The 288358-nt window shown below is 38.3% G+C and overlaps 6 protein-coding genes across 26 annotated transcripts in view; 3 read left to right on the top strand and 3 right to left on the bottom strand.

The window, feature by feature from the left end:
• Window positions 1-40802, bottom strand: part of YME1L1 (YME1 like 1 ATPase) — a 47621-nt gene extending 6819 nt beyond the window's left edge. For all 3 annotated transcript variants that reach the window (XM_034402082.3, XM_034402084.3, XM_034402083.3), the window contains exons 1-16: window positions 40551-40802; window positions 36838-36969; window positions 35590-35752; window positions 32986-33084; window positions 27298-27407; window positions 25608-25758; window positions 22869-22973; window positions 19269-19351; window positions 18054-18144; window positions 11131-11283; window positions 10627-10759; window positions 9769-9831; window positions 9197-9309; window positions 8548-8703; window positions 6481-6632; window positions 5162-5288 (exon numbers count right to left, since the gene is read on the bottom strand). In XM_034402082.3, coding sequence (XP_034257973.2) covers window positions 5162-5288; window positions 6481-6632; window positions 8548-8703; window positions 9197-9309; window positions 9769-9831; window positions 10627-10759; window positions 11131-11283; window positions 18054-18144; window positions 19269-19351; window positions 22869-22973; window positions 25608-25758; window positions 27298-27407; window positions 32986-33084; window positions 35590-35752; window positions 36838-36969; window positions 40551-40583 — 1864 coding nt within the window. In that variant the 5' untranslated portion in view covers window positions 40584-40802. The remainder of the gene's footprint in view (window positions 1-5161; window positions 5289-6480; window positions 6633-8547; window positions 8704-9196; window positions 9310-9768; window positions 9832-10626; window positions 10760-11130; window positions 11284-18053; window positions 18145-19268; window positions 19352-22868; window positions 22974-25607; window positions 25759-27297; window positions 27408-32985; window positions 33085-35589; window positions 35753-36837; window positions 36970-40550) is intronic.
• Window positions 40803-40814: 12 nt separating this feature from the next.
• On the top strand, window positions 40815-70638 carry MASTL (microtubule associated serine/threonine kinase like). 2 transcript variants are annotated; one of them, XM_087892900.1, is made up of 13 exons: window positions 40815-42272; window positions 43301-43438; window positions 46750-46889; window positions 47786-47874; window positions 48047-48153; window positions 48709-48853; window positions 51013-51185; window positions 52540-53751; window positions 55435-55567; window positions 60756-60770; window positions 62393-62506; window positions 62597-62698; window positions 69676-70638. In XM_087892900.1, the coding sequence occupies exons 1-13, from the start codon at window positions 42084-42086 to the stop codon at window positions 69831-69833; spliced, it is 2715 nt and encodes a 904-aa protein (XP_087749026.1). In that variant the 5' UTR covers window positions 40815-42083; the 3' UTR covers window positions 69834-70638. The 2 variants fall into 2 exon arrangements, with proteins under 2 accessions (XP_087749026.1, XP_034257738.1); XM_034401847.3 differs by lacking the exon at window positions 60756-60770.
• Window positions 70639-71890: 1252 nt separating this feature from the next.
• On the bottom strand, window positions 71891-101897 carry ACBD5 (acyl-CoA binding domain containing 5). 4 transcript variants are annotated; one of them, XM_087892902.1, is made up of 14 exons: window positions 101440-101897; window positions 100779-100905; window positions 99919-100109; window positions 96822-96942; window positions 96028-96100; window positions 93177-93288; window positions 88419-88535; window positions 85158-85376; window positions 83045-83148; window positions 81449-81710; window positions 80833-81032; window positions 79313-79354; window positions 77723-77843; window positions 71891-74186 (listed from the first exon to the last, which is right to left on the bottom strand). In XM_087892902.1, exons 3-13 carry the CDS (start codon window positions 100007-100009, stop codon window positions 77730-77732), a joined length of 1455 nt encoding a protein of 484 aa, XP_087749028.1. In that variant the 5' UTR covers window positions 100010-100109; window positions 100779-100905; window positions 101440-101897; the 3' UTR covers window positions 71891-74186; window positions 77723-77729. The 4 variants fall into 4 exon arrangements, with proteins under 4 accessions (XP_087749028.1, XP_034258168.1, XP_087749027.1 ...); XM_034402277.3 differs by having other exon boundaries at window positions 77734-77843; XM_087892901.1 differs by having other exon boundaries at window positions 101804-101897.
• A 30405-nt stretch (window positions 101898-132302) lies between these two features.
• On the top strand, window positions 132303-226807 carry ABI1 (abl interactor 1). Of its 6 annotated transcripts, XM_034402426.3 has the most exons (11): window positions 132329-132705; window positions 165738-165905; window positions 192267-192443; window positions 197122-197136; window positions 197765-197865; window positions 207255-207395; window positions 209551-209651; window positions 211441-211617; window positions 215493-215579; window positions 221826-222011; window positions 224353-225517. In XM_034402426.3, exons 1-11 carry the CDS (start codon window positions 132589-132591, stop codon window positions 224526-224528), a joined length of 1446 nt encoding a protein of 481 aa, XP_034258317.1. In that variant the 5' UTR covers window positions 132329-132588; the 3' UTR covers window positions 224529-225517. The 6 variants fall into 6 exon arrangements, with proteins under 6 accessions (XP_034258321.1, XP_034258318.1, XP_034258317.1 ...); XM_034402427.3 differs by lacking the exon at window positions 197122-197136 and having other exon boundaries at window positions 132309-132705; XM_034402429.3 differs by lacking the exon at window positions 215493-215579 and having other exon boundaries at window positions 224353-226807.
• A 77-nt stretch (window positions 226808-226884) lies between these two features.
• PDSS1 (decaprenyl diphosphate synthase subunit 1) lies at window positions 226885-239491 on the bottom strand. 3 transcript variants are annotated; one of them, XM_060684172.2, is made up of 11 exons: window positions 239212-239491; window positions 237319-237383; window positions 235913-236042; window positions 235657-235787; window positions 234853-234998; window positions 233897-234004; window positions 233694-233803; window positions 230929-231009; window positions 230658-230771; window positions 229585-229665; window positions 226885-227343 (listed from the first exon to the last, which is right to left on the bottom strand). In XM_060684172.2, the coding sequence occupies exons 1-11, from the start codon at window positions 239374-239376 to the stop codon at window positions 227203-227205; spliced, it is 1272 nt and encodes a 423-aa protein (XP_060540155.2). In that variant the 5' UTR covers window positions 239377-239491; the 3' UTR covers window positions 226885-227202. The 3 variants fall into 3 exon arrangements, with proteins under 3 accessions (XP_060540155.2, XP_087748997.1, XP_060540165.1); XM_087892871.1 differs by lacking the exon at window positions 239212-239491 and adding an exon at window positions 238543-238578; XM_060684182.2 differs by lacking the exons at window positions 235657-235787; window positions 239212-239491.
• Window positions 239409-287923, top strand: LOC117655214 (uncharacterized). 8 transcript variants are annotated; one of them, XR_004588592.3, is made up of 23 exons: window positions 239684-239815; window positions 240482-240543; window positions 247577-247622; window positions 248070-248317; window positions 254550-254668; window positions 256832-256960; window positions 259191-259255; window positions 259572-259628; window positions 261874-261972; window positions 265696-265763; window positions 266945-267032; window positions 268465-268534; window positions 268758-268830; window positions 270578-270661; window positions 274042-274171; window positions 280443-280487; window positions 280586-280667; window positions 280754-280846; window positions 283614-283693; window positions 284618-284661; window positions 285268-285706; window positions 287565-287644; window positions 287757-287923. XR_004588592.3 is itself a non-coding variant. In XM_034402424.3 (22 exons), the coding sequence occupies exons 4-22, from the start codon at window positions 249958-249960 to the stop codon at window positions 287877-287879; spliced, it is 1575 nt and encodes a 524-aa protein (XP_034258315.1). In that variant the 5' UTR covers window positions 239684-239815; window positions 240482-240543; window positions 247577-247622; window positions 249908-249957; the 3' UTR covers window positions 287880-287923. The 8 variants fall into 8 exon arrangements, 7 of the variants coding, with proteins under 7 accessions (XP_034258313.2, XP_087748994.1, XP_034258315.1 ...); XM_034402424.3 differs by lacking the exons at window positions 248070-248317; window positions 285268-285706 and adding an exon at window positions 249908-250003; XM_034402417.3 differs by lacking the exon at window positions 285268-285706.
• Window positions 287924-288358: the final 435 nt, after the last annotated feature.

The following is a 288358-nucleotide window of genomic DNA, read 5'->3' as shown; positions in this document are numbered from 1 at the left end:
ATATGAATTATGAAAGTTCTTGTTTTGACTAGGAATGCACAGAATATTTGAGTAGTTTGTACCTGAACTAAAATATCTGTTATAAGTGCATGAGTGGAATTAAATATGGATCACACAACTAAAGGCAGTTGTTCCAGGGAGAAATGTTCAAAGAAGAGAATGCAGGAAAAGTCCAGGATGTATGAGTGGGGCCATGAAGAAGGGAGGCGAAATATTGGGAAGATTGGAGAATGAGTAGATATATTATTGTGCTGTGCTGGGATACTGACAGTGATTACTGAAGGAGGCAAGAAGGAAGACAGCTGTTGGGACAGACCAAATTGAAACATTGGTAATAGCTGAGGAGGAAGGGAAGGCATTAGGAAAATCACGTGGACAGTGATACGTGCCACATCAGAAGCTGCTGAGAGAAAACCAGGAATGATGCATACCAGCCTTGCTTTAGTCACTCTGTCAGTTGTATCTAAAACTAAAGTGATTTGGGTTCTGGTTTGATAAAACGGTAACTGACCCAAAAAACTCAGTACAAGTAGTCTTAGACTTACGACCACAGTTAAGATCCAAATTTCCATTGCTAAGTGAGGCAGCTGTTAAATGAGTTTTGCCCCATTTTATGTAGCCCCATCTTGCTACAATTAAGGGAATAACTGTAGCTGTTAGTTTAGCAACACATTTGATGATGATGATGATGATGATGATGATGATGATGATGATAATAATAATAATAATAATAATAATAATAATAATAATAATAATAATAATAATAATAATAATAATAATTTTATTTCTATACCGCCCTTCTCCCGAAGGACTCAGGGTGGTGTACAGCCTATTTAAAAACACAAGACAAACATCAATTTAAAATTTAAAATTATTAAATAAATTTGGCTCCATTTAAAACCCTAGAAATTTAAATACCCCAATTTAAAATTATCATATCGATAGCCCGGCCTGGCGGAACAACAGGGTCTTCAATGCACAGCGAAATACCCGGAGGTCGGGGATCTTACATATTTCCAGGGGCAGTTCTTTCCACAGGGCTGGGGCTCCCACAGAGAAGGCCCTCCCCCTGGGTGTCACCAGCCGACATAACTTGGCCGATGGCATCCTGAGGAGACTCTCTCTGTGGGAGCGAACTGGCCGGTGGGAGACTATTGGTGGCAGAAGTTGGTCTCGAAGGTACCCAGGTCCTATGCCATGGAGCGCTTTAAAGGTGGTAACCAGCACCTTGAATCGCACCCAGAAAACCACTGGGAGTCCATGCAGCTCACGCAGGAGGGGTGGCACATGGGCACAACGAGTTGCGCCCATAACCACCCGCGCAGCCGTATTCTGGACCAGTTGGAGCCTCCAAGTGCTCTTCAAGGGGAGCCCCATGTAGAGAGCATTACAATAGTCCAGCCGGGAGGTGTCAAGGGTGTGAGTGACCATGCGCAAGGCATCCTGATCCAGAAAGGGCTGCAACTGGCGAATCAGGCAAACCTGATAAAAAGCCCCCCTGGCCACGGCCGTCATATGCTCTTCTAAAGACAGCCGTGCATCCAGGAGGACACCCAGATTGCAAGCCCTCTCTGTGGGGGGCAGAGATTCACCCCCAATAGTCAGCGATGGCACCTGCTGACTATATCGGGACGCCGGAAGCCACAGCATTCAGTCTTGGAGGGGTTGAGTCTGAGCCTGTTCCTCCCCATCCAGACCCACACGGCCTCCAGGCAGCAAGACATCACATCAAGGGCATCGTTGGGGTGGACTGGGTGGAGATGTACAGCTGAGTATCATCAGCGTACAGATGACACTTCACCCCAAAACCACGGATGATCTCACCCAGCGGCTTCACATAAATATTGAACAGAAGGGGCGAGAGGACCGACCCTTGCAGCACTCCCCATGCGAGGTGCCTCGAGGTCGACCTCTGCCCCCCTGCCAACACAAACTGTGAGCGGTCGGAAGGAGGAGAACTACTGCAAAACGGTGCCCCCTATTCCTAACCCCCTCAACCGCTGCAGCATGATACCATGGTCGATGGTATCAAAAGCCTCTGAGAGATCTAATAGGATTAGGACAGAGGAGCAACCCCTGTCCCGAGCCCTCCAGAGATCATCCACCAACGCGACCGATGCTGTTTCTGTGCTGTACCCCTGCCTGAAGTCCGACTGGCACGGGTCCAGATAGATAGCTTCATCCAGGTGTCGGGGAAGCTGTTGTGCCACCACGCTCTCAACAACCTTCGCCACAAAACAAAGGTTGGAGACCGGACGGCAGTTGGCTAATTCAGCTGGGTCGAGGGAAGGCTTCTTGAGGAGGGGCCTCACCACCGCCTCTTTCAAGGCGGCGGGAAAGGCACCCTCACTCAGAGAAGCAGTTATAATCCCCTGGAGCCAGCCTCGTGTAACCTCCCGGGAGGCCAGTACCAACCAGGAGGGACACGGGTCCAATAAACACGTGGCGGCACTAATCTTACCCAGAACCCTGTCCACATCCTCAGGAGTCACAGGATCAAACTCCTCCCAGATAATATTCTCAAGACCTACCCTCGTCTCCTCCCCTGGACTCATCCAATCAGAGTCCAAGCCATCCTGAATCCGAGAGACTTTATCATGCAGGAATTGCACAAAATCCTCAGCACGACCCTGCAAGGGATCTTCCCGCACTCCCCCCCGAAGAAGGGAGTGGGTCACCCTAAACAGGACGGCTGGGCGGTTCTCTGCAGATGCGATAAGAGCGGAAAAATGGTTAGATTTCGCCGCTTTTATCACCACTAGGTAGGTCTTGATATAAGACCTCACCTGTGTCCGGTCGGAATCGGATTGACTAGTCCTCCAAATGCTCTCGAGGCGTCTTTTCTGACACTTCATCTCTCTCAGCTCCTCAGAGAACCAAGAAGCCAATTGAGATCGGCATCAGGTCAGAGGCCGCAAAGGCATAACGCGATCCAAAGCTCCGGCGGCCGCACTCTCCCAGGCGGCCACCAGCTCTTCAGTTGAGTCGTGTGTCAGAGTCTCAGGAAATGGCCCAAGCTCCGTCAAGAACCTTTCGGGATCCATCAGGCGCCTGGGACGGAACCATCTGGTTGGTTCCGTCTCCCTGCGGCGGGAGGAAGCGGTAGGAAAGTCTAAGTGAAGGAGCGAATGATCTGTCCATGACAAGGGTTTAATATCTAGGTCCCCTCTACCAAGATCATTCAACCACTGACCAGAGACAAAAATTAAGTCCAGAGTGTGTCCCCCTATGTGAGTGGGGCCTTGAACTAACTGGGTCAGGTCCATGGCCGTCATGGAAGCCATGAACTCCCGAGCCACCTCTGACGCCTCACCCGCGGATGGAAGGTTGAAATCCCCCATGACAATAAGTCTGGGGGTATCAACCGCCACCCCGGCAATGACGTCGAGTAGCTCGGGCAGGGTCGCTGCCACGTGGCAGGGAGCCAGGTACGTAGTCAGCAAACCCATCTGCACCCCACGGCCCCACTTCACAAAAAGGGACTCACATCCGGCTATCTGAGGAACAGTGGTCTCCCTCGGACAAAGACTTTCCCTAATAATCACCGCCACTCCCCCACCCCTCCCCTGGGCCCTTGGCTGATGAAATGCACGGAAACCTGGTGGGCACATTTCGACGAGGGGGACCCCCCCTCTTGGCCCAACCAGGTCTCCGTAATACCTGCCAGGTCCGCACCCCCCTCCAAAATAAGATCACAAATGAGGGGGGCTTTATTAACAATCAATCTGGTATTACACAACATCAGCCACGGACCCTGGGCCTGAGACTCTGCACAACCCAGGCCACAAGTCGCGCATTGGGGGCCAGGGTGCGCAATTGCTCGTAAAGAGCATGTGCGCACCCCCGACACATGATATGGCCCTCTGCGCCCATCGTACCTGCTCCTCCCACTCATTATTTCAATTTCATTGCCCTTCCTGTTGCCCCCGTTCCCCGGATAAATTTCCTTTCCCGACCCCTCTGCTGCAACCAATCAACCTATCGCCCCGCTCAGTAGCTATCTGGACCCCCCCAGGTCCATTTTTACAACCCCCTCCCTTCCTCCCGGGTCCCCTTAAAATTTTCATTAAAAATTTAAATAAAAAAACCCTCAACCCCCCTTCGCTGCATGCCATCTCTCGGGATTCCAAAATCCGTCATCAAGATAGGCCCTCGATAACATGGAGGGCCAGGCCTGCGAGAGGGGGGAGTCTCGCAGCGCAAAGAGCTCAGCCGGTGAATACATCCTATAGTCTGTCTGGGGAAGATGAACGAATCCAAGGATTCAATGGTGCTGATTAGAAAGGTCCAGGAGAGAAAGTTCACCATTCCCACACGAGTCAACCGGACTCCACTGTCCTCTCACTACAGTGGAGAGGAGTCTCAGGCTGCTGCCCCGGGAGAGCAGTGACCAAGCCACCCTCTCATGGCGGCTGGTAACAGCAGATCTTTTTCGGTGACAGCTGCAACAAAGTGACTCCCTCAGTGCCCATGCCCAGGTTTAAACATCTCCTGACAGCAAGGTAGTACAGATGACAATAGTACTGATGGCATAGCCGGAGGCGGGGGTCAACTGTAGTTATTTTAAGGGGTAATGAGTCCAGATGCGGGAAGGATCCAGTCCGGATGATAATGATCCCAACCAACACCCACCCGGGCCGCGGTGGGAAAAGGGGGAAGGGGGGGAGGGGGGAGACGGACCGGGGCGATAGGCCAATCACGGCCTAGCTCTTCCCAACCCCTCCAGTCTCCACAAGATCTTCTAATTCCCCCCCCCCAAGTCCCAAGGTCTTCAAAAGGTCTTCAGGAGAGTCACCAATCAGGTAGCTCCAAATCAGTCCGCTTCCGTTAAGTGAATCTGGCTTCCACATTGACTTTGTCAAGATGTCAGAAGGTTGCAAAAGATGATCACATGACCCCAGGACACTACAATTGTCATCAACATGATCCAGCTGCCAAGCAGCCAAATTTTGATACGTGACCATAGGGATGCTGCAATGGTCATAAAAAATGGTGAAAAACGGTCAAAAGTCATTTTTTCCAGTAGTCTTGTAACTTTGAACAGTTACTAAACAAATGGTTGCAAGTTGAAGACTAACTATATAATATCAGAAAAATAACTGTTCCAAGTTTGAAACAAAACACATTTCCCCACTTTACGCACATCTTAATTTTGACTAACCAGTTGTGATGTGTTCACTGCCGAATATGAGTTCTTCTGCTACTCGTCCCCCCATACTGACATCCATCTGGGCAAGTAGCTGAGACCTAGTTTCATTCCATCTGTCACTTTCTGGCAACAAAGAAACCTTTAATACAAAATTACACATTAAGTTGAACCAAACCAATAAATCAGGTTTAATGGCTGGTAGATTATTTATTCTGCTTGCTAAAGTGATAACGCTTAAGGATTCTAAGTGCCTGGACATTTTTTGAGCCCTCTGCAAGCTTTTCTTGTTTGTAAAATATGCTGTTTTCTCACAGCATAATTTGCAAGTAAGAAATCTATGAAGGGCTCCAAAAATATCACTGTCATGATATATCAAAGGGGTTCAAGATGAAGCTTTGTCACACAAAATCAAATGAGATGAGCAACTGCCAATATTCTTGCTTATTGTCTTACCTCACCATTTCCTAAGAACCAAATCCAGCACATTTGATAGCGGGACTGGTAGATAATATGTTTACACAGACTCATAGTACTGAAAAGCAACTAGAAAATACTGCAATTTTAAAGAAATGTACAAAACACTTCAGTTTTCAAAATAATCAATATAGTTACAATAGATAACCCAATAAGAAATAATTCTTTATAAATACAACTGTATACTGTTATTAATTGTTTTCAGTAAGTTAACTTTGGTAATACAATCATTCTTGCAACCTTGCAGTCCTACAGTGTTATACAAAATCATGCTAAGGTAATTATTGTGCAGCAATTTTGAAACAATCAAAACAAATGAAATGCTCTCCCTGAAGCTTACCAATAAAAACCATTATGACCACTTAATGTATTTTGCTTTAAAACATTTAAAACTTTAGATAATGTGATTTAGTGCCCAAGCAACCCAGTTCTTTTAAGGCACAGGTGTTCAAACTTGCGGCATCATGTTGCTGTCATGTGACGTTTTGCAATGATTTTCCTAATTCGAGCTGGAGTGGGCATGGCCTGTGGGTGACACATACGGCCCGCAACCACCAGTTTGATACCCGTTTTAAGGAATATCTTACATAAAAAACTATCTTTGTTGTCTTTATTGTACTGAGCATCATTGTACTGAGAAGAAATTTCTAAGAATTCTAAGTTGTAAAATTGTTAAACTCTAGGGCTGTACACTATATCAGATTCAAAGGAGGAAAAACGTATACAGTACAATCATATGCTAAGATTTATATAACCCATCAAATTACATACTTCGTGAATCCCTTCAAACTTAAACACTGCATAACCCTATTAAAATCAACAAGATAGGCAATGTTTTCTATTATTCAAAATCTTACATGTCCAAGTGTTGGTCCTCGTGGCATAATTGTAGCTTTATTGATTGGCATAGCATCTTTGGTATAATATGCAATAATGGCATGCCCAGATTCATGATATGCTGTAATTGTTTTATTTTTATCACCAATTTCTACACTTCTACGCTCAGGACCTGAAATTAAAATAAACCAAGAGAACTTTAACAACCTTTCAATTACAGTATATTGACAAAAACTGAACAGTATCTCCCTTTCTGAATTTTAGTGACTCACTTACTTTGTCTTTTTTCCCTTTCCTCTTGCTATCTTCCCCCTGGTCCCTTTGCCAGTCAGTATTCCATTAACAATGAACATCTTTAGTCTGCTTTTTTTCTACTCCCTTCCATCGTTTCATTTTTTTCTAAGGTAGTCTACATTTCTATAAATCCCAGATCTATATATCATGTATAAAAACTTCCATTTTGTATATGATTGATACTGATGATCAGAAGACTTGTGTTCACTGTGGATTTGCTGGATGTTTATTATATTTCAGAGGCTTCACAGTTGCATTTCAGGCTAGGTTCATTTTTGGACTGCAGTATATTATGAAACAAAGGTGGCAATGAACAGAGAAACACATGGCAGTCTTTTTGTTATAGACGGTATTCACAGAAAGTATTTACAACAATGATAACAAGAAACAGTGCAAGTGTGTTAGGTTACTTCCCAGGTCTCCCTACCAGGGGCTTTCCCCCTCAACATCTCCTACTTCCTATCCCTTTCTGCCTCCCTCTTCCCTTTCTGGGCTTGATAAGAGAGAAAAAAAAAGGGGGGGGGAAGTGTGGAGTGTGCTTAGCACTGCTTGACTTTTGTCCAGCTCAGCCAAAACATCATCCATTTCTGTGAGGGGGAGAATCATTTTTAGGGTTCTGCTAAACCACAGCTGATTCTAAATCTTCCCCAGATCAATCCTGGCTAGCAGCTCACCAAGCCTCATGACAACCCAGCTACCTTCCAAGGCCAACATGAACTCCATGTTTTCTTCACATCAGAAAAGTAGCACCCATGGCAGGTCACAAAATCTATATATGCCACACAGGCACAGCATAGAAAAGTCTTAAACACAGAGCCTAAACCAAGCCCCTTATATTCCCCACATCTCACTCCCTAAATAGTGTTATTTGTAAGGTCTATTTAATTAAACTTATTTCTGAAGATTATTATATAAATATTATATTGTTAACAGTTGTTGTGTGATTTCCCTGAAAATAAACAATCCAAATAAAGCTTTCTTTTAACTCATTAATGCAATTCAACATATGTAAGAATCTCATGTCTCTGTAAAAATGTACCGTATTTTTCAGAGTATAAGACGCACCGGAGTATAAGACGCACCTACCTTTTTTGGTGAGGAAAAGAAGAAAAAGAAATCTCCCTCTGCCTCTGAGCAATTTTGCCTCGTTGCAGCAAACAGCAAAAAGCCTGCTTTACTTTCATTTTCGTTTTCAGCACAGCTTGATTAGCACAAGGAAAAAAAAATCTGCTGCAGCAATTTACCTCTTTGCAGCAAGCAGCAGAGCCCTGCCCAAAACAGCTGAGAGCAAATAAGGGGGGCTAATCTAGTCAACTTGTGCTAATTAGGCTGTTCTGAAGCTGAAAGGAGCTGTTTTTTTCTTGCTGTTTGCTTGCAAGGAGGTAACTACTGCCAGGCAGAGGCCAAAGGATGGGGGCCAGTGGGTCAGCGAGGCTACATTCGGTGTATAAATGTAGCCTCGTATAAGGGGAGGAAAAGTGCCTCTTATACTCTGAGATATTTCATACAGTGATTCTGTAAATTTTGATATAACATGATCACATGCAATGAACCAAATTTGGGGGGCAGTTTACATCATTTCCATGATAAGGTATTTGATGCAATATCAAATATGACCTAATTAACATAATTATTTAACAGACATGTATGCACATCTTTTTTCCTGATTAGTTTATTAAAATGAGGATTTATTATATTATGCTGTTTTATATTTTATTATATTAAAAATAAAAGTTACTGTTATGTCTCAGTCAAAAATATATAAATAAGTGATGTTAAAATATACTACCTACCCATGACTATTTTGTCCTTTGCAAATTCTAGCTCCTTCATAGTGACCATGTCCTTTTCATCAATTGCTGCTTTTAATGCAGCTTGATTCACAAGGTTTTCCAATTCAGCTCCAGAAAATCCTACTGTCCCTCTGGCAATGATTTCTGGATTAATGGCTGTGCAAACAAAGACATGTTTTTGCATTTGTTAATCCAAATTGAGGTTAACATTCAGGCAAGTTAGCACACACAATAAATGTAAAGATGCAGAGTTTTGCATTGCGTACACTATTTATGATAATCCATCTTTAAGAATTTATCATTTTTATAATCATAATGTTTGAATAAGAACTGAGACATGAGAAACAAATAGAATTGTTCAAATGATTGAACAAATTTCTTTTTCTTAAAAATATACAGTTGTTCTTGGGTGCAACAAGCATTGCATCAGTTTTTAATTTAGTTTTCACTTAATAAAATTTAGTTGTAAGGATAGTTATAAAATCCTTAAATAGCAGACCTCTAGCCTTTAACTGAGTATGTTCTATTAAGCACAAATATTCATATTAATGAGAAGATTTTGAATCTCAATCAGCATATACACACATTTCTTATGCAGCCAGCCTGCTAGCAATTCTCTATGTTTTTATTTCAAAAATGCAGCACTTACACTTATCATATTTTATTTTATTAAGATACCATTTCAAAATTTCTGTTCGTCCCTTGACATCTGGTCTGGGAACTGTAACTTGCATGTCAAAGCGGCCAGGGCGTAACAAAGCACTAAATAGGGGAGGAAAAATATATTGTGAATGATTTAATAATCTTGGTTAATTTTTTTATATTAAAGTATTTTAAAGGGCAATTTAATAAGAAAAGTTACTAATACATTTGTAATTTCCATTAAAGCCAGTTTGTACAATTAAATGCTTTCCACAGAAAATCTCGCAATAGTTGTCAGAATCTCAAGAATCTCTTGGAAAACCAATATTACACAGCTACATTTCAAGTGTACTAACTGCATTTAAATCTGTATTATTTTCAATTAAGAATTTCCATTTAAAATGGTTGCTCCAGCAAAATATAGCTATTTTCTTAATTACTTAATTATGAAGACAAGAAATATTGGCATGATTATTATGCATCCTTATTACTCTCCTAAAGTACCAAAGCCATATTTGCACAAAATTAAATCATGCAAAGTTGTATTTTACCCACGTATACACATGCACAAAGACATACTTATCTAGTGCTTCAGGGAAGTTTGTTGCACCAATGATAATGATTCCTTCATTAGATTTAAAGCTTCAAAAGACAAAAAAAAAGTAATCAATATACTTACAGTGATATTTCTCTAGTTATTTAGATGTAGCAAGTCATATTCTGTTCAGTGGATTTGCAAAGAATGCTTCATTTATTTTATAGGGCAAATCTAGTAATAAAGGATTTTTTTTCCAGTTCAAGCCAACACTTCCTTAAGCATGTGACTTTGTGCATCACACAATAACTATTTTTAGTCATATTCAGTGCATGCAATAGCAGCCAATATCAGTTGGATTTTAACAAAAGGATAGTTCAACTTTTAAAATGAAAGAAATAGGGGAAAAACTTGAAAATTAGTTTTTGAATATAGATGTACATGCTTCGGGAATGGTTAGCAATATATTTTTCAGACCTTGTATAGGCATTGTTCAATGAGCAAATTTCTCAAGTATCAGAAAGCTGCTTTTCTTATATAAGGTTCAAAATACTTAAGCTGAATCATTTTTGAAGAATGCACCATCCTACTTTTCACCTATGTGTGATTTTAATTCTACTCCCCCACTTGAATGTCTGCGCTGTCCTTAACTCTTGAGTAGGATTTTGCCCTTATCCAATATCCCCAAAATCTAGATATTTAAGCACAGAAGACAGTTTATGGATCCTATGGCAAAAATAAATAACCTTTCCTCCTAAGAAGAATAAAAATATTTCTCAATATTTATGGACCATGTTTCTCTTCTCGACGTGCACAAAACATTTCAAATCCAAAATGTTTTGTACAACTTGGTTCAACACCCACTAACTAAAATTTTAGTTAGAAGAAAAATCAACACTTACCCATCCATTTCAGCAAGGAGTTGGTTTATAGTCTGCTTTGAGTAGGGATGCATTGGAGATTCAACTCGTTTGCCACCAACCGAATCCAACTCATCAATGAATATAACACTAGGTGCATTTGCTTTTGCTTCCTCTAAGAAAGAAAGTAACATGTCAAATTCTTAAGCATCTGTCTCCATTGGTTTCCAGTGCAAAAGTCAACAGTTTGTTCTGACTATCATTATGCATTTTCTTTATTCACAAAAGCTATGCTCTGAATAAACCCCACAAATGGAGGGTTTTTTTCCACTTACATTTTCATTTACAATGGAGACACTGCAAATAGTCTGAAAGATAATACATTTGAATTTTTTGTGATGTTCACTAATTTTTAATGTAGTTAACAAAATATATATATATATGTTACTCATTTACTAATAAGGAACTGATGCTATTTACTAATAAGATGTTGAGGCATTGATGCTATTTTCACTAAAGTGATTCAAGGGAAAACCCGCAACTTACTGAATAGATTTCTAATACGGCTGGCTCCTACTCCAACAAACATCTCATCAAACTCAGACCCAGAAGCGTAATAGAAGGGAACATCAGCTTCTCCTGCCACAGCCCTGGCAAGCAGAGTTTTGCCAGTACCAGGTGGACCTACCAACAGAACACCTAGAAAGATAAGAATGAAAAGAATATCAAGCTAAAATCTACAGACTGTATTATTGTCAATATTGGTCCTAAGTTCTGTAATTTTTTAATAAGCAATTTTATTACTCAGTAACTAAGTACAGGTAGTCCCTGCTTACTGACCATTCATTCAGCAACTGTTTGTAGTTACAACATTGCTGAAAAAATAACTTTTTGGCCCATTTATGACCCTCAGTTACATGATCGCCATTTCACTCAGTACACGTTGTTCTGTGCCTGACCATTTTTTTTCCTTTTTGTTCCACCTTTAGACGATTTCTGAAGGCAATCTTGCCTTTGCCTGACCCTTTCGTCCCCCTTCCAAGATTTAAAACCAACTTGATAATTTGGTGATAATAATGTGAATAAATTATTTGAATGTACATTAGTTAATGTCACTGCGTTTTTTGCATTTGTCAGCTGGGCTCCCATTCTGAGACTTACGGTAGACTGTCTGACTCTTATCACTAAGCTACTGTGCATGTCCACATTCTTTCTTCCACATTCTTTCACTTTCTTCAAACTTTCTATGTTCGCCTGCCAAGAGGTAAGGCAGGAACGCTGCTAAGATGTAATTAATAGCTAGTAAGACTTTTTTTACTTCTTTATAATAAAATGTGTTTTATTAGAATATATCTCGGGTTTTATTTTCTTTAAAAGTATACTCCAAGGAAAAGCCACCATCCGTCTCTAATTAAGGTGCAATTACCCCAAAGCGGAATGGGATTAATTGCCATCCTGACAAGTGGTTAGCAGAGGTCAATTTGGATTGATTTATGGTTTTTTCCTTGCTTGTTACTTTGATGATAAGCGTCTAGGCTAATTAGACAGATGATTAATTTAGCGACTGTGGAACGCTAATTTAATTACTGCAACAATGCCAAAAAAGAAGAAAAAAGGGAAAATGAAAATGAAACTCAGAGCATTCTCCACAAACGATTTGTTTTTCTCCGACGAAGAAGAAGTAGAAAGGAGGCTTTCAAATTTCCAGCCCCTTGCTTCAGCCACCCCACTAGGAGAAGGAGCCGTGGGAGGAGTAGAAGAAACGGACGAAATGCTGTTACAGAGGCTTCAGGAGGAAGATGACAGAAAAGCTGCTTTTGAAGGCAACATGCTGCAATTGAAGTCAGTGATGTCTCCTTCTGAATATGCATGCTCTCAAACAGTCCTCCCAGAACCTTTTGAATTTGAAACGCTTGGTGCAAGGCCAAAGTTTACACAAACCACTGAGCATTTTTCCTCCACATACAGAGAGAAATAATTTATTATTCTCCTCGAAGCTCCAAGCTCAGCCTAGATGAACAAGCTATAAAAAACTATCATGACCATATAAATTTTTTTGAACATGAGCTATCCCAGGCAAAAATGGCTTTATCTATGCTCGAGGCAGATAAGAGAGAGTCTCGTATTTTTAAAATTCCTGAAAATGCCATCTTGGCTCCTTCTTCGAAGCCAAAGCCACACCCCCAGGAGGGTCTTGTGTCAGGCCAATCAGAACAGAGAGCTGTGTACACGTCACAATTGTCACATGACGTTTTCTCTCAAATTACACACCATGCCACGAAGGCGGAAAAATTATCTGAGCTGCCCGAAACTAAAGTTGCAGCACCATCTGCTGGCAAAAGTAATTTACTAGAGAAAGCTGAAATGCATCGCAGTTTGCAAGAATAATTTCAAGTATTACATCGGACTTTATCAAACATGTCCCTAATTCACTCAGATATTCAGACTGCAATGCCACAAGTGTCTCCACAGGCTCAATCTTCAGCATCCCCCGGTGGTGCTGGTGTCCTTTTAGATGGAGCACAACAACGCTTAATGCAGCAAAGGCAAATGACTGCGTTTCCAGCAGGCCATGTTAATATTGCAGCTCAAATGCAACAGCTCCAACTCAAGCACAAGTGGCAGCTGGAGCACAGCAAATTCCTATACAGCAGGCACATTTTCAAGTGCATGCACAAATGCCTCTAGCCGTGCAACCAGGACCAGCTCCCGGTCCACCTCCAGCGGCACAACCAGGACCATTTGTTGGTCCACAACAAGCACAGCAAATACCACAGGTATTTTTACAAGCACAGCCAGCATACCAAATGCATGTTCCTCAACAGGCCTTTTCTGTTGCTCCACTAGGTGGTGAGTCGAAATTAAAGATGTCAGGACAGAATTATAAGGCCTGGGTCAGTGAGATTGGATTGTTACTTCGTAGAGAAGGTACTCACTGTATGGTTTTTAATCCTCCTGCCCAGCCATGGACTCCTGCAATAAGAGACTTAGAGACTAAAGCTTGCACAACATTATTGATGTCCATGGATACTGAACTGCAGGTTACTTTTCCGCCTGATGCAACAGCCCAACAAATTTGGGTCCAATTGGAAAATTGCTACAGGCCTGTTTCAATTGAATCTTCATGTTTGCTCATGTCTGAGTTCCATGGTTCGAGATTGAAACCTGGTGAACAAATTTGAGGACATTTAACCAAACTGAAAGGAATCAGAAGAGAATTGAGAGAAAGAGGCTATCTTATTGATGATATTCAAATGATCAGCATTATTAACTCATTTAATTATAAATGGAAAGATGCCATTACCTATTGCTCAACGCACAGTGGATCATATATGCAGACTTTTAATTGAAGAAGAAGCACTCATGTTAGCTACTCCACATTTGAGAGGACCACCTGCATCAAGAGCTCCAGCGAGGCGTCCCTTCTGAGGAAGAGCCTACGTTCCAAGGATGCCAAGATGCTACATCTGTAATCGTGTGGGACATGCCACCCGGGATTGTCCCCAACGAGTTCCAGCTCCCGTCTCGTACCAGCCCAGAGGAACAGATTCCAGAGGAGGCAGAGGCAGAGGCAGAAGACAAGGTCGTCGTGGTCCCAGGCGTGATCCACAAGCTCCACTCGCCACATTGGTGTTAACCAACGATCCACAACCTCATCCAGAGTACGACAGATGACTCCTGTGGACTTTGGACAATGGTGCAGAGTTGTATGTTACTTACAGAAAGGAACTTTTCACAGAGATGCACGAGCCTGAACCTGAACTACATGAACTTTATTCTTTTTCCAATCATCCTTGTCAGGTCAAAGGAAAAGGAATTGTTTATGTTGAAGAGCTCGATGCATTCATTCCTGATGTTTATTATATACCAATAGCAAATAGTAATTTGCTTAGTCAAAGTCACTTGTCTAGAGTTTTAAAGTTCCAGGTTCACCACCTTGAAAAAGAAAGTTACATAGTTAAAAATGGAGATATTGTTGCTGAAACCATGTTAATTGGTGGTGTTTATTACTTAAGGCCAAAACCTAAATCGCAAGCACAGGCAAGTATACAAACTCCAAAAGAGGAGAGCACAGGCCCAGAGATGTTCCAGAGAGAAATTCTATTGCTACTCCAAAGGCTCCTAAAGCCAACAAAAAGAAAATTAGGAAACAGGTTGCTCAGAGCAAGCCTGAGGTTCCTCATAAAACTGTTAATGTTGAGAATTCATTAATTGGTAAACCTTTGCATTCCAGGTGTATCCATAAGTGGCATAGAAGATTGGGGCATGCCAGTTTCTGTGTTCTTAGGAAGATGCCGGAGTTCGCAAAAGGTTTGGCTCTAAAGGGGTATAAGGTGTTTTTGGATTGTGCTGTCTGCAAGAAAGCCAAATCCAAAGCAGCGGTCATTCCCAAATGTGCTACACGCCTGTCAACACGCATTTTTGATTTGGTTCACACTGACATAGTTGGTCCTTTTAAGCCAACACTTGGTGGTAAAAAATATTTTCTAACAATTGTTGATAATTACTGTAGATATGGATATGTATATCCTAGGAAAGAAAAATCTGAGACTTTTCAGATCTTTAAAGATTTTGCTGCTCTTGTTTCTACCCAACACCAAGTTCGCATCGCCAGAATCCAGAGTGATCGTGGTGCTGAATTCATGTCTCAGAGTTTCCAAGGATTGGATGCATAAGAATGGAATTCTTCATCAAACGTTGGCCCCTTACACGCCAGCTCATAACGAAGTCGCAGAAAGACGACAAGGAGTACTGCAAATCATGATGCATTGTCTCCTAGAAGACGCCAACCTTGGTATGCCATACTGGGGTGAAGCTATCAAATATGCAAATTACATTGTCAACCGTACTTGGAGCAGTGTAATAAATCAGACTCCTTTCTTCATGTTGTACGGATACAAGCCCGATCTCAAAAACCTTCATATTTTTGGTTCATACGGTATGGTGAACATTCCCTTAGCTCAAAGAAGGAAAGGAGGTCCAGCAGCAAAGAGACTGAGATTTATGGGCATTGATGATAACTCAAAATGGAGCAAATTTATTGACTCTAAACATGTAATTGTGATTTCCCAATCTGCTAATTTTGAGGAAGATGTTGACTGGTCCAGGATTCATTTCAATGATCCTGGAGTTTATTTTCCTAGAGATCATACTGTTGATGCCTTACAGTCTGATGATTGAGATCCACAGGCAAATGTTTCATCCACTAGTTCTTCTCAACTTGATGTTCTGTCTTCGCAAGCCGCGGATGCTGACGCTAGTGACGAATGTGAGGACGAGGACGAAGCAGAAGAAGAATGGACTGTTGTTCCAAGACGTTCCAAGAGGGTCACAAAGGGAATCCCTCCACAGCGATATTCGTGGCAACTGACAAAAACACCCTTGCCTTTGATTGAACAGACCTGGGCTGTATAGCCAGATCTGTAGGAGATGTTTCTCTCAGGCCGACTGAGTCTAAACTGGGCATGAAAGGGGCGGAGCAAGGGGAGTGGTCAAAAATTATGACTCAGCCAGCATCAGATCCGACTGATACAACCCTCATCTGGACAATGTCACACCCTCATCAAGGAAATTTAAAGTGTTTACACCTGCAAAACCTCCAGCAAACAAAAGGGCACTCGATGGGTCTACAGAATCAAAAAGAAGCCAAATGGTGAGTCACTGTACAAGGCCAGACTTGTAGCTCAGGGTTTCTCTCAACGTTATCCTGAGAACTACACAAATACCTACTCACCGACAGTCCGGACTGAGAGTGTAAAAATTGCATTAGCAACAGCTACTATTCTTGGTTTAGAAGCTTTCCAGTTCGATGTTGACACGGCTTATCTACATGCTAACCTAGATGAAGAAATCTATGTGAGAGATCCTCCTGGGTTCTGACAGCAAGAAGGGGATACCTGGTTTCTAAACAAAAGTCTTTATGGCCTGAAACAGTCTGGTTTAATGTGATACTTATGTCTTACTGACAAACTAAATTCAATGGGCTTTATTAAGTCCGAAACTGATGAGTGAATGTTCACAAAAAGATCTAACAATACATATGAGATAGTTCTTGTTTATGTTGATGATATTGTTTATATTGGTCCAAATAAGCAGATGAGTGAGATTTTTGCCAAAGCTTTGCAGAGATATTTTACATTGAAATCTTTAGGTCATGTTAGCACTTATTTAGGTGTTCAGATTGATAAAAGACAGAAGGGGTTTAGTCTTTCACAAGAGGATAAAATTGAACAAATTTTGCATCATTGTAACATGAAGGATGCTAACACAACAAAGACACCCATGCAAACAGATTTTCATAACTTGACACATGAACCAAGTCCTGAGTTTGAGGATCAAACACTTTATCGTTCAGTTATTGGGTCACTGTTGTACATTAGTAGTTGGATCAGACCCGACACTGCACTTAGTGTTAATCTCTTGTCTTGACACGTAGGTAAGGCAAAACAGTTTCATTGGACATGTGTTAAGAAATTATTGAGATACTAAAACACTCTAAACATCTGAAGCTATTGTTAGAACCAACACATACTGATTATGCAGAATTACGTTGTTATGCAGATTCTGATTGGGCGAGTGATAAGAAATCACGTAAAAGTACTTCAGGTTATATGATGTTCTTAAATGGATGTCCTGTTTACTGGCAAGTGCGTAAACAGAATTTTGTTTCTTGTTCATCTACCGAAGCTGAATATGCTTGTGTTTCAGATGCATGTAATTCTCTAACATAGTTTGATGCTCTGGTCACAGATATCTGGACACGTCCGATCCGACCGATTACCGTGATGGAAGACAATGAATCGGTGGTTTATATTTCTGAATCACATTTCACAGGCTCTAGGTCCAGACACATTGACATCCATTATCAAAACATAAAACAATTAATGAAAAAAGGTTTTGTTAAATTGCAATATGTATCTACACATGATCAAATTGCTGATATGCTCAACAAACCGCTTCCAGCAGCTCAACACGAGTATCTGCATAAGAAGATGTGCCTTATCTGATGATGTACCTGACGTCCGCTCAACTGACAAAGAAGGGGATTGTCACTGCTCCATTCTGAAACTTACAGTAGACTGTCTGACTCTTATCACTAAGCTACTGCACATGTCCACATTCTTTCTTCCACATTCTTTCACTTTCTTCAAACTTTCGTTCGCCTGCCAAGAGGTAAGGCAGGAATGCTGCCAAGATGTAATTAATAGCTAGTAAGACTTTTTTTACTTCTTTATAATAAAATGTGTTTTATTAGAATGTATCTCGGGTTTTATTTTCTTTAAAAGTATACTCCAAGGAAAAGCCACCATCCATCTCTAATTAAGGTGCAATTACCCCAAAGCGGAATGGGATTAATTGCCATCCTGACAGTTAAGTTGTATCTGGTTTACAAAAATCATACAAGATTAGACTGCACTGCAATAGTAAGAAAAGGTACATACTTACATTAAGAAAAGGTTCACACTTACCTTTAGGGAGTTTACCTCCTAGAACGGTAAATTTCTGGGGATTTTTCAGAAATTCTACAATCTCCTGCAACTCTTGCTTAGCTTCATCTACCTGAATGCAATTAAGAAAATACTATTGTAGACTATCATAATTTCATACTAATATGCTTCTGACATGTTAATTATATAGCTGTCCTATATAAAGTTACTTTTGAAGGTATTTCCTTTAATGAAACTGTTAAATGGAATTTGACTTCATTATGTCATTTCAGACATTAAGCATATTTTTGTATTATTAAAGATGGTATGTTTCTGGGCAAAATAAGAACAGAATGGATTATTTTAAAAAAATAATAATTCCCCACTGGATACTATCAGTATGCTAGGGCAGGGACAGAATGTATCTGCCCTCAGTTTGGAAGGGATTGCCACTCTCAAATTGGCCTTTTTAGTCACACTAGATACTGTTTTAGGACCTCTTTCCAGAGCACGATACCATAATCTCTTGAGACTGAAGGATGCCAATGATGACTATCAGTATAATGGCAGTATCTGTGGCCCACGAGAGCAAATTTGGTAAAAATATTTACTAGTATTAAAAATATTTTGAAAAACAATTACTCATGTACACTTGATAAAAAGGGAAATTAAATTGTTATATAGCTTTTTGCAACACAATGCTGAAACAAAGTCAAACCCTGTGAGTTTATATTAATGAATAAATAATTTTAAAAAGTAGCAACTTCCTCTGATTATATGTCCTTTTAAAAAAAAATCATTAATGATTCAAGTTAAACAGTGGATTCTGTTATAAAAGAAGGTAACTGTAGAATACATCTGGGCAACACTATGGTATGCCAATCTGAAGCAATTCTTAGAAAAAAAATATTCTGCCAGATGCTTAGCAGCACGGGAAAGAGAATGTACTGGCAAGTATTAATAGTAAAAAAATTCAAACAGGTCACAACTCTGACAGCCCAACTATCAAATGTTCATCTTAAGTACAGCAAAATTGGACCAGATCCTGCCATTTTAGATCTATTATATCTTTTTAAAATATAAGTTTTTTTTTAAATTCATCCACAATATAATTCATTCACTTCACTTTTCTTGTCCCAGTAACATGTTTTATGCGAACTGACGTCTGCCCTTTTAGATTTATCAGAGTATTTAAGTTTTATTTGATTGCTTCAATTTTATCACATAATCAGAAGACATTCAATTCTTTGAAGTTACCCCTTTCACATGTTCAAAGGTGATATTTTTCATTTGAATAGGATCCACTGCTGCATCAAGTCCAGAACTTGCTCGGAAACGAACTGCAAGCAAAATAATTTATGTAATCAAATAAATGTTGTCATTTACTTTATTTTTGTACAATATATTGTTATTGCTATTTGTTCTTGCATTGGTATTTAAAGCTACTTAGCTATCCAGAGAGAGGTGGCCATTTAAATCACAATCTAAATAAATATATAACCAAGAAATTTTCATCTGTAACAATATTCTTGTATGATCTGGGCAGCTATATAAATTTATTTAATAAATAAATAATAAAGTACCATAATAATGCAGAATTACCTGATATCCTTTAAAAACTATACTTTCCCTTCACTCTTACAAAGGATCCAAAAGTGACTATTATATACATATATATCAATATCTCCAGCTTTGGCAATGCTTTTGTCTCAGTATTTACACAAACCATTAGCAGCTGTTTACTCAATTATACGTTTTTCCAATCATATCAAATGTTGGACTCATATCATCCAGGTATCTGATTTCTACAATAAGAACATCTTCAAATTTTCTTTAATTAAAATACTGATCAAAGACTTTCCAAAGATTCAAGAAGATACAAAATATGTCATTAAGATTCTGATATTGTTCAATATGTAAGTACTGAAATGGTTGATGCTAGAGTGAATAGATACTGGAATACAAAGGAGACATTACTATGGTATTAAACTTGCTGGGATTATTTATCTGATCTGAAGAAAATGCAAGCTGTGTTCTATGTAATCTATTCAAAAATACTTCAAACAGATGAATATAAAACAAAGATAGAGACTTCTGGGGTGACATCATGGTGGTGCGGTACAGGAGAACGGGGCTCCGTTCTTTCTGTCCAAATTTTTGTGTCTGGAGGCCTGTAGAATTAGCCCCTGGAGGGGTCAGCATTATAGAGGGGATACTCTGGGGGTGAGGGAGAGAAGAGCAATCCCCTGTTGCAGCAGGAGGAACTCCTTGAATCCGGTGTGGAAGAGACCAGCTGTTATGGTCGGGTTCGGAAGTGTGATGGCCTGATCGAATGGTGGAGGAAGCAAAGAGTGGGAAACAGCGAGAAGTATTGATGGAGAGTGACAAGACAGAGTGAGATACCGGGTTGCTTCTCTAAATTGGAGAAACCTACAAGCTGATAGACAAGTGAGTCTCCAAGGTGGGAAAAATTGGTGGCCCTATCTCCAAATCAAGACAAGATATAAAAAAGTTTTAGAACAGTAAGGCATCTATGAAAAACAACTGGAATTGGATAAAATATTGCTAGGGACAGGGGGGAAATGATTACCAAAGCATATAACCTCTTCCTAAGATTTAAAATGAAGAAGAAACTGTGAAGGAGACAATGATAAGCTGGGCTAGAAATTTTGGATATAGTATTGAATTAGACGGGTGAAATGTTCCCGGTTCGGACCAGATCGCCCGGTAGCGATGGCAGCAGGTGGTTCAGAGAACCGGTAGCAAAAATCCCTGCCCCCCGCCATGCCCAGCTGAGCCGGGCAATTATCAGAGGCTTTTTAAAAAAAAAATTAAAAGCATTTTTTCTACAACCTCTTCAGCCAAAAAAATTCTTTTAAAAGTTAAAAAAAAAGCCTCTGATGATCGCGTGGCTCAGCTGGGATCGTCAGAGGCTTTTAAAAGCCTCTTTGGCTGAAGAGGTTGTAGAAAAAATGGTTTTAAAAGTAAAGTAAAAAGAAAAAGAAAAATAGTTGGCCACACCCATCCAGTCACATTACCCCCCACCACCAAGCCATGCCCACAGAACCAGTAATAACAAATTTTACATCTCACCACTGGAATTAGACTATTGGCACAAATTATGGGAGAAAAAGTATAAACTAACGATGTCAGTAGCCTATAAGGAAAACCTCTACAAAATGTTTTATCGTTGGCATTTACCCCCAGCAAGATTGGCCAAAATGTTTCCAAACATTTGGGTGTCCTCCTAGACTCACAGCTAAGATTAGAGCAACATCTGACAGCTGTGGCTAGGGGGACCTTTGCACAGGTTCGCCTGGTGCACCAATTGCAACCCTACTTGGATCGGGAGGCTCTCCTCACGGTCACTCATGCCTTGTCACCTCACGGTTAGATTATTGCAATGGGATTACATGAGATTACCCTTGAAAAGTGTTTGGAGACTACAATTAGTCCAGAACGCAGCCGCGCGAGCTGTCATGGGTGCACCGCGGTACACCCACATTACCCCAATTCTCCACGAGCTGCACTGGCTCCCTATTGGTCTCCGGTCACAATTCAAAGTGTTGATTATTACCTTTAAAGCCCTACATGGCTCAGGGCCAGGGTATCTTCGAGACCGCCTTCTACTGCATAGGTCCCAGCAACCGGTAAGATCCCACAGAGTTGGTCTCCTCCAGGTCCCGTCAGCTAAACAATGTCGGCTGGCGGGCCCACAGGGGAGGGCCTTCTCTGTGGCTGCCCCAGCTCTCTGAAACCAGTTACCTCCTGAGGTCCGGACCATCCCCACCTTATTGGCCTTCCGAAAAGCGGTGAAGACCTGGCTTTTCCAGCAGGCCTGGGGCCATTGATCTCACTCTTGCAATCCAGCGAGATCCGGCCATGAATGGTGTGAATGAGTTTTAATGTTTTTAATTTTTAAATGTTTTCTATAATGATTTTGAATGCATTGTGAGCCGCCCTGAGTCTTCGGAGAGAGGCGGCATACAAATTGAATTAATAAATAATAAATAAATAAATAAACCGTTCACCCGAATGCTGGCAATGTAGTTATAAACAGGGAACTTTCTACCATATGTAGTGGACCTGCCCCAAAGCCAGAAAGTATTGGCATAAAATAAAGGAATAGTTGGAAGAAATTACCGAACAAAAGATTGAACTGAAGCCAGAACTGTTTTTATTGGGCATTTTAGATGGAAAAGTGGGTAAAAAATTTCAATATGTAATATTACATATATTAACTGCAGCCAGAATAATTTTTGCTCAAAATTGGAAACAGACTAATACTTCTTCAGAGGCAATGATAATAAGGTACTTGAGTGTGCAGAGATGGATAGGTTGATTATGGAATTGAAAGGGAGAGAAGAATCAGAATACTATTAATTTGGAGTATATGGTATACAATGGCTAGAGAATAGGAGTTAAATTATTATGTAAGTATTATATAATATTGATGACAATGTGATTATTTTGTATTTGTGTATAAATATTATAATTCAAACAACTGTATAATATAGGATAGTGAACTATGGAAATAGAACCTATGTAAATATGAATGTTATGGATGATATTGATACTGATATGGAAATGCTGTAATGAGTGAAAAATTGTGTTTTGTTTTTTAATGTTGAAAATGCTTAATAAAAATTCAACAAAACAAAACAAAACAAAGATACTATTATAAAAGTAATCTCTTTCTCTTACCTCCATTATATTTCAGGCAACTTTTTCCTCTACTTAAAATATACTCTAACAATCAGACACAGAATAACCTGGTTTTTAAATTTAAGTATAGTGTAAGATAATAAAATACTAAATAATAAATTAAAAATTTAGTAGAATAAAAAGTTAACAAACCAGCATCAGAAAAGGAACCTTTAGGTAAGAACTGGCTTTTTAACACAGTATAAATCCCAAACAACACTGCTAGAAAGACAAATAATCGGGTTCGTCTTAAGGAATCTGAAAGGGAAAAAAAGAATATTTGTTTAGTCAGTTGATTATGGCGTACATATTAACTAAATTAATTTGTGCATCTGACTAAACTGAAATAAGCACAACATAAAATATCATAAACAGCAATTTAAAATAAAAAGTCGAGACTCCTTACAGATTCTCTGACAACAGAAAAACCAAATATACATATTACACCTCTTGGCCTCGGACTGAAAAACCAGATCTTTAAGGCTTCCAGAATATTCCCAGGATCAGGGTCATCTGAAATTTAGGATGGGGAGTCTTTCAAGTGGCTGGCATTGTAACAGAGAAGGCATGCCCCCTGGGTCCTTCAAGTGACATTGTTTCATACCTTCCAATGCTTTTCAAGGAAAGCCCCCCTCCCATACATTACACTGCAATAATCCAACTGGATAATATGCCATCAGTGACTATAGGAAGAGTCTCTCAGTGTAGGAATGGGACAACTGATGCACAAGATGGTGCAGTATAAAATACCTGGCTATAGTTGCCATCCACTCCTTGAGCAGTAACCATGAGTCTAGACCAGGGTTCTGCAATCTTCAACACTCAGAGCCATTTGGACCAGTTTCCCATACAAAAAGAAAACACCAGGAGCCAATAATTTAACAAATGGTGATTGGGTGGGCGTGACCAACTCGACGTCACTCCCATCCAGTCAGTAGATACCCCACCCCCAGCAACACCTACCCAGCTGGTTATTAGGGCAGAGAACTGGTTAAATTATTTGCCCTGCCCAGCTCTGCCTCATCCCTCCCCTTCCAGCCACCTCTTGCCACACCCGGCCTTGGGTGTGTTGTTCACCTCCCTCCCTCCCTCCCTCCGTCACTGTCTTTTTCTTTCTTTCTCTTTCTCTGTCCCTCTGCGTCAGTCTGTCTTTCCATCTTTTTCTTTGTCTTTTTCTTTCTTTCTTTTTCTTTCTCTCCCTTTCTTTTTCTGTCTCTCTCTCTCTCTTTCTTCCCCTCCCTCATTCCCCACCCCCACATCCAGGGAATAACTGTAAAGAAATTCGGCCACGTTCTCTGTCTCTGGAAAGATACAAAAATAAACTTTGCATTGCAAAAGGAGTGACTGTCAGGCTGTTACATCACAGCGCCACGAAGTCGCCACCTTAGATCACTGCACACACTTCAGAGAAGCATCATCCCAAGCAGCAGCCCACTCACATAGGCATGCATACACTGCAGTCCAAGGTGGCCAGAAAATATAGCCCCTGGGCACCCCCAAAGATGCTTGGCAAAGTATGGGACGACACCTCCCCATCACTAAGGCAGCATCCATAGAATCCTTACAAAACTGGGCAAAGGTGGAGAGGGGAGCAGATGGAGCCGAATTGGTCTCTCTCTTTCTCTGTGTCTCTCTCTCGCTGCCCGACTGCAGCAGGAAATGGCGGGTGGCTACTTCCGGCCTTTGTGTGTGCTGGACGTGCGACCTGCTCTTCACTGAGATACTGGTCCACCCCGCGGCCAACACCGCTGTTGGGGCAGGGTAGCATTGTGGCTCTGCATCGTAATGGGTTCCAGGAAGAGAAGAGGACCCCATCTCCCCCATTGGGAAGCACGCTTTCACTGTCTTGCACAAGGTGCTGTGAGAGCAGTAGGCAGGCCATGGAGGCAGGAGCAGCAGCGCCATTGGGAGCCGCAGCAGAGGGCTGAAAGAGCTGCATGTGGCTCAAGAGCTGCGGGTTGTCGACACCTGGTCTAGACTGACCCTCAGATTGCACAACTCAGTCTGGGGAATGGTATCCTCACTATGTTAACAATGTTTTTTTTTCCCAACCAGACTCGCAAAGCTTCCAGGCACTGGAAAAAAAACAATAACTTGGGTGTCCCAAAGGTGCTTTTTTCAGGAGGCAATTGGACTTTGTTTTTCCTTTTGAAGATGTTTAGCTTCTCATCCAAGAAGCTTCTTCAGCCTCTGACAGGATAGTGGGGAATGGAAGGATTTATATTCCTTGCAGACAGCTGGTAATCTGCATCCTTTTATAGTTATTGAAGCACTTGGAGGTTTATCTGTGTCCTCAGGGTCACTTGAGTAGTGCTCCTGGTTCCTGTAGTCTACAATTTTTCTCTGGAAATCCATTCCTACTCCTACTCCCACACCATTCAAAGGGTGTTCATCCAAATTGTATAGCTAAAAGTCTGTAGAGATTCTCAGTCATCCAGATTATGGTTGTCAACCATGACCTGGATGACTGAGAATCTCTACAGACTAATAACTTGGGTAGCCTGAAACAAAGATGTATAGCTGACTATGAACACTGTTGATATTTAGCCTCATATCAAGAGATAGCCTCACCCAGCAACTTCACATAGATGTCTATTAGGAATGGGGAGACAAGCTGTGCAAAATGCACAAAGAAGAGGATTATAGCTACGTCTCTCCCCATGTGGTAACACCAACTGGAACTGGCCTCAAAAGAACAAGAAAACTATTACAAACTGATCGTCCTACGTGTAATGACGACATGGAGGGGACATGTACTTACCTATCACTAGACAAAACAGGCATAAAGGAATTAATTTTCCTACGTATTTAAAATATGTTCTCCCAAAATTAAAAAGAAAGGAAATTTACAAATGATTACAAAATCTGCTTTAACAAAACAGATTAACTGACCAATTGTACGCTGTGCAAGTGCCTGTGATTTCAAAAAACCCTCTGCAAACCCAGTTTTAAAAGCATCTTGATGAGCTTCAGGTATGTTTTTTCTTTTCATCAGTTTGTCTAAACTTTCAATATCAGATACTTTCTCTCTCAGTAAAAGACCCTAAGAACAAAACAGGAAAAACATTGTTTTTAAAAAATTACCAAATCTTTTGTTAAAACACAATTTCTCTAGAAGTATTTATAGTTAGTATATTTCTGTCATGTTATTTCATGGCATTAGTGAAACCTTTGTTTTTAAAAAGCTTTACACAGGGTCAAGGACAACTCGCCCTGGCCAACTCACCGCAGAACAATTCAACATGGGATAATTCAAGAGAGGGACAAGTGAATTGCAGTGGACATTATCTTACTTTAAGTCTGAATCTTCTCAAGTTAAAAGTTCTCGAGGCTGAGATGAACTGCAATTCTACTTGTCCCTCTCTTGAGTTATCTTGGGTTGAATTGTCCCATGGCGAGATGGCCATGGCAAGTCGCCTGTGGTGAGATGCAGGGATGGGTTCTACTTACCTTTACTACCGGTTTGGAATGGGGCCGCGCGTGTGCTCATTTGCACTCTCTTCTGCACAAGCGCAGAAGCTTCTGCGCATGTGCATAAGCATTTTTATGACATCTGGGTCAGTGGGCGGAGCCTCCCACCAGTGGGTTGCGAACAGGGGGCCCCTCACCACTGGTGAGATGGCCAGGAAGAATTGTCCCATTCCACGTTAATTCCCATTCCACAGGTTAATTTTAGGGGGGGGGGTGGATTATACATTGGATAATAACAAAGTGATTTTTTTTCTAAAAGTGAGGTTGTGAACCCAAGAACTCCTATTGAACTTTTAAGTTAATGCGTTTTTTGCCAAATAAACATAGGTTTTAAAACTACCAATCAAGGGAATGTGCTTATCATATAAAATTAATAAACTAATAATAAACATGTAACTAATCAAGGAATGGATTGGCAATGCAGTTTTCATGAACACTCTATCACCCCCTCTATCGCACACCATATCTTTGGGAATCCTTCAAAATTTTAAATTATTTTAAATAGACAAATCTTCAAAAATGTCAATAAACTCTCCCAAGATTTAAAGAGAACTATCAATATTTTATAAGAGTTTAACGCAAGAATACCAAGATCTTACAAGTTGTGGAAATCTTGTGATAATTTGGTCTTTAAAAAATACATTTAAAATTATGTATTAAGATGCAAAGATTACTGATTTTTGAATTAAAGTCATATATTAGTTATGAAGCCTAATTATTTAGTTTTGCTTTCCATAACCTGATATCCTTGCCTATGCTATTATGGTAGTAGAAACCTAATACATCTAGCAAACATCAATTAGGTGAAGTCTGTTCCAAGTATTTCACTGGAATTATTTTGCATATTCACTTATTTATACATTTTCTTTTATTCTTTACTGCCTGTACTAATTATTTAAAAATACAATGAATTTAACCCTATTTGCACAACCAACTTGATACATAAAGTCCCCAACACTTGGTAATGTTTCTATTTCTATAGAACTTTATAGCTGCCTGACATTTGACTACATTTGCTAACTGCAAATGCACTACTATATATGTGTGGAAGACATTACATGGTAACAGTCACTGGAGAAGGTCAACATAATGTGCACATTTTCATAATTACCTTTACAAATGAGGGAGCTGCATCTTCTGCTTCTGCTGAATGTTCTGATGTGGTCTGTAGCCGTCTTGCTCTTGATTTCAGAGTCTTAAAACCTCGAGACTGAATGAAAACTTAATACAGAAAAGGAGATATTATACTTCAAGAATGTGTAAGAGAAAACAGTGAGTTATGTTCAACAGCTTCTCTGACATACTGCTTAGATACTGATCCTTAATTGATATTGTAATATAAAAAGCTGTATAATCATTTCTCAATGTGTAATCCTGTGTGCAAAGTTTCAAATTTTCAATACCAAAATAACTATCTAAGCACCATTGTAACAGTGTGAACTACCATATTTGAGAACTTGTGTGTTGTTGTTTTTTTGTAGAAATATATATATGCAGGTTAAAGGGATTTTTTTCCTAAGGGACCTCATGGTTGAAGGCAAGGCCATGGGAGCAACAAAGTAAGGAAAAGCAAATAAATGGAAATAACCTGCCAATCGTCATGTAAGCATGTTAGAGATAATCTGCATAAGAGGAAAAAATTTTAAACTCTGTGTTTGTTTGTTTGTGTGTGTGTGTGTGTTTCAAGTCCTGCAGGAGATGCTTGTGAAATAAGTGACCAATTCAGATCAGAACTAAGAAACAGAGAGCTTAGATGATATTTAACTGAGGAGTAGGAAGGCACCAGGAAATACCTACAGCAGACAGAGGAGTTAAGAACTGGTAAAGAGGAAAAGAACTAAAACAATGATGAATAAAACAGTCCTTTGCAAATTCAAAACTATTTTTTTAGAATGTCATAGTTAAAAAGATGCCATTTCTTTAATACTGCTTTGCATACATTTCTGCAGGAACTTCTGCAGTAAGTTCTTGACTTACAACCATTTAATGACCGCAACTGGCATGCATTTTCTGTGGTTGCATTGTCCGAGGGTCCTGGGATTGTCATTTGCAATCTCATTAGGGAGCTTCTGACAAGCAAAGTCAATGGGGGAAGCCAGATTCACTTAACAACTGTAATGATTTGCTTGACAAAAAAGGTCATAAAATGGGGCACAACTCACTAACAATTGTCTTGCTTAGCAGCGGAAATTTGGGCTCAATTGTGGTTGTAAGTCGAGAATTACCTGTACATATATTCAAACAACATAAAGATGAAATTGTGAACAGCTGTAGAGAGAAATAAATAGTTAAACCTTTTCACTCTGCTGTGTCATCAATTCTTACTCTTACTCAACTTCTGACAATCACTGAGAAAGCCAAATAGCATTTGCAAAGCAGAAAAGGGCTGTGAATAGTTTGTGATTCTAACTGAAGTAATCAAAACCTCACAAAAGAACTGCAAACTTCTGAAGTTATAAAGAGTAAAAGATTCTCAATGTTGTGCCCCATAGTGTTCAATGGCAATTTATTCTAATAGCTCTGGAAAGTCTATAGAAATCTTCACTACACAGAATAGATTACAACATAGATTGGTAATAATTAAAACCTATTCTATTTAAACAAGATATTTCAGAATAGCTTTCTGAAACATTTACTTATTCTATATAGTTTCTTACTGACTAGGAATTATTCACATATAAATTCTTGCACTTATTTTCATCCTTTATAAAAATTACAATTCAAATTATAATTCCCAGTAAATCCAGACTTTACTACAAAAAGTGGGTATACATGCGAATTCCTGGCCTTAAATACAAAGAGTTTACACTGTCTATTGTAATTGAGGTATCAGAAATGGTACAATGCTGCCTTAAATTTTATTCTATAGTATTGAATACTATAGTAATTCTTAAAAAAAATTCTCATAACTAATCTCATAACACCAACATCATCTCATTGGAATTCCTGGGAGTTATAATTCAGTAATCTCTACAGGGCCATAATTCCCTGCATGATTAATAATATTTGTATATACAGGCAGTCCTCATCTTACAACTACAACTGGGCCCAAGATTTCAATTGTTAAGCAAGACATTTGTTATGTGAATGTTGTCCCATTTTGTGACTTTTCTTACCACATTTGTTAACTGAATTATGTAATTGTTCAGTTAGTAACACAGTTAAATGAATCTAGCTTCCCCTAGACTTTGCTTGTCAAACGGTCGCAAAAGTTTATCACATGACCTCGGGACACTGCAACCATCATGTCAGTTGCCAAGCCGTCGGGGCGAGATAGTCGGGGAAATAGCGGGCTCTGATGAGCCCTGCGAAAACCCTGGCTGCCGAACCGCTGCCAATGGGTCTTCGGACAGAACCCGTCCTGCAGGGATGGGGGAAGAAGAGGGGTGCCTCGGACGACCGAGAGGAACAGGCAAGTTCCTCAGAGGTCAGAGGGAACCTTCTTGAGTCGGCGGCGGGGGGGGGCAGCAGCGATGGCGGCTACCATGAAGCTGTGACAACCGGGCAAGAAAAGTGCTGGAGGAAAGTGGAGAAAAACGGAGCTCTTTGAAGCTGGGTGAGTGACAACAGCCCAGGCTTGTAACAACATTTGGAACATCACTAATAATTAGAAGAATCCTAGCCTAAAACAGCGGCTATGCAACAAAGGAGCTTTGGAAAAACTTTTTAAAAATACAACTTTAAAGAGACAAAGACTGGAGAAACAACTAATTTTGGAACAGAACTAAGAGAATTAATCTGGAGATATGGTTAAAAGACTAAACACTTTAGAATTTGAACTGGATTTTAAAAAAGATGATTTGATATTTCTTTAATTAAAAGAAGAAATAAATTTGATGGTTATATAATAATAAATAAAATGGAGTCTTGCATGACTAATGGAAAATGTGGATTATAGAGAGACACCATCTGGCATAAAGAGGAACTTTGTAACTTTCCTTTGTTATGGGAAACTCTGAGTTTTATAGATAAAAATTACCGAATTCTGTGGAGGATTTTTCTCTCCTGTATGCAGGCAGTTGATTATGGTGAAAAGAAAAGAAATTTACAATGGAACTCCTACAGTTGAAATAATAACAATTTAAATGTTGGCACAGGAATAGAAGAAGGATTAAGCGCAGCCTCAAAAGAAAAAGACTTGATACATCATATCCGAAATAAAAATAAGAAAAGAGATTTAATGTGGTTTATGGAGAAAAAGATTAAAAATTTGGAAAATGAAAGGAAATATACGTTTGCATGCGAGGAAATGAAGATAATGTGATTAAAAATAAAATAAAATAAAGATGGATTGTAATAATAAAAGGGAGGGTTTTATAGAAATTAAGAATGTTAAAAGAAATTAATTAATACATGTAAAGATATGCTTGATGCAAGAACTATGTTTTAATGTCAAAATGCTAAGGAAAAGAACAAGGATAAATATGATTAATTGAAAATGTTAAAAGGAATTTATAAATACAGTTAAAGATATATATTAAGCAAGAACCATGTCTCAATGTTAAAATGTCATGAATGTCATGAAAAAGGATACAGAAAAATAAGATTATGTGAAAAAGCAATGCATAGATGGATGGAAACAACAAAGAAAGGTTCAAGTAGAAATTGATAGTTAAACCAACTATGAATAGGCTGTGTTTAACAGCCAAAAAGTTATAATATGCTGTGTTGAACAGCCAAACAAAATGATTATGCTGTGTAACAGCCAAACCAAACTGAATATGCCGTGTAACGGCCCAAAAACAAAAATTAATATGCTGTGTTTAACAGTCAAACAAAGGGCATGTTGTGTAACAGCCAAAAAATAAAAAAGGATATGCTGTGTTCAACAGCCAAAATAAATGGTTATGGTGTGTTTATAACCAAGAAATAAAAATGATTGGTTTAACAACAAAGATAAAGATAATAATGTTGGGTTGTTTTTTTTTAAGGAAAATATAAAATAAGGTGGGATAAGGCTCAGGCTCAACCCATCCAAGACCGAGTGGCTGTGGTTTCCGACGTCCCGATATAGTCAGCTGGTGCCATCGCTGACTATTGGGGGCGAATCATTGGCCCCCACAGAGAGGGCTCGCAACTTGGGTGTCCTCCTGGATTCACGGCTGTCTTTAGAAGAGCACTTGACGGCCGTGACCGGGAGGATTTTTCATCAGGTTCGCCTGATCCGCCAGTTGCGTCCCTTTCTGGATCGGGACTCGTTACACACGGTCACTCATGCCCTCGTCACCTCCCGTCTGGACTATTGTAACGCTCTCTACATGGGGCTCCCCTTGAGGAGCACTCGGAGGCTCCAACTGGCGCAGAGGGCGGCCGCACGGGTGGTGATGGGAGCGACGTAGCGCTCCCATGTAACGCCTCTCCTGCGCGAGCTGCATTGGCTCCCGGTGATCTTCCGAGTGCGCTTCAACGTTTTGGTTATCACCTTTAGAGCGCTCCATGGCTTAGGACCTGGTTATTTACGGGACCGCCTGCTACCACCAATAGCCTCCCACCGACCAGTACGCTCCCATAGAGAGGGGCTCCTCCGGGTGCCGTCGGCCAAACAATGTCGACTGGCGGCCCCCAGGGGGAGAGCCTTCTCTGTAGGGGCACCTACTATCTGGAACGAGCTCCCCCCGGAGATACGGAGGATCCCGGATCTGCGTACCTTCCGTCACGCGCTTAAGACGTTCCTATTTCATCAAGCTGGCCTGACCTAAATTTTCCTCTTTTAAATGGGAATTTTAAATTTGGTTTTAAATTATTGGGGTTTTAAAATGATTCAGCCAAATTTATTTAATCGGTTTTATCTCTATTTTAAATTTTGTATTTACATATTTTATTTTATGGCTGTTCACCGCCCTGAGTCCTTCGGGAGTAGGGCGGTATACAAATTTAATTAATAAATAATAAATAAATAATTAAAGTGAGGGGATGTATGTTGAGAGTGATAGTTAAGATAAAATGAATAAGATAGGTTTAATAATAGAAATAAAGAGTATAAATTTTGAATTTAATAGAAAAAAAATGGGTATGTTGAAATTAAAATTTTTTTGGAATGTTTAATATAATTGTATGATATTGTTAAAATATATCCATCTAAGCAAATGAAAGAGAAAATTGATTGATAATTGGTTAGGATTTAAGATTTAAGTAACGGGTTTTTGGGGATAATGGCATAGTTATATAGATAGATTTGAGGGAAATACTTGTTTTAAAATATTTAGTTGTATTATAAATTGGCTGTACACCGCCCTGAGTCCTTCGGGAGAAGGGCGGTATAGAAATAAAATTATTATTATTATTATTATTATTATTATTATTATTATTATTAATAATAATAATAATAATAATAATAATAATAATAATAATTGAAAAATAACATTTGTTAATGATTTGCTTTAATATGTGACCGGAGCAAAAGCTTCGTTTTGAAAAGATGTATTTTATGTTTTTGTTTTAAAAATAAAAAAAAATTATAAATAAAAAAAAAGTCAGTTGCCAAGCATCTGAATTTTGATCACGTGACCATGGGGATGCGGCAACATTCATAAGTGTGAAAAAAGATCATGTCACTTTTTCAGTGCTGCTATAACTTTGAACAGTCACTAAATGAACTGTTGTAAACAAGGATACATGTACTGTAGTGTACTATGAACTAGTTCTCCTTCTACCGAGTGAAATACAGGGAATAATTCTTCTTTGGAAAATCTTTTTAGGGAACTCCTTTATATAGAGGAAGACATCTTCTGCTCATGGAAACTATGGATCCAAGCCATATTTCTCTTACTTTGGAAAAAGAAACATTTTTACTTCCTACCTGGCCAATGTTGAATATTGGAACATATACTCTGGGGAGGTTTAGGATGCTGTCTGTAGAGGTAAGAGGAACGTAAAATCCTAAATGTATCTGCAAAACCTAGGAAATAATAAAAACCTTATTTAGCATTTATTTAGGTCTTACAGAATAAGATCTTATGCATTTAAAATTTTTAAATTATACACATACATACATCCCAGATACATGAAGTTTGATATGATACTGCTTTGGTAAATTAGACAATATGCTAATGCAGTACCTTAAAAAAACAATTTTGCAATAATATACAGTATACAAAATCAAAGATAGAATAGAATAGAATAACAGAGTTGGAAGGAACCTTGCAAGTCTTTTAGTCCAACCCCCTGCCCAGGCAGGAAACCCTACACCACTACAGACAAATGGTTATCCAACATCTTCTTAAAATTTCCAGGGTTGGAGCATTCACAACTTCTACAGGCAAGTTGTTACACTTATTAATTGTTCTAACTGTCAGGAAATTTCTCCTTAGTTCTAAGTTGCTTCTCTCCTTTGATTAGTTTCCACCCATTGTTTCTTGTTCTACCCTCAGGTGCTTTGGAGAATAGTTTGACTCTCTCTTCTTTGTGGCAACCCCTGAGATCACTCTGAATATTTTATGCTTAGTTAAAATTGTGGTATGATAGCTGAAAGAGAACAAAGAATAAGAGATTTATGTATAAGTAAACAGGTTATTACTTTCCTCTCAAAACTCAGGAAAGTGAATAACGTTAAACATGATACATACTAAGTATTCCTTGTTTAGAATATGGATTAATGGATTTAAGCCTTCCTAGGACCAACTTCTAATATAAGGACCAAACACAGGAGACAATATGGAGAAAATTAATTATATAGATCAATGGATCTGAATTTTAAGTAACTGCAAGTACAAAAAGCAAAAACTCTTTAAATCAATTAGAATAGCAGGCGCTAATTTGGCTTTGAATATACCTTCCCAAATGCTACTTAAACGTTAACTTGTAATATAGAAAGGTTTATCCACCATTATGAGCCCATGTCATCAGATAAGTGATAATTGCCTTTGTGCAATCCATATAGATTTGAACAGGGAACTGCACTTAGCAAACTCTAAACATGAAAACTGGAGTGAATATAGATTTTTAAGCATAACTGGGCTAGATATCTCGAGAGTAACTTGTACATGCAACTTCCAACAATAATCTTGCTATGTAGCTGCAAATACTGGAAGATGGATAATGGATAATGGAAGAACACATGATAACGGTTCTACAATTTCCTGTTGTAAAAACATTTTATCTTTAGTGAATAATTATGATTTTTATCTGAAGCTTCTTTCATAACAAAAGCCATATAATTCTTTGAATTATATTCCATCTTTCATTCAGTAACTGAAAGTGTTATGCTATACTTCATCCTCTCATTTTACCTCACAATACTCCTGTGAGGTAGATTAGGCAAAGGAAGAGTAATTAAGAGAGGACTATAACTTATAAGTCACTCCAATTTCATTCCAAAACTTTAGCCATGATATCACAGACTCCTTGTACATGGTAGGATGGAATAAGTCAATAAATGAGAAATTATTTATTTACATTGTTAATATTTCAATCCTGTCTTTTCTCTAGGAGTTCAGGGAGACATATTTCATCCTAACAATCCTGTCAAGTAGATTGGGATAAGGAAAGGTAATAAGGCCAAAGTAATTCAGTGAGTTTCAGTGTGGACAGGATTTCTTGATCCCAAACAATACTGTAATTAGAAGTAACAACATACAGTGAACAAGTGAGGATTGTTCTGAAGGATTGTATTATATATTTACACACATACACACACAATCTCCCTCTCCCTTGTATGTGTGTGTGTGCATTACTGTAGCGTTTTGAAGAAGATACACAAATATGGTCTACTTAATATTTGGAAAATGCATATATTATGTTGAAGTCAGAATACTAATTCTATAAATAAACACAAGGGATATTTCAGACCCATGAGAATACTAGAAATAAATGGATTAAGGGGCTAAGAGCAGACAACATTTTGCCTGTAGGAAAGAGACTGGCCAATCTAGGGTCAGATTGGGACATAGTCTAGAATTCCTATGTGAGCACAACAAGATGAAGTCCAACCCCTCCTTGAATGCTGTGGAACCTTTTCTAGTATCACCCAGATGCAAATTGTCAATCTAAGGAAATTTCTGTGTGTATGCTTGAGCAATAAAGCAGCCAACTGGACTCTTCAACACTTTGTTTGGGCCTGACACTGCTATTTATTTATTTAAAATTATGATTTTCTGTATAAATTCCTTATTTGCAAATTATAGTTAACTATGTTTGATACTATGACCAATGTCATCAAGATTAATTCCAGTATAATCAAGCTATATAATGTAAACAAGATAGTGTTGAATAAGCTGACCTAGATGAAGAATGACAAAAGCTGGAAATAAAACTAGCAAGAATTCTGCATTTTGAACTGCATTACAATGAAACAGCAATAGAATTAAAGCACTTTACAGAAGCATTACTTATGGGTGATACAGTTTAGGAATACATTAAATTGCTTTTCTGCCCAGATATGTTAAAGTATCATCCCAAAGCATACCATATTTATTTTCAAAGAAAGACTCTGCTGAAATATATGACGTTTGCCAATGAGAGGGTATTTTATTTTCTTCACCAAAGCCAGGAATCAGTTTGTTCACTACTTCATCAAGTTGGCTAATTTTCAAATCACTCAGTCCTAGGTCTCGTAGATTGAGTAATGGCTGTAAAAATAATAAAGGATTCAAATTATAATTAAAAATTGGATTACTTCAAAAATAACATTTAACTTTTAAAATCTGACAACCATGTTTCTTATGTGTTTTAAGTACCAGCTTTATAAAAAGCTGTTTTTGCTTATTCTCTCTGAAACATGTGTTCATACTCAGTATCTATAAAAATATTGTACCATTATTTTACAACAGTAGGAAATTATTACAATATTTAAACATGGGAAAGTGTAAATTACAGATGCTCTTTAATAGTCATGTAACATGTTATCTCCTTCAGAGTATGTTATTAAATTAATGAACACTTAATCTCAAAGATGTATTTAATTTCTTTGTGAATTCCTATTGAAATCCTATGTACTCATACTTAGAGCTAGGCAGTCCTATCAATATAATAGAATTTTTTCTCAGAGGTGCACACCGTATTTTTCGGACTATAAGATGCACCGTGGTATAAGACGCACCAAGATTTCAAAGAGGATAACAAGAAAAAAGTTTTTGGCCTCCGTGCATCCGGTTTTTGCCTTTCCCGGCCCCCAGGAGCACTCTGCAAGCCTCCCAAACCCTCGGCACGTCCCATTTTTGCAAAAAATGGGCCTGTTTTTGGCCTCCTGAACCCCCCACGAGTCCCGTTTTTTCCCTCCCCAGCTCCTAGGAGCACTCTGCAGGCCTCCCAAACCCTCTGCACGTCCCATTTTTGCAAAAAACGGGCCCATTTTCATGAAAAATGGGACCATATTTGGCTTCCCTGGCCTCCAGGAGCAATCTGCAGGCCTCACAAATCCTCTGCACATCCTGTTTTTGCAAAAAATGGGCCCATTTTTGGTGAAAATGGGACACATGGGGTGGGGTGGGGTTTGGGAGCCCAAAAATGGCCATATTTGGTCTATAAGATGCACCGACATTTCCACCCTCTTTTGGGGTGGGGGAGTGCATTTTATACTCTGAAAAGTACAGTAATTCTAACCCAAGTCTCTATAACATTTTTTGTATTATAGAAAATTTAAGTACTGATATTTTTGTTCATAAATTTTATGAAAAATATTCATAAATAAATTACACCATTCAAGGATTCTTACTTCAGGGCTCAACACATCATGTTCAGGTGATGCTTCTTTCTGCACAGACTGAGCGGATGTTGGGATGAAAGACTGTGTTAAACTTTTAGGTGAATGAAATGCATTTATGAGGTGGCTCAAAGAAACTGTAACCTGGTAAAATACAAGGTATATTAAGTGACATATTAATATAATTTGGTTGTTCTTAAATAAACGTAAAGTCCCTAAGCTTCCAGGAATAATGTAGAAGTTTATTTTTGCTTTAACAAGGTAAACAGCTATTGCTATATATTTCAAAATACAGTTTAAACACTGAATCAGTATTACAGAAATTTTTAGTAACAGAAAGATTGAAACCATAAAAAACTAGTTTAATTTTGCAAATATTTACAAACTTTTTAGAAGCAATCAATTCATTACTGCAGATTACATTGTATAAAAAGTTCCTCCCACTTAGCAAAACTAACTTTAATATTTTCATTTTGTGAAATACGTTATTCTTGTAAGTACTCCTAAATTAGGAAACTGAAACTGAGAATATGCATAGCATTATAGAAGATAATAATGTACTTATCTGCCATGTTTACAAAACTATCTGGAAACAAAACATGTACTGCTGGTATCTTATCTAATATGACAACATAACTGATAAAGATAACTCCTACTGACACCAAATATTTCCAAATATTTAATATCTTCGTCGCCTGATTGTTTTAGGGATGTGAAATTTTTTTACTGTATTTTCAAAACAGATTGTTTACATTAAAAATAATTTTACTGAAAATGTTTACAATCTACGAATGAGCCTTGAAATTGACATTTAGGCCAGAATGATAAATTGTGCAGAATGTGTTGCCCATAATTTGTATTTCACCTATAGCAGGGGTGTCAAAATCACATCGTTACAGTGGCATCACATGACGTATCAGGACTTTCCCCTCCTTCGCTAAACCAGGTGTGGGCGTGGCCAGCGCATGACGCATCTGGCCTGTAGGCCAGGAGTCTGACAGTCCTAACCCATAGTAACAATCAATCTATTAAATACACAATGTTACTCTTATAAGACAAATAGTTGAATAATGTAAGCACAAATGAAGAATATTAATTTATTTAATAAACGATATTCAGCCAGGGTTTAGATCCAGTTTATGGGACAGAAACAGATTAGTTACACTTGATGATCTCTGGCAAAATTGGGATGGGGCCAGTGTATCCATCCTTGACCTCTCAATGGCCTTCAATACCATTGACCATAGTCTTCTTTTAGGCCAGCTATGGGGTTTGGAACTAGGCAATCTTGTGCTGATTTGGTTCCTTTCTCCAAGGCTAGTCTCAATTGGTGTTGACAGGGAATGAGAAGTCCAGTCCATGGCTGTTCTTTTGTGGTTTGGCGCAGGGTTCAGTACTCTCTTCACTTCTTAATATCTACATGAAACACTGAGATCATCCACCCCCATGGAGTACCACCAGTATGCTGATGATATTCAACTTTACCTCTCCATCCCTGGTGGCCTAAGTGTTGCTGTCACTGCTCTCTTGCTGAGGCTGTGAGGCTTAGATGGGGGACAACAGATTTTGGCTGAACCCCGGTAAGATGGAGAGTCTTTTGGAGTGTGGAGTTTCACGATCGGGACTATAACAACTTTACTTTGGGATGGAGTAGCACTCCAGACAGATCCAATGTGCAATTTGGGGGTTGTCCTGGAATTGCAACTTCTCAAAGAACAGGTGACAGCTGTGGCCAAGACAGCTTGTCCAACCATGTACTGTGCACCAATTGTATCCTTTCCTGGATCAGAAATCCCTGCACTCAGTCACTTAAGCTCTGGTCATCTCATGTTGGACTATTCCAACATCCAGTACATGGGTCTACTCTTGAAGAGTATTTGGAAGCTACAGCTGGTGCAGAAAGCAGCTATGTGAACACTTTTTTGGGGCTCTATATGATGTTCTGCAAGTTGCACTGGTTGCCAATTTGCTTCTGGGTCCAATTCAAGGTGTTGGTTAGCACCTTTAAAGGCCATCATTGCACAGGATCAAGTTATATGAGGAACCATCTCACCCTAATGGAATTATCAATTCCACCCATGCTTGCAGAAGAGGCATACTATGGAGCCATTGGTCAAGGAATTCCAGCTGGCAGTTCCAGAAGAGCCTTTTCTGCCATGGCTCTAGTCCTTATGAACATTGTGCCCTACCGCCAAAATGAGATTTGCACCCAACTCTTTGGTCTTCTGAAAGAAACTGAAGATCTGTTCTGCCACCTGGCCTGGGGCCTAATGGGGGCATGTCATTCTGGAGGTGGTTAATGGATAAAATGCCATCTCCTCCTGTGTACATCTTGTTGTCTTCCTTCCCATATTGTTAATATTAAATCAACTTGAGTGTTATTATTTATTGTTTTAAGGTTTTATCTTGTTATTGATTGTAAAATGGCATGGATGGCATATGTTTACTAAATAAATAAACAATAAAGGGACTGTCTGTAATTTTTTGAAATTTCCATTAAAAACCATCTCATTTTTTCATCGAGATTAAAGATAACATGCAACTTGTCACAGCTTTTGGCAGTATATTTTTATTTATTTGTATCCCACCTTTATTACTTTTATTAAGTAATTAAAGGTGGAAAACATATCCAACACACCTTCCTCCTATTGTCCCTACATCCACAACCCTGTGAGGTGGGTTAGTCTGAAAGTGATTTTTGGCCTTAACCACCAAACCAAATTGGCTCTATTGTTTGTGCCAACTGGCCAAAATAATAAAATACACTCGTTTAAGACTGAAAGATCAATCTTTTGCTGTAATACAAGACCTGGATCTTTGAAAGATTGATTCAGATTATCTTAGTTTGTATCCTTGTAACTTCAGAATGCTTTGGTTTTATGTAAAGCAAACCTCTCCAATTAGCTAAGTCTACTGGGCTACAAATTCCACCCACAGCAATTTTGAGCAGGAATTATGAGTGGTGACCCAACTCAACTAGATACAAGATCAGAAAAGAATTAAAATGTTTAGTTACCATATTTACAGGTCCTCTATTGAATTACACACTTTCTATGAACCTAATCCTGGAATTTACCAAAACTGCCCCGAGATCTCATTTGAACCTAAAATTAAGATCTTGATTCCAGTAAAAGGCAGCTTAATATAGTACTTCTAACATTTGGATAATGTGCTTAAAAACTCAAGTATTTACTTTGGAGATTTGAGATTATGGTGAAAATGTTAAGAGTCTGTAACATTAAGAAATGGAACAACGTTCTTCAATGCATAGTCGCTCCAGTAAATTTGCAAATAGGAAGGCTCAGAACAAAAATATGTCATATTTAACGAGCGGAAGTTATCTCCACAAAGCAATAAGACAGCCAAGTAATAGTCTTTTCAAAATAAATTAATGAAATAAAGGATAATTAGAGAAGGCGTCGCCCTTCAAGAGCAGTATCCCTTTAAATTTCAGGGAAAGGGCTACCGTCTTGCATGCTTTCTTGGGCTTCGACTAACGTCCGTTGAAGGTAAAATCCAGCACATTTTCAAAGGCTTTTTCCTTCCTCTCCCTCAGATTGTCTAATAAACTTCTTAGGCCAAGGAAGCCTCACCCTCCCGTCGTCCCCCTTTCGGAGCCTCCCTCCCCAAACCATTCCTTCAGGATCCTGTTTTCCTTCCCGCCCCGGTTCTCTTAACTACGCAGAACAATAGCGGCTTCCAGCTGCTCTTAGGGAGGCCTTCACCTGCGGCTGCACCGTGGTAGAAAAAGAAAGCATCCTTCTCGCCACTCAAGCGGCCTGACACGTCGAGACCGAGGACGCCTCTTCCTTTACGGTTTCTCCGGCCTCGTTCTTCGCGGGGAAGAGGATTCGGTGGTTTATCAACTCTCCCCGAAAATGGCCGCCTCTCACAGTTGGAACGGGCCGGGCTGAGCCCCGCCCGGCTGCTGACGGTTCTCCCGAGTACTTCCGGGTGACCTCATGACCTCGTACGTCTCCTAGCAACCGAGGGATTCGGTTGGGCCTGCGTTCAAATTTGTAAATGTAGACGGTTGGGGTGTGGGGGGTTGTCCTGAAGCCTTTTGTAAAATGGTCGAGGCGGAGGGGAAGCTAGTTTGGGCTGACATTGAGCTAGTTTCCGCGTGATGCACTGAATTAGAAGGAAGCGTTCGTGAAATGGAGGCGCTCTTTGTGGCGGAGGCCAAAGAGACTGAAGCGACCTGTTGTTTGGATCAGGGCGAAAAGCGACTAGGCCGCTTTTTCTCTTCCTTTCTGGCTTCCCCATATCCTTTCCTTGTGCGTCTGATAGTTCCTCAAGTGCCAAATAAAAGGGTCTGGGCCTGGGCATTTGGTTCCCTCTCCACCTGTGTCTAATACAGTTTTATTTTCATCGATTATTTTAATTTGAAGCCCCGTTTAAAATGCGTTTGTGGAGGAAGCAGTTTAACGTGCTGTTTTTTCGTCTTCGCTCCAAGCCTGTCCCCTCTGATGGTCGAACAGCATTCAAACAGTAAGAGAGTTGGAAGGGACCTTTGGAGGTCATCTAGTCCAACCCCCTGCTCACGCAGACCTGTACTAGGGATTCGAACCGCCCACCTTTCTGATCGACAAGCTCAGTGTCTTAGCCACTAAGCCACCTAGTCAGTTCTGAGTTCTCAATTTCACTCAGTTCTCAATTCCACTTCTGAGCGGAATTGAGATGATCAAAGCCACCTTCGAGGGGTTGCTAGTACTGGACTGGCTCTGGTGACTTTCAGATCCATTCTTAAACCTCGCTAGCGGACTTTGTGCCGCCGCAATCTCCAACCCTGGCAGGATTCCCGTGGGGTCTATGAAATTCTTGAACTGCTGGATTAAATTCTTGCACAATGACGGAAGCTGGAAATAAATTTGGGGAGCAATACGTAATATCACGAGTAACAATACAGTTTTGACAGATCGAGATTCTTTTTAATATGCTCTGGGGCGTGGGCAAAGATAAAATGACATCCAAAAGAAACAGGCACCAGTTGCGTTACTGTTTTCTGGATCATAGAGAATTGTCGCCGAGATAGACAGCCGAGCGAGCGCGAGTAAACCGGAAGTGTGGCTGATGAGTCCGCCCCCCCCTTGTGCGTTGCGTTGGTGGTTAATACGTTTTACGTCGTTTCGGTTGACGCGCAAGTGGCGGAAGCAGGGGGGTGGAGTTTAGTTTTGAATTGTCGCGGGGCGAACGGCTGTTCGGGCTGGGCGTAGGGAGGCCCGGAGAAGAGCAGGACTGTGGCGTTAGCGATCGTGATGGCGGAAACTTTTGCACCTCAAGCTGATGTGAGAAGGGAGGAGGAGAAGGGCGCCTCGTGCGGGAAGCGCATAACCGTACCCCAGCCGCCCTCCATCGAGGACTTTACCATCGTTAAACCGATCAGCCGAGGCGCTTTCGGGAAAGTTTATCTGGGTCGCAAAGGCGGAAAACTCTACGCCGTTAAGGTGAGGCTTTCGCGGGTGGGGTTGCCCCGAGCTTCCCCTCTTCTAAGCAGTTGTCGCCGAATACAGTTAAAAATGGTTAGCCCGAAAAGTTCGCATTAATTTTGATTGGTCACAGGTTTCAGTGACAAAGTAGGCAAATGCAATGGAGCTGAATTAAAAGTTGCAGAGCATCTGGAGTGAAGGGACGATTTACAGTTAGAAAAATGTGCGCCAGGAACATGGATCCTTCCTTTCAGGCATTGCTTCCTCCACCCACCCACCTCTCCAGCTGCTGCCCATGTCTACTTACTTGTGCAGCCTGGACAATCTTAAAGAAGTTAGTTGTGGGAGACAAGTGGCAGTGGAGAGTCAAGTGTATTTTCCCTTATGTAGCTTCTGTTTTGAAAAATTACAGTCATCTCATGCCCCTTTATACATACTTAATCCTTCCAATTTGCTTTTTAAAATATCGATTTAGATATTTAGATTTAGATAAATATCTAAAATATTTATTTAGATATCTAAAATATCTAAATAAATATTTAGATAGTTAACCGTAGCTCCCAGTGGCAAATGGCAAATGGTATATCATGGTAAATGAACCACGATATAAATGCCTAATCATTTCATGTAATGGAGTACAATCTTTACAATTAAGTTTAATTCCTCATTTTTAAGGGCCGGAGTGAGGATTCACATATTTTGATTGAAAGTACACAAAAGATTTAAGATGTCCAGCATAAATGATTTCCGAGGTTGGTAAAATCAGGACCCAGATGGTGGGGACAATATGCTGACTCTGTAAACCGCATAGAGAGGGCTGTAAAGCACCGCGAAACTGTATATAAGTCTAAGTGCTATTGCTATAGTATAATTAATAACCAAATCATGTATTGTGAGAATTCATTTGGCATTAAATGCATGGCACATTCCACAAAAATCCTTAATATGGAGGATTTATGAATTATAGGCATAAGGAAAAGTAACTTTGTAATGTATTTTTCTGCAGTGGAGAAATATGATGCATATAGGCACAATTGTTTTTACAGGTGGTGAAAAAGGCTGATCTGATCAATAAAAATATGGCCCATCAGGTACAGGCAGAAAGAGATGCCTTGGCTCTCAGTAAAAGTCCTTTCATAGTACACTTATTCTATTCACTTCAATCTGCCAACAATGTCTACTTGGTGAGTAATCTACACATAGTGTCTTAAAAAACCCTGTATCTTTTAAGTGTTTAGCTGTTGTTTCAATCTATTGTTTATGTTTATGGTACTTTCCAGTATCCTTATCCACCTCCTGTTTGAATATCAACTTCAGTTACCAATCTTAAACCATTATTTCTGGAAATAATGGAAATAGCTTCTGGAAGCAAGCAGTTCTACTGATAAATTGTTCTCACTGTCAGAAAATTTCTCCTTAGTTCTAATTAGATCTCTCATTTATGGGTTTCCATCCATTACTTATTGTCCTGCCCTCAGGTGCTTTGGAGAATAACACTTCTCTGTGACAGCCCCTAATTATTGAAAGACTGCTATCATATCACCCCTAGCCCTTTTCTTCCTTAGACAAGGGATACTTAGTTCCTGCAACCGTTCAGTGTATATTTTAGCATCCAGTTCCCTAATCATCTTAGTTGCTTCTCTGCACTCTTTCTGTGTGCAGTATTCCAGATATGGTCTTACCAAAGCAGTACTAATACTTCACTGACCTTGATTCCATCCTTCTGTTGATGCAACCTAGGACTGCATTGGCTTTTTTTTTTTTTTTTTTTTTTTTTTGCTGCTGCAGCACACTCCTGGCTCATATTTAAATGACTGTCCACTAAGACTCCTAGATTCCTCTATTGTTATTGAGCCATGTGCCATTTATTCCATACCTGTGCATTTGATTTTTCTTGCTTATGTGTAAAACCTTACTTTTCTTGCCACTGAATTACATTTTGTTGGACAGGGCCAATGTTCAAGACTGTCAAAATCCTTCTGTATCTTGAGTCTCTTTGAAAGGGTTGGTTATTTTCCCCAGGTTGGGGTCATCTGCAAATTTGATGAGTTTCCCTTCTATCCCCTCAAATAATTTATGAAGATGTTGAAGGATATTGGTTCTAAGACAGAATTCCTCCATGTAGATATAGTTCCATTGAGGACTACACATTGAGTGTGGTTAATTAATCAATTAGGAATCCACCTGATGGTGACACTTATCTACCCCCCATTTTTCTATCTTACTAAAAGTAGGTTGTGGTCTACTCTGTCAAATGCCTTACTGAAGTCCAAGTATACTATGTCCACAGCATTTTGCTGGTCCATTAATTTAGTCACTTTGTCAAAGAATGCAGTAAGGTTTGTCTGATATGATCTGTTTTTTGACAAACCCATATTGACTTCCAGTAATGGCTTTGCTTGTTGCAGAATATAAATGAATATAAATCACCAGAATCTGATGGATTTCATCCCAGAGTTCTGAAGGAGCTGGCAGAAGTTATCTCAGAACCATTGTATCATATCTTTAAAATATCTTGGAGCACTTGAGATTTACCAGAGAATTGAAAAAGAGTTGATGTGGTTCCCATCTTCAAAAAAAAGGGTGGGGTGGGGTGGGGAAACAGACCCAGGAAACTAAAGACCAGTCTAACATCAATACCTAGGAAGATACTGGAAAAAAATAATTAAAAACCAGATCTGTGAACAACTAGAAACAAATAAAGTTATAACTACCGTGTTTCCCCAAAAATGAAACCCTGTCATATTTTTTTGAACCCTGAAATAAGCACTTGGCCTTATTTTTGGGGAGGTCTTATTATTTTGGGGCATGTGGAATAAGATGGGGCTCCTCTTGCCGTCTTACCTGATTTCCAGCTCTGTCTCCCTAACCCTAACCAGAGGAAATGACGGGGATTGGCTGCGCATGAGTTTAAATATTTTCGACGAAACAGTAGTAGTCAGCATGGGTTTGTTAAAAACAGATCATGCCAAACCAATCTTATTTCATTCTTTGACAAAGTGATTAAATTAGTAGTTCAAGAAAAATGCTGTGGACATCATATATTTAGATTTCAGCAAGGCATTTGACAAAATAGAGCACAATCTACTTCTTGGTAAGCTAGAAAAATGTGGGATAGACAGCATCACCACCAGATGGATTTGTAACTGGCTGACAAATCATACTTAATGAGTAGTCCTTAATGGTATTACATCTACATGGAAGGAAGGGTTCTGTCTTAGGCCCAGTGCTCTTCAATATTTTCATCAATGACTTAGATGATGGAATACAATAGGAATTCATCAAATTTGCAGATGACATTAAGCTGGCAGGAATAGCCAACACCCCAGAAGACAAGCTCAGAATTCAAAAAGATTTTGACAGACTTGAACAATGGGCCCTATGCAACAAAATGAAATTTAATATGGAGAAAAGCAAGGTTTTACACCTGGACAGGAAAAAACAAATGTACAAGTACATATTAGGCAAAACCGTGCTCAAAAACAGTAACTATGAGAGGGACCTTGGAGTCCTAGTGGACAATCACTTAAACGTGTGTGCAGTGGCAGCCAAAAAAGCTAATAAAATCCTTGGTTGCATAAACAGAGGCATAGAATCAAAATCATACGAAGTATTAGTACCACATTGTAAAGTAAGAACGCACCTGGAATATTGCATCCAGTATTGATCACCACATTACAAAAAAGATGTTGAAACTTTGGAAAAAGTGCAGAGAAAAGCAATGAAGATGATTAAAGGCCTGGAGACTAAAACATGGAAAACCGTTGCAAGTTTTGAGTTTGGCCAGTCTTCAAGTATTTGAGAGGCTGCCACAAAGAGGAGGGGGGGTCAATTTATTTTCCAAAGCACCAGAGGGTAGAACAAGAAACAAGATGGAACCTAATCAAGGAGAAAAGTGACCTGGAATTGAGGAGAAACTTTCAAACAGTGAGAACAATTAACCAGTTGCTTTCTGAAAGCAACCAGCTTGCTTTCAGAAGTTGTAGGGGCTTCATCACTGCAGGTTTTTAAGAAGAGACTGGACAGTCGCTTGTCTGAAATGGTATAGGAACTCCTGCTTGAGCAGGGGCTGGACTAGAAGACCTCCAAGGTCCCTTCCAGCTCTATTCTGATTCTGATTCATAGATCTGTTGCTTAATTATCTTTTCCAGAATTTTTCCAGGTATGGATATCAGGCTGACTAGTCTGTAATTTTTTTAATCCATTTTTTTTCCTTTTTTTGAAATGGGAATTGGCTCTTTTCTAGGGGTAGGGTTTCCAGTCCTATAATAATAACCCTATGCGCCAGGCTCTTTGAAATCTATGGTTCAGTGATTCTAAGATCACATCTGCTAGCATGATTATTCTTAGTATTGCCTCTGGAATTTAGCAGAACAATTGGAATGGCCTCTAGGGCTATACAAAAAATGGGAGGATTCATGTCAGCCATATATTGCCTATCTTTGCTCTTAACAAATTGGTTCCCAAGTTTTACAAAGGTATTTTTCTCTGGCAGGTAATGGAATATCTTATTGGTGGAGATGTTAAATCTCTTCTTCATATATGCGGTTACTTTGATGAAGAAATGGCAGTAAAGTATATTTCTGAAGTAGCACTGGCTCTTGATTACCTTCACAGGCATGGAATAATCCATAGGTAAAAATCACACTGTGCTGGATTTCCTTACAATTTAAACATTTTCAAATAAGCCATAGAGTTTACACATATTTCAAAAGGCTGAAACTGAACACATCACCTATAATAACTTTTGTGGTAGATCTGCTGCTTTAAGATTCAAATTTAATGGGTTTAGATCAATTTCAAAAGAAAAGGGTTGGTGCACCTTTTATCTTACATAATTAGAAATATAATTTCAGAAGAAAATTGAAATTAGTGTCCTCTGAAATGCAGAATTATATACACTACATAAGAAAACCATTCTAAGAAGTTTTATTCTGACTTCTTTGATAATAATAAACTATAGGAATATTGTTGGCACAGAAAACTTGTTTTCTACTAAAGCAAGGGTATCTGTGTCCTCTACATGTATACTTAATAAACAGGGTCACTTTTTGCTTAAAATAACTATTTGATATATGTTATTACTCTGAGCCAGCATAGATATCTAGGAACAATAATTATGTTGTATAAAAATTATCTGAGAACAGAGCATTGATTGATGTCTTTAAATCATTATCTCATTCTCCAATCTAGCCTCGCCTCAATGTACTAGAATGGATAGTGAGTGATCATCAATTTGGGAAGGTGCATTACACTAAACTATACATAAATATTTCATTTATTAGAATCAGTTTGGCCTTGTGATGAAGGCCAAAGCTAGAAAGTGGGAAACCACAAGTTCTAATCCTGCCTTAGCCATGAAAGCCAGTTAGGTGCCCTTGGGCAGTGATTCTTTCTCAGCCCAGTTCACCTCAGAGAGTTATTGTTGTAGTGAATTTAAGAGGAAGAAGGTGTGTTGGATATATTTGCCGGCTTGAGTTATTTGTAAAAGGAATAAGGGCGGGTTATAAATCTTTTTTTTTTATTACTAGAGATTTAAAACCAGACAACATGCTGATATCTAATGAGGGTCACATTAAATTGACAGACTTTGGACTGTCCAGAATTACTTTGAACAGAGGTAAGCCCTACACATCTTGATGTATTTATGCATTTGTATATGTGTCAGAATTGTTGCCAAATACGTTTTTAATGTGTAGCGTAAATTTACATGCCCAATTACAATGTTGTTATTTCTTTTATTGTATGTTTATAAATATCAAATAGAACCTAATGATCATACTTTTTTTCAGAAATAAATATGATAGATATTCTCACTACACCATCCATGTCCAAACCTATGCAAGACTATTCTCGTACTCCTGGACAAGTATTATCTCTTATCAGCTCTTTTGGTTTTGTAAGTGTTCAAAATAATTTATTTATGCAGTATTGTTTACAACATAACAAATACACAATACTAAAATTTATAAATCAAAAACTCAGCTAACACCTATTTTCTTAAAACAATTAAGATCACATTGCTGATATAGTTGGAGATTACATAATGAAATACTTAAGTCTAAAAAAATCTGACTAAGGCCCAATGAAATAGCAATGAGAATACTAAGTGGGAGAATAAAAAGAAATTCTACTAAATTACATGAGGTGGTTTTAGCCATTTGAACAATTAATAAATCCTGGCGTTTTGGCTGGCTTAGTCACTTCTTTAAACTTCTTTAAGTTTGTCATTCACACATCTAACATTCAGCAGCATGTCAGTGGAACTCTGATTGTTATAGTGTTAATTGATTTGTAGGGCTTTTTTTGTGGGGGGGGGGAAGCTTGAGATTATGTATGCCTGCCTGCCTATCTCACAAAAATTTAAATATCGAAGCATATATTTGGATTCAGAAACACCTGTGATTAATTTTGATTTGTCTATCTACTGAAAAATATATCTTTATTTTGGTAGTATACTCCAGTTGGAGGGAAAGGGCCTGTGCAGAGTCCAAGCCCTGTTTCTGCAGATATGCCTCAGCTGTCCCGAGAATTTGTTTCTCCTCTATCCATAAATTGCAAAGATTATTCTATGGCATCAAGTAAGCTCCTTAGAGCATGTAAGTATCTAACTGGAAGGATTTGATCCTATTATTTATGTATATTCTCAGTCATCCAGGTCATGGTTGTCCCAAAAGTGCTTTTTCAAAAGGCAACTGAGCTTTGTTTTTTCCTTGAAGGTGTTTTGCTTCTCGTCCAAAAAGCTTTTTCAGTTTTGACTGAATGGTGGAAGATGGAAGTATTTATAATCTTGCAGTAATATGGTTATTACCACTGATTCTGATCTTGAGAGTTGGTTGAGGTCACTTGGAAGTTTATCTGTGTCCTCAATAGTGCAAGTGGGTGCGGATCCTTCTTGGAACTTCTGAAAGGACTGTACTGTAAATAAGAGTTAGCTGTTGTTGTTAGGTGATGTCTTATCCCTCCTCCTCTGTTGAGAGAGATCTGTTCAATCTTAATGTAGACGGCCCCTCTTTCAAACCAGTGGTGATCCTATCCTTTTAAAGAGATAAGTTTGTGTGAAAAGGGCCATTGAAGTGGTGCCCTGCCCAATATTGAAATTCTATCCAAAATAGGCGTATCCATTGTTCATCTTGATGACATTTCACTTCTGAGTGCTTTAAATTCTAAGCAATTAATTCCTATTCTACTTTATGGCTACTGCAATGGAGAAAATAAATTTTACCAAACAAAATGGAGACTGCACCCTTCCCCCCACCCCAAACTGCCTTTTACATATGACAAGGATCAAAAGCCTACTCATACTTTGCTAATCCCATCAGTCTCAAATTGTCTCTCCCTCCCCCCCAAACAAAGCCTTCCGCAATCCTATCTAAGGCAAAGAAAAGAAGCCCCTTCACAATAGAGCTCTATGGCAACCTTTAATATAAAATTGCAACATAAAGAAACTCCAGCCTTCCATCCTCTATCACCTGATGAGCTTAACATTCTACCCCCTTTAACAATAAACTTTTTCAGCTCTGCTGTCCTCCTGAAAGGCCCATGTAGCAGCTCCGTCCTGCTACATAGCTTCCCCAAAGTGGCCAGGCAAATCAGATTCCCTAGGATTTCTTGCCTTGCAGCCCTTACCCTCTATAAAAAAATCCTTGTTTTTCCATTGTTCCACTGTCTGTCTTTCTTGTAAAGCAGATATCCAATAATTGCAATAAACCTGGTTCTTCTTAGTGTTGTGCTCCTTCAGACTAAATGCATGGCAATTTAAGTTAGATATTTGTGTTGGCTTGGTTTATGAGATATATAATTATTTGTATTATACTCTTTTTCCAGAGCACTGCTCATGCAATCCATAAACGGGTTGTTTTCCTCATCGCTTATCTTTGACTGGGTGATTTTTTTTCAAATATCTCTCTCCGTGCTGTGGCCACGCCCTGCTTTCCCATGATGCACCAGTCTTTTCACTCAGTCGCTGACAGACTGGTGTGGATTTATCTTCGTGGTGATTCCTTTAGCGCTATTTAGCATTTCTGCGTTAGGTTTTTTCTTTATTTTTCACTTAGCTTGTTTTTTGTTTCGGTGAGAGCCTGTTCTTATTGCTGCAGGGCGTGGGATTCGTGTTGGGACGTCCCCTCCGCCCGGGCTTCTGACAGCCGTCAGCCCACAGCTCGGGATTCCGACCCTTCGGGGTGATCCCTTGTGTTTTTTTCTAGCCGCCGGTGTGCGCGAGGGGTTGGCGGTTTGCCGCAGCTACCCCCCCCCCCCACCATTCCCTTCTTATTTGTTTTTTCTTGGGCTCTCATAGCGGCGGCTCTGGAGCCCTCCGCATGGTTCGCCCTGCAGGCTCTGATGTGTTGATCTCCTTTCCACGCCTCTCCTGAGCGCAATTTTCATTGCAGGCTTCCAATTCGAACTTGGAGCCTTTCCGAGACCGTCTGGAGCCGTGTCTTTTCGCCGGTGGTGAGCGAAGTTGGCGTCCGTCCTTCGGGCGGCGCCTGTGTATTCCAAGTCCCCCTGTCTGCAAAGGAATCTTTTCTAAACTTCCAGAAAATTCTTTTAATTGAACAAATTCAAAATAATATAAATTAAAATATAAATTACACCAGAAAGAATTTTGAAGGCAAGAGATAAATATCTAATTTATTTAAAAGAAATGCATTTTACACTACTTATTTTGAGCAATTTTACTTAATGGTTCAATTGAAAAATTAGCTTTAGGATATTGTTTTATTAAACAGACAAAAATGACCTATTCCCTTTGAAGGCATTGATTCTTCAGCTGTTACGCCTGGAATGCCTATAAGAAGTTTAACACCAACTCTGCTTCAGTCCAGAAGAAGGTATGGAACATCTAGTGCCAGTAGCCATTCCCGGACCCAGTTGTCTAGTATGGAATCAGAGTGCTGCAGCAGCCCCAGGTGGGAAAAGGACATCCAGGTTAGGACTGCTTTTTTTTTAAGAATTTGCTTCTTAACCTGAATGATTCTCTGTTGGTACGCAACAACATTTCAAAGGCTTTTAAAAATAGTTTTTCCAAATAGGATATCCTTGCAAGAAATGGACAGCATATTCTGATGAAGAGATAGAATTGTTAGTTATTTTGTTTGCTATATTTTTGGAAGATTGTTCCTTCTGATCCTATTACAAAGGATAGGAATACACATTTTCAAAAAGTTGGTTCAAGTAATTGGTAGCAATTTTGGGCTCACATGCCCATCTTCTGACTGTTTTGTCCCCTCAACATATTCCATTCCTACATTAGTTAATAGAGAATATGCCTACCGTGTTTCCCCCATAATAAGACATCCCCTGATAATAAGCCCAATCGGGCTTGTGAACGCATGGCAGTAAGGCCAAGCGCTTATTTCAGGGTTCAAAAAAATATAAGACAGGGTCTTATTTTTGGGGAAACACGGTACAGAAACAAGCTCCTCCAAAGTTAGCAAAACATGCTCTTCTTTCAAATAGTATCTGGATGTTATGGTGATTCTGTCTTCAAATTCAGTGGTTTATTTATTTGTTAGATTTATATTTATCTTTTTTCCAGCAGCTCAGAATATCATTCATAGAGTAACATTCTAGTCTTCAGATTAATCCTATGAAGATGGTAAATTGAGACACTATTTTTGTACATTTCATAATATGCAACTAAATACTGGCTTTTATTATTTGGATGGCATGTGAGAAATAAGAGACAGTCCTTTTGAAACTTCTGAGTTTCTATATGGACTCAAAGCAATGTCTTCTAAATAGAATATGAATATAAAAACAAGTATGATAATTTTTTTGATCTTACCACATACAATATTTCTGGAGTAGGGAATAAAAAGTAGGTTCAAAGTAGTAGGCTTCTCACTAATATGTTTACTAGTATGCTGTTTTATTTTTAGTTCAGTGTAAACGCAAGATGAGTTAAGAGTAATAAGCATCTTATATCAAACACCATGGAGATAGTTTTGTGATTGGATGTGAAATTGAACTAGGAAGCAGCTGTGATTAGGAACGTTCTCTCTTTCCATTCAGTTTCAATTAGAGGCCCTTTCCATCTGAAATATGGCAGACTATATATTCTGCTCAGAATCCATAATGTACAGAGATCTATTCCTCAAAAACAAAGACTTGTTTCTTTCAGCTAAGGGGCTAAATTATACTTTTTTAGATTTATATATTATTTATGAATCCTTCATTTCATTCTAATTTATTTTAATTTTACTTGTTCTTTGTGTGTAATTGCTTTGGGCTGGATTGAAGTAATGTTTGTCTACTTAGTTTGAAACCACTTGGTTTTCAGGAAGAAGACAATTTCTGTCCTGCAGTCGGTCAAATGAATGCAATGGAGAAACACGGGGCTACAGATATGCCACTTGTCAACAATAGTAAAGTCTTAAAGCAAAAGTTGCTGGAAACTGCTATCTCTCCTATTAGTAATGACTCTGCGGACAAGCATAATGGAAAGAGTGAATACTTTGACTCCTCGGATATTTCTGTAAGAATTTGTGATGTGAAAGACCTAGTCAGAAAATGTCTTTCAGAGTACAAAGAATGGGAAGAAAAGCTTTGTACAAACAACTCTGTTCAATCCAAGGAGATAGCAAAATCCAACTGTCACTTTTCACATCTGGGCTTGGATAATCTCAAGAAAGAAGAGAAGGAGAGACCAGTGTTTCAGAAGACTGGTATCAAAAGATGCTTTGAATTAGTTGATACTAGCCCTTCTCAAGATCGTATCCTTGTGAAAAAAAACAATAGCGAATATAAGCGTGGTTGTAAAATTATTGAGATCCCAGAAAAGCAAAGCACAAATTTGACTGCTGAAATCTGTTGCTTAAAACTTGAAGGGTGCATGCAACAGAGCTGCCTGAAGGAAAGTCAAACAAAGGATTCAAATTGTTTGGAAGAGAATAAAGGGAACAAATCAGGGACCCCATTAATAGCTAAAAATCTTATGAATGAACTAGATGCAGATTTTGAAAAGAATGGGAAACACACAAACTTCAGTTTTGTAAGCATTGATGATGAAAAGCCTTTAGCAAGCATGAGCATAGATTCTGATATATCCCTTCCAGAGATCTCTGCTACAGAGAACCATTTAGAAAAACCCACATTTGATTTAAACAGGAGCATTAAAGATGTCCCCCTTGAGGAATCAAAATCAGAAACTATGTTAACGTTACCTTGCTGCTCCAGAAGGGAAACCAGAGATGAGCCAATGCTCCCTGTCCAGGAGAGCAAATCCCTGGATCGCAATCAAGATAAGAGTTTGAAATATATTACAGAAAAGCACACCAGTGTTCACTCTTCACCAATGGAGATGCTAAAAGCACTTAAAAAAAATATTGTTGCCTTCCGAAGTTACAATAGTTCTATTAATATGTCTAATATGACTGAGCCTTCAAAAATCAGTATATCATCTGTAGAAGGAATGAATATCTCTGCCTGCAGTGGTTCTTATCCAATGACCATTACACCTGCACAAAAAGGAACACCCTACAGGATATATCAGGTGGGTACTGAACAAACAGATTGAATATACAGTACAGCATTATAGGACATTTTTATATAGAGTAAAGAGTTGCCGTAGATTCTATTGGTATATATGACAAAAATCCCTTTTGATAGAAGCTTCATGAAATTTGCAAAGGTGGTCATGATGGGTAACTCAACTTTAGATCCATGTTCCTTGGATCTTCAAGGTCTCTTTCTATTGGCCTTGCCTGGTAGTCTAGATGAACTAAATCTACTGTATCATAAGGCTACATTAATATAGTCTTGCAGGTCTGAAAGTACAAATTTTCCCACCCTCCTTTCAGTGAAATGTACCATGTGATAGGACACTTATGTTTAGATAAAATTATATCAAAAATTATTATAGCACTTCTATAGCACAAATATAGACTTTAGGCTTTTTCATATTTAAGTTGTTTAAAAAGTCACAAACGTTAGTTTGAAAATGGTTTGTTCATTGGTACCACACTGATTTTTAGAGGATGTAACTTCAATAAATCTAGAGAGAAAATTTCTATATACTTAATTTATTTTTTATTGATGTCAATAATTAGTCATGACTTAAATTTGTTTTTATCGGAACTATAATTCAGTGTTTTCAAATTTCTTCAATGGTACTTGAGACTACAAAGAACAGACAAAATATTAGCAAATAAGAAGTGTAGGTTAAGCCTTGTGTTCACTTTTTAAAACAGACTATTTTTACCTGGATATAAGGTAGCAAATAGAAGCATTTTTTTCATGAATTTACATGAATTGCACATAGAAATTCGTCCAAAGAGGGCATTATTAAAACACACATCATTGCAAAATAAAGATTAAATACATTTCTATCAGACTTCTGGACTCCTCAGCTGTACTGGGATTACAATTCCCAGAATTTCCATTTTGTATAGCTCATAGTTGTATAGGCTAAAAAAATTGATAGTTGATGTGCTAAACTGGAAAAAGATTGGGGGTCCTTGATTTAGGCTTTGAGAAAACCCTGCAATATTTCTTTTGTTTAATATCTATATTTTTAAACTTAATACTGAATTGAGATTTTTGTAATCCACTGATAATCAATGAATTAGAATAGTGTAGAAGCCTGAATAATAGGTAAATAAAGGCTAGTTTTAGTTTTATGGTGAATGTACAGCTCAAAACTCAAAACCTGTTGTACTTTTCAGATGGGAATTTCTCACAAGTGGCATTAAGGATTTCATGGCCAGTTACTATTTAGTGTTTATAATGAAACTTTGTTCTACAATAGCATAGACAATTCATGGATCCCTTATCACTTTGATCCAATCCGTGAAAACTCCAGAATTATACCCTAACCCCCTAAAAGAGGGTGGAAATGTTGGTGCATCTTACACACCGAATACAGCCATTTTTGGCTTCCCAAAGCCACCCCTGCGCGTCCCATTTTTGGGAAAAACAGGCCTGTTTTTCCCCAAAACAGGGCGCACAGAGGCTTTCGGAGGCCTGCAGAGTGCTCCTGGGAGCTGAGAAGGGCAAAACCTTTTTTCTTGCTTAACTCTTTGAAATCTTGCTGCGTCTTATACACCGGTGCGTCTTATAGTCTGAAAAATACAGTAGGTTCTTTTTTCAGCCACTAATCATTTAAATCAAGGCATAAAATGAATATATTCTTAGTGTCTTACTTTATATCTGATGTAATATTTATTTTTTGCATCAGACACCTCAAGGAAATGGTACACCTTATAGGACCCCAAAAAGTGTGCGAAGAGGGGCTGCTCCAGTAGACGGAGAACGCATTTTAGGAACTCCAGACTATTTAGCACCTGAGCTTCTCATTGCAAAGACTCATGGTAAGCAAACTAATCTTCACTGGTTATAGATAATTACACGTTTTTATCAGCTACAGTTTTCAGTCTTGTGATAAGATTCTGATTTTTTAAATCCTTAATTACCAACTTAATGAAATCCAAGATTTCCTTCAATCCAGAATATCATTTGAATTCACTTCAATTTAGTATATAGGTAAAGGGAAATGATTCCTCTGTCCAGTTGTGTCTGACTCTAGGGGTGGTACTCATCTCCATTTCTTATCCAAGGGAGCCAGCATTGTCCAAAGACATTTCTCTGGTCATGTGACTAGCATGACCATACATCGAGGCACACGGAACACTGTTACCTTCCCACTGAACTACTTATTTATCTACTTGCATTTGCATGCTTTCAAACTGTTAGGTGGGCAGGAGACAATCTCAATGTCTCTAACCACTGAACCATACTGGTCCATAAAAATTTAGTATATAGTCTGATTCAATTTTACAAACAAAGGAAAAAGGAAGGACTGGATGAGGACTGTGGGGTGATAGTCTGTAGTTCTATATTATTTAATTTATGTTGCATGAACTACAATGTACATTAATAGAAATAACAAAAATATTACTCTAGTTCTGTTTCCGACATTGCAAAATCTCTGCAAAGAGAGATAAACATGCTTGATGTAACACTGGAGTTTTTTATTTTAACAAGAAATTAGTCTACTTTCTCCAGGTCCATGTCTCAAAAAGTTACATAATACGTGTTGCCCTCAATTTACAGCCAAAACCTCAACCAGAATTTCTATTGCTAAGCAAATGTAAGTGATTTGTGCTTGATTTTACAAAATTGCTGATAATCACTGCAGTTGAAGTGAATCACATGGGTGCTAAATACCATAATTGCTAAATGAATGGTTGAAAATTGTGGACTATTTGTATAGGTAGTCTTCGACTTAAGACCACTCAAAGTTATAATGGCACTGAAAGAAGTGACTTATGCCTTGCACTTAAAACCATCATAGCATCCCTCCGATCATATTAAAATTTGAACATTTGGCAACTGGCATATATTTGGAGTGCAGATGGGCCTGTTGATCACGTACCTGGCTCCCTGCCACGTGGCAACGGCCCTGCCTGAGCTGCTCAACGTCATAGCCGGAGTGGCGGTTGATACCCCCAGATTTTTGGTCATGGGGGATTTCAACCTGCCTTCCATCGGCGAAACGTCTGAGGTGGCCCGGGAGTTCATGGCTTCCATGACGGCCATGGACCTGACTCAGTTAATTCATGGCCCTAGTCACACGGGTGGGCACACTCTGGACTTAGTTTTTATCTCTGGTCAGTGGTCAAGTGGCCTTGATACAGGGGATATAGTCATTGAACCCTTGTCATGGTCTGACCACTCACTCCTTCGACTTGACTTTCTAACCACTACACCCCACCGCAGGGAGGCGGAACCGACCAGGTGGTTCCACCGCAGGGAGGCGGAACCAAACAGGTGGTTCCGCCCCAGGCGCCTGATGGATCCAAAGCCCCAGCAGCCACACTATCCCAGGTGGCCACCAGTCTTCAGCCGAGTCCTGAGCCAGAATCTCAGGAAATGGCCCAAGCTCCATTGGGCCATTTCCTGAGATTCTGGCTGAAGACTTGGTGGCCGCCTGGGATAGTGTGGCTGCTGGGGCTTTGGACCGCGTCGTGCCTTTGCGGCCTCTGACCCGGCACCGAACTCGCCTAGCTCCTTGGTTCTCCGAGGAGCTGAGGGAGATGAAGCGCCGGAAAAGACGCCTGGAGAGCGGTTGGAGGACCAGCCACTCCGAATCCGGCTGAACACTGGTGAGGTCTCATATTAAGACCTACCTTGTGGCGATAAAAGTGGCAAAATCTAGCTATTTTTCCGCTCTTGTCACGTCATCAGATAACCGTCCAGCCGCCCTGTTTAGGGTGACCCGCTCCCTCCTCCATCTGGGAGCTCGGGATGATCCCTTGCAGGGTCGAGGATTTTGAGGATTTTGTCCAGTATCTGTATGATAAAATCGCTCAGATTCAGGAAAGCTTGGCCTTCTGGGTAAGTCCAGATGGGATGATTGAGGCAGGTCTTGAGAGTGTTATCTGGGAGGAGTTTGATCCTGTGGCTCCCGTGGATGTGGACAGGATTCTGGGACGGCTGAACACGACGACATGTTTATTGGACCCGTGTCCCTCCTGGCTGGTTCTGGCTTCCCGGGAGGTTACACGAGGCTGGCTCCAGAGGGTTATTAATGCTTCTTTGAGTGAGGGTGTCCTGCCAGCCGCCTTGAAAGAAGCGGTGGTGAGGCCCCTCCTCAAGAAGCCCTCTCTGGATCCGGCTGTTTTGGCTAATTATCGTCCAGTCTCCAACCTTCGTTTTATTGTGAAGGTTGTTGAGAGTGTGGTGGCGCGGCAGCTTCCACAGTACCTGGATGAAGCTGTCTATCTAGATCCGCTCCAGTCCGGCTTCAGGCCTGGGCACAGCATGGAAACGGCATTGGTCGCGTTGGTGGATGATCTCTGGAGGGTTCGGGATAGGGGTTGTTCCTCTATCCTGGTCCTGTTAAATCTCTCAGCGGCTTTTGATACCATCGACCATAGTTTCATGTTGTGCCGGTTGGAGGGGTTGGTAGGGGGCACCGTTTTGCGGTGGTTCTCCTTTCTCTCTGACCGGTCGCAATCTGTGTTGGCAGGGGGGAAGCGGTCAACTCCGAGGTGCCTTGTTTGTGGGGTGCCGCAAGGATCGGTCTTCTCGCCTCTCCTGTTCAACATTTATGTAAAGCCGCTGGGTGAGATCATCCGTGGCTTTGGGGTGGAGTTCCATCAGTACGCTGATGACACCCAGCTGTACATCTCCACCCCAGGCCACCCCAACGATGCTCTTGAAGTGATGTCCCGGTGCCTGGAGGCCGTGTGGGCCTGGATGGGGAGAAACAGGCTCCGACTCAACCCTTCCAAGACGGAGTGGCTATTGCTGGCGCCATTGCTGGTTATTGGGGGCGAGTCATTGGCCCCCACGGAGAGGGCTTGCAACTTGGGTGTCCTCCTGGACGCACGGCTGTCTTTAGAAGAGCATATGACAGCCATGGCCAGGGGGGCTTTTTATCAGGTCCGCCTGATACCCCAGTTGCATCCCTTTCTGGATCGGGACTCCCTACGCACGGTCACTCAAGCACTTGTGACCTCCCGCCTGGGCTACTGCAATGCTCTCTACATGGGGCTCCCCTTGGGGAACACCCGGAGGCTCCAACTGGTGCAGAATGCGGCCGCGCGGGGGATTATGGGAACGACGGGGCGCTCCCATGTGACACCTCTCCTGCGCGAGCTGCACTGGCACCTGGTGGTCTTCCGGGTGCGCTTCAAGGTGTTGGTGATCACCTTTAAAGCGCTCCATGGCTTAGGGCCTGGATATTTACGAGGCTGCCTTCTGCCACCAATTGCCTCCCACTGGCCAGTACGCTCACGCAGAGAGGGCCTCCTCAGGGTGCCGTCGGCCAGACAACGTCGGCTGACAACCCCCAGGGGGAGAGCCTTCTCCGAGGCGGCACCCGCCCTCTGGAACGACCTACCCCCAGAGATACACACGATACCAGACCTCTGGACTTTTCGTCGGGCCCTTAAAACTCACTTATTTTATCTAGCCGGGCTGGCTTGATCCCATCCTTTGGTTTTAATTTGAAATTAATTTTAACTGGGTTGTTTTAAATTGTGGGCCAACATTACTTAATATCTTTTAAACTGTTTTAATTTTTGTATGCTGTATTTTACTTTGGCTGTCGACCGCCCTGAGTCCTGCTGGAGAAGGGCGTTATAAAAATCAAATCAAATCAAATCAAATAAATAAATAAATAAATAAATAAATAATATTTACTTATAGCATTCAGGGTCACATGATTGCCATTTGTGACCTTCCCCGGGGGTCTTCAGCCAAGCAAAGTCAATGGGAGAAGCTGGTTTCACTTAATGACTGCAGTTAATTGGTTAACAACAACACAAAAAAGTTGTAAAACCACACGACTCACTTAAGACCACATCACTGAGGTTCAGATATTCCCATCCAATTGTAGTTGTAAATCAAGGACTACCTTTATTTGCTCATTATTGTGGAGAAATAGCTTAATCCTTCTTGTGAGGATTACACCTCACAATTACACAATTACACAGGATTACAGAGAGTACACCTAGCAATGAAGTCAACTATTATGATTACTATTACCATTCTGCATGGTGATATGTACAGAGTTAATTGTGGTTCATTCCATAAACAATGGTTAAAAAAATTATGAACCATTTATGTTGCATTTTGAACAATGATCTAATTTATTGGGAAAGGTTTTTTTAAAATACTTTTTAATACTTTTAATTGTAATAATGAAGGTTTTGTTATAGAAGTATTTGAAATTAATGTGTTTCTACCTTAAAAAGGTAAAGATTCCCTCGCACATACATGCTAGTCGTTCCAGACTCTAGGGGGCAGTGCTCATCTCCATTTCTAAGCTGAAGAGCCTGCGCTGTCTGATGACAATTCTGTGGTCATGTGGCTGGCATGACTAAACGCCGAAAGCGCATGGAACTCTGCTACCTTCCCACCAAGGGGATCTCTATTTTTCTACTTGCATTTTTATATGCTTTCGAACTGCTAGGTTGGCAGAAGCTGGGGCAAATAACGCGAGCTCACTCCATTATGCAGCGCTAGGGATTGGAACTACCGAATTGCCTTAAGATGGTTCAAATAAGAATCAAACCATGGTTTCAAATTTTGATATGTTTAGATGTTCCTAAGTTGGCAACACTTCAGAATTCATAATAAACATAGGATTGACATTTCCTTGTGTAAAAATATTTTTCATACGTGTAAAAAAAGTCAGAGAAATTGATGTAGTCTTATTCATCTCATTGATATGTATATTGGGGAGATGTTACATTCAAACATACAGTACAATCCAGCAGTTGTAGCTTGAAGTGACCCAAGTATTTTCATTTCATTCTCAGACATTTAATATTCCCTCTTATGTGTGAATAAATAGACTAGATGTTCCTCTAGTTTCTATAAAAAGCCAAAAACTATCTTAAGGAGAACATTTTTATTTGGAAAACTACTAATTGGTGGTGAACTTAATGTGTTAAGTGTTATCAGCATTTAATAAGTGAATGCAATATAATAATTATAATAATTCTGGTAAATATACCAAAATATTTACTTGATTTTTTTTACATACAGGAATTTACACCATTGGTAAGTTTTTTATAGCACTTCGCAAAACAAAGTTCATACTGTTCAAGACAAGTATTGAAAGACCTATACAATGAGTTAATGCAGTTTATATTTCCAAAATGATTATTTTATTAGTCTAGTTCAACAAAAATTAAAGTATGGTTTACAGGGGCTAACATCTTTAACAGGGAAATATTCACATTCCTTCATTTCAGAGTGGTGTTTTGTTTTTTTTTAACAAATGCAATGTTGGCTTTCCTTTCTTCTTTAAAATATGCTGTGTCACAACATAAAAAACCACTTTCACTTGTATTCCAAAAGTTATTTTATTCAACGATTTATGAGGAGAAGAGGAAGACAACCATGAAAATTTCTTTTATTAGTTTCCTATTGCAGTGTATAGTTTTATCACACAAAGGTTAAAATGCAGTAGAAATTTTGGATTTTGTGGATTTTGACTACATCTTTTAGGAAAATCTGGGTTTGGCTAGGAAAATTGGCCACTTCTGCTGTATAGCAGACAGAGACTATAGGTTTTCTTGTATAGAATGTCAGTGCATGAGAACAATTACGCATTGACATTTTAATGTAGGAGAATATTCAATTTCTTCTTAAACATGTCTCAGTGATTACTGACTACAGTTTCATTAAAAATTAAACACTAAATTGAACTATAGGGCTAGGCTTTCAATATTTAGGTGGCTTTTTGCTCTTTTGGAGGCGGATTTCTAACTAAATATGGTTCAGATGGTTCAGACATATTTCTTGGTCATGTGAGTGCTTTAAATTATCCTCGCACACAATGAGTGAATGAAATGATTTAGTATTTATTGATTGGATTTGATTGCTGCCTATCCTTGAGGTGACTATAGAACTCATGGAAGGTTTTTAGCTGTGATTGGCCAGCACACCCAATTTATCTGAACTATTATCTCTGAAACACCAAGGAGATATATCTGTATGTGAACTGCATATAATTTGGCACAGCAAATGCATGTTTCACTTCCAACAAAATGAACTGTCTGCGGCTTTGGTAACATAGCAGCTGGAAGATGCATGTTGCTTAATTGTAGCTTTGGTGCCTTGCTTGCTTTTGCTTTTGATTGCAACACTGAATTTCATGACCTGAAAGCTATCAGAATAAAGACATTAACTAGATATAGTCCTAAACACAAGAAAACTTAATACTGAATCCAAGCTTCTCACTGGAGGCTATTTTATGTACACACTTTTTAAAGAATTCATTGCTCTCCAAAACAATGAGATGATTTTTAAAAAAACAAAATGAAATCTTTTTTACACAGTTCTGTGTTTAATCTTTGCTATGTAAGATCTAGCTGTAGTAATTGGTTTCCTTTTAAAGCCTGAGAAATTCAGCATGCTTGGTTTAGTTTTATATTCTACTCTGCAATTGGCCTCTGGAAGTCACATGGCTTGCATCAATATGCCTTTATTATGAAGCATTTAGACAAATATTACTATAATAACACAGTGAGGGGAGAAGTGCATAAAAGAAAATTGCTGTTTCTCCAGGATATTTAGCTGTTACCCATTATCTTCATAGAATTCTTCCTGTAAGTACAACGTGATTTAACGCATCTCCTGGAATCCATGTTAATTTCTTTGAACTGCTTTTATCTCAGGTGCTGCTGTAGACTGGTGGGCCCTTGGGGTTTGCTTGTTTGAGTTTTTAACTGGAATTCCACCATTCAATGATGAAACACCACAGCAAGTATTCCAGAATATTCTTAAGAGGGGTAATTATCACTTCCATCAAAATCAAATCCAAAGAATCTTTATTTAGCGTAAATATTGTGATACTGATTTGTGTGGGTATGTCTTTCCAGATATCCCATGGCCTGAAGGTGAAGAAAAGTTGTCAGATAATTCTCAGAATGCGATTGATATTCTTTTAACTGTTGACAGTGCTAAGCGAGCTGGACTCAAGGGTTAGTTATCTCTTCTTAATCCAGTAATTTAGAGGATTACAATTTAATATTCATTCTTTCAAGCTACATAAGGCAGGGTGGGCATGGAACTCTTTATAAGAAAAACTGACTGAAGAAAAAGCCAAACCATCTGTCCTTAAAACCTAGTGATACAATTGGTCACAAACCTGTTCAGTGTAATACTTTACAACCTACAACGAAATCTGTTCAAAGACAACAGTCTTATTCTTTGAGTTCAGAATATCACATTAGATTCTTCTCGGTATTATAAATATAAATACATTTTGCTTCATTTACCTATAGAATTCAGAAATTACAGGATTACTTCCTGGAATTTCCAAGGTAATAAAAGGACTGACATAAGCATTTGGCAAGAGATTATGTTTGCTAAAGCATCATTTCAAAACTAAACACAGGACAAAATTGGCAAACATTCTTTTTTTTTTTATTATTGAAAAAGTTTTCAAATACAAATTTCCCCCCTTTTTTTCCCCCTCCCCCTCCCCCTCCCTAACCCCCCCTCCCCACCCATCCCCCCTGTGACTTCTTTGTAACAAAAAACCTAATTTGTAACAGATTACTTACTCCCTCCTCTAAATACTGACCTTTACTTACTAAAAATATTATTAATATTATAACATCCCCCTTTATCCATACATTTCAAGAAAGAAAAAAAAAGACATTATACTATAACATTGTAAAATAACTTCTAATTTAGCATAATAGTATTATAACTCCCAATTTGGCAATAATCTGCCCTTTTTTTTCTTCTCCCAAACTTATATCTATATATTATTACAAGAATTCAAAACCACCTTCCACTTTAAGACTATACAATAAATCCTACTTTAACATTTAATCTTCTATATGTATTACTATAACATTTCAAAGCGGCCTTCCCCATAAAATCTAATTTAACATTTATTCCACTCTATCCATTTCCTCCACTCCCCTAAATATATCACTTAAAAATCCCTTTTCTTAAACTAATCAATCTGCAAACTAGCTTATTCACCCACTGTCCTGCAAAATTACCATACACAACAATTCTTAATATCTTTGATTCACTGCCCACGCTACTTAAAAATATATGTATATATATTCCATTATATCTAAATAAAAAAGAAAAGACAATGACTTTAAATTTATAGTCCATATAATATCTTCTTTAAAGTCTTTCCACTGGATTGTTAGGACCATCATCCATAATAGGGTAACATAGCTTGCTGATGCAACAGTTTATTCAAAATCTTCAATCATATCTGCCCCCATCAGTAGTAAATATCCTCTTATATGTATAAAAATAAAAACAACCACCCGAGTGACATTATAATTATATTCCATATAGTAATAATTGTGGCTTTCATCAGGATTATTGATTCCCATCATCGTAGTGGGTAACAACCTGATCTTCTGCTTGCCCCAGCGTAATTCTCTTGCCTTATGATTCAAGATAATTATAATATATTTGTCAGCACAAAAAAGGATTCCAAAGTGGATAATTCAAATCCATCAGTTTAAGGCTCTTTTCACATCCCAAGATTACGGCAATTCAGAGATCTGTCACTATCCTCAGGATAATATTGACCAATACATCGCCTCCTCTATATTTTCACATACTCATTCATTTTTTAAAGTCACTGGCTTCACTGTTGCTTGATTTAGAAATTTCTATTTTTATACAACCTATTTCTTTTTTTCTTTTCTTTTTGTGGGTTTGATTTCGATCCTGGTTTCCTTTCTACAGATTGTGTATCAACTAATCGGTTTTCATTCTGCTTTGTAGATTGGTCTTGTTGGTTTTGTTTTTGTGTCTCATGTTTCTTTTTTATCCCTTATATATCCCCTAATTGGTTTCCATGCTTGTCCTTGACTTGATAAGTCATCACGTTAAAGTCAGATGCCACTTCTCTCAAATTTGTAGATAATCCATCTGGGGTATCCGAAAAATCCAAAGACAATTTATCTGGTACAGTCTCTGTAATTCGATATTTTCCCTTTATTTCCAGCTCCTTCTGCTTATCCTGTATTATACCTGAAGATGTTAAGTTCATTTTCAACCTATTTTGATAAAATTCTTCCGCTGTTTCAACAGTATTTATCTGGTATCTTTCTCCTTGATATCTCAATATGATACCAACTGGGGCGTCCCACCTAAATGGGATATTTCTCTTTTTTTTTTTTTTTTTTTATTGAAAAGGTTTTCAAATACAAATTTTTCCCCCTTTTTCCCCCCCCTCCCCCCCCTCCCTAACCCCCCCTCCCCACCCTTCCCCCCCTGTGACTTCTTCGTAACAAAAAAAACCCTAATTCATAACAGATTACTTACTCCCTCCTCAAAATACTGACCTTTACTTACTAAAAGTATTATAAATCCCCCTTTATCCATACATTTCAGAAAAGAAGAAGAGAAAAAAAAAACAAAAAAAAACAAACACATTATACTATAACTATTATAAAATAACTCTAATTTAGCATAATAGTGTTTTATATCTATGCATTATTGCAACAATTCAAAACCACCTTCCACTTTAAAACTATACAATAAGTCCTACTTTAATAACATTTCAAAGCGGGCTCCCCATAAAATCTAATTTAACATTTATTCCACTCTATCCATTTCCTCCACTCCCCTAAATGTATCACTTAAAAATCCCTTTTCTTAAACTAATCAGTCTGTAGCTAGCTTATTCACCCACTGTCTTACAAATTTACCATACACAACAATTCTTGATATCTTTAATTCACTGCCCACACTACTTAAAAATATATATATATATATATTCCATTATATCTAAATAAAAAAAGAAAAGACAATAACTTTAAATTTATAGTCCATATAATATCTTCTTGAAGTCTTTCCACTGGATTGTTAAAACCAACATCCATAATAGGGTGACATAGCTTGCGGATGCAACAGTTTATTCAAGATCTCCAATCATATCTGCCCCCATCAGTAGTAAACATCTTCTTATATATATAAAAGTAAAAACAACCACCCGAGTGACATTATAATTGTATTCCATATAATAATAATTGTGGGTTTCATCAGGATTATTAATTTCCATCATCGTATTGGGTAACAACCCGATCTTCTGCATGTCCCAATGTGATTCTCTTGCCTTATAATTCAAGATAATTATAATATATTTATCAACACAAAAAGAAGTTTCAAAGTAGATAATTCAAAACCATCAATTTGAGGCTCTTTCCATGTCCCAAAATTACGGCAATGCAGAGATCTGCCACTATCCTCAGGATGATATTGACCAATATGTCGCCTCCTCTATGTTTTCACATAATCATTCATATTTTAAAATCACTGGCTTCACTGTTGCTTGGGTTAGAAATTTCTATTTTTGTACAACCTATTTCTTTTTTTGTTTTCTTTTTGTGGGTTTGACCTCCATCCTAATTTTTTGTGTCTCGCATTTCTTTTTTATCCCTTGTATATCCTCTAATTGGTTTCCATGCTTGTCCTTGCCTTGATAAGTCATCACATTAAAATCAGATGGCACTTCTCTCAAATTTGTAGATAATCCAGCTGGGGTATCCGATAAATCCAAAGGCAATTTATCTGGTACAGTCTCTGTCTTTAGTTCCAGCTCCTTCTGCTTATCCTGTATTATATCTGAAGACGTTAAATTCATTTTCAACCTATTTTGATAAAATTCTTCCGCCCTTTCAACAGTATTTAACTGGTATCTTTCTCCTTGATATCTCAATATAATACCAACTGGGACGTCCCACCGGAATTGAATATTTCTCCTTTTTAACTCAGACACCAGAAAGCCAAATTTCTTCCTTTCCATTAATATCTTAGGTGGGAGTTCCTTGTAAATCCAAATCTTTCTTCCATACAATTGCAAATTAGAATTGAAGGAATTTTGCACAATTTTATTCCTAATTTCTTTATCTGAAAAATAGATTACCACATCTCTAGGCAATTGCCTTTGCTTGGCAGTCCAGGAGTTTATTCGATAAGCTCTGTCAATCCTACAAAACACTTCCTCAGGTTGAATCTTTAAAATCCCAGCTAGAAATTCAGAAGATATTTTCCTTAAGTCATCTCTGTTATTTTCCTGCAAACCTCTAAGTCTTATTGCATATTCTGTGAAATTATATTGTATCTTTAGAACCTCTTTTTGAATCCTCTGTTCCAGATATTCTACATTACCAGACTTTTGGTCAGCATCCATTTTAAATTTTTCTTCTGAACTATAATCCTGAATATTTAACAAATCATTTTCAATTTTTTGAATTCTATTGTCCAATTTATCTTGAATTTCATCCATTTTTGACTCTAGTAAATTAGTATTTGTATCCAACCGAATCATGAATTCTGACAATTTTAAAATTTTTTGCTGCAAAAAGTCAAACTTGGATTTCACCAATTCCTTAGTTTCCTGCTTAAATTTTTCAAGTTGCTGATTCACAATCTCATCCCTTCTTTCAATCTCCTCTAAGAGAAATTCTATTATATTAAAATCAGGTTTCTGGGACTGAAGAGTTAAAACTTGTTCCTTTAAATTCTTAGTGGGGGAATCCCCCCCACCTATTTGTTTGTCTGACTTCACAAGCCTCAGTGCCATGTTTCCGCCTAAGCAGGCTTTGTTAGAAGAAGAAAAAAAAAAAAAAACAAGACAAAAGACTTCCAGCCAGCAACACTCAAGCCTCCAGGGAAAAAAGAGAAAAACAAAAACAGGAGCGGAGTTTTGTCTACAAATGTAGCCAGTGGTATTTATTCCGCTACATTGTAATAATAAAAAACGGAAGAACTTTCCCTCTCAAACTCTTCTCCAGCCGCGGCAGACGCCATTTTAAAAAGAAACTTTTTTCCTCTTTCTCTTCCTCTATTCTCTTAAGTAATTTTTAAAAGATAAGTAAAATACTTGCGCTTCAGTATTACAGGTCCAGCTCACATTTTCTTTTTAAGTAATCTGTCAAATTCGCAGGCTTGCTTTTGACGCCTGGCTCTGCATTAGCAGAGGTCTCCCAAAGCCCGGAGCAGCGGCTGGGGATATGGGGCATCTCATCCGCTCCATCCCAAAAGTAAAAGAAAAACTTTTGGGACTCTGCAGAGAGTTCTACCCACCCCTGCCGGCTCTATCTCCGTTTCCTCATGGGAACGGAGTTTTTTCGAGCCGCCGTTCCGTTGTGAAGGCGGCTCTGACAGGCAGTGGAAGCTGACGATCCCAAAGGAACGTCTGGCGGCGGCCAGCAGCAAACAGGAAGTTGGATATTTCTCTTTTTTAACTCAGCCACCAGAAAACCAAATTTCTTCCTTTCCGTTAATATCTTAGGTGGGAGTTCTTTGTAAATCCAAATCTTTCTTCCATACAATTGCAAATTAGAATTGAAGGAATTTTGTACAATATTATTCCTAATTTCTTTATCTGTAAAATAAATCACCACATCTCTAGGCAGTTGCCTTTGCTTGGCAATCCAGGAGTTTATTCTGTAAACTCTGTCAATCCTACAAAACACTTCCTCAGGTTGAACCTTTAAAATCCCAGCTAGAATTTCAGAAGATATTTTCCTTAAATCATCTCTGTTATTTTCCTGCAAACCTCTCAGTCTTATCGCATATTCTGTGAAATTATATTGTACCATTAGAACTTCTCTTTCAATCCTCTGTTGCAGATTTTCTACGTTACCAGACTTTTGATCAGCCTCCATTTTAGGTTTTTCTTCTGAGCTATTATCCTGAGTGTTTATCAAATCATTTTCAATTTTTTGGATTCTATTGTCCAATTTATCTTGAGTTTCTTCCATTTTAGACTCTAGTAAATTAGTATTTGTATCCAACTGTATCATAAATTCTGAAAAACCATTAGCCACTTTTAAAATTTTTCGCTCCAAAAAATCAAACTTAGATTTCACCAATTCTTTAATTTCCTGCTTAAATTTTTCAAGATGCTGATTCACAATCTCATCCCTTCGTTCAATCTCCTCTAAGAGAAATTCTATTATATTGAAATCAGGTTTCTGAGACTGGAGAGTTAAAACTTGTTCCTTTAAATTGTTAGTGGGGGAATCCCCCCCCCACTACTTGTTTGTCTGACTTTATGAGTCTCAGTGCCATGTTTCCGCCCAGGCAAGCTTTGTTAAAAGGAAAAAAAAAAACAAGAAAAAAGACTTCTTTCCAATCAAAAACAATGTCAAGACTCCAGGGAAAAAAAAGAGAGAAAAAGACACAGGAGCGAAGTTTTGTCTGCAAATGTAGCCAGTGGTATTTATTCCGCTACATTGTAATAATAGAAAACGGAAGGACTTTCCCTTTCAGCCTCTTCTCCAGCCATTTTAAAAGGCTTTTTTCCCCCCCTTTCCTTTCCTCTTTTCTCTTAAGTAGTTTTTTTAAAAAGATAAGTAAAATACTTGCGATTCAGTATTACAGGTCCAGCTCACATTTTCTTTGAATAATCTGTTAAATTCGCAGGCTTGCTCTTGACGCCTGGCTCTGCATTAGCAGAGGTCTCCCAAAGCCCGGAGCAGCGGCTGGGGATATGGGGCATCTCATCTGCTCCGTCCCAAAAGTAAAAGAAAAACTTTTGGGACTATGCAGAGAGTTCTACCCACCCCTGCCGGCTCTATCTCTGTTTCCTTATGGAAACGGAGTTTTTTCGAGCCGCCATTCTGCTGTGAAGGCGGCTCTAACAGGCAATGGAAGCTGACGATCCCGAGGGAACATCTGGCGGCGGCCAGCAGCAAACCGGAAGTCGGCAAACATTCTTATTGGTTGTGTTTAATTTAAACTTTAGCCAGGGGACTGTTGAGAGACTAAGTCCAGGTAATTAATCCAGACTGAATTCTGGAAACATCCAGAATCATAAATCAAAATAATTAGAACAGTGTTTGTCAACATTGGCAACTTAAAGATGTCTAGACCTCAGTTTTCAGTGTTCCCCAGCCAGCATGCATTAGAATGAGAAAGACACAGAATTAAATCTAACATATGCTTTAATTATTTATTCCAGAGCTGAAGCTTCATCCCCTCTTTCATGGTATGGATTGGGACAATCTTCACAATCAGACTATGACCTTTATACCTCAACCAAATGATGAAACAGATACATCCTATTTTGAAGCCAGGAATAATGCTCAGCAACTAACAGTGTCTGGATTTAGTCTGTAGGATCAAAGAAAAAGAGTTGTGAAGGGGATTTCATATTTATCATGACAAAACTTCCTAACACTTACTTTGTAACAATTTCATTTTTTAAAAAAGGATCTGCTTTTAACTCAATATTTTTCTGTAAAAGCTATATTGAACTAGTTTATACAAAAAATAGCTTCTGGCCTAATTTTTTATTTTGAATACTGCACTTTATATTAATTGTATTACATAATGTAACTATTACTCTATGACACTTTCCTACTCAACAAAAATTACTTTTCTGCTGCTATGGATATTTCCAAATATGGGGGAAATGACTTTCTGCTTTCAGCTGTAACACGGAAAGTTAAATGCATACAATTTAATTACCATTGTCCTTGTAATTATAACATGATGCCTTAATATTAGAATCTATTTGAAACTGATTTTCGGTCAATTTGGGGCTGTACTTCTGTATTTTCAGTGTAGCCCAATAGAAATTAGCCTGTTTTCAGGCATTTGGCATAATTTATGTGTTAGTTATCTTGCTGTTTAAACTATCAGTATTCCCAGTGGTTTTTAATTTAATTGTCAATGTTTTCATTCGTAGTTGATCTATGAAAACTATGGCAAAAGCAAAGCAAGAAAATGTTATTGCTGTGTGTTTGGATAAATTATATTGCCATTTTAAATATTGAAAATGAGGGTTTTTTTGCATTTCAGTCTGGAGAAAAAAGAATCATGCATGCTTATTCAATGTAGTGTAACCAGTTCAGTGAAACAAAAGATAGTGGGTTATTTCAATTATGTATTTAAAACTTTGAAAATAAAAAATATGTATATATTTTGTAGTGCATAGTTTCTAATTCTCTTTTGAATTAAGCATTGAAGATTGTTTCAGATTGTATTACTGTTATAAGAATTTATTTAAATAAGCTCCACATTGAAATATTTCTTGATTTTCTTTCATGTCTTCTATACGGTTGCTCAAAGGAATTTAGTAACACAAAGTGGTCTATTAGGAGGACTTTAGGAATGGCTGCTGGATTATTTGGTAGCAATATTCTTTTAGTACTACTGGATCAACTTGGAACAGAGCCTCAGCCTCTATTTTTAGTTGGTTGCATATCTGAAATTTAATAGATACTTCTTCAATATTCTCAAGTAACTAAAAGCATATTTACCCTTTTTCTCTACCTATTGTATCAAGATAGATTCCTGGCAAGAAATATAATTATATCTGATTCTCCATCCTATAAGCAGAACAATTATATTATGGACAGCTAGAAAATATTGGCAATTAACTTTCACTGCCAAAAAAGGTCAGAGCAAATGTTAATAATAAAAGAAGTATTATATAATACAATTTAAAATGTCTATGTATATTACGAAACCAGTATCCTATCCATATTTCCTAATCACCTATTCTTCACTTCTAATGTTAACTAATGGACACGTGAAATCTGATGATTTCATTTGACTATCTTAGAATGTATCAACTTTGTCAGTTACTACTGTATAATAATTAAAAATAGATATCCAGATCACCTGTTGAAATATTTACTGATTTTTCCAAACATAAATGCTTCTGTTAACAACTTTTGGGAGAGAGAGAACTTTGTTTCTACCATTCGCAAATACCTTCCCCCCCTCCTTTCTTGGTTCACACTGGAACTCTACAATGCTTTTTTTATTTTCAGTAGATTAATCGTTGAAATTTAACTTGATTCGGGCTCCATTTAAACCCTTGATGTATGCATTTATGTAAAGATTGATAACAGTTCACCATTATTCTGGGAGTCCTGACCTTTCCCAGCTGGTCTATGATACAAACTAGTATACAATTATTATTTTATGGGTTAGTGTGCTTTTGTCTATTTTACTCCAGCAATTGACTGGACAAGCTAGTGCATTTTTCTTGGCAAAATGTTTTGGAAGGGTTTGCCATTGCCTAAGGCTGAGAGAGACTGGCTCAATGTCACCCAGCTTGCTTCGTGCCTAAGGTAGAATTAGAACTCAGTCCACAAATGTATAATTTGTGCTTTAATCATACACCGAAACTGACTCTTAAAATTATACAAGACCATTGACAAATCTTAGGGTAATATACTCCTATCATTCCTTTATTTGAAATGTTATTTTACAATAGATTAAAGTGATTTATCTTAAAATTTAACTATAAAAACATGTTCTATATAATACAGTAGAAGTGTTTGACTTCTGCAATTACAGCATTTGTACATAATAGATATAAAGTTGATTTTCTAACTTTGAGACCTTAAAGAGAAGAATTTTTTCCCATTAGTTTGATCAATTACAGTGTAGAACATCATCTGGAAATATTTCAGTTTTAGTTCATTTTCTTTTTCACTATAACCAGGATGCAATCACTTTAAGCTGCATTATAAAACAGCTGAAGATCATATCAACCCAAAAAAATTAGCCTTCTAATTGTTTTCTGTCTTCTATCTTTCTAATTGTATTTAGAAAACTACGTTACCAGTTGTTATATCCTAATATAGATAGAATTGATAGGCAGATATGTAAAATGAGAATGCTAAAATGATCTTAAAGCAATTGGGGAGGGGAATGGATTACGAAAGCAAGGATTAAAACAAAGGAAAAGTTGAATGTTTACTGTAACAGTTAAACATTTTGCTTATTTGTTACAGTAAAAGGATGTTCTGGATTCAGCAAGATGCAAACATTACAGAACAGCCAGCTGTGGCTTCATACAATATTTATATCTATACAGGCTGATAGAATTTATAAACTTGCAGGAAGGCAGGAGTGTGGTCAAAAGAATGGCCAACAATGTGACCCAAATTCTACCTAATTTTATATAAAATGTGAGAACTTCAATTATACTTGCATTGTTGCCATCTTGAGTTTTCTAACCATATCCTACAGATACACCTGCATGAAGAGCTATCTGGCTTGAAGCATTTACCTTTCCTCAAGATGACACTCAGACACGCTAAATCTGCAATATTGAACAACTACAGCTGAAAGATTGTTTTATAAATTTGAGAGAAATATCTGGACAAAGTGCTAACTGCAGGGGATGTTTTAATCCAGATGAACATTCAGTCATAAGAACAAGCACCTAGCTTTTCAATAATATGGCACCAAATTTAGGGTTCCTGGGGTATGTCAATATTTGCTTGCATCAATACATGGCAGGGGTGGAAAGTGCCCCCCCCCCCCCCCGGTGGCCATGATAGCTGAAAGTTTCCTTCCATTCTGATGTTGAAAAGGGTTGAAAGCAGTCATATAAGCTCTTAAGACATATTACAATTTTTTTTAAAAAAAGTGAGCCTGCCTGCAAGTATATTCATTATTCATTTTGATACATTTCTTCCACTGTTGAATACAGTACAAGGAATTGCCCGGTGCTAATTAATCGGTGGGAGTTACTTAACAGCAGAGTTGGTTGCATAGCTTTAGAAAAGTTATAGCAGTTAACACCATTTTTCCATTGCATCCATTTACAAAGTATTTCTTTACAAATGCAGAACAGCATCATAGAGCAAGTTTTTAATATGCAAAACCTATGACTGTTAATTAAATTGGATTTTTTGAATAAAGACAGTACTTGTCTCTTTATTCAATAGATGTGTTCATTGTTTATTCATAACTGCCCTGAGGTTGCATTGAACTTAGTATCTTCAGGGCTGTTTTCCTTCTTAAGCATTCTCTCCAATGAACTATTTTGACTCCATCATGCTATTTGAGACTCAGTTGAGTATTGTTACACTGAGATGTATGGCTATGCATAGTTTTGTGGCTTTTAAAAATATATAATTTTGGTGGCCTCTGTGGAAGCAAAATCAAGAGTCTCAAACACTTTATTAAAAAGTTATCACATATAGTAGCAGTTAGAAATTAGACTCCTCATTACTCTTAAATGCAATTGTAATAATCTTGTTTATTTTGGCCTTTGGGGGTGTACTGCTTACTCAATATATTGCATGTCTAATCAAAAAGTTGGCATTATAAAACAAATCATACAGTTATATGAATTTGGGGAATGGGGATACATGCTTTCAAGGACTTTTCCTCTCTTTTAAAGACTTATTTTTTTCCCCCAGTAGGAACTGAAAACTAAGACATTATACAAACTGTTCATCAGGAAGGTGTTGTCATAATAATTGTAGTTCATAATGATTGCTTAATAGGACAGTTGTATTTATTCTATTAGAAATATAGGAAAAATGTCTCATTCAAGTATAGAATCTTCAGTAGTGCAAAAAGAAAAAGAAAAATGTTAAGGAAAAAGACAAGGATGTTTTAATCATTCCAGAGATTATAGTTCCTGGGTTAACTACAGTATTTTTCAAAATCTTCCCATACTAGTAGTTCTTAAGCAAAATCAAGGCTCAGTTCTGTTTTCTGAAAGAGAGAGAAGAGACAGGGATTACCAGCTGCTGTGCAAACCCAAGCATTTCTACTGAAAATACAGGCATATATATTTCTTCCAGTGAGATTATTCCTCAAAATTCATGCAAAATGCCCCCTTAATTTTTCTTTTATTTGTAAATAACAGAGCTAGACATTTGGTATTATTCCTAGTCTGCACTTTAACATGTTGTCAGCACAGAATTAATAATTTAAAGTTACAGTAAATGTTATGTATAAAGTTCAATTTATGCATTTTACTCTTAAAACAGAAAGGTTTCTTTGCAACACAATTTCTGTTACTGAAGCCCTTAAATATTTAACAAAGCTCTCAGGTTCATGTATATTCTTCCTTTTATACCTTCAGGTAGTCCTTGACTGACGACCACAGTAGAGCCTGCCCATTACAGTCATAATTCATGATACTTGTAAAATGGTCACCTACATTACCAACCCAATTTTATGACATTTTTTGTAGTGGTGAATGCAGCAATTGTAAAGTGACTGCGGCAGTCCTTAAGTGAATCAATTGATTGCTATGGGGCATTTTTGCTGAAAACTAGAATACCAGGATTGAGCAAAAATGTTGTAAAGTGCAGTCATGTGACAGCAAGACACTGCAAACAGCTGTCAATGTGGAGCAGCTGCCAAGGCCTAATGTGGTCACATAACTGGAAAGTGGGGGCAGCCATTGGAATTCAAAACCAGGTTGTAAGTATCCCCAGGAAAGTCTATCATAACTTCAGTTATTAAGCGAACAGTCAAGTCTAGGACAGGGGTTAGCAACCTGCGGCTCTGGAGCCGCATGTGGCTCTTTCATCCCTCTGCTACGGCTCCCTGTCGCCAATCAGCTCCACAATTGTTAGGGCTTTCAGTTAAGATAGGTAAAGGAAAAAGGATGACATGCTAGGAGGAGACACTATGGTGGGGGGAACTGGACTTCTGGTTGACTCCAGAATTGAACGGGGGGCTTCCGGCTAGGGCCTTTGTGGCTCTGAGTGTTTAAGGTTGCCGGCCCCTGGTCTAAGACTACCTGTATGTTGACTTGGGAAGTTTCCATTATTATTTTTAATTGTATAAATATATGAATAGTGGGGGAAAGATACTATGTTAAGGAGGTGAACTTGCTCTTTTAAATTCGCAATCAACGTCACAAATGCTCCTTGAGTGTTATAAAATAGTAGCTTCTGCGCTCCTGTGAAACATCCTTCTGCATTGTTAGTGATTATAATCTGCCAGAATCAAAAACAGAAAACCAGACAGCACCCAGAGGTCTGATAAGGATTTGTTATTTTCCACTTCTAAGTAACTGATCCAATAACACGTAGCAAAAATCTTTTTGAACCTTTACTCTTATTTTAGACATCCTTATTATGGACTTCTGCTGGAGGCCCTGGATGGGTGGAAGGGTAGTAACAGTGAAAAAGAAAGAGGAAAAAGGCATATCGCTCCATTGTTCAATAACAAGGTTCACAGCTGAGATAAAGTTGCATATCAGGTCTGGCAAGTAGAGCCAAATCTTCTAACTTTTGTCCTAGTTACATTGGAAACCTCCTGCAAATTCTGTGCTACTCCATTCTAAAGAATAACAGAACTGAAAGGGACTTTGTAAGTCTTCTAGTCCAACCCTCTATTCAATCAGGAGACCCTATACCTGGCATGTCAAACTCGCATCATCCCGGTGGCATCACATGACAAATCATGACTTTTCCCCCCTTTGCTAAACCAGGCATAGGTGTGGCCAGCACATGATGCATCTGGCCCACAGGCTGGGAGTTTGACAGCCCTGCTGTATACCATTCCAGACAAATGGCTAGCCAATCTCTTCTTTAAAACTTCCAGTGTTGGGGCATCTACAACTTCTGGAGGCAAATCATTTCACTGATTGTTCTCACTGTCAGGAAATTTTTCCTTAGTTCTAGGTTGGAACTCTCCTTGATAAGTTTCCATCCATTGCTTCTTGCCCTGCCCTCGGGTGCTTTGGAGAATAGATTGACTCCCTCTTCACTGTGACAGCTCTTCAGATATTGGAAGCCTGTTATCATATCATCCCTAGTCCTTGTCAAACTTGTCAGTGATATTAACATGTCATGTGATCTCAGTACTATTCCTTTGTTGATGTAGCCTAGGACTGCATTGGCTGTTTCGGCTGCTGCAGCACTAGTCTACCAACTCATATTTAACAAGTTATCCACTAGACTCCTAGGTTCTTCCAACAGTAAATGCTGTTGAGCTGTGTGTCATCTATTCTATACCTGTGCATTTGTTTTTTCTTGCCCAAGTTTAAAATTTTATTTTACTTGCCACCAAATTCAATTTTGTTGGACAGGCCCAGTGTTCTAGTCTGTCAAGATCTTTCTGGATTATTGAGCCTATCTTCTAAAGTCTTGTTTATCCTTTCAGCTCGATGCCGTCTGCAAATCTGATGAGTTCCCCTTCTATCTTCTTATTTAAATCATTTATGAAGATGCTGAAGATACTGGGCCCCTTAGGGTACCCCCTGCACGCTTCCCTCCCTGTAGTTGTAATTCCATTCATGACTACGTATTGACTGAAATTCTACCCTTTTAAAACAGACACATATAAAAAAGTTCAGAGCTTTAGTCCCAAAGTTGGATCTTGAGTTTTTTTTTTTTTTTTTTTTTTACACAATTCAGACATATGCTCTTGTTCCTCATCAGGATTTATGGAGAGAATACCCTTGATGATTGTCCTCACTGATTGATCTGGAATAACATTGTTGAATAAATAAAAAGAAAAGAAAGAAAAATTTGGAGAACAGATTGCTGTGTTAAGAATCAGTAGAACCTTTTACAGAATTGTGTTGATGATGGATCTGTATGCAATTTTCATCCAGGAACTCCAGGCATGCCTGGAGGTAGGTTAGATTAAAAGACCAGGCAAATCTAGCCCATAATCAACCTGTTGATCCTCTGTAGTAGAAGGTAGATTCGAAATTATTTTAGATCAGTCCTAATCCAACACTTCAACTATACACAATGCTTTCCATTACCAGTATTCATTAAAATGTGTGTCAATGTAACCTATAAAATCTGCAGATAGGTTACATCTATAAAATGTACTAGTATACTCTCAATATTTTAGATACATTTATATTTTATTTCCACTTTTGTAACTTGCCCCGTACTCTGGATGTGCCCATCCATACAAAAAAACCAATGTAATGAAACTCAAAGATTCTTAACTTTGGGAAATACTGCTCATTCTCCACATACGTCTTGCAGAACAAGATTTAGCAAGTCCTCTCAATAGGTTTGATTTGATGGCTAAATGCAATCTTAGCTAGGTGGTGCCTGGTATTTCCTACTATAGCACTGTCTGATTGACTGGAATTGATCTTTTAAGGTTTGTGAAAGTGTATGTCTCCCAGACCTAGATGCCAAGCTTTTGTATACAAAACATGCTTATTACTGTGATAGAATTTCTTATTTTCACTCCCAAGACTTGGGGTAAGAATTAGGTTGTTCCTAAATGTTAAGACATAAAGTGTATATAACTCCAATCCATACCTTATTCTTACCTCCTTCTTCTTTGAAGATATAAGTGCACCAGCCATTGGGTAACAAAGGGCCATAAAACAGCAAAGGTTAAAGTACCAGGAGAAATCTCAAAGGGCCACCACGATGGTTTCTAAATGGCATACAAAATTCATGTTCACCAATAAATATTAAATCAGCATCTGCTATAAAAATTCCAATATTAAATATTAAAATGTCCCTGGTAAAATCACCTATATAATTCAAAAATCATAAATAAGATGCCTATCAACTATTTAAAAACACTTCCACCAAGATGACCATCATCGCTCAAGACTTTGGAATAATTGTTGTTCTGACAAAAACTTTTAAGGATTACTTATACGTTTGCAACCAAACTTGGTTCACATGTTATCGCAAGCTAAGCAAACACTGTTTTCCCACACTTCACTGTTATTTCTGAAGATATTTTTTAATTTTATATGTACACAGTAAATTTACATTTAATATAAGACTATTGAAATTTTTCTTCAATTTGAGTATTTTCTCTATAAGTAAATAAGCATTGAAAGATTTAAATTAGCAGCAGTCAGCAGCTGTCAATGTAGCAACATAAATTTGTTTCTTAACATACATTAAAAAGTTCAATTTTTTTTATTTTTTTTATTTTTTTTTTTGTTGGCCATTTTGGTCTGAACACTGGCATGCAATCTTTGTACATACAGTTCTTGACTTCCAGCTATTTATTTACTGATATTTTGAATTTACAAAAAAAGAAAAAAGTAACTTATTACCTATCCTCAAACATTTTGACTTTCGTACCAACCCTTGTTGGCGAGTGATCACAATTTGGGTGCTTGGCAACCAGATTGCATTTACAACAGTTCTTCGTTGGTAAATATAAATTCAGCACAAATATAGTTTGTTGCGAAAGCAACTGGCTGTGAAGGCTCCTGGTTGGAGCAGAAAGGCGAAAGTGGAAACAGTATGGCCCATGCCATATTTGGGTAGACCAAGTTGCCTTGATAAAGAACAATCACTCCCCTGTTATAGCAAATAAAGCGAGGAGAGCCTGTGGCTTAGAGGTTAATACATTCACCTAATATGCAAGTAGCCCAGGTTTGAATCCCAGAAGAGTATGGCTAGCTGACGAGAGCTAAATAGCTTGAAATAGATCTGTACAAGTCTCCCTTTATTTCTTTGTCAGTAAATATAAATTCAATACATTTACAACAGTTGCACATGACTACAATTTGCATTCTTCCCAGCTGATTTCTGATATGCAAAGTCAATTGAGGAAGCCAGATTCACTTAATGACTATAATAAAAATGTCCCCCAAATCAGGTCCAATCACTTGATGATGTCATTAATGACATCATTGCTTAGGGTCCAAAATTCTAAACCGAGTTATGGTCGTAAGTTGTGCACTACCTCTCATTAGGTGAAACAATAAACACATTCATCTTTTCAATATAGTTAAAATAGCATTTAAAATGTTTTCTGGAATAGTTTCTTAGATGGGGTGCAAAAAACTCTTCTATTCTAATCTGTACAATTTAAGAAAATCACAATAAAGATCTAAATTGATTTATCTGTATATTAAGAAGTAAATAAAAATCTACCTTAACAGGTGCCTCAGGCTGATTATTAGACTGTAGGGTTGCCTACAAACAGAAACCAAATTGAACAAACTATTTAAAAACATGTTTCAAATTAAAACTTTATATTACGGCATAACTTTGGGGATCTGTTCAGGTATAGTTTTTGCTCACATTTATTAAAAAACATGACATATAAGAATTTAGCTCAAGCAATAGATCTTTTGCCTCCTTGTTTGAACTTCATTGTTCTCTCTTTGTCCCTATTACATCCCAGAAATATTCTTCCAACTTTCCATTTCTGGTCTGGACCTTTCAGATAGTCTGTAACAAAATAAACTCTAAAAAAATTTTTTTTTTCACTGTGATTAAATAGTTTAGATATTGCAGTTCATAGAAGAATTAGAATAGTAAAGCTCGCCCTGTCTTTCAAACATGTCTTCTGTCTCTATTTTCCTTTTGCTGAAGTATGTGGCTATTTCCTCAAAGGCAAAAATTCTCTCCACTTAATAGTTTAGCTAATAAGCTTCCAAGAATTTAAGAAAGACTAGACAATCTATATCATGTTGGGTCATCGTTTTAGAAGTATTTCCTTTCCTAAACAGAGAAACAGAACGGATCAAGGGCCAAAAAGTAATGTTAATGGAAGCAACTTCCTATTGGCTTGATTGTTCTCTGGCAGCTGATGATAGGACCAGTATACCTAACCCTCAGAGGGCTAGGGTGGGGCCAGTATACTAAACCTGCAGGCAGTGGGATACTAGCATGCCAGCACTGAAGCAGCTACAGATTTGCTAAATTTCAATCTCACTTGAATCATGTTCCTGGATTTTGAACGCATTCTGTAAGCCCATTTGAGGGACCTTGATTCAAAAATTATTGTCCTATGAGGCATCATTTTGCTCAATTGATGGTTACAGTCAAAGACACTGATAGTTTTAGTAATCTGCTAGACCAGGGGTATCAAACTCAAGGCCCGCAGGCCGAATCCAGCCCGTGGGGTGCTTAAATCTAGTCTGTAGTGCCGGCCTGGGAATAGCAAAGGACTGGCTTGTGGTGCCTCTGGCAGCCAAAATGGGGCACAGAGAGGCTGCATGAGGCCTCCTCTGTGCTCCATTTTAGGCCTAGATGGCCTTCTGCAGCACTTTGCCATCCAAAACAGGGTGTAGGGGGCTCGTGGGGGACCCCTATGCCCCATTTTGGCTGGCAGGGTGCTGCAGGAGGTGTCCGTCCCATCTCCTCCCCTCCCCCCTGGCCAGCCCACAGAGGAGAACTATAATGCTGATCCAACCCTTGAAGAAATCCAGTTTCACACCCCTGTATTAGACAATCCATGACTCATGGTTTCAGAGACATTTCTTCACCAGATTCAATAATGGCAGAGCTTCTAATGTATTATCTTCATTGGAAAACTTCTTAAAAATTCATGGGGATATTCAGAGATATACTTGCCTTGAAAATACCCCATATTGAACTGTATGGCACTGTATAGATAGGTAGACAAACAGAGAGACTTTTTTGGATACTAATCCACATACATTTACCTGTGAAGTTGTGAGGATCTCAAGTGCATGTAATCTCTGAAGAACGTTTTGCATATCTTCTTGCAATCGTATGAGTATAATTGCAATCTGTTCATTGAGGGTGCTCCGTGGTCCTCTGTCTGAACCCCATCGTTCTCCATCTCCTCCACTGCCCATCTGTCCACCTTGGCCACCATCTCCTAAAGGGTACATTCTATGTCCTAAATTAAGGAAAAAATACTTTTAGAAGGAAAGTAAATGAATCAAGAGCTGCATATCTTTTCAAAAAGATTTCATGATGCTTGTATATTGTGCAAAAGCAGAATACTTTTCATAAAGTAACTTTTTCCAATCTTAGAGGAAACTGTGAAAAAAGATACCACTGCTTTAAAAGGATTCTTAAAGCTAGACTTGCATAGAAGCCTAATAAAGATGTGGCTGCTTTAATAAATACCAGAGTTCCAAAGCTCTACTGTGAATCATTTTCAAAGTATGCACAGCCCTAATATGTAATATATATAAATATAATTTATATATCAATCATACACAAAACCATTATTATAAGAAATGTTAAGAATTATTTTAAATATGCCTCATTTATGCAAGAGTTCCAACAAACTATGTATTCCAATAATACCTCTTCCCCTTCGAACTCCATAGATATCAACCTTTTCACCATTTTTCTTCTCTTTTTGAGGGCCTCCATCATTTCCTTTGCCATCTTCACCGCCACACTTGATTTCACCTTTTCCTTCAAGTGCTGCTTCCTTTATACTTTCTGCTTTGTGATTTCCAAGTTCAAGAAAACCAGAAGTTTCTAACAGATTGTTATGATCTACTTCTGAGAAAGTTAATGGATGTCTGGAAATTTCCTTGACTGATGAGCTGATTTCCAGGATCTATAAATTAACAAGAGCAAAAGGCGCTATTTATTTATCAATCAATAAATAAATAAAGCTGCCCATCTTACCCAAGGAGTCTCTGGTACATAAAAACAGGTAGAATCCCATGTAAAAACTACAGTTTTTTTTTTAAAATGTAAAGAAGTCATGTTAACAATAGGTATTATAAAAACAGGTACAAAACCTAGCTGAAGAGGGAATAAAAATAACTAGCTCAGCAATGGAGCTACCTAAGCATGTCACTGATTCTTTGGGAACCCTGGACCTAATAACATAATCTGATCTTGAGAGCCTTATGCAGGGGTGTCAAACTCTATTTCATTGAGGGCCACATCAGGGTTGTGTTTGACCTCGTGGGGGAGTAGGCATGGCCAGGCTGAGAGTGGCCAGCTCAACGTCACTCGTGTTGTGCCTGCCAAAGAAAACAGGCTCCCAAGCCCCGTTTTCGGCTGCAATAGCCTCCTGCAACCCTCTGCCACGGAAAATGGAGCTCGGGACGGGAGGGCTGTGTGCAGAGAGCTCTGTTTTTTCTGGCAAAGGCACCACAGGCACATCATTTGCTGTTTCCAGGGCAGCCCCACGGGCCAGATCTAAGCACCCCCTGGGCCAAATCCGGCTCTGGGCCTTGAGTTTGACACCTCTGGCCTTATGGAATATCAAGAGCAAGGGAGCTAATCTAATTTTTAAGAGAATATTCCATGAGGCAGGTGTCACAGCAGAAAAGATATGCAAGCATTGATCAAAATTCAGGCAGTTGTCAATCTGCATGTATTTACAATGGTTGCAGCATCTCTGGGTTCATGTGATTGCCATTTGGGAACTTCCCAGCTGGCTTCCAACAAGCAAAGTCAATTGGGAAATCTGGATTCACTTAATAACCATGTGATTCATTTAACCACTGATCTGCTGAACAATTATGGCAAAAAAAAATGTCATGAAATTGTAAGTGACTCATTTAACAACTGCTTTGCTTAGCAATAGAAAAGCAATTGTGGTCGTAAATCAAGGACTACCTCTATCATTGTAAGGTGACCTTAATTACTAGTCTCCCCCTTACTCTTTTTTAATTAAATGCAAGTTAAATGCAAAGATGCATAGATGTAAACTATTAGTTTTTTAAAGCTAACATTAAGCTTCAGAAAGATGCAAAAGCTATTCAGGATCTTGGGAAAGATTTACTATCGTTTATTAGAAATTGAAACTGATTCTGAATTCTTTGACCAGGTGGGCAATATAAGATGGTTACAGCCTCAGAACCATTTTGTGTATTTGTAGAATGATTATTATGTAAATATTTTTTTATATTACAACATGACGGACTGCAAATTTACCTCTTCTTGTGCAAACTGCTCCATTGAATCACAGTATATTTCACTATCTGAATCACTCGTCAAGAGTTGAATTCCAGACACTTCAGTGGCATCTTCATTTTGACCTATGTGTATACATGAGCAAATACTTAACAACTGAAGATATTTAATACTTAAATATTAAAATAAAAGTATATAATCAAACACTAGTACTGAGAATTACATTTTTAATTTAGCAATTTGTAAAAGTTTAATGGTTTGCTAAAGAGCAGCTAGGCTGAATCTTTCTTTGCAATGATAGTTCACAGTAAAACAATGCAGTTATATATCTTTGTATCTCTCTGTGTGTGTTAAATTAACTTAATTCCAATAATTTGGAGGAAAAAGAATATGCACATAAAAGGTAAAAGTAAGGGTTCCCCTCGCATATATATGCTAGTCGTTCCCGACTCTAGGGGGTGGTGCTCATCTCTGCTTAAAATCCGAAAAGCTAGCACTGTCCAAAGATGTCTCCATGGTCATGTGGCTGACATGACTAAATGCCAAAGGTGCATGGAATGCTTTTATCTTCCCACCAAAGGTGATCCCTATTTTTGTACTTGCATTTTTTACGTGCTTTCGAACTGCTAGGTTGGTAGAAGCTGGGAAAAGTAATGGGAACTTGCCCCATTAAGCGACACAAGAGATTCAAACCACTGAACTGCTGACCTTTCGATCAACAAGCTCAGCATCTTAGCCACTGATGCTTAGCCACGTCCCTTATGCACATAGGTATGCACATAGGTATATTTAAAAATCAACAGTTTTAATGCAAAATCAAAGGTAGAAGAGTTAATATCTCAAAAGATTTTTCACTCTCTGCATGAGAACAACAAATCACACATTTTTAATATACAATTCTTAATTAAGTTGGCCCAATCTTTTTCTTTGTACATGTAAGGCTTGTGTATATTTACATTTCTGTGTTTTCTAAATGGATAAATAGCAGAGATATGCTCACTCAGTCGTAGCTAATCTGGCCAATCTGGTCTGGGTGTGTAACCATGTTCAGATTGGTTAATATGGGGATGGGAGTATGCTAGATTGAGAAATTGAACAACAACTTGGAAAAGACTTTATTCCAAAGCAAGAAAAATCTGGGTTGAGCCCATGCAATCACAAAGAGCCATGCTCCATTGGAAAGCATCTTTACCTTTATTTGATCTGATTCATAGTTTCATAGTTTACACAAATATACTTGTCATATTTTAGATTCATTTTAGCATATATAGATCTACATACAGTATACAATGTTCTATATGTAGACACCAGCCTACTCTTATTCCTTCTTTTCTTCCACAGGTGTTGACATTGTTGAAGGGGCAAAATATTAAGGGCCACCTGGAGCACTTTTACAGTATTTCTCCACTGTAGGGCTGTATATAACATGGGTGTCAAACACAATAGTGTCACATGATGTATTGTGAAGTATTGTGGCGTTTTTTCCCTTTGCAGAGCCGGTGTGGATGTGGTCAGCGCATGACGCATCCGGCCCGTGGGCTGCCAGTTTGACAGGCCGGGTATATAATATCTATAAATAAGTATCTTTGTAGAAAAAAATATTCATCAGCTTAAACATAAAGCTGACCGTCTTTTAGATGCTAAAATTAAAGGGGACTCCATGACTTGTTCCATTATTTCAACAGACAGAAGACTAAGTAGGGAATATTAATCTTCCCACTCAAGCGGGAAAACAGATGATCAGAAAGTAGGACTATTTGATTGCAGCCAAAGGAAAGAGGTGTTCATGGTACCATGGCAGGCAATGCAAAAGGCTATTTAAATTAATTCTTCATTTAAACCGGGCACCAACCCACTGTTTGCTGTCCTATATTTATCAATGCTGGAAAACAAACCAAGTAGCACCAACAAGAAATGTTTTCTAAAAAATTATCCACACTGGCAAACATCAATCAATCAGTTGTGGGAGCTTTATCACTGGAAGCTTTCAAGAAGAGACTGTCAGAAATGGTGTAGAGTCTCCTGCTTGGGTGGGGGATTGGACTAGATGACCTACAAGGTCCCTTCCAACTCTCTTATTCTATTATGTTATATGAATGTGGATTTGGATAACAAAAGTATCTGAAAACAGTACCTTGATGAGTAGAATCCCAGTTAGGGATAACTGGTAACTCAAGGCACTTTTCAATTGTCTTTATTTCTTCATCAACACTGATGCCATTCAGGTTAGATTTGGTCTGTATGCCATTGTTCACATCAACGTTGGAAACAGCATGACAACTACCATTAATAACCACGCCATCTAAATCCTTATCTTGGGATGAATTTTGTTTCACATCTTCTTCTGAAACTCCTAAGTAGATAAATTTGCAAACAGAATCTCATTATCACATACATTATTCTATTTTTACAAATACAGATAGACCTTGGCTTATGACCACAATTGATCCCAAGTTTTCTGTTGCTAAGCAAGTTAAGTAAATTTTGCCCATTTTATGACCTTTCATACCACAGCTGTAAAGTGAATCAATGAAGTTGAATGATGTTTAGTTGGTAACATGGCTGTTAAGTGAGTCTGGCTTCCCCATTGACTTTGTAGGTCAAAAGGTCACAAAAGATTATCACCAAAACCTGGGACACTGCAACCATCATAAATATGAATCAGTTGCCAAGTGTCTGAATTTTGATCATAGGGATACTGCAATGGTCGTATGTGTGAAAAACATAAGTCACTTTTTTCAGTGCCATTGTAACTTCGAATGTTCACTAAACAAATCAAAGACTATCTGTACATTTTTATTTGTTGAACAATACATACAATATTTATGAACTAAATATTTCACAGATTAATCTAAATGTTCATTGGTAATAAAAGGGCTTAAAAACAGCTTGTTGTTAAAAAATCCATCAAACTGCTATCTATTTATATTATATCTAACAATACATGTGCCACCAATTTTTCCAGCTTCTCTCATTTCTCCCACAACAACTTCAAATGTTGGGTTAAGAGCACATGAGAACCACCCAAATTGGCTCTGAATTTCCATGGCTGACCCATGGATCTGATTTCTCCCAATAACTTGCTGTCTATACATTTTCATTTTGTACAGGAAAACTGAAATTTTAATTGCCATTAGAAAAAAAAGTGGGTACTGTGTACACATTTACAGTAACTGGGAGTAGAATCTTTGTAACTAAGTGCAACTGAATTCCAAGAACCCAACTACCTGAGTACAGAATTATAGGATTTACTTACAAGCATTAAAAGATTTCTCAATTGGAATCAGCTTACCTGAAGAACCATCTTGTCCCAATTACTTCAACCTGTTCCACCGCGTTAGGCAGGGAGGAGGGCATGTTACAAGACTGCTTTGGTTAAAGAATTTTGGTTGGTGGGATTTAGGAAGAGAGTTGCTCTACTCTATTGAAAACCTTGCATTCAGAAGTGACAATGGTCCCCACTTTTACTGCCTTTTAGAACAGTGTGAAGACTTGGCTCTGCTAATTGGCACAAGGATTGAAGAGTAGCATGCAATCTCAGATCTAGTTGGCTCGAAGGGGTTCCCTCCACCATTTAACTGTCTCCAAATTTGATTTTAATTGTGTTATGGATTTTCAAATGGTTTTATTATTTTTACCTGTAAACCATCCAGAATCACTCAGACCAAGGTCCCCAATCCCCCACTCCATGAACTGGCACCAGTCCAAGGCATGCCAGAAACCGGGCCACGCAAACAAGCGTAGCCCCATTCATGGGATGCAGGCAGCACATGAAACCACCTCTAGTCCACAGAAAAACCTCTTTACAGAACCAGTCCCTAAGGCCCAAAAGGTTGGGGGCTGCTGACTTAGACACTGAGCAGGGCAATATCTAAATTTGATGTAAATAGTTTCTTTCATTTTAAAAAGAAGTCTGAATCTAACGTATTGATATTCAGGCTACATAGCCCAACTCTATAATTGCTTAATTGGAAAAAATGCTTTTTTGTGTGCAGTGGGATTAACTCATAGTTAAGTGACAAAGAGTAACATTATGAATTATTTATTTATTCAATTCATTACTGTCCCTACAGTTTTACATGGCAAGATTTCAGAAGCGGTTTGCCATTGTCTCCTTCCTAGGACTGTCTAAAGCGGAATTAGAACTCGCAGTCTCCTGGTTTTAGGTTTATAACCTTTAACAAATTGGCTCTTTCTCAGAAGTTAAGGGCTGAGAATTATCAAATGGATTTGCATGGCTTATTTTCATTGGATAATAGACCAAACATAAGAGCCTTGGTAGTACAGTGGTCTAAAGCACCTTGTTATTAAGACCAGCTGCCTGCAATTACTGCAGGTTCAAATCTCGCCAGGCTCAAGGTTGACTCAGCCTTCCATCCTTTCTAAGGTAGGTAAATTGAGGACCCAGTTGTGGGGGCAATAAGCTGACTTTGTATAAATATACAAAAAGGATGAAGACTATTGCTTAGCGCATTGTAAGCCGCCCTGAGTCTCCGGAGAAGGGCAGCATATAAATAAAAAAAAAAAAAAAAAAAAAACTGGTTCTTTTTAATACTAAACTTTATATACACACACACACACACACACACACACACACACACACACCCCGTATTTTTCGAAGTATAAGACACACTTTTTTCCCTCCTAAAAGAGGCTGAAAATTTGGGTGCGTCTTATACTCCGAATGTAGTTTTTTTGAAGCTTTTTTAAAGCCCTAACGAGTGAAGCGATCTACACACTTTGCTTGCTCCCTCTGACTCTCAGCTGTGAAGTTTTTTTTCAGCGCTAACGCGCTAGTGAATGAAGCGAACTCTGTGGTTTGCCTGCTTTTCTCATTGCTTCTCTCTTCAAGGATCAGTTGTGCTTTATAAGCTGTTTTTTATCCCCAAGCAGGGGATAAAAACCAGCAAACTAATGTGCTGAAGCTGACCAGACTAAGGACGCTAGCCAGATGAATACCTGGTAGGCAGATTTTTTTCCCCCTATTTTCCTCCCCCAAAACTAAGCTGCGTCTTATATTCAGGTGCATCTTATACTCTGAAAAATATAGTCTATTATGTATTATAGGTAGACAGTGCACTTCACACGGAGATGAGCTTCTGGAATCCTAGACATTATTTAATCAAAGGAACCCAGAGAACACCAACTCAGCCACTTTGGATCAGCTAGGCAGAGACTATGGAAGACAGATGGTCCCTCCAAAAACTAGAACCTACAATTTAGAATATTGGAAATCAAATGTAAATGAGAATCATGCTTTCTCATTATTGTTAGAGAACACAATTGTTTCCTAACAAAATTTGCCTTTTTTTTTTCCTTTTGCCATCCTGAGAAGCAGCTTTATCAAAAACCTGTGAGAAGGTATACAGTGTGCTATTCTGAAATAAATATGTACCTTTATCAATCTGCTGGCCATCTCCCAATTCTTCTGGCTGTGGTTCTTCCTCTGATTCTGCTCCACTGTCATTGTTTTCTGATTTTCCATTCACAGCTGGCACAGCTTTGTGAGGATCTATTAAGATAAATTTTATTTACCTAAAAACTGAAGATGTAAAATAATTATTTAGGTACCTAATTTTCATGGGGCATGATGCCTCAGTGGTTAAAGATGCTGAGCTTGTCAGCTAGAAAGTTGACAGCCTGGGTTCAAGACACAAGTGCTGCAGAACAGGATGACCTCTTGTTGCTTGCCCCAGTTCTTGCCCACCTAGAAAGCACCCAAATGCAAGTAGATAAATACCGTATTTCCCCAAAAATAAGACCCTTATTTAAGCCTGAAATAAGCGTTTGGCCTTATTGCCATGTGTTCAAAAGCCCGATTGGGCTTATTATCAGGGGATGTCTTATTTTGGGGAAAACAGGGTAGGTACCACTCCAGCAGGAAGCTTACAGCATTCCATGCACCTTGGCGTACAACCATACTGGCTATGTGACCACAGAAGCATCTTCGGACAATGGTGGCTCCCTCAGCCAAGAAATGAAGATGAGCATCACCCCTAAATCCAGAGTCAGATTTGATTGGATGGGAAACCTTTACTTAAATTATTCCAAATTATTCCTTTTCCTTCCTCTTCAAGTCCGCATTTGTGACACTTCAAGAGGGGAATACTACCATGTTTCCCCAAAAATAAGACCCTGTTTTATAGTTTTTTGAACCCTGAAATAAGCGCTTGGCCTTATTGCCATGCGCTTAAAAGCCCATGGGTATGTCTTATTTTGGGGAAAACAAGGTATGTTAACAGTGGCTACAGGAAAATTCTTATTAGTATTATTCTAACTTGTACATAGGACATGACATTTCCTTGGAAATGGTAACTGATTATTTAAAAACACAAATTTACTAAAGTCTACGGAGAATCGAAGACAGATTATGAACAGATCTATAACAATAAGGGAAGTTTCTAAAGCTAACCACATTGTCATTAAATGAATCCAAACTATCCAATGGATGTTTTTAAACATTTTTGTCACAAATTGTGGCTACGTGACTGTAAAAGGCTGCGAGCCAGTTCTCAAATACTCAAAATGCTATCCCATGACTATAGGTGTGTATATGGCAATTGTAACTTTGAGGACTCTGTAGCATAACTTGACCACCTACTATGCATGTGTAAGTTACATCTTGGATATTGTGCATCGTTTGCTATCCGTTTTTATTCAGAATCCAAAAGTTCAGGATAATTAAGGGGTTGACTAGCTGATAATATTTTATGCCTTAAATATCAAAGCGAAAATTGTTATATTGCCTTGGGGTCCTAGAAGAAGGGTGAAATGTGACTGCATCAATCAATGTCATGCCTTCCCTAATACGTTAGCAGCTCAGAATATTTTTACAGATATATCTGTTGGAATCACCCTGATGTTATGGGAAAAATTTGCTCAGGTTTTTTTTCCTTTGTGTCTTCTCTGATAAAATAATTTACACAGTATTTCACTTTTGTTGTCCTTGCCTAATGTGATAAAAAGTGAGCAATGAAATTAAAATTACATTCTCACAAGTAGATGCTGGAAGGCCACTACTCTGTCCAATTGCAGAAAAACTAATTTAATTTGAAGCAAAATAAATAATTTATATACTCTGTTTCCCCCAAAATAAGACATCCCCTGATAATAAGACCAATTGGGCTTTTAAGCACATGGCAATAAGGCCAAGTGCTTATTTCAGGGTTCATAAAAATATAAGACAAAGTCTTACTTTTGTGGAAACACAATAATACCAATAAAAAAAATATATAACTGTGATTGATTATATATATAATTGTTCCACCTGTTTAGTTAGAACAATGTTTAGGGAAACACCAATTGTTTCCCTAAACTATCATTGTCCAATCTGCAAATTCTTGACAATCAAGTGATCCATCAAGCAGAAGAGGAAAAACCTTAATCTAGGATCAACACTAAATTATAATTACTGAAAAATGCACTTGCATGGATATCATTTACTGACCTTTTTTTCAATTAGCACTATTGCCACAGCACTCAGGATGCTATTTCTACGGCTTTTTAAATTAGTAAAAATATTTCACCAGAACTGGGGGCTCATGGTAAAAAAAACAAGGATTACAGTAATTTAATATCGCATTAATGTGTATTTCTTAATTCACTTCATCAGAAGCTGTAAAATAATATTTGATGCCTATGATGAAATACATTTTCATCCATGAGAATGTGTACCACACTAAAACCGATACCGTTAATGCTTATGGCGGTGTTTCTCAACCTCACAACATTAAGATGTGTGGACTTCCAACTCCCAGAATTCCCCAGCCAATCTTGCAGGAATTTGAAATCTACAATTTTAAAGTTGCCATGGTTGAGAAATATTGGCTTATGCTATATAAACTAAGACTTTTAAAATGCCCTAAGACTTTTCATTATATTTGTAACATCATTACTTGCTGTCAATAAAAAAAAATATGTATTCAAATCATGCCTTACTTACTCCATATTGGAAAGTTTAGCGATCTCTGTAAGAATCTTGTTGCTGCTGAATATATCTCATGAACAAAATAGACACCCACTTATGGAGTCATAAGAGCATTTGGAGTAGACCAAATGTACAATAGCACTATTTGACAGTCATCTTTTTCCAAAATATTCTATTCACATTCAGAGACAAGTGCTAAATTTCATATACCAGGCATCCATATATAGCTAGGGTTGGTTTTTTTGTTTGTTTGATAACAACAACAAAAAATAGCATATTACAGACTTTTGTTTTCAAGAAGATAAATAACCTACTTATTTTTAAAGAACAGGTTCTTGATATACATACTGATTTTTAACTGATGATCAAGCTGCAAAATGCTACTATGACTAATGAAATTGTTTAAAAACTTTTTTTAATTGAACAATTGCTTTGCAAATGTTCTGCTCAAGTTGTTTTGCATGGTTTGGCAGAGTGAAAGAGAGTAATGTTCTTAGAAGTAAATAAGACCAAAGTCCCTTTGACTTTTTTGCCAGGATTTTTTCATATCACTATAGTTTTGATAAATCAAGACCTATTTTCTGTGTGTGTTTGTGTCTGTGTATCCTCAGATAATGTAATTACTTGTGACAAATTAGGAGAGAAGGATAAGAGAATATTTTAACTAAATGCCTGAATTTACAGATTTTATTTGACCTACTATCTGATTAACTAGCATTGACTTTATGTGCTACAAAAGCTACACTTTGTAACTGTGTTAATATTTACACAAAGTATGTAGCCAACATCTCTTCAACATTTTTCCCATTGTACTACTTAGTAATATAACTATCAAGCATTGCATAGCAAAGAGGTATCACATCCCCGCATTCTGCCACAGCCAAAAACCTGCAACTCTCTACAAGGGACATGAGATGGGCTAAAACTCATAACCTGAGCATTAAAAGTGGTTGCGTTTATACAACCAGATCAGTTAACAACTAGCTATTCAGTTAAGTTTTAACCTTCCTATGTTTTTTAAGTTGTGCAAACCCAGCTTGCTTTTTTGGTTGTGAGCCAACCTCTTCCGCAAACCTACAAAATGAAATACTGAATCAAGCTAAATATGTTATGTAAAATCCTACTCACCTGAGGCATGGAAAGGAGAATTGCATTATATCAAGATTGCTATTTTTTTGTCACCATATGCAAAATATAACTATCCATTAATAATAGAATCTAGATCTCATATTTCAGTTCATATTAAATGCCTTTTCAAATATTATATTTTCTTGAAGGAAAAAAAATGGATGCCTATTTGTTTAGACCATGGGTGTCTAACTTTTTGGCTTGCCCAAGCCACGCTGAATGAAGAGGAATTGTCTTGGGTTGCATATAAAATATATTATTGCTAAAAATTTACAACCTTGTGTTGTGCAGGCTACTGGTTGGACATAGCTGGTTTAGACATTATGAAAAAAAGAGCTAGCAAAGACAAGCCAGAACAAAGCAATGGAAGGTATGTCATGATAATAGAAATACATTCATTTTCACAGGAGTTATTAGCAGTCTTATTTTTCTGATATTTATAACTTTATAGATTGCAAAAATCCGCACAAGTTGTAAAACAACCATTAGGTGGAAGATCAAGAAATCTAAATTTTTGCTGCCATTTAGGGGAATTCCAGAACTTTGGTAACCCTACCAAAGGGCTGCCATTTAGGGGAATTCCAGAATTCCAGAACGATGGTAACCCTACGATATACATCTTTTTCCATATTCAATATAATTTATTCTAAAACAAATACAGATAATCCTCAGTTAGCAATGGCAATTGGGATGGGAATTGAGCAACATATAGTAAAGTGCAATGAACTAGCTGTTTAGTGATTGAAATGTCAACATTTCTGATTGCCGTTGTTAAGCAATTCACTGTGGATTGTTAAGCAAGGACACTACTGGTTACTATTTGATTTTATTTGTAGGAAGTTGGCAGATAAGGTCACAAATGGTGGTCATGTAAAAAATGGGGATGCTGCAAATGCTAGAATTTTGAGCACCATTCATTCAGTGTCCTTGCAAGTTCAAAAGAATGCTGAATGAATGGTTGTTAATCTGTACCACAAAAAAGCTTTAACATTCTTTTAAATCACTGGTAGTACAAGCCAGAGAAAGAGCATTAAAAATGTTGTGTAATGTAAAATTAAGCAATTTAAAGCTGTTAAGAGAATTGTTATGCATTCCCACCTGTGATTAGATCAGGTCCTTTATTTTTTTTATCCTCTACAATTTCGTAAAATGGGCCTAAAACATGTAGCAGTTCCTCAACTTTGTCTGTCATCGGCATTGTTTCAAGTATCTGGAGAAACACAAAACATGAATGAACCACACACCTTTCAGTGCTAAATTTGACAATCTCCGAGATGCTTTGCTATGAACCAGTCCCACAAGAAGAATCTCTTCTCAAACAGATTTGGATTGTAGCCAATAGTTATCAAAACTAAATCATCAAACCTTCAATGTTTACATTAACCAATTTTATCTATTATTTACTTTTAGAAGGGTTCCCAAAATTTCTAAAATGTTAGCCAGTGGTGGGTCGCAAGAACTGGTAGTAAAACCAGCGGGAGGCTCCACCCACTGACCCAGGCGTCATCAAAGTTGATCTGTGCATGCGCAGAAGAGCGCGCGTGGGTGTGATGCGAGCCGGTAGTAAAGGTAAGTAGAACCCACCCCTGATGTTAGCATATTTGTGGTGGAATCTCCAGCTGGAGTGGGAAGAATAAAAGACTAACTAGCTTAGAATCCTTGCATAGCAAGAAGCCACATGGACCTGACCACCTCCAGAATCCATGAATCACTTAAACAGCTATTCCCAAGAGAATGGGGTGAGGCTGGCAAAATTCTTGTAAATAGGCACACAACAATAAAGAAGTAACTCTGATCAATACTCATGGTATTGCTCCGATTCCTTCCACCTAACTTTTTTTTGTTTATTCTTGTTTAAAAGAGTACACAGTAGTTTTTTAATTATAGCAAAATCTCAGTTTATTGTACCTTAATGATGTAATCTTTGCATGCAATAGATTTCCCTATTGTTTACATCATTGCATTTGTTTGTGCCTTCTAATTTTGTTTAATAAATATTACTTATCTGATTATTATTATAATCAGACGTTCTTGTGAACGTCTCTAAATAATTTGCCCCTGGCTAGAAGTAAAATCTAACAGATGTCCATTATTCATGAATGTCCAGTAAATCAGAGATTACACTTCAATGTTATTTTTCATCATTGGTATAAGGACATTATTACATAATCTAAATTTACATAATTGGTGTAATCTGATGTGGCTTGCATAATTATGTCCTTATACAAATTTCAGCAATTGCTATATTTCAAAAACAATTCCCTATACAGAAAAGTTACTATCTTTTTTCTTCCTGTTCTATACAATGGTCCACTTATCCCTCTCTTTTGAGTAGGATACTTGTCCCATCAAACTTTTTTTTTTCCCAACCATCCTATTTAAAATGTCTTTCATAGAGCAAACTCTTCATCTCAGTTTGTTTCACTATATAATTCTACAAAGTAGGGTCTACTTACTTGAAAGATTCTATCAGTGGTGGGTTGCTCCTGGTTCTGTCCGGTTCTTGCGAACCAGAAGTAAAAGCGGTGGGAGGCTCCGCCCACCTGCCTGGACGTCATAATTGACGATCTGCACATGTGCGCTCCCATTGCGAACCAGTAGTAAAAAAGTAGAACCCACCCCTGGATTTTATTAACCATTAATCAGATATATGGTAAATGTGAATACACATGCCATAACAAAAACACACAATGACTTGCTTTTTATTCTTATATGAAGAATATCTTGTTTTGAAGATGGCGCTAAATGATATATCAAGATGTGTTAATTCATTAACAGTTACTTACAATTCCTGTACAAACCTGACTGTTACTCAATTACATAGATACTTGCCATTCCAAGTTTTCTGCTTACATTTGCCCTTCTATAATTGGGCAATCTTTAAAAACAAAACAGGTTTAGCTAGAAAATTATTAAGGATTTATCAGCTTCTAGTCTTCTAGTCATATGAATTCACACACCGTTTCAATATATATTAATATCTACTGAAAAGGGTATATATTTAGAATGTAATGATACATTTTTGACTCAGTATCCAAAAATTGGAAAATGCTACATTTCTCTCTATTCAAAGTAGAATCTGACATACTATAATTCTGGAGAAGAAAAAAGATTTGATAAGCCACCAAACTGTAGTGAGAGTCTTACATATTTTTATGCCTTTGCTGCTTCATTTTCAAGCCACCCAGAAATACATTTCATCCAACAAAAAAACTGATTATCTTTAACCACAAATTTAAAATGGTACACATATAATTTTATTTTGCTATAAACTAACTCCACCTCCAGCAATCCAGAGAAGGTTGTTTGCCTCACATTGTTGCAGGAGTTTTTTTAAAACTATACCTAATTGGGTGAGCTGAAGACATAAAAGAGCTAACAGCAGCATAGGCCCCTAGATAACACATAAATATACTCATACATCCTATTATTCACTACTTACTCTTCTCTAATCTTCCCCACTGCTACTACTCCTATTACAGTTGCTACTACTCCTTGTCAGTATTGCTAGAAAAAAAAATGCTGGCTGCTTGCTTGCTTGCTTACTTACACACATCATTTTCTCTCTCCTTCGCTCACACTCAACTTTTACAGCTCAACTTTCGTAATCAAGTTTGCTGTGCTGATGCTGGGAAGAGTACTTAAAGAAGAGAGAAGGGAGCACAGGTGCAGGCAATTTTATGGAGCCTGCTCTCTCACAGGCATAAACTTCTATAATGAGCTTAACTAGAATTTCTCACTTATTTTTTGTGGCAGTAATTTTCCTAATGCTCTCCATATGCAGGCAGCTACCTCTAAGATTAACATCCATTAAGTAAGTCACAGAAATTCCTTTTGAGATGTAGTTTTAAAAAAATCCCACCTAAATCAGTTGGAAGGCTACAGAGGCTAGAAAGAAAATCCCTGCAAAATATATATATTCTATCTATGTATATAAAACAGCTCTTACCTTTTTCATTTCTTCAACATATGCAATCATAGCATCTTCTTTGGGCATTGTGCCCAATGAACTCCATGCATCCCTACAACGAATATCACAGGAAGAACATCTTCAAAACACTGGGCTGCTTTACTATTATGTAATTGTAACTTCAATAATTAATATAGGACTGTGGACTTTATGTGTGCTTATTGTCTAAGAAACAGCATAGATTTTTTTTCCAGTACAGAATCACACTGTTAGTTCACACACACACACACACAAAAAAGAGCAGAAAGCGGTCAAGCTCTATTTCAAATAGTACATATGTTCAAATTTTTGTAATAAAGTTTTTATCCAAAAGAAAAAAAAAAGTACAATAGACAGAAGGAAAAATATTTGTATGATCTCCAGAGTTTTCAGGATCATATTTTAATTTAGTTTACTTTTTTGTCATCGCAGCTCGTACAATGAAATTAAATGCCATCTTCAGTGTACATCATATATAAAAAAACTATAAAAATAAAACAAAAATACACATCCTTCACATTCTATACAATTGAATTGAAAACCCCTGATACTGCATTAATATTACACTCTACAGTAGAATTCATTATAGTTACTGCTCTGGGATAGAAGCTGTTTTCCAGCCTATTTGTCCTAATTTTAAAATACCTTTTCAGCACCATCTGGAGATAGCAAGGACAGAATTTGGATAAAGGATGTGCTGTAATTCCAAGACAAATACTTTCCATACTAGGTGGTGGGAATAGAAAAGGCATCACTTTAAATCATTAAAAATATCTTTGTTGTATACTATTTACCATTTATATCTACCAATAGGATCCCAAAATCCTGGTCTTGGACTGTTACAAGGTCCTTGAGTTGCTTGTTTATAAAAACTATAGAATTTCAGCATCATTTCATTTGTTGGCTGGAAAGAACCTGCGGGGAAAAGATTTTTAGAGCGAGAAATAGAACACAGTGACATGATTGCTTTAACAAAATAATTATAGGTTATTGTAAAGGCAAAATAAAGAGAGTAGCCAATCATTTAAAAATGGTTTTATTTCCACTAGTTTAAATTCAAACATCAGTTATCTTGCCTGTTTATTTTGACTTTAAACTCTGAGGAGATCTAATGATGAAACTACCTTTGCACAAATAGAAAAGAATCAATATGAATATTCAGGCAATGGTATCAACAGTATTTTGTGTTTCTTTCATTAGAAAAAGCAAAATGTCCAGATAAGCATAAAAAAGGATGATTGCTGCTGTGTCTCATATTAGATCCAAAGTGGAATCCATAGGGTAGAAGCCATATTCTAGTAATAAACAAAACACCATAGAAATTCAAAGCACATTGCAGTAATATATGACAATTATGCTACTAATGATAAATCAGAATGTTCTTATCCCTATGACTTACCTAATAACTGAATCCACAACTAAACTCTAGTTTAGCTGTTTTAGACCTATCTAGGAGACCTTTGACCATTTGCAAAATAATGCAAATTGGGTCAGTAAAAGAGATTTTAAAAATCTGAAATCTTTATTCAAACTACTTCCAAATCTATTCTGTTTATTTTATTAAGCTACTGTGTTCTCAATATCTTAGAAATGGAGTTTATCACATCTATCTTGCTTATGGCAAATGTACCGTATATTGATACAATACTTCCCATTTTACATTTATAGTTCCAAGAATTACTTGTGAGAACAATTTGCCATTTATACAGATAGTCCTCGATTTACAATAGTTTATTTAGTGACCATTCAGAGTTACAATGGCACTGAAATAATTGACTTATGACCATTTTTCACACTTACAACCATTGTAGCATCCCCACGGTCACATTATCAACATTCAGACGCTTGGCAAGTGATTCATATTTATGACGGTTACAGTCTCTGGGGGTCATGTGATCAGCTTTTGCGACCTTCTGACAAGCAGAGTCAACGGGGAATCCAGATTCACTTAAAAACCATGTTACTAACTTAACAAATGGAATTATTCACTTAACCACTGTGGCAAGAAAATGGGGCAAACCCATTTAAGAAATGTTTCATTTAGCAACATAAATTTTGGGCTCAGTTGTGGTTGTAAGTCAAGGACTACCTGTATTGAAAAAGGAGCCTTTGATTCTAAAACATGGCTTTACTTAACAAGAAAACCAACCAATCAATATTACTAATGAAGGAATAAATGATGGTTCCTCTAAATAAACAGAGAAATAAAGTAGAGGAATTATTTTCACAGCTAAAATCATGTTTAGACCATTGTACAGGAAATCATTTTGCAACTGTCAAGTGGTTGATTAATAAACAAAGCTGAAGGAATGGAAACAAAATTTTGTTTTTGATCTATTATTTCTTAAAATACTTTTCAAAATGTCTACAAATTATGTTTAGTGATGTGAATACCTGTGCTGTTCCAGCAGTTTCAAAAAAAAGGGTTGAGAAAAAAAAAAAACTTGAACACATATTGTTACACCCATAAGCCGTCGCCTACACAAAATCTAATTAAAAGGGACAATGTATTCCTAATCCTAATGTGGACATATGGATGCCAGCCAAAGAAGAATTAGTTGAAATGTAAATCATTTAATTGTCAAAGAAGTTATCAAAATTAAGGCAATTTTAGATTCTGAAGAGCTGTTCTCATTCAGGGTTAACCATTTTATATTCTACAGACATTCCAAACACTTCTTGGCTTCACCATCCTCCACATTCCCTTCCCCACTAAACTTTTTTTCTGAATTTCTAACCATTTTGCTTAAGGGAAGAATTTCTGAAGCTTAGCTTGTAACTTTAAGATGATTGGATAAAAACATTTTTTCAGTATAGGGAGCCCATACTTACAGGGACTCATGTAGGGAAAGGATTTAGGAGTTGAAACATTTACTCTCTGCCTCCTCACTTAACAAATCTATTCAGGTCAGGTGAAAAATTAAACCACCCTGTAATATATATATATGGAGTTGCCCCAACCAACTTGCTAAGACTGAAGAATCTTCTTGGATGAGCAGCGAAAGATTTGTAGGAACAGGAAAAGAAAAGTCTAGTTGCCAAGATTCAACTTCCTGACATTTTTTCAGTACAGATTTAAGATTTTTATTTTAGGGTCAATACATATGCTTTTACTTTCAGCATATCACTGTATATTTGAAGTTTCACTGACTTTAAAACAAATTGTATAGAATTATATTCCAAGAACAATCACTTTCAGCATAAATTCTATGTGAACATAGAATATGCAGGATTCAGATTCAAGTCCACACTCAGCCTGGAAACACATATTGTAGTAATTATTCACAGTTGGTAGCATCCTAACTCTGAAATGTTTGTCACCAATGGAAAAATTTCCAGCACTGTGGAAAAACCCTTACCCTGAATGTAATTCTAATCGTTAATGCAATTCAATGAATGTATGGGAATTTGTATAGCATATGCAGAATCACAAGTGAACCACCCTAACTGGATTGATTTAACACACTACGCTAAAACATGGCTGACTGGTTTGTAGGCTGGAGCTTTGTGTCATTCCAGACTGGAAGAGAGATGTTTGGTGTTGTTGTTTTTTCCCTATCTAGAGTGAGCAGTCTACCTTGGACGCTCCAGATCTAACATAAAACTTCCTCAAGTTGTCCTTCACCACTTTGGCAATCCCACCGAAGTAGTTTGGTGTAGTAGCCTTTCACTTCCCAGTCACCATGTTCTTTGAAGGGAGTCCCCCCATCCAAGTGTTGACCAAGTACAGCTCTGCTTAGCTTTGATACTACACAAGGCTTACTAATTATTGGCACCATTTACTTCAAAAAGTCAGGGGGGGAAATCGGACTCATCCACATCTTATAATCCCCCCCACCCACCCCCACTCACTTGCTCCGGATCTACCTCCATCGTTTTCCTGCTACTTACCATTTTTGGGCAGGCTCTGGATCACTTTCACGGCCGCTTCGAAGCGAGTCTCATGCACCGAGCTGTCTCCGCCGCTCTCCGTCTCTGCCATGGCCGGACTCTTCGTTCAGACGAGCCGAATCGCCGCGGCTCCGCCACCACCACCACCACCGCCGCTTTCCTTGTCGACTGAGGGCCCTGCGGCCGAGGCACTTCGGGATCATCCGGCAAAGAGCAAGGGAACGCGAAGGCCGCGGGGAAAACGGAGAAGAGCAGTCCGCTTAAGCCAAGCTTCTCACGTCCTTTGCCCAGCACCGCCCTCGGATCTCCGTTTGGTCTTTTCTCGGCAATATTTGCATCCCCCAGCTTTCAGACCACCCTCTCCAAGACCCATGCTTCTGGGGGTTTACACAGCTGATGGTCGTCGGAAAGCAACAGAGCGCAAACTTCTACCCCCTTATAAGCAGAAGACAATCTCGTCCTATTCCTGCACCATCCTGTATACCTAACTTCAGCAACTATCCCTACTCCTGCTGGCTTGAAGACAGAAGAATTCAGGGGTGAGACAAGACAAGCTGGTCCAGGGCAGCGAGCTAAGAAGCGAGCGCTATTGAATTCAATAGGATTTGTTTCCCATATTCGATCCCGATTTCTCACCCAACAGCGTAAACTTCGTCCTCTGATTCTTCATTTATTACTGATGCATGGAGACCACCTTCACCCCCTTACCAAGTATGCAGGGAGAAATCCCTATCCCGAAAGCTTCGGCAGAAAAGAGGCACGGAGGAAGGAACTACTGTGCTATCTCATTTCTTATGACCAGAAATGAGTTTGGAATTGTTCTAGCCAAGCGTTTCTTGGGGGAAAAAAATGTTACTTACCTTCTCCTTTCTATCTCTACTTGTATCTTTGCATATTAAAAAAAATCTCTCCACACTCCGAAGTCATTCAATCCAATCGTACTCAGGTTTGTTTAGAAGCTCCACTGTGGTCTAGGGGCTTTTCTCTCTGAAATTGTAGATAGGGGACTGCAGTTGTGCAGGTTATACAGACGACCCGTAGGCAATATAGATTTTTTTTAAAAAAAATGAAGCTTTCCGACATGTAAACAACACGCGGGTACAGCTTCACAATCTTCTAATTCGGGACTTGTCACTTAAATTCAATTCCCAAACGCACGGGAAAGAAAGTCATCTAGGAAAATTTGATCAACCTTTGCGTAGTCACCATAGCATAAAAGCAGTAATAAAAGTTGATTATAGACGAAATACATAAAGGCATTGAGTGAGCTTCTCGGCAAATGTTTCTTTTTTTTTTTCCAGCCCATCAACATTCTCCAAATTTCAGTACGTTCTACTTTTCCTGCCCACACTCCTGACCGAAACCAAAAACTTCAACGTAACCCTTATTCCCCCACTCCTCCGCACCATCAAGAATGTCATTTCACATAATTAATATTAACAACCTCGCGATGCAAACCTAAGCGATCGATTTCCCACGGCTGCTTGCATAGGGGACAGACCTGTGTTCCCTTATCCTCACCAAGCTAGACGCTCCCAAGTTTTCTCCTCCGGTCCTTCCTTTCCAAGACAGCTTCGCGATCCGCTTAGAGTAAATACCTTGCTTTATTCCACGAGTGATTATTCACCTATTATTATGATCATGCACAGCTGGAGGGGCAGGGGTTGCCCCTCTGCCAGGCTGCCGACTCTACCTGTCTGTCCACTTGCACGCAGATGGCAGTTATAAGGCCAAATTGCAGTAAAATGTCCTTCCTCCAACTTTCAAGACTAAACCGACATCCTAAGAAGGCCGAAGGCCCGGCGGCATCAAGCAATAGCTAAGCTTCCATCCGATGTCCAGTATTCAAGGACTGCAAATCCTATCAAGGGAAGACTGTTCCTACCTTGGGATGACAGGCTCCTCCAACCTTTGCCCACTGATCAAGAGCTTCTGTTATTGTCTTCCAACAGTAGCCTTCGACTCATTCTTGTCCCGCCTCCTAAGGAGAATTCTGGGTAATGTAGTCCACTTACTTACACTTCCTGTTGCTGAAAGCCTGCCTACCGTAGAAATCTTTTTTTTTTTTTTTAATGGATCAAAGCACTTTTTTTAAATCAGTGTGTGGCTCTCTTTAGGGGTTTTATATATATTAGGAAACATAACGACGGATGCTTATTAACTTTGGGCACGCAGTGCATTTCATTGCAATGTTCCTCTTTGGTGGAATTTATTTAATATTGTTGCTTGGAGCATAGTATGAAAGCAGCAACTGCTTTGTGTTTCCTTTCTTATTTTGAGTTTCTTTACGAATGTAAGCCACTCATTGTTACTATTCACTGAGCCAACATTTAAATGTACTTAATGAACTCTGAATGACTGAAATTTAAAATCCTTAGCCAACCTATATTGTTTTCCTCGTTTTTCGTTAAAATCACCTATTCCTCATTTTTCCTTAAAATCACCTGTTTTCTTAAAGTCACAGCAGATACAACATCATGGGAATTCTATTATGTTCTAGCAATAAAAATAAAAGCAGCAGCACTGGCCAATTGTGAAAGATCATGAAACAACAAATGGTGACCCAAATTGAGTGGGAGATCCCAAGCAAATTTCAAGGCATGTTGAAAGAACATGCCTTGAAGATTATTATCCAGAAAACATCCTGGACATGTCCATACAGTAAACAACCTGAACTCACTTTCTTTAATCTTCCAATCATAATGTGCAACCTTTTCATGGCTGCTACCCAGAGAAACTGTGTTGGTCTGACCTCTAAAACAACTTTCAGCTTGAGTGGAAGATGGCACTGCAGATGTTCCTTTGTCCCACAAGAAAATCCCAATCTTTAAAAGCCTCTGGGTATGAGTTAATGTAGAAATTCACATATAATAGACAGCCAGTTTGATGTACTAGTAGTTAAGATACTGGCCTAGAAACCAAGAGACTGTGAGTTCTAGTCTTGCCTTAGCTTTGATAGCTGGCTGGGTGATTTTGGGCTGGTCACTCACTCTCAGCCCAGCCCACCTCACAGGGTTGTTGATGTGGGTGAAAAAAAGTACCATTATGTAGGTTTACTACAGTATTTTGAGTTACACGTAGTCCTCAATTTAAGATCATAATTGAATCCAAAATTTCTGTTGTTAAGTGAGACAGTTGTTAAGTGAATTTTGCCTTATTTCATGACCTTTCTTGCCTTTAATTAACATTTATTAAATAAATCACTGCAGTTGTTAAATTAGTAACACAGCTGTTAAGTCAATCCGGCTTCCCATTGACTTTGCTCAGTAGAAGGTTGCAAAAGTAATCACATGACCCTAGGACAATGCAACCTTCATAAATATGAGACCATTGCCAGCATCCAAATTTTGATCATGTGACCATGGGAATGCTGCCACAGTCAGGTGAAATGGCTGTAAGTCACATTTTCAGTGCTGTTGTATCTTTGAATGGTCACTAAATGAATGATTGTAAATTAAGAACTATCTGTATTTATAAAAGTGGGATTAAAAACAAATCTAAGAAATAGAAATATGATGAGGGTTTTTTTGCTTCCAAAATACATAACAAAAATTGGGTTCAGCTTATCTACAGACTGGACCTCAGTTGTTTTTTAATCACAATCTTTAAGTGATAGCATAAAAGTTTGCAGTTTTTTATGTTTTGTTGTATACATTTCTGTATGCAGGCAATCACTATTTCTGGAAATTGCCAATTGTTATATGATGTAGCTTTCAAGCCAAACTTATTAGTAGAGTAGAGGACATTAACATTTTGTTGCTGCCACAGAATTTGAGCTACATGAAAGACAAGTTAGTAAATGGAAAAAAGCAAAACTGTTTGCTCTGTTGGTTACAATTTTTCAGGTCAATTTATTCATGATTGGGCTTATTTCTTGAGTATATGCAGTAATTCAGCACATTAAGCCATAATCAAACTACATACAGCTTAACATTGTATGCAAAGTAAGCCATTTTAGAATAGAATAGAATAGAATAGAATAGAATAGAATAGAATAGAATAGAATAGAATAGAATAGAATAGAATAGAATAGAATAACAGCGTTGGAAGGGACCTTGGAGATCTTCTAGTCCAACCCCCTGCTTAGGCAGGAAACCCTATACCATTTCAGACAAATGGTTGTCCAATCTCTTCTTTAAAACTTCCAGTGTTGGAGCATTCACAACTTCTGGAGGCAAGTTGTTCCATTGATTAATTGTTCTAACTGTCAGGAATTTTCTCCTTAATTCTAAGTTGCTTCTCTCCTTGATTAGTTTCTACCCATTGCTTCTTGTCCTGCCCTCAGGTGCTATGGAGAATAGCTTGAGTCCCTCTTTTTGTTGCAGCCCCTGAGATATCGGAACACTGCTATCATGTCACCCGTAGTCCTTCTATTCATTAAATTAGACATACCCAGTTCCAGCAACCATTCTTCATATGTTTTAGCTTCCAGTCCAGGGATGGGTTCTACTTACCTTTACTATAGGTTTGCTTCGCTCACGTGCATGCTTCTGCGCATGCGCAGATCGTCAATTAAGACATCCAGGTGGGTGGGTGAGCCTCCCGCCTCTTTTGCTATCGGTTCTAAAGAACCAGAAAGAACCGGGAGCAACCCACCACTGTTCCAATCCCTTAATCATCTTTGTTGCTCTTCTCTGCACTCTTTCTAGAGTCTCCACATCTTTTTTACATCATGGCGACTAAAACTAGGTGCAGTATTCCAAGTGTGGCCTTACGAAGGCATTATAAAGTGGTATTAACACTTCATGTGATCTTGATTCTGTCCCTCTGTTTATGCAGCCTAGAACTGTGTTGGCTGTTTTGGCAGCTGCTGCTGCACACTGCTGGCTCATATTTAAGTGATTGTCCACTAGAACTCCAAGATCTCTCTCATAGTTACTAGTATTGTATGAGGTACCACATACACTGTACCTGTGCATTTTGTTTTTCTTGCCTAAATGTAAAATCTTACTTTTTTCATCATTGAATTTCATTTTGTTAGATAGCGCCCAATGTTCAAGTCTGTCAAGATCCTTCTGTATCTTAAGCCAACTTCTGCAGTGTTGGCTATTCCTGCTAGCTTGGTGTCATCTGCAAATTTGATGAGTTCCCTATCTATCCTCTCGTCTAAGTCATTGATGAAGATGTTGAAGAGTACTGTGCCTAAAACAGAGCCTTGGGGTACCCCATTGCTTACCTCCCTCCATGTAGATGCAGGTCCATTGAGGACTACATGTTGAGTACAGTTGGTCAGCCAGTTATGAGTCCATCTGGTGGTGATGCTGTCTAACCCACATTTTTCTATCTTATCAAGTAGTAAGTTATGGTCTACTTTATCAAATGCCTTACTGAAGTCCAAGTAAATTATATCTAAAGCATTCCTTTGGTCCATTAATTTTGTCATTTTGTCAAAGAATACAATAAGATTTGTCTGATATGATCTGTTTTTGACAAACGCATGTTGGCTTTTGGTTATTACTTTGTTTGCTTCTAGATGTTAACTGATTTGTTATTTGATTATCTTTTCCAGAATCTTCCCTGGTATTGAGGTCAGGCTGATATGTCTGTAGTTTCCTGGATCTATTTTTTCCCAATTTTTTGAAGATGGGAACTACATCAGTTCTTTTCCAGTCCTCTGGCAGTTCCCCGATGCTCCATGATCTTAGCAAGATATAGTTCAGTGGTTCTGAGATCACGTCTGCCAGTTCCTTCAGAACCTTGAGGTGTAATCCATCTGGTCCTGGTGATATTTGAACTCGTCTAGGGTGGACAGGTGCTCACTTACTATGTTCTTCCCTATTTTAACTTGTATTCCTAATCTATTTTTTGCGGTGCTGTTTTTGATAGGTTGGACTGTTTTTTCCCTTCGTGTAAAGATGGATGCAAAAAATGAGTTAAGTAGGTCTGCTTTCTCCCTGCTGCTTATCATCTTCTTGCCACTTTCTTCCACCAATGGACCATTAACATATTCATATTCTGCAAGTATATAACAAGTATTTATGTAATTCTTTGTATTGTAGAAGTGATGTACATTTCTTTTTAAAAAAATGATATACATGAACTGTAGGGAATCTGCAAATGGTTCTTGATGCATATATTACAAAGAGACACTTTGTACATCGTGCTGAGCCTTAGTTTGTTTACACAAGCATAGATAGCACTGTACATGTCGTACTTCTGCACTGGGAGAGCAGATTCGATATAATCTATCTGTAACACAAAGAATAAGTCTAGGAACATTGTGCTTAAGAAAAATGACTCATTTTCGAAAAAGGAAGAATACTGTGAATTTGGAAGAACATGACTTCTGGCCCCTTTTGCAATGTGGAATCCCTCCCTGTTCACCAATATTCAATGGCAAATCTCCAGATTTTGATCCTATGATTTTGATTTTCACACTTATGAAAGACAAATCAAAATTTTGCCCTAAAGCAACTATGGCTTCCCAAAATATGAAGAAGAAATAAAACCAGCTTTAGTTTTAATGTTAATATGTCATCATTGGATTCTTGTGGCCAACAAATATTTTTGTTTGTCTGTTAAAGTCTGTGGCTTGAAATGTCTCCTCTGTGGCAACTGAACTTTTATATAGTACATGTAAACTAATAAGATGTCATCTTGTGGCTATGAGCTGCAATTGCAAGGAGAAAATGATGTTCCCTCTGTAAAAGTTAAAATCTCTTTTGATGTTTACTTGGCAGTATCTGGTTGATCTTGGCAGACTATTAAAGGTCATCAATTAAATGTCAATTCTTAGCAACCACATAGCTAGATTGTCTTCCATACAACCTGCCCCTAACCTGGTCTTTTTTTAAAAAGATATTTTTATTAAACAGTTTTTAAAAAAAAAATCAAAAAGAAATATTAACACTTTCTGCTTTTCAACAGTTTCGTGTCGGTAATCCATACTTATACATTTTCTCTCTTATCCTAGTATATCTTTTATACATATATTTCTAATATATTATATATATACCATTATAGTGTATTATATTATTCTAATTGTTTTATTTACATTAAGACATAAACGTGTACCCAATTTCCTTTCCACAATTTTTGTTTCTTCCCATTTGTTCTTACATTTCTACTCCTAATTCAACCGTTATTTAATCTTTCCTTGTCTTTTTTCTCCTTTTCCTCCAACCATTTATATCATCTCTTCCAGACTAGGTAGTATTCTGTTTCCTCTTTTTCTTGTATCTCCTTCATAAGTTTATCCATTTCCGCACATTCCATGATTTTTCTAATCACATTGTCTTCTGATGGTATATTGTTATTTTTCCAGTTCTGGGCGTAAACTATTCGTGCTGCTGTAATTATGTGAATAATTAAATACCGTATTTCTTTTTCATATGACCTTGAAATTATTCCCAGTAAGAAAGTTTCTGGCCTCATTTCTATGTGTTGATTTATAATTTCTTCTAATTGTGTTTTAAGTTTTTGCCAGTATTGTTTCACTTTATGACAGGCCCACCACGTGTGTTAATATGTTCTCTTTTGGTGTTTACATTTCCAACATAGTGGTGAAGTATTAGGAAACATCTTTGCCAATCTAGCTGGTGGCAGATGCCACCTATAAAATATTTTATACATGTTTTATAGGGTACAGATATTGTTAATTTATAATTTATAATAATATATAATTTCTCCCACGAATCTAATTCAATATTATATCCACAATTTTTCACTCATGTTTTCTTTGACTACCTCTTCTTCCAATTTGTATCTTAATAAATAATTGTAATTTTTTTAATCAATTTGTCTTCTGTGCCTTTGAGAATTATGTCCAATTCGTATGCTTCTTTTAGAATCCAAATTGTATAAAATCTGTCTTGTATCTAGATTTTATTTGGATATAAGGCCACCAATCAATGTCTTTTAATTTCTGTCTTGTTCTTAGTTTCCCATGATTATTTAACAAATCTTTGTATCTTTTCATTTTACCAATATCTAAATGTTTGGGTAAATTCATGCTTCCATTGTGGATAACTATTCCGGAATTTTATCATAGTGGTTCTTTTTTATTCCTTGCCCTGTCTGTAGCAGAGCTTTCCTAATTAAATACCTTTAAAAATATCCATGCTGTCTACTTTTTCCCTCCCACACAAAAGCATGTCACCCTCTTTGTAGATCGTACCCCTCTAATGCTAAAATTCTTTTATTTTTTAATTCCATCCAATCCTTGATCCATATCAATGATGTTGCTTTATAATAGGTTTCCCAATCTGGGAGTGTGGATCCTTTTCTTTCCCTGCTATCTTGTAGAAATTTTATTTTAATCCTTGTTTTCTTCCCCTGCCAAATATAATTTGCTATAAGTTTATTGAATTCTTTAAATAATTTTTTCCCTAATTTTATAGCTATTACTTGGATTAAAAATAGTATTCTTGGTAATACATTCATTTTCATTGAAGCTATTTTCCCTAGAAAAGATAACTATAATTTGCTACAGAATTCTAAGTCTTTCTTTGTGTTAATTTATTATAATTGTCTTTTCTAATCGATGTACCTTTATTTGTTAGCCATACTCCTAGATATATATATTTTTTTGTCGTTTGTAGACCCATTCTGTCTTCTAATTCCTTCTCCTGTAGTTTTGTAAGATTTTTTGTTAGTGCCTTTGTTTTTAGCCTGTTGATTTTGAGCCCTGCTACCTTCCCATATTCTTCTATTTGTGATAGTAATTTGGGTCCTGTCGATATTGGTTGCTCTAGAATGAAGATCAGGTCATCAGCAAAAGCTTGAAGCTTGTATTCCTCTTTTTTTACTTTCAGTCCTTTTATTTCATTATCGCTTCTAATTTTGTTTAACAATATCTCTAGTGATAGAATGATCAATAAAGGGGATAAAGGGCATCCCTGTCTCACTCCTTTTGTTATTGTAAATTGTTCAGTCATATCTCCATTTATTGCTATCTTTGCTATTTGGGTTGAGTATATTTTCTTTATCATATTTACAAATTTATCGCCAAATTTCATATTTTCTAATTGTAGAGTAAGGAATTTCCAATTTAAATTATCAAAGGTCTTTTGTGCATCCAAGAATATTAAGGCCATTTGTTTGTCTCAGTTTGCTTCATAATATTCCAATATATCAATCATTATTCTCATCTTATTATTTTATTTGCCTTTTTGGCAGGAAGCCATTCACATTTTTTTCAAAACAAAGCTTTTGATCTAGTCACAAATTAATACAAATCACTAACAAATCTTAATTTTCAATTAACACAACTTAATATTTTACTCAATTATTTCCCTTAATTTTGTCTACTTACTATGCCATCATCCCCATAAACCCGTTACTTAAATCTTAAATCCTAACCAATTATAATTCCATTTTTCTCTTTCATTTGTTTAGATGGATATATTTTAACAATATAAATGATCACAATTATTATAAACATTCATAAAGTAATTAATTCCAACATAATCATTTTATTTTTACTAGTGAACTCAACATTTATAGTCTTTATTTCTGTTATTAAACCTAACTTATTCATTTCATTTTAACTATTAATTTCAACCTACTCCTCCTTATTTGGCTATCCCACCTCATTTTATTTTGCTATAAAACCCAACATCTTTATCTTCACCTTTGTTGTTAAACCAATCATTTTTATTTCCTGGCTGTTAAACACAGCATAACCATTTTATTTTTGGCTGTTAAACACAGCATACTCATTTTTCTTTTTGGCCATTACACAGCATATCCATTTTTATTTTGGCTGTTACATAGCATAACCATTTTTGTTGGTGGTTGAGACACAGCATGCTCATTTTGTTTTTTGGCCGTTACACAGCATATCCTTTTATATTTTGGCTGTTACACAGCATATCCATTTTGTTTGGCTGTTAAACACAGCATAATCATTTTTGTTTTCTGGCTGTTACACAGCATATCTATTTTTATTTTCTGGCTGTTAAACACAGCATAATCATAGTTGGTTTAACTATCTCTACTTAATCATTTCTTTGTTGTTTCCATCCATCTATACATTGCTTATTTTCAGTTAATCATATTTATCCTTATCCTTTTTCATAACAATTTAACATTGAGATATGGTTCTTGCTTAAAATATACCTTTAAATATATTTATAAATTTCTTTTAACATTTTAAATTAACCATATTTATCTTTATCCTTTTTCATACCAATTTAACATTAACACATAATTCTTGCTTCAAAGATACCTTAAAATATGTTTATAAATTCCTTTTAACATTCTTACTTTCTTTAAAAACCTCCTTTTCATTACTACAATCCACCTGAACATTGTTTTATTTTTAATCACATGGTTTCAATCTTCTTCTTTCTTTTTCCAGTCATATTTATCTTATTTCTTCATCTCCTCGCCTGCAAACATATATTTCCTTCCATTTTCAAAGTTTTCAATTTTATCCTCCATAAGTCATATTATATCTTTTTGTTATTTTTATTCCGGATATAATATATCAAATCTTCTCTTGGGCCTGCGCTTAGTCCTTCTTTTATTCCTGCACCATTTTTTTAAGTTATTATTATTTCAACTATAGGAGTTCCATTATAATTTCCTTTTCTTTTCACAAAAGTCAAGCTACCTGCAGACAGGGAAAAAAAATCCTCCTCCTCCACAAGATCCCATGACTTTTATCTATAGAACTCAAAATTTCCCATAGCAGAAAAGAGTTACAAAGTTCCTTCTTGAACCAGACGGTGTCCCTCTACAATCCACATTTTCCATTAGTCGTGTGAGTATCCAATTTGTGCTATTATGTAACAATCCAATTTATTTCTTCTTCTTTTAATTTTAGAAGTATCCAATCTTCTTTTTTTTTAAAAAAAAAATCCAATTCAAATTTTAAAATATCCAGTCTTTGTCCTATATCTTGATATTTAATTCCTTTAGTTCTATTCAAAGCTTAGTTGTTTATCAGGTCTTTGTTTCTTTAAGGTAGCATTTTAAACTTTCAGCCCCTTTGTTATTCAGCCACTACTTTATAGCTAGGGGTCTTATAGATGTTAATTTTGCTCTAGGCGTTGATCTAGCCTGGATTGATTGTCACTCACCCGGCTTCAAAGAGCTCCGTTTCTATCCACTTTCTTCCAGCACATTTCTTGCCCGGTTGTCCCACCTTTGTGGCAGCCACCATGGCTGCTGCCCCCCACCGCCGACTCACAGAGGGTTCCCTCTGACCTCTGAGGAACTTGCCTGTTCCTCTTGGTGGTCCGAAGTGCCTCTCCTTTTCCCCCGTCCCTACAAGACGGTTCCAGTCTGAAGACCCATCAGCAGCGGTTCGGCAGCCGGGGTTTTCCCGGGGCTCATCAGAGCCCACTATTTCCCCGACTGTCTCACTGCGATGCCAAACCAGAAGTCCCACTATATATATGTATGTATGTATGTATGAATGTATGTATGTATGTTTGTATGTATGTATTTCTCTTTAACAGGTTCTTCCTACGTAAACCAAGATTTTTATGCAGCCCTAGTTCAGTGAAATCACAACGAACTAGGGCTGCATAAAAATCTTGGTTTACGTTGAAAGAACCTGGCTAAAGAGAAATATACATAAAGGCCTATGAAAAGAAAAGAAAACATATATACTGTATACATACATACATACATACATACATACATACATACATATATTCTTTTAATTCATAGGTTCAAATGTATAATATTTTTGTAGTCAGGGTTTTTTCCTATGTAGATCAAGTTGTTAAATGGCCATAGTGGGATGATATCTCAAATCATCACTTTCAGGCTTGTCAGACATTTTGTGTTGTTTGTTCTGAGACTTATGGGAGACTGGGATAGCACTATTTCTGTCTTTTTGGACTTCATCGGCCAGCCACACCCATATTTTATGACTCCTCCCTGTAAAGGTCAAATATCTATCCCAGTCTATCCCAGTCTCCCATAAGTCTCAGAACAAACAACACAAAATGTCTGACAAGCCTGAAAGTGATGATTTGAGATATCATCCCACTATGGCCATTTAACAACTTGATCTACATAGGAAAAAACCCTGACTACAAAAATATTATACACACACACACACACACACACACACACACATATATGTATGTTTATGTAAGTTTTCACGGGTATGTATGTGTGTATAGTTAATATTTCGGGTTTCTTCCCGTGTAATTGTGGATATATCCCTAAAAGGGTAGAAGCGACGTTTCGGCAGAATCCCATCTGCCATCATCAGGCTTATGTCAGCAGTCATTTTGCACTAACTGCCGTTGGTATTTCAAATCTGGTGCTGGTATTCTGGGATGGCTCCACCTTTTCATTCTGATTGGTTGGGAGTCCCAGTATGTGTTTATTGGCTTGGCTTCGGGTGTATGGTCGGTTTTTCTCCACTAGGTGGCAGGGCTTCATCTTTGTGGCTGGTTTGAATATGATTTGGTTGGGATTTTTTTGTTTAATGTTTGGTCTATGTTTTATATATGATGCGCACACTCATTCTTCTGTTGGTCTGTCCAATGTATGTTGATGGGCAGGAAGCACACGGGATTTCGTATATGCTTTGATCTTCTAATTCTATTTTGTCTTTGGGGTTTCTCAGAATGGACGATATCTTTCTATCTGTGCAAAATATGGTTTTGATGTTGTGTTTATGTAGTACTTTGCTAATTTTATCTGTTGTTCCCCTTATATAGGGCAAGATGGCTTTCCCATTGTTTTGTTCCTCTTGTTGTTTTTTATTCTGTCTTGGTGTTGTATGTTTGATCATATTGATGACTTTATTTCTACAGAACCCATTTGATGTCAGTACATTAGTTAGTATATATAATTCTGTTTGTAAATGTGCTTCATCAGCCAGACGTTTAGTTCTTGTGGTTAATGTTTTGGCAACAGAGTTTATTGTGCTGGATGGTGATGTGATTTGGCGTTGAGATAGCAGTTCGTATGTGTCTTCTTTTGATAGATGGTATGTCCTAAGGTGCCATCAGATTTTTTATAAATTAATACATCGAGGAAAGGTAACTGGTTTTCTGATTCTATCTCCATGGTGAACTTTATTTTGGGATGGAGGCTGTTCAAATATACTAAGAAGTTTTCCAATTTATCTCTTCCATGTGGCCAGATCACAAAGGTGTCATCAACGTATCTGAGCCATAATTTTGGTTTGTTAACAGTTTTTTCTAAGGCATTGGATTCGAATTCTTCCATGAAAAGATTAGCGATGACTGGTGATAATGGTGATCCCATTGGTGCACCTTCTACTTGTTTATATCTCTGTCCTCTGTGTATGAAATATGTGTTGGATAAATAATGTTCTGTTAAGTTTGTGATATGTTTTGGTAGTTGATATTTGTTTTTAATTGATGACAGGGCTTCTTTAACAGGTATTTGTGTGAATAGTGATACAACATCAAAGCTTACAAGAAGGTCACTTTCTTTTATGTGTTGCTTTTTTATTATTTGTATGAAATGGTATGAGTTCTGTACATATGAAGCAGCAGATTCTGTGTAAGGTTGAAGATGTTTTGCTAAATATCTGGCTAGATTTTGTAAAGGTGAGCCTATGGAACTTACTATGGGTCTGAGAGGTATTCCATCTTTGTGTATTTTTGGGAGGCCATACAGTTTTGGGCATTTTGATGATTTTTCTCTGGGAATAATTTTTTGTTGGATTTCTTTACTTATAGTACTTGATTTTATCTTTATCTTCATGTTTTTTTCTAGATATGTTGTTGGGTCTGTGTTTATGGGTTTATTTCGTTTCTATAGTGTGTCTCTCCTTTCTTGTCTTGTAATTGATATATCATTCTTTTCTCTTTCTCTTTTTTCAGTTTGTATGCCAGTCATCATCCTGTTTTGTTTGTTTGTTCAAAGTGGTTTTGCTTTGCTGATTTAATTTTCTCTAGTATCTCTATTTGTGTGGTCAAATTAATTTTGTGTTTTATCAAATCTATTTTTCCTTTGATCTTTTTATTTTGAGGTTCCTTCTGTAGGTCAGATTTGCATTCTTTAAATTCTTTTAACAGATTATCTCATTCTTGTTTTTTGTTTTTATTTTTCTTCACTGTATAGGCAATTATTAGACCTCTTATGTATGCTTTTGCAGTGTCCCATAAGTTTTGAAGGGAAGTTTCTTTTTTTGTGTTTATCCTAAAAATATATATTTATTTCCTTTTCAATCATCTGGGCATACTCTTTATCTTTTAGTATTTCTTTATTCATCATCCATCTTCTTCTTTTCCGTTGGCCTTTCCATGTTACTCTTATTGGATTATGATCTGCCCACATGTTTCTCATTATTTCCACTTCTTCTACATCTTTTCTAAGTTCTGTCATCATCCATACCATATCTATCCTAGACCATGATTGATGTGGACTAGAATAGAATGTGTATTGTTTTTTTCCCTTGTTTATCTCTCTCCATGTATCTTGAAGACATAATTCCTGTATCACCTCGTGAAATGTATCTGGTAGTGTCTTTTTCTTGATTTTGTTTTTCTTGCTATTTTAATCATCTTTTTTCATATCTGTGATTGCGTTTAAGTCATCTGTTAGGCAGATGTTTTCATATTCTAGTTTTTACCTTGTTATGCAGTGGTGGGTTCCAACCAGTGTTACCATCAGTTCTCTTCGTGCACGCGCTTTCCGTGCGATATGTTTCTTAATATGCACTTCCTGCAAATTTATAATATCCATATCCAATCTTTGTAGCTTTGTAAATGTTTGCATTCTTTTGGCTGGTGCATTTAAACCGTTTATTGAGATCATTTATATTTCTTCCTCCATGTTCGTTCTTATTTGTTCGTTGTTCTTAATTTTCTTGTGATTCTTGTTTCTATTTGTGTTTTTCCCCTTGCTCCTTCTTTCTGTATTCGTTCCTTTTCCAATCTTCTTTTTTCTTCTTGATCTCCTTTGTTTTCTTCCGTTAGATATTCTTTCTGACTTTTACTCTTGGGTTTCTCCCTACTTTCTTGATCTTCCTCTAGGGCAAAATGATGTTCAAAAAACTCCTGCGCCTTGTCCAGTGTGTCTATCTTAAATTTTTCTCTTGCCAGGAGATTAAGATACCTTCCGGTATCAACCATTGGAACATGACTTTATATTTGTTTAATTGCAATGTAAGAAAGTTATAATTTCTTCTCTGGTCTCTTATTCATCTTGGGATTTGTTTGAGAGTTATTATTTCCTTTCCTTTATATAGTATTGCTTTATCTCTCATTTTTTTATAGATTTTTTCCTTTATCATTTTTTTGGTAAATCTAACATGCACTTCCTTTGGCAATCTGTGCCTATGGGCATAATTTGTGTGAACTCTGTAGACCTCATCAACATTTCTTTGTATATTGTATTTATCTCTTTGCATTGCTTCTGCCAAGATTTCTGCCATTATTTCTCCTAAATCTTCATTTTTATTTTCCATAATGTTCTGAAACCCAAGGTAAAATGATGCTTTCTCCATTTCCAAATATACAATCGATTCTTCTAGTTCCTTACTGATTGACACATGTTTTTGTTCCATTATCTTTTATTTTCTTATCTGTTTGTTCCATTTTTGATTCCACTTTTTGGATCCTTTGTTCATTTCTGGAAATATTCTGTTGGATTTTTTTCATTTTATCATCCATTTTTAAAAATATTTTCTTTCATTTCTCCCATATCAGATTTAAGGTCATAGTATTTTCTTTTTGTTTCCTCATGATTATTCACAATGGTTTCTTGTGTCTTAGTCATTGCCTCCTGAATCATTGCCAACATTGATTGAATATTTTGTATATTGGACATAGAGCCTGCTTTATCTGCTCCAAGCATACTTTCTATTGATCACTACTGTGCTGGTGACGATGTAAGAGATGCTGTATTTGAGGCTGTTTTCTTACTTATTTTAGTTACCGTTGTTGTACCTGTACTTGTCATTTTTACTATCTGCTGTAGATTCTTCCAAATTTTCATACAATAGATTAATTCTAATGATCTTAGACTTGTTAATTATAAGAGTGTCAATTCTCTTCCCTTATATAGTTTTTAAATTTAATCTAAACAGTCCAGTTCCTTAGATATTGATATATATGTATAAGACTATTGCTATGATTGTATTAATCCGTTTAGCACTCTACAAAGCTATATATTTTACCATATTTCTCAAATCCTTGTTTTCTATATTCTATATACCTCTATATACTTATTTAAGACTCTATAAATTTTTACTCATGTATAGGTTTATAAAAGATAAGAAAAAAAGAAAAAAATTATAAAGATCTAAAGACTTCTTAATAATATATTAGCATTATATATATAACCAAATATAAAAATAAGTAAATATAACTATAAATTACTTGAGGTTAACTTTCAAATATCAATAATCCATTTTATATCAATTATTAACAATTAGTAGTACTTAATTTTCTAATAGCAATAATCAGGCATTTATCAATAATCATTTAGATGCAAAATTTTATAAACATCTTAACTTTTATATTCCACCATTTATCTTATTCACTTAATTACTTTCAATTAAATTGTTATTTAATTTCTCACAATTATAATTGATTCTTAATATTTTTATATTTCAAACTGTGAAATTCTTATATATATATATATATATATATATATATATATATATATATATATATATATATATATATATATATATATATATATATATATATATATATATATATCTCAAGAGCCTTAGTAGTACAGTGGTCTAAAGCACCCTGTTATTAAGATCAGCTGCCTGCAATTACTGCAGGTTCGGATCTCGCCAGGCTCAAGGTTGACTCAGCCGTCCATCCTTTCTAAGGTAGGTAAATTGAGGACCCAGTTTGTGGATGCAATAAGCTGACTTTGTATAAATATACAAAAGGATGAAGGCTATTGCTTAGCGCATTGTAAGCCGCCCTGAGTCTCCGGAGAAGGGCGGCATATAAATCAAAAAAACAAAAAACAAAAACCCTAACCTGGTCTTTCAACAGTGCTCTCATTGCTACCCTTAACTCCATCTATCTTGTTTTCATCCTCTTTTCTTTTGTTCCATCTTTTCCAGCATTAGAAACTTTTCCATGTCTTCACATAATGTATCCAAAGTAGAATAATTAGAGCCTGATCCTTTGTGGCTTAAGTAAGAATTCTGAATTGATTCCTTCAGTTGTTTTCTTACATTTTCATTATATTCTCAGAAGTTTTCGCAAACACCAAATTTCAAAAGCATGAATAATTTTGCTATCCTGATTCTCCCAAGTCCAAATTTTGCTTCCATAGATTATGACAGGGAATACCATGATATGTACTATTCTGATTTTTTAAAGTATAGAGATACATCATGGCATCTGAATAGCTTTTCCAAGGCTGCTCCACCAAGTGCTTATCTGTTCCATAATTCTTGACTGATTGCTCATTACTGTTGATGGTTGATCCTAAAAAGCAAAAGCTATCCAACACTTCAACATCTTCATTGTTATTGCATCTGTTGTTACTATTTTGGTCTCTTTTATACATAATATTACTCCCATATATGCTTTCATTATTACAGTTTGCCAAGCAATTATATGTTTAATTGTCAGAGTAGTGTTAATAGCACAATAGATTATGGATATTTGTTCCTTCAGTTTTAAAATAATACTCATCTTCTTCCAATCAAGCTTCCTTCAATGTATATTCATCATATAGTATAGTTTGGCTAAATTTAGGGCATGTCAAATTTTTAAATTAAGGACAGAGTCAAATTTTTCAACTTGACAGAGGCAAGAACCCTTGTCTCACTCTTTTGCTGACTGGTTCCCGTTTGCTTTACTATTTTTCATTTGGAAAATGCATTTTTGTCCTGAGTATAAGGTTTACATGAGGATAAGAAGTAGTTATGGAATTTCAATTTTCCTAGAATATTTCATAGCTTGACATGATTGACACAATTAAAGGCCTTATTATAATCAGTAGAACACATACCGTATTGACTTATATTTTATATCCTTTGGCTTTTTCAATGGTACACACCAACACTAATGTTTTTTGTTCCTTTTCTAAAACCTTGAACATTTGGCAGCATCTTTCCCTTGCAGGATTCTAAACTACATTGAATGGCCCAAAAAATCACATTATGCTTGGCATGACTCATGAACCTAGCATATATATTACGGTAGTAAAGGTAGGTTCTACTTACCTTTATTACCAGTTCGCAATGGGGCTGCGTTGTGAACTGGCATGCACAGAAGCGTTCTGATGACGTTGGGGTCGGTGGGCGGAGCCTCCTGCCAGTTTTACTACCGGTTCTATAGAACCGGTGCAAACCGGGGGTAACCCACCCACTGATGTAGCTTATTAAACCGAAACAAAATCATTGGCATTACAATTATTCAAGCTTCTTTAGTCATTGTGAAGGGTAGTAACAATATAAACTACTGATATATATATATTTTAAAACCACATATAGGATCCTAAAGTCAGAATATCACTAAGACAATTTTTAGCAAAGCATCTGGTTTGTGCTAGAAATTGTTTTCATTGTGTTGCCCAGGCTGCAGCTCTGTAATTGGCACACAGTCACTTTTAGAATGGGAAGTCTTGATTACAAAATCTCACCATCTGGTTTACTTATGGTTTCATACAGATTGGATTTTCATACAGAAAGAACATCAAAGGGATTGTGACAGGACATTCTGTTTCAAAGCTCTTCGAGAATCCTCCACTTCTCTCCTGCAGCAGTCACTTGCAAAAATCCCAATTAGTGGCAATTGCAAAACTGGTTCTATTATGAAAAATAGATCTTGCTGTACTCTCCTAAAGGTTGCAGTTTTAAAAGCAGGACGGATGGAAAAGATTAATCAACTTGTGCATCATATGGAAATGTAATGACATAAACTTGTCAGCTTGAAGCTGGATCCTAAAGACACTGAGTCTTTAACAGTGGACTGACCCTGTATAGCAATCATAGTGAATAATAATACTTATCAGAGAATCCCAGGAGGTAAGTGCTGGAAGAGGTACTGAATATCATCTAGTTTAATCCCGTGCTTAGTACAGGAATTTGTTACTGCAGCATCTTTGATGGACAGCCATCCAGCCTTTGATGGGCAGCCATCCAGCACCTTCCATTGCTGAGCAACTTTAACCATTAAGACATTTTTCCTATCCAACCAAACTCAATTTCTTTGTAATTTCCTTGTATTTTGTTTTGTCTTCCGAACAATATCTAAACAATTCTGCCTTGGATTTTTTTTTTAACAAGGCAGAGCTTTAAGATAGTATCATACAATATCTCTATAGCCTTTTCTTCTCTGCACTAAATACATCTAATATCTCCAACTATTCCTTGTAGGGTATTTTAAAATCCCAGACGGCTTATCATCTTAGTTGTTATCCTTTGGACACTCTCACTTTCCTAAAATGCAATCCCGAGAACAGCATTTAATGTTCTATATGTTTTTGACCAACCCAGAATAGAAAAGAAAAACTTTTCCTTATTATTATTATTAATAATTTATTTATTTATTTTGTATACCGCCCTTCTCCCGAAGGACTGGGGGCGGTGAACAGCCAGCAGATAAAATACAGAAAATACAAAAATTAAAACAATATTAAAAACTAATTAAATTAATTTGGCCCACAGTTAAAACACCCCCATATTAAAAAACCCATAATTTAGCAATTTAAAATTAAAACAATTTAAAAAATATGGTCAGGTCAGCCCAGCTTGATGAAACAAAAACATCTTTAAGGCACAGCGGAAAGTGCGCAGATCAGGGATCCGCCATATCTCTGGGGGCAACTCATTCCAGAGGGTCGGTGCCCCCACAGAGAAGGCTCTCCCCCTTGGGGCCGCCAGCCGACATTGTTTGGCCGACGGAACCCTGAGGAGCCCCTCTCTGTGGGAGCATATTGGTCAGTGGGAGGCTACTGGCGGCCATGTAGAGAGCATTACAGTAGTCCAAGCGAGACGTAACGAGGGCATGACTGACCGTGCGTAAGGCATCACGATCCAGAAAGGGATGCAACTGGTGGATCAGGCGAACCTGATAAAAAGCCCCCCTGGCCACGGCCATCATATGCTCTTCCAAAGACAGCCGTGTATCCAGGAGGACACCCAAGTTGCGAGCCCTCTCTGTGGGGGCCAACGACTCGCCCCCAAAAGTCAGCGATGGTACCAACTGACAATATATCAGGATCCTGGAAGCCACAGCCACTCGGTCTTGGACGGGTTGAGCCTGAGCCTGTTCCTCCCCATCCAGATCCGCACGGCTTCCAGGCACTGGGACATCACATCAAGGGCATCATTGGGGTGGTCCGGGGTGGAGATGTACAGCTGAGTATCATCAGCGTACAGATGACACTTCACCCCGAAACCACGGATGATCTCACCCAGCGGCTTCACATAAATGTTGAACAGAAGGGGCAAGAGAACCGACCCTTGCGGCACCCCACACACAAGGCACCTCAAGGTCGATCTCTGCCCCCCTGTCAACATGAACTGCGACCGGTCGGAGAGGAAGGAGGAGAACCACCGCAACACGGTGCCCCCTATCCCCAACCCCTCCAGTCGGCACAGCATGATACCATGGTCGATTGTATCAAAAGCCACTGATCTAATAGGATCAGGACAGATGAACAATCCCTGTCCCGAGCCCTCCAGAGATCATCCACCAACACAACCAATGCCGTTTCCGTGCTGTGCCCAGGCCTGAAACCCGACTGGAACGGATCTAGATAAACCGTTTCCTCCAGGAACTGGGGAAACTGTTGCGCCACCACACTCTCAACAACCTTCACCACAAAGCGAAGGTTGGAGACAGGACGATAATTTGCTAATACAGCCGGGTCCAGGGAAGGCTTCTTGAGGCTTCTTGAGGCTACCTTGAAGGCTTCCTTCAAGGTGGCGGGGAAGTTACCCTCACTCAGAGAAGCATTGATAATCCCCTGGAGCCAGCCTCGTGTAACCTCCCGGGAGGCCAGTACCAACCAGGAGAGACCCGGGTCCAGTAAACATGTGGCCGCGCTAAGCCTGCCCAGAATCCTGTCCACGTCCTCGGGAGCCACAGGGTCAAACTCCTCCCAAATGATATTCTCAGGGCCCGCCTCCGTCACCCTGCCTGAAACTACCCAGTCAGAGTCCAATCCTTCCCGAATCTGAGCGATTCTGTCATATAGATATTGCACAAAATCTTCAGCTCTTCTGGATCGTCCCTCGCTCCCTGATGGAGTAGGGAGCAGGTCACCCTAAACAGGGTGGCTGGGCGATTATCTGATAATTATCTGATTATCTGATGACGCGATAAGAGCGGAGAAATACTCAGATAATCCTGAAATTCATGTTGAAACAGTTTAGGGTACTTTATTTTATTTTTCAATTATTATTATTTTGCAAGTACAAGCCATGGTTGACTAATACTCAGCCTATGATCTATCAAAGGAACAACATACTTTCTGCATGTGGAACTGTCCATTAAATTCTACCATTCTATACTCATGCCTTTGAGTTTTTTCCTACCCAAATATGGATTTCACATTTGTCCCTTCTGAAATCCATCTTACTTGTCCCTTGTTTTGTCAAAGTAATTCAAGTCATGTATAAATATGTTGAATACCATGAGCATAAAAGTGGAATCTTGTCGAAAAAGGGCTGTCAAACTCGCGACCCGTGGGCCGGATATGTCACGCACTGGCCATGCCCACACGTGATTTAGCGAAGGGGAAAAAAGTCCCAATACGTCACGTGACACCACCGTGATGCCACAAGTTTGACACCCCTGCTGTAGAACAACATTTGAATCTGACACAGAACCACTGACCTACTATATACTCATTGGGTAACACTGTTTAACTAGTTTAATGATAATATACTTTTTGTCCTCTTATTTCTCAGAATCTAATGATAAATTCCATTGATTGCTTTGATGACATCAAGGTTCACTATGATCAGTACATTTCAACGGTTAATTAAACTAGTCACTCTATCAAAAAAGAAGATCAGATTGGTTTGGCATGATTTATTCTTGATAAGTCCATTTAATTCCTGCCAAACAATACATCATTATTTGGTATTTACAAACTGTTGGCATCATAATTTGTTCCAGAATTTTCCCTGGTATATTTTGTTGGTTTTACAAATTGAATCAAGACATACCCAGGGAGTTTTTTGGGGAAGGAAAGTGATTCCAGTCTGCTCATGGTCTACTGAAATTGTGCATTGTTCAATTAAAATGCTTACTAAGGGCAATATTCACTAGTTTTATGTGCATGGAGAAGTTAGAAAACACACAGCAATGTTTACATGGTGTTTGGCAGTCCTGACACTGAAATTTTCTACACTCTACATTTTAATTAAACTAAAATATTAATCTCCTCTGTGTTTAATCCTGGAACGATGCTTATGAGAGTTTTCATTGAGCCATATTTTATGGTCTTTCCTCTCAAAGTGTATAAAGAAGAAAATCGTTACAGAAACATTTTGATAAGTTTGGAGTAATGAAAGGAGAGAATGCAGGGAGATTGGAGTTGATTTTAGGGTTCTAAGCTTCTACAACCAATTATAAAACATTGAATGTGTGTGTTTTTCCTGCATCAATTTCCCATTCTTTCTATTTCTGGTTAGGAAAATAATGGAAGAAGTAATGGGAAAACACAGGAGCTTATATATGAAAGACACCAGCATTTGATAGTGAATTTGGCAGATGTATGGAGGGAAATACACGAAGAAGAGGCCCAATACACCTTTTACTCCCATCCGCATAATTCTTGGTCAAGATTGGATATGGTATGGATGACCCCAAATATCAAAATAGAAGTAGAAAAAATTGAGATAGGCACAAACCAATGGGCAGACCACAATCCACTATTCATAAACTGGAAAGAGGAAAGAAGACATAAGAGATGGACGATGAACCAAAGAATATGTAAAGAAAAAGAATTTAATTTGATGTTAGAAAAGGAAGTAAAAATATTCTTTCAGATAAATAAAATAGAGGAAACCTCTTTACAAAACACATGGGATACTTTAAAAGCATATATAAGGGGCCTAGTAATAGCATATACAAGGAAAAAGAATAAAGAGAAGAAAAAACAATCAGAGAAATTAGAGAAAGACCTAAAACAAATAGAACAAAAACTCCAGGAAAAGCCCCAGGACAAAATAATAAGAGAAGAATGGAAAATTATTAAGCATAAATTGAATTTGATAAACCAAACAGAACTAGCCCAAAAAATAAAAATGGCGAAACAAAACTATTTTGAACACGCAAATAAAATGGGCAGATGGCTAGCCTATAAACTGAAGAAAGAACAGAAAAAAAGAATGATATACCAACTGAAAGACAATAAAGGAGAAATTCAACATAGTAAAGAGGCCAAAAAAGAAATCATTAAGAAATTTTATGCAAATTTATATAATCAGGAAGAAATAGAGGAAGACAAGATAAAACAGTACATAGGGAAATCAGGAATGCCAAAAATTACAGAAGAACAAAGAGCAATTCTCAATAGACCAATAACCAAATTAGAATTAGATGAAGTACTGAAAAAGCAAAAAAACAATAAAACACCGGGACCCGACGGGCTATCAGTAGAAATATATAAAACAATGCAAGAAGTACTGGGAGAGAATATGTTGCGATTATATAATGAAGCTATGGAAAGACACCAGCATTTGAATCCTCCTATTTTCCTTGCAGCCAAATAAAATTCTGTGAAGCAAAGTGAATCCAAAGTAAATACCCCATCTGAAATCATCCATGCTGTAAAACACAGTTAGTTTACACTTGGAAGATGCCATTTGGATCCTTCACATCATTCCGTAAACGAGGCAAGCATGACTGCATAATAAAAACTTCATCTAATATCAGTCTGTCCAGAAATTTTTCAACATGTTCCTGAAAAGTAAACAGAAATATTTGCCTAACTTGGGAGATAATCATTGCTCAGCTTCTGTTTCTGGCTACTTCCGTGTATATAATTTGGCAATAAACTATGTCTAGTAGAAAGCCACAATACGACTACTTACATAACATGCTAAATGAAAGCAACAAATCACATTACGGCTCTTTCCCACTTGCAACTAACCATAGTAAGAATATCCTCACTTGTTTCATGACCAATACATATATTTGCAATCAAATTTTGTGTGCCTGACCATAATAACACACTAGAGTAAGAGCAATGCTGGCACAGATGTATGAGAAAACTGTGTTGTGTGAGGCAGCAACTGATCATGTCCACGGTATCTCTCTCAATTATGTCCACTTAGTGCCATTTCATTTAACAACCTGATTGGTAAAATGAATTCAGTCACTAAATGAGGAGTGGATGTATGTCATGGTAATTATTTTTATTTGCTAAATCAATTTTCCACCCAGCCTGGGCAGCTGATTCTCAGGCTGAGAAAATAGCAAGTGTGTGCGTGTTTGTGTCAAATGACTAAACCTGTTAGGCTAACTATCTGTCAAGACCATTGTGATGCAATCTGGTACTGGTAAATTGTCTTGCTGTTGTCTAGTGGAAAAGATAGGAAAATTGGGACTGACAGCAAAATCTATGCAAACTGCCCTTGGGCTTACCATAAAATTGTGATTTACACAAATCCGGGGCATAATGTTCTTGGGTTTTGGTTTAAGTTTCAATGGCTTCTTCAGCATGTTTCATTTATTCAAGCCCAGTTATTTGGGTTTACATTAAGTAATAACTAATTAATCATTTCCTGTCTTGATTACTGCAATATGCTCTACAAGGGGCTGCCCTGTAAAAGTGCTTCAGTTTGGTTCAAAATATGATGGCCCACATGGTTTTGTGCAAATCTAGATTTACATATGTGTCATTTCTCTTGTGGGAGCCCTATTAGCTGCTGATTTGCTTCTGGGTTCAATTCAAAGTGTTATTTGTCATCTTTAAAGCCCTACATGGTCTATGGCAGACTATTTGAAGGACCTCCTTTTTCCAAATCAAATCTACCAGTTACACTAGTGCAAAAAAGAAGATGTTATGAGTCTCCTCATCTAAGGAGATCTATCTAGTGCAGGGGTGTCAAACTCGTTTTCATTGAGGGCCATGTCAGGGTTGTGTTTGACCTCGGGGTGGATGGGTGGTCGTGGGGGGGATGGCTATGGTCAGCTTGACATCACTCATGTCGGGGGCGCCTGTGGTGGGTCAAGTGCTTGACTAGCAAAAACAGGCTCCCGATCTCCGTTTACAGCTGAGACGGCCTCCTGCAACTCTCTGCCAGGGAAGACAGAGCTTGGGAGGGCCACATGCGGCTTTCCCAAGCTCCGTTTTCACTGGCAGAGGCACCGCAGACTGGTCTTCTCTGTTTCCAGGGCAGCCCCATGGGCCAGATCTAAGCACCCTGCGGGCCGGATTTTGACACCTGATCTAGTGGTACCAAGAAGAAGAGCCTTCTCTGTGATCCCTCCCATCCTGAGGAATATCATCCTTACAAAAATAAGATTGGCCCCAACTTAAAACTCTTTCAAAAGACCTGTGTTGTGGCCCCGCCCTCTGAGCCTATCTCATCGGAGGAAGAAGGCTCCGAACATGAGGGAGAGTAGTCAGCCAGGCCTCCCTCTCCAGGCCCCTCCCCTCTGGCACTGTCTCAGGTGCCGGCCGAGGGAGAGGAGATTAGCCAGGAGCCAGGTGTCTCTGATGAGAGCGAGGAAGGAGAGCTGTCGTTCCTGGATGCATGCCAACGAAGGCGTGATAAACGATTGCAGCAGTTAAGGAGGCGTGCTAGGGATTAGAACTGAGTCACTGGACCACACCCCAGAGACTATATAAGAGAGGGTCGTGGCTGGTAAAACTCTGTGACGAACAAAAACTAGCTCTGGCTAGTCACTTGAACAACGCCTGAAGCTGCCGAAGGGATATTGTTTTGCTGGACTATTTACAATGCATATGTAATGTTATGTTATCTGTTGAAGTAAAGCTCTTGGCAGACGGTGCTTATATTGTTGCCAAGTTTGAGATAATGACCTGTGTGCGTGCCAAGTACTTTCTTAACCCTCGGCTGGCTGTGTTTGTGTGTGTGTGGAGACGGGGACAGAACAACCTGAAGACATGGTTCTACCAGCAGACCTTGGGACTCCAGGGCGATATGGAGCCCATCAAGTGGTTGGTTTGATTGTTGTTGCCAGGGAGTTATTGGGTTTTGCGCTGGGTTTTTATTTCTGCAAGATGACTGCATTCACTGTGAGTGAATTGAGTGGCCATATAAATTTAATAAATAAAAACATTTTCATGGAGATTCCCAGGCATATATACAGAAAGGTTTGCCAATCATACCTAGCCAAAAGTTCATTGTTTATGATTAGGCACCCTGGGGTATATCTGAATCCTGCAGGTAACCTTTAATGTGAATTCTATTATTACTGTTGCTATTGTAATTATGGATCAAATCTTGTGATATTGCTAAGCCTGTAAAGAACATGAGGCTCGAGTACTTTTATAACAAAAATTGATCTTACGGCCTTGTGATTTCTGATGTTAAGTGCAATGTATTGAGCCTGCTCAGTGGGGAAGCCCCCTGTTGGGGGAGCAAGTAACATTCCATTCTATGATTGGTTAGCCATCTGACAGCTGGTATATAAGAGCTGTCAGACAGAGTTCGCGCGCGCAGTGTTTCCGAGGCAGCTCTAAATTCGGGCTGTCAATTGTTCAGATTAAATGGTTGGTTACCTCAGACTCTCAGCGTGTCCGTCCGTCATTCCAATCCAGCCGGTATTAACCACTGGCGACGAAGGTGGGATCAGCTCCACCAGACCTGAGTGAATGAAGACACAGAAGGCAGTCATAGCCGGCTAAGCATTGAAGTGAGTCAGTTATGAGAGTTACAGCAGAGGCGTATAGTAAGCAGCGGTAATGGCATCCGCACAGACTTTTCCTCCCTTCAATCCAAGTACCGAAATGTGGGAAGCTTATGTGGCACGTTTTTACACAAATCTGACAACTGAGCGCAAACGTGCATATTTCCTGAGTTTCTGCGGTACGGAGATGTTCGACACTGCAATGACATTAATGGCCCCACAATCTATACATACAGGGACATGGGAGGACTTTATGAAAAAGCTTAAAAGGCACTACACACCAGCCCCCTCCAGAATAGCCCACCATCAGCATTTTTATCACCGGGATCAGAGCCCAGGGTCCAGGGGAGACTATAAATCAATAAGTCGCAGCTCTGAGCAGGGCAGTGCACCATTGCGATTCGTAAATTTAGAGGACTACCTTCTCAAGAGGCTCGTCAGTGGGGTGAGGGACCAGAGCCTCAAAAGATGATTGATTGCGAATCACGATCTAACCTTTCAAATGGCCTTGGATGAGGTGTGCGCAGCGGAGTTGTCTGCATTGTCATTAGCCGAGTTGCCCCGCGGACAGAGCCCACCTAAATTGGGAAGGGACGCCACGTCTGTGAATGAAATGGCTGGATGGGACCTGTGATTCTGACGGAGAAGCGAATGTATGCTGCTTACAGGAGTCAAAGAATAAAGTTTCTGGCCCGGGACTTGTGAGGGGGGAGGGCCGACTGAATGTTTCAGCTGTGGGGGAAATCACCCACGAGCCAGTTGTAGATTCAAAGACGTGGAATGCCGCCGCTGTGGCCGCAGGGGCCATATCGCCAGAATATGCTGGGCGGCGCAGCCGCAGTTAGGGTCTCGTTTCCCTCAGGACGGGGAGAGGTAACATCGTCCTAAGCCGCCAAGGGAGCGAATTCGGAATCAGCGGGACTCTTCCGTTGTAATTTAGTCATGCCACCAAAATGTTAAGCCAGCAGAAGATTCACCTCACGGTGCATATTGAGGGCAAGCCGTGCCTTATGGAAGTAGACATGGGTTCCGCTACCTCAATCGTGTCCTGGAGTACGATTAAATGGCTGGTTCCTAAATTGGCTAAATGACAATTAGATCCCTGCGCCCTCCTGTTAAGGAATTACCAGGGCGCCAAAATTCCTATTCTAGGAAGCGGTACCTTAAATTTTACTCAGAATTTAAGAAATTCAGTGGCCGTTTGTCACTAGTGATCATTGATGGCCCTCTACCTAGCCTCCTGGGCCTTAATTGGTTCGATGCCCTGGGCCTTATCATCCAAGGGGTTCATGCCATTATGTCGGAACTGGAAACTCTATGTAAAGAATTTTCAATGACAAGCTGGGCAAGTACACTGGAAAACCGATTTCCTTTAGTCTGGACCCTCGAGTACAGCCGTGCCGGCTCAAGCCGTGCAGAGTGCCTTTTGTGTTACGTCCGAAAGTGGATACAGAATTTGACAAGTTAATTGTGCAAGGCATCCTGAAACCTGTAGATCACGCGTATTGGGAAACCCCTATTGTCATAGCAATGAAGGCGGATGGCTCTGTCCGTATATGTGCGGACTACCAAGCGACAATTAACCAAGCATTATAGTCCCACGCATACCCTGTCCCTGTGGTGCAGCACCTGTTGCACTCACTAGGGAATGGCTCTGTTTTTGCTAAGTTGGACTTGGCACAAGCCTACCAATAGTTGCCTGTGGATGACCTGACAGCTGACGCACCGACTATTGTTACCCATCGTGGCGCGTTCCGGTGCCGCCACCTCCAGTTCAGCATCAGCGTTGCCCCGGGAATTTTCCAGAGCATGATGGAGCGGTTGCTTCATGGAATTCCCGGGGTTTTCCGTATTTCGATGATGTGCTGGTGTTGGCTACCAGCACCACCGAATTGTTGGAAAGGCTCTGATTGGTCCTCTCAGAATTTAAACATGTCGGTCGCAAGGTGAAGAAGACTAAATGTCTTGTCGCTGTTCCCCAAGTTGAGTTCTTGGGCTTTTTAATTGACAGCAAGGGGATACATCCGACCGAAGCGAAGAGTAAGGCAATCCTTGACGCTCCACCGCCCGCCAGCAAAGCCGAACTCCAAGCCTTTTTAGGCCTTTTAAACTTTTACACCATTTTTCTTCCGCACAAGGCGTCGGTCGCAGAGCCACTACATCACTTGTTGGATTGTGGGGCACCTTGGACCTGGGATGCTAAAGCTGCCACCACCTTCGTCACTGTCAGACGACTGCTCGTCTCCAACTCTGTCCTCGCTCACTACTGTGAGACCCTTCCCCTAATTCTGGTGTGCGATGCATCCCCATATGGGGTGGGCGCTGTCTTGAGTCACCGTTTCCTGAAGCCCCCATGGCATTCTTCTCTAGGACCTTTGCTCCCGCGGAGAGAAATTATGCACAACTTGACAAGGAGGCGTTAGCTTTGGTAACGGGGGTAAAATGTTTTCATGATTACATCTACAGCCGCCCTTTCAATCTGGTTACAGACCATAAGCCATTGCTCGGCTGCTGGCTGGGGACCGCCAAGCCCTGCAGTTTCTCTCTCCGAGATTTACCAGGTGGTCAGTTTTTCTGTCCGCCTATAACTATACCTTGACTTACGTACCCAGAAAGAACCTAGCCCACGCCGATGCCCTCAGCCGGTGCCCGATCCCCACGTTCCTCTGCGACCCAGCCCCAGCATCGGCCGTCCTTTTGATTGACAGTTCGCCATTTGCGTTGACCGCATCTGACGTCGCTCGAGTTTCCGCTCGCGACCTGGAGATCTCCACAGTCCTGAATTGGGTACTGAGGGGGTGCCTCCGGGGTCTCTAGGCCAGGAATGGCAACCCTATGCTGTGTGGAAAACAGAATTGTTGGCCCAGGGGGGATGTTTATTGTGGGGGCACCAGGTGGTGATTCCGAAGTCCTTGCGTACTTCAGTTTTAACGTCCTTGCATTTGGGGCACCCGGTAATAGTGCACATGAAGACCCTGGGACGAGCCTATCTTTGGTGGCCTAACATCGACTAATGTATTACTGACTAGATGGCAACCTGCCGTCTGTGCCAGAAGTCGCGGCCGATGTCTCCTAAAGGAAAGGCCCGGGAATGGGAAGACCTTTCTGGCCCCTGGTCCTGCATTCATCTGGATTTTGCAGGACCATTCCATGGGCAAACGTTCTTTGTGGTAGCTGATGCCTACTCTAAGTGGGTCGAAATATTGCTGATGCACTCTACCTCATCTGAAGCCGTCATTAAGGCCCTCCGCTCCATGTTCACCACACACAGTTTGCCCGACCTATTGGTATCAGACAATGGGCCCCAATTAACTTCTACCAATTTCGAGTTGTTCCTCACCCAATTGGGAATTCGGCATTGCCTAATATCTCCTTATCACCTGGCCAGTAATGGCCTTGTTGAAAGAGCCATTAGGTCGGCAAAGGAGGTGCTAGAAAGGATGGGCCCCAGTGGGAGGCATGAGCGATTAACTGAGTATATGTTAGTTCAGCACATCACTCCTTATCAGGTCACCAATCGTAGTCCGGCAGAGTTGCTGATGGGCCGCAGGCTACGTACAATTTTGGATAGATTACAACCCGGTTATGCCCCAAGCAAGCCGCTGGACTCCACTAGCACTTCCAGACCATTCTTAGTAGGCGATTGCATTTATGCCCGGAATTACGGGGTCAGCCGTTGCGGTTACCAGGGAAGATGGTAGATGTTATGGGGCCTTGCTCAAGTTTGGGGACGCCACCAGGACCAACTACGGGCCAGGTGGGGTGTCATGCATGACCAAACAGGGGTGGAAGACCCGCTAAGGAAGGCGCAGACACAGGTACAAAAGGGCCCACCGGAATCCGACCAGGAAAGATCGTCCTGACAGGCGCCTCTGAACACGTCAACAGTCAATCGGGGGAGTATGCCGCAGAGGGGGAATACAGATTTACCTGGTCAATCTGGGAGTAATGCAGGAACCAAGGAGACCGAAGCGTGTGCTGGGGACGTGGGAAATCAGTCCTCGCCAGAGTTGTTAGTAGAGGCGGGCCCGTAGCGATCTGGATGAATCCTGCGCCGACCGGCGTACCTCCGGGACTATGCATGCACTGACTAGGTGGGAAGGGGTGTAATGTATTGAGCCTGTTCAGTGGGGAAGCCCCCTGTTGGGGGAGCAAGTAACGTTCCGTTCTATGATTGGTTAGCCGTCTGACAGCTGGTATATAAGAGCTGTCAGGCAGAGTTCGTGTGGGCAGTGTTTCCGAGGCAGCTCTAAATTCGGGCTGCCAATTGTTCAGATTAAATGGTTGGTTACCTCAGACTCTCAGTGTATCTGTCTGTCATTCCGATCCAGCCGGTATTAACCATTAAGAAAGTCAAATTGCAGATCCTGGCCATACATTGGTTTTCAAAAACTTTTAATAATTTAAATAATTAAATTGTGAACCAGAATAAAGAAAGAAATTGGAAACTGTTTCACTGTGCTCAGAGTTGACTTGTAAGAATGGTAAATGCTTCACTTAAAACAATATCTTTTTGCCCCACTTATGTCCACAACATTGCCTTTCTCTCATTGCCAAATACAGGTAGTCCTTGGTTACGACCATAATCGAACCCAAAATTTTTGTTGTTTAAGTGAGACAGTTGTTAAGTGAAATTTATCCAATTTTACGATCTTTCTTGCCATGGTGGTTAAGTGAATCACTGCAGTTGTTAATAACAGTTGTTCAGTAAATCGGGGTTCCCCATTGACTTTGCTCTTCAGAAGAGCACAAAAGGTGATCACATGGCCCTAGGACATTGCAACCATCATAAATACGGGTCAGTTGTCAAGAGTTTGAATTTTGACCAGGTGACCATCGGGTTGCTGCAATGGTCAAAAGTATGAAAAATGCTCATAAATCACTTTTTTCAGTAACGTTGTAACTTCAAATGATCACTACATTAAGTGTTGTAAGTCGAGGACTACCTATAGCTGTAAATCATTCTTAGCTACATACATCTTGGTGTATGTCAGTGATCAGGAAAAGAGATTTTACAGTGCTGGCATTCTGCAGCAGAGAGAAGAAATTTTATGATGCTACAGAATTTTTGCTTCCTCAGAGATGGGAATGGAGCATTAACTATGTGAAAAGACCCTTAGTTTTGGTAAAATTGAGTAACTCATATTTTGTACTTCAACAGGTGGAAACACAGCCTTTGAAACTTATTCCACAAATGATGCTTAAACAAAATCTATTCACCAAAGCATCAATCACAAACGGCAGTTTAAACTACCGAAGACTTAGACTTAAAATAACTTTATTGTCACTTTGAATGTACCCTAATCGGCATACATTAAAATGAAATTTCGTTGCCTACAGCTCCCAAAGGGTCTCCACCTCTAACATACCCTACATAAACATGACGAAATAAATAAATACAAAATTATGCATATATATGTATATATATACACCCAATATATTATATGACACGAAGAAACAACCCAATCTAGTTCGGATGTATACATACATACATCACAATGAAGCACCTATGTATGCTCCTATTCCCTAGCAAGCAGCATTCGCTGGAGAAAAATGCTGCATTAAAAAAAAAAAAAATCTCGTCTTTAGAACGCAATTCGGAGCCAGCGCCGGAAAAGCGGCCACAGGCTGCTCAAGCCACGGGCGTGACTACATCTCCCGACGTACCGCGCGGCTGCCTCTTCCGGGCGAAGCAGGAGGGGAGGGGGGAGTAGAAGTAGGAGGGCTCCAGAGAGAGAGAGAGAGAGAGTGAGTGAGTGAGAAGGAGGGAGGGAGGGAGGAAGGAAGGAAGGTAGGCAGGCAAGGAAAGGGAAGGGTAGCGAGCGAGCGGGTGGGTGGAGAAAGCGGAGCTTCCGAGGCGAGAGCCAGGCGAGCAGGGTTCCCACAATAGCAGGCAGATCGTGAGCCGGTGGCGCTCCCGGGGTCTCTTGAATACCGGAGAGAGAGCAATGCGGAAAGGTGGAAAATGGCAGAGCTGCAAATGTTACTAGAAGAGGAAATCCCTTCGGGCAAGCGGGCTTTGGTGGAGAGCTACCAAAACCTCACCAGGGTTGCGGACTACTGTGAGAACAACTACATCCAGGTAAGAGGCCGGGCAGCGGGGTGGCAGCGGCTCCGAGGAGCCCCTTCCTCCCTTTAAGGGGCAGCGGGGATGGGAGGGAACCCCTTGCCTTCCGCCCTTACAATTGCAGGAAGCGGGCACCGACCGTGGCATTTTAGGGGGGGGCTCGCAGGTCCCCCCCCCCACCCCGCGTCCCACGCTTCCTTGGGGTTTTTGCTTTAAACTTTTAACCAAAGAGAGCTCTTCCCCACTTCCTCCTCCTCCTCCTCGCCCTGAAGTCCAACTCCACCTTAGTCGCTCTGCTGTTTGCAAAGGAAGGGAAATGGGGGAGAGGAGTTACTGTATTTCATCACTTCGGAGCCGAGGGTGTGCCACCTAATAGGTGTTTACTGTAAGGCAGGCTCGGCAGACTTCGGTAGGGTTGTGGTTGGTTTGAATGGGGTGTGTGTGTCGAGGGCATGAGCTGCTTCTTCCCAAGCTACTGCCTTCCAGCGATGTCTGGCGGTCACTGCCATCCTTCCCAGCAGCCAGATTGGGGCGGAGGGTGGTTGTCTTCCAGCACAGCTGGTGGGCACCAGAAGATGGGGAGGGGGAAGTCCATCCAGAGGCAGAAATAGTTCATGGATTTAATAAGGCTGCTTATTAGCTTTCTCGGGCCAGTTTCCTCCTCCTCTCATGCCTTCTCATTAGTTACTCTTTGCCCTCCTGATAATATCTTAAGGATCACGTGTGCGGGTTGCAAAACATGCATTAAAATAATGCTTGTTAGTGCATTAGAAAAGCAGAATTCCAGCTGGAAATAGAGAATAATTGCATGTTCTTAAAGGGGGGTGCTGGGGCCTGAATAGTGGCCAGATTTGTTCCTCCTGTTTTTTTCAAATATGTCAGTGGGGTTGTGGGAAAAGACTCTCATGTAAATAGTGAATAATCATTTGGCTTGCTCATCTGGCAGGATGAATAAATCCTGGTAGGAACTGGAAGCAAAGGAACTGGAGCAAAAGCCTTCTTGCACTTAGGCATGCTTATGGATGCAGCCACTCTTATAAATAACTTAGGGTAATGTAATCATGTGAGTCAATTCTATATGGATATTTAATGTTTTGGCATATAAATCTTTACATTCCTGCATGATATTAAATTGTTGAAATAATCAGCTGGAAAAAGAAGTAAACTGCAGCTGGATAGCCAATCGAGTAGAAAGCTATTTCTACCATGTCATTTATGCTATCTAAATAGGTAGACTTTAGGTATTAAGCATTTTACAGCAATATTTTTAGATTTCATGGGAGAGAGTTCATTATGGCTGAATGCTGTATTTATTTAAAACAAATATTTTAAATTTTTAGTTCCAATCACTCTCCAACTCACTTCTTCAATGACTATTATCAACTGATCTTTCTTTACAAATATAAGGATATGTGGTATAGTTTTAAGACAAGATATGTAATCAGATGGTAAAACCTGGGTGTTAAAATATAGCCCTATTTTGTACATTCCTGATGGAGAGCAGTACATTTTGTACATATATTCAGAACAATTCTGAATATATTTTAGGTAGAAAAAAGTAACATGGGATCTGTTGCATGCTTCCTTACGTTCCAGAAATCTTTTTATCATGCTCATTGTCCATATTATTTATGCTCTCTAATAATATTTACAAATAAAATTGTAAATGAACTGCTCATTCTTCTCTATTTTTCCAAATACTGTGTTGCATTCTGGGGATAATATGACTATCTCATTATCCCTTGCATTGCTTTCAATTGATATGCTGTTCTGAATCTATTTAACATTTTCATTGCTAATTTAAGAGCTTGTAAAGGTCTGTTATATTTAAATATTGATAATGCCCCAATTGTATTTTTAAAAAAGTATGCCAAATGATTCTACTTTTTTGAAAAGCAAATCCTATACATAGTTCTTGGATATGCCCTTCAGATGGATAGATCTGTGTTGCCTTTCTCTTCAGCCAACCTCCAATACCAAAATGTGCAGAGTTAAGTGAAAATCGTGAAAAACAGGTAGAGGTTATCAGCATAATTATATATATTTATGTACCTTTGGGGAGGTGAAGGTTGAAAAATACCTCCTCCTGAGATGGTTAGTTCAAACTTATGTTTAAATAAATGAAATTTAGTCTAGGGATCTAATCTAATCATCGAGTGCAGAATATGGGTTTATTTATGGAATGGTTCCCCTTCTGTAGGTATGTATACATATGTGGTATGACTGTATTCATTCCCTAGTAAGAAGATTGGTGGGGGGGGAAGATTCAAGTGAATTTGTATTAATACAAAGATAGCTTTAAAATGATAAGATATAATAACCAAAAGAGTTGACTGTGAATGACTGTTTTGTATATGACACAGCAGATTTTAACATTTTCTTAAATGCACTAGTAACATCCAAATATGACTTTCTATACAAAATATATACAGGCCTACATGGTACATGACGTAAAAGTGCAGTAGAGAATTAATTAAAATCTAAGCTCCATTGTGATTTTGTTGGTCTTAGCCTGTTTCTCTACCTGAGTGCATAATATCATTGGAACAAATCTTGAAGGATTGCATGGATGAAAAATGTGGAGCATTGATGAAATATGTACTGTAAATAATGCTAGAAATCGGGAAAAAAAATTCTGATATAAATGGACAGAGCAAGTTAGAAAATAGGACAACTGGTCTGAGGTAAATACAATTATTTATGGATAAATAAGATGCAAATCCATTGTAGTTTACAGAGTAACATAATATGTATTTGGTATTTTTGTATTTTTTTTTCCCAGAAAGAATTCACAATGTATCACAACTTTTGGGCCTTTCTAATAACTGTTGATTTGTGTAATCTTGAAGTCTCCACCTTTTTAAAACTTCTGTTTCTAATATGGAAACATAATAACATGTTTTGGACCCATCAGCACAATAAAAGCTAGAATAAATCATATAAACTAATATGAAAAAAGTTTGAGAGAAAGCTACCTCCAGATGTTTAAAAGGATTTAGATTAGATATCAGTTGTAATATAAAACTTGTCTTCATTCAAGTAAATACTGAATGTTCTTTGACTTGCCAGCATGCTTATGTTGGTAATTTAGCATGAATTCATATTACAACTTTCAGGGCAATTTTCTATTTTAGCTTAACTTAGATATTATTTAAAATGTATGCAATTCCTACAAGAATTTTGAAACACTGATATAACAAATAGATTTGTTATAAAGTATTCTTGCAAATGTAATCAGATTTGTAGCACATACCATAATATTTCACACTCTTTACAGTTGAATACATAACTTTCCAATAATTTTATAAATCCCCATTGATTTAACCAAACTTAAAATACAGCCTGAATATTGTTCTATTAAAGAAGTGTTCATTTTCCTCTTCAAAGTGCATTGAAGTTTACCCAGGAATTTGTGGATAACAGTTCAAACTCTAGAGCTGGCATTATCTATCTAAACCCCTCTTCATATATATATATATTTACAGTGGTACGGATTAAATTAATTGCTGCTGTGACATTTTCTTGCTCCACCCAAATAAAGCTGCTGATACAAATGCCTCAAAAAAGGCGAGGTTACTTTTGGTTTTACTCATGGGACATATGACAAATACAGTGGTGAGGTAACTGCAACATGTTTCAACCTGTTAGTGTGTGTTTGGTTTCTCCCCCAACCTCATGTATTTGATACAATTTGTGGTGAACCTATGTGGTATTACATACTGTTTTCATGTGCTGTGTTCTAATACAGAATTCATGAGCTGTATTTCAATTTGGAATCTTTTTTTTTTAGTGCTTTAAAAATGCACATAGCTTGAAAAGGAAATGTGAGTTTAAAAAAAAAAACTTTTGCCTTGGCTAAGTTGTACAAGAAATCAGTGGCATTTTTAGGGTAATACTTAATTTTGATGCTGTACAAGGGTTTAGTCTAACTCAGTATAAGGTGATAAATGAGTTGGTAATACTGATTTGATTTTCCCTGAATTACAGGACAAGCTGGAGGAAGCCATCTGTTCCACTGTTAGACTAGCATAGTATAAAGATTGTGTTTCCAGGGGATTAATTTGGTAGTAGTGGCAATGGCTATGTTGATGCTGTATTAGAGAATTTAACACGCAAGGCAGTAGTACTATGTAAAATGTGCATGCTAGGATTTGGAAAGTTATCAGGATTATACAATTGCTGTTTTGCATTAGTTTTAAAGGATGTTCAATCCATTGCAACAGTATTTGTATCCCAATGTACATGAAAATGTATATCCCCAGAGAAAATACTAAAAACAAATTAAGAGAAAGGATGTAAAAAGTAATCTAAAGATCCTAGAATAAATGCCTTCAGAATGTTTATAAAATGGTTTTGACTTTTGCTAGAAGTTAGATTGCAGTCAATTCACACATTAACACAGGTGTGTAACTTCAAACATTATATATAACTGTAGCAAACATAAGATTTGGTTTTTTAAAATAATTTTTAAATTGTTGAATATGGGGTTTGGCACAATGTGAACATCTGCTCTTTTGTCTTGCATTTCTGGATTGGCAAGACACTTGGGCATGGCACAATCAGGAATAAGCAAAGATTCATTGTTTAAATGCAACATAACAGGGTTAGTACAAATCAGTATATATTAACAGATCTCAAAACAATATTTCATTTGGGGGTTTGCTCCCTGTCCCAAAATGATTGTTCGTTGGGAGTTGATTTAAACATTTTAACATGCACAGTATTGAAATTCTTTATGAAAAAGATGTCAGTGGCAAAATTTGGATGACCTTGGTTAATACTGAAAAGACCCAATTGGGCGGGGAAGGGAGATAATCAGAACTATAGGATAGAGTGGGAGTTTGATAAACATCCTAAAAAAATGAAACTGGAAAGGACTTCTGTATTTTACCAGGAAAATTAAACCTGTAACCTGTAATCCTCGGCAGTTGCCCTTTTTGAAGGATTCTTTATCTTTGTCTTAATATGTTTATAATGCACATCTAACTTTCAGCCTAACTAACTAAAATAATTTACCTGACACTTGTGTTTGCACTTCCATAATTGTGATACTGTATATTCCTCTGAGAAAGAAAATACAGTTTGGATTTAGTGTCACTAAATCATAGTGTAGCTTGCTTAGTTTTAACTTAACCTCTTATGTGAAACTACGTAATCATTGTGGTTTGAAAACAACATTTATTGTTTATCCAGCAGTTTGCTGAATAAAATAAGATTAAACCCTGATATAATGCAGTGTATAAAACTTTGCCTCAGAATTTTGGACACAAGCAGGGATAATTTTTTGGAACTGAAATAGTTTTTTTCTCTTAATTAATCACAAATATGATCATCCACTTTTTACCAAATTCTGAAAGACTCTTTCGACATGCTGAGTTCAGATAGGTGTGTTGAAAACCAGTGGGTAAGTTTATTTCTGAGAAGTCTAAATTGAACATCTCTAACATATGTACAAATTTTTTGGACTGGAATCCTTTCTGTATCTTAGGTTGATGAAGCTGATTAATACTGTATTGTACTAGAAAGTAACTATCAGCCAAACTATGTATAATAAACAACAACCAAGGCTTCAAGATAGTAGTATCCTTTAAGTCTGATATGTACAGATTACATGAAAGGCTTGTCTGAGATGAGTGAAAAGGGAATGCTGGTAGAAAACATTTGAAAGATACCAATGGGGTTCAAAGACAGTATATTTATTTAAAGAAATCAAGTGTGTTTCAAGTATAGGACTGAATGAGGAACTGAATATAAATAAAAGGAAACTTATGCAAATGTGGTGAGGATTTCTGGATCTCAGTAATGGTGGGGGAGTTTGTAGAGCTAACTTATTATAAATCTGTCATAAATTTCCAGAATCTTGTGAGACACAGATTTCTTGGGTGCTACATTTCTGTTATAAATAAAAAGGTAGAATTTTTGTGTGTGATTTAAATTTTCTGTAGCACACTGACCCTTACTGATACACTGTATATTTAGTCAGACGTTATTTCTTGCTGGAAAAATACCAGTTTGGAAACATGGCAAGAGACTTCTTAATTAGGGCTAACAAGACAGACTTGCTATACTTGTTTATTATGTCCTATCCCCTACTTTTTGCAGTTTGATACTTTGAAGTATAAATTAATCTTGGACCCAATAGTGATTCTTCTCTCCAAATCTAGTAACTGGGCGGGGCGGGGTTGGGGGTGAATAACTTTTTGCTTTACAGTTATTTACAGGGAGGAAATCTGGTTCATTTATATTTTGGCTTGTTCTAACTACATTGGCCAGCTCCTCAAATGTTAAACCACATATTGTTGAATAGCAGGGGAAAGAGCTGGGTTCACAGAGCATATTAAACTGGAAGAAAACAAGGTTCGTCATGATTTGCTTCATTGCTGAATGCTACCGTGTTTCCCGAAACATAAGCCCTCCTCCGAAAATAAGCCCTCCCTGAAAATATTTAAACGCATGCGCAGCCAGTCCCCACCATTTCCTCTGATTAGGGTTAGGGAGGCAGAGCTGGAAATCAGATAAGACAGCAAGAGGATCCTCGTCTTGCTCCATGCACCCCCCAAAAAAAGACCTCCCCAAAAATAAGGCCAAGCGCTTATTTCAGGGTTCAAAAAAATATAAGGGTCTTATTTTCAGGGAAACGGGTATTAGTGATGAGATTCAAATATTGAGTTAAGTCATGATTTGCTCAACCACACTTTATTGAATAAATCACAATGTTGCCAAAATGTAAGCCATAACAATAATAAAATAACAAACGATTATTATCTTTAGTTGGCCTAAATTAAATTATTAATTTAATAATTTTAGAAAAATAGTTCAAAGAAAGTACTTTTTAAATTTTACAATTGGATGCATTGTTGTTTTAGTGCTTTACAATGTGCCTAAGGAAAATAAACTAATTAGACATCGTCCTTGTTTGCAAATTCAGTTGAGTTAAAATAACAAAATGGTTCTAACTGATACTCTGAAATGTGTTTCTTAAAATTACATATTAAATAACCACCGGAGTCTACTAATTAAATAATATTGTTGATATATTAAAAGGTATAATTTAGAAACAAATAATGGGTTTATGAATAAAAGAAAGGTGTAGTGAATGATGATTACAGTAAATAAATGTTGAAACAAATGTGTGTGATTTATCTATTTTGGAAAAGGCAATATTTTCTACTAATCAAAGGAATGCACAATCTATGTTGCAATGACAGATTTTGTGATACAATAAAATGTTTTGAGTTCTCGGGTCAGTGAAATGGGTGGTGAATTCAATAAAAAAATGAACTAAGATATTTTATATTGTTTATATTATTGCAATGAATTCATTTGTAAGCCAGTGACTATTTATGAGTATAAAATATAAGTCTTTTTTTTTTCTTTCTTTCTTTCTTTCTTTCTTTCTTTCTTTCTTTCTTTCTTTCTTTCTTTCTTTCTTTCTTTCTTTCTTTCTTTGTATTTTCAGTTTGTATTTTTATTACAAAAACATTTTTCTTTTAAGATTAAATAAAATCTTGTTGATTGCCCATTAAAATAAAATATATAAATATTAAGTATTATTTTTTTAAATCATGGTCTGCATCATCCTGTTTTATTTTTTTTTAAAGTTCCACATTCTTTAAGTTTGTACCATGTCAGTCCTAAATTAATTTTTGTCATGGTCTAAAGAAAAATATTTATACTGAACTGTCTTGGATAATGTATTAGAATGCACATCCTGTTTACAGAAATCAGTTGCAGACATTTTATTTTGGGAAATCATTTTTTCATTCTGCTCTTTAGCCAGAGTTTCCCAGAGTGGCTTACATTCAATCAATAAATTAAGGCAGTCTCTTAAAGTAAGACACATATTTAAAAAGTCTTAAAATATGTGATGCAAAAAGGGAATTTTTTTTGGAAAAATAGGAGAAAAAAAGCATATTAGGCCAAGCTTATGTAATCATAGATCTGTGTACCTTCTTTGTTTTTGTAGCATATGATTGATTTGGTTAGTATCTGGGAATTTTTCCATACATTACGTTCTAAATAAGAAAAAAAAAAGTTCAAATCTAATTCAGATAGTCCTTGATTTACAACAGTTTATTTAATGACCGTTCAACAACAGCCTTGAAAAAAGTGACATGGCCATTTTTCACACTTACAATCATTGTAGCATCCCCATGGTCACATGATTTACATTCAGAAGTTTGACAACTGGTTCATATTTATGACGGTTATACTGTCCCAGGGTCATGTGCAACTTTCTGACAAGCAAAGTCAGTGGGGAAGCCAGATTCACTTAACAACCAGATTAGTAATTTAACAATTACAGTGATTCACTTAACAAATGTGGCAAGAAAATTCATGAAATGGGGCAAAACTCAACAAATTTCTCACTTAGCAACATTAATTCTGGGCTGAATTGTGATCGTAAGTCGATGACTGCCTGTACCCATTACCAGCCAAAGAAGTGTTCTGTAAACCTAATACATTTGCTTATTTTCTTCCGGTAGTGAAGTTGTCCTGTCTGAAGTTGGATGATCTTACTTTTGAACAACTGTAGCTAAAATACTTGTAGTATAAAAGTATATGAAACAAGAATTTGGAATCAGAAATTCAATTTATTTTGATTTAACTAATATTGCATGTGCATTCTGATTAAAGTGCAAGATGGATTAGATCATGTGACTTTGAGGCCAAACTGGATCTATGAGTGAGAGGTATGTAAGCTTAGAAGTTTTGGTTCCCATGATGATATTGCGAGAAAAAAAATTCCTACAAAGCTCTCTGAAACTGCCACCTGACCATGTAAAATTCAGAACTTTTTGTAACAGCACATTTGTATGCAAGGATTCCCTTTCATTGATCTGGTCCCCTTGGATTCAGTGCAGTAGAGTGGGAGGGCTTGTAGTGGTTTGATGAGTGGGATATTTCAAAGGTATTAAATATTTAATACCATCTTCATGCAATAGATTTTCTATGAACTGATGTTTGTATTTAGCACATCTTCAGTCTTGTATATCCCCTTTTTGTATCAATGACTGCTCTGTCACCAGTTTGAAAGAGTAATTTGTTAAGGGTACATCTGTCCTAGCTTGATTTTAAAAGATCTCTGTGTGTAAAGACTAATCTGTACCCCTTCTCTTATCTCTTGGCAGATAATTACTGTTTTGTTGATGTGCTGGTTTCTTTGTGAGACTTGGTCTTGTTGCTCCTGAATCACTACTTTCTTCCTGAGTTGTAGAGATGTCAAATTTTCTGAAATTTTGAAACTATTAAGGAAAAAAAAAAAAGGAAATTTGGGAAAATGGAAATAGGAGTCCTATCAACACCCCTCTCCCCCACGTAGAAAGCAGGACAATGGGTGGTCTGCATTGGAACAGCAAAACATAATTTTTGAGTGCAAAAATCTCTTAAAACATATGCTTTTTCGTGGGACTGTCCAGATCTCTGTACTGTGCTTTATACACATGGGATTTTTTCCTCCATAAAAATGTTTTTTAAAAATACCATATATACTTGCAGATAAGTGAAGAATTTTAGATGCCAAAATACACCCCAAAATTCGGCTTTAGCGTATCTTTGGATGGGCTTATTCCCAAGTATATATGGTATACTTATGATCATAATTGCTATCTGAACTTCCATCACTAAGCTCATCATTAAGGGAGGCACATCCATTTTTTTTATGACTTATTGTGCTGTGGCCTTTAAACAAATCATTGTAGTCATTGCAGTCATTACGTGAATTTGGCTTTTCCCCATTGACATTGCTTGTTGGAAGCTGGTTAGGAAGCTCACAAACAGCATCTCATGGAATGTTGCAAATGTAAATACATACTGGTTGCCAAGTAACCTAAATTTAGATCATGTGACTACACAGATGCTATAACAGTAACTGGTACAAGGACCAGTTGTAAGTCACTTTTTTCAGCAGCAACATAACTTTGAATGGTTGCTAAAGGAATGGTCATAAGTTTGGGACTGCATGTTGTTTTTTAAAAGTAAAATTTGTATATACTTGCAAATAAGCCCCATCCATGGATAAGTAGACTCTCTTACTTAACCAAAAATACTTAACTAAAATACCATGAAACATGTGCACCCATGGATAAACTGATACAGACCATTTTTCATGGTATGTTGTTTTCAATTTCTGCAGCTGGGCTTATCCATATATTTACAGTATATGAATGCCACTGCTATTGTGTATATCTTTCTTCCAGGACAATGAGGTTAGGTTAAAAAAGAACTCAACCATTAATCTTTAGACAAAAAGTCAACAAGAGGAAGAAATGCTGTGATGAAAAGAGGACTGAATGTTTCCTTCACTTTTGAAAGTATTGGTTTCCCCCCAGAAGGAAATGCATTCTTATGCTCTTTATTTAAGAGTTATATTTTGTAGTGAGTTCTTGCCATAGAAATTGTAGTAAGCTAATACTGTAACATCAAATTCATGCTAGTACATAGTTGGTGAAGTAATTTGGGAAACAATATATGAATTTCATAATATTTTTTTTTCCTATTTTTCTGGAGGAAACTAAGGAGATTTGGGGAAAATGGGGTTTCCCTCTTCCATTGTTTTTTGCTCCCCCCCCCCGCACATTCACATTGGTGGGTGGCACTTGGTCACTCTTGCACTAGGATGGTCTGCCTCAGTGGTGCATTTCTATCGGTTCTACCTGGTTCGGGCAAACCGGTAGGAGCGGTGGCAGGAGGCTCCGCCCACCCACCTGGACATCATCACAGATGCTCTGTGCATGCGCAGATATGGCACATGCGAGTGAAAAAAGAGTGCACGTGCGCGTGCTTGCATTTGCGAACCGATAGCAAAGGTAAGTGAATCCCACTACTGATCTGCCTCCATCTAGAAGCACAGCTACACTCTCATTGCTGACCTTCCAAAATCTACTTTAGGTCAAATTCTTCTGGAGAACATTTGAAGAATGAATGGTCACTATCATACTTCTGAGCCTTTGAGTTGTTATATTATGTATTTTTCTTTGATTATTTAAGTAATATCAGAATTGTTTTCTGAGTCATGCAGTAGAGACACAATAAACAATTCTGTTTTCAGCCTTATATTGTGGCTTCTTGCTTTTGATTATCTTATATGTCACCTCTATGCCTTTCTTAATAATTTAAGTATTAGGCAAAGATATTTCAAAATTTTCCAGACTTTTAAAGGATGGTAGACTTTTGAAAAGGATAATATTTCTGTTTTAAATATCTGTCTTAAAGAAATGTTGCTATGTTTTGAAGCTTTTAAAAAAATACTGTACTTGCATCTTGTTATTTATTAATTCAGCCATTATGGTAATATAAATATACAGGAAAGTTCCAGGATATAAATTATGTACATAAAATACATAATAAATCACATTACATAAAATGCAGGTACACTGCCTACTGAAAGTTACCCAAGCTATTTTATTTGATTGTTATAGTTTGACTGAGTGGCATCATAGATGGAGACTTTCAATATTATTATTATTATAGCATAGCAATACTACAACAAAGACATTTCTGTCAAGTTCAACTTTTCATACTGCCATTTCAATGAAAATAGATTTAAGTACTATTTTTGCTTGTTTTATTTGATAGACCAACAATCTATCCTGGAATATATTAGACAAAATGCTAAACAGCATTCAGACTTCTTTTCTGAAAAATTAAGAGAAAAGCACATGCCTGAGTGACTATGGAAATTCTCAGTTATTCAGGTCATGATTGTCCCAAAGGTGCTTTTTCAAGAGGCAACTGGACTTTCTGATTTTTCTTAGAAGACGTTTCTCTTCTCTTCCAAGGAGCTTCTTCAGCTCTGACTGGATGGTGGGGAATGGAAGGATTTATATTCCTTGCAGTCAGTTGGTCATTTGCATCCTTTTAGCGGGTCGTTAAGGTCACCTGGAGGTTTATCTGTGTCATCAGGGTCACCTAAGTGGTACAAATTGGTGTGGAGCCTTCTTGAAACTGTTGAAAGGACTGTCTTGTAGATTCAAGATAGATGATGTCAGATCCCTCCCCCTCTGATAAGAGAAGGCTGTTCAATTTTGACATAGATGGCCTCTTTAACCTCGCTTTCAAGTCAGCGATCCTCATTGTCCAAAATATGATCTTTGTTGTCTTCAAAAGAGTGGCCCGCATTTAAAAGACACAGGCCACTGTCTTCCTTCACAGTTTTGATACTATGGTCACAATTCAAATTTTAATACCCTCAAACCATATCAAGCTGCATGTTTCCCTGAGTTCAAAGATGAAAATCCATGTTTAATCACCCAGAAAGGAATATTCAGAAATACTTAACTGAGGTAAAAATGAGAGATCTTAATTAAGAATTTTGGAGTGGTGATATAACTTAGCTTTCTTAATACCTTCCAGATGAACCATAGCCATATTGGCAAGGGATTATAAACTGTACAGTCCACATTAAGTTGAGAAAGTCTATTATAGCTTCCTTAGCAGGCAATGTAAAACAGATAAAAGATCTGCAAATACTTCTTTCTTATAGCTGCTTATGATTGGAATGTGAACACAGTCTGAATAGGAGACATTTAGAAAAGAAATTAGATTTTTTTAAAAAAAGGTGGCTTCCTAACTCGGTGACTCACATTTAGTCATCAATTTTATTCTTTACTCATGGAAATTATAATACTAAAGATTACACAGAAATGTTGGCAGACTTTACTGGATGAGTGGATGTCCTCTGCTCTTCAAGAATTGGCAAGTCTCATCTTAGTCTCAGATATGCCTTCAAGCCTTAATTTTTGAATTCTTATACAGAATTCTTACAATTCTTATAATATTTCTCTGAAATTAACTTAATTGAATATAATGAAATGGAGTAAATAATTGATAGAATGCATAGGATTGCACATTAGATTTCTAAGCTACTGCTTACATAATGGAGGGACAGATCTATCCTAAAATTAGTTGTTGGATTGTTTGTGATAATTTTATACTTTTATATGGTTTGCTATGGGCAGACTAAAATACTGCATAAGAAAACACCTTTATTCTTTTTGTACATCTGTGATTTCATATGACAGAAAAGGTACTTGAGAAGTTGAGACTCTCTAGTGTTATAGTGTATTGTTAACTGTCTATAAGAATATGTAATATAAGCAAGCAGACATGTTTCAATCTTTTTATCACCTGGCAGATATAGGAATAACTGCAAAATTCAGATTACTATCATGTCTAGTGTAGTACAAACTTTATTAGATTTTATCCTTCCTTTATTACTTTATAAGTAACTCAAGGCAGTGAACATACACAATATTCCTTCCTCTTTTTACCCACAATAAGAACCCATGAGGATGAGTTGTGCTGAGACAGAATGATTGACTCAAAATCATCCAATCGGCTTTCATGCCTTAAGTGGATTAAACTTACAGTTTCCTTATCTCTAGACCAGCATCTTAACTACTACACCCAACAGGTTCTATTATCCTACTGGATAAAGTGTTGCTTCCTCCAATATTATCCATCTGAATGTATTGAGCTACAATTTCCACAGTTTGGCAAATATAGTTAGCATACATTATGCAGGTCTGGGGTCTATAGTCTACATGGCATACTGGGATGATTGCATTGATATCATATGAAGCCTTCAAACTAAACATTCTACATAGTTTCAGTTTTTGGTCAAAAATATAAGACTGTTTTGGAAGTTGAAAATCATTCCAGAGAGTAATGGCAAACTATTTTCATATTTTTTTATCAAGGAAGTTACCAAGACATATCACCAGGAGTTAAGCTGAACCCAAAAACATTTATCTTTTAACTTTTTAAAAGAAATTCATCTTCTTGACTGAATTATCTTTGGCTGTCTTTTGGAACAATCTTGAATTTGAATCAACACATTCCCTTTTAATGGAGAGATGTAAACCCAGCCTAGGCAAATGGAAAATGTGTCTTTCCTGTTCATTATACACATCTGCTGCATCTGTGGACCATTGCTTTTAGAAGTACTCATGACAACCTTGGGGACTTCTCTATTCCAGAAGTAGTCAAAAGACCCTCAGCAGCAGATGTACTCTGAAAAACAGGCCTCAGCCATCCTTGTGTCCAGTGTTTGCACTTTCCAAATGTTAGTTAATGACAGTATTTTTAACTCTGCAAATATGAACTCTTGATATGTTGCATAGTTAAAAAAAAAAAAAGGATTAAATAGACTTTTGCTACAGTGCTTTCTTGGAATCCTTCCACTCCTGCATATCTGCAGAGATCAGTTATTTACAGCTATACAATACCAGCTTCTTTCTCCATTTAGAAATGTGTACCTCTTGAGTGAATGGATTATTGAATTTTTGTGAAGTATACCTAGTCATGTTCCTAAGAGTAATGAGACACTGACTAAATTCACATATTGGGATAAATACGGATTGTTTACCATGTTTTATTGAATAAATTAAAATTTGTTGGCTCATCTAACATACTAACCCAAAAACAAGAGTTTTATTAGCTGAGTTCATCATGTATTATGGTACAGCTTCTAATTTAACTCCCATAAATGCATATTGTTTTATTATTTGGTCTTGGTGAAGAATTTTTTAATATATTGTATTTTACTGGTAATATGTGTTTTACAGAAGAAAAGGTTATAGTACCAATATGGAAGTAACTTGTATTAGGGCCTATTAAGATCTTAATGAATGATTAGTAGTGAGCATAAAACAGTATAAAATAGGGATCTGCAACCTTAAACACTCAAAGAGACATTTGGACCCTTTTCCCACAGAAAAGAAAACACTGGGAGCCAAAATCCTACCCATGCCTGACTATTTCTTGAGAGGCCACAAAACTAGCATATGTAATTGAATTAAATGTTCTGTTTTCTTCTGAAACTTTTCTTTTCTTGGATTTATCCATGATTGGCTTACCGGGAGTTGAAAAGCTCAATAAATCGCGTGCCGGCGGGTGTTACACATTAGCGGTTATGACACATAGTTTGAGTGACAGGGAGCCACAGCAGAGGGGTGAAAGAGCCACATGTGGCTCCAGAGCCACAGGTTGCTGACCCCTGGTATAGAAATTGTGGATATCTCAATGGAGAATGGATTGAATGGGTGAATAGCAAGTAGTAATCTCTAAATGATTAGGCATAACAGTAAATAATGTTTGGAATTATAGAATCAATGGCTGGTTTCAAATTCTGGCAGATGCAGCCTAGTTCTTCTGCAACACGTCAGGTTGGATGAATACTAGATTGGGTTTCCAAACTTTACAGTATTGTGATCCCTTACTTGACAATTCCTAGTCCAGGAGTATGTAGAATGGAGTGACTGTTGTGGATCTGAAATAGAGGGCTACTTTGGACAATATAGAGAAGAGTGGAACTATGAAGATTGTAAATGCAAAAACAGTTCACTGCAAATTTGTTCCAGGATTGTCTTGGATAGGCTTTTCATCCTGAAGCTCTCTCCAAATTGTTATCCCTCAAATTTGCTGACAGTTTGTCGAGTCCTAGTTTGCGGTAAGAGCATACAATCATTTTTGAGTGAAGGAAAGTAATTGAGAGAGAGAGACGTATGCTATTCCTAGTTTCTCTCAGGCTACATCATCAACATGCTGTCTGTTATGTTCTATTACTGTTATTGTAGTGCTTAACATTTATTAGTGGACAGTGGACAGATCAAAAAGTAAGTTTGGGTATTCAGGTGCACAATCTTAAAGTAGCATAGCTGATCTGAGAGTGACAGGGTGGAATAGCTTTGAAAAATAAATTTCTGGGAGAGAAGTAGCCAGATGGCAATTGGTATGTCTGTCTGTATCCTCATAAATTTGCTCTCTTTTCCATTGCCATTACACACACACACACACACACACACACACACACACTCCCAAAAATTGACTCCTGCCCCAAACTCTTGGTTGTGAAATTTGAAGCTAGAGCTGCTAAGAAATAAAAGTGTACTTCACCATGCTTGGAGTATGACATCTCCATGGCTACACTTGTGTTTTCTGAGCTCAGTTCTGAAAACTGCCCCTTCTTTATTGGTCAGCATTAAAATATCCTTTCATAATCTGGCGTCTTTCTGATGCTTTGAGCTCAGAGACATAATTGTAGCTGAAAGACATCAGCTGTCTGGGAATGTGTTTCTACCATTCTTCAACACAAAATTATTGGAAAAGATCACTGGAGGCTGTTTTGCTCTTTTGAGAAAGGTACTTGTATGTGAGGTGAAACTCTATGAGAAACCTTGAAAGTTACCACTTGTTTAGAGATAAGATTAAAATGTTGTCATTTCCCCTCCTAGCAAGAATACGAGGCACAATTTTATTTTTGTTTAGTACTTCCTGCTCTAACTGTAAATTTTCTATTAGTATACCTATATTTTGTTTTTTTGCATTGGGTATAGAACTCTTACACATGAAAGGCAGGATAACAAATCTGAAATACGAATCAAGCATACTGAGTGCTTTACTGCCAGGAAAGGTATAGAGATACTGTGCAATCTGCAGATGAAATATAAGGGGGGGGAAAAGACAATTTAGGTGAAAGAAGATATGGAGTGACCAATTAACATTTTTGTATTGTAACAATGAAAGGTAATTGTGGATTAGTTGAATTGCCATTAAGTGTAATGTAAAAACCCGATTTTTTGTAGAAATTTATACATTGCATTATGGAGATTGTTTAATTTTCTCTTAGCCTCTTGTGTGAAAGTTCATGATTAATGTTATGCCAACCCAGCCAGCTGTGGCTTATCCAATAAACGTTTCAAGAAACAAATTCATAAATCTTGCCCATTCTTATCATAGCATGAAAATAGTTGTATCTTGTAAGGTTTTTGTTTTGTAGTTCATTAAGAAAATATTTTCTGCAGGTGAGAAGAGATGCGTGACTCTAACAATTCCTCTTGCCATATTGTGACTGGACTCTTCTGCTTTGAGAACTGTTAATATTAACCCTTGAATTAACAGCAATTAAAACAATATTGTTAAATAACTGATGTCAATGCTAGTGGCAAAATATTTTTTCCTCTTGATCCAAAAGTGTTGTTGCCAAATATATTATAAAGGTACCTGTTCTATGCATACACTTATTGTCATAATTTTTCAACAAGCATATTATTTTAGGTCTTAAAGTTCTGCAGTTGTTGAACGTGGCCAATGAATGATGAATCTCTGCAGTTTATTCACACTCGTTCTCTACTGGGCTTGAAGATGTACCTATCATACACTAAAGAGTGACATAAGAGTATATTCTTTGGATAACGTTACCAGTGTGCAGGGTGGATAAAAAATGATTTTTTTAAAAAATTAAAAAAAAGGGATTTTTAAAATTTAAATAGGATTTTTTTCATTTGTATTAAATTTATTTTAATAAAATGCTTCCAGAGTAAAAATCTATCTAAAGATAGTTTTCTATTTAAGATACATTACCGTGTTTCCCTGAAAATAAGACAGGGTCTTATTTTCTTTTGAACCCCGAAATAAGGACTTGGGGGGGTCTTATTATTTTGGGGTTCTAATGGCTGCTGCGGCAGTGCAACACAGCCGCTTGTCAGCTGTTCGCCCGAGGCCGTGCCCGCATCTTCACGTCCCTGCGCCCAGCTCTTCAGGAGCCCGCTCACAAGAGAGCAACCGCCTGGCACCTCTTGGCACATGGTGCCCACTGGGCGGTCTGCACACACACAGCTGGGAGTCCGGCAGAGAGAGGCTCCCTCTGTATGCCGCCATCAAGCCACTCCCCTCCCACAGGTGATGGTGGAACGCAAGCGGCCTGAAGGTGCCAAGCCATGCGAGTGCCTGTCTCCCCCCCCACTTGCACACCTCCCAGGCCTCACCCCGTCGATGTGGACGAAGCCAGTGAGCACCCGGCTGGAAGCAGAGAAGAGACCGGTTGGACCAGAAACCAAAAACCTCTTTTATTGCAACAGCTGTAAATTCTGTTCATTCACAGATTAGTCCCAAATAGTTATAAAGAGTCCTTTGGGATAATCACCCACCTTTATCTCCCTTGACACGCTGCCAAAGACCTAATTGGCAAAGCCACACAGAGTCCAGAATCAAACAGAGCTTCAGGCTTTAAGCTGAACTGAATGAACAAACAAAGGCCCACTTTTAAGTCTTATGGGAGGGGTCAATCATCTCCCAGCCCTACTCCCGAGTCGTCCCTTTTGTTTTAGCTGTTCATACTTTCTGGCATCTCTGTGCATGCGCGCACTGGGAACAGGTTCCTCTTCCTCGCTGAGGTCCAACTCTGGAGGCTCTGGAGGCAGCACATACCTCCCAGAGGGCCCTTTCCCTGCCTCTGATGCAAAGCCCTTGTCCGAGCCTTCCCCAGACTCCAGGACTGGCCCATGGTCCTGCCCAGCCTCCTTACTATCTGACTCTGCTGCCAGCTCCATAGGCTGTTGGTGGACCACAGCACCATGGAGCGGGAAGCACACTCCCAGAGTGGCCACTGCCAATGCAGAAAGTCTTCTGGCAGTGGCTGCTCTGGGAGTGCACTTCCAGCTCTATGGTTCCAGCTCCATGTGGCTGCCCCGGGTTCCCAGAAGGCTCGGCAGCAGGCAGTTGGCCTGATCGGCCTCTTCTCCACTTCCAGTGGCTTCCAGCTGGGGTTTGGAAGCCGCAGAGGAAGCCATCCTCAGTGCTGGGATGGCAGCAACACAGACTCCTCAAGGACCTGGTGCTCATTGGGTTTGTCCACATCGTGATCCTGAAATACCGCTCGGTCAGTAAGTGGTGCTCTGGCTGGAGGGGGGGTGTCCGCTGGGAGGGCATCATGTGGCAAGAGGTGCTGGGCGGCTGCTCTCTAGCGAGCGGGGCAGGAGTTTTCAGGCAAGGGGGATGGATGGATGGGAGGCAGGCGAGCACAAAGAACAATGGGGAGAGATAGAACCAGAGGCAGCTCCCAATCAGCTCAGCTGATTCGCAGGTTGCAATTAAGGGGCCCAGCTGCCATTAGCTGACTGGGGAAGGGAAGGGCTGCCTTTTATACTGGCCATGCCCAACCCTTCACTAGGGCTTATTTTCGGGGAAGGGCATATATTTATGCCTACCCCAAAAATCAGGCTTGGTCTTATTTTCAGGACATGTATTTTTGGGGAAACACGATAATAATTTAGTTTATTCAGCATGAAATGGAGCTTAGTTATGTAGCATGAGGCTGTATATTCTGCAATATTGGGACTGTCAGTGAGTCAACAGCGGGTCAGAGGAGGAGCCACTGTGAGATAGAGATGACATTTGCTCTTTAAAAATTATGATTTAAATCAAGCCTTTTTACTAGTGATTTAAATCGTGATTTTAATCGACTTGATTTAAATCAAATTCACCCTGTAAGTGTGTTTTCTTTTTGTCTATTTTTCTTGACCTATGAGCACTGTGAACATAACAGAGTCCAAAATCTTTTATACACACATTCTATTCATTTAAAAACAGGTTAGCTATATTGGCCAATTATAAGAAATTCAAAATAATAATGGTTCACAACTTTGCATAGGACCAGTTAAAAAATGGAAAACATATTGGCCTTCCCCAGAGGTTCCTCGGGCTGGTGCTAGTTCTGGGGATTCTTCTAAAAATTATCTACCATCTAACCTATGATATGCAACAAATTTACCCAATCCAATTTAATGCTTTTTGTTACACAGTAACATGTATGAACATTTTGCATGAAACTTTTTAAAGATTGTCCTCTCGTTACTTGGCAGTCTAATCCACCAGTAAACAAAGATAAAGCTTTGCCATGGATGATTCCTGCAAGCACATAAACATGGTGCCATTTTAATTTCAAGCCTCATTAGTAACAGACAACAAGAACAAAATAGAACACCATTTCTGTAAAGATCCTGTGAAATCACAGAAATCTCTATCCAATCAGTGGCTTGCAATCCAGGTTTGATTGTTCCTTTCACCCACTCAGTTCCTACAGACATATATTGGCTGTATTTATATACCTCAGTGGTGGGTTGCTCCTGGTTCTGTCTGGTTCTTTAGAACCGGTAGTAAAGGTGGCGGGAGGCTCTGGCCACCCGCCTGGGCATCATAATTGACAATCTGTGCATGCGCAGAAGCGTGCACGTGCAAAGTGAGCATGCATGCCCGTTCCCGTTGCAAACTGGTAGTAAAGGTAAGGAGAACCCACCCATATGCCTACACCAAATTTTTCTTTTTATACCTTTATGTTTCTCCCTAGAGTTAATTCTAAAGAACTTGTGTCTGGCATTTTAATTTCACTGTGTGACTGCTGGCTATGCTATGTCAGATGCTGGATAGTGGGGCTGAACCAATCTGTCTGGATAAGCTAGTTAAACATGAAAGCAAGTAATTTGGCAATGTGAGATATTGATATTGTAATATGCTATTGATATGCACTGTTTTTGAGTCATAACTAAATTGGATTCATTTATCACCAAGCCACAGGTTGTTTTAATGGTGTGGGTTTTTTTAGTAAGCAATAATATATGAGTGTGTCAGCTTGCTTCCCCCTTTAAGAGCTGCCCCTGGCTATTAAAAGTTTGTCCACTCTTGTGGTAGGGAGTTACAGATTATTTTGTTTTGCTTATTTTTCAAAAATCCCATTCTCCTATTAATAAGGCCCTCTCAAGCAAATACATTCAGTGGGTCAGATAAGAGTTTTCTTGATGGCTTTAGCAGTTGCTAAGTTATGGACTGTTTCACATTATTAAAAAAGTCCTTCTCTTCCTGCCTGGCATGATTGCCAAAGAAGGTACTTTTTTTTTTTTTTTTTGAGATGGCTGCATCTGGGCAATAACAAAGATGTTAAGTCTCTGGGTGACATTATGGGTCATTGTTTTCTTGGCAACACTAAAGACATGTTCTGCCATTTCCTTAATCTAGCAATTTCTCTGTTTCCCAGGCTACACTGAAGCTCATATCTTCTCTCGAAGTTTATTTTTTACTTTGCTCATGAGCCAGACAAAATAGTGCTGCACTGCCAGTTTTCTCTCCTGATGTGATTAGTGAAATCCTATATTTATTAGTTGGTTTTGTAATAAATTAAAATTAGGATCACCTAAGAATTTGTGACCAATCTTTATAGGAAATAAAGGAAAAGCTAAAGCAAACAGGAAAAAAAAAAGTATTTTGATTCAAAACCAGGAATTGGATATTTTGTAAACAATTTTTGTTATTTTTTTTGTTGGTAGTATGGGAAAACTCTTGAGCAAAATATCCAGATATCTATAAACTAACCTGTGAACTTTAGAAAATATGTTAAATCAACTTTATTTTCCTAAATTATATCAGTTACAGAATTTAATCTTCCGAGATTCTGAAATCTGGATGCTCAAGTGCAGCATTCAATGTCTTTATTAATTCAAACATAGCATAATCTGGCATAATTGTTAGAAGTTCTTTGGCTTTCTCTTAGAAAAGGGCATGACTCTGGAACAAATTAATTTAGGTTAAGCCCATTGTTCTACATCTTGTGGTTCAATTATGTATTACGGAATTCAGTGAATCTACATTAGGCTTCTCAAACATGCAGCTTTTAGTGAGTCAAAATGCCAATCAAATCTAACCACACTGGGCTAAAGGTAAACATTTTTTCTGAGGCATGTCATATCAACTTCCCAAAACCTGTCTTCTGATTCCCACTTATTTTCCCTAGGGTTTCACTTTGCAAATACTCCTTCCATGTCTCTGCACTTCTAACTGGTGAATTTATACCGAGGTACATTCATCCTACCACATTGTCATTTGTACTAATATGTCACTAAATTCGAAGCAGTTACACTGTCAACCGCAACACATTAATTTGTACAGAGTAATACTGCAGATGTGTAACTCATCTCGTTTTTTTGTCCTTTTCTCAATATTTGAGGTGGGGAATCTCACATAAAATAATTTGAAAATAGAAGGGCAGAATAAATGTTTGGATATATTTTTTCTTGTGCATAGACATTATCTAAAGATGGTTGGACTAATTCTGTCAAAGATGCCTTCAGAAACATGTACTTATTTAGATTGTAAAATTAGAATTTTAAGAATAGGTATTAATTATGTTATTGTTGCACATTATACCAAGCCACAGTTTGTGAAGTAATTAAAAAGTTACATTTGCATGGCAAACTGAAATGAAAACTAGCCTGCTATATTTTAGGCTGGCTTTTTGTGTACACACAGCTCTATAATTAGCGTATGGTTTAATTCTTTGGTAAGAAGCAGAAAATTAAGCTAACTTAGTAAATCATAGATAACACAGTTGGTTTACGTGTATCAAGTTTCATTTTATGGGCTGTAACCACAATAGCTGAGTTTGCAGATCACGATAGCAGAAAGTAAATAGCATAATGATTGAATAATTTGATTTTTTTTCACGCAAGCCAAAACGCACTAGCACAAGGCTTAATGTCCATTTTCTTAGAATCAGCTTTGATTGCAATCCTGGATATAGGTATTTTAAATTACTTCAGATTGGCGTTCATTACAGAATACTTTTAATTAAAAGCAGACTGAGTTTGTTTTTCATTAAAAGGAGACTATTTTTAAAAAGACTTTGAATTATAACAGTCTTGAGGTAGAATTAGCCTTATTTTAAAATAAAAGCAGAATATAATTTTTTTGAATAAATATCTTAATAAAGTTGGACACCAAGCACTGAATTCAAAATGCATTCAGAGAAAAGGTGCCTAATGTCAAATCAAATTTTGCACCTTGAGATGAGTTTTTTACTGGGGTAGACAAGCTGCGCCATAGAAGATGTTTCCAAATAAAACTGTATATGTACTTCAATCTAACTCTGCTGCTCTGGCTTCTAGCAGTTGCTTTTCCATCATCATCTTCTGGTAGCCCCCTTTATTTCCAAGCTGTTAGGGAGCTGTTGCTATCCTAATCTTTCAGCAGATGAGTACCAGCTTTGAAAAATGTCTTGGAAATCATTTTCCTTTGATCTCTATATAAAAAAATCATTTTACATACATAGTTAGATGTAACTGTAAAATGAAAACCAAAGCATGGCTTACTATTGCATCAAAGTATATTACCTGGAGCCACAGATACACCTGCTCATCTTGATTGCAACCCCTTAAGTTCTCTAGCAGCTGCTGCTGAAGTATAATATTAAAAGATGAAAAGCTTGGTGACTGTTTAAATCTACTTTTATTTATATGGAATACATTTTAATACATGTATAAAGGTAAAGGTTCCCCTGCTAGTGCGCTAGTGTGCTAGTCGTTTCCGGCTCTTCGGAGTGCTCATCTCCGTTACAAGGACGAAGAGTCAGCGCTGTCCGAAGATATCTCCGTGGTCATGTGGCCGGCATAACTAAACACCAAAACCATACGGAACGCTGTTATCTTCCCACCAAAGGTGGTTCCTATTTTTCTACTTGCATTTTTTACATGCTTTCGAACTGCTAGGTTGGCAGAAGCTGGGACAAGTAACGGGAGCTCACCCCGTTACGCGGCACTAGGGATTCGAAACACTGAACTACTAACCTTTCGATCAACAAGCTCATCGTGTTAGCCACCGAGCCACCGCATCCCACAGCTAATACATGTATACACTTATATTTATATATATATATAATTTATATATACACACATTTATTTATCTTTATAGATATAAATGTGTTATGTGTGTATAATTATGTTTAACTTTCAATGAAATAAAATGCAGCTTTTATGTTGTTCCTACTCACTACTTTAAAAGAGCTCTACTCTTTTTGGATTACTATTCCCAGAAGGAGAAAAGACACATGCAGTTTTCTTCCTGGAAAAACATCGTTCGAAATAAATAATAGCTGAGAAGTTTACTTCTATATGGATACTTCTTATCCATTATTTTTATTCAGTTCTGGTTTGTAGACATTTGTGTAATAATTAAAATGTTGGATCAGGACTGAGGAATCCCTGGCTTAGGACATCACTAACTAACCCATAGAAAATAAATTATTTTGACTTCCTTTCTCCCTCCCTCCCTGTACAATATCTTGAGTTTTGAAGGAAAGATGGCATACAAATCAAGTAACAAATAACTGGGGATAAGTACTTGGGTCTTTCCCGAGAAATTCATACAAGTTCCAATAGAATGTTGATTGGCAAAATTCATGTTATCTGGTTTGTCAACATCAGAGTCATGAAGCATTATATGCGATGCCTGTGAATTATGTTTTTATGAGCTGCTCTCAGGTGATTGGGAAAACATTTTTAAAAAATAGGTATATTCTGTAGCGTCATCAAACCTTCATTTTCAGATGTCTTTTTCTTCAACTTGATCAATTTCATCCCATGTTGCAATCAGTATTTTAAGAATAGTAGCAGGTAACATAAGTTTTTGTTCTCTTTTGCTCAGTATAATTGTCTCTCCAGGCCAGAGAAATTCTATGGCTATTATTGTGGTGACTCCCCTAGCTTTCTTTCCTGCTTCTTTTAACAACTGACTAGCTCACGACAAGATTGAGTTCTTGCTAAGCATTTTTAAAAGCTTTAATAATAATAATAATAATAATAATAATAATAATAATAATAATAATAATAATAATAATGGGCTTCCCCATATAAAATTCTATAGGTAGTTCTTCTGTAATTATTTTAAATGATGTCTGGATTTACAGTTCTTAATAGTTCCTGCAAATTGGACTCTTGGCTCATAGTAGGTAAACATTATCTAGTGCGAATGGGATAATTAAACCTCTGGGACACATTATTACAGATCATATGTGGAAAACTGAGATTAAGCTGAACACAAACTGAAAAGGTACTTTGGAAAATCCAAGACATTGGCATTGGATTTACAGCCTCACAACCATCCTGAAAGGAAGCTTGCAGTAAAAATTGTGTGGGTCTCAGTTTGTGCTCTATAAGAAATGCACTCTAGGCATTTCTGTAGTTTTCCTCTGGGGCAGTGGGGTGGATATTTAGCCACTAGTTTTCCTCACCCCCATCTCTCATCAGTTAAGCTAAGGCACCATACATATGTCTTCTCATCATTACCCTCCACTTCCCAGTTTTTCCAAGAAGCAGCTTGGCTACTCAACCTGCACAGTATACTGCTAAATGTTTCCCTTTTCCTTCCTTGGTATGAAAAGCTAAATTTACCTAGTGATATGAATCAACTGCTGAGCGTGTAAGGGCGAAGGCCAGTGACTGCATGGAAAAATCGCAGATGAAGTGCTTATACTATAGTTCAATAGCAATTCATGCTGTCTTATTTCTTCCACTAACCCATATCACCCTTTAGTGTTTTTCCCTACCTGTTTCAAAAGTAAGTCTGTTTGAATTTGAGAAATTTGTGGTTACAGACTAGTTGACAATTTTACATGCCTATGTCTCTTTGGCTCTGATGAATAGGATAGTTTCTAAAAGCAGTGAAACCTTTCCAAGGTGACAATCAGAAGACAAAAAAATAATAATTGCACTCAAACTGCCTGTAGTCCATAAATGTTTCTTGCCTTATTGAAGCAAATGGATTTAATTTGTGCAAAATTGCCCCAACCCTATAAGGCCTTTAACACCTGGTTTTATTACTGAGCTTGGGACCCTGGGTATTCGGTTGAGCTCATGTCATAGTTACATTTTTATCTTGGTTATAGTATATGTTGTTATTCTCTTGTGATATTTTCATCAGGTTTTAATTCATGGTTAGCCACAATGAATATGTTAGTCATATCTCTTTTATAAATTGAATAAATTAATGAGTATATTTCACTCTTCATTCTGGACAGAGTTCTTCAAATAGCTTTCCAAAAGCAAGACAGCTATAGTAGAGAATTACATACAGGTTTCTGTATGTTTAACTGCTTCTCTTTCAGTCATGAAATGGAATTAGAAAGAATCTCATTTATTTACCATATTTTTACTCTGCTTTTTTCTCTGAGAAATTAGGTGTCCCCAAATGTTAGCGTTCATAATAATTCTCTGAAATAGGTTGGACTTAAAGTGATTGATCCAAAGCCTTTCAGTTCATTTCAAGTTAGAGTGAAAACTTGAAACTGAGTCTCGCCAGCCTAAGTTTAACACATGAACAACTATGCTATATAGGGCCTTTCATTATCCCAAAACTGAAATCTTATAATACAGTGGTAGGAAGGTTGCAGTCCAAACCCACTGTGTAGTTGATAAATCATAGAGAGAGCCTACTTATAGGAAGGCAATATTGTTCTTAATAAAAAGGGAAGATCTGGTTATTATATTTAGTTAAAAAGGATGAGCCACTACCAAGGCAATCCTCAGATAAACAAAACTTAAGCCCAGGTCAAAAGTGCAGCCTGGGAAGCACCTCAGTCAGCATCCCCTCTCCCAGTCCAATTTTCATGAAGAGAAAAGAGGGAGGAAAAGTAGCATGTTCAGATTTGCAAGATTCTGTACTATAACTGTTGTAATGAAACCAGCTTTAGATCTACATCTGTCTCTCTTAGCGTTCTCTTCTTGATAGGCCGACACTGATGAAGTACTCTCTTGTTTTTCTGTTGGCAGTTGAGCAAAGGATTTCTTGCAAATTTTAAGACTCAAATTTATTTATTTATTACTTTATTTATTAAAATGTATATGACCATTAAAACTCTGAATACAAAACCCAATTAACCACTCCTCTGGTGACAACAATCAAACCAACCAACCACTTGATAGGCTCTCTATTACCCTGGAATCCCTTGACCCACTGGCAAAACCAGGTCTGCAGGGCCTTTCAAAAGAGTATCAAATTGGGGACTAATCTTATATCTGCAAGGATGATGTGCCAACATCACAGAGTAGGCCCTTCATCTTGGCCTCATTAGATGGGCTTCCTTCAGAAAGGGAAAACGGGGGGAATAGAGGAAGCACATGGAGATTAGGAAAAATAAATGGAGAACGCATTCATTTTTTGTTTTTGTTTCTATAATAGTTTCCTCTAACAGTAATTCCAGCCTTCCTTTACAGTAAATGAGCAATGGGCATGAATCTGCATTCCAGGATTTGTAAGTATTGCTATACAGCAAAATTTAAATTAGGCCTGTACAACATAAATGCAGCCTTATATAGCCCACAGATGTGTTTTTTAATACTAAATGAATCCACAGTGGGAGGCCTCCAATCCTGTCACCCCAAAAGATTAGCTCCTGAGGGCTTGCAGGCCTCACTATTGCTCTTTTGCTGATCGGTGTACAGGCTATTCCTTTTTGGCCTGTGATTATTTTTAATTTATGAAGCTAATGATTTGCATTCTATGAGTTGTACAGCCTGATTAAGCTGTCTTAATTAATTCATTTCTTTTAAATTCCAGTGTTTGATAAATATTGAAATACTAGAACCGAGGCATCTATGGCCCAATAACTTGGGACATATTAAAATAATGTTCGATGAATGCCTCTGTTGGGACTGAACTGTGTGAAAATGCTAATAGAAGACTAGAGCAAATTTTGAAGAAACTAAACTGGAAATACCAGGAAATGTAAATTAAATTCTGTAGGTTTCTCAGAAAGCTTAAGCAATAAGGGTTGTGAATTACAGGAGCAGAAAAGAATTGCTTAAATGGGAGCCTGCTGACTATTGCCTATTTTGGAAGCAACTTGCAGGTTAGGACATCCTGTATTAAGCAAAATGTGAACAAAATACAGATTGTTTAAGTCATATGTAAACATTAAAGTCGTCAAATTTGCATTTCACTAAGCAATTCAAAGTAGGAAGGACTTTCTGCATAAGTAAATACCATTGCATTTATTTTCAATAGGAATAAATATAAGAGTAAACTAGATGGCTGAAAAAACTGACCCAGTTGCATAAAGTTTGAGCATAAGAAATGTTTCTGCAGAATCTTTTAGATTCTCCAGAAATGAACAGAGGAAATTACTTCAGATAAACAAGGGGACAGAAGATACTTATCTGTCTGATATTCCTCTCTCCTGAAGAGGCCCTTCAGAGTGTAAAATAAGATATTAGTTAAAAACATGCTACATTACACAAATGAAAAATATCTTGAATTCTCGATACATATGCATTGGATTATATCAGAAACAGTAAGTTTGGCAGTATTCTAACAAATTTCCTACAAGGCTGCAGAATATATTGCGCAGTGGAAGACTGTTTGGAATATGGTGTGAGAAAATTAATAAGTTAGTCACTGTGGTTTAGAAACAAGGAATTGCCTGTTTGTCTTTTTTTTTCTTACAATTTTATTCAAAGTAGTGCTGGAAGAAGAATTCTCATGAGGAATGCAATGAGATAGGTCAGTATTACATCAGACCTCTTTAATGGATGTGAGTTAGCGTGGTTTGACCAATGCTGATTAGTTTCACTCAACATCTCAACCACAGTATGATTGTTTACTTTTAAACTGACATGTTGGAGAAAGCTAGGCAGTCTTTTTTGTAAACCATGCTTATTTTTATAATGTAGCTAACTTCTTGTGGTTTATTTAAGAAATTATGATTGAAACAAGGCAGACATAGGATAAAACCTATGTGGATCTATATCTTCCTCTAGTTTTGAGCTGCAAAGGCATGTCAGGTTGCTGGGTATATGGGTACATAGAAAACTTCTATGGGTAGGTAAGCCTAGTCTTCTTCCTGCATTCCAAGCAAGTACAAAACTAAAGAAGCTTTATCACTATTTTAAGATGTGTGGCCTTCAACTCCCAGAATTCTGTAGCCAGTTAGCTGGAGGAATTCTGGGAGCTGAAGTGCATATATCTTAAGTGGCCAAGGTTTAGAAACAAGATCTGGAACTTCAGTCAGCATTTTATATCTGTGGGAAAAGGCAAGGTTTCTCCCAGGCCCCTCTAACTCTACAGTTGGAAATACTTATATTTGGCTACTTCAGCTAATATGTCAAAAAAGGCAAGTGGTATAGTGCCATTTTATTCATAGCAGCAAAACATTTGCAAGTACCCATTTGATTTCTTTGACATATGGAGGATCCACATGTCAGTGAGAAATATACAGAAAAGGAAAGGAAGGAAGGAAGGGAGAAAGAAAGAAAGAAAGAGAGAAAGAAAGAAAGAAAGAAAGAAAGAAAAAGGAAGGAAGGAAGGAATTTTCACAAGAAGAATGTATTTCTTAATGAGATTTATGTAAATGATTGCCCAAAATTTATACAACAGAGAAGTCCAAGATGTCCCGTCGCAATTACTTCAGCTCTGTTTCCCAGCAATGAGTAATTGCGGCTGTCCTGATCATCATCCTGCCAGCACTTCCTTTCTCACTTCCTGATGGTTTTATTTTTATTTTATATTTGGGCGGAATGAACAAAAGTAAAGCTGTATCTTTGCATTTTGAGGTTGGCATCACCATGGAAAATGTCTGGGAGGAATATAACCATCATTAGCCTTTTCTACTTGTTTTTCTTAGATTTTGTTTGACTTATTATAGCTTCCTTATTTTTATTAAAAGAATAATAATTTTTCAATTGCGTTTCTTTTTCTTCATGTTTGATTGTTCCTAAACTGACTCTTCTTAAAGCTTCCCTTTGTCCTTTCTTGTTCTCAGTAATTACTCTTCCTGTAATTTTATAGGCAAATATATCTGTGATTAATTCCCTTTTGTTTTGTAGTACTGTACACTTACAGGGTCTTCCTAGTAGTTCCTTCCTCTTCAGTGGCCCTTAAAATTCATTGTCCAAAGCAATTATGTCTCTGGTTTTGAATCAGGATCTGGTAAGACCTTTTCATATTAGTGCATTTTATTAAAAGACCTAGTTCACAACAGATTATGCCTTTTAATAAAAGGTGTTATTCTAAAAAAAGCCACCAGACATTTTCTCATTTTTTTGCTACCATAGACTAACATGGTTCTCTTCCCACAATCTCTTGCTTTGATAATTGTGGTTGGGAGAAATTAAATTTTATCTCTTCCGGCATACATTGAAGTTGGAAATCTCATAACAGTATTGGAAGTAAAACACAAAGAAAATCTCTACTCCTTTCGATAATAACATATTGTCCTTTAGTTAGTTTTTAATGTGTTTTCAGCCACTATGGATTATTTGATAAAAAGAAATGTTGTAATTTTCTTTCGTCTCTAGTATGACATGAGCTTTTTTAATCAGCATGAATTAACCAGTTGGATTTTCAAAGATATCCATAAATCACTTTGTATAATTGGGATTAAAAAGACAAAAGAAACCTCTTCAAAAGCAAATAGCAATAGCACATAGACTTATATACTGTTACACAGGGCTTTATAGCTCTCTCTAAGCAATTTACAGAGTCAGCCTATTGCCCCCAACAATTTGGGTCCTCATTTTACCCACCTCGGAAGGATGGAAGGCTGAGTCAACCTTGAGCTGGTGAGATTCGAACTGCCAAACTGTTGGCAGAAGTAGTCTGCAGTACTGCATTCTAACCACTACGCCACCACAGCTCTTAGAACTATTCTTCTTGAGATGGTCTGGTACTTTCCAAGTGGTTTGGTCTGCTGCTGCCATAAACGTCTCCACCCAGATGTTTTAGTCCACAATGTTAAGTGGATGCCATGTTGTCTAATCCTATACTATAAAATAAAAGCAATGATGATTGTTCAGAGGACATAAACTGACATCATTTTGTCAATATGTTTATGGAGTCATTAGTTGCTCCATAAAAATCAGAATTTACAGCAATTACTAATAATCCATATCTTTTGAAAGCATCTCCTGTTGTCTTCTCCCTTGTAAACTGGTACACTTATTTTATCCCCAGCTTCGCCTTTAAAGAAGTTTGTGCGAGCTGGTAAATTTATCATTCTGCTAGTTTCCCAATTCCTGCAGAGATTCCTAGACTTTTGTTTATATAGAGAATTGCTTTGAAAAAAAAGTTTTCAAAGGAACAGTAAATAAACAGAACAAAGATGTAAAATATAACCAGATTAATCAACAAATAAAGCAGTAAAAAGCAATGCAGCTAAGCTTATATGTTAAGTGAAGCCCAAACATGATTATAAAGGTCTAAAATTCAAATATACCAAATTATCTGTACAATTATATAAATTAGAAATGCCAAGACAAAAATTTGTTCAATGTTGTTCAGAGACCTCTTTGGGCCTACCAGGTTCCATGCTCTATCATTTTGCTTTAAACAAAAAACTAAAAACTTTGAATTTAAAAAAGTGAAAGTGACAAAACTGCAAAGCAAATCACCACCTTCCATTACTGATGTTTTCAAGGATGCTGAATCAAAAAACCTCTTTCTTGGCAGATTTTTTTTTACAAAGATATTGGGTGCTGCACGCCACTTTGTTTTTGAAGTTAGAAGTGTGCTAAACGTTACAAGGTTGAAATATTCCAACCCCATGTCCTAATCTTACTAGAAATATTCTGCTTTTCAATCAAATAATCTTGTGGAGGTTTTTTTTAGTATATAACTCATCTGATAAGGTGGGAACAACGTTGAAATACTTTTGGTGTCATGGAATGGAGCATTTCATAACTGAAACATTTTAACCTTGAAACATGTGCCCACAAGTCATAAAAGGTTGAGACTTGTTATCTTAAATCTCTTAAAACCCTCAGGTTATTTGGGATAATTGCACCCATTGCACACCGTAGAGTTTATTTTCTTTCCACAAAACACTAAGAAAAACTTTATTGCATGTAGATAAGGAGAGGAGGTAATGTTTGCTCTCCTATCACTTATGGGAACAAGCAAATCTTACTTTTAGACCAGGATATTGGAATATGGCAAGGGTTAGCTTGATAATTTGATCCAGATTAATTATTTCCTAGCTCATTGGCTACATCAGAAGGTTTCTAGTTTGGAATTTGAACAAGATTTTGAAAAAGTAACTAGTGGCCAGTTTGAGGTTCCTTCTTTTGAACACTCTATTCTATAGCTTTACAAAGCAAACATAATGCGGAGAAAACTTTGCTTGTATTTCCTAATAACTTTTTAGAGCTATTGGGTCTAGTGGCCATTTAGCACTCACCTGCCAGGCACAACCTCCACTGGTCTTCCTAGGACCTAGGGCCATGATAGCGAACCTATGGCACGTGTGCCAGAAGTAGCATGCAGAGCCATCTCTCCGGTCACGTCAACCATTGCCTGTTGCTCTTCCGTGTTCCGGGGTGCACATACATGCCAGCCAGCTGGTCTTTGCGCGTGTAGGAGCGGCAGAAACCAGAAGAGCAGCTCCCTGGTGCGCATGCATGCACTGGGAAGCTGAGCTTCTGGTTTCTGGCACGCACATGTGCGCCTGCCAGCTGATCTTTGCGCACCAGAAGACCAGCTGACCAGCACACATGCACACACTGGAAACTGCAAGCTAAGCTTCCCGGTGCGCGCATGCAAGTTGGGGAACTGCTCTTCCAGCTTCCGGTCCTCCCATGCGCATGTGCACCAGGAAGCTGGTGTTCCAGTTTTTGGTGCTCCCTCTTACATGCACCTGCGCTCCTGTTTCGGCGCTTGGTGCTGAAAAGGTTCACCAACCCGGAACTACGGCCTCCTACAACTTGTAGCCTGTCGTGGCCCTCTAATTTGCATGTGGCCTGTGTTGGCTCTCCCAGAACCTCCCCTGGCAACTGCCCTCCTTATGTGGAAGTCCTACCTCTTGCTGCTTAATTACCTTTATGTCTTGAGTTACAGTAGTAATCAGGACTGCCCTGGATTGTGGTTGGTAAATAATGCGGTAATGTCAAGTTGTGCTTTATGTTTATATCATTTATTGCAGTACTAATCTGAGATCTACCTGTAGTTGTACCTTGAATAGACTTTTATTTGTATTGAAATTCATAAGCTCCTGTGAAATAGTAAGAATTTAACCAGCTTGTGTAAAAAAGTCTTTAAAATTCTTCTGTAATAATCAACCAAAACTGCATACAGTATTGCTTGTTTTTTTTTTCTTATTCCCATTTGAATAACCAGTTTGTCTACCTGGGTGTGCACTATTCTACAGGAGACTTTTCCTATTTCTGAATTGTCTGATTGGAACATACGCCTCCAAAAATATTAGCATGTGTTTTCATACATTCCATTCCTTGTGAAGAGAATTGTAAAGTATTTCTATAGGACACAATTATGGGGAACTTTCTTTGGAGTCACCAAAACGTTTTAAAAATATTATACGCGCCTAGCTATTTATTCGTATCTCACTTCAGCACAATCAGTAATTGATTAATTTGTGGTGACTTTGTGTTTGATCTCTCTGAATCTTAAAAAAAAACAAAAAACAAAAAACCTTTTCATTTTCTTGTCTCATTCTTTAGGCTCCAGACAAAAGAAAAGCATTAGAAGAGACCAAAGCATACACAACCCAATCTTTAGCCAGTGTTGCTTACCAGATCAATGCATTGGCCAACAATGTGCTCCAACTATTGGATATTCAAGCCTCCCAACTCCGGAGAATGGAATCCTCCATTAATCATATTTCACAGGTAATTATTTGCCATGGAATTAAGTTGTTATGGATATTTTCTTCCTCCACAAACTGGGTAATGGTTTACTTCAGGATGTTGTCTATAAATATCTCAATTTACGACATGATCTTCAGGCCTTGGGAGACCAGACATGTATCTGTGACATAAGCTTCACTGACTTAAAATTTGAGATAAACTATTCTTCAGCTGCAGTATTTAGCTTCTTTTTTCTCCTGATTTCACCAATTTCGTGATGTGATTAACTGCATAGCATGGCCATTGTGTCTTTAAAATATTCCTACTTGGTCAATCATATTAGTTCAGATGGAAATAATAGATAACTGTAATATGTACCTGGGTTTGAAAAAAGCAACTTTTATAAAATTTATATTGTTTTAATGTGCATTAAGTAAATTATATTTTAAATACTAGCAATTGAACAAAATAGTTTAAGTTGGCTTCTTAATGTTCGCTGAGTAATGCAACATCATCACTGATAATATTACCCAACCTGGTAATGAAATATTTGCAAGAAGACAATCAAGTTCAGAAACACCAAGAACTCAAGAGACGAATCCTAGGCTATATGTATAGGTAATCCTTAGTTAACGGCAGTTACTGGAGCTGGAATTCCTATGGTTGAAAGATGCACTTTTAAAGCGTGACATCACATGACTGCACCTTGACAATCTCTGCAATCTCCATTGCCATTGTTAAGCCTAGTTCAAGGTTGTTAAATGAGGCTCTCCTTGCAATCATGCAGGTTCCCAACAACCAAAGTCAATGTATACTAGACCCCAGGTGCTTGTAAATAGGTCAAGCGAGAGCTGTTTGCCAAGCACACAGATTATAATCATGTGAATGTAGGATGCTGGGATGGTCAGAAGTTCAAGGACCAGTTATACGTTTTATTTGTTCAGTGCCATTGTAACATTAAATAATTGTTGAACGAGTGGTTGTTAACCAAGGACTATCTGTATATTTTATTATTAAAGTATTTTTCTATTTGTTTTGTTTTAAAACATAGGAATTTTTTAAAAATGATTTTTAAATCATGCCATAAGGATATTAACATGTTTAGGGAAGTAGATTGCTTAAACTTTTAAGTCTGTTATTTAATATTGTATTGCCTTATTAATACAAATTAAACCATAATCTAAGTACAAAAAGCACAGCCATTTGTTTTGATAAGTTTTTGGCTTGATATGAAGACTGTATTATGTACAGAAACATTCAAGTCCCCTGGGTTATTTTTTTAAAAAAAAGATAAATAATTCTTGCTTTGTAACGTAGTAGGGGAACATTTACTGAGACTGTAAATGCTTTTTTATCAGAACTTTTGGAAATTAATTTAAATTTGTTATCCTCTTCAGGTTTCTTTATAAAATTAACTTTTAAATTCAGTTTTAGTTATGTGCTATCATTTTCAACATTAAAAAAACTAAATTGTTAGTAATACTTCTCAAGGCACTAAAACACAATTCTTATCAGTTGAGTGATTTCACTTCTAATTAACCACAGTAATGTATGAAAAGGAAATGCTATTTATGAACACATACTTGGTTGTTTTTTTGCCATCTTATTTTATTACTGTTGAAGTGGAATGTTTTAAATTCTGCAATGTACACAGGAAAACAAAAATGCCTGCAACTTCTTTTTCTCCCTGCTGTGTAGTTTCTTCTTATCAGAAATTATTGTTATTCTCTCAGAACATTAACCACTGTTCATTGATCAATCTTAAGATCAAACATAATTTCCTCTGCCGTCTATTTATATAGGGCCTACATGCAATAGAAATTGAGCAACAGAGTTTCTTTAAAAGGCCCATAATGATTTCCAATATCAAATATTGCCAGTTATTTTTTGAATGGATTAAGATGGTATTTTATTTAGAATTTAAAAAGTCTCATTCGCAGTTCTGTGGTCAGACATTTTAAACTTTATATATATATATAAGTTGAGACAGTGCACAGATCAAACACACATTCTTCCATTTTTTCTCACAACAACTTTGTGAGAGTTTGTGACAGGCCCAAGGTCTCACAGCTGGGTTTCATGGCTACGATGGGACTTGAACTTATGGCTTCTTGCTTTCCAGCCTAGTGCCTTAACCACCAGACCAACCTCACTCTAAAATGAAAATGATCAAAGTATCAAATTATATAAGGACAACATGGATGGGAGATATGTTAAGATTGCTCCCCCCCCCCAAAATAACTGGTCATTTGTGGAGTGCAACGTATTGGCACATCATTATTTTATACACTGTAATCCATTAAGGCCACTGTGGTGAGTGTCTAAGTCTGAAGGATGGAAGACTAAAAATCTCAAACTTTTCCCAGAAACCCTTGAAGTCTTCATATAAATTATAACCTTGCTTTCACTCATGGAGAAGCAACTTGATAACTTCTGCTGCACCCTATACTGGGGGTTGTGATACCTTTTGACAATCAGAAGGAAGCTACTTGGTAGTTAATTCTGTCACAATTACATAACTGTTTGTCTTTTCCAAGTGCTGTCCTGGAATGGCACACCTTGTCAATCCTCTATCGAGGTTGGCAATGCTTCAATACCATTTTGAACAGGTATTTGAGAAGAGTCTTTATCTGACTTTGCAGTCTCCAACTTCTGCATGGAAAAAGGGATTCTTCTGGAGTTCCTTCCCCCCACATTTGACAATCGCTACAAGTTTGTGTCCTCTTCTAGGAGGATTTCAAAAGTGTCTCACATCTGCCTCGTTCTTGGACAATGATTACTATAAAAGCAGATGCCAATTTGACTAGGGAACTGGGGTCAATTGGAATGATGTGTTAATTGGCCTCTTATGGCTCTCTACATATGATCCCTTAAGTGACATTTGTATTTTTAAGCCATAATTTTTTTAGTTTATTCAGGCAAATAAATGAAAATTAGTACTAGAATATAAAACAGTTTGTTAAGTTTGCTTTAGATCCTGGTTAGAATTTCTTAGAAATATGATAGCTAGCCAACAGCCCAGTATAACTTCAAGATTTGGGCCATTTTCTCACTTAGTGTTTTAAAATGACTTTTGGCAACATTTTTGTCATTATTTTTAAGCCTATTCTTATTGAAGTTTTCTTGGTACAATAATGATTTGATGATGCTCTAGGAAGCCATAAATCACTAATGACACAATGCCTTAGACAAATTCCTGATACAGTGGTATCTCGGTACTCATCGTTAATTGGTTCAGAAAGGCGTGATGAGTACCAAAAACGGTGAATACCAAACAATTTTTTCCCATAAGGAATAATGTGTTAAGCCACAAGGCAGCTGACATTGAGAAGTTCTAGCTTGTGCATTGAATACCAAACAAACTATGAGTTCGAATTAAAATGTTCAATGCAAAATGTGCTGAGTACCAAATTCAACAAGTTTCAAAGTAATTAAGTACCAAGGTACCATTGTACTTAAAAATAAGCCTTGTTTCAGAATTCTTCGTATTTTGAACCCTGCCTGAATAATAAATAAATCTCCCCTTTCCCCCCTCTCAATTAGTTCTCCTGAACTTTAAATAATATGTAGAGATTCTGTGGTAAATGTATAGGACTCCTTTGGAGAAAAATCCATGAGCAAAAAAACAATGCAAGCCATTTAACGCATACATTTAAATGATTAATTTTCTTTGGCAATTGACTACAGGTAGTCCTCGACTTAACAATAGTTCATTTAGTGACCATTCAAAGTTGCAATGGCACTGAAAAAATGGCTTCTGACCATTTTTCACTTATGACCATTGCAGCTTTCCATAGTCACATGATAAAATTCAGATGCTTGGCAACTAGTTCATATTCATGACCATTGCAGTCACAAACTGGGGTAATATGATCTCCTTTTGTGACCTTCTGACAAGCAAAGTTAATGGGAAATCCAGATTCATTTAACAACTGTGTTACTTACTTAACAAATGCAACAATTCACTTAACAACTGTGTCAAGAAAAGTCGTAAAATGGGGTAAACTGACTTAATAAATGTTTCACTTAGCAACATAAATTTTGGGCTCAATCGTGGTCGTAACTCAAGGGTTACCTGTATATCTACTCCTACCGCCTGCAATATTTTGAACCTAAACTTGTAATCATTTTTATTTCACTGGAATTGAGCAATTATTTGAAGATCACAACCTTTACATTCTGCATGTTTGCAAAGAATTAAATGAGGACAATTCATCCCATTGTGAAAGTGGTGGTATCTATATGGTTTTCCTTTCTCCAGTTACTGAAAGCCAGTATAAAAGGGAAGCATTTTTTACATGCTTGGAAGTTGTTTGATTCTAAGTATTCAGAGTTTTCAAGGAAAGGAGTTTCCTTTCTGTTTCACTTTCCATGCCTTCTCCAAAGCAAAGAGGTTTTAATTACCCATTCAGGAGCCCTGTATCCCAAAGTACCAGTGCTTGTGTATTGTGGCATTATATTATTTGAAAGTACTTGCTTATGATCTATTGTCAAGAAATGAATAATTGCTTTCAAGTGCCTATGATTTGGAAGGCAAAAGCTGTTATTTTATATTTTCATTGATATTTTTCAAGAGGCTGTTCTGCAGCTTGCTATTTTTGAACAAGAATTTTCTTTTCTCCAAGTACTGATCATTTAAATTTAAAGATCATCATCTGGAAACATCAATTGCAGCTGAAACTCTTTAAATCGAGGTTGGACAAATTTACTATTAGAAAACTGCCTGATATTCAGTAGGCAAAGCCAGTTCCAAAGAGCTTATTCCCTTTCTTTGCCTCCAAACAATTTATAAGTCGGCATTGCTTTATTGTAGGTGTGTGTATAATATTTATACAATCAAAAGCTGCTTTTGAATAAGAGTTTCTTTTATATTTACCCTAGCATTAGCATTCAGTAAATCTGAAATCAGATTTCATTTGGCTTATTCTGAAATCTACTTGGTAGTATCTGTCATGTACTTCTATATAAGTACATTATAATTAAAAAATTTTAAGGACTGTCACGTCATCCAGGATTTAAAAATCCAATAAGTGTCCCAACAGGACTCCAACATTACATTAAAGCAAAATTTAAAATTAAAATAATGTGTCTGCAATAAATAACAAAATTTAAAACTTTGTAAAAGGATGCCAAATTCCTGCAAGATTTGATGCTCTTGCAAAAATGTGCTCTTTGTAAAACAATTTTGCTTTTATTTTGATGTTAGTATCATGGTTGTTTTCAGATACCCTCATGATGGTCCCTGGGAATCATTTACGCGGAGTCTAATATTGTTTATTTTTTTTTCTAATCAGCATCAGTCCTAGAATCCATATTTGAAATATAGACCTTTGCATCAATTATAATGCACATTGAAGTTTAATAAGATTTTGCAGTGAGACTTGGACAGGAGTAATATTTTAATACTTACAATTATATAGCATTTCATAAAGTGCAACTTCATAAATAAATTGGGCTATGACCATTTTTTTTAAAATTGAGAAAACAGTTACTTAAATTATGCTGTATCTGTTTTTCCATTTCCATCATAAGCACTTAATGAGGAAGGTGTGACACATTCTCAGTTTTGTAATCTGATAAATCAATAGGTGTAAATGCCTATCTATTATTTAAAATCTAGGCATGATAAAGATCCATTTTAGTTCAATTCCTGGTGGCTATTTAGATATGTCTACTTCCTTGGCAATAACATAGATTTGCTTCTGGGATGTTTTCTGCTTTTTAAACCTGCTTGACAGCTCTGGGGTTTTCTAATGGAAATATGAATCAAGGCCAGCCTTCTGAGAGAAGCCAAAGATTAGATCCTGCTACTTACTGAGGCATTTATTTCAACTCTTTTAAGTTCCATCCATTGCAGTACAATGACTAGCAAATCCAGGAAGTAGATTTATTGATACTCAAAAGCAAGAAGTTATTTTATGGTCTTTTTCTTCAAGCTGATAAAAGCTGAAACGAAATGGAAATCACAGTTGACTTTTCATTAGTGCAACACTGAATTTGTATACAGATAGTCCTCGACGTACAACATTTAATGACCGTTCAAAATTACAACAACACTGAAAAAACTGACTTATGACCGTTTTTCACACTTGCAGCATTCCCGTGGTCACGTGATCAAAATTCGGATCTTAGCAACTGGTTCATATTTATGACGGTTGCAGTGTCCCAGAGTCATTTGATCACATTTTGCAATCTTCTGACAAGGAAAGTCAATGGGGAAGCCAGATTCACTTAACAACCAGATTACTAACTTAACAATTGCAATGGTTCACTTAACAACTGTGGCAAGTAAAGTCGTAAAATGGTTGTCCCATTTTACGATTTTTCTTGCCACAATTAAGTGAATCATTGCACTTGTTATGTTAGTAACCTGGTGGTTTAAAACTCGCTTTAAAAATGTCTCACTTAACAACATAAATTTTGGGCTCAATTTTGGTCATAAGTCGAGGACTACCTGTACTTCTGTTCTGAATCTGTTATATCAGGGGTGTCAAACACACGTAATCACATTGTTATCACATGACATATCGTGACTTCCCCCCCCTTTGCTAAAATGAGGATGGGGGTGGCCAGCATGTGACGCATCTGCCCCGCAGGTCGCGTGTTTGACATCTCTATGTTATAAATTTCAGTTCTGAAAACGGAAGACATAAAATGGACATGGCTAAAACTGTGTTTGCCAAGGGGATGCTGCTTTGGCAGCATGCTAATCACTGATGTGACACGATTAAGAGAAAACAATGGACTTAGAGCCTTGACACTGAAGGATAAGTAGCTCATTCATTGAGAAAAGAATGGCTCTTCTAAACGAGAATGCATTCACATGGGTGACTTTGCTCTCAACTATTTAATGAGTTTTAGGAAGTCTCTGGTGTAATTATGTCTTTTTGATCCTTTGATTTATAATACTGATTTTGTTTCTCCACTTTATATTAATCAATACTGAGTGCAGTTGAGAAATAAATTTTTATTCCATAAAAGCAAGCAAGATATTAATGGCACTAAAAGTACTGTATGTTTTCTTTTGAAATTGATTTTTCATATGAACAGATTTTCCATTTCCCGCATCATAGAAATAAAGTTATCTGCAATATTAGGCTACAGTTTATGTACGTTATTTAAAAACAATATTCTTTTTACTACCTTTTGCCTAGGAACAAAATTATATTTCTGCAGGACATCGATACTTCATAAAAATGAAAGTTTTGAGCAATTTAACCCTATATTTATGTGGATTATATTTTTTGTTAGGATCATGTTAAGAGTAAGATCTTGGATTTTGCTAGTTACAGTATTACTCCAAAGCAAATAGATGTTTATTGATATTGGTATATTACTTTTCAATTTAACAAGCAATTTTGAATATAATGCATATCATTCTATGGCTTGATTCAACTTGTAGAAGTTTGTAGGGGAAATATATATTTTATTCTACTAGACAATTTTAAAAAATGGAAAGGAGCATCCCATTCAAGACAGTGTCATTCATGCACTTTTGTTCCATGGGATAGAATATGGGGGGTCCTTTTCTCTGTTACGATATCTCTGTTTTCCCAGAGATTTGCTGTTAGACTTGCAAAAAGCATTAAGCCCTGTTCATATATAGAGAGCCCAAATGGATTTCATTTTAAATTGTGTCCAATTTACATATCTGGTTTAGCTTTGTAAGTAAAAAAGATATTGTGGGAACCATTTCTTAATATGTGCAGTAATAACAGTTCACACAAAAATAAATACTCAAGCTTGGGGACAACAGAGAACATTCTGTTCTGTCAGTAAAGTACAGTCTTTAAGCTAAGATCCTAATATCTCTGTGGAGTTAAGATCTATTATCTGCAGTATATCAATATATTAGAAAGAAATCCAGTGGAAGTAACTAATAATATAAAAAATACCAAAGACGCTTTTTGGATCCTGCTGGTTATGAGAATATTACTTCATTAACACAAAGGAGTGATGCTACTATCCTACAAGTCATTTTGGAAATTCTCTGGAACCAGTATAAGAAGATTGTGAACGGCTCACTTTTTTTACAGATATATTAAAAGCTGCAGAGCAAAATTGGTTGAAATTTAATTAACACCTTTTAAGAAAAATGTGTAGGAAGTTTGGAGGCAAATAGACATGTTATTTCAGAAGTCTGGGAGTTAACGTTTCTAGGTGTTTTGCCCTTATTGAGGAACATCTTCAGCCATCGTAGTATTGTGAGATCTGTAATCCAAGTTATCTGAAGGAAACTTACTTACTCTGGGTCAAATTTATTTAAGAATATATGCTTAGATATGTTAATGAATAAATTCCCTCCTTATTCTTTGGACTTTTTCCAATATGATATATTTTTTTTTTGAAAGATGCTACTACAGCGGAAGTTTTCGGTTACCTTGGCAAGATCTATAAAAGACTTTATTGTATATATAAACTGTTTAAATAGCCTTGACTGTGTGCCAATGTTCCTGATTTGTATGTGTCTTTACTCATAATATGCCAGAAACAAAGGCATGGTGAGAGCTTATAAAATGCAAATTTAAGGGAATTGACAGAATGAGGCCAGTTTATAGAAGTGTCCTTCTGATGATTACCATGTATAAGCATCTTAAAAAGCAAATGGCTGCTTTAGGCTCAATGGCCATTTTCCAGTCTAATTGTGGCCCAACTCAGATTTTTATTATTAAACACAATTATCTGTGTCTCTTTTTTGAACCATGAGCATAACAGATATATGATGTACACCATTTTTGCTTAAATCAATGTATGCAACAAATTATTTGCATCAAATTTACTTTCTGAAAAAGCACCTGCACCAAATATATATTGCTATCACAAGAGACACAGGTATTCACATAAAGATATGAAAAGATTTTTGTTGTGTTGACTGTTGATGTGGAATTTGTACATCAATTTTATAGAGAAGTAAGTTACAAACAGAAAAACAAATACTCACTGCACGTTGATCTCTGTTTTTTGGTCTTTGTTTTTAGCTAAGGTAGAAAGAGATTGTAGGACAAGATGGTTTAAAAGGAGACAAACAGTGAAGCGTACATTTTAGACTTCCCTTCTGTCTAATGATATAGGGCATTATTTATGTGCCTTGTTAATATTGCATTATGTGCCACTGGCAAAACATCTCAGTCTGAAAACCTACCTGCAGCATTAGAGACAGATTTTACAATCACTTGGATTGCAACTAGAAGAAGCACTAGAATGAACTTTATCAGGAGATCCTGGTTTATTATGCTGTTTCAATGCTTTGCACTTTATTCCAATATAAATTCAAAAACTATAAATAAATGGATGGATATATAATTGCCTTTTCTTAATTTTGAATAGATTTTATTAGGTTAAAATATCCTTTGTTTCAAAAATTGGTTTGCAGTGTTTTATTTTGCATTGCAATAGATTTTTCTAAGACTTTTCTGTGATGTTGCGTGACAAAGGAAATAGACTTTATGTTTGTTTGTTTTTAATTCTCCTTAGACATGATATGCTTTTATTTCAACAGGCCAATGCTACTTGATTTATCTTGCACTTGGCATAGGTTACATTTTTCTTGCTAGGAGTTATATTTTATTTAAAAATACTACCATTAACAATGATATGGTGACATTGGTTTATATTGCAATGTATGCTGTTGGACCATTATATACACAATATCTTTCTACAATTAGTGCCCTAATTAATCTTACTCTTTAACCAATGTTTATGTATAAATATAAAATTGCCCAAAATATGGACATTTACTTGATAGGACTCTTCTTATCATCAAGGATCTTAAAGTTCATGTGCCTCAGTTTTCATTCAATATTTTTTTTAAACGATATTGCCATCTTGACTCTATTTTTAGGTGTTCCCTTCTGCTTTGAGTAGATGTCTTCTACTGCCACCTGCTACTTTCTTTTACAAGTTGCACATATGTTTTTGTACAACAGTTGTCTGTGGCTTTTTGGCATGCAAACTATTACTTACAGAACATAAACACAGTGTTCTGTTCTCATTGTGAAATAGTGACAAAATCCCAGTTGCTAGAAAAGCCTTTCGTTTTGCAGCTATCTTTGTCTCAAACATCAGACATGGGCTTCCGTAGAGTTTTAGTATTCTAGTCATGACTGCCAGAAGACAAACACAAGTTGTTCTAGGCCTTCCTTAAGCTCTTGTTTTGTTGAAAAAAAGAAGGAAACGGCCAACGAAACAAAAAAAGTAGAAACAGGAAGGAGCTAAAATAAAGAATATGATGAGAAGCTCAAGTGAAAAAAGAGAAGCAGTGTTGATAGAATTGGTATTCTGGTCAGATGATGACTAACGATTTGCCTATGGATGAATCTGATTTATGGGAACACAAAGCTGCTTGAAAAATTGTGTGAAAATTCAGATTTTTTTTTTCTGAGGAAGGATGCCTGCTGGTATAAAAATACCAATCTTTAAAATATTTTATGTGCTAGTCTGTGATGAAAGTAAAGATTTGATTTAAAATATTTTTCACAGCTTGGACTCTCTTCTTATTATGTGTCTAGAATACATTAAAATTAAAGTTTTGCCAGCATGATTAATTCCCTGGGCACGGATAGCATATATAATCTGTAGTATTGATTTTTTTTTTTAATGCACAAAGGGATCTGATTTTCTTTTACCATACTGGGTTCTCAAAACTTTACCTAATTCTCCCAATCTATAAAAAATTCATCATTGGAAATATTTCAAAATTTATTATGGAAATTTTGTAATCCTTTTTTTTTTAAGTAGGCAAGCCAATTGTAATTTTAGAAAAATGGGTCGTGGAGTTTTGCAAGACTTTTGTAAATATTTTTGTAAAGTAAGCCCCCCTCCTTTTTTTTTTGCATTTTTTATGTTCCAGCACTAGATGTGCTAGACTAGTCAGTCAATAAGAAATCTTGGCCAAAGCACTATTACAAAATTGGACTTTATTCACCAGATATTTGGCTTCCAATCTAAATTGTGAGAAAGTGTTAAGATGCTAGGACAGAGTTCAAATAAAGGGAAGGGCATTAGAAGCAACATTTCTTAGTCTTTTTTTCACTCTATAGAAGCATGTTTCACTAGAAACAGAATAATTTTCCAAGTGTCTGAAATGGGTTAATGGCGTCATAGTGTGGGTGTGTTTTACAACTGCACATTTCTTTTGCTCCAGTTCTTGCCCTTTTAACATTTTAAAAATATCAGTGTTGTGAAAGCTAGTGGAAGTAATTTTAATTCCTGCAGAAGTGTGGGTTCAAGCATTTCTCAGAAGCTTTTTTAGTATATTCATGTATTCCTGCCTTTTTTGAATTTTTATGTAATTCTCTTACATGCGTTAAGGAAGCAGAAGTAAAGAATTAATAAAATTATGAGTCAGCATCAAGAAAGTAGAACTTATTTCTTAAACAATTGTGGATCAGAATGGCTGTATGAATGGGAAAAAAGGACTATTTAGGTAGTCTTCGACTTATAACAGTACATTTAGTAACCATTTGAAGTTACAATGGCACTGAAAAAAGTGATTTATGACAATTTTTCATACTTGCAACCTTTGTAGCAGCCCCATGATCATGTGATCAAAATTCAGGTGCTTGGCAACTGGTTCATACTTACGACGGTGGCTGTGTCTCAAGGTCATGTGATCCCCTTTGGCGACCTTCTGACAAGCAAAGTCAATGGGGGAACCATATTCACTTAACAACCGTGCTACTAACTTATCAACTGCAGTGATTCACTTAACAACTGGGGCAAGAAATGTCATAAAATGGGGCAAAATTCACTTAACAAATGTCTCACTTCACAACATAAGTTTTGGGCTTAATTGTGGTCATATGTTGAGGACTACTTGTATTCCTTTAAAAGGATTATAACAGCAACAGTGCTAACATCAAATAGATATTTCTGATGTTCTCCAGTCAGGACTTAACTAATGATGGGCTAGAGAGACCATCTGAAATTGGTTGGACTTTATGTGGTGAATTGCACAATGAAAATGCCAACTGAATGCATGGCAATTAGGAAAAAGGAAAATTATGTGTTGTATATTAGGAAAGGGCTTGAATTAAATGTTGGGTGCCCCATGATATAAGGTATGCCATTTGGTTCTTTACACTTCAAATATTGTAATGCATGAAAAAACTGGAAGAAAAATCCAGTATGGTATGATTTCAGTAAGAAAAAAACTGTTGGATGTAATTCACTCTTAGCCATGAGACCTCACTGGATGACAGTTATTATTTTTCAACACAACCAGCCTCACTGATTATTGGCCGGAAAGAATTGAGGGAAGGAATTCATGGTTCTTGAATCCCTTGAGAAAAGACAAGTACAAATTTAATACATGAAGAAAAGAACAACAAACTTGACCATGTAACAAGATCACAATATTTCCAATTTTATGATTAAAACAAAACGAGGAAGGGAAGGATTAAAAATGAAAAGGAAACCTTCCCTATGTCAGTAATTAAAATGTGAAAATATCAATTTAAAAGGGCTTTAAAAGGTGTTTGAAGTCTTAGAGAAGGAGCCATCATGCTTATGTTCCTGCTTTTTTGAATTTCTATTATGAATACATTGAGCATACTATTTGAACAGATTCCCCTTCAGATTTTTAAAGAAGTATTATTCTTTCTTTCAATATAAGATCTACTCATATATCTCAGTATGTCTTCAAGTGCTTTTGTGATATACATAGGAACTGAAAGCATATGAAAATTGGAATGAAAAATATAAAATCTTGGATAGTGTCAGTCTTGGGAAGCTTTAAATGGAAGTAAGTAGGCCTGATTAGTTGGGCATGTGTTTTCATTGTTTTATCTTATTATTTATTTTGAAGATACTTCCAATACAAAAGCACAGATATTGAGTTTGTGCCTTAGCTATGGGGGGTATAAAGAGTCAAAAACAGATTGTACATTTCCTGTTTTGCTATTATTATTATTTTTTTGGTGATTCAGCCATACAATTTTGACAGATTAAGGAAAGATACTTCTATTGATTTTAAGAAAACCATATTTGTTAAGTCCCCGCCGGCTCGGCCGCTTTGGAGCAGGCTGTGTCGTCAGCAAGATGGGATTGGCGGAGACGCACAGCAACAAAAGTAGCGGGAGTTGCCTGGGTGTTAATTGGTTGCCGCTGCCTGACAGCTTGGGTTTTAAGGAGCTGTCAGATCGTGCGTTCGCGTTCTGTTCTCTCTCTCCCTTGTTGTGTCATGTTACCTGGTTAATAAAGTTTAAGAATTCAAAGGCCTGGCTCCAGAGTCGTCCCTAAAGACACAACAACTGGCGACGAAGGTGGAGACCTGAGGCAAACCTACGCCTGATCGTATTTCGGGATGGCTGTCACGCTTCCAACATTCTTGCCGTTCGAACCGGCTGCAGAGACATGGGACAACTACCTAGAACGGTTTGAGTGTTTCTTACATGCTAACGATCTCGCCGATCTATCCCCCGCCAGGAAAAGGGGCTATTTCTTAAGTTCCTGCGGGCGTGACACTTTTGCCACAGCCAGGGCTCTGACTGCCCCGCAGCCAGTTTTTACCGTACCCTGGGAGGTCCTGTTAGAAAAGTTGAGGCAACACTACGCCCCCTCTCCCTCTAAAATTGCCTGGCGCCACGCATTTTACCAGAGGTCTCAGAAGGATGGGGAGTCTGTCAATGAGTATATGGCATCCCTGCGCGCAGCGGCACTGCACTGCGAGTTTCGGGAGCTTGACGACATGCTCCTGGACCAGCTGGTCTGTGGTATTTGCGATTTAAAACTACAGCGAAGACTACTTGCTCGTTCTGACTTGACTCTCCCTGTTGCCATGGACGAAGCCAGGGCGTCAGAGATGTCGGCCCACTCGTCTGCTGAGATCCAAAGGGCGCAGGCCGGGGGGGAGGAGTTTCGTCCGCTCCGCCTCAGGCCGTGCATTATGAGGAATCAGACGGGGAAGACGCCCCAGAGACCGAGGGGGAGGTGTGCCGCCTAAAGTCCAGCCGGAAGCAACGTGTGTCACCTGTTGTTAAACCTCCCGAGACCGGATGCCTGCACGGGGGGCCAGCACAACCGGGCAGAGTGTCGTTTTAAGTCTGCCATCTGCCGCCGCTGCGGAAAACGCGGCCACCTTTCCAGGGTCTGCCGAGCTGCCTTTCCGCTCCACGATGACTCGGGTGAGCCTGCTCCCAAGCGTCCAAAGGAAAAACGGTTTGCGCGCCGTGGGAATCGCGTGGAGGAACTTCGCGTGGAGGAACTTCAAGACGCAGAGGTCGATGCTGTGGGCATCAGCCACGCTTCCTCACCCGGGGCTGCCAGCAAGATCTTCCTCACGATCCAGCTGGAAGGCTCGCCGTGCCGTATGGAGCTTGATACGGGCTCCTCCCGTTCCTTAATTGCATGGTCCACTCTAAAGGCTCTAATTCCTTCTTTCTCTCCACAGCGCTTGGATGCCTGCCCTATCAAATTCAAGGACTACCAGGGGAAGCAAATCCCCACGTTAGGCTGTGGTTCTTTCCATGTTGTTTATGGCTCTTTTTCAGGTCACCTGACTCTGATTGTCGTGCGGAACCGTCTTCCTAGCTTGCTGGGGTTAGACTGGTTCGCTGCGTTACGTCTGGGTGTGTCCGGAGTCCATGCCACCAGTTCTGACATCGCCGCTGAGCTGACTCGCGAGTTTGCAGATGTGTTCGATGGCCAGCTTGGTAAATATACAGGGCTCCCCATCTCTTTCAATCTGGACCCCCAGGTGGCTCCTAGGCGACTGAAGCCTCGAAGGGTGCCACTTGCACTGCGAGCCAGAGTAGACTGGGAACTGGATAAACTAATAGCACAAGGGATTCTCCAACCTGTAGAACACGCAAAATGGGAGACCCCTATAGTGATTCCTCTAAAGGCTGACGGATCTATTAGGATCTGCGCCGATTACAAGGCAACTCTTAATAGGGCGTTGCAGGCTAATCACTACCCCGTCCCCATGGTCCAACATCTCCTCCACTCGCTGGGTCAGGGCAAGGTCTTCGCGAAGCTGGACCTCGCCCAAGCGTATCAACAGCTGCCCGTGGACGAGGCCACTGCCCTGGCCCAGACGATTGTGACACACAGGGGGGCGTTCAAATTTGCCCGCCTGCAATTCGGGGTTAGTGTCGCCCCGGGGATCTTTCAGAGCCTGATGGAGCGGCTGCTCCACGGGTTACAGGGGGTCGTGCCTTATTTCGATGACGTCCTGATCGCGGCCGCGGATCAGGTGGACCTCATCGCTAAGATCAGGGCTGTCCTCACACGTTTCAGGCAGGCGGGGTTAAAGCTTAGGGCCGATAAGTGTCGAATGGCGGTTCCCCAAGTGGAATTTCTGGGTTTCCTGATTGATTCTGCTGGAATCCGCCCAGCCCCGGCCAAGGTGGCCGCTATTAAGGATGCCCCAGTGCCAAAAAACCGGGCCGAGTTGCAGGCTTTTCTTGGTCTGCTTAATTTTTATGCTGTATTTTTACCGCACAAGGCTTCTCTGGCCGAGCCCCTACATCGGCTCTTAGACTCTAAATCTCCCTGACATTGGGATCGACGGGCAGCTGCCTCGTTCAAGGCTGTCAAGGACGTTCTCATGTCTGAGGCCGTCCTAGTGCAGTATGATGCCAGTTTGCCCCTTTCCCTGACTTGCGACGCCTCCCCCTATGGAGTGGGCGCAGTGTTGAGTCACGTGTTACCCAACGGGGCGGAAGCACCTATTGCTTACTATTCCCGCACCTTATCCAGTGCGGAACGTAATTATAGTCAGATCGACAGGGAAGCCTTGGCGGCCGTCGCGGGAATCAAAAGATTCCATGATTACGTCTACGGTCGGTTCTTCTATCTAATCACCGACCACAAACCCTTGTTGGGTTTGCTAGCGGCGGACCGTCAAACTCCTCCTATCCTCTCCCCTCGCATGTCACGGTGGGTTGAGTTTTTGGCTGCCTATTTCTACGAGCTGCAGTATAAACCCGGAAAGGCAATTGGGCATGCGGATGCCCTCAGCCGTTGCCCCCTCCCCTTGACAGTCCGGGACCCAGCCCCGGCGTCGTCGGTTCTCCTGGTGGACGAGTTGTCTCCCTTAGTGACCGCGGCCGATGTTCGGTCTCAGTCAGCGACCGACCCCACTCTGGCCCGTGTCATAGATTGGGTCTGCAGGGGTTGGCCTCCAACTCACCCCTCGTCAGAGTTTTTGCCTTACCTGCGCAGGCAACATGAGTTGTCCGTGCTGTCAGGGTGTCTCCTGTGGGGGAGCCGGGTGGTTGTTCCCCTCATGCTTAGATCTCGCGTGTTGACATGCCTCCATGATGCCCATCCGGGCATCGTGCGCATGAAAGCGTTGGGCAGAAGCTATGTATGGTGGCCGGGGATTGATCAGGATATAGAGGGGTGGGTGGCCCGTTGTCCCCAATGTCAACTGTCACGGTCCGCTCCCCCCGCGGCCCCCGTCCAGGAGTGGGATACGCCCAGAGGTCCCTGGGCAAGATTGCACCTAGACCTGGCGGGCCCCTTTTACGGCCGCACTTTCCTAATCACGGTTGACGCCTATTCTAAATGGGTGGACCTAACGATCATGTCCTCAACAACCACAGAAGCTGTCACCCGAGTCTTAGAGGGTCTTTTTGCCACCCATGGGTTACCTGATATTATAGTTACTGACAACGGCCCGCAGTTCACGTCGGCACCCTTTCAATTATTCCTCGCTAAGTGTGGCATACGCCATGCCCGTACGGCACCTTGTCATCTGGCCGCTAATGGATTGGCTGAACGGGCCGTGAGGTCAGCGAAAGAGGCGCTACGCTGTTTAGAGCCCTCAAATTGGCACCAGAAAGTATATCAATACCTATTGGCTCAACACACGACCCCTATCGCCTCTACCAATCACAGTCCGGCCGAGCTTCTGATGGGTCGGCGACTCCGGATCACCCTGGATCGCTTGCATCCTAGTTATACCCAGGAACCGACCCCGCGGGGGTGCAGTCAAGCTCGCTCATTCGTTGTGGGCGATTTAGTTTTCGCCCTTAATTTTGACCCTACAGTCAGGTGGCTTCCGGGGCACATCATACAACTGACCGGACCCTATTCTTATAGAGTCCAGCTGGCCGATGGCCGTGTATGGCGGCGGCACATTAACCAACTAAGACGCCGCTGTGCTGATGGCTCCGACCCTCCAATGTTGCAAGATTCCCTGCGTTCACCGACAACGTCACCGGCCCCAGGAACGCAACCTGTCCGGCCGGTCACGGACCACCAGTTCCCAGCTGAGCAGTTTCCGTCAGAAGGCTTATTGGAGCGTGCTGGGCCATCCGCGGAGACCGGCGTTCCACCATCTGTAGTCGCGGATCCCGCCGACGATTCAAAGGGCGATGCTCCACCTTCTGCCCCTTCCATACCTGAATTAAGGCGGTCCGGGAGGCTCCGGCGTCGTCCCGCCTACTTAGCTGACTACGCCTGTTCAATCTGGGGGGATAGGGGTGTTAAGTCCCCGCCGGCTCGGCCGCTTTGGAGCAGGCTGTGTCGTCAGCAAGATGGGATTGGCAGAGACGCACAGCAACAAAAGTAGCGGGAGTTGCCTGGGTGTTAATTGGTTGCCGCTGCCTGACAGCTTGGGTTTTAAGGAGCTGTCAGATCGTGCGTTCGCGTTCTGTTCTCTCTCTCCCTTGTTGTGTCATGTTACCTGGTTAATAAAGTTTAAGAATTCAAAGACTTGGCTCCAGAGTCGTCCCTAAAGACACAACAATATTTCTTCATTTTGTCTAAATTAAAAAATTTAAAGCTACATTTCTTCTGTTTAGATACATTTCTTCTGTACTGAGCTAAACAGTGGCAGAATTCCCTAACATTTTAGCAAAATAAAAGCAGTAAGATTCGTGTTTCTATTTTTTTTCCATACAACACATGCTATGCAAAAATGGAATAAATTTCAGTCAGCATCACAATTATTTTTGGGATCATAAATTTTATTACTTTTTCTAAAGTGCCTCATGCGGTATTCCATCTTGGCTTTATTAGCAGAAATTTGAAGTTTAAAAAAAGGTGGAAGCAGTAAGATATAATGATATTTGAGTGAAATTTTATTTCTGGAAAATACACAGACATGTATTTTCTGGGCAACAATATCAAAATAATTTGCTCTTCTGAATGAAAACAAATTCTGTCTAGCCATTTAACGTATAGCCTCAGGAGGCTTGATTGTCAAATCAGGCTTTACACACAATGTATTCTAAAAGTAAATGGGGAAAATATGCATTTTACCCATAATAGTCCCACTCACAACCCAGACACTGAATACTAAATCTTGAGAAAGATTGTTAGGGACTATATAAGGCCCTGTGAGCTGCACTTTTTGAATGTCCAGATTCTAGAAAACCCAACTTGTGCCAAAGAGAAAATGGAGAGAGAGAGAAAGGAAGGAAGGGAGGGAGAGAGAGAGAGAGAGGATCCTCTCTTGGGCTTTGAACTTGCTTCCTGTTCCTGTGGCAAGGGCATGTATTCTGATTGGTTGTCAGGCTCCCATGGGGCCATGCAGGGGTAACTTTGTAGGCTGTCTTGAGTCCCAGGCTTGGTTGAACCTTGCTGGGTGATGCAGTCTTCCCAGGTGCCATGTGGTGAGATGGATAGAAGGCTAATCCTATTATGTTCTGAGGGTGAAGGTCTTTTGTTTTGTAGATAAGATGGCCCAGCCTTTTGTCTTGTAGATAGGTTGGCACCAAAATATCTGCTGGGGGGGGCAGGGAGATGAGACTCTGAGTTTATGTCTTTAGAAACATGTTTCTCCTTTAGGGAAAATATAATATTCTGCCTTTTTAATATCTCCTAGAATATCTCATTCTTCTAGGAGATGGGTGGATGCTAACTTTCTACACACTAAAAGCCCAGTATGCTTTATCAATTTGGAGATAACTTTTTCTGTGTGTTCATTTTATTTCCTGTACAAGCAGTTGGCCACGCTGAGAAAAATCTCTTGTAATTGTTTGAATTAAGTGTATCATTTTCTTCAAATGATATCTTAATGATATATCTTATGTTTCACAAAGCCCAGTTAGAAAAACAAAATAAGTTTGTTTTTCCGATTCTCAGAATTAAAGAAATTCTTTGTAATTCTTCCTTGCAACAAGCATGTCTGGTAGCACAGCTAGGAGGCATTCCTTCCTAAGTCCAGAATTGTGATTTTTGAACCCCAGGGCGATGTGATGGTAAAATCAAGTCTTGGCAGGTTTTCACAGAGAACAAAATGTGAACGAAAGCTTAATGCCACACAATTAAGAATTGTTTTGAGATATGCTGGAGATTCTGTTAATGTGAATAGCCATTTGTTGTGAAAGTTGCTTCAAAAACCCTTTGTATTTTCTCATGCATAAATATTTAACTAGAGATTGAGGTGTTTCAATTCAATATTCTTTCTCTTTACCTCTCTTTATTTATATTTAAAAGGGGAAATGCACATGGAAGCAAATCTTTCTTCAGAACTTCTCAATCAGAATTGACGATTCTAATCTCTATGCAGGTTGACATAACTCAGAAATAGATAAATAAAAAATCTTGTAGGTGATTGTGAAGATAGAAAGAAGACGATTAAATATGACAACGTTTAGAAATGAATGCCCTGAAACCAAGCTGATGTGTTGCATTGTTATTATAGATGGCAAACCCCAAGTTTGAGATTGTTAACTGGTTACCCTGCAGGAGCAAAAAAATTTCACTAGAAGCAGGCCTTGAATTTTACATTTATCAGCGCTGAATTTCTTCTTTAATAGCTTGTTAGTATTTGCAATAAACATATATTTTCAAAGCATTTTGGCCTTGAAATAATACCTGTGAATTTTCTAGCATCAGCTGGGAGAAACAGTTAACTAGGGATCCTGCACACAAGAAATAAACATTTGCTAGATCCTTTCAACATGTTTCTTTAAAAAAAAAAAGAGGCAAGTTTCATAAATATAAATAAATTAAATTTGAAAACCCAATTTTTATAAATACCCAAACTATCATAAGAACAGTTACTATGATGATTACAGCAGATTCTTATTCCTGAGCTTTGTTTAGGAATCCCTTCTAGGAGCAGTAATATTATCTGATTTTAAAAGAAAACACAGTTAAAGTCTGCATCTGGGTTCTGATACTAGGATTCCAAGTAATATCTTACTCTTGATGCTTTATTAGCTGCTGCCTGCTTGCCTGCTTTTCTAAGCTTATCTAAGTAACTCTAAGGACTGAGTATATTATTAATAATGGAAAAATAAGCTTTCTAGATACAGGATTCTGTGCTTCAGACCAAATTTTTTATTTTCATTCTGTGAATGTAAACCTTGTACTGAAAAATTATGACCTTATTCCACTGTCTAGTGAAAACGTTCAATATTAGAAATTCTTAAAATTAATCAGAGTCACATCGTTCCAATAATGTAAGTTTAAGTTCAGTATACATGCAAAATGCTACAGAACTACTATTGAAACAAAACAATTGCTATTTATGCAAAAATCGAATACATCTACAAATTGGTTAGAATAAGCTGGGAGGAGTTGTTATTATGAAAAACTGTCCTGTGATTTCTTCATGTTAGTTGGAACAGAGATGGTATTCAGTAGGTTCTGACCAGTTGTGTAGAATCGGTAGCAAAAATTTTGAGTAGTTTGGAGAACCGGTAAATACCACCTCTGACTGGCCCCGCCCCCATCTATTCTCTGCCTCCCGAGCCACAGCTTATCAGAAGGAAATGGAGATTTTGCAGTAACCTTCTACTGAAGTGGGGAAGGAAAGGCAATTTTACAGTATCCTTCCCCTGCCACGCCCACCAAGCCACGCCCAATAGTAAAATTTTGGTAGAACCAATAGTAAAATTTTTTGAATCTCACCACTGAGTTGAAAGATATGTTAATTATAGCTCTGTATATCAGGAAGATGTTGGATTAGTAGAGGCGGATCTAAAAGTCACATTTCAGGGGTAGCCAACTTCTTATAAGATTGATATTAATGATAATTATAAGAAAAGGGGAAAGAGTCAATACTTAATATTCTAGCACCTTCTTGGAAAATAGAGCTGATAGATTTGGTCCACTGCCCACTTGGATCATTGGATTTGTCTACATTGGAAGGCTTATAAAAGACTCTCTAATTCCAGATGATCAATTTTTAGCTCAACATTACTTGCTAGTTTTGAGGTTAGGAGATGAAGATTTGTAGGGCCAAAGAACTTTACATTCTTTTCCTTTGCAGTAATATTGATCAATAAAGATGCAAAACAGATTCCTGAAAATCTACTCAACTTTTTCCCAAAGATTTTTCTAATTCATTCCTCCGTGACATTTGAATGATATTATGAAATACATATCAGATTTTTATCCAAAAGATCAACAGCATCTGGAAACATATCTAAAGGAAGTGATTCAGGGGTGAAGTGGACCGGACAGTTTGGACCGGATCGCCTGATCTAGTAGTGATGGCGGCGGGTGGTTCGGAGAATCGGTAGCAAAAATCCCTGCCCCCCCCCATGCCCAGCTTAGCCACGCGATCATCAGAGGCTTTTTTTTTACTTTTAAAATCATTTTTTCTATAACCTCTTCGGCTGAAAAAATGCTTTCAAAAGTAAAAAAAAACCCACCTCTGATGATTGCGCGGGTCAGCTGGGATTGTCAGAGGCTTTTCAAAGCATTTTTTTCTGCAACCCCTTCAGCCGAAGAGGTTGTAGGGAAAAAAAATGCCTTTAAAAGCCTCTGGCGATCCCAGCTGACTTGCTTTATCGTCAGAGGCTTCTAAAAGCATTTTTTTCTGCAACCTCTTAAGGTTGTAGAAAAAATGCTTTTAAAAGTAAAAAAAAAAAAGTTGGCCACACCTACCCAGTTACATTACCCCCCCCCACCAAGCCACGCCCACAGAACCGGTAGTGACAAATTTTAGATTTCACCCCTGAAGTGATTGGGTATTTGGCTGTTTACTAGAGGTAAATAATTTTAAAGAAGTGACATTGCAACAAGTATTGGTAACATGGTAGTGAATTTATTTTTCAGCCCCTAGACATTTTTGCCCAGTAGCTTCATACTTTCCTAAATTACCCATCTAGTACTAGTGATAGTAGCAATGTTAATTTTCATATGTTTATAACTAAGAATATGCAAACTTAACATAAAACCACAATTAGTAATAGATCATGCTATAGTTCAATATTATAAAATATCACAAAATAAAATAAGCCTCTAAAGTAAAAGGCCCAAGTCATATATACTCAAATTAGTAAGAAATATTTTTTTAAAAAAAGAGTTTCACAGAAACCAAAGAAAAATAGGAAAGTTTACAGATGCTGCCAAAATTATTGGTATCCTTCCACTTTTCCCCAAAAGAATTCTATGATGAAACGGACTGAAGTAAATGGCATCCACCTTTCTTTATTTCATGGCTAGTAAAGCAGACACCTTTTGATGGATGACTTAACATGTTGTTATAAATAATTTGTCAGAGCTGATAAGATATGGTTCTAGGTAGCCATGTAGATATAGGCATATTGTGGAAGCATATATGTGTCAATAGATATATCATCGTTTGTACATATACGTTATTTCCACAGTGATGTATTTATCACATAGTCTGATTATAAGGCAAGTTGTACTGACATCAGTGATGATTTGGGTGGCTTGCGGTCCATTTTTATGAGGAATGTTAATACAGAGTGCCTCAATATATGTGAGCCTCGGTGGTGCAGCGGACTAAAGTGCTGTTAAGTGCTAGCACTTAGCTGCCAGCTGCCTGCAATTAGTGCAAGTTCGAATCTCACCAGGCTCAAGGTTGACTCAGCGTTCCATCCTTTCGAGGTAGGTAAATTGAGGACCCGGATTGTGGGAGCAATAAGCCAACTTTGTATAGAACAACACCGCTTGGGGGGGGGGGAAGCTCTAATAAGCAGGTATATACAAAAAAGTATGCAAGCTATTGCTATAATGCATTGAAAGCTGCCCTGAGTCAACGGAGAAGGGGAGCATATAAATTGGACTAATAAATAAATAAATAATAAAACAAAATGATGGTGTTAGAGAGATTCATTCCCCCCCCCAAAAAAACCCCCAAAACTGTTATATAGCTGACAGTACTTGCAGCTTAAGTCTGACTATGGCATCCATGAAACTTGATAATCCAACAAAGATAGTTCAAGTGTTTCAACTTGAGTTGCGTGGTTTGTATATTTTGGGAAGTTGATAGAAGAAACTGCTTAGTGGTTGGGAGGGATAGACCAGATTTTTTTTTTTTCAGCAGGTCATTGAAAAAGGTATAATACTCAGGTTTAGTGTGAATTTGTTGACTTATAAAAAGCATAACATAAAGTAAAAGTATCAAAGATCAAGATAGGTGTCCAAATATTAGGTAGGAAAATTGGAGAGAAAAATTACAAGATGTGTAAATTCTGGTAGAAAGGTAATGGATAATATGCAATCTGCTCTGGGGAATGAGTGTTGAAAGAAACTAAAATGGCTGTTATAAAGCAAAATGCTTTTGTCTTTTTATTGTTTAAGAATCAGTGTTGCAGGCAACAGGAGAAACTAAAAGAAACAGAGTGTATTGGAAATATGATACTTAGAATTGTTGCTGAATGAATGTGAATTAATAATAACTTTTATTTTTATTTGCGGTCACAGACCAAAATACAAATATAATTGTAAAAGAACGTGGGGAAAGTAACATCATAAACAGTTGGCTACCAGAAACCTTGGCTGAGAGGAATTACAGCGTTCTCCTCTAATAGTTACAGCTATGAATGTGAATTAAATAGAAAAGTGATTAATTTATGTTAAAGTTTTATGGGAAGACTAAGAATTATACTAGGACCCAGAAACCTATGTTTGATTGAATCCAGCTTTAGCAATGGAAATATTTTGGTAGGATTTTGGAACAGTCTTAGCCCTGTTGACCTCACAGGGCTACTATTTCAGGTATTATGATGGTGGAAGATTATCTATCTTGAGCTCCAGAAAGAAAATGAGATATAAATTGAATTAATAAATGAAGAAAAGTAAATAAGTACTTAATCACAAAACAAATATAAAGAAAAAGTAAGTGGAAGGTAGACCATGAGATTCATGGTCGGATAAATTCTCAAATGAAAGAGGTGAGGAGTTTAAAATATTTTGATTGTATGAAAAAAATAAAAACTCACTATATCACAAATTTAGGTTCCTTCCCATTGTACATGACAGGTGATTATATCAAATGATATATTAACATTACAATTGCTTCTGGTCTGTATTTTTGCATCAGATGCCTCCTTCCTTCAATCTGAAGTTTACAGAAAAATTAGGGGTGACGTGACAGCAGTATTCCAGTATTTGAGGGGCTGTCAACAAAGAGGAGGGGGTCAGATTTTCTCTAAAGCACCAGAAGGCAGGCTAAGAAACAATGGTTGGAAACTAATCAAAGAGAGAAGCAACCTGGAATTAAGGAGAAACTTTCTAACAATGAGGACAATTAACCAGTGGAACAGCTTTCCTTCAGAAGTCGTGGGCACTCCATCACTGGAAGTTTTTAAGAAGAGACTAGACAGTCACTTGTCTGAAATAATATAGGTTCTCCTGCTTGAGCAGGGGCTGGACTAGACGACCTTCAAGGTTCATTCTATTCTATTCTATTCTATTCTATTCTATTCTATTCTATTCTATTCTATTCTATTCTATTCTATTCTATTCTATTCTATTCCATTCCATTCCACTCCACTCCACTCCACTCCACTCCATTCTGAAAATATTTGTGCTTAGTTTAGTCAAATTTTGTTCTGGAAATTAAGTAATACTATTAATTTTGCCATTCATGTATATTCCCCAGCTTTGGTTTTCCAATTTAATATTATTGGCAAAGTGACTCTTTTTCAGTTTTATCCCAACTTAATCCTTACACTATTAGCATATACCTTAATAAATTGTGTTTTTTTAAAATGTACTTGCTTTAGAAAGATTCATAGTAGTAAAAACTGAAGTTTTATTATCTATAAAACATTTTGTACTAATTTTCTCTTAAATTATAGCATGGGGTAAATGTCACTGAATTTTTTTCATAACTTCTCTTGTTATAATGTAATTATTTCTTTTAAAAATGGCATCCATTTTATCCTGCAGTCTTTTATTTGTTCTGTCTCAATGCCATATTTTAATAGCAAGTTATATATATATACACACATATTCTAATAGGTGTTCTTGGTTCTGTATACAGTAAATGTTTCAAATTATGGCATTCTTTCTTGAGGTCACTTTTTATTCTTCCAGCAATCTGTGAATATATTATCCAGGGTGAAGTTTGATCTTGCCAAATAATTCTTGCTGTCTTTGGTCTATTTCTAGAATTTGGATGCACCACATCTGCATACATAATTACAATAATTTTCTTACAATAATTATCTTCAGAATAAAAGGCAATTGAGGATGAGACTAAAGACTAGATTGCCGGACATTGGGATTTGGCTACATATGCAAATATGTGCTACACATTATGTTAAACTTATAATTTAATTCTAGAAGAGATTGATTGAGAAATTGAAATTAAATTCCAATTGTTAGCTGGGGTTGAACCTTGGAACAAAATCATTTGCAAACATCATTGCCAAAATTTGAAATTTTACTCACATATTTAAACAATTTAAAATGTAAAAGCTATATAAATATGAAGAATTAGAACATATTCAAAGATTTTGAATATGTTCTAATTCTTGATATTTATATAGCTGTTACAAACATCAGCAAAACAATGCAAGAATAGTTTGTACTAACCTAATACTTTGTAATGGCCCCAATTATCTTCCCAGAATAGAAGAATTCTATAATTTGAAAAATGTTTAGTTTCTGATTATAGGTCCTTCATATATACATAACATTTTAAATTTAGATATATATATTTTTGTGACCAGAAAACTGATTTTCTTCCAGGATATTTTATGCAATTACTTTTGAGTTCCACCTCTTTCTTACAAAATGTTGATTTTCTTTTAATTATGGCACACTTCCTGAGATCAGATTGTTTTTATAGGAAAAGCTTCCTTTCCTGTGATTATATGTAGATTGTTATTTACCTTAATGGATGTAGTTAAAGTTAAAGAAAGGTATGATCTTGGATGTGTTTTTGCTCCATGTTGTTTAATTGCACCATAATTGCAAGAATGCATGGGAGGAAGTGATCTCCAGCTGAGCAGGAAAACACTGTCTTGAAACCATGAGAATGTTTTAGCAAACAATGTTTGGAACAATGATATATGTCATGTAAGCTATTTGTCCTACATCCAATTTCTTTCCAGTTGTACATATATTTAGGACCCACTCTCTTTGGTGGGTTCAGAGAACAATCAAACATAAAGGGAAAAAAAGCTGCCTAAGTCATTATATTGATCAAGGTATAATACATTATGTTTTATGCAAAAAAATATTAAAATAAAATTTAAGTTGTTAAGCATGCATTTGTGTCTTTTATTTTCTTTACAGACAGTGGACATACATAAAGAAAAAGTTGCCCGTAGAGAGATTGGCATTTTGACAACCAATAAAAATACTTCCAGAACACACAAAATTATAGCTCCAGCAAACATGGAGCGTCCTGTAAGGTATATTCGAAAGCCGATAGACTACACAGTATTGGATGATGTAGGCCATGGTGTGAAGGTAAGACTTTGGTTCTTGTTCTAGACATTGTCAATCGTTTCAGATAACAAATAACACTAATATGATCTATTATTTGATTTTTTCTAAATTGATTTTTTTCTAAAGTGCTTTATTCAAATATAGCTTGGAAAAGAAATTCAATATTTGGTGGTGATGATCATCATTTTCTTCTTGTTTTATATCAGTTTTTAAGCTTTTTGTATGTAGAATTTAGCTTCCTAATTTCTTTATGAACTGAATTTATTTTCAAATGTTTCTTGAGAAAGCAATTATCATTATACAGAGTACAGTATACTCTATACAGAGGAAATGCAGCTACAAATATCAGCTTCGTCATGAATCTAAAAATACATTTATGATGCTTGCCCTACCATTTTAAAGAGCCTTGACTCTTCTGATAGAATGAGCTAATTTCCTGCCGTTTTGTACAGGAGTTATGAGGAATGTCTTTTGAACTTCTGAAGATAGAAACTGTAGTCATTGTAGTCATATAGTGATTTATGACTACAATGGAGAACCTGCCCATTATGGCTGTATGTCATGAGAGTCATAAAGTGAGTCACCCACATGACCAGCCCAGTTTTAAAAACTTTTTTGCAGTGGTTTTTAAGAGAACCTATTGTTCATTATGGGACATTTATGACAAAAACTGGAAGATGAAACTGTTTTTCAGCAAAAACATAGAAAATTGCAATCACGTGACTGCTGGATGCCGCAAACTGCCATAAATGTGGACCTGTTGCTGGTCCACATTTCAAAATATGGTCATATGATTCTGTGTGTGAGAGAGAAAGAAGAAGAGAGGAGACAGGGAAAGAGAGGGGGAGGGAGAGAGAGGGGGGAGAGAGAGACAGACAGAGAAAGAGGGAGGGAGAGAGAGAGAGCGAGAGCGGAAGGAGGGGGCCAAACTTCAGAATAAGGCCGTGGTGATGCAATGGTTAGAATGCAGTATTCCATGCTGACTCTGCCAACAGCCAGGCATTCGATCCTGAGTGGTTCAAAGTTGACTCAGCCTTCCATCCTTCCAAGGTTGGTAAAATGAGGACCCAGATTGTTGGGGGCAATATGCTGACATTGCAAACTGCCCATAGAGTGCTATAAAGCACTGTGGGGTTGTATATAAGTCTAAGGCTATTGTTATTGCCATAAGTACTATTTGGGGGGCTGTCTGTTGAAATTTTGAATGGTCACTAAAAGGCAGAAACTAGATAAGGGGAAGAGAATATTAAAGACTTGTTTTCCATTGGATGCAAAAGAAGATTACATTACATTACATTACATTACATTACATTACATTAAATAAATATTATTGTAATATTTGCATCCAAGGGTATTTTTGCTTGTTTATTTTTGGGGCAAAATGCTTGTCTTATGTTTGAGATAAGCAATACTTCAGTTTATGTCTTCTTTTAGCTTTCATGTGTATATTAAAAATAATCTTTACATTAGTTTTTTTTTTTCTAGAAACAAAGATAATCATTTCTTGAAACTGTTGAAGCATTTGGGTAGTTCATAATAGCGCTATATGTTAAACATCTGTTTTGGTGAAAGCTCAGTGAACAAAGGCAATGATGCAGAAGGAACTGTTGAAGGAACAAGGAAGTAGGAGTATAACATCAGATCTGCTTTTTTCCCCTTAAAGCAGTTTATGCAAGTCACTTCCTTGAAGCCTTTTAAGTAGAGACGTGCTGTGCAAAAGATTATAAAATGACAACTCTGTATATTTAAAATTGCCCAAATTACCAGTCATTGTACTCCTAATGGATTTCATTCTTTATAAAGGCAACCATTTCTGATTATGAATCTTGTACAGCAGTAATCAGAAGTCAAATTCAGATGCGTTCGTCAAGCCATTATAAATTGATGGACTTTTTCATTACTATGTTCATTTATTAAACTTGTGTGCTGCCCAACTCTCAACAAATTGTGGCTGATTCATAAAATCAAAGAAATTACAAAAAAAAAGAGCATAAAATATAAAGATAAAATTGCACAATGAAGTGAGGCACAATGAAGTAACCCTTGCCAAAGGCTTGGGTTAAAAGCCAGGTTTTCACAGCTCATCTAAACAGCAGCAGAGTAGGTGGCTATCCAGATCTCAGGGTGAGCTTTGTTCCAGAGAGCAGGTACTATTAAGATAAGGCACTCTGGAGTCCCAATGGATTATATTGTTTAAATTGTGTGGCAAATCTTCAGGATCAAATCAGTCAGGCAAATGTATGGGAGATAGCGGATCCTTTTATTATTCATTTTCTATGCAAAGAGCATTTCATTTGTGGTTGCATGCATTCACCGAAGAGTCTTAATTTGTTGAAGAATGCACATATGTGGAAGATCTAAACTGGTATGAATGTCATTTCATTTCAATTCATTCATTCATTCATTCATTCATTCATTCATTCATTCATTCATTCAATCAATCAACCAATACATTTGTGTATCTATCCATTTTACACATGCTATTGAAACCTAGTAGGAAATTTCCTCTTTGTTGTCTCATTTGAAATACATTTAAATAAATATAGCAATTGTAATTTTTGAAATATGCATTTAATTACAGGATATTTATTTTCCACATTGTAGTGTAGTGAAAATGAAATTGAGTTTAAATGTCTAATCTGAGATCAAAGGTCTTATTTTTTGTCTCATATAGTAAACACATCCACTTAAACAACCACTATAGATAACCCTCTACTTAGATCACAGTTGAGCCCAAAATATATGTTGTTATGTGAGATACTTGTTAAGTGAATTTTGCCCCATTTTACTATCTTTCTTGTCTCAGTTGTTAAGTGAATCACTGCAGTTGATACATTAGTATCCCGGTTGTTAAGTGAATCTGGCTTCCCAATTGACTTTGCTTGTCAGAAGGGTGCAAAAGGTGATCACATGATTTTGGGACACAAATATGAACCATTTGCCAAGCATTCAAATTGTTGAGTCGGCATGCTACCCTGACAACAGAGACGCCTTCCCCTGATTTATTATTAGTCCAATTTATATGCCGCCCTTCTCTGTAGACTCAGGGCGGCTTACAATACATTATAGCAATAGCCTGCATACTTTTTTGTATATATCTGCTTATTAGGGCTTTTGGCCCCCCCTAAGCGGTGTTGTTCTATACAAAGTTGGCTTATTGCCCCCACAATCCGGGTCCTCAATTTATCTACCTCGAAAGGATGGAAGGCTGAGTCAACCTTGAGCCTGGTGAGATTCGAACTTGCAGTAATTGCAGGCAGCTGGCAGCTAAGTGCTAGCACTTAACAGTACTTTAGTCCACTGCACCACCAAGACTCTATTAGCTATCTGTCTGATTGGCTGAGAAGCAGTTACTTCGAGCGCAGGAATTCCGTGCCTCCTTATTGGTTAATGCTGTCTGACAGCCGCATATATAAGAGCTGTCAGACGCAGTTATCGGTACCGGGTTTTTGGAGTTGTTGTTAGCGGGGTTGTTGCCCATTAAAGAACTTGTTAAGAATCCCTCGTGTTGCCTCAGTTAACGACCCCCCGTCTCCCGTCAGAGCACAAATTTTAATCATGGGGATGCTGCAAAGGTGGTAACTGTGAAAAACAGTTATAAGTCAGTTTTTTCAGTGCTGTTGAACTGTTGTAAGTCAAGGACTACAAGTAGTTATATAACTTTTTTATGGCATCCCAAGGCTTTCAAAATTTTCAAAATTTTTGATGTACTACTACCTGTTTCTTGGAGATGAATCACGAACATAATCATTTCGAACATGGAAACATGATTCAAGGATAACTGGCTTCTTGTTAAGCACATTTTGATTGGATCAAACTGTCACTATTTCATTCCTATTTCTCTTAGGTGGGCTTTATTTCTATACATAACACCACAGAAAAAGAAGAAGAATATAGAATTGTCTGAATGAAGCGTACTTGGAAAAGAAAAAATAAATTGTTTATAATTCTGTAGAAGTACTTAAGCTTCTCATGGAAAAGTTCACGCTTTTTTTAAAAATGCTTTGGGTACTGAGTTAAAGAACAAAGATTTAGAAGAAGCATCAGTACAGTTCCTTTACTGTGTGGCTGCTTAGATATACAACTACATGAAGAGAAAATAGTGTGAACTAAACTGGCATAGTGTAAACTAGACTAGTGTTTATCTCTATAAAAGCAGCTTTGGGATAGAAACACAACTGCAGCATAGAAATGGCTGCTTCATTCATCATGTGATGCAAATTGACCTATTATAAAACCAGTTCAATGAAGGATATACTGATCAACATCAACTGATCATTAGTTTTCATGTCATATTATTTTATAAATTCTATTTTATAAATACCAGCCAAATTGCAGAGGAATTTTGGTACAATTTGCCACCATCTCCAGTCCCTCCTCATTTCTACCTGAAAATGTTCTCTATTGTTCTTCTGTCTGTGTATTTAGTGCTAGTTTCGAGACTGTGTCCCAACTGCTGTAACCATAACACCATATTTTCAGTTATGAGAGAAGAACTGTTTCAAATCTTTCTGGGGGGGGAATGGGACTTGTTAGTAACAAGTGAAAGCTTGATGTATCTGAATTGCAACTGCCAGTTACAAAAAAAAAAAAGCCAAGAAAATATTCATATCGGTATTTAAAATCTGCCATGTGGACAATAATAGATATGCCATTAATTTTTGCTTTTCTTCCTCCTTTTCTTTTTGCCAACGTTAAGTGGCTAAAAGCCAAGGTAAGGAGTTATTTATCATTTGATCCAGAACACCCCGTGACAATAGAGGCTGAGCCATTACACTTGAAAGCTAGTACTCTCTCCTAAACTTCTCTGCTCCTTTTTCCACTCATAGGTTATTTAGATGCGTTTAATTTCAGCTCCAACTGACAGTTTTAATATATTACTTATATACATTGACAGAGGCATTTTATTCAAAGATAACATTTAATTTCTCTAACAACATAGTGCTTTGCTTTGATCCAGCAGATGCATTCTCTCTTTTAACGTTTTAAACAAGGTTTCCCAGAAACACTTGCATGCCTATGGTAATTAGATGCAGTTGGAAAAAATACATTGATAAATCTTGAATATAAAAAGCATCTCTTTGGTTTAATACGGTCACTAAAATCAGATTTGTTTCATAAATCAGGAGTGCTTAGACTTTGTTCACCGGTGGGCATGAAATTGCAAAAGGGATGGTGGGAGAAATGAATTATCCTTAAGCCTAACTGAGTAGGCAGCAAAATAAGCTGTATTCAAAAAGCTGTCTGGGAATCCTTTCTTCATATTATGATGCTGAAGCATTCAACATTGATCTGAACTATTCCATTAAAAAAAAAAATTAAATCATTATTCTGGTTTTCAGCATGGAAGCAATCAGCCTGCAAGAACTGGCACTTTGTCGAGAACAAATCCTCCTACACAGAAACCACCAAGTCCTCCTATGTCAGGCCGAGGAACGCTAGGGTAAGAGCAAGGTTCCTGCTTTTTATGTTGACAAAGACCACAATTCTGTCTCTTTATTTTCTAATGGGAAGTAACTGGAACCCTAAGTCTATCTACTTCTAAGTGGTCCCAGAACCAACTCCTAAATGATGATGTGAAGATACCAACTTAGTTGATGGAGTTCCCTTAAAGTTCTGTTGCTGTCAAAAAAGTTTTCTGAATATCCAAAACGAATTTTTGTTCTGGAACCAATAAAACATTTTGTTTAGGTTGCTGAACAGAAAAAAAAAAAAACCTGGATTAAACTCAATCCATTTTCTTATTCTAATTCAAGAGAATATCCATTCTGGGAGAAAAGCTGAACTTAGAAAGGAAGATTTTATTTCATACATATGAATCTAAGAAGCCCTTAGGCCTCCTTAATAAATAACCCCTAATGTCTTTTGGATATGTTAGACTGCACTTCTGGTTATAATTGCTAGATCAGGGGTGTCAAACTGGATTTCTTCGAGGGCCGGATCAGCATTGTAGTTCTCATCTGCAGTCTGGCCGGAGGGTGGGGCGTGGGACAAACACCTCCTGCAGCACCTTGCCGGTCAAAACAGGCCATGGGGGAGGGCGAACCTGAACCCCGTGTTTCATTTTTGGCCTGGACGGCCTCCTGTAGCACCATGCTGGCCGAAACTGGGCACAGGGGGTGCCCACCCCATGCCCCATTTTGGTTGCCAGAGGCACTGTGGGCCAATCCTTCGCTATTCCCAGACCGGCCCCTCGGGCCAGATTTAAGCACCCTGTGGGCTGGATCTGGCCCACGGGGTTTGAGTGTGACATCCCTGTACTAGATTAACCAATACCCATGCTGGCAGGCAATGAATGTGGTTACTGAATTGGTCAGAGGCACCGTGCTGGAAAAGGCTGTTCTGTTGCATGGGCAGGAATGTTGGTAACTAGCCATCTTGTCTTCATTTAGATACTGTATGTTGTTGCACTATTAAGTATCAAGACACTCTCAAGAAGGGTGAAAATACTTTATACAGTAGGCTAGCTGCATCAGGAGTGTGGAGATACAGAGTCAGCAGCTGCTCTGATGGTTGCACATTAGTATCAATGTGCCCTTTTAGAGATAAAGCTCCCTGATCTATCAAAGGGGTAGCATAAAATGTGCAGAGGCAAACAGCGGCCCTTTAAATTCGACAGAGAAGAGCCCCAAGTTGACCCAGTTTGGAAAATAATGTTTGGCATAATGCATGGAAAAATAACCAACAACCTTTTCTTTTTAAGAAGTAAAAGATGTTGCTTTCTTGCTAGAACTGCAGAATAATCAAGAATCAATTTTGCCACTTTTGGAAACAGCTTATGCTAGTTTAAAAATGGGATTTTCAGTGCATTCAGAAAGTACTTCGCTTTAGCCTGATTCTACAGTTGTTGAAATTCATTTTTTTTCTCACTAATCTGCACTCAGTACCCTATAATGAGAAAGTGAAATCAAAATTTTAGAAATGTCTAAACACCCCACCACCCCCTCACCGCCACTGCATAAAACATAATCTATCAAGCCAAGTAGTTCCAAATAGATATTTGAGAAAACTTAAAAGAATTTTTTATATGGAAATAATTTATTTGACTTTAAGACATTATTTATAATGTGATAAATAAGGAAATAATTGGATGAGTATATATTTTTTCCCCCCTAAAAGGGGGTGAAAATTTAGATGTGTCTTGTACACGAAATGTAGCCCCGCCCGCCCACTGGCCCCCATCCTTTGGCATCTGCCTCGCAGCAGTTACCTCCTTGCAAGCAAACAGCAAGAAAAAACAGTTCCTTTCAGCTTCAGCACAGGCTAATTAGCACAAGTTGATTAGATCAGCCTCCTGATTCTCAGCTGATTTGCTCTCAGCTGTTTTGTGCAGGGTCTGTTGCTGGCTGCAAAGAGGTAAATTGTTGGAGCAGATTTTTTTCCCCTTGTGCTAATCAAGCTATGCTGAAAATGAAAATGAAAGTAAAGCAGGCTGTTTGCTGTTTGCTTCAACGCCACAAAATTGCTCAGAAGCAGAGGGAGATTTCTTTTTCTTCTTTTTCCTCACCAAAAAAGGTAGATGCAAACAATGGGAAATTTAGGGCAAAAGAAGAGAGTTCAAGATTTTAAAACACAAAAGGAAAAAAGGAAAAAGAAAAAGGCAAAAATAAAAATGGGAAGGGAGAAAAAGAAATGAAAGAGAAAATTGTTATACATATTTAGAATTGAAATATGAATAGTAATAAGAAATAAATGGGAAATCATGATTGTAAAAATGAAATGAATAATAATTGGAATATTTGTCTTTGTATTTTTGAAATCTAGGCGATAAATTTTTCTCTTTTTTCCGTTTTTTTAGAAATATGAATAAGTATAAATTGTAACAATTTAATGGTATATGGTGGTGAAAGTAAAAAGGATTAAGTTGTAGCTTGGATAACAGCTAGAACATTTTTAAATTTAATTAGGGAAATTATAATGATTGAAATATTTTTAATTATATATTGTGATGAAAGTAGAAATGATTAAGTTATGATTTGGAGGATTATATGGGCAAAGCTATTTGGGTTATTGCGAGAGTTTAAAATGTGAAAATGAGTAACATAAGGGGAAAGCTCTATTTAACTAGGGAATTGTAATAATTGAGATACTATTAATTGTATATTGTGTTGAAAGCAGAAATGGTTAAGTTGTGGTTTGGAGGAATATATGAGGGAAATTTGGTTTATTATTGGTAAATATAATTAATTGATTTGTAAGAAATTGGATTGCATGGAAATAATTGGAATATTCATGTTCATATTGATTAATATACAAAAAAAGATAGTTATATAACTAATTGATTTATATTAAAATGTTGAATTTGTATTAAACAATTGTAATATTACATAATGAACCAATGTGAGGATGGATATAAAAATAGATGACAATGGGAAGGGGTATAATATAGAATAGAATAGAATAGAATAGAATAGAATAGAATATAGAATAGAAGGGAAAAATTGAATTTGATTAAGATTAGAGATGAGGATGAAGGATAATATTGGTTTTTTAAAAAATAGATGAGGAATAAATATTTATTTATTTATTTATTTATTTATTAGATTTCTATACCGCCCTACTCCCGAAGGACTCAGGGCGGTGCACAGCCAAACAATAAAAACACATACAATACAAAATTTAAAAAATAGAATAAAATCAAATTAAATAATTTTGGCCCCGACAAATTTAAAACCCCAAACTTTTAAAACCAATTTAAAATTGAATATATAAATACTAAAAAATATTTAAAATTTTAAAAATCTTTTATAAAAGAGGGGGAAAATTAGGCCAGGCCGGCCTGGTGAAATAGTAAGGTCTTTAAGGCGCGGCGGAAGGTGCGCAGATCCGGGATCCTCCGTATCTCTGGGGGGAGCTCGTTCCAGATAGTAGGTGCCCCCACAGAGAAGGCTCTCCCCCTGGGGGCCACCAGTCGGCATTGTTTGGCTGACGGCACCCGGAGGAGCCCCTCTCTATGGGAGCGTACTGGCCGGTGGGAGGCTATTGGTGGTAGTAGGCGGTCCCGCAAGTACCCGGGTCCTAAGCCATGGAGCGCTTTAAAGGTGGTAACCAAAACCTTGAAGCGCACCCGGAAGACCACCGGGAGCCAGTGCAGTTCGCGCAGGAGAGGTGTTACATGGGAACGCCATGTCGCTCCCATTACCACCCGCGCGGCCGCACTCTGCGCCAGTTGGAGCCTCCGGGTGCTCCTCAAGGGGAGCCCCATGTAGAGAGCGTTGCAATAGTCCAGGCGGGAGGTGACAAGGGCATGAGTGACCGTGCGTAAAGAGTCCCGATCCAGAAAGGGACGCAACTGGCGAATCAGGCGAACCTGATGAAAAATCCTCCCGGTCACGGCCGTCAAGTGCTCTTCTAAAGACAGCCGTGAGTCCAGGAGGACGCCCAAGTTGCGAGCCCTCTCCGTGGGGGCCAATGATTCGCCCCCAATAGTCAGTGATGGCGTCAACTGACTATATCGGGACGTCGGAAACCACAGCCACTCAGTCTTGGATGGGTTGAGCCTGAGCCTGTTCCTCCCCATCCAGATCCGTACGGCCTCCAGGCACCGGGACATCACTTCAAGGGCATCGTTGGGGTGATCCGGGGTGGAGATGTACAGCTGGGTGTCGTCAGCGTACTGATGGTACTCCACCCCGAAACCACGGATGATCTCGCCCAGCGGCTTCACATAAATGTTGAACAGGAGAGGCGAGAGGACCGACCCTTGCGGCACCCCACATATGAGGGGCCTCGGGGTCGACCTCTGTCCCCCTGTCAACACAGACTGCGACCGGTCAGAGAGAAAGGAGGAGAACCACCGCAACACAGTGCCTCCCACCCCCAACTCTTCCAACCGGTGCAGCATGATACCATGGTCGATGGTATCAAAAGCCGCTGAGAGATCTAACAGGACCAGGACAGAGGAGCACCCCCTGTCCCGAGCCCTCCAGAGATCATCAACCAACGCGACCAATGCCGTTTCCGTGCTGTACCCGGGCCTGAAGCCCGACTGGAACGGATCCAGATACGTCGTTTCATCCAGGTGCTGGGGGAGCTGTTGCGCGACCACACTCTCAACAACCTTCGCAACAAAGCGAAGATTGGAGACCGGACGATAATTTACCAACATTGCCGGGTCCAGGGAAGGCTTCTTGAGGAGAGGCCTCACCACCGCCTCTTTCAAGGCGGCGGGAAAGTCACCCTCACTCAGCGAAGCGTTTATAATCCCCTGGAGCCAGCCTCGTGTCACTTCCCGGGAAGCCAGTACTAACCAGGAAGGACACAGGTCCAATAAACAAGTGGTCGCGTTCAGTCTACCCAGAATCCTGTCCACGTCCTCAGGGGTCACAGGATCAAACTCATCCCAGATAACATTCTCAAGACCTGCCCCTGTCTCTCCCCCTGAGACTACCCAGTCGGAGTCCAAATCTTCCCGAATCTGAGTGATTTTGTCATACAGATACTGAACAAAATCCTCGGCTCTACCCTCCAAGGGGTCCTCCCGCGCTTCCTGGTGGAGCAGGGAGCGGGTCACCCTAAAGAGGGCGGCCAGGCGATTATCTGATGACGCAATAAGAGCAGCAAAATAACTACATTTCGCTGCTTTTATCGCCACTAAGTAATTCCTAATGTGGGATCTTACTAGTGTCCGGTCAGATTCAAGAAGACTGGCCCTCCAACTACTCTCTAGGCGTCTTTTCCGGCGCTTCAACTCCCTCAGCTCCTCGGTAAACCAAGGAGCCAATTGAGATCGGCGCCGGGTCAGAGGCCGCAAAGGCACGACCCGATCCAGAGCACCAGCAGCCGCCCTATCCCAGGCGGCCACCAGGTCTCCAGTCGAGGCGTGTGCCAGAACCTCAGGAAATGGCCCAAGCTCTGTCTGGAATCTGTCAGGTTCCATCAGGCGCCTGGGGCGGAACCATCTGACCGGCTCCGCCTCCCTGCGGCGGGGTGCAGCGGTTCGAAAGTCGAGACGAAGGAGAGAGTGATCTGACCATGACAAGGGTTCAGTAACTATATCCCCTATATCAAGATCCCTCAACCACTGTCCAGAGACAAAAACCAGATCCAGCGTGTTTCCCCCTGTGTGGGTAGGGCCATGAATTAACTGGGTCAGGTCCATAGCTGTCATGGAAGCCATGAACTCCCGAGCCATCTCTGACGTCTCACCCACGGACGGCAGGTTGAAATCCCCCATAACCATAAGCTTAGGGGTATCAACCGCCACCGCGGCGATGACGTTGAGTAGCTCGGGCAGGGCTGTTGCCACGTGGCAGGGAGCCAGGTACGTGATCAGCAAACCCATCTGAACCCCATGACCCCATTTCACAAAAAGGGATTCACAGCCGGCCGTCTGAGGAACAGTGGCCTCCCTCGGTCTCAGACCTTCTTTAATGATAACCGCTACCCCCCCGCCCCTCCCCTGTGACCTCGGCTGATGGAATGCTTGGAAACCTGGCTAGATCAGGTTAATATGGCAAAAAGGAAATATAGAAATTGTAAATTTAATTGAAATGACTAAACACTGTTTAAATTTGTGAACTGGCCAAATACTCTGTTCAAAGAAAGTACATTGTATGTTTGTATGTGTGTTTGTCTAAAAAATAAAAAAAAACTTTTGATAAAAAAAAAACAAAGCAAAAAGGGTAGGTGCATTTTATACTCTGAAAAATACGGTACATCTTTAGCAAATGGACTGTAATTGCTGAAAACCTGAAGAAAAAGTGTGTAGGAGACATACAGTAAATTTGGGGCTATGGCAACAAATTGGTAAAGGCAACAAACCATAACAGGAAATAAAAACAAAAATTAAAAGGGTAACTGAAGAAGAAAAGAGACTATAGTTAAAATTAATTGGCTCTATGATTTATTACATTTTTTACTCCTGCTAACTAACATTGCCTCTACTTATCTGTAACATTTCATTTGTTCTTTAAATTCTGAACACTCTTTTTAAGGATCTCATCAAGTCCATCCAGCCACAATTTTCTGAATCTTTCCCTTCCTTCTGACTTGCATGTTTTGCAATTTGACCCTCATCCTTGTTCAATATACTTATTTCATACTTGTCAATCACTTTGGAATTCAATCCACTCCGTACATTCTTAAACCTTTCAATTCTTGTTTTACCACCTGCATTTCTTAAATATTTCACTTCTGCTGCATTTAACTTCTGTATTTTGTCTGATGCATACAACTCTCACTTCCATGTAATAAAGTGGCCACAAACATATTCTTATGTACAGCTAGGGAACATTCATTTGTCAAACAGACTGCATGATTTACTCTTTTATCAACATCTATTTGCTCTCATTTTTTGCCATTTATGTAGAATTTGCAGTGATTTTCTCACTCTTGCTGCCAGACACAACTATCTAGGTTCTTGTTATATTAATTTTCAAATCCAAACTCATCTTATGAAACAATCAAATATTCATTGCAGATTATTAGCAAGGCATCACTCAATCAGCCAATGACCTAGCACCATCTAAATGCCTACATACATAACAAACTTACTCTTATGCCCCTACCAACATGTCTTTAATGTAATTGGAGGCATTCTTGATACCTAAATTCTTTAAACAACCAAGAGAATATTATACATCTCTGCCTTATCCCTTACCATTAACTAAATATCTCATTTGTTGCTCTGCATGCTTAATTTCATCGTATGCTGTTCTTATTAAAATCAGCAACTATCCCTTAATTTACCTGTTCACACTACACATTCCATAATTCAAACCTTTGCACTTTTGCTTTTATAGATCAATTAGTGTACAATAAAATTCCTTTCTCGCATTCTCTCTTTTCTTCTTGTGTAGAGAAACAATAATGGCATTCTTCTAGTCATCAGGTACAGATTAAATAAGTTTCACAACTACTCCATAAGCAAATCACATTCCATGTTCCAATGTTTATTCATTTTGCTGAAGGCTCCTTGTTTAGCCCTCTTCGCCCACTACCAAAACTATTCTTTATTTCCATCAAAACCACTTCACAATTTTTCTGTCCCCTAACCATTCCTTTGGTGTCTTGACTTTTATGCAATTATGCTTTTCTCTAAATAGATTTAGTGCAATATATTTCCTAATCCATTTTTGCAATAACCATTATTTTGCTTAATTTGGGTTCTCAGTAATAGAGACAGGGTAGAGAAGATGACCAGCTACAGGCTGCATTTCATCAAGTTGATGGAAGTGCAGGCAACACTTTTATTACCAAACATGTTATTCTGTGTAAGGTTACTTCTGTAATCTGAAGACTTGTCAGCCCTTCCAGGTAAAACAGACAGGACATATGTTTACATGAGCTAATTCTATTTTATTGTAAGACTACATTAACAAAATCATGAAAATTTGAATTTCCCACTGCCACTTTTAACCACCTAATTAATTAGAGCAGGGCCTTCCTAAGTTTCTTCTTCCAACTATTAATTCACTGAAGGCTTCTTCCTCTCTTGCCTAATTGTTTCCTGGCAGCATCTTGTCCCTGAAAGTCATCTTCACATTCAGTTACATGTTGTTGCCCATATTCTATCAACTAGGAGATTATGAGTGTGCTGTCACACATTCAGTTTTGTCATAAATTACCTAATCTTAGAACAATTTTATAAAAAAAAAAGAGTACTGTGTTACTTAAAATAATTAATTAAATATTAATAGGCTGATTTGCTTCTATAAATAGCCCTTGTTTAAGCCTAATTGGGATTGAAATTTCTGTCACTTAAGTGATGCATTTGTTAGGCAAAACATCATGTGACTGCAATGCTTAGTGACCTCAGTTGTGATAGCTTTCTTATGTGAGGACCACACTATTATTAGGCAACTGTATTACCCTTATTCTGTCCTGCTGTGCTCACTTCCCCTCATCTGTCTATCTCACCCTTTCATCTTTGCCCTTTGGGTCACCCTGCCTTCCATTGCCCTGCCAACCTTTGCCCTCTTCTTTCTCCACTGCTGATTAGGTGTGCAAAAAGGTCAGCTGAGGGTGGCAATGGGTAGGGCAGCCAAAAGGGCAGAGATGGGAGAAGAAATAGGAAGGTGGTGGGAGGAATTGAAGTACACTTTACAGTCAGAAATGCAGGAAGGGCTGCCAAGTATCTAAATTTTTGTCATGTGACCATGTAGATGTTATAATAGCCATGCCTTTGAGGACTAAGTATTTATGACTAATAAATACAATCTATTCAGTGCTTTTAATTCCATATATTTGCTGAATGAATGGTTATTATGGGAGGACTACCTGTATATGGTAATTGAGAATTCTGATCCTTCCAATACGAGGTTCATATCCATGTACAGACACACAGATCTTATAAAGAAATTAGTAAAGCTTATAGTATGATTCTGAGCACAACCTGCAGATTTTCATGATAATTCGTTTTTGGTTTTCTTGTGTATTTACTAAATATATTTATAACAGCGAGTCCTTTGAGTTTATGCATACAATTCATATTTAACTACTGAGATTGATTCCTTAGATATTCACTTTCTGTTTACATTTCCCTTTGAATTATGAATTTTTGATTTTCCACTTATGAAATAAAAAGGAAAGAATATCCATAGATGTCTTCTTTGAAATTTATATTCCTAGAGTTGTGTTTGAGTAAAGAGTAACTTCACATTGAACTTTTGCTGAGACTCCATGTATATGAGGTAGCCCAGCATGCCTAGAAAGTACCAGGTATTTATCAGTAATATAATTTATATAAAGAATGCTGATGGACCATGGACATTAAATTGCTTAATGGTTAAAGTCTCAGTGCAGTGATTTGTTTCCTAGTAATCTAATCCATTTTTCATTTCTTTTTTCTCTTCTGTCTACTTTGCTTTCTGTCCTGCTTCATTTTGCTAGACGGAACACTCCCTATAAAACATTGGAGCCTGTCAAACCACCCACAGTTCCCAACGATTACATGACCAGTCCAGCAAGACTTGGAAGTCAGCACAGTCCTGGAAGGACTGCTTCCTTGAACCAGAGGCCGAGGACACACAGGTAAATGAATTGGAGTCTTGATGTCAAATCTGATCTTGGCAAGCAATAATAGAAGCTGGCAAAAGGAGATGAATATATTTTATTTGGTGCAAACTATTTGCTGTTTCCAAAATCAGATTTGTTTTTAAATAGAAGCTTTTCAAGTTTGGGTGCTGCAATGGTGACACAAGAATACATTAGAAATTTCAGCTATTTTCTCTGTATCTTTGAGGTTTCTGTTTCTTTTTAGTCAGAGGTTCATATTTAATGGACCTGTTTTATAGCCTTTTTCAAAAAGTAAATTGCCCTATTATAGTTTAGTAATTGATTGCCATATTTCTGTAGGATTGGGTTAGAGAGCTTGGGATTCATGGGCCATGGTTTATCGATTTCTAGGTTTAAAGAAAACCTAGAAATGTTGTTTGAATTAATAAAACACATGGAGTACATGTATATGCGGCATTCATTTTAAAGCATGCTTTTAATCTATTTCATCCTACAATTTTAAGAACTTCTTCTGGAAACAATGCTTATAGATTCTGGACGTAAGTTGAGCATCATCTTGCAAATTATTCTTTAAATTGAGGGATTCTTAAAAACTATATGTAGGGAAAGCATCCAGATCTATTATAACCACAACATTCTTATTATTCCCTGCTGATTTTTATGCATTGAAACAAGCTCTATGTTTATCATCTTCCAGCCTCTAAAGTGAAATTTCATTCTACAGCAGTGCTACCAAGGTTATTAAAATGATCCAAAAACAAGCATGATCTGAGAATTGGTCCTTAATTTTTCTGTTGGAAAAATGGGCTTAAGGCTAAAGAAGATTGCAGAAGGAAAAACTGTCTATCTACATAGACTTTTATTAAATATTTCTCTAATTGTACAAAATTAATCTTTTATTCAACTTCATTGAAGAAAAGAGGTTATATATTGGTTGTTCTAATACAGCTTTCTCCAACTGGTGCTTTAAGAATAAAACTGCTGTAAAGAAAGAGAGGCAAGATTTTTCAGCACTGTAACATGGTGCTGCCAAAATGATTTGACATAGCAATAGTAATTTTAATCAATATTTTCCCCTTAATGACAAAATAGACTTTAGTTCCCAGCATTCTTTGGGACAAATATTTCTGTTCTGAGCCATTTGCTAAAGCACTGTGTTATTATTTGAAACAGCAGAAATGGACTCTTCAATGTTCCAAGTGGCTTGTGATGAAATTCAGCTGCAACCATGGCAACAAGTTCCAGGTCCTTGGCATACCAAACGCCAATTTTTGTGAGAATAATCTCCATTATTAGTTGCCATTTTTAATGTTTCACTTATTTTGGTTGAATTATTTCCAACTAACTATAAGTGGTAAATGAATGTTTGCCTTGCTTTGAATTAATATATAGAACAGGGAGTAGCAGATTTTGGATTTTAGCACAACCTTTCTCTATGTCTATGGAGATTCTCAGTCATCCAGGTCATGGTTGTCCCAAAAGTGCTTTTTCAAGAGGCAACTGGACTTTCTGGTTTTTCTTTGAAGACATTTCACTTCTTAGCTAAGAAGCTTCTTCAGTTATGATTAGATGGTGGGAAATGAAAGGATTTGTATTCCTTGCAGACAACTGGTCATTTAGTTGCATTTGCATTCTTTAGACAGTTGTTGAGGCCACAAACCATCCGATTAGGGAAGAGTGTTTTAAATACATTTCTAACTGGCTTTATTTAACTAATAAATGATAATTGATTTACGTAATACTTATGTGAAGCACTTTTCCTGATACTTTAATCCTAGGGAAATATCTCTTCTGTTCATCAGAATCACAATTTGCCTACATCTTAAAGCTTTTATTAGACAGTTTATGATCTTTAATTAATTTAAGCTACCTGCAAACATTCGGAGTATTATTTTAGTCTTTTTTAAGTCTCAGATTACTCCTCCCAGTTTTTACATTAAATATTCGTAAAACTGCTTTTTTGCTTGAATAGCACATCTGTGTTTCTTGAAGTCAACTCTGCTGTTATCCCAATCATCATCTGGGATTTATTCCCTCTCTTTTCTCTTTTTCTTTAGATAGAGTAAAAAAATTGTGTGGTTCATGATTTGCTGACGTGTTTCAAAGTCACAAATGTTACATTACCGGTTATAGCAATATTTTATTTATCTGCTTGCTTTGTTTTGAGTAGTGGTAGCAGTGGAGGAAGTGGCAGTCGAGAAAACAGTGGGAGCAGCGGAATTGGCATACCCATTGCAGTGCCTACACCCTCACCACCAACTATTGGCCAAGGTATTTATTGATCAAAGCCCAGAAACCTGTTTTAACAAACAATTCAGGGGAAAAATGGATTCTGTGCAATATATCATCATCCTCTGTATCATCTGGAATAGCTCCTCTGCTAATTCTTGCAGTGACTTAATTCAGCCACTAGATATTGGTTGACACATTGACGGGGCTTGCTGATGGATATAGTTTCTCCCCACGTAGAGAACAAGGCCCTGTAAATAAATTTCAAGAGGACTGAACATTTGTAGAGCTATGTTATTATCACAGAACACAGAAAGAAGGAAAACATTTATCTTTTATGTTTATGTATGAAAATGAACAGAATCTGGTTTTATTTTTTTGTTATCATAGGTTTTTTTTGAAAGCAGCATGATTTTTTTTTCTAGTTATCATTTATAACAACATTTTGGGTGCCAAAATACAATCCCAAAATTGGGTTTGGTTTATCTGTGATATATATGGTTGTTTTTTTCTCTCAGTTTTTTAAAAATATCATTCCAGTTATAAGTATTCCATATATATTTGTGTCTATCCACACATATGCAAGCAATACTCTCAAATTTTTAATAAAAATCCTTTGAAAAGTGCACTGTCATCTAATAAGTAATTTTGAAAATTAAAATATATGAAAATTTGGAAGTTGTCTTATCTGCTGGCAGCACATTTTTCATTGGATTTTGGTTAAAAAATTGAGTTCAGCTTATCAGTGGATGAACTTATCTGCAAGTAAATATAGTATCCTTTTAAAAGAAGTTATTACTTTATTCAGAATAGTGCTGAATCCTCACATAGAATTAGAAAAGCAGCAATGAGCGAACCAAATTACTTTAATGATTAACTGATGAGTTTGAGTTTATTTGTAGATCAAGATATGACTGGCAAGTGAATGATTTTAGCAGCATCAATAACTGTTTCTTTCTAAAGCTCTTTCAGGATTCCAAAAGTTCTTGAGATGGACGGCAGGCTGAGTTCAACCTTTTGAGAATAATGACATTTATTTATTTTTTTGAACGACTAGATAGGGTTCTTTTCTAACTTTCTTTACAGGACTGATGGAATTGGGTTTTTGGATTGATGGAGTTGGGTTTACAGAATTGATGGAATTGGGTTTTTGTTCTTGTGTGGTTTTGACTTGAGTATAATAACAATAACTACTTACGTAACCATCTTACAATTTCCAGGGTAAAAATATTATGCAGAAAAGGAGTAAGAAATAGTAAGCGAAACAAATTAAAGAATGAAATAAGAAGAAAGGAATGGCAAAATATCTAAAACTAATTTTTATCAACTGTATTCACTCCCCTGAATTTTTCTTTTGTTGCAAACCACCTTTGTTTTTCAAGCCATTATGCAGCTACCTACAAAGTACTTTGTTATTCATGCAGTATTAAGGAATAATAATAATTTGAGGACTTAACTGCCTAACTGCACTTTTGTCTTTTATCTTCTGCACAGTCTACTTATTTAAAGGGGCAAAATAGCTCTCAAAGATTCATCATGAATATGGAGTTATGTAGCACTGTATCTTTTGAGATGTTAATATATATATTTATATTAGCTAAGGTAAATCGTTTTCTTTCTCCCCAAAACACACAATTCATGCGGGTTTTTTCCTTTATCTGTTCCATGAAGCCTAAGTGGATTTGAATTTTCATGTGTTTACTGTGCTGTGGTCTTTCTACCCCTTTTCTCTCCCCTCCCTTACTCTTGGTTTCTGCATTGTGTTCTAAGTTGTTGTTTATGTTTTGTTTTGCTCAAGTCGTCTTGGTTCCTTTTGGCTCTTGCATTTCAGCTGTTCCTGGGTCAGCTCCTGGTTCCCAGTATGGCACAATGACCAGGCAGATTTCCCGACACAACTCTACCACTTCTTCAGCCTCTTCTGCTGGATTTAGGAGGAATCCTTCTGTGACTGCTCCATTTTCTGCTCAACCTCACATTAATGGCGGGCCTCTCTATTCTCAAAACTCAAGTAAGGTTATTGCAGAGCATAGAACTCCTGGGTTTGTTTGGGGGCAAACCAGTTTGAAAGTTTTATATAGCTCTTGGTTTAATCATCTATCTGAGTCACTAAGGCATATCCAGATAAGACGGTCTTCATCCAAGCTGTAATTTACAAGACCAAGAAAAGTTTTGCACCTACACAAGTTGTTTCTGTCCCTCCTTCCCCTTCCCCTTCCCTCTTGTGTTGCCTGGCTTCAGTCATTCAGATACTCTTTATGAAACCAGTTTCCCACTGAAACTACGATTAATTTGTAACTATAGAACAAGTTATGACTGGCTTTTTTCAGAGGAAGATTTCAACATGAGCAAGTTACGTATTTATGCAAATGGAAGTCTTTTTTCTACAAAAGAGTTATCCTTAAAACAACAGTGTTGCTTTATATTTTGCTGAAATATATACAGGTGGTTCTTGACTTACAACCACAGTTGAGACTAAAATTTCCAGTTGCCAAAGCACCTAAATTTTGATCACATGATCATGGGGATGCGGCAATAGTTATAAGTGTGAGGACCAGTTGTAGTTCACATTTTTAATTGCCAGTGTAACTTTGAACAGCGTCCCAATAAATAATTTTCCTCTCAGGTAAATGCAGCATAGTTTATTATCATTTCAAGTAAAAATAAATATTTTTCTTGAAATACCACACTTAGGGTTTCTGCATTCTGCACTGTATAGTGAAGCTGCATTTGAATATGCAATATTTAGCATACATAAGCCAGGATCACAGAGAGGTGATTATAAGGACTATGCCAAGCCTCTGGTAGGTTTCTAGATTATTTTGCAAACCTACTTTGCACAATCTACTGACCACCATATTTTATTGAGAAAGTGGAATTATAGTTTGGCACTTTGAGTTAAACTGTGTCAGGATATGATTTTTACATATAAAAACAGAATAGCTTTTCTCAATTTAGAATAGAATAGAATAACAGAGTTGGAAGGGACCTTGGAGGTCTTCTAATCGAACCCCATGCTTAGGCAGGAAACCCTACATCACTTCTTGATCAACTTGTTTAGATTCAGATTCCCAGAGTAACCCAGCAAGGCTATTGCTAAAAATTTTGAAAGTTTAAGCCTACACATCTGGATCACTGTTAGGGAGAGATTTCAGGAATGAGAACAACATCCGAGTTGTTCTTAAAATGATAACAAGAGATTCTGCTACGTTCAGTCTACAGTTTCAAAATAAATTGATAATATCTGCTTGCCAAAGATAGGCACATTTACAAATAAATAAATAAAAATGTCTTTCATCTATCACGTTGCTAATAAGATTAGCAATAGGATCCTAATAGGATCCTTAGGAAAGAGCATTTTTAATTTAATTTTATGTATTAGATTGTGCTGATCTAATACAGATACTAAAGATCATAAATATATTAATGATTGCCACATTAAAAAATATTCTGCAGTCACCAATTTTAACTTGACTAGATATTTTACTCTTCTCTTAAATTTAAGGTTTAATGCCCTAGATTTGATAAAATAAATTTGAGGTTTCCCTGGACAACAAATTAATTATATTGGGGAGAAAAGAAAGAGGAATAGAGCCAGTCAATCTTGGCAACAAGAGTTTTGAGAAATTGACATTTGTATTATATTTCTTACTGGGCACATAAAACAGGATTAATATGAGATGAGCTCAGTGTTAGTATTTAATTGTGAATATAAATTCTGAACCTTGGAATTGTTTAAAATCAATCTATCTTTGGAAATCCAAAACTGTTTCAAATGAGCTTCCTTTTACTTTTCTGAACACGATACCCTGTATTGGATTAAAAAAAAATAGAATGAAATCATTTGCATTTCTGAAGGTTGTTATAATTGTTTCTAAGGCCAGTTTCTTGAGCTTATAATATTTTATTTTATTATATTTATTTTATTTATCACATTTAGAAACTGACCATCTCCCTCACAGAAGGAATCTAGTTTTCACTATTACTTATGAAAGTGTACCTAATGGTCACTTTATAGTGTACCTAATGGTCACTTTATAACGAACACACACACACACAAGCTCTAATCAAAGGTGGATATACAGAACTGAGTGTGAGGAGATCAGAGACATGCTAATAAAATACATTTTTCTTCCATCTGGCACATGTTCTATGTACCCTTTGGATCAGTCTGAAAAGGCTTGTGTTTCTGTGCATCTTCCATGGTTCACATTAGAGAATTAAGCATGTAGAAACATTCATAAACAGCATTCACATATTCTGCTTCTCATTGATATTCACACAAACCATTCTAAAACATTGATATTATTTCTCAGTTACATTAAAAATGTACCCCTGCTCATAAATCTGAACAGAAATTCATTATGAGGGGTTTATCTAAACATATTATTATGTATTTATGTGAGAGCCTTTGGCCTTTATCTCTAGGTCATAGTGAGGTTTGTTGGCTCTGTCAATCATTGGAAAATGCCTTAGGTAAACTGGTTGTTCACCATATAATTTATGGCAAATTGTTGGTTGATGACCATTATTAGATGCTGGAAGCATCTAAAAATGCAGCTTCAACTTATATATCATGTTAAGGCTAACACAAGTCAATAGTATGAAAACTTGTTATGAATAATTCCTATGAAATCCTTAGATTTACTTCTTGAAAAGAACCCATTTGAGTTTTTGTAATGAACATATATATTTTCTGCAGACCAGTTTTTATTTTCATAGAATTATACTTCTTAAAGCTCTCTTTAAAAATCTCTCCTGAAATCCTCCAGTGCAGAAAATTTTAAAATATGAAAATAACAAGGCATGTAAAATGTAAATTTAATTTCATGCTAAAGAGCAGGCAGTTTATAAACTTTATTGGCATTTTTTGCCCTTTTTTTTTTAACCTTCCACCATCATTGCAAGAGGCCTTTGCTACTTTTTTTTTGTGCTTTCTTTATAGCACTTTCTTCAGGAGAAAACATACTTAGTAAGGAAGAACACACAAACACCCATATAGTTTCCCTCAACTTGGCATTCCTTACACAATTTTGTGGTAAAATGGCAGGATGTCTATATTTCAAGCCCACAAAAATTTTTATTTTATTTATTTTTATTTTATTTTATTTTTCAATTTATATACCGCCCTTCTCCCTAAGGACTCAGGGCGGTGCACAGCCAGAATTAAGAACATAAACTACAAATATTAAGAACAATTAAAATATATATAAATTTGGCCCAAAAATTTAAAAATCACAAACCAATTAAAACATTTATAAAATTTAAAAATTTCTTCTTAAGCCAGCCTGGCTTGCTGGAAAAAGTGGGTTTTAAGGGCACGGCGGAAGGCACTGAGGTCTTGGATTCTCCTTATCTCTGGGGGCAACTGATTCCAGAGGGTAGGTGCCCCCACAGAGAAGGCTCTCTCCCTGGGGGTCACCAGCCTACATTGTTTGGCTGATGGCACCCTGAGGAGGCCCTCTCTGTGGGAGCGTACGGGTCGATGGGAGGTCGTCGGTAGCAGCAGGCGGTCTCGAAGATAGCTAGGCCCTATGCCATGGAGCGCTTTAAAGGTGATAACCAACACCTTGAAGCGCACCCGGAAGGCCACCGGGAGCCAGTGCAGCTCCTGGTGGCTTTTAAATGGCCAGGTGAAATGTTTGAAAGAGTAGCTCACATATTATCTACCTTAGGTTTTATTTTGCTTTGCTTTTTAATTGCCAGATGATTAAAACAAAATTTAGCAGAAGCTGTATTGCTAGGGTGGCTAAGGAGGTCTTGTTGTGTGTTTCATTGCGTAGCTTTTTTGTGGTCCAGTGTTACTGACAGCTACTTTTTGTTTTTATTTTCCTTTTCCTGTATCTATGTTTACTTCCCCGTTTATGGTGTGTGTGTTACTTCCAGTTTCAATTGCTCCACCCCCTCCCCCAATGCCTCAGTTGACTCCACAGATACCTCTCACAGGCTTCGTGGCCAGGGTGCAAGAAAACAGTAAGTTGGCAGCTTAGCTTCTCCAAAGAGTAGAGTCGACTCTTACTTTCTTTCTCTCTTTCTGTCTCTCTCTTTCTCTCTTTCTCCTGTAGCATGCATGGCTGGCCAGTCAGATTCTTCTCCTTGGTTTTATTGCTTTGAGAGTTTGGATGATTTTTTTTGTATTTAAAATGCTAATTCCATCTTGCATTTCAGCACCAACGTGGAACTGAAGGGTACATTTTCTTATGCTCCAATTATTGTTACTGATAACATTTTTAGACCTGTGATTTTGTTTAAGCATCCAAAATAATTTGGTAATTTGATGAGAAATTAGAAAAAGATAGCACCCACACACCTTTCGCTCTAGCTCTATTTTGTCAAATCCCCAACCTGTTCATTTAGGAGATTTAAATAATAATTTGATATACACATTCTTTTTAAGAAATCATGGCTATACCTGCATCTAACAAGACATTGGACAAAATTTTACAGATACAAGTGCATGGATTTTTTGAAGAGTTTTAATTTGAGGAGATAAAAGCATTTATATAGCCATCTTTAGCATTCCAAATCCCCAGGCCACACAAATGAGCGAATCCCCATCTGTGCACGTGTGAGATCTAAGCAGTGCATGAAACCATGCCCCCTAGGCTGCGGAAAAACCACCCTCCATGGAATCAGACCAGAGGTGGGTTTCAGCAGGTTCTGACCAGTTCTGAAGAACCCGTAGCAGAAATTCTGAGTAATTCGGAGAACCAGCAAATACCACCTCTGGCTGGCCCCAGAGTGGGGTGGGAATGGAGATTTTGCAATATCCTTCCCCAGGAGTGGGGAGGGAATGGAGAATTGGAATAGTGTCCAAATGAACAATATCCTTCCTCTGCTATGCTACCAAGCCACACCCACCAAGCCACACCCACAGAACCGGTAGTAAAAAATTTTGAAACCCACCACTGAACCAGTCCCTAGAGCCCAAAAAGTTGGGGGCTGCTGGTTTAAACCATTTTAGGATCAATCTAAGTGGGATGCTAAATATGTTCAAATAACATCTCCCTACAAGATATTTTATGGCTGACAGCATGTATATCAAATTGGACACATTAACACATAGGATTACATGGCCCAAGAAGACTCAGTGTCAATAATGTTTAATGGACTTTTATCTGTCTTTTCTGTATAAAAATTATGTCAGGCAATTCAGGACATCATTGAAAATGTGAAAACAATTTAACCTTTCTTTGACTGAGGGTATCAGCTGGTCTTTAAATGGCTACACTTTAAATCTGGCGGGAAGTGATAATGAAAGAATGGCTCCAAAACAGAAATGACATCTTAAAAATCATACTTATATATAAATTTACGTCAAAATTAAATAGAACTGATAGAAGAGAACAGCTGCATGCTAAGTTTGGCAGCAATTTCTGGAAGGATTATAGGGGCATACCCAATTTTGACCCTGGGAGAACTTCTGCTCCTGTACTTTGAATCAGATTCAGAGTTAATTGTTGTAGAGAATAATACTGGAATCTTTTTTGGTGTCCTGCAACTCATTTAAACGATACACTGCTTTCTTGTTTACAGTTAGGCTCTGTGCATATGTTTTATATTGCATAGTTGGAAAAGAGCAGCCAAAATCCTTAAGAATTACTACAGTTTCTATACAAGGATAGACTACATTTCTTGAAGGGTTTTCCATGAAACAAAAGCAGACATCCTACAATTGTATAAAACCAATTATCTTATAAAAAATAAAGAGATTTTTTTTCTCCTACTTGGAATGGTAGGATTTGGTGATTCATTTTTTTAAATTTAAGGAGATTCAGGACCAATTTAAGGAATTGCTTTTTTTATAGAGTGCACAGTTGAACACAGTTGGATGTAGTAAAGATAGAGATAGTAAAACAACATTCCTTTCATCTTTCCAATGTCAGTAAGTTCTGTTGACAAAAGTATTACTTTTATCATCAATCTCTTTGTTTCTATGGGACCAAAATACACATTTTCAGGAAACTGGATCTTATCCAGATTTTAAAGTTGCTGTTGTCCTTAGGAACATGTCAATACCCTTTATTTTAAGATTTTCCTGCTTTTATGGGATCCTGAATATAATAGTCTAATCTCATTTTCTGAAAAATAATAAAGACTGGTTGTAATTTGATAATGGAGATAGTTCTGACTTAATAAAAATAATAATTATTTTATTGACAGTGGTAGTATAGCAAAGGTTGATATTTCATACATCTTAAGCAATTCTTGCCCTGGTGTTCTAGTCCTGTACTTTGGGTTATTCTGACCTGTATCTGGTGCTACTAATGGACTTGAGTTTGCTCAGTGGGACTTCTTCCTATGGTTCTTTATTCTGCTTCTTACTATCCAAATTCCAAATTTTCCAAAAATTTCCGAATTATTTGCAGCACTTTGGGGTGTTTGGTTGAGGGATAAATTTTAAGTTTTTCTAGTAGGTTAATATCAGATGTGAATATTTTTAAGTACAGAAACACACAATATTATTGTATCTATGAAACGTTTTCAGGTAAGAAGCTCTTTTGCGGAAAAAAAATTTAGTTGAAATAAGAACTGAATGCTAGATCTTTTTAAACTCATCTCAAGCTAAACAACTCTGGAATGAAAATACTTTCTGTTCAAGCCATTGTATTGTTTTCTACTGGATTAAGTCAATGAACTGCTTGGCTTTTATGTACAAGACAGCTGGGCTTGGCCAATAAATCAAAGATACAATCCTCTAAGAGTATATATTTTTATAAAATATAAAAACATATACTGTGTTTCCCTGAAAATAAGACCCAACTGGAAAATAAACGCTAGCATGGTTTTTCAGGATGCTCATAATATAAGCCCTACCTCAAATTAATCTCCAGTTAAGATCGTCAGCCAGAAGGACAGATTTAGTACTGTATTTTCCTGAAAATAAGACCTAACTGGAAAATAAGCCCTAGTGCATCTTTTGGAGCAAAAATTAATATAAGACCTAGTTTTATTTTCAGGGAAACATGGTATTTTTGGTAGAACAGCTTCTAAGTCTGTGGACCTTAGGGTAGGGGAGAGTCTTAGAATATTGTGCCTATTGGCATATTATACTGTGTTGAAAACATATGATCAGTGGTGGGATTGAAGTAATTTAACAACCGGTTCTCTGCCCTAATGATTTCTTCCAACCAGTTTGCCAAAGTGCTCACAAAGTTAACAACTGGTTCTCCCGAAATGGTGCGAACTGGCTGAATCCCACCACTGCATATGATCCTATTCGTTTATCATAGTCCAATTATCAGGTTTGGATATATGTGTTAGTAAGGAACAATTATGGGCACTCTGTAAAGTAAGGCACAACTGGTTCTAAGAATTCTGATGATAACTGATCAAGTTACCTCTGTAATATATGAAATATTATAGTAGTAAATAATAATAACATACCAATACATTGTCAAGAAATTGTATTGTTTCATTGAAAAATAATCACCACCACCACTGCAGGCAACCAGCCCACAGTGGAGGTCCTCTTGCCAACGTCACCTTTTCTCACTTCTCTTTTTGAAGGATGGTTCCTCCTGGGTTTCTTTCTAAGATACATCATATTGGGCAGATGCTGAGCCTCTGACACTACTGCAGGTACCCTCAATGCATTGGCTTCCCATCATGACGCCTCATCCTTTTGCAAGAAATTTTATGTAGACTACTTGAAGTAGATGTAGAAGGTCAGCACTATAACCCAATATGATGCCTCCCAGAAAGAAGTGTAGACAAAGGGAGAGGACAAAGCATTTCATATATCCAAATGAACAAGTATGCTTTACAGATGATAATGAGACACATTCCAGTGATCAAAGTCTACATTCCAAATCAAGAATTTTAGGTCCTACTACAATAAAAAGGCAGATCTATTAAAATAGACAAAAAAGGATTGTAACTGAAAAGGTCTTAAATTCTTGATACGTAGTCATTACTTTAAAAACAACTCCAAGAGAAAGGAAGGATGGAAAAACAACTTCACTGTTCGTAATATCATTTCTCATCCAACACAGTAGATTCCAAAAATCTGATCCAGAAAGTGATTAGCAATCAGTCACATAATATTTATTTTATTATTGATTGCTTGATTGATTGATTAAATTTATTTGCCACTACTCTAGGCTGCTTACAATAATCAAAAAGAAGAAAAAGAAAGTGTAAACAGAACAGAAGCAAAGTAATAGAATGATAAAGTAAACTATGAATAAAGAACACTATGAGAAAACATCAGTATGAAAGATGGATGGATAGAGAACAGAGTGCAAAGAAGGTGGGGGGAAGGAAGTAGAGTCTGCCATCAATCCAGCAGCCACATTCAGTATGGATTCTCCCATTTGGTCCCCTGGCCAACTGACAGAGAAAGGTCTTCAGGTACCCATGGAAGATAGGAGAGTGGAGGCAGAGCTTAGCTAGAAGGTAGGATGTTCTAAAGGGTCGGTTTTGCAGCAGAGAAGGCTCTTCTGGATCTGGATTGTTGGAGTTATTTAACCAACGGGACCTGAAGTAGGCCCTTTCTGCTGGCATGAGTAGGACGGGCTTATGTATGCATTTGCATGTTGTATATGTACAATGATTTTTTTTGAAGAACATAGTCTGAGTCCTTATTTATACTTTTGAAATTTAAGACTAAACTCATTAACATGATGATACTTTAGCAACATTGTTTTTTTAAAAGGACCTTTAGTTGCTAGATTTTCTTAAGAGATAGATAAGAGAGAGATAGCAATAGCAATAGCAATAGCACTTAGATTTATATACTGCTTCATAGTGCTTTTACAGCCCTCTCAGCGGTTTACAGAGTCAGCATATTTTCCCCAACAATCTGGATCCTCATTTTACCGACCTCGGAAGGATGGAAAGCTGAGTCAACCTTGAGCTGGTGAGATTTGAACTGCCAAACCAAAGATAGCAGTCAGCTGAAGTAGCCTGCAGTGCTGCACTATAACCACTGCACCACCTCGGCTCAATGCTTGAAAATTGTTCTCCAGTTTAATCTGAGGGCAAATGTGAAAGTGCCTTATTGTGAAAAATAATCCTTCATAATGTTCAAGGAGAGATTTGAACTGCATTGAGCCAAAGTTTATGCCTTTTAGGCTAAACCCATCAAGTCAAGGAACAGATTTCATGTCCATTCAGTGATGACCTCATACTTGCATACTTTAAAAAAATTTTTAAGGACAACATAAGAAAAATTTTAAAATGTGCACATGGGTTTATCACTGAATGGATGTGAAATCTGTTCCATGACTTGTGATTATTTTTCTCCTCCATTGGAGGAGCTGATAATTAGCATAAAAATATGGGGACTTTAAATATTTTGAAAGATGTGCTCCAGTTTAGGCATTTAGACATACTTCAGTCAAAGTGATGCGTTTTTCCAGTTACACTGAGGTTTTTTGTGCTAATGATAAATACAGATACCATTTGCATCTGTTGAGTAGTATTCAAAAAGCTTTGCTATTACTGAATGATGCTCTTTTAAGTAGTTATAGCAATTGTTTTTCTCCTCTGGGATTTATCACTGCATGTCCTAAGTTACAGGATTTGTATGTAGGACAGTTAATGAATGAGATTTTAAGTAGCCTCTTTTGAATATATCTTATCACCTACTACATTTTAGGATGTTACTGAAGATGCTGCAAATGCGGACATGTTAGGGATTTAGATAATAAAGGCTGATGAAATGCTCAGGATAGTGTAGGTTAGCATGAGGCAGATTCTCCTGTCCTTGCAAGACGGGAATGTTTGTGATGCAGATTAAAAATAGGCTTTCTTTCCTCCCATCAGCATCAAAAGGAGACTTTGCTTGCATTAGAAGTGATGTTCTTTGCAGTGCCTCTGCAACTGGATATTTGTTCATCTAAGGCAAACATAAACTGACAAAATAAGACATTTGGCTTACAGCATTCAGCAACAGCTAAACCAGCCTATTGAACATAAAGAAATGATGCCTTGAGAATCATTAAAGTGATGGTCTACATCTCACTTCTGCTAGTAATCAGCTTATGTCTCTGGAGTATTTGCTTTGAAGTTAGCATCTGTAGTTCTGTGGCTGCCAATAACTTGCAAAGTTGTATGTCATAGCATTTTAACATATAAAGCATTCATCTCTTAATCTATGCATGATACTGTTAGTGCATGCGATTAGTTTCTGTAATAGGTATGGAACTCTGATCATGGATTTACTTCTATTTGAACTAAATCTGACCAAATATTCTTCTTTCACTGATTCACCAGTTGCTGACAGTCCAACTCCACCTCCACCTCCACCTCCAGATGAGATGCCTATGTTTGATGACTCACCACCACCTCCACCACCACCACCAGTGGATTATGAAGATGAGGAAGCTGCAGTAGTGCAGTATAATGATCCTTATGCTGATGGTGATCCAGCCTGGGCACCTAAAACTTATATTGAGAAAGGTAAAGGATGAATAAGTTTGTGCTAAACATCCTTTTCCAGATTCCTTAGAGAGATTTAAGCCATGTGTACCCCATTCAGAGGACACCACTAACTGGATGACTTGACATAAATCCCCCCCCTTTTTAAAAGAGTTGCAATATTCCTTCCTCCCAAAATTGTGCAGATTAGGAAATTAATGCTAACCAGATCTATGGAATTGTTTCTAAAGGTTAAGATCTTGATTGTACTGAAACATTACACAAAGTGAGCAGTCTATGGCCCTCCAGTTGTTCTTGGATTGCATCATATGTTGACTAATATTGATAGAAACCATATATTTTATGAGTTAGAAATGAAATGTAAGTATTGGAAATATAAACCTGTATTGGATTCTATCCTTGATTTTCAGCTTTATTTCCTCCAGTTGTGTAACCAGTTGTATAAAGTTTTTCCTTTGATTAACCTGTCTCCACCCTTGGTATCTGAACACACTTCCTGTGTAGCAGAAGTGGTGCTAAGATAGGAATGTATCCACAAATAGGAATATCATTGATAGTTGATATGTTCCTCTATTGCTAGCTTCTGTGTACTTTGTATTAAAGTCATCAAATGTTTTATTTTCAATTCAGTATAGCCTTCCCAACATGGTGTCCTCTAAATGTGATGGGATTACAATTGTCAAAATTCCTCTACCTGGTTGAGTCTGGGAGTTAAAGCCCCAATACTTAGAGAGTGTGCCAGTTTGGGAAGGCTTATTTAGCTTGATGTATGAATCCAGATTTTGTGACTTGTTAAATCATGTTTTTTAAAAAATGTATAGCTTCGTTTAGTTAGCTCAACTATTCTCAACATACTTTGCATCTGAAAGTTTATCAGAGCCCTCAAATTAGAATTGCCTTGTTTTTGCCACTTCATTTTATAAGTAATAAAATAATAATATATAATATTGCTTAGCACATTGTAAGCCACCCTGAGTCTCCGGAGAAGGGCGGCATATAAATCAAATAAAAAAAAAATAAAAAAAAAATATCCTGTTTCTGAATTGATATGTAATGGAAGCAATACATATGCACTCTTCTTGTAACAAATATTTATTTTTTCAAATAAATCATACACTGCTCACTCACATTTTTGGGCTACATGTAATTTTGACACAACAGCATTTGTGGTTTATAACCAAAGTAAAGTCCTATCATTTGAAGGATTGTATGTCTGTAACAAGAATGAGAATTGAATTGGTAGCATGCCAAATTTTGTGGGTGGTAGTAATTGGGCTTTATTTTCCTAATACAGGGATAAATTTGAGGAAGCATGAAACTTCCTTTTACCCACTTAGTTTATCTAGTTCGGTATGGAGTATCCAGAATGCAGAAATCACCATAAGGCCTTGGATGTTTGATCCAGCCAGCTCTTGAGGGTCATTTTATTTGAAATGTTAAGGATTAGATTTTGGGATACCGTGTCTGCAGAGTGTGAGTTTTATTGCTGTGTTTCCCTGAAAATATGACCTACCCTGAAAGTAAGTCCTAGCTTGATTTTTACATGTGCGCCCAATATAAACCATACCCCAAAATAAGCCCTAATTAAGACCCCACCCACTCCAGGGTGCACTGGTAAAAATTAAGCTAGGGTGGTGGAGCTACCCTACTACAGTTGCAGCTAGGCCTCGCACACCCCAATACCTGCCTTGCCGGCCCATTTCTTCTGCAGACGGCAAGGCTTTCCTGAAGGCCTCTGCAATCGATAACAGAGCTCTGGATCAATCGATCTGGAGCTCTGTTATCGGCTGCAGAGGCCTTCAGGAAAGCCTTGTCGGCCACAGAAGACGTTCCTGAAGGCCTCTGACAGCAAAAAGGAGGCTGGGGGTGACATGTGCAAATGAGGTGAATCAGTGGAAGACAATCCCCTCCCAAAAACAAGACATGATGCCTTTTTTGTTGCAAAAAAATATAAGACAGGGTCTTATTTTGGGGGGAACACGGGTACTAGAATGCAGAAATAGTCATTTCATCTGTTCAGTCAGTCTGGTACTGACTAACTCCCATACTCACTTAATTTGTTCTTGCAAGATAAAATTGTTGTATGGTTAAGGACTAATTCCTAGAAACTACGAAACTGTGGAGAGTTATAGTCCCACCCAGCTGGGTGACTTCGGGTCAGTCCCTCTTTTTCAGCGCATACCACTTCACACAGTTAATTTATGGGGAAAATAGAAGGAGAAAAAGAGCATTGGAAGGGAGGGAGGGAGAGACAGAGATATGAATCTAAAACGAAAAATCTGAATTGACATGAAAACCCTAGAAGTTATTTTAGAACAACTTGTGACAAAATTCATTGGTACCTCTCTTTTCATTTTTCTAGTTGTTGCCATATATGACTACACAAAGGACAAGGATGATGAGCTATCGTTCATGGAGGGCGCAATCATTTATGTGATAAAGAAGAATGATGATGGTTGGTATGAAGGTGTATGCAACAGAGTGACTGGCCTCTTTCCTGGAAATTATGTTGAATCAATCATGCACTATGCAGATTAATTCTTTTTTCAGGCCAGGCTTTGCCTTCAGTCATGCCATAATGATCTACAAAGGGTAAATTAACACTTGTCTTAATGCTCCTTAAAATGTGCACATCCTTTCCAGGCCATATTGTTTAAATGGCATGATTGAATGTTCATCTGTAAGCATCTGTTTCTGGAGTTTGTAAAATGAACAAATGTTTTAGGGGTGTGCAGAATGGAATGGTTTCTCCTCAGAAGTTTGGTATTTTCCCCAGAATGGCCCAGTCTGAACATTCTAGTGAGGGTTGTTTTTCCAGAAGTCTTTTTTTGGGATCAGAAAGAGAGTCATGGTGTTCTTAAACTCTTGTGCTTCTAAAACAAGAGTTCTACAAATCAGTTTGTGTTCTGGAAGATAAGCTTCCAGAAACATACAACCACAGAATGATTGGATTGGCCCATTTCAGAGGGAGAAACAGAACATTCCAAGAAAAAACTATTCTGTTTTGCAAATAACTGAACTGTTTATTACTGATTATGCTTATTTACCTATGCGTTGTTTTCTACGACCAGCCTAAATATTCTGGGGAAGTAGGGTATAAACTATTTAATGACTCAAGATTCAAATTGTGCCATTGTTTTCTTTTCTCAGTGCAACAGCGTGATAAACTAACAACTGTTAGACTAACTTTAAATCTGGTTGAAAAGTTTAATAATGCTGGTCATTTACCTTTATTTAGACTATTGCTCATCCTCAAAATATAGTATTTGTTTAAAAGCATGCATAAAAACTTATGTATTGAATTACACTTTCTTCTGAAAATCCAAGATGCTTCCAATTTGTTGTAATCTTTTACTGGAGTTCTTTCACTAAGAGTCTATTCCAGTGAGTCCTTTGAGTCTCTTATCGAATATGTCCATGTGAATCAAAGATGGGTGGTCTTATGATGTATGTGTAATTTGTACCTGAGTTTTTAATGAGTAAAATTGCATTGACTTTTCCATTCATAAATACATAAATGAACCAAAGGTCTTGTCCATTACTTTTGTTGGCTTGCCTTGTTTTGCAAAGCAATATTGAAGCATGTTGACTTACCAAATTTCCCCCTTATCAACAGAGTCATTTTTAATTTCAGGTTCAAAACCTTAACACCCTAATAAAGGGAAAAGTACACTTCTGCAGGTTACCATATATTCAGATTGCACTTATTATTTGGCTTATTCATTAGTAAAGGATACTACCCATGACTTTTGAGTAGCAACTACTGGAAACAGAAAGCACATCAATGAAAGGCTGATAGGAGAAAGTAATAAAGCGAAATTGTTCTAGCTTGCGAAAATGCCCATTAGTTTTCTTTTAGGTGACTTACCAGGTTGCAGTGATCTGGGAGCAGTTTTAGAGCAGAAATCTGTTTCTCTTCTTAGCTACCAGTGTGGCCAGGGATGGTGAAGTTTATAATGATAATGCACCACAGGATAGGTGAATTAAATATTTAATCACTTTTTAATTTTGGCTGCAATGGTACTTTTCCTGCAGCAAGCAGCCTTTTGCTGTAGAACTGCCTTAAAAGAGGAGCTTTAATGACACATTGCAAAAATAAATGAATGTGCAGAAGGTGGGCGAACAAATAATCCCAAGTGACTCTTCTGTTTAAAACTATGAAAGTTTCTTGCTCTGCTGAAAGAAAATTTTCACCACTGGAGGATTTTCTACTGATTTTTTTCCCCACATCACTATATTTAAGCAGCGCCTATCTAGGAATACAGCTCTTGTGGGCCTAACAGGGATGTATTTCCATAGCAATGCTGTTTCTCGTCAGGCATTCCACTACAAGAGCAAGAACAGTTTATATAGAAAAAGACATAGATTGTTGTGCCATCCATTTGGCTTTTAGCAGTAGAACATCTCCAGTTTGAGCACAAGGTTAGGTCACATTTCTGGTTTTGGATAGTACACAAGTTAAATCATAAAAGGATTTATTTCTTTGTGTAGTAAAGATTTATTTGGGCTCAATCACTGTCCTAATGGGCATTAGATAACCAATAAACAAGTGTACTAAATACAAGAACAATAATATTATCTATCAACATTCAATATTGAAAGATCCCTTGCCTTGTTGTTCCTTAAATGAACCTAATTGCTTTATTTGCCTTTTCCTGATTGTTAACATGTTGTTTCTGACCTCAAACAGCAACCCATGAAACATATTTGTATTCCCTTTATAAATTGGAACACTTCTTGATTTGTATATAACCTGTTTTAATTATAACAAGTATGTACAGTCTTTTATAATAAACCATTCTTTAATTTTCTGGGTATTTTGAAATTCTAACAGGCAATTTAATTATCCGAGGAGTTGGTTATACTCCCAGCACACGAGGAACTGCAGAAATAATTTAATACACTGATTGTATTTTATTGTTTGTGGCCTTCAGCATCAATAGTGAACAGTGTAAACAAATGCCCACATAAAACAAGAAACCTCTTCATTAAAAACATAGGTACCACATGCTGCTACCAATTTAACAGACTGATTGTGTTTCACTGTTGCATAAGGCTTTCTTCAATAAAAGCATTTCATAAGCCTAGTTACTTAACTAGGAAAACTTTTTTTTAAAAAATGGGAACTCCACCAGAAGCAAGCCAAGATGTTCTGAAACAGTTTAGGCACAGTCTGGTAAAATAGCTGCCAGAATCATCAGGAAGAAGAGGGTTATTTGTCTCGAGACAAAACAATCTCTGCCAGCTGCATAAGAGCATCTCTTTCTGGAGATGGTCGAAGTTTGCTAATCTCCTTCACTGCCTCATGGCAATAACGCTGTGCGAGGTAGTTTGTTTGCTGTATGCCACCACTCTAAGAAAAGACCAAAATATTAAAGGAGAAGTTAGTAAACTGCTGTTCCCCCATTCTGCAATTGGTTTTGTGAGAGTTTAGTTGACCCTTTTTTAGAACTGCATTTAATAGAACCATACAACTTTAAGGTAAATGTAGATTTAAGCTACTTTGAAAAGTTCCCTATCTCCAATGTGCTTTATACCATCATAGATGCTATGATTTACTATGCTATGAAAAAACGGTCCTTGAGTCTTAAACAACACCCGATATACCTAACTCGCTAAATATAAAAATTGGCAGTCTGCTGAGAGAAGCTTGCATGAATTACCAAGACAATATTTACTTGATCCACTTTCAGTATGATCATCTGTTGGATCAATGTTTTTTCAAACTTGGCAACATTAAGATGTGTGGACTTCAATTCCTAGAATTAATCAGCCGGTTTGGTAGATGAAGAATTCTGGGAGTTGAAGTCCACACATCTTAAAGTTGCCAGGTTTGAAAAACACTCTGCTAGATGCATATCCCTGCAAGAGCTAAAGACAACTTACCATATTTTTCACACTATAAGATGCACTTTCTCCCCCCTCAAAAAGTGGGTGGAAATATCTGTGCGTCTTATAGAGTGATTATTGCGGCGGGGGTGGGGGATTGGTGCCTGTCACCACTGCTGTCGTTCGCCAGTGTGGGGGAATGTTGGAGCCTTTGCTGTTGAGCAGTTGATCGGTAATTGGATTGGTGTCCCAGAATACCGCCAATAAGCTGTTCTAGGTGGTGTGGATTGCCACCGCCGATTGCTGCCGCCACCAATCCCTGCAGATCCTCGCTGCTAGAACAGCTCATCAGCAGTATTCTGGGAGGCTGATCCAATCGCCAGTCAGCTGCTCGGCAGCGAAGGTGGTGGCAGCAGCTCAGCAACATTTTCCTCCTTCATGGAGCTGGGGTGGGCGTGGCCTGTGTGTGATACATCCAAACTGCAGGCCACCAGTTTGACACCCCTGCCATACAACAATCCTTTGAGTAAGACTGTGCTAAAACAAAATGACTTGGCCCAAAGTTATCCTATGAATTTTCATGGCTAAAGATGAGTCTTGAATTTGGGCCTATTTTCTAGTCCTGTCCTTAATTACTACACCACACTGGCTCTCCATGAACATTCAGATTCTATACAGGAATATCTAGACTACCGTATTTTTTGGAGTATAAGATGCACCAGAGTATAAGACCCACCTACCTTTTTGGTGAGGAAAAGAAGAAAAATAAATCTCCCTCTGCCTCTGAGCAATTTTGCTTCGTTGCAGCAAACAGCCTGCTTTAGTTTCATTTTCAGCATACTTGATTAGCCCAAGGGGGAAAAAAAAAATCTGCTCCAGCAATTTACCTCTTTGCAGTAAGCAGCAGAGCCCTGCGAAAAACAGCTGAGAGCAAATCAGCTGAGAGTCAAGCGGCCGATCCAATCAACTTGTGCTAATTAGGCTGTGCTGAAGCTGAAAAGAGCTATTTTTTCTTGCTGTTTGCTTGCAAGGAGGTAACTGCTGCGAGGCAGAGGCCAAAGGGTGGGGGCCAGTGGGTGGGCAGGGCTACATTCGGTGTATAAGACACACCTAAATTTTCACCCCCTTTTAGGGGGGGAAAGGTGCGTCTTATACTCTGAAAAATACAGTAACTCTCCATGAACATATGAACAGTTCTATGCAAGAAATTCATGAATATATTTTCTTGCAAAATAGCATGGTCTTATTAAAATATTTAATCTGTGCTAATATATAATTGCTGTAGCATGTACATGGATTTACTACAGATGCTGTAATTTATCTTAGAATAACAGAATCAGACACACAGGATGTCAATGCCAGCATGGTATGTTTTCCCTAAAAATATGAAGAGGTAGTCCTTGCTTAACAACTATTTAGTTATTTTTTGAAGTTATGACAATACTGAAAAAATAATTACAATCAGTTCTTGCATTTCCGGTAAGCAGAATCAAACAGAGAAGCTGATAGTAAAACTGCAAGTCATGTCACGTGATGTCTCGCTTAATGACCACAGTGGAAGTGAGATTGTAAGCATCGTGGTCATGTGATGTCTCGCTTAGCAATAGTGTTGCAGGTCCCAACTGTGGTTTTTAAGCGAGGACCAGATGTACTTCAATCAACATTGTATCAATTGATGTTTGGTCTGCAAGGAAGAGTGAAATCATAAGAGTATACCAGATTTTCTTTAGGAACAACCACTACTTTAAATGAGGTTTTGTCTTACCTGTAATACAAATTCCTGGGCACGTTGGACATCGCCTGGGTAAGTGAATCGCCTCATTATCATGGCATTAATTTCTGGGAACTAGAACAGAGAAAAGCATTATTGTCTCATCTTTGGCAGTTCTTTGCCTACTGATGTAATCTAAATCCAGGCACAGATACATAAGGGTTTTTTTTCTAGCTTGCTGGATGTTTTTCTTCTCATGATCCACAATTCTATTGGAAGCAACCTTGCGGAAGTAGCTGGGGACTAAGGTCCTTGGTGCTCTCTCAACTTGCTTGTTTTCTTGCAGACGTTTCATTATTCTAACCATTACTGAAAAATGTTGGTAAAAAAATTACAGGGATCTGTCCAGGCAGCCTTCAAAAATCAGATACAGTTGAACTGAACCCCTATTGCCAATTAATATGAAGGTTAAATGCAACTTCCAACTATGTAAAATCTTGGAACACTCAAACCCAGACAGGTTTCTACATTAACTTTGAATGATCAATAAACTTAACCGTACCTTGTATTGCTAATTTGATTTAGGATAATAAACCAATTAAGGGTTAGTATCTTTTACTGAAGGGACGGGGTGGCTCAGTGGCTAAGGCGCTGAGCTTGTGGATCAAAAGGTCGGCAGTTCAGCGATTTGAATCCCTAGTGCCGCGTAACAGGGTGATCTTACTTGTTACTTGTCCCAGCTTCTGCCAACCTAGCAGTTCGAAAAGCACGAAAAATGCAAATAGAAAAATAGGGACCTTTGGTAGGAAGGTAACAGCGTTCCGTGCGCCTTTGGTGTTTAGTCATGCCGGCATGACCATGGAGACGTCTTCGGACAGCGCTGGCTCTTCGGCTTTGAAATGGAGATGAACAACGCCACCTAGAGCTGGGAATGACTAGCACATATGTGCGAGGGTAACCTTTACCTTTACTTTATCTTTTATTGCTTCTGAATTGAAAAGTATCTGTGGAGGCTACCTTTCCTTTCTTTAAGCATCTTCCTTTTTTTTTCTTCAAAGCATGCATACACAACAACATTTTTAAATTTTAGCATAAATAAATATGTAAATGTAATATCTTGTTCATACTTGCTGGCAAGCAAATAAGACGGGTCCAGTGGCTATTCCAAGTTTAAGGTCCGCTGATGCAGGCTTTCCTAGCTGTTCAGAACATGATGTAAAATCTAGCACATCATCTACCAACTACAGTAAACAAAGAATATACAATACAAAGTTAACAAGATATCCTTGCAAGGATCTAAGTAAAGCATACATGTATAAATGCTCCAAACCTCCCCCTTTTTAGCATTTTATTTGATTGGTAAACACTGTCTGTAAGTCATCATTCTTTATACGTTACCTGAAATGCTATCCCAAGGTTTTTTCCATATAGATATGCAATTTCATGAACTTTTGGATCAGGACAGCCTAGTACAGAAACCTGAAAAAGAAAAAAAGAACAGAATATTTGGTTATTTCCCATTATTCATATGTGCCAACAAACCATTAACAATAGAGAAGCAGACATCAATAGCTGCATTCTGCCCAGTCCCTCTTTATATATCCAGAGTTTTAAAAAAATTAAGTTATGGGAAAGACCAAGAGCAACAGGACAGCATTAAAAACAGGGTCTTTCAAAGGTCTGAAGAGTTTTGGGAATAGAGATAGATAGATACCGTATTTTTTGGAGTATAACACACACTTTTTTTTCCTTCCTAAAAGAGGCTGAAAATTTGGGTGCGTCTTATACTCCGAATATAACCCTGCCCACCCGCCAGCCCCCACCCTTCAGTCTCCGTGCATCTTCTGGCTGCAAAGATTGCCACCGACAATGGCTTGTGTTTTTGGGCTCCGTGCATTGTGCTTTCAGTCTCCAAATGCTCCATTTGAGAGCCCTTCAAAGCTGCGGGGATTGCCAAAACAGATTGCTGCCAATCGGTGCCTAAAAACGCAATGTGTTTGGAGGCTGAAAACATGACTCACGGTATCCAAAATGGCTACCCGGAACAGCTGCTGCCTTTCTTACCCCTTCCGAGCTTCGCCTGCTTTAGTCACTGGAGCTCCCTCCGACGATCAGCTGTGCTTTTGAAGCTGTTTTTCAGCCCCAACATGAGTGAAGTGATCTTCAGTGCTTTGCTTGCTTTTCTAATTGCTGCTCCCTCCAACGATCAGCTGTGCTTTAGAAGCTGTTTTTTAGCCCCAACCAGCCCCAACCTCAAAACCAGCGAGCGAACTAATGTGCTGAAGCTGACCAGGCTAAGGACGCTAACCAGATGAATACCTGCTAGGCAGAATTTCCCCCCCTATTTTCCTCCCCAAAAACTAAAGTGCGTCTTATACTCCGGCATCTTATAGTCCGAAAAATATGGTAGATCAATAGATAGATGATAGTTACATACATAGATAGGCAGAGAGATAGATAAACAAATAGATGGAGATACCTTTATATCAAAAATGGATTGACTTTTAAATATTTAATAAAGTTGCACATACATAACTGCAAACACAGAGGCTAACACATAAGATTATGATTGCAAAATGATTTGTTAGTTTTACAGTTGTCATAAAATTTCATTGTAACGTAAAGAAAAGCATTCTAACAAATGTTGAGAAACCCGTAATTAACTATAATTTTTATTAACTTTACTAATCTTTATCTATCAGACAGCTAAATTGATGTATAATCATAAAATCACCAATGTGGCAAAAACCTATGCAATATTAGTAAGTAAGTTGTACACTTTCTTTACTTACCTCAGAAAGCAGAGCAAGAAGTATTCAATTAAAAGTACTATTTCTATAAATAATTATTTTAAATGCCTACTAGCCTAATGTCTCAGGAGGACTGTACATTACAGAAAAGTTAATATGACAGACACTGGGCATTATGTATTTAGGGTCCCAAATCTTTTGGCTTTAAACCAGCACTTTTAAACTATGCTTGTAAATAAAGTAGTATCTTCTAAATTATTACAAAATTGTGTGATCCACTCCATGAAATACACTTCTGAAAAATATTTGCACTTGCTCTACTTTTCAAGATAAACCCTATCCAGAATTCACTAAGACATGAATCCCTCTGGCCAGATTCTTTTGAAGCATGCAAGAAAAAAAATGGTGCCTTCTACCAGGACCTCACTTTCCAAGCATACTAGTGGTCTAACGATCTACAGCCTGATTTCTACACTCATCTAATACTGATTTTTCATCTGGAACAGGGTTTATATCTAATTCTATATTAGGAATGCATATGATCAAGATAGGACTGATTCTCCATCCATTAGTTTGCCCATCCATGGTCTCTAACTGCAGGCAAGGTTTAGTGTAATCTAATTTTTTAAAGCTGCTGTGTTAGGCGTTTGGTTTGGTTGCCATCATATTTTTTTAAATGGCCAAAATTTCAAGAAAACACCAGATTTCTGATATTTTCTCATCCAGTATGTGGTAAGAAATTCAGATGGGAACTCTTAACATCTCATGAGATTCTATGAACTTGCACTTAATTATTTAAAAACAAAACAAAACACAATTCTATTCTATTTTGGAATTCTGTAGATACTATCTAGGGAGGCACACACATTGCACTTCCTAAAAACACTGCATTGTTAAACCATGGCTTATATAATGGGTTCCTTTTTTTAAATTGTGATATGCATTAAAAAAAAGGTTGGGAATATCTGTTTAGTACTTCTCCTGTCTTCTTGGAATCACCTGAAATAATGCAGCACAAGGTGAATCAAAGAAAGTTCAAGGACCCCATTTACTGAAATGCTAAGTAACATCTTGATAGCACGACAACTGTAAAACCATTATTTGCTCAATCAAGTTATTTCCATAAATTCAATGCCTTCTATGAAACTGATGACGCAGAAAACTAAGTTCATCATAATTGTTTTTTGTTTTGAATAAAGCTCCCACTTTTTCATTAGGTTTAATGTACTGGTTAAGTTATTTTCTCTCTTATTTTTCTCTCTGGAAAATGAACCAAAGATACCACTGCAGCCATTTTGTCAAAGCCCTTTATATTCATAAGCTTGTTGAAAAAAAAGTTCAGTCTTCTAATTCCTAATCTGTTTCTTCTCCATACATTAAGATAAATTAACAGAAAAGATGGAACGTACATACTGCTTTACAGCTGTGTGCTATAAGACTTGCAGTCTTCTTAAAAGTTTTTTCGAGGTAGTGAGAAAATCTCTCATTTTCATTTTCTTTGGAACCCAGCTGAAGAAATTCACCTGTAAAAGGTAAAAAAGATTAACGGTATTAGCAACTAATTGCTAAGAAATGGAAATGCAGTTATTTCTAGTTATGTTGCTAAAAAGCCTTACCACGCACCAGATCTTCAATCACTTGCGTTATTAGAGAAAGGACAGTTGTGTTCCCAATACGTGCTAAAACTAAAGATGCCGTAGAAAGGATGAAATCACCAGCTAAGACTGCCTGAAAAAGAATAATTGATTTTAAAATACTCTAGCTGGCACCATTATTCAATTTACCGCTTTGCATACCATTAAAAAAAAATCTTGTACATTAGTCAGAGAACCTGCCAACAAATAAATCTGGAAGGCAACATCAGAAATGCAATTACAAAGGACTGTACACATTTTATATTTTTTCCTCACTTATATAAAATATTTTCTTTTCATAAACTATAAACCAGAATGATAAGACAATGAGAGATTGGAAAGGAATTATGGGAGTTGAAGCCCATATATCTTAAAGTTGCGAAGATTGAGAAACACTGTTTTATACCCCTAGAAACTTCATCTAGTTCTTTTCTCTTGGAAAATCAAGAGCAGGATTGAGAGTCCGCTTTTATTTTCTGCCAAAAGAGGATTACTTTACATTAAACTATTTTATCAACAGCTATTATCTGCGCATAACTAAGAAACCTGTTTCTGGGAGTTTCAACTGCATATACAAAGCTTAATAGCAACTGTTGGGCATCCAGAAAGAACTAAAGTTTTCTTTTTAAAAAAACAAAAATTAATATCTACTTCAATTATTTCACTTTCGTCCCTAAACCGTTCAATCAAGCCGTTGTGATCTTGCTCCTTTCTGAGCTCCTAGTTAGAGAAGGTGGTAAACTTCTTCTGGATTTATCAACAATCCTTCTGGGATAGTTTAGGTGGTTTCACTGATTGTTGATTTTTCTCCGGGCTCTTCCTTGGACATATATTTTGTATCTTTCTTGTACTGTATTGCTCCATATTGTGTCATGCAGATAAATCAATCAAGTAACATTCCCACTTCAACAACACTTTGTATAGGTAAGAAAAAATACTTGCCTTCCTTTCCCCCCAGATTTGATTAACAGTAACTTTTCCTCTTCGTGAATTAGCATCATCAATTACATCATCATGAACTAATGTAGCGGTATGGATCATTTCTGCAATTAATGCTACAGAGCGCTGGTTTGCCTTCACTTCTCTATGATTGAGATATGGGAAGAGGATAAGAAAAATGTAGCATGTCAACCCTGTCAGAATAGCTTGAACAATACAGAAAAAGACAGGTGATATCAAATCAGATTCAAAAATTTTGGAGACCATGAAAATTCTTGCCATATCCATTTATCTTCTGCAATAATACATAGCTTTTCTTTGAACCTATCCATTGGCCTTATCGACTGACTTTCTATTCTTCTACTTTCCTCAACCTTGCCTCACATAAACGGTTTTTAAATAAATTATCCACTTCTACATCATGGCAAATAGGTATGTTTCAGCTTGCTAATCTTCTAGCAGTTGCCCTGATAATAATGAAATGATATTCATGATTAATGTTTGGAGTTCAGTTTAAGTATATAATGAAATTAATATTTCATATTTAATGTAGAAGAGGAAATATAGAATTAAATTTGAAAATAAATAAATACTGTAAGTCAGGGCACAGTAGTGTAGGGTATTCACATGGTGAGAAATTATTTTCTCTTATTCTAAATAAGAGAAAATAATTTCTCTTAATGGATAAGTATCCATTAAATACAAGAAGCTTGAATATCTGCTAAATCTTGTTGTCGCTACTTGCTTTTGAATGGGAACAAACCTTAACTATAATAATTCAAAAATAAAAATTAGATATTTACCCAGAATTGTTATGATGAAAATTGCATGCTCTGGCCATTAGTGCCACAATAATTGGCCGAAAGGCCTTCCCTTTACCATCAAAGTAGTAGTCACACATTTCTTTAAGCTCTGTAGTAGAAACCCGTAATTCCTGCAAAAAGCCAAACAAAACCTGTCTATATCTGCTAATCTAGCCTTGGCTTTATGACAATAAAGTCCCTTCTAAAGAATGATCTATTGGAGCTTCTTATCATAGCTCACCAAAAACATATTTACCTTTTTAATATCCTCATAGAGATTTTTCAAGTCTTTCCCTCCAAGTTTAAAAGGATCTTTGTATTGTTCATCGCTGACTGCTTTACCAAAGTAATGAGTTTGCACTGTTGTATGTTGAAACCTAGCAAAACTTTTTGGGGAAGAAAGAAAATATTAACATAATCCCTGTAACTGAGGCAATTTATTCATTCCTGCCCAGAAAAAAAACACTATTGGTACTATCCTAATTGAATTTTTAAAAGAAAATACATAAAAAGAAATAGCTCTTCAAGCTTATCTACAAAGTTAAAAAAACATTATTCATTAATAATATTATTATTAATACTGAGAAGGAAGGAGGACGTAAGTCTTCTAAAATCATTAAGTTTGGAGATCTTGTATGGATCTTGTGTTTGCATTAACCAGCTATGATACCTTCAGAAGCACTTATTTTGCAATTCTGCTATTCAAAATGGATCTCTCTCTCTGCCCAAATTTTAACCATGGACAGGATAGAGACCCATCCAGTACAATTATTAGTTTCTGAGTCTCATACTTATATCTTGCTTCAGCTACATTATAGAATAAGACTAGCTGTTTAGGATATATAAAATTATAAAAAAACCGTGGAAAAATAGTTTAAGCATTTTATTCAAATGTACTAAGTTATTATCTCTCTGAGGGACATAGATGGTTTCTAAATCTGATACATAAATAATATAAATATTGTACCTTTGTGTGGGCATGCATATGGAGAATAAAGCAAAAGTTGTCATTTTGTATTGAATTAAATAAATGAAAAAAACCCCAAGTATTCCATTCTGCAGTTATTTTCCTTCCACTAAATCAGAACAAAAAAATCCAACACCAAGCTACATGTTATATAAAATATGAAATTCCCACTACATTAATTTCTTATGTTTGGTGATGCATACCTTTTCAGTAAATCACCATGAAGTACCTTATATGTTGTATACATATACATAAGTATATATCATATACATAAGTGAATATCATGTATGTAATAGCCAAAATTGCAAGTGATCACCAAGTTTCACAATATTTTATCTTCCTCACTATTTTGCAAAATCTTAGGCAGAAAGATCACATTTCATATAATTTCCTATGTGATTTTGGCTGTTTTAATTTTTATTTAATTTGAAATTTAATAGATGAGAATATTTGCTCTGGCTGCTTCAGCTGCTATATTAAGAAACATGCTTATATGATGATTATCAAAAGTCTTATGTATCGATTTAATGATTTATATTGAATGTAACTGTCAAAAGACGGAAAAAAGACTAAATGTATTCAATTTAATATCTCATTGTTGCATCCTTCACAGTCAAACTTTAAAAAATACTGAAGTTACCTACTTTAGTATGACTATTTTTTATAATGTATACAGTAGAAAGCTTTCAACTTACCGCCAACATATACTATACATTTTTGGAAAAAATAGACACAGTCTTTCCCCTAAAAAACTAGATTTCTGTAGAAAGAGAAGAGAAAAAAAAGGATATTTATTATCTATATTTTATGCAGAATTAAGATAGAATTAACAAAAGTTACTACAGGTTACAGTGGCAATTGGAATAAGAATTTCTGTTGCTAAATGATGTGGTTGAAAGGTGCGACATGACATGTCATTTAGCGATAGTAATCCTGTAAATTCCAGTTGCCATCATAACCCCAGGACCACATTAGTTAAGCGAAGACTTCAAATGAACATGACATGGGAGAAGACGGAAGTCCCAGGCAAGCAAGCTGGTAGGTAAGAGTTATGGATGAATGGATGAATGTTATGGACAGAGGCCATGAGACCAGGTCGGTAAGTGCCACAGGTGGGGAAGCCAAAAAGTAGCAGGAAGAGCAAATCTTTATGTTGTCTTTATGGTAAGGCATTTTTAATTGCAAATATATGGAAAGGGAACAAGAGAGAATGAGGTTAGTTGACTGAACAAGATTAGAAGTCCTAAATTAGGTTTTTATTGCAGAGTTTGTATGCATAGGGTCTTTGAAGCTCATACAACAACACTCCACAGATATTTCCCCTTATATCCACTTTTCTGCAGAGCTGTTGAGTAGTATACAAGTGGCCCACATATAGGTAGTTGTCTCAATGAGTTTTAGCCACCATAGAAGATAAGGTAGGGAAGCATAATAAATTTCTTTCATTTGGAAAACCTTGTAAAAATCATTACTAGCTTAAGTCTCTTCATTTCTTTCTTTCTTTTTTTTTTTGATTACTTTGATTTTTTTTATTCTTTTTTTTTTGAACTGTTGCCATACTTTCTCCTGAAGATATTGGTTCGGAAGTACTGTGAAAATGGGTTCAGATATCTACAATGAAATGCAATGGGGTGAGCAAAATAATAAAAAAAATGCCTATTTCATCTCTGACATCTTGTACAGGCCAGTAACTTGTGAATTAATGAACCTGGTTGAAAGATAGCATGTTTTCTCAAACTTAGGTATGTGTTGAAGCAACAGTACTTTTTATCCCACTTTTTTATACTTTGGCCAACTCAAGGCGACAAACATACCTAATATTCATGCCTCCTATTTACCAGCCAGTATAGCCCGTTGAGAATAATGCCCACTGACAGATCATTTAATATTTCTAAATGTTTAAGTCTTTTAAAAGATACCTTCAAGGCAAGCAAACCACATCAACACATCTTGCTGCAGTCTGTAACAGGATGGTACAGCAGGAAATACTGTTTAATGTAATGTAATGTAATTAATTCAATTTATATGCCGCCCCTCCTCCGAAGACTCAGGGCTGTTAAATTTTCTTTTCTCTGGCCTTTGCTTATTGGCTCCGCAATCCCTCTTCCTTTGCCCTTCTGCAAATCTTAGTCGTTATCTGCCATCCGGTGCCCTCCAAATGCCCCAGGTGACATATCTCATCAGCTGCACCCCAACACCACTGAAAGTGGGCTTGGGTAACTAACTTCCTTACTCGTCGCGCCAGGCTTGGAAAACGCTTCCCTTTCCGCTCCTCGTTTTCTCTTCCTGCCTTCGCCTGTTTCTTAAGAATACCATCCCCGCAAGCGATAAGGGCGTATTACAGACGCCCCATATCTCAGGGCATCGGGGCTGGTAAGCGTCGCCTTAGTTTTCAAGGGCTGGGCTGCTTCTGGAGGTTCCCAAAGGCGCTTCCTTCCCAACCTCCCCACCGCTCCGCCCGCGTCCTGGTGCAACCCCTTCCTCCTTCACCCGGGCGCCCGGAGTTTTCTCCCCGGGATCGACTCCTCCGCTGGGACTCATTCATTCCCTTCCTGACCTCCATTCGCCCCCAATGCATAGCTACTTACGGCCGTCTTCAGCGCCGGCACCGCCAGTTCATCGCCAGGCTGCTTGTTAGTGCCGCCGCTGCTGCTATCCAAGACGCAGTTTCGCAAGCTGTTGAAGAGTCTCGCCGTCCGGGACGAAGTGGCGCATGAACAGCAGCAACATCGAGGCCGACACCAGAGCGCCATGGCTTCCGTTTCAGGTCGGGCAAAGAGGCCACCGCCTGTCGCTGCCGCTGTTTGCAGATGGCAATAGGCCCACCCCGCAATCTCCTCGGCTGCAACAGCAGCAGCGACCCGGACGCGGAAACTCCGCGTTTGAGCAACGTGAGTGTGTCTGGCAACGCCGCCTTCCCGGAGCTCTTGCCAGGAAACGCTTCAAGAGAGAGAGGCTTATGAGGAGGCAAGGGAGTGGCGGGGTGGTGCAAGAAGAAGGAGAGAAGGGATCAAAATCCTCCCATGATTCTCCGGCGAAAGACCCGAGTCGCGATTAGATCCGGATTTAACTCGCCCCGAGTTGCTCCCTGCGCTGACTGGCTGCTGCTCCCAGCATACAGCCACGTGAATTAGAATCTCCCTCTTCCGTACAAAATGTCACTTAGGATTTGTATTAGAGAGGTGGGAAAGAGTAAGTCTGTCTGAAGTTATTTCTGAGAAAAGATGGGTTAGGAGGATTGTGACCCAATGATGGTTTGGGAGTGGGGAGTGAGGGGGGGGAGGAAATCTTTTAATAACGACACCACTTTTAATAACGTAAGCAGGAATCTGTGTGTCTTTCAGTGTGTTTGGGAGTTAATTTTTGGACACAAGCATACTTTGTTGATTCTGTGCTATTGCCCTAGACCCAGTAGTAGGTAGGTAGTGCATTTATAATAGCCAATAAAAAAGAGGAAGGATAATGTTAAAGCTTTTGAACTGCCTGAAATTCTTACATCTGCTGATGAAAAGAAAAGGAAAGAGATGGATGAAGCAAGGTGTAAAAATCAGGCCAAATGTTTAATCATTTAAGATCGGCAATTCAGACAAGATATTGAGAGAGAAGTGCATGTGAATTTGGAAGTGAACTCCAAAAAGTATGCCAAAAAAAAAGGGGGGGGGATAAATGCTGCTTATACAGGGAAGGGAAAAACATGGACATATTAGGATGCTAAACATGACAAAGGGGAAAAGACTTAATAGAAAAGGAAGAGAAAAGATCCATGTAATAATTATTGATAGCAATATAAAATTAATTCAAAGTTATCATTAAATGTAGACCACACAGAAACATATTGTTTCATCTTCTCATTTCTAGAATACATTTTTCAAAGATAATTAACAAATTCATACCTGGATCCATTCCTTATAATCAAGAGGGTAAGTTTTTTCCATTTGCCTAAAGCTATTTTGAAAAGAATTAAGTTCATTTTTAAATTTTAAATGCATTCATTCTTGAAAATGGGATATTCCAATTCTCAATTCTAACATTCAGAAATGTAAGTTTTATAACTTGCATTTTACTTTTTAAATTATAAATATGATTGAATGGTTGGTTTGTGGTCAACCATTAAATTTCTTAAAGATCCCAAAATTACAAGTACCACTGTGGTTATTTGAGCATTTAGATCATATTATCTGGTTAGTTCATGTTAATACATTGCTAGAATACATTTGTTCCAGTTAACAAAATAATCAGAAAATGTACCATGTTGCTGTTCCACCTCAATAAGCTTTGATAATGACACTGTATAATTATCAAACTTAGCCATAATACCAGGGGTGAAATGCTCCCGGTTCGGACCGGATCACCCGATCCGGTAGCAATGGCGGTGGATGGTTCGGAGAACTGGTAGCAAAAATCCCTGCCCCTGCCCCATCCCCAGTTGAGCCACACGATCATCAAAGCCTTGTTTTTGAACTTTTAAAATTATTTTTTCTTCGGCCAAAAAAATGCTTTTAAAAGTAAAAAGAAAGCCTCTGATGATCGCACGGCTCAGCTGGGATTGTCAGTGCCTTTTAAAAGTATTTTTTTACAACCTCTTCCGCTGAAGAGGCTATAGTAAAAATGCTTTTAAAAGGCTCTGATGATCCCAGCTGAGTTGCCTCATCATCAGAGGCTTTTTTTCTTTTAAAAGCAAAAAAAAAAAAAATGCTTTTAAAAGAAAACAAAAGTCTCTGATGATCAGGCAACTCAGCTGGGATCGTCAGAGCCTTTTAAAAGCATTTTTTCTACAACCTCAAAGAGGTTGTAGAAAAAAATGCTTTTAAAAGTTAAAAAAAAAAGAAAGTTGGCTACGCCCACCCGATCACATTACCCTCCCACCAAGCCACGCCCGAAGAGCCGGTAGTAACAAATTTTACATTTCACCACTGCATAATACCATTAGCATGTCAGAACAAGTTATCACATGCACATTTCCATACAATCCTTTAATAAAAAAGCCAATAGTTCAGAACCACTGTGAAGATTGATTGATTTGAACAATTGGCACTATATAACTTGGTAGACTGAAAGACGGATACATTCATAATAATTCTAGCCTCTGGATGAAGGTACAGCCAGTCTTCATTTAATAATCCTAATTGGGACTGGCATTTATTGCTAAGCAAAGCGTTGAGTTAAATGTCACTTGATTGCTTTGTTTAGCAATGGCAGTTCCAGCAGTCCCAGTTACTGTTATTGAGTATATGCAGTCATTAGCAAAGACACACCTGGATCCAAACCATACTTGGTAAGGCACTGTCTCCATCTTTCCCATCCATGTATCTCTCCCATAACTCTGTCCTTTTGGCCACTACCACAGTCAGTTGCCCCCATTGTTCAACCCTTCCTGCTATTTGATGCCCATCATACTGCGCACCATTTTCACACCAGGTTTCTTTCATGTGCCAGCCGGATCTGTCTTTTGCAAAAAAAAAAAAAGGACACAGCCAGCACACACACAAAAAAGACTTGGCCAGAAATGGCCTGTAATGTGTAGTGGGATATACCCTGCTGACTTGTAGCTCTCACACATTGTCCTGCATGAGATTTCCATGGGGCCCCATGTGTGACTGGGATAGCGTAAAGAGATGGCAGTGATGATGACAATGAAGGTCAGCTGGGAGTGGGAGATGCACAGTAATAGGTGGACTGGACCCAAATTTTGTTTATTTGATGTGAGGGTATTATGATGGCCAGAATTTCAAGAACGAGTTGTAAATTCCTTTGTTCAACACCATTGTAACTTCAAACAGTTGCTGAATGAATTGTCATTAAGTGAGGAATAGCTACGTCAAATTATAATCCAATGAACAAAATAAATTGGATGATATCATAACATCTCAGAATGTGCTAAATCAGGCCTCTTTAGCATATAACAGAATTAGAAAAATGCAGTAGCTGTTGAAATTTCAACATAATGCTAAATGGTATCCTAAAACTTTCAATCCTTGAAGCTGCTTTGGAGGAAAAGGTTGAGAGCACTTGAAGAATCTGAAGCTCATTCATGGCTAAGCCACAATTTAGCACTGCATTCTAAAGAGATAATTCAGCTTCAGACAGTGGAGCTGTCAACGTTCATTTTCACACATAGTTTGAAAAGTCAATTGGCTGAAGATATGATCTGCTAAATAAAACCATAGCTATTTATACAACACTATTAGCCATGTGTGGCCAACCTGAAGTTTGTCTGTGTGTGTGGCAGAATATCCTGACCTTGCTCACATATTGCCTTAGGCACATCACTTTGTATCATCATCATGCATATTATGGTGCTTGGGTATCTGCAAAGAGTTTCTAAGTACTGGTTCCCTTCCCTTTCTAAGTACTGGGTTGCAAATTATAGCAACATTAATAAAACAATAAAACAAAACAAAACAAAACAAAACTTTGGTTTAACTTATAGAATGTAAAGTCTGGAAGTGACCTTGAAGTTCATCTAATCCAGTCCTTTGCCTAAGAACAGGAATCTACTATTACACCATCTCCAACAGATAGCAATCCAGCCTTTATTTAAACAACTCTTATCATCTTTCATTATCAATTCTGCTGTTCTACTGGCATTCTGCTCAACAATTCTATTAAGGCATTTCCCCATTATCTAACTGAAATCAATTCCTTTAAATCCAATGTTTCTTGTCCTGTATCATATACTGTTTTACCCTATCTACATTATAGTCCTTATTCTTGAAAACATAAAACATGTCTAATCTTGTCTTTGAGGTTAAACTTTCTTAGCACCTCTGACTATTTCTTACAGGTTTCTGCTTCCATGTCCCATGTCACCTTGGTTGATCTTTGGATTGTCAATCTTCTTTCCAAAATGTGGCACCTAGAACTAGATGCAATATTCTATATGCCACCTGTCTAGTAATTTACGTATAATTACAATATTGATTGAACAGATTTGCCATCTTATATAAAAAAGGTAAATAAAATAATTTTCCTAGGATTAAACCAGGGGTGAAATCTACTTACCTTCCTTACTGGTTTGGAAGTACATGTGTCACATGTGTGCGCAGACCTTCTGCGTATGCGCAGAAGGTTTTGTGCATGCGCAGAAGGTAAAATCACATTACTTCCTGGTTAAAATCAGGAAGTAACAACACCTGGGCGGGTTGGCGGAACTTTATGCTCTGCAATCACTACCAGATTGCCGAACGAACCGTGACAATCGCTACCGGATCGCATGATTCGGTCGAACCAGGAGCATTTCACCCCTGATTCAACCAGGTACCTGATTCCACCATTGATTTTTGGAAATCTGTGGTCAGCCCATGATCATGATTATTGGATTACTTTCAGAGAAAACAGACTTGTCTGATCTGTAGTCCTTGATTAATGATGGTGATTGAGACAAGAATTTCTTTCACTAAGTGATGTCATAAAGCACAACATCATGTCACTGCACCAGTGGTGGGTTGCTCCCAATTCACCCTGGTTTGGGCAAACTGGTAGCGGCGACGGCAAGAGGCTCCGCCCACCCACCCAGATGTCATCAAAAACGCTCTGCGCATGCGCAGAAGTGCTGTGTGCTTGCAAAGTGAGCGCACGCATCCGCGTGCTACCGATACCAAACCGGTAGCGCCGGGATTTGAAACCCACTACTGCACTGCACTGCTTAATAATAGAAGTTTCAGCACATCTGAAACCCAGCACATATGGGATTTAAGCAAATCCCATACCATCATTAAGCACAATGTCACATGACTGCCATTTGTGTTGCTTATCAGAAGCCTACAGTCATGGTTGCAGAGCCTGCATTCCTGTGGTCATGGGGATATTGTGATGGCCAGAATTTTGAAAACTGGTTGTAAGTAACATTCATTCAGCACCATCCGAAGTTTGAACAGTCGCTGAATGAGTAGTTGTTAAACAAGGAGCTATTTGATCAACAGTTTTTGTCCTTTTTTGCTGCAATAAAGAAATAGTTATCAGGAAGTTAACTTTGAAAGGATATCAGAAAAATGGAATAATTGATTTAACAAGATTGGGCAGGAAGGATATAAAGGCATAAAATCGAAATATTAAGCTTCCTGATAACTTATTATCTGCACCCTTTTCAGCCCGGCTTCAGACCTGGCTACAGCACGGAAACTGCCTTGGTCACGCTGATGGATTATTTTTGGCGAGCCCGAGACAGGGATCATTCCTCTATCTTGGTGCTACTTGACCTCTCAGCGGTTTTCGATACCATCGACCATGGTATCCTTCTGTGGCGACTAAGAGAGCTGGGAGTGGGAGGCACCATGTGGCGGTGGTTCACCTCTTATCTCTCTGGTCGGTCACAGTCGGTGCTGGTAGGAGGACAGAGGTGTTCCCTAGGCCCCTCGTCTGTGGAGTTCCTCAGGGCTTGGTCCTCTCTCCCCTCCTATTTAACATCTACATGAAATCACTGGGTGAAATCATCCGATGACACGGGGTGGGATATCAGCAATATGCTGATGATACCCAGCTGTATATCTCTACCCCTCATCAGTTCAGTGAGATGGTAGATGTGATGTGCCAGTGCCTGGAGGCTGTGAGGATCTGGATGGGAGTCTATGGGCTCAGACTTAACCCAGACAAGACCAAATGGCTCTGGGTATTGCCCTCTAAAGACTATGTCGATTGTCCATCCTTGGTTCTGGGGGGAGAGAAAGTGCCCCCCTCAGAACGGGCTCGCAATTTGGGTGTCCTTCTAGACTCACAGCTGAGATTGGAACAATATCTGACAGCTGTAGCTAGGGGGACCTTTGCACAGGTTCGTCTGGTGCACCAATCTGGTGCACCCTACTTGGATCAGGAGGCTCTCCTCACAGTCACTCATGCCCTTGTCACCTCACGGTTGAACTATTGCAACGTGCTCTACATGGGGCTACTCTTGAAAAGTGTTCGGAGACTACAATTGGTCCAGAATGCAGCCGCGCGAGTTATAGTGGGTGCACCTAGATACACCCACATTATACCAATTCTCCGCGAGCTGCACTGGCTCCCTATCGGTCTCCGGGCGCAATTCAAGGTATTGGTTATTACCTTTAAAGCCCTACATGGCTCAGGACAGGCTATCTTCGAGACCGCCTTCTACATAGCTCCCAGCAACCGGTAAGATCCCACAGAGTTGGTCTCCTCCGGGTCCCGTCAGCTAAACAATATCGGCTGGCGGGCCCACCGGGGAGGGCCTTGTCTGTGGCTGCCCTGGCTCTCTGGAACCAATTACCTCCTCAAGTCTGGACCGCCCCCACTCTATTGGCCTTCTGGAAAGCGGTGAAGACCTGGCTCTTCCGGCAGGCCTGGGGCCGTTGATCTGGTTATAGTGATCTTGCGAGACCCGGCCACAAATTGGAGTGTATGTGTTTTAACATTTTAATGTTTTAATGTCTTCTTTTAACTTTTGTATAGGATATTGTTGCATTGTTTTATTCTCTGTTGTAAGCCGGCCAGAGTCCCTTGGGAGTTGGGCAGCATAGAAATGCGACAAAATTGCATTGGTAGCCTTGGTAGCACAGTGGTTTAATGCACCCTGTTATTAACACAGCTGCCTGCAATTTCTGCAGGTTCGAATCTTACCAGGCTCAAGGTTGACTCAGCCTTCCATCCTTTCTAAGGTAGGTTAAATGAGGACCCAGTTTGTGGGGGCAATAAGCTAACTTTGTATAAATATACAAAAGTATGAAGGCTATTGCTTAACGCATTGTAAGCCGCCCTGAGTCTCCGGAGAAGGGCGGCATATAAATCAAATTAAAATAAATAAATAAATAAATAAATAAATAAATAAATAAATAAATAAACTTAACCTATTTCTTTATTGTAGCAAAAAAGGACAAAAACTGCAGTATCAGAAATCTGTAGTTTTGCTTCCAAATTGCAGTGGAATAATCTTGAAATATTCTTGAGAGCTACAAAAATATATTGGTACTCCTATACAGTTTGTGGATTGCTTATATCTGATTTAGATAAAACTTAATTTTATTTTGAAGTCCTAGTGGACGATTACTTAAACATGAGTCAGCAGTGTGCGGCAGCAGCCAAAAAAGCTAATACAATCCTTAGTTGTATAAACAGAGGCATAGGATCAAAATCATGTGAAATACTAGTACCACTTTATAAAGCCTTAGTAAGGCCACATGTGGAATACTGCATCCAGTTTTGGTCACAAAAAAGATGTTGAGACTTTGGAAAAAGTGCAAAGAAAAGCAACTAAGATGATTAGAGGCCTGGAGACAAAAACACATGAAGGATGGTTGCAGGATTTGGATTTGGCTAGTTTAGGGGAAAAAGAGAATAGGGGGCACATGATAGGAGTATTCTAGTATTTGAGAGATTGCCACAAAGAAGAAGAGGTCAACATATTTTCCAAAGCACCAGAATGCAAAACTAGAAACAATGGATGGAAACTAATCAAGGAGAGAAGCAACCTAGAACTAAGGAGAAACTTCCTAATAGTAAGGACAATCAACTAAAGAAACAGCTTGCCTCCAGAAGTTCTGTGGGTGTTTCATCACTGGAAACCTTTAAGAAGGCACTTGAAAGTCACTTGTCTGAAATGGTATGAGATTTTCAGCTTGAGCAGGTGTTTGGACTAGAAGACCTCGAAGATCCCTTCCAGCTCTAGTCTGATTGAACTGATTAATTGAGGTCCCTAATGGACTGATCTTTCTTTAAACGTAATTTTTATTGAATAAATTTTTTACAAGATAAAAATAATACAAATATTAGAAAATAATCAAGAAAATCCAAACAATTGAGTTATTAATTGTTTAATTAAAACAATTAAATAGAAAAAGAAAAAAGATTATAAAGAAGCAGTTTTTCATGTTTTTGACAATAGTTATAAATGCATTTTTATTTTATCCTCTCTCTAAAGTTACATCTTAATTTCCTTCTTCCATAAACTATATTTCTAATCTTCAAACCCATAAATCATATATGTTTTCTCATTTTTTTCAGCAAAAAGTCCAGAAGGGATTTCCAGTCATTGACAAATGTTGATCAAGTAAGTTAATTTTGCCATCTCTAGCAAAAGTTCTATCATCTTCAGCAACTATTCCTATATTGTGGCTATTTCAGAATCTTTCCATTTTTTTTGTCCATAATAGATTATTCTAATATGATCTTTAAAACAAAATAATATTTTAACAGATTTTTCTTGGCTGGAGAAAAAAAAATGAATGGAAAAATGGAATTGCTATTTGCCTATATATACCCTGTTTCCCCCAAAATAAGACATCCCCTGATAATAAGCCCCAATCGGGCTTTTAAGCGCACGGCAATAAGGCCAAGCGCTATTTCAGGGTTCAAAAAAATATAAGACAGGGTCTTATTTTTGGGGAAACATGGTATATGAAACTAAAACTGCGAGGAAGTTGTTTTTATAAATGTAAAGGTTCAGAAATAAAGCTGTGTCTCATTATGAATATCAATTACATTTGTTTCCCTTCAGAATTGATCATGATTTAAGAAAAGTTGCGGGACTTAATATGTCTGGTTGCTGGGCAACTTTATGGTGGTTTTCATTGTTAACATTGGTATATCATTCTGGATGTTACCTCATTGATCCAATTGCTGCAAGTAGTTTTAGCCACATCCATAATTACGTCAATGCATCAAATTTGGATCAAGATTATTGTGAAAAGAAACTGAAATTAACTACTTTAGATGAATGGAAACTTTCTACAGAAATGTTCACAGGTACGTATATAACCCCTGACAACATGTACATATTTTTATTGGAATTTTATCTGGATAAACAATTTGTCTTAGTGCTATTCCAGGGTAGTTGCTATCTAGAGAAATCTATGTGGCTGAAAATCAACAGGACTGATTATCTTATTCGATCTATTTCAGTGAAAGTTAAGTGTGAATTCGGCTTGGCTTGCTAGCCTGCTTTTATTTAGGATTATATTTAAAACCTATACTATTTTTCAGAAATGTTCCTACTACTATAACCTTGGGCATATCCTAACTGTGGAAAATGTGTTTTTGTTACATTGTTGACTTTATTTTTTACACAATCTAATCTAAGTCAGGCAGTTTTATTGAAATATTGGGTATATTTGTAACGTTGAGATATTGTTGTGGATGTTTGTCTAAAATGGCTGCTTTGGGGAAATTTGATTGTTCAAAAATTACTGCCATTGTAGAAGCAACAAGGGAGAACTTCCGGGTAGTTGACCAAAATGGCGGCTCCGTGCTAAACACCGAAATGCGGAGGTGTATGATAGGCACCTTTGAGGTGTTGGGGGGCCCGCAGAACATCTAATGACCCCTTTCCTGGAAAGCGAAACATCGCCCGTCCGATCGATTTATGGACGGAAGGGGTGCGGAGGACGCCAGTGATGGTGAGGCCGGAGCCTGCTTGCCTGATTGCTGCTGCCTAACAGATTTAAAGGCTCCCATTCTAATCGACAGTTACAACAGCTGTGGCGCTCGAATCGCTGGAGAAAGCCGCTCTGAAGCTGGTTGGGGCCTTTTTTTTTTTTTAAAAAAAATTTGATTTATATGCCGCCCTTCTCCGGAGACTCAGGGCAGCTTACAATGCATTAAGCAATAGCCTTCATACTTTTGTATATTTATACAAAGTCAGCTTATTGCCCCCACAAACTGGGTCCTCAACTTACCTACCTTAGAAAGGATGGAAGGTGAGTCAACCTTGAGCCTGGCGAGATTCGAACCTGCAGTAATTGCAGGCATTTGGTCTTAATAACAGGGTGCCTTAGACCACTGTACTACCAAGGAGGTGGCAGCAGCTGCGGCAGCGTTTTCAACGTCTGTAGGGATAACGATGATGATGGTGGCAGTGAGGAGGGTGGAGACATCTGGAGGCTGCCATAGAAGAAGTCGGTGATGCAGGAGGCTCAGGATTTGCTCTAAGTTTAGGGCGATCTGGATACCCCCTTTTTCTGATCTGCAGGGGGACTAGTAGTCATCTAAGGCTGAGGGGCCTTTGAAAAAGAAGTCTGGAGGAGTATGGTTGAGTGGGCGGAAGACTACAAGAAGGGGATGTTGATTGATTTCCCCCTTCGATAAACCTCTCCCCCACATCAGGCCTAGGCCTAGTATGGCCTCTCAGCTCAATTTAATGATTCCCTGCTTTGACACCCCCACCTGAATATCTCTCCCTCGCTGTGTTACCCCATCAGCTGTTGTTCTATCAGCACTTACTCTGCTCTTTGATATACCATCCTATCCCTTTAATTCCATCTCGGCTTCCACAGATATCGAAGGGAATGAAGACACTTGACACTGTGAATCCTTATTTGCCCCCTGTTTATTTTGTAGGGGAACGGACCATCTCCTCTTAAATCCTTTTGGACTCTGGACTGATCATCATGAGAAGGCGGCCATTAAGACCTTTATTTCCCCCTGGACAGAATTGTAATTTTCAGATTTCTCATCGCTATGAAAGGGCGGTTATTGTTCTAGTATGTTGGTGCTCTACATAACATCTTCTTCCCCTCTACTATGACCATCTCCAACACCTTCAGAAGATTGTCTCTCATTCCCTCCAGCCTTTTCTTCTATTTACGGTGTACTCAGCTGCGGAACTCCTTGCACGGCGAGATGGCCCGCTCTCGCAGGTTTGGCCCTCTCAACTATCGAGGGCCGCCCTTGATGACGGGTTTTGGAACCCCGAGAGGTGGTACACTAAAAAACAGAGGATCTGGGGTTTTTTAAATAGATTTTTAGATCCAATTTTAAGGGGATCTGGGAGTAGGGTGGTTTTTAACAACAAAAATGAGACTGGTGGGGTCTCTTAAGGATCAGCAGCCATGCCATTCTGATGGTCCCGGCGGATTGGGGGGGGTTGGGAGTCATAGAGGATGTTTGGAGAGGGGTGGGACATTCTATACCTGTGATGGTGGGATGGGGCAGAAGAAATGGAAGTAGGGGTCGGAGCATCACACCAGATGCATTCGGGTGGTGACTTGCTCCCATGCCTCCTGCTCACCCTGCTTTCCTGGGGATGCGAGAGCGAGGAACCCTGGTCTCAATATGGTGTATGTGAATGCCAGGTCCGTGGTGAATAAGGCCCCCCTCATACGAGATCTTATTGATGAAGACGGTGCGGACCTGGCCTGTATCACGGAGACCTGGTTGGGACAGGAGGGGGGAATCCCTCTCTCTGATTTATGCCCCCCGGGCTTTCGTGTGCTGCACCAGCCGCGACACCAGGGAAGGGGCGGAGGGGTGGCGGTGGTTGTTAGAGAAAGTCTTAGTCCTAAGGAGGTCACTGTCTCTCAGATAGGTGGGTGTGAGTCTCTTCTATTGAAGTGGGACCCTGGAGTTCAGTCGGGCTTGTTGGTCACATACCTATCTCCCAGCTACGTTGCCCTGCCCGCATGTCTTGACTGAAGTGGCATTTGAATTCCCCAACCTTTTGGTTGTGGGAGATTTCAATCTGCCTTCAATCGGCGAGTCATCTGAGACAACCTGGGAGTTCATGGCTTCCATGGCAGCCATGGACCTGACTCAGGTTATTCAGGGCCCAACTCATAGGGGCGGACACACACTCGACCTAGTTTTTCTCTCTGGGCAGTGGATAAATGGTCATGGTAAGGGGGAACTTTCCATTGCCCCCCTGTCATGGATCGACCATTCTCTCCTTAGACTGGACTTTCAATCTGCCAACCCTTGCCACTGGGAGGCGAGACCCATAAAATGGTTCCGCCCCAGGCGCCTGATGGACCCAGAGAGGTTCTTGACGGAGCTTGGGACATTCCCCATCTCTCAATCCTGCGATTCAGCTGAGGCTCTGGTGGCATCCTGGGAACGGGCGACTGCCGACGCCTTGGACCGAATTGCACCTTTGCGGCCTCTGACTCAACGCAAATCCCGGGTCGCTCCTTGGTTTTCCATGGAGCTCCGGGAAATGAAATGTCAGAAAAGACGCCTAGAGGAGAGTTGGAGGTCCTCCCAGTCTGAATCTGATCGAATACAGTTACGAACCCATATTAGGTCTTATCTAGTGGCGATGGAAGCGGCGAAGCGAGATTACTTCGCCGCCCTCATTGCATCTGCAGAAAACCGCCCAGCGGCCCTGTTTCGTGTGACCCGCTCCCTCCTCAATCAGGGAAGACCCTTTACAGGGCAGAGCTGAGGATTTTGTACAGTTTCTACATGATAAAATTGCTCAGATCTGGATCGGATTGGACTCTGTCTGGGCAGAATCCAATGGAGAGACTAGGGTAAGTCTTGAGAGTAATATCTGGGTTGAGTTTGACCCTGTTTCTGTCAAGGAAGTGGACAGGATTATGGGTAAACTTGGTTCCTCCACTTTCTTATTGGATCTTTGTCCCTCCTGGTTGGTTTCGGCTGTCAGGGAGGTGACGAGAGACTGGATCCAGGCAATTGTCAACGCTTCGTTGAAGGAGGGGGTCTTCCCCGCCTCTCTTAAGGAGGCGGTGGTTCAACCTCTCCTCAAAAAGCCTTCCATGGATCCAGACTCACTTAATAAGTATCGTCCCGTCTCCAACCTTCGCTTCATTGCGAAGGTTGTTGAGACTGTGGTGACGCAACAGGTCCCACAGTTCCTGGAGGAAACGGAATACCTAGACCTGTACCAATCGGGCTTCCGACGCGGGCACAGCACGGAAACGGCACTGGTCGCTCTGATAAATGATCTCTGGCGGGCTCAGGATGGTGATTGTTCCTCCATCCTGGTCCTACTTGACCTCTCAGCGGTTTTGATACCATCGACCAGGGTATCCTACTGCAGCGACTTGTGGGGTTGGGGGTGGGAGGCACTGTTTTACAGTGGTTCTCTTCCTACCTCTCAGGTCGCTTGCAGGTTGTATGGGCGGGGGGGCAGAGGTCTACCCCGAGGCCCCTAAATTGTGGGGTGCCTGACAATTGTGGGGTGCCTCAGGGGTCGGTTATCTCCCCCCTGCTCTTTAACATTTATATGAAGCCACTGGGTGAGATCGTTCGTGGCTTCGGGGTGAGATATCATCAATATGCTGATGATACCCAGTTATACATCTTCACCCCAGATCACCCCAGAGATGCCCTTTCCGTGATGTCCCGTTGCCTGGAGGCGGTGTGGGCCTGGATGGGTAGAAACAGACTCAGACTCAACCCCTCCAAGACTGAGTGGCTGTGGATGCCGGCATCTCGGGTTTCAGAGATCCCATCACTTTTGATGGGTGGGGAAAAACTTGCCCCCATTGATAGGGCTTACAACTTGGGTATCCTCCTGGATGCTCGGCTGTCCCTAGAAGACCACCTGACGGCCGTGATCAGGGGGCCCTTCGCACAGGTTCGCCTGGTGTGCCAGTTGCGCCCTTTCCTGGACTGAGATGAACTTCGCACTGTCACTCATGCCCTGGTTACTTCCCGCTTGGATTACTGCAATTCCCTCTACATGGGCCTGCTCCTGAGATGCACCCAGAGACTCGATCCAGAATGCAGCCGCACAGGTTGTTACGGGAGCCCCTCGTTACTCCCATATAACACCTCTCCTGCGTGAGCTGCACTGGTTACCAATGGTTCTCTGGGTCTGCTTCAAGGTGCTGGTTCTCACCTATAAGGCCCTACATGACTTAGGTCCGGGATATTTGCAGGACCTTCTCCTGCTTGCCTCTCACCATCCTGTTTGCTCACATAGGGCTGCTCTCCTCAGGGTTCCGATGACAAGCCAATGCCATCTGGCGGCGCCCAGGGGTAGGGCATTCTCTGTGGGTGCTCCCACCCTCTGGAATGAGTTGCCTACTGAGCTCCGGACAGCTCCTGATCTCCGCTCCTTCCGTTGGGACCTGAAGACTTGGCTGTTCAAGCAAATAGGCTGACTCTGATTCTGGGTTTTATTATTTATTAGTTAATTTGGTTTAAAATGGGATTCTGTTGTACATGTTTTTAATTTGTGTTCGCCGCCCTGAGTCCTTCTGGAGAAGGGCAGCATATAAATACATGAAATAAATAAATAAATAAATAAACAAGTCACAATCACACAGAAACTAATGGGATTGCTCTTCAACCACTGTATCTTTCTCTTCGTTCACGCTTTCAGAGCAGATGAATGCTGGGTTGCTGCCACTCATTATTTTTACTTTCTAAAATTACCTATTGCGTCCATGTGGAGCATCAATACTTATTGGGAATTTTAATTGTCTCAGGCAAAAATTATTTAATTTGGTTTTAATTATGTTTTTTAACTTTTGTATTCATGTGTTTTATTTTGTGCCTGTTCACTGCCCTGAGTCCTTCGGGAGTAGGGCGGTATATAAATTTAATAAAATGAAATGAAATACAATCCTATGACCAAAGATAATGCTGAGGAAAATGTTTTATTTTGCAATGCAATAGTTTTACATTTTAATTCTTGGTTTTATTTTAAATGATCTATTGAACATTAAAAATTAAGCCAGAAAAGATTTCCTGTGGACATCTGTGGTACCAGAAGAGTTTGTATGCTTTTACTAAGATATACTGAAGTGTATGCTTTAGTAAAAGTATTGTTGACTGTGGATTTTGTAGTTCACAATCAGAAATCTGCAAAAATTCATTAAGGGTGTTTGCTCTAAATTCTTCTCTTAGGGTGGGTCTTTAAGTGTGACCTCTCCATTGAACCTCTGATCTAGATTTCCTGGGGACTAATGCAAGAGTGCTTAAAGACTCACCTAAGAGAAGGATTTAGGAGCAATGACCTTTAACGACTTTCTGCCTACTTAGTTAAGGAGCCTATTCAGATTAAGTAAAAAATGAAACCACCCTGAAGGACATTTATGGGTCCCTTTATTAACTTGCTCAGATTGAAGAAGCTATTTGGATAAGCAGCAAAACATTTCAAACCGAAAAAGAAAATAATTCCAGTTGCCATGACTCAATTTCCAGACAATCAGAAATCTTTAGTTTTTGCTGCAAAAGCTTAACACTGCCACCTTTTTGGAATTCTGTGTGAAATTAATTTACTTCTCCCCTCTAGCTACACTTCCTGTTGATCATATTCAAGAGAATTATGTTCGTGAGGTTCAAGATTGTATTTTTTCTGTTGGATATCCTACACCATTTAATTCCAGAGTTCTACTTGTAGCTGTTTCAGAGGTCAGGAATATTTTTTTAAAATACAAAACTGCTGTTTTACTCTGTGTGCCTATCAGAGAAGTTTATGAACATATAACCTATATAAATATGCTTGTTATATTACATTCTTCTACTTCATTCAGTCTACCATCTGCATATCAATGGACATTCTCCCTATCATTCAAAGACCCAAAAATGATTGAACTGCATAATTCCATATTCAGGGATACGAAATCACTGGAAAATAGCAAGTGCATTATATCAAGTTAACCCAATAGTACATGTCCACAGAGGCTCAATCAATCAATCAGTTAATTACAGTCATAGACCAGAGACCACTGAGAGTCTTCTCATGCAAGGTTGTTAAAAACTGCGGGCACAGTTTCTCACAATTCTGAGGCAGAAAATAAATAAAAATGGAAGTGTAAGTCCTTGAATAGATGTAATCTCTTTTATAAATATTGGTTTTTTTTTATAAAATAAGAAAGAAAACTTCATTTTGTGCCACCAAATAAAAAGAAACAAAAAAAAGAAAATCATGTAATTTATGTGATATGGCCTTGACAACTTCACATTATTGTCTTGCCTATTGTAAAGCTTATGCTCTGAATATATATTAAGCATGGCCCTAAGATATTGCAAGACATGCCATAATGGGCTATGCGTTAAATGATCTAATTCTTAATATAGTGTTTTTCAAATTTGGCAATTTTAAGATATGTGGACTTCAACTCCCAGAATTCCACATCCAGTAGTTGAAGTCCATACATCTTAAAGGTGCCAACTTTGAAAAATACTGCTTTAATTAATAATACCTAAACCTAGTACTAATTCTGCTAAAGTGAGGAGTTCAACTTTTTGGGGCCATGGAATTTATTTTAAAAAATCCCAAATCCATGATTAAGAGCAAAGCTTTAGTAACAGAAATTTGACTGTGTTTAAATTGATTTGTTTCCCTTTTAATCTCCTGGAACATAATCAATTTCTTGCAGAACCCTATGAGAGTTATAGATCCCAATTTGAAAACCCTATCCTAGAGATCCCTTATTGTCATACAGGTGTTACTTCTTATCCCTTCCTGATTTTTGAGCCAACTGTAGTTAGCAGTTAACCAGGATCCAAAGCTTAAATTGTACAAGGAATCACCTGTAAGAGGGTGAGCAAATAAACACTTGAGCTGAGAAGATATCCCCAGTCTGTGGGGATTGTTACCACATTAGGGTTTTATCTTTGATTATTTATCTTTAATTATTAATAGGATCCAGAACCACAATATGAATATAAGAGGGAGAATTACACATGAATGTTAGTAGCAAATTTAATATAGTTAGGAAAACAACCAATTTGATGCAATTGTATCATTGGGCAATATTATACTGAAAACATTAGATGAAGTTCCAATTTCATAAACCATATCTAGCTTTTATGTTATAGTACTTGATAATTACCTAATTAAAGTGAATTGTCCAAGGTCACTAAATTGGATATCTGTACTTTATACTGAATTCAACTAGCTAAGTGAAATTGTATAAATGCATCTCCCTTTTGTTGTCTAAATGTGCAGGGAATGAAGGAACAAATACTGCTCTTATCAGAGAAAGCTACTGGTATATATTTAACAAATCCATTCCAAATTAAAGACTGGAAAATAATAATAAAGAATCTATTGACTTAAAAAGACTGGAAGAAGAGGCTTTATACCTTGACATTGACCCAGATATATAGCTTGATTTCTGTGTTCTGCAGCAGGTTGATCTTCTGCATATAATATATGACTTCTTATCTACAATAAAGCAGCTTATCTACCAGTGACAAATCCCTGATCTTTCTACTTGTTCCTGAATATGGGCTGCTTCTAAAAGAATAAGATATTTATAGCTGTGCCTGATCTGGAGTCTCACCAAATATAATAACCCAAAACTACTGACATTTCCTGGAAATAGGAGCAGGAAGGCTGTAGTTCTGCACCTCTTCTTGAGTGCACTTCATTTCTGGCTGTTCTGAGTTGAGGTTTAGCAACAACTTAAAAACAATAAATTCTAATAGTCTGGAAAATAGGATGGGTATTGTGTGGCGAACAAGTAGAAGTACATCACTAAAGTATGAATTTCTATAACGTACATAGCTAACATGTGAAACACATCTTAATAATTTTCATGGATTGATATAGTCCTTCTATTTCAGGAAGTCCTGGAAGAAATTCTGGATTTAGACATGTCTGCCTCAGGCTCAGATGATTTTCTACAGCTTGTCAGTGGTGCAAAAATAATCTTGGGATCTCAACCCCTAACCCATAGATATGGTGGCCATCAGGTTAGTAGTTGTACTACTTGTTTTCTAACCAGATGTTATCAACATTTTTAAAATGATCTTATATATGTGTGTGCTCTTTCCAACTACAAAGGGGAATTTTTCTTAGGCTTTAAATGCTAAAACTGATACATCCTGTAAAATACTAGGGTTTTTTCTGTGTACTCTGAATGGCAGTGACATTCAATTGTCAGTCATTTACTTGTAATTCTCTTGTAAATTAGTAAAATAATCGAAATGGTAAAGCATGCAGATGGGAATAATGTTGGCTAATCATGTTCTCTTTTTTTTTTTTAACTTTCAAGATTGTTTTCCTGTATTTTATGGGTGAACAACATTTTCAACTTCAGGCTCTGCAACAGGCATAATATACTTTCTCACACTTATATCCTTTCATCATTTCCCTTCTTTCCAGTGCTGCTGAACAGAATGCAAATCATAGCTCCTTTTTATTTTGAGCCATATCTTGTTCCTCCCTAGTGACTCTTACCAGACAGCTGACATCTGTACACTAGTTGAAAAACAGAATAGCTCCTCATAGTGCCAAAGGCTGCCTTTATATTTTTAGTTGGTGACAAAATGGGTATGTTTGGCCTAGTCCAAAAACACTTTCTTCAAAGGTTGGTTGCTAAAGCAGAGAAGAATGATAACTGTTTTATTTACTGATACTATCTCCTCCCATATAACTTAGCCAATTCAGATTGTAGATACAGAACATTTTTAGCTTCATATTATGAGATTAATTGATTTAGAACACGAGTCATGTGCCAAGAATTTTAATTTCCAGTCAGTTCCAAAGAAAAACAGCCAACATTTTTAATGAACAAGGTTTAATGACCTAGGCTTCCTGAGTCAGTAAAACACACGAGTAGTCCCAAAATCCTCTTTTATTTCAACAGTTGTGAATTCTGTTCATTCACAGATGAGTCCCAAATAGTTGTAAAGAGTCCTTTGGGATAAGGCTGATAATCACCCACCTTTATCTCCTTTGACACGCTGCCAAAGACCCAATTGGCAAAGCCACACGGAGTCCAGAATCAAACAAAGCTCCAGACTTTAAACTAAACAGAATTAACAGCATTGCTTCCTGCAAAGGCCCACGTGCCTTTGCTCCTCTTTTCAGTCTTATGGGAGGGGCCAATCATCTCCAAGCCCTACTCCCGAGTTGTCCCTTTTGTTTTAACTTTTCTTGATTTCTGGCAGCTCTGTGCATGCGCGCAATGGGTACAGGCTCCCCCTCTTCCTCTGCCTTGCTGAGGTCCAACTCTGGAAGCTCCGGACGCAGCATATATCTCCCAGATGGCCCTTTCTCTGCCTCTGATGCAGAGCCCTTGTCCGAGCCTTCCCCAAACTCCAGGACTGGCCTATGTTCCTCCCCAGCCTCCTCACTGTCCGACTCTGCTGCCAGCTCCGCAAGCCGCCGGTGGACCACAATGAACAGCAGTTTCTATATCTTATGGATATAGTTTTTTTCAATAAGTCTATTAAAATGCTAAGCAACCTATAGTGGTGCTTAAAAGTTTGTGAACCCTTTTGAATGTTCAATTGTTCTGTATAAATATAAACCTGAAATGTCATCTGTTTTCCACACAAATCCTAAAACCAGTTAAGAAGAACTTATTTTGCTGAGTTCCAGTTCCTCTGTCCTGCTGATGCAAATATAACATAAAGACCAATTTCCACATTCATAGTCAATAGCATAGAATTATGCTAGTAGCTGTCAGGGTTCCAAGTAACAAATCCAAAGCAATCAAAAAGCTTAGAGTTTCCTCAAAGCATAATTTTATTTGGAATGTCATATTGGTGCAGCTGGTGAAAACCTGACTATGAAGGACCCAGGGTTTTCCCCACCCAAATCAAAACCCAAAGGTCTTGCTCCCAGGTCTCACCTCCATCACATGGTCCAATCAGGTTGCAATCCCAATTCTGGCTGGTAGAACGTCCTTGGTTCCCAATAATAATGCTATCTTGGCTACGTATCCCCCAACTATCTCTATCTCCCTCTTCACGTTCCACAGCTCTACCCAGCCTTGCTGTGGCAGCCCTGAAGATGCTCCCAAAATGGCTTCAGGACTGACATGAGTATTGTACCAAACTGTTCCTGTGCCTATTGCAATTACTAGTAAAATATACACAGAATATTGTTTATTTAAGCACATTGAATCTCAATTACAGCTCTATTTCTGAATAGCAAATAATGGTTTCATATTTTTATCTCAACTTTTCATGTTAGTTTGGTAGCTGGGCAGGACAGCTGGGTGATGGAAGAGCCCACTTGATCGGCATTTATACAAACAGGTACTGCATATCTCGTCTTAAAAGGCCTGTCTCTATCAGTATGTGGTTGCTATTGATATCTCAGAAACTAAAATAACAATGACCAACAATAACAATATTAACCAGACGTAGTATGTAATGGTTTTCAAAACTCCTAAGTATTTCACATGTATTATTTTGTTAATTCTTGTACTACAAAATACATACATGTTATTGCCCCTATGTTGAGGGTTCTTTGTACAGAAAAAGATTTGTATTAATGATATTTTGGCTTAAGATGTTCCATTCTGTGCTGCACCAGTTGTTCACATTGCTAATACTAATCTTCTTTCTATAGATTTGGATCCAGATGGGAACTGCAGCTCAAAGGTTCAGGAAGGACACCATACTCCAGGTGTGTTACATATTTGGTGTAATATTCTTTCAGGTCTTTATATGTTTTGGATTAATTTCAACAATGCATCATAGAATCCAAGGATTGGAAGAGACTGTGGTTCCACACCCTGCCCATACCATTTTACAGAATGGCTATCCAACCTTGGCCATGGAGCACTCATTACTCAAGGAGGCAAGCTGTTCTGTTTATATTTTTCATAGTCCAGAAATACCTCCTTATCTCAAGGTTGAATCTCCTCTGGCAAAGCTTCCACCTTTTAGTTCATGTTCTACCCTTAGGCATTACAAAGCATAAATGTGCATCTTTTGCTTTTTGAGATTTTGAAGTATCATGTCTTTCCTCTGCCTTTTTCCTTTAGACTAAACGCACCCAGTTTTTAGAATCATTCTTTATATATTTTTTGAAAAAATTTCAATAACTTACCATTAAGGACCACCCAGAAAACCAATCTGTTTGCAGATGAGTCTTTCCTTTTTTCAGAGTTTGAATTATAAAATACTGTAGAGTTTTATACTAGCTTTTTATAACTACATATAAAAAGAACAAGATAAAAATAACCATGAGATATTTTAATATAGAAATGCCAAGATCCCTGACTGAATGGGATAAACCTCTATTCCAAAAATCCCACAGATAAAAATTATATAGTATTTGATTGATTGATTAATTAATTGATTAAGTGGCATCAAGTCATTGATGACTCTTAGCCACCACATAGATTTTGCCCATAATGATCTGTCTTTAATCTGGTCCTTCAGCTCCTCCAATAACGCCCCATTACCAGTATAAGTGGGTCTAATCACTTTGCTCTTGGCTGTCTTCTTCTCTTTCCTACCACCTTTCCCAGCGTTATACAGGTAGTCCTCTACTTACAACAGTTTGTTTAGTGACTGTTTGAAGTTACAACAGTACTGAAAAATGTGGCTTATGACCATTTTTCACATTTATGGCCGTCTTAGCATCCCTATGGTCGTGTGTTTTACATTCACATGGTTCATATTGGATGATTAGAATGTTCTGGAATCATGTGATCTCCTTTTGCAACCTTCTGACAAGCAAAGTCAATGGGGAAGCCAGATTCGTTTAACAACTGTGTTACTAAGTTAACAACTGTAGTGCTTCACTTAACAAATGTGGCAAGAAAAGCGATAAAGTGAGGCAAAACTCAATTAAAAAATTCTCACAAGTTTGGGCTAAAGTGTGATCATACATTGAGGACTACCTGGTAGTCTTTGCCTCAGAGTTAGGTCTTCACATATAATTTGTCTGAAGCAGGATAATTTGAGCCTTGAACAAGAAATCTGGGTTGATTTGTTTGATGATCCATTTGTTTGTTTTCTTGACTGTACACAGCATTCTAGGAGTCTCTTCCAATCCCAGAATCCAAAAGTATTAATATTCTTTGTATTTTACTTTCTTCAGAGTCCACTTTTTGCCTTCATATAGTGTCACAGTGAACATGTAGTACAGGGGTGCCAAATTCGAGTTGTCATGGCATCATCAAGTGATGTATTGCGACTTTTCCCCCCTTTGCTAAACCGGGCATGGATGTGGCCAGCGCATGACACATCTGGTCTGCAGGTTGCGAGTTTGACAGCCCTGATGTAGTATCTACACAACTATATTGTTATGTGTTTCTATTCACAGTTTGTGATGTGAACTAAATTATGTGCAATGCTCACTTGAGGATTTTTAGCAGTATGATTTCTTAATTCTGCTTTATAGTGAAGCATTGGCACTCATAATGGCCCTTTCTAGCATTGTATCAGAAAAAAATAGATTTCTAGGTTTGGCATGTTATGTTTGGCTGTCATTCACTGATTGAGCACATACTTTGCATTCCAAAAGCCACAAGTCCAATCCTTGGCGTCTCCAGAAATAAGTTAGAAAACTCCCATCTGAAAGAAGATGAAGCAGTGTTAGATTCAGCCCAATACAGATTCCAATGTTACCTTTATTTCCATTCTGTTTCTTTGTTGATCCATATCTTTAAGAAGAAATGTGTATCCCTCCCAACAAAACAACCTTTGGTTCTCTACAATAAATCCATATTTAAACATGTTAGTACATATTTAATTTGTTTCAGCTGTCAACAATATTTGGACAAGTGCAATAGCCACAGATAGCGAAATGTGCCAATCAAATCAACCAGTGCAAGGATTTGCTAAGTATTTTTTTCTTTTCAGTGTCAAAATAATAATAATAATAATACCTATGTTTTTAGTGTTTTTTTTTTCTATAGGAGAGGAGATGGCAGAGCTGTGCTTCGGTCTTCTATACGAGAATTTTTGGGAAGTGAAGCCATGCATTACCTTGGAATACCTACAAGCAGGGCAGCTAGGTATTTTATCCAGGTTTATACTTTATCTGCATTGAGCAGAAGGGTGCAATCCTCTTCTTAGACCGCCTGAGGTTCTTTGTGCTTGAATTGCCATGTTCCTGAAGCATGATTGCTGAAAATTAGTAGTGCCATTTCCTCCATTTTTAGAACACACAAAAGGGTACTGCTTAATGCTAACAACACAAGCAAATAAATTCTTCAAAACTTCCACGCACGAGAACAAAAATCTAACTTCACTTGCGCCCTTCATATGAGCTCTCCATGCTGCATAGTTTGCATTGTCACCCACCTCTCCCTTTTTCAAAAAACTAAACATAAGCCCCAGTTTCCCAAAGGTTTCCACCATTACTCTTATACTTTCTGACTTCCAATGAAATGAAAAGGAGAAAGCTGTAGAAGTATATTTACAATTTGTTTTGTTAGCATTTTTTTGCTGATTGGTGATGCAATGTTATTTCCGATCAAAATGCTAAATCTCAAAACAGGATGATGACAGATAACTTAAGCCATCTGCAACTATTTGCAGAGCCAATAGAAGGAGAGTGTTAATATTCACTCCCAGTCCCCAACTAGACAATTCTATCTTGCAAATGTTATCCTCCTCTTGGCAATTTTTAGGGCATGCTTTTCCTTACTAGATTCTTCATACTGAAAGCAGATTTGGGGTGAATCTTATTGGGCCAAGTATACGATGGGTATAAGGATGGGCAAAGGAGAAAAGATTAAGCATCCTTCTCCCTGATCAATTTTTCTACGCTGCAAATAATCCTTGTGCTCATATTTTTCTAAGCCATTATTTCTCAATTCCAGCAACTTTTAAGACGCATAGACTTTGACTAACCAGCATGTAAAAGTTCATTGACATGATTCATAATTCTTGGCCGAAGAAACCAAGAGAAAAGTCCATGTGAACAGGTTCGCCCTGAGACTGGTCCTATTCCTGATTTTTTTTCCTATGAATTGGCAAAAAGATAAATTTACACTTGCCAGAGTCACGCGTCAAAGAAATTGCCCTCGGACTGGAATTCTTGGTTCACAGTTCTACACCATAATTTCTTATCATAACCTCAACAGAATGCCAATTCACTTCCACATTTCCAGCGCATGAGATTTGTTCACTGTCTGGGAAATAATGACAGAAAGTTATTGGAGATGAATGCTTCACTTTAAAGCATTCTGAGTTTCAGTTAGACATCCTGAAGCTGGGGAGTCATCTCCTATGGCAGAGTGAGACTCAGTGAACCAGGAAGACAGATTAATCATTGCTTCATCCACCAGGAAGGCCACCTACTGCAGCCTCCTAGGAATACTTTGGGACTTGATAAACTTTTGATTTTGAATTCCGACATTTTATACCCAAAGATAGTCCTTTAACCTTAAACAAGAAATACCTAATACCCAACATTCTTTAGATATTATAAAAACTATCTAAATAATCTGAGAAACGTTTATTTAAAATCATTATTAACTTGTTTTGTATTTCGACTTAATATTATCAACATTCTCTCATTCATACCTCTGCCAGTTCCACAAATTTCATAAATATTCGGGTTAACTCAATTTAGAAATTATACCTTTACAAATCATTTACGTTTCTTGTATGTCATACCTATTCAGTATAGCATTGGAAATGGAAACTCTGTCAGCATTTCAAGTAATGCACCCATAGAAAGCAGAACTCTGTAGCAGGTAGATTCCTCAAAGAACAATTTATTGGATACATCATATTGGCACAACTGGTGAAAGCCGACTCTGAAAGTTCCCACAGTTTTCACCTAATTAAAAAGTAAAAGTTTCCCTTCTCCCCCAAGTCATGCTGTCCAGTCAAGGCTGCTTGCTTGGTTACTTCACTCCTCCCCTGGCCATCCTTGGTTCCCATAGGAAAACTTCTTTGTTTTGGCTAAAAAACCCCATCTAGCTATTTCTCCTCTCCCTGCTCCTTCTTCTGCTTTGTGGCAGCCCCGAAGCCTCTAAGATGGCCTCAATCAGGTTCACTTCAGGGTTGACAAACTCATTCTGGAGATTCTCGAGTCTCAACAGCATCATATGTTGGGATGGTTTCTCTATACAGATGCTTGAAGAATTACATTTTTTTTCCTGTTACACAATGCATGGTTGGGAAGTGACTCAGATTGTCTCTCCGTTTTCCATCTTATTATTGAATAACAAGAGGAGGATCTTTTAGTGCACATGAATGGCTTTGCAAGCGAGTGTGAAGTTCTCTGTATGCATCCAATTTATCTGTCCTTCTGCCATATACTAAATGAACTGATATTCTCTCCCAGGGAAAACCTAATTGATTTGCAGAAATGGTACTCTTCCTATTATTGCTATCACATGAATTGCGGAAAATTAGAATTAATTTTATTCTACATGTATTAGAATTAATACATGTAAAAGCAAGCATTCTAGTTTGAACGGCAACCTGTATTTCAGGAATGCAATTTGGGGCAGTTTGTTTGGAGCAGAAGAGACGGGAAGAATTGACATAACATTTTCCCTGCTCAGCATATCGGTGGGATGATCATTATTCAAACACACATTTGCTATTTTTATCAATTAAAATTCACCCATTCCGAACATTTCTCCCCACATAGTTCCCCCCTCTTATATGTAGTCCCCAGCAAATGCTATCTCACTCTGCTTTAGCCTCTCAATCTGAGCAGGAAACATTGGGGCTTCAAGAGTTAGATTCATTTCTTGTTAAACTGCATGTCTTGCCAATGATGGAGGTCTCTTGATTGTTTAAGGTTAAAAAAATATAAAAATACAATTAAGAATATTAAAAATGAAGTTAAAAAATGCCACAATTGGAAGTCTTTTTAGAGAACTGTATATTTCAGTTCTTTTAAGAACCAAGTAATGACATTAGGCCCCTTAGTGCAGCAGGAAACTAAAATAGCAGAGAAGTCTTGACCCATATTTGCATGACCTAAACCCAACAAATTCATCAAGTTGTTGTTGTTGTTGTTGTTGTTATTATTATTATTATTATTATTATTTTATTTATTTATTTATTTAATTTGTATACCGCCCTTCTCCAACAGGACTCAGGGCAGTGAACAGCCATGGTAAAACATAGCATATAAAATTTAAAAGCAGTTTAAAAACATTAAATAATTTTGGCTACCCATTTAAAACAACCCGGATTAAAACCAATTACAAATTAAAACCAAAGGGATGGGATCAAGTTTCCCCAATATTCCTAGTCTATTTTAGAATCAAGAAATTTCCTGGTGGTTTTGCCATCTAAGAATTAACTAGGTCCTACTCTGCTGAGATTGGGAATCAACCAAGACCCAGTAGAGGCTTAAACTTACTGCTGGGGAGTAACACAGCTAAAGTGCGGCAATCTGTTCTGCCACACGAAACAGCTGAGAAGATATAGGTCAGTAAAGCGCAGGGGCAAGTGAGCGGGCCCACCTGATCGTCGGAGCGAACAGGTTTGCTCCCAGCTGATTGTCGGAGCTACCTGTTCGCCTGAACCGGTCTGAACTGGTAGAATCCCATCCCTGGGTTACATTCTACTTGTTTGACAATTGTATGGGTCCTCCTCACACTTTTAGACCCATTGTTTTTGAGATCAGGTTTATTAATCTGTGTTTACTTTTATTTATCTTTTTTTTTCCTTTAAGATATAGTGTGAATTCACTTTGTCCAACAGGATTCTAAACTTCTTTCCATCTGCCTTGTACTAATTTCCTAATTCCACTGTTTCCACAGCTTAGTTGTAAGTGATGACAACGTTTGGAGAGATCAGTTCTACAATGGGAATATTAAGAAAGAAAGAGGTATTTTTTAATCCCTCTTTGACAATATTATTGTTAAATTTTCTCAGATCACCTGTTTCCAATCTGCTTTCTAATCTGTTGATGTGAATTTATGCATTAGTTATGCTTTTGACTGGATTATGGGCTGTGGATAATGGTCTGCTACTCAGAAGCTAGCTTGCAACTGGAAAGAACAGTGCCTCATTTTAGATGCAGAATGTTTCCCTTTCAGGACATTACTTTTCTCCCTATTCTCTTATATGCTGAAATGAACATAATTTGACTCATCATAATCTGTGGTCAGTTGTAGTTTTTGTATTTATGTATTTTGTATTTTATTATGGTCTCTTGAAGCATCTTGATTTACTCATTTAATACTGCATGTACCTGGACAATTTTTCTTCAGGTTTTCTTTTTCTAAAACATACTTTTTAAAGTATTACCTAAATTAAGTCATTAATTAGCAATAGTTTATTGCCTCACAGCATTATAACTAATAGTCCTTAGCAAGCCACTGATTTGACTAAATTCCTTTCAATAAGATATTTTTCCCTTTAGTTCTTCCAGAAATGGACATCAGATTTCTCCATTCTAACACTCAGCTTTTATTAGTCTAATAAAGTAGTTTTTTTGAAAAACCATTTCTTAGTGCAAGAAGTCTCTTTCTATCTGTAAAGGCAGGGGTGTCAAATTCAATTTCATTGAGGGCTGCATCAAGGTTGTGTTTGACCTCAGGGGGCCTTGGTGGGCATGGCCAGGGTGGGCGTGGCCAGCTCAACGCCACTCATATCGGGGGTGCCTGTGATGGCCCGAGCGTCTGCCAGTGAAAATGGGCTCCCAAACTCTGTTTTCGGCTGCGACAGCTTCCTGCAACCCTCTGTCAGCGAAAACAGAGCTTGGGAGGACTGCCTGCAGCTCTCCCGGGTTCCATTTTTGCTGGCAGAGGCATTGTGGGACAGTCCTTTGCTGTTTCCAGGGTGGCCCTGCGAGCCAGATTTAAGCATCCTATGGGCCAGATCCGGCCCTTGGGCCTTGAGTTTGACACCCCTGCATTAAGGAAACAGTTTTTATTATATATTCCACTATGTAAAGCTCTTCTCCCACGATAGAACAAGCCTTCATGCTAAGAGATTATGGATGCATAAGGAAGTAGGCAAAGGACAATTTTGAAATGATTAACTTGTAGATATACTTATTTGCAGGTGCAATTGTGTTACGTGTTGCAAAATCATGGTTTCGAATAGGATCATTGGAAATACTAGCTCATTCTGGAGAACTGGATTTATTAAGGTTAGACTTAAACCCTTCATTCAAGATTTCCATTTCTGTAGCCAGACAATAGAATAGCTGGTTCAATAAAAACAAATGCAAACTGTATTATCTGGAAAGTACAAGACAGATTCTAGATTGGCATTCAGTAAGATGCAAGAAATTGCAAAATTTGGATCCTGAGTCTTCCGCATGGCTTCTTTGGATCCTGGAAAAGCTTTAAAAATGACAGAATTACTTGCTTCTTCCATATATTTAGGCGATACATGAATTACCATGCATTTGAACAGATGTGCAGTTCCCCATTAATACATTATGGTGGTGTCCATATTGGTTTTGCCACCATAGCGGAATGGTGGCAAAACCAATAAAATGCAGTATGGTAATTAAAGCCCCTTTGAACTTACATGGGACATTGATGGACATACAAAAGGAGTGAGGCTTGGATTATGGTGCCATATGTGCTACCTGGCCCATTTTAACCTGCCCCCCTCAGATAGTAATGCATAAAAATAAATAAGGAAAATAAGAAAATTGCTCTTATTTCTCAAGTCACCCTAGCCAGCTATCTCCCTATTTAAAATTTCTTACAAATTTTGACAATCTTACAAGATTTTTTTGCCAATGTAAATGCTATTTCTTTGTTTTTAATTGTTGTTGGGATGTGCTGTTAGTACAATGTTGCCGACTCTGTATTAAGGTATTTCTGAACATATATTTTATCACAGTAGGGTAATTGTATCATGGAATATGTTTCTCACAGCAAAAAGTACAATATCATTTTTATTTATTTTAGGAAATATGTATATTCGTTCTTACATGTATTTATATTGATATTGTATTTAGAATTATTCAGTGAAGAATATGTTAGATAACTCCTCAAAACATTATTTTAATGCATTATTATTCTATATCTTTAGAATTGGATATATTTTCCTTAGGAGTTCATAGAATTTCTAAGTACTGGAGGATATGTATCTGAAATAACAGCTGCTAATTTGAAAGGAAAATCAATAACCTTTTCCTTTGATATTGACCACATTTTCTTAAATTATAGAACATCAGAAGGAGATGGATAGTTAAGAAATATGAAATATAAATAAATACAATTACGGATTTATATATAAAATCTGATTCCAGCTTTTCTTATGAGCTACTTAGTTTGCATAATAAGATTTTTGGGATTTCTTTTCTTCCTTTGGGTAGATAGTGTAATTTCTGTTTTTTGCAAGTATTACTTGGATTTGTTATTAGTTGTCAGTAAGCTATGATTAAAATCAATATTGTCTTACATGTAAGCAGAGCTGAAATTCCTTTCTGAAAGATACAATACATAACTTTTCTTCAATTCAGTTTAGCCTTCTTAGCAACAAATAGGGTTCAGTTTAAATATTTACTTAACTGATGTTTCAAATTCTTCTTTGATAAAAGAAACTTTTACTTTGTGGAACAGGATGCTGCTAGATATGGTCATAAAAGAGCACTTTCCAAAAATAAACGTAAATGATTCAAATAAATACCTGGTAAGTAAGTTTTTTAAAAAATTCCATATACATTTATGTCAATCCAAATAGGAAACATTTGTAAAAAATTGTGATTATGTATTTTTGAAATCTTTTGTAACCTAATTTGTAAGCCTAATTGCATTTCCAACAATTGTTTTACATATTTATAGTAAATATGAGCTAAATATTCTGGAATATTACTATTTTATTTATATGCTGAATGTAAAATTTTTGATTTTAGGCATTTTTCTCTCAAGTAGTATCTGAGACGGCACATTTAATTGGCTTGTGGATGTCAGTCGGCTTTGCTCATGGTGAGATTAAAAGGGGGAGGGTTGTATTCAGAGGTGGGTTTCAGCAGGTTCTGACCAGTTCTGGAGAACCGGTAGGGGAAATTTTGAGTAGTTCGGAGAACTGGTAGTAAAAATTCTGACTGGCCGCACCCCCATCTATTCTCTGCCTCCCGAGTCCCAGCTGATTGGAAGGAAATGGGGATTTTGCAGTAACCTTCCCCTGGATTGGGGCGGGAATGGAGATTTTACAGTATCGTTCCCCTGCATGCCCAAGCCACGTCCACCAAGCCATGCCATGCCCACCAAGCCACACCCACAGAACCAGTAGTAAAAATTTTTGAAACCACCACTGGTTATATTGTTTGATATGAACAGCATAACCTTTTTCCTTTTGGTTAAAGATGGATGGGGTACATAGCTAGGTGTTCATTGCGCCAAAGCTTATACCCTGTCAGAGTTCATTACTAAAGAACATTAGGGGGTAAGTGTGGGGAATTGAAATATTGATAGTAATTCAGGGCCAGGTTCATTCATCAAAACAAACTGTGCTTTGTATTAGCCAAAGTGTATAGTATAAATTGTGAACCATAGCTGGGTTCATACATCGTACAAAGCCAAAACAAAACCATTCAGAGTTTAACTTAATATACTCAATTCATCTGGATTGACTGCTTTAAGTCTTTACTGCTCCCTTAAGGGCTCAGAGCCCTATAACTGGAATATATTTTGTTTTGTATGTTTGGTTATTCCTTTCTTTTTCGTTTAAGTGCTGTAGCAACATTCAACCATAATTGAATAGATAGTAGATGTATTGAGAAAAGGTTGATTTGGAGCAACATGGCCATGCTATAATTTCATCAATAGGGATTTAAAATATAAGAGGAACAGTGCTTAGGAAGCCTTTGAAAGATTTCAGTGCTTTGATATTTCTTTACAGTTTACTTTTCCTCATGTCTTCTTCTTATAGTAATTCCTCAAGCTTTTTTATTTTTTATATTTGGGAAACTATTAGACAAATATTCACAACTACATAAGTTACATGAAGACACCTATCAATTTATTTCACTTCTTTGTTGCGTGGAATAACTGAACCTATGTTTGTTACTCCATAACTGGTGATAGCTGAGGTGAATTCTGACATTTTTGGCATTTTCCTATTGTCAGTGAATAGAAAGAAATTGAGCATTGATTGGCTTGTAGTGATTATATTTTAAAACGAGCAAAATTGAAGACAAGTTCAGATTCAATCTACTTAGGAAGGGTAGAAATTGCTACTGTGAAAATCCTGTAAGTAAAATTATGAAAATTTAGAAAAATAAATTTTCTAGTAATTATTCTGTAGCAAAATAGTACTAGATCTCTTCTAAACTGTTGAGCAGCATAGGTTAATAAAAGGAGTTAATTGTTGAAGCTGGAGCATTACAAAAATAGTATTACTCCTTGTGATTTGGTTCTAGGACTGTTCCTAATCCTCAGTCACTACTGTGGCTTTTCAAAACACACACTTGTTACTAGATTGTAAATACGCAGGACTCTGTAGCTAACTAGCTTGTCCTTTTCTTTCCAAACTGTATAATCAAAAATAAGAAAGGAGAGTTGTATTTCTTATGAAAGAATTAAAAGAATCTCAGTTTTTGACACTGATTTTGCAAACTTCTTAGCTATCAAATGAGGGGGTAGATCTGGTTTCCAAATTGCTCCTGAATACATTTGTGTACTAGCACTTCTTATTGTACTGTTTTGATAGCCATATTGCTTTATGTTTTAGGAGTATGCAATACTGATAATTTCAGTTTATTATCCATAACCATAGATTATGGTCCATTTGGCTTCATGGATTCATACAACCCAGGTGAGTATAACCTAAACTTTAGGTCCTAAAGGACTTCAGGATTTATTATTTCTCAGACAATGAAGCATGAAATTCTAAGCCGTGCCTGCATTTTTTAATTTTTGACTTCTTAGATTTACATGAGACCAAAAGGATTAAAAAATTGAAATGTATGGGACTGAGATATTAGAACTGGAATTGACCAGTTGATGGACCCTTGAGAATTGTATTTGAAATATTTAAAATTAAATTGATATGTTAGGTATGAATAAAATCTTAATTACATCAATGGAATTATAGAAAAGTATGCTAGTTTTTGTAGTGAAAAATGGAGATTAAAGTTGTAGGTTTTATCAAGGGAATGTAATTTTCTTTGTTGTGTGAGAAAGGCAAGGTTTTGGCCATGGGAGATAGCATATTCATTGTCAAGTTTCTTTACATTTTCTTTCTTTACACCTGAAAGAGTCCTGTTTGAGAGCCTTTAAAAGTTGAAAGCTATTACTCATGATGCCATGAAATTAAATATTCATTAGCATAAACAGTGCATCTAGGAATGCAGATATATCTCATATATCCAGGAGCCTGGTGGCGCAGCAGACTAAACTACTGTTAAAAATAGCATTTAGCTGCCAGCTGCCTGCAATTACTGCGAGTTTAATTCTCACCAGGCTCAAGGTTGACTCAGCCTTCCATCTTTTCAAGGTAGGTAAAATGAGGACCCGGTTTGTCAGGGAAATAAACTGACTTTGTATAAAATAGAACATTGCTTAGGGGGCCCCAAAAAAGCCCTACTAAGCAGGTATATACAAAAGTATGAAGGCTATTGCTTAATGCATTGTAAGCTGCCCTGAGTCTCCCGAGAAGGGTGGCATATACAGTGGGACAAAAAAGTATTTAGTCAGCCACCAATTGTGCAAGTTCTCCCACTTAAAAAGATGAAAGAGGCCTGTAATTGACATCATAGGTAGACCTCAACTATGAGAGACAAAATGAGAAAACAAATCCAGACAATCACATTGTCTGATTTGGAAAGAATTTATTTGCAAATCATGGTGGAAAATAAGTATTTGATCAATATCAAAAGTTCATCTCAATACTGTATTATATATACTTTGTTGGCAATGACAGAGGTCACATGTTTTCTGTAAGTCTTCACAAGGTTGGCACACACTGTTGCTGGTATGTTGGCCCATTTCTCCATGCAGATCTTCTCTAGAGCAGTGATGTTTTGGGGCTGTCGCTGGGCAACTACGGACTTTCAACTCCCTCCAAAGGTTTTCTATGGGGTTGAGATCTGGAGACTGGCTAGGCCACTCCAGGACCTTGAAATGCTTCTTACGAAGCCACTCCTTCGTTGCCCAGGTGGTGTGTTTGGGATCATTGTCATGCTGAAAGATCCAGCCATGTTTCATCTTCAATGCCCTTGCTGATGGAAGGAGGTTTGCACTCAAAATCTCACGATACATGGCCCCATTCATTCTTTCCTGTACACGGATCAGTGGTCCTGGTCCCTTTGCAGAGAAACAGCCCCAAAGCATGATGTTGCCACCCCCACGCTTCACAGTAGGTATGGTGTTCTTTGGATGCAACTCAGCATTCTCTCTCCTCCAAACACGACGAGTTGTGTTTCTACCAAACAGTTCTACTTTGGTTTCATCTGACCATATGACATTCTCCCAATCCTCTTCTGGATCATCCAAATGCTCTCTAGCAAACTTCAGAAGGGCCCGGACATGTACTGGCTTAAGCAGGGGGACACGTCTGGCACTGCAGGATCTGAGTCCCTGGCGGCATAGTGTGTTACTGATGGTAGCCTTTGTTACGTTGGTCCCAGCTCTCTGCAGGTCATTCACTAGGTCCCCCCGTGTGGTTCTGGGATTTTTGCTCACTATTCTTGTGATCATTTTGACCCCATGGGGTGAGATCTTGCATGGAGCCCCAGATTGAGGGAGATTATCAGTGGTCTTGTATGTCTTCCATTTTCTAATTATTGCTCCCACAATTGATTTCTTCACACCAAGCTGCTTGCCTATTGCAGATTCAGTCTTCCCAGCCTGGTGCAGGTCTACAATTTTGTTTCTGGTGTCCTTCAACAGTTCTTTGCTCTTCACCATAATGGAGTTTGGAGTGTGACTGTTTGAGGTTGTGGACAGGTGTCTTTTATACTGATAACAAGTTCAAACAGGTGCCATTAATACAGGTAATGAGTGGAAGACAGAGAAGCCTCTTAAAGAAGAAGTTACAGGTCTGTGAGAGCCAGAAATCTTGCTTGTTTGTAGGTGACCAAATACTTATTTTCCACCATGATTTGCAAATAAATTCTTTCCAAATCAGACAATGTGATTGTCTGAATTTATTTTCTTATTTTGTCTCTCATAGTTGAGGTCTACCTATGATGACAATTACAGGCCTCTCTCATCTTTTTAAATGGGAGAACTTGCACAATTGATGGCTGACTAAATACTTTTTTGCCCCACTGTAAATCAAACTAATAAATAATAAATAATATGCACTTACAGCCCACATACATTCTGATATGGGCGCATTATTATTAGTCATTATTATAATTTCTATAAAGTATAGTCATAAAAAACAAGTTGGCTATTAGTAAATTTGTGACAAAGCAGACTGGGGAAAAAAGCCCCAATATAATATTTACGTATCTTAAAACAAAATGAAACTTTATTTTGTATAACAGGTTATTTGTGTCCAAAAACATGGCCAATATGTGGTCCTCAAATTATAGTTGTTCATTTAATGATCATTCAACATTACAGTGGCACTAAAAAAATAATTTATGACCAATTTTTACACTCAGGACTTTTGCAGCATCATGGTCATGTGCTCAAAAGTTGGGCACTTGGGAATTGTCACGTATTTATGACAATTGAACTCTCCTAATGTCATATAATCACAATCTGTAACCTTGTTAACTGTCTACAGACAAGCAGAGTCAATGGGGAAGGTCAGATTTGCTGAATGACTGCATAATTCATTTAACAATAGCAGTGATTTGCTTAACAACTTAATTGTGGTAAAAAGGTCATAAAATGGTACAAAACTCAATTAGCAACTGTCTTGCTTAGCAACATAAATGTTGGGTTCAATTGTGATCATAAATCAAGGAATACCTGTGTATTTAAAAATGGATAGTTTAAACCACTGATTTTGGTTTGCAGTTGGGGTAAAAATATACATTGCAATTTTACACTAAAAAGGAAATAGTGCATTATTTTCCTTGCGCTAATCTAGCCTAAATAAATATGCTTGCATTTAGAAATTTGGGAGGTGTCTGTAGATATTTACTACCTGTGTAATTTTCCTTATTTTGAATCAAGATGAATGAACGTGGTTGGCTATTTCAAATGTTCCACTATAGTAAAAATAATGTTTTGTTTCAGACTTTGTTCCAAACACATCTGATGATGAAGGACGGTATAAAATAGGAAATCAGGCAAATGTTGGAATGTTTAATCTGAACAAACTGCTTAAGGCTTTAAACCCTTTATTTAGTCCAAGACAAAAGCAACTGTAAGTAATCTTTTAAATTGTCTTCTTATTTAAAAGAGCTGATGAGATGACTGTTCATTCCGAAAAGAAGACATTTTCCTGCAAGAGAATATTTTGAAAATTGAAATTATGTTTTACAATGGAAGTGCTTGCAAAAGAATAAAAGTGTTCAGTAGATTTATGGAAACGACTATTTTATAAAGTAAAATTTTGTACTGTTGCTGCTAGGAAATGAAAAAAGAAAAAAATGTGAGGGTTTTTTGTCTTCTTACTTTAGTTAGTCAAAAATTAAAAACATGCCTAGAAAGACATTTTCTTTCTGAATATCATCTGTAGTTTTAGAGACAAATGAGAAAGAGATCATTTGAAGCACCAGCCCCTTTCATTATTATTATAAATTTGTCCCAAACACATGAATCATTTAAGTAATATCAGTTCAATTTCGAATGTGCAATTGAATCACAGAAAAGGCAATGAAGATGAGAGAGATGGACCATGATTACACCAATATCAAATGTTTGCTAACTATTCTATATATTTTGTCTCATAAAAATATGGAAGATACACTATCTTAGTAGAAGCCAAAAATATAGGAAGTGATTCAGCTTGGATGCATTCCTAATTCTATAAACTATGGTTTATTAAGCCAGGAAAGAACCTTTGACTCAAATGGGGTACTCTAGCTATTTCCTTCATTTTGTAAGGATTCAATACTTACTTTGTAAGTAAATCAGATCCAGCACTTTTCTAGGCCACTGTTTCTTGGAATGTACAATACTCATGAACTTAAACCACACATTTCAGAATTAAAACTAGTACATAAGATGAGATAAGGAGCCGAAACCTTATTGCAGCTCAGAAATTTATTGTATATTAAGGAGGAATGTTATTTCCAAAAAGACCTTAGAAATCAGAAACCTTTTCATGCTATGAAGATCATTGTGTCTGAGTTTTTTGTTATCTTCCTGAAGATCTCAGAATCTTACGAGATTTCAGTTCTATAGTCTGAAGATGAAAACCTTGAAATGTGACAAGATTTGGTAAGATTCTAGCTATGGTTTTCTTAAGTATATTAAAATTTAATAAATGAAGGAAATAAGTTTCACTCTTTATTGGGAGAGTGTTGATGGATATTGATCTTCAGAGGTAATAAAAACCATAATTACTTAGCAAGGCAGATTCATTTTGGACTTTGTAACCTATATATTTTATTGTTTAAATAAAGGTGACAAAAACACATTTTTAATGTGTTTTTCAGACTGGCTTCAGGCCTGGCTACAGCACGGAAACTGCCTTGATCATGCTGATGGATGATCTCTGGCGAGCCTGAGATGGGGGTCATTCCTTCATCTTGGTGCTACTTGACCTCTCAGCGGCTTTCGATACCATTGACTATGGTATCCTTTTGGGATGACTAAGGGAGTTGGGAGTGGGAGGCACCGTGTTACGGTGGTTCTCCTCCTATCTCTCTGGTCGGTCACAGTCGCTGTTGGTAGGGGGACAGAGGTTGACCCTTAGGCCCCTCATTTGCGGGGTGCCTCAGGGCTCGGTCCTCTCTCCCCTCCTATTTAACATCTACATGAAGCTGCTGGGTGAGATCATCCGACGATATGGGGTGAGGTATCAGCAATACGCTGATGATACCCAGCTGTATATCTCTACCCCGCGTCAATTCAGTGAGGCGGTGGATGTGATGTGCCGGTGCCTGGAGGCCGTGAGGGTCTGGATGGGAGTCAACAGGCTCAGACTTAACCCAGACAAGACCGAGTGGCTGTGGGTATTGCCTCCTAAAATCTATGTTGATTGTCCATCCGTGGTTCTGGGTGGGGGGAGAGAAATTGTCCTCCTCAGGATGGGTTCGCAATTTGGGTGTCCTCCTAGATTCACAGCTAAGATTACACAACATCTGTCAGCTGTGGCTCGGGGGACCTTTGCACAGGTTCACCTGGTGCACCAATTGCGACCCTACTTGGATCAGGAGGCTCTCCTCACAGTCACTCCTGCCCTTGTCACCTCACGGTTAGATTATTGCGCTCTACATGGGGCTCCCTTGAAAAGTGTTCAGAGACTACAGTTGGTCCAGAACGCAGCCGCGCGAGCTGTCGTGGATGGACCTAGGTACACCCACATTACACCAATTCTCCGCGCTCCCTATTGGTCTCGAGTCACAATTCAAGGTGTTGGTTATTACCTTTAAAGCCCTACATGGCTCAGGGGCAGGTTATCTTTGAGACCGCCTTCTACCGCATAGCTCCCAGCGACCGGTAAGATCCCACAGAGTTGGTCTCCTCCGGGTCCCATCAGCTAAACAGTGCCGGCTGGCGGGCCCGCAGGGGAGGGCCTTCTCTGTGGCTGCCCCAGCTCTCTGGAACCAGTTACTCCTGAGATCCGGACCATCCCCACCCTATTGGCCTTCCGAAAAGCGGTGAAGACCTGGCTTTTCCGGCAGGCCTGGGGCTGTTGATCTCGCTGTTGTGATCTGGCGAGATCCGGCCATGAATGGTGTGAATGGGTTTTAATTGCTTTTAATGTTTTAATTTTTAATGTTTTTATATATGGTTTTTAAATGCATTGTAAGCCGCCTTGAGTATTCGGAGAAAGGCGGCATACAAGTTGAACAAATAAATAAATAATAGCATAAAAAAAATATTAGACTCAACTCTACAGCTCCAGATGGATGAAAAAGACTCTAGGCTGAAATCCAGGAAATCCACTTTCGGTCCATTCAGACAATTCTGAGCTGGTTGCATTATAGTTCTTCTTAGAGTACTTACCTTCTGCTCTCATGGGAATTCCAATAATTCCTGCTGTTGAGTTCTTAGTGTTCTTTGAGCTGCTTTTTCCACCCCCATACACATTTCATTGCCATGCCAGAAAACCTCAATGTGAGGGAAAGTGAGGTTTCCTGACAGTTTATATATCATAGCTTGTCCTTCCAGTCTTGGTGTGCTTCTTAATAGTTCATTAATTGGGGTATTTCTTTTTTCCCAAATTGCTTATGGGGTGCTTCTTCTGCTTGTCTAATGTTGGCTGGTGGAGATGATGTGTAAAGGATTGTTTCCTTTCCTGGCTTTTGGTTGAATCTTTTAAATGGCATGTAGCTGGGTTTATTTCTATGTGTCTATCGGTAAAACTTTAAGGAATAGCAAGAATCATTTATTTATTTAATTTATTTATTTTATTTTATTTTTATACCGCCCTTCTCCTGCGGGACTCAGGGCGGTGTACAGCCGAGATAAAACATAGCATATAAAATTTAAAAACAGTTTAAAAAACAATTAAATAATTTCGGCCCAATAATTTAAAACAACCCAATTAAAACCGAATTCAATTAAAACTGAGAGGATGGGATCAAGCCAGCCCGGCTAGATGGAATAAGTCTGTTTTCAGGGCCCGACGAAAAGTCCGGAGGTCTGATATCGTGCGTATCTCAGGGGGTAGGTCATTCCAGAGGGCAGGTGCTGCCACAGAGAAGGCTCTCCTCCTGGGGGTCACCAGCCGGCACTGTCTGGCCGACGACACCCTGAGGAGGCCCTCTCTGTGCGAGCGAACCAGTCGGTGGGAGGCTATTGGCGGCAGAAGGCAGTCTCGCAGATACTCCGGCCCTAAGCCATGGAGCACTTTAAAGGTGGTCACCCACACTTTGAAGTGCACCTGGAAGACCACAGGAAGCCAGTGCAGCTCGCGCAGGAGAGGTGTCATATGTGAGCGCCCCATCGCTCCCATAATCCCCTGCACGCCCGCATTCTGGACTAACTGCAGCCTCCGGGTGCACCCCAAGGGGAGCCCCATGTAGAGAGCATTGCAGTAGTCCAGGCGGGAAGTGACGAGTGCTTGAGTGACCGTGCGTAGGGAGTCCCGATCCAGAAAGGGGCGCAACTGGCGTATCAGGCGAACCTGATAAAAAGCCCCCCTGGCCACGGCCGTCTAAAGACAGCTGTGCATCCAGGAGGACGCCTAAATTGCGAGCCCTCTCCGTGGAGGCCAGTGACTCGCCCCCAATAGCCAGCGATGGCACCAGCTGGCTATATCGGGATGTCGGAAGCCACAGCCACTCGGTCTTGGAAGGGTTGAGTCGGAGCCTGTTTCTCCCCATCCAGGCCCGCATGGCCTCCAGGCACTGGGACATCACTTCAAGGACATCGTTGAGCTACAAATATTCTCTACTCTTTGGAATTTCTTCTGAACTGATTAGAAATTACACAAACCAGGATATCAATCATCCAACACAGAATCAATGGAAGAATGGCTGGAATTATCTGTCTCCTTGACTCCCCCCCCCCAAATGAAATAGGTGTGTTAATCCTCATCTATTTTTATGTTTACTGAGGGAAAAATGCAGATCAGACTAAAGAAAGATCAGCCATTTGCTGCCAAATGTTAGCAGGTTGTAAATGCAGGATTATCCATCTTACTAGATCATCCAGGGTAACATGTCTAATGCCTAAATATCTATGGATATTCTCCATCATCCAGGTCATGGTTGTCCCAGAGGTGCTATTCCAAAGGCAACTGGATTTTATTGGGGGTTTCTTTCTTAAAGACTTTTCATTTCTCACCCAAGAAACTTCTTCAGTTTTGACTGAATAGGTCAAATTTATATTCTGAGGAATTTGGAGGATAAACTGTGCAGTCATCTAGTTATTCTGTGCAGTCATCTAGTTGTTAACATTCTGAGGGTCAGTCATTAGCTCTCCAAGAATCATTAAGACTACTTGGAGATTTATCTTTATCCTCAGAGTCACCTGAACGACAGTGCAAATGAATGTGGAATCTTCTTGGGACTGCTGAAAGGATTGTGTTGTAAATAAGAGAAAGGTGGTGTCTTATATTCCTCTCCCTCTATTGAGCAAGGGCTGTTCAATTTTAATTCAGATGGCCTCTTTGACCTCTCTTTCAGACCAATGGCCCTCTTTGCCCAGAATGTGAACTTTGCTGTCTTTAAAAGAGTGACTTTGTCTTTCGGATACAGATGGACTACTGAATATTGTCCTGATTGGTTTGTTTTCCTGTGCTTTGCCTTGTGTTTGTGAAGTGGTTGTTTTGTTTCCCCAATGTACAGATCTGCACATGTCTTATTATCCTGCTGTACTGTACATACGATATTGCTCAGTTTGTTTCTGAATGCTTTATCTTTGGGGTGGACAAGCTGCTGTCTTAATGTGTTCTTGGCTTTAAAGTGTGCACATATGTTATGTTGGTTGAAAATCCTTCTGAGATTTTCAGATATTCCTGCAACATATGGAATGACAACATTGCTCCATTTGTTGTTCTCTTTGTCTGTTGTGGAGAAGTTCCTGCTGGATCTTTTTTTATATTTAATTTTTAATTTTTATTTTTATTCATTTATTTTGTCAAGCATATATAAGATTACAGATATAAGTATAAACATGATTATGAGTACATGAAATGGATACAAATAAATGGAAACAGTAGGACAGGGAGTTTAGGTATGTTGGTGCGCTTATGCACGCCCCTTACAGACCTCTTAGGAATGAGTGAGGTCGACAGTAGATAGTCTAAAGTTAAAGTTTTGGGGGTTTGGGGAAGAAACCACAGAGTCAGGTAGGGCATTCCAGGCATTTATCACTCTGTTGCTGAAGTCATATTTTCTGCAATCAAGTTTGGAGCGGTTTATCTTAAGTTTGTATCTATTGTGTGCTTGTGTATTGTTGTGGTTGAAGCTGAAGTAGTCATTGACAGGTAGGACATTGTAGCGGATAATAAGCAGATATTTGATGAAGGCCCAGATGGGGTAGCTTCCTTTATGGTTTTTTTTGTTCTTTTTCTTTTTCTGGTAGGTAAACTGTCTAGACTTTCCTGGACTGTGCAGTACACATTAAGAAAGGCAGAAACCTCAACATCGAAGTATACAGAAAACCTACACACATTTACATATACGCTATTTCCCCAAAAATAAGACCCTGTCTTATATTTTTTTGAACGCTGAAATAAGCGTTTGGCCTTATTGCAATGCGCTCAAAAGCCTGATTGGGCTTATTATCAGGAGATGTCTTATAGTGGGGGAAACAGGGTAGTAGAGCACAAACTAGGAGTGCTAACAATCAAATGACTGCAAATAATATAAATCCTTCCATTCCCGTCCCCCTTTTCAGTCAGAACTGAAAAAGCATCTTCAATGAGAAGCAAAATGATTTTAAGAAAAAAGCCAATGAAAGTCCAGTTGCCTTTAGGAAAAGCACCTGTCTAATACCTGAACAATAACATCTGAAAATGTTATTAAATTGTTGTTGGTTTTTTTTACTGAAACATTTGCACCTTTTCTGAACAGGGCTTCTCAGATACTTGAAGGATATCCTCAACAATATTATAAAGGGTATGTAAGCATTGGAATTATTTTTTTAACAAAAATGAACATATTTCTGTGACATATCAGTTTTGCCATGCCAATTCATTTGTTTCATTAATCTTCAGCTTTATAGAACTATTCAAGACAAAATTAGGTCTGCTAGGAGAGAATGAGGATGATGAATATTTGATTGCTTTTCTTCTAAAAGTGAGTTTTTTAAAATTATTAAATATTTGTTCTGTACCTTGAGTTATCAGTAAAGGCTGACACAAAAATGTGATCCTATTTCTTAGCTCATGGAAAATACAAGAGCAGATTTCACAATGACTTTTCGGCAACTCAGTGAGATTTCAGAAGACAAACTCAAAAATTTCAACATACCTAAGGTATTGATACATCATTGTTAAGAAAAAAATGAGTTTTCTTATTTTAAAACAATGGATTGTGAAAGTGGAATTGGTTTAGGACAGGGGTCAGCAACCTGCGGCTCCGGAGCCGCAAGCGGCTCTTTGGGCGTCCACTTGGCTCCCTGTCAAGTGATCCCACCACTGGCTGGCCCTGCCCCTCGCCCTCCCCTCCCAGTCACTCCTCGCCTGGCCTGAGAAGACAGAGACAGAGAGATACAGAGAGCGGTGGAGAGAGAGACACATAGAGAGATACAGAGAGAGAGGGAGGGAGGGGAGAGAGAGATGTCAAAAGGATTTTGTGGTTCCTGGTGTTTTTTAACAACTGGTTCTCTGTCCTAATGACCGACTGACACATTTGAGTCTCCCAAATTGCAGCACAGAGTTGTTGCTTTTCAGCAAGATACAAAAAGCCCAGAAACTTGTGAATGAGATTTCACAGAACTAGGGCTGTGGAACATCTTAGCTTACGTAGATAAAACCTGGCTAGAAAGAATATGCACATAAAAGCCTACGAAAAAGAAATAGAAATATATACATATATACATATATATATTTCTGAGGTTTTCGCGGGTGTTTGTATGTAGGTCTTTGGTTATTCAGGTTTTCTCCCGCGTAAAATTGAAAGTGTCTTGGCGATGTTTCGACAAAGTCTCATTCGTCATCTTCAGGCTGGTGTTTTTGGCTTTGTGCTTCTAGGAGCAATGTGTGTTCGCAGCTGTTTCTTCCTTTTAACTGCCAGTGGGGGTGTGAACTGATTGGGTGGGAGCTTGGCTGTGTTCTGATTGGGTGGAGGTGTGTTCTGATTGGTTGGGGGCTTGGCTGTGCTCTGATTGGATGGGGGCTGGTTGTGCTCTGATTGGATGGGTGTGTGTTCTGTTTGGGTGGGTTGTTGCACGTGCACCCGCCGCTCCTGGCACGCGATGGCAAAAAGGTTAGCTATCACTGCTTTATGCTAATGGAACATGGACACTAACCTCACAATCGATACAAAAGCTAAGAGTGGCACAAAAAGCCATGGAAAGCTCAGCATTAGAAGACAAGATAGAAAGACCTGCAAATGGATTAGAGAACAAACCAAAGTATACAATCTCATCAAGAGAGTAAAAGAATTGAAATGGAAATGGGCTGGTTACATAGCAAGAAGAACTGATAGCAGGTGGACCAAGGCAGTTATAGAATGGATCCCACTTGATAAAAAGTGCCCATGAAAGAGACATTAAACAAGATGGAGCGATGAGCAATATTGTGCGCCCATTTGGCAAAAGAAAGCTCAGGATGTATAGGTTGGATACATGTGGCAGAGGACTTCATTCTGCAGTAGATAAACAATGGCTAAATTGATGATGATGATGATGAAGATGATGATGATGATGATGATACACATATACATACACACACACATATACAATACTTGCTGGTGTTGTCGATCCATCTTGTTTTAGGTCTCTTCCTTGGGCGCTTTTTATCAGGGTGGGATCCATTATGTGGCTGTTTTGGTCCACCTGCCATCATTTCTTCTTGCTATGTGACCAGCTCATTTCCATTTCATTTCTTTTACTCTCTTGATGATATCGTATACTTGTTTGTTCTCTAATCCATGTGCAGGCCTTTCTATCTTGTCTTGTAATGCCAAGCATGTATCTTTTCTCACAGGATTGCTGTTGTGGAGAAAATAGGAAGAGAAAATAGTATTAAGCACGTTCACCCCCTTGAGTCTTTTATAGAAACAATTAAGGTGGGAGATTTATATCTCCTACAGTGGTGAAGGTGCTTAGCACTATGTTCTCTTCCTATTTTCTCCACAACAACAATCCTGTGAAGAGAGTTGGGCTGTCTCCTGAGATCTAGGCCAACACCTTAACCACAAGACCAAATTGGCTTTTTGATAAGATTGCAGATCTTATGTCACAATCTCGCTAGATACCAAGTTTTTTTAAATAATGTATCCAATGTTTGGTTTTTAGAAGAAAGAAGAGTAGAATTGGGACAGCTGCCTCTTCCAATGTTTATCTTTCTAGGTTTCCATGGTAGCAAAACATTGATGACTCTGATAGGTTTCCTTTCCAAATGCAAAACAAACATTGAGAGGAAGGCAAATGCTTCCCAATAGTGCAAAAACTCTAAGGAGTTTAGAGTTTCCTTATATCAGCATAGAATATTCCAGGATATACTGATCTCTTGTCTGCTCTTACTCCAAATGCCTAAAATTGTCTATAGATTTGCCTGATTGCAAAATAGAGTCTACCTCACATATTCCTACTATTAACATCCACTTGTTAATTGAAAAGCTAAATTGTTGCAATGATTCCCCTACAAAGGTTGTTTTCTCTACCAGCTCATCACAATTGGGATGCAGCCTGGCATTGTCAGTATTGTTTTATATATTTTATTTGAGCAGTGGAACAAACTCACTGTCCTCCATGCCAACTAAGGGAAGTGGGGTTTAATTTCAAGAAAAATCCTAACCCTGATTCAGGCTGTTCAAATGTTGCTGTCTTTTGTGTGCAGAGAGATATTTGACCAGTGGTGTGTGCTTGGGATATAGTTCTTTTCAGATTGGTTATCTTAATCCCAAATCTAGCAAGGAATTCTACTATTTTTTCTTTTTAAATACTGATTTAACAACTGTTATTGGAAGTGAATATTTGTTATTGGAGTTCTATGCAGGTCTGTTCTGGAATATTAAACTTAATTGGCAAGTGTAAGAATTCCTGTGTTTTGTAAATGTTCAATTATTTTCATACAGGAATTCTGGGCTTTGCAAGATGTAGCTAAACACAACAACTTTTCAACCTGGATTGCTATGTACTTCTTGAGATTAAAAAGGTAAATATAATGGATTAATTTACTATAATTACATGTTAAAGAAGAGAAACATTAATTTCACTAGATGTTTTCCATGCAACTCCTTCAGTTATTTATGACAATCTGAGTTTGATTACTCAACATTCAACATTTAAAGTAATTTTAAATAAATAGAACAGGATTAATGAGGGATGTCTAACCATTCTATGCACAGAGCATTCCATACCCAGATTAGTCAATATTGAGCCATCTGTCCATGGATTAAAATACAGATCTTGGTTTTATGTGTTTAATCTGTGCATAGCCTTAGAGCAGCATTTCGCAACCCTGGCAACGATAAGATATGTGGCTGGGTAATTCTAGAAATGGAAATCATCAGATCTTCAGGCTGTATAAGTGTTTTAACAAGAATTCTAGGATGGAGATAGAAAAGAGAAGAGTAGGATTAGCAGTAAGTAGAGTGGGTTCGTTGAGGTTTCTAAGGAAGCTGGACTAGATGAGAAAAGAGCAATATGCAACAAGTAGCTCCATTTACTTCCTTAGGCTCCTCTTTGCCTTAGTGAAAATCTGTATTAACCTAAATGATCTGGGGTTCAATATGGCTGCATTATCACTGAGGTTTTTTTAACAGTAACAGGGTTGGGGGGCACCTTGGAGATCATCTAGTCCAACCCCCTGCACACACAGGAGACCTGTACTAGGGATTTGAATGGTCTGCCCAAATATATCTTCATTCCATGCATGGAACAAACCACATTTTTCATTTTGCACATCTCCAAATATCATGTTGCAAAATGCACAATATCTACTCATGGTTGAAGGTGTGTCTGTTCTTAGGAATCATTGCCTCAAAATCAGCCTAGATAATCTATATAAAACAATAGTTTCAAACTGAATGTCTGCATCTGTGTTTATACACTGTGTTTATACACTATTCCTGTATAGGAATATGGGTGATTCAGACTCTGAAAGGAGGAGAAGAATGAGCAGTGAGTATAGTGATAATTTGTTCTGTCATTCAAAAAGTTCATTTCTCTTCTTATAGATTCAGCTTCTAAATACCTGTTTGTTCAATAAAATAGATGTATATTGTTAACACTTGGAAAACTTGAGAAGCAAGGAATTTTTCATTCTTTATATTTAGAACAAACACAAGTTGGAAAGCAATGCAGTTTCACTGTAATAATTTAAAGATTAATTTTGATATTCCTGTATTTGCAGTTTTCTATGCTGAACTTTGTGATTCAAAATTCAAAAACAAATCAGACACAGTGCCCTTTCTGTCCTTTACACAAATGCTAGAAACTTCCCAAAGTCTGGGTGGCTGTTTGCTCCTTCATTTCTTTCCCTGAAAAAAAGCAATTGTATTGACACATGGCATGTGCCCTGTCCCAAAATGATAATCTTCTCAGGTTTGTGCTTGATACTCAAGTCGGCACTCTTAGTGGCAGAGCATAGTCCCAGCTGTTCAGCCCCATGTTATCAGAGGAAAGACAAGAGGACTAGCCTCCTGTTATTTGACAGATGTTTGTAAAGGCCAGTCAAGCCAAGCTGCATTTCCTGCCTGTTCTTGTTCTCATTGATTGAACTCTCAGAGGCACAGCTGTTCCAGCTCAGCAACAGCTGCACTGCAGATGCAGAAGGGGTGACTGACCATCAGCCTCTCCAATGAAGAAGCAGAGTGCAAGAAGAATGTGCCCAAAGGGGCACGATTTGCACGCATGGTTGCAGAAACTGGTTGCCAGAGGATACCAGTCATCTTGAGATCTGCATGCTTGCCAGTGGACTATAGATTTGAAAAGGTTGGAAATGTTTCTAGCGGCAAAGAAAGCCTCCTGTGTGGCAGAGCTCAGAATTGAAGTACAGAAGCAGCAAGATTTCAAATAAAAATGGCCACAATTCTGTCAATGGAAGCAGTGGTGGGTTGCCCCCAGTTTGGACCGGTTTGCAAGAACCGCTGGAGGCTCCGCCCACCGCCCCGGATGTCATCAGTGATCTGTGCATGTGCGATCCTGTTGCGAACTGATAGTAAAGGTAGGTAGAACCCACCCTGAATGGAAGGATGTTTGCACCTTAAAAGCTGCTTCTGGAAGCAAGTGCAACATATTGCGGATGAAAATGATATGTTTTTGAAGATACCAGGACTCAACCTTTTTGTAAGAATTTTCACTGATCCCCCGTGGTGATTTCCTTGGTCCCCATGGTCAATTCCAGATGGTTGGAATTGACAGAGATTATGAAATGGTCCTTCAAACTACAGTACTTTTTATTTTCTAGAAGTAGGAAACAAACTATGTAGCATTTGCTTAAAGAAAGATTTGGAAATCTAATAACTTGAGAGAACATTTTTCAATGTTCTCTCAATGGCCAACTCCTAAGGGAACTGAAAAATAATAAATAAGGGGTTACTAGCATATAATTTTTTCACAGTGCTTTTCCAGATAAATTACCAATTTGTCTTTACCAATCAATTTATCAATTTGATTCAAAAATATATTCTACACATTTGATCGTGAATATATTTGATTCACAAATATATTCTATTCTCTCTGACGATAGAATCTGTATGGATCCTGTAATTTTTTAACACACTGCATTGCTTTCAAATTACACTGAGATAAAATCACATCTATATCTTGAGAATAGTTTTTATGCAAAGATCTGGTATCTGATCTGAGGCTCAGTTTGTGGAGAAGGAGTACAAGAGAGGAAGAGAATCAGACTTCCAGTGTAGAAAAACAACTTAAAAGCTACTGGTATTTTGCAAGCTGTGCATTTTCCTTTCCTTTCCTTTCCTTTCCTTTCCTTTCCTTTCCTTTCCTTTCCTTTCCTTTCCTTTCCTTTCCTTTCCTTTCCTTTCCTTTCCTTTCCTTTCCTTCTTTCCTTTCCTTTCCTTTCCTTTCCCTTCCCTTCCCTTCCCTTCCCTTCCCTTCCCTTCCCTTCCCTTCCCATCCCATCCCTTCCCTTTCTTATTTATTTATTTATTTATTATATTTCTATACCGCCTTTCTCCCGTAGGACTCAAGGCGGTGTACAGTCAAGAAAAACATAGACACACAAACACCACAAAATTGCTAATTAAAATTGCCACTTAGTTTGGTCAATTAAATAAAACCCAGAATTAGATAACATTTAAAAAATCATTCGCATGTTTGTATGTTTAGCCCTGCCTGTTGGAACATCTTCCCATCCCTTCCATTTCCCTTCCCCCCCCCCCCTTTTTTTTTATAGAATGAGAGGGTTGTCTCTAAAATGAAACTTAGGAGACAAATTAGCTAGAACAAATAAGCTTATCTCATTAAAAATATAACTTAAATGTTTATTTTTTTATATTGAATGGTTTTAGTTTGTAGAGTTGTACGGTTCTATTGTTTTTTTTATATGATTCAGAGATTAAAATGCAACAAATAAGTGTAAACTAAGTGGTGTTAACCCTAACTCTAAAGAAATAGTTTTATTCATTAAAGGAAGGGGGTTCATAAATTCATGTTATCAGTGAAAAGAGTGACATATAAATTTAATAAATAAGTGTTATCATTTTAGGAATCAAAATTTATTATTTTCGGTTGTTGTCTAAGTGTTCTACCATTATAATATGCTTTAACCAGCCTTTTGGGGAAGGAAACAATGGAAGGGCTGCCAGCTTTATTTAGAAAGTTTAGAAAAAAAATTGGGATATTTGGCAACATTTTGTATTGTTCTAGTGCAGGTTCAGGATAAAATGTATTATGGTGTACAATGGCTATTCAGTATCTTTTTGTTTTTTTCACTTTCAGATCTTTGAAATCTGTATTTTTATTATAGCAGTGGAAAAGAAGTAGATTTCGGTGTAGCAAATCTGTAGTTAGACAATCATGTTTTTTATCTGCAATTCATTTTCTTTTGGTTGCAGGTGTTAACCCAAGATATGTGCTTAGAAATTGGATGGCAGAATCAGCTGTCCAGAAGGCGGAAATAAATGATTTTTCAGAGGTACATATTTACAAAGCTGCCTTGATATAGTTGTTTCCTCTTGAACAGACCAAAGGTATTGTTTAAGCATTTTCAAATCTCTTGCACCTGTTTTTTCTCTTTTGTTTTCCAGGTCCGCTTCTTGCAACAAGTTTTGCAACGTCCATTTCTGGTACAGACCCTGGCTGAGAGAGCTGGTTATGCACAGCGTCCCCCTGTTTGGGCTAAGAATGTTAAACTCAGTTGTTCATCTTGATGAAAATAATTTGTGATTAAATTAAATGGTGACATTTACCGTCATAGATTTATATTGTATTATTGTTGAATTACTTTTCTCCTTTGCTAGATTTCTATCACACACTAGACTAGGTTAAAATGGAGTTTATAGTTCAGTGTTTGTAGATCTCTTTTGGTGCAATCTTTTGTTTTGGGCAAACGTCTCCCTTCTGAGAGAAGCTAAATTAAATCTTATTTCTAAGCCTTTTCCAAAAGCACTGAACAAAATTAAAAGTTTGTGTTTCTCTCTTCCCCCACAATGCCCATTCCAAAGTCTGTAGAGATGTGACCAAACAGCCAGCTCTGCAGGCTTTTTATAGTTACACCAAAACTGGTCATGTCCCAACAAGACAAAGAGGCAAATTCCCAGATAGCACATTATATAGTCAAGGTAGGCACTATTATTATCTGTTTTTCCATTTTCATTTGCCCTGTTCTGTTTATAGTCTTCCTATAACT

Source organism: Pantherophis guttatus, chromosome 4 (assembly GCF_059756535.1).
Source record: "Pantherophis guttatus breed Tessera chromosome 4, ASM5975653v1, whole genome shotgun sequence".
In the NCBI taxonomy this organism is placed as follows: Eukaryota; Metazoa; Chordata; class Lepidosauria; order Squamata; family Colubridae; genus Pantherophis; species Pantherophis guttatus.
The sequence above is the reverse complement of the archived record's forward strand: the minus strand, read 5'-3'. Positions and strand labels throughout refer to the sequence as shown.

Excerpts from the sequence above, each read along its gene's own strand:
- ACBD5 (XM_034402277.3), bottom strand. The coding sequence starts at position 100,009 with ATGGCAGAGACGGAGAGCGGCGGAGACAGCTCGGTGCATGAGACTCGC. Across the intron at positions 96,943-99,918 it reads CCAGAGCCTGCCCAAAAATG|GTTCTTTCCAGCCAACAAAT; the intron begins GTAAGTAGCAGG and ends TTTTCCCCGCAG. Across the intron at positions 81,033-81,448 it reads TGGAGTTCGAAGGGGAAGAG|GACATAGAATGTACCCTTTA; the intron begins GTATTATTGGAA and ends TCCTTAATTTAG.
- PDSS1 (XM_060684172.2), bottom strand. The coding sequence starts at position 239,376 with ATGGCGCTCTGGTGTCGGCCTCGATGTTGCTGCTGTTCATGCGCCACT. Across the intron at positions 230,772-230,928 it reads ACCTTGGGATAGCATTTCAG|TTGGTAGATGATGTGCTAGA; the intron begins GTAACGTATAAA and ends TGTTTACTGTAG. Across the intron at positions 229,666-230,657 it reads TCTTATTTGCTTGCCAGCAA|TTCCCAGAAATTAATGCCAT; the intron begins GTATGAACAAGA and ends TCTCTGTTCTAG.
- MASTL (XM_087892900.1), top strand. The coding sequence starts at position 42,084 with ATGGCGGAAACTTTTGCACCTCAAGCTGATGTGAGAAGGGAGGAGGAG. Across the intron at positions 42,273-43,300 it reads GAAAACTCTACGCCGTTAAG|GTGGTGAAAAAGGCTGATCT; the intron begins GTGAGGCTTTCG and ends TTGTTTTTACAG. Across the intron at positions 51,186-52,539 it reads GGTGGGAAAAGGACATCCAG|GAAGAAGACAATTTCTGTCC; the intron begins GTTAGGACTGCT and ends CTTGGTTTTCAG.
- LOC117655214 (XM_087892868.1), top strand. The coding sequence starts at position 239,434 with ATGGCAATAGGCCCACCCCGCAATCTCCTCGGCTGCAACAGCAGCAGC. Across the intron at positions 248,318-254,549 it reads TTCTACAGAAATGTTCACAG|CTACACTTCCTGTTGATCAT; the intron begins GTACGTATATAA and ends TCTCCCCTCTAG. Across the intron at positions 284,662-287,564 it reads AAGGAGGAGAAGAATGAGCA|GTGTTAACCCAAGATATGTG; the intron begins GTGAGTATAGTG and ends TTTTGGTTGCAG.
- ABI1 (XM_034402426.3), top strand. The coding sequence starts at position 132,589 with ATGGCAGAGCTGCAAATGTTACTAGAAGAGGAAATCCCTTCGGGCAAG. Across the intron at positions 165,906-192,266 it reads CCATTAATCATATTTCACAG|ACAGTGGACATACATAAAGA; the intron begins GTAATTATTTGC and ends TTTTCTTTACAG. Across the intron at positions 211,618-215,492 it reads TCTCTATTCTCAAAACTCAA|TTTCAATTGCTCCACCCCCT; the intron begins GTAAGGTTATTG and ends TGTTACTTCCAG.